We start from the raw sequence: 225,172 nt of genomic DNA on the forward strand, positions 1-225,172 counted from the left end.
ATTACGCTTGTCCAGTGTGGAGTAACGCGAGTTATACTAATTTTAATAAACTTAAGGTTATCCAAAATAAAGCCATAAAAATAATATATAATATACCGTTTTATACTAACATTAAAAAACTCCACACCAGATATTTAATTCCTATCATTAAATAACATTGTTATTATCAAACTAAAAACAGAACTCAAATTTAAATACAAACATAAAACGCCTAAGTACATATTGCTTTGATGCAGTTAAGCCTATTGCAATGTCATTAGTTTCAGGTCTATATGTTTATTTAATTTTGTATGTGTTATATTTTATACACTATGTATTTTTATTGTGTAGCTTTACCAATTGCAAACAATGAAAATGGTTATGGATCAGTATTGTGTATTTAATGTGTCTGTATTATATTGTACTTATGTATATTTTTGAAATATATTTTTATAAAAAATAAAAAAAATATATAAAAATGGTTTCGAGGCATTTATCTACTTTAAACAAGTCAACGCCATTTCAGAGCTAAATATTAGCGGCTAAATTAGGAAGAGATTTAAAATAAGTTAAGGACTGGTGAATGTGCGTAGGAAGGCTGACATATGGTGATGGTATGTAATTATTAAAAGGGACTCGAAATGTGTTTATTATCTAGAGACACAAAGTAAATATATTTAATTTAACTTTTTTAGTTATTGTGGTATTAGGACATTTTTTATCTAAAGGGCTAAATAAAAATGTACTATAAATGAATTCAATATGTGGAACGTATCATAGAATATTTAATTATACGTGGTAAAAAATTAAGACACATTTAATTATCTAATTATCATTATAACAATTCCTCACAGTTTTAGAATTACGAGTAATAAACGATTTGTATGCTTTCATGGTACATTAAGATTACATTTATTTCTAATGTAAATGTGTATTTAATATATTTTTTACCTTAGAATAGATTTGATTAATATCATACGTCATAAGTATCATCATATGTGACTAAAATGTTATGAAATTATACAATATCAATAATAAAGTAGAATGCAAACATATGCGATCAGATTTCAATTAACGACTGCTGTATTACCTCTATATAAATTACAAACACAGAATTCAATATGTTTATTATTGTTATATAACAGTTATTCATATGTTTCCCATAAAATATTTTTATTATTATGAATGTTATTACGATAATATTGAAATGCCAATCGATTGAAACTGGTTTTCTAAATAGGCTCGTTTTGATGAGATTTTTTCCGCTTGAGATATCTTACCGAAATGCGATTTCACAATATGTTAGAACAACGAAGATTAACCAGTTAAGGTCAAGTAAGTCAAGTTGTATAGTTAAGGCCACTCGCCAATTCAGCTGCGAATTTAGTACATCCTTACTTATGTGGTTTACGATAATGATTTACTCATAGCAATGTAAGTGCACGTAATGCTAATCGTATACTGAAGCTGCTTGAAATTAAACCATTAAAAGTAAATGATTCGAGATGCAGCGAGTGAGACAGAAAAAAAAACAATTCGTCTCGTCATTACGAATATAATATTTATGAATCGGCTTAGAAACATATTTCAATAAGAATAAGCGAGTGTTAATTGTTTTGTTATAGTATATTCGAACCAAATCGCTGAAAAATTGACAGCTATAATATTAGCATTGATCCGGCACGTTCATATGACGATACTTTATATGATTGTACATACATGATTCATTCCATACAACTCATCGATTAACTCCGATCGCGTTACTATCGCAGCTGAGTTTAACTACCCTATAAGTCCATATCTACAACTACTACTATTGATTACGAAAATATGCGTTCAATAATAAGATAAGATTATAAAAGTTTTCGTCACTCAATTCGCATATTTCGTTACTTGTATGAGTTGTAAACTTAAATGAGTTTTCCACAATGGAAACATCTAGGCAATGTAGATGAACAAACACTGGATGACACATTTAACGCTGTCCGCGTTTACTACTCAAACATCTGATAACATTGTGTGTTCGCATGTTTGTGAATGTTAACTTTTATTCGATTGTTGGTTAATTGTGACGTAAAGTTTGAGAGTCGCTGGATGACAACCGAAGAATTTAATTACGCGCAAAATACGGTGATGCACAATGGAAGAGCCAATTATAATACGAAAGTCACGATTGCGTCGAAAGTCGGTGTTTATTATTAAATTTTGTTTTAACATTATAAAAGCATTAAACCAAATGTTATTTTCATGATCTAAAATGCAGCAGTCATAGTGCATAAGTCATAAGGTCGTGCATGTTGAATCGAAATTAAAGAAACATGTTAGGTTTTATACATAAATGGAAAGAGAAGTTTTAAATTTATTGGTCGTAGAATAAAAGAAGAAACTATTGTTTGTAATATAATATAATTACTTATTTAATAATTATGTCACATAGTAAGTAAATAGATATGTACGAAATCTAAATGTATATATTTATCTATAACTCCCTTTTCCCTTTACAAAAGCTAATATGCAACTTTTATACTATTATAATTAGAGCATTTGATTTGTAAGTGTGTCAATAGAAAAAGTTGAAAACACTACTTTTTCATATAGATTGCAAGAAATCTACATTCCTTATTAGGTGCACATATGATTTCATAAGCAATAAGTAAAAGTCTGTTAAACTTTAACGTGCGAGTATGTCATTTAAGAAAAACGTTCAAATTTAAATTTTTCGCGCATATGTCAATGTTGCCATACACAAAAATTAAATGACAACTGTATATTTTTTATTACCTTTGTATTATTTTCACTATTCACTTATGAGGGGGGAAAGTCACAATTCTTCCGTCACTATCCATGTTTATTTTCACTTTTGTACATAATCACCATGCGACGAATGTAAATTCACACGCCGCTGCAGGAATTTAATCGCAAAGGTTGCAGCGTCTCAGCTGCGGACGCGGCAGAGACACCTCGCGGCGGTGAGTCGAATGATCAGGTGTGCGCCATCGCCATGCACGTACCACCTTTTCTCGCCGAAGAGGGGGAACTTCCCACGATGCTATTTTTCATCGATCACCCGCCCGTGATTTATTCGCTTACGAGCCTTTCGCGCGTTGCGCAAATAAGCCGGAATTATTGCATAAATGCGGAATTAGCGCCGAACAAACAAACAAGCGTGCGGATGTCAGAGTAAAAATTTGCATTCTCTCGCATGGCGACTGAAAACAATGTGCAATTGTGATAATTGTGTTATTTGACGGTCGAATGCAAGACTTTCAGGGTTGAATTTTTTTAAATTTTAATTAAAGCTAAAAACTTTAATTGCGCAAAATATGATCGGTTAAGACCGTTGTCTGCCGCTTGTAAGATACATTTAAAAAATAGATTTACTTTACGAACATTCTTTTTAAAATATTTTTTTTTAAATTAACAATCACAAATAAATTTTGGTACGTGTTAAGAATGTCTGCGCCACGCTCAAAAACCAATGGTTATAAACTCTTCGATGTATCACATTGCTGGTTTGACCCTAATGACTACGAAAGCGGCACAGCAACATTTTGTTACATAAATACGTAGCAGGTTAGGTGAGAACGAGCGGCAGCGAGTGAGCGTTGGTCAGAATAGTAAACACCCCATGAATAACTCTCTGCAATGAATCTACTTAAAAGGAGGATCATATAAATTGACAACAAGAAAAAATACAAATGAATGAAATTATTTGAAGAATAACCTTATTTGATGAACCACCATGGGAAAAATCGTTTTTTTTACAGAAGAGAGAAAAAACTAATTTTATTTTTTTGATTACAAAAAATAATTTATTTAATATGTTTCAATGATTTAAAATCAAGTGATAATTAATTGTTGCGTAAAATAATCTTATAACGATAATAATTCTGAGCTTGCTTATATTTTCTATAATAACTTTTCAGATAATACTGCAACATTAACAAAAGTTTAATCTTAAAAACATTTCCAACTTATGGTTTCATATTTCATATTAAACGATTTTTACTGTTTAAATGTAAATATAATTAAAGAATAAATTATATATTTAAGGATTTTTGATAAAGGTACCATTTAACAGGAAATTATTATAAGAGATATGTGCATTAAAATAAAAATTTTCTTTCAAAAAACGAATTGCTTGCGCAATTATGCATGGTAAATATTCGGATTTTTAAGGGAGTTATTCATTAAGGGGGGTATTCACTGTTCTGACCAATGCTTGCTCGCATCTAATCTGTTTTATGAAACAAATATTTTATATATTGCTCATAAAAATTATACTCTTTTGATTAATTCAATTATATTAATTTATATTGGGACCACCCGTGGTCATTGCGACGAAGATGGTCGCAATGACTTAGTAAAAGATTTCAAAACTAATTTTTTATTAGGATTTTTAATAAAAGATTTTTTTCAGCGGTATACAAACCGCAGATATTCATTCAAAGATTTGAAAACACTTATAAAAATAACCTAAACAACGCCGAATAGTCAGTACTAGGGATTCCAATCCCGGGCCAAAATTTTGATCCCGGGATTTCGGTATTGCAATTAGTCGATCCCGGGATCCCGGGACCAGTCCCGGGATAATTTTCATGTTATTTTATCGATAAAAATAATTTAAAATGAATAATAATGGAGTTTCTTTATTTCCTCAAAGGTATATGAGTCAGAACACTGCCGTACTAAATCATTTCCTTGAGATATCTTATCCAGAACAACTACTTCGCTCTTGGTTTGGATTAAACGAGAGCTTAGTACCAAAAGGATTTACGCCGAGATGACGCCTAAGAAAAGCAGAAGCGTTCCAGGTCCATCGAAGTAGTCGCCTGTATTGCAATAGATCTAGATTTAGATTATGTGACACAAGTACTTTAGTTTTACGGCGAATTTTATAACTTTTGTGATTAAAGTATTTTTTGATGTCAGATGAGTTTTCTTTTTATGAACAATGCGTTTTTTTAACACATCACATAAAAAAACACTTATGACTTACTTCACATCCGAATTAATTACACGTTATTAAAATATGTACACGAAATTTTGATATGTGATTTAAAAATATCTCATAAAGTTCATTTCTCCTGCCCGTGAGCTATGCTGTAGTAATGAAGCGAGTCGAATAGATAAGTAGCAAATTACAAGAAAAAATTCCGACGTGAAATATTACAAGCATCTATTAAAAGCGCTACGCTGAGAAATTGTACATAAAAAATGTTTTGGAACTATAAAAATGTTTTCTTAATTTATACATATTAAGATTAAAAAAAACTAGAGATACAGCCCTAAAACTTCTCTCATAGATGATATAATAAGTTGTATTTGTTATGATTTTAAATGTCATCATGACACATTGGGGGTAACCTGTCATATCATTTTAAATACTTTTATTGATATACTAGCGTTGAGTTTAATATAGAACGGAATTTACGGTTCAAACCTTTTTATATTTTCATTCGACATTATTTTATTTGGATGGACGCATTTCAAGCGTTTGTAATAGACAATAGCTAGAAAGCGACATGAGGACAACAAAAGCGAGGGAATACACTCACGATTATTCAATTCGAAATAAATCATTGTTACAAACCATTGTTGCGGTTTCCAACAAGCTCTTTTCTTTTTTATTAACTTTTATATTGATGTCATACGAATGCGGCGGCGCATTTTTAGCCATATAAATAAAGAAATAACTTTTACTTTCATATACATTAGAATACATAGACATTAAAAACATAATTCTAGTCTATAGTTATATCGAGCCACGTTGACCCATTTTGGTAATTAAACTTTGTAACTAAAATTGTTGTATTGTTGTGGAAAATATAATTTCCTTTTTTTATAAAGTTAAATATAGAAATGATCAATCTTATTGTAAATATTTCACATGTATGTTATTTTACATACAAGTTTTATCATACAATGTGGAGAATTCTAAAAGTTACAACACCAACGGTTTGTCTAAAAAAAAATAATTGAAATTGGAATTTCGGAACACCCAATATTTTTGCACAATAGCCACGCATACATTCCAAAGTAAACAATTATCACCAATTACCACAATTTAAATATCTTATTTCATTAGCTTTGAGACACCCGGTGTTGAATGTTGTACGAATCCTTTGTAATTATCTAATGGTCACTCACAAATGGCTGCAATGAAATAAACGCTTTCACTGAGAGATATACTAGAGGCAGAGTTAAACAATGATGATGGTCCCAGTATAAAGGATGTAACACGCATGCAGGTCTGCCGAGAGAGGGGAAGGGGGGAAGTAGATAAATTCCCGGGGCCCGTCTGTGGAAAAAATCGCAAATAAAAATCAACCTCGAATAATGAATCTGAAATAAGCTACAGCTGTTTTAGATGTATGTACTGATGTATTCCAGATATAAGTTCCTTTTGCCCTTTTAATATATGTATATACAATAAATAAAAGGAGCGGAACATTGTCTTCAAAAGCACCCACTTTCTTAGTAGTACTTTCACAATAAACATAATTATTCAAAGGGACAGATTGAATTTTTTTGTCGCGACTTTATTGCTTTTTGAACGTTTAAAAAATATTAGACATGAGAGAAAATATTCAACGAATGTAAATTAGTAGTAGTAAATTTAGGTATTCGATCGGAAAATTCAGATCGAATAGCTAAGGAAGAAGAAAGAAATAATGAAAAATCAACAACAGCACCAGCTGAATTATATAAATTTAATGTTTTTATAGATTATATTATCGGTAATTTGACAACTACATTTAATGCTGCAAAATATATAAATAATACATTTAGTTTCATGTGGTTACTCCTAAAAGAAAATCTAGAATAAATGGTCTCGAATCTATCCCGAAAATATTTTTTTAAATTTGTCATTTCAGTAAAATCATATTGGAATACATTTTCACTAATAGATGCTACTAGTAAAAGTATATGATTTCAACTTTTCTATGTGTAGTAATATATATATATATATATATATATATATATATATATATATATATATATATTTACATACATATTATTATTTATTTACATCCGATGTATAAATGTTACAGTGAATGTGTATGTTTTGGAAAAGTTATATTTTCACTAGTAAAGTCCAAATACATTTTCACCAGTAGATATACATATGTATATACTAATATATTTCTACTAGCGAAAATATAATTTAACTGATAGGCGCTAATGGTTGTGTGCAATATAATCAAGCTATGAAAAAATAAAAATATATCACATTCAATTTGTTCACCACGCTATAACAAAAGACAGTATTCATGCGATTACTACCGTTTCTGCAGGATGTTGAACGACTATGCATTGTAATCATCGAGCATTACATTTCAGTTCAAGTTTGATAATGGCGCTGGATAATTTGTAATTATAATTTTAACGGGACATTCTATTCTAATTATAATTTGATAATTTAATGAAATTATAGGCGCACAAAAGAACGACGATCGAAACGCAAAGCCCATTCGTCCGTGAAACCGTGGAAGTCCGTAACCGCCGTGAATGACCAATTACTATATAAATTAGTTATAATTTAAACATTGTTCTTTTTTTCGTCGCTGAGTGTTGTCATCGTGTCATGTGCAGTGTAGCGTGACAATCAATCGTGCGATAAGGGTGGTGTCCCTTTGTTTTTGAACAATGAAAAAAGAAATCGTTTAGTAAGGACTTTATGGAGGAAGCGTATGGCATTCTATTTGCATAAATTTATTCTCAGTTTTGTATAATATAATATGCATAAAACCATAATAATATGAATATAGCCCAAAACATTATATCTTATGTAGTATAAATATTAAAATACTATTGATAAGCCCATACTTTGTTATTATATTATAAATTAACGTACGAGTAGCTTCCTACAAAATAAATTTCTACGGTTTAAACTCGACTTGACATTTATTATTATTACTCATTAAGATATACAAAAGTTTAATAATTGTTTAAAAAGATGCTTTATTGCGTCAAATATAGGGAAAATTGGAAAACTTGAGACAGGGATCAAAATTCTTGTTTGTAATAAGCATGTCGTTTTTACGCGTACTCTTTATTTTTCGTCAGGTAAGATGCTAGTTATATGGCATGTCTCTAGTGCAGGGTTTCCCAAACTTTTTCAGCGACGGAACACTTGGCAAATCCGAAAATTTTGGCGGAACACTTAGCTTATTTTTTAGGCTGGGTAATTCATAATAAAATAAAACATGTTATTAAAAAAATGTTATTAAATTTATTTAATAAACATAAAAATACAAATAAACAAAACTCCTAATGACTGATGATTTTGGGTTTTTAAATAACAATTTTTTTATATCAGGCACAATTTTGGTTAGTTGTATTTTCATATCTGCCGTGGCGTGGAGTCTATTTCTGTATTTTGTTTTTGTTGCAATATACTTAAAAAATCCCACTTCGTATAAATACGTCGTGAAAAACGGAAGTAAACAAACCAGAACTTGTTTTTACACCATGGGGAACTCTTCAGTCAGACTCGCCCAGAAATTATTTAATGGCTATTATTTTTGTTTCAAATCAGAGTCATTAACTAAATTCTCATAATCCCTTAAGCCTACTGGTTTTACTGTTCCGGAAAATGGATTCCGAACCCAGGAATCGTCCTTACTAGTTTTCGGAAAATATTCCGAAAGAATTATTTTCAAGTAATATAGGTGTTCTAAAAATACTTGTGAAACTTTTTTATCTACTTGAAAATTCAATTCATTTAAACATTCATATCCAAGATAGGAAAACAATCAGAATTATTAGATTCAACTGATAAAATCTGAAATTGTAATTTTTTATCAAAAGATTCAATTTTATCTCTCATATTAAAAATTGTAATACTTTTTTCTTCTAATTATAAGTTAACATCATTTCACTTTGTAAAAATATCCGCCAGATATGCAGATGTATCAACCAGGAAGGATTTGTTAAAAAATTTATAAAATGATGTTGCAAATTATTTTGTGCTTTCAAGAAGACTAATAATTCATTTCGAAGTTCATAAAGTCTTAATAGTACTTTTCCTCTGGATAGCCATCTCCCTTCAGTATGTAATAAAAGTGCTTTATGTTCACTACCCATTTCATCGCACAAAATTTTAAATAATCTGGATTGAAGTGGTCTAGATTTTACATAGTTTATCATTTTCACGGCTACTTTATAACATTTTTTAAATTTATGGAAAATTTTTTAGTCAACAGTGCATGCCTATGCAAAATACAGTGACTGCTAGTAGCATATGTAGTCACATAAATAAAATTCGTATAACAAGCACTAATATCGTGTGATTAATTAACAAAAAAAATATTGTTTAAATAGGATCAAATTGTAAAGTTAAAAAAAACAACACCGACTTATGAAACTTTTCCCTCCAGATTTTATACACATCAATGTTGAATATTTAACACATATTTTCAAGCTTTTTTATCAGATTTATGAACAATTTTTATGTATTAGCAAGACTAACAATTTTTTTTATTCTACTCTAAATTTTTGTGAAATATCTATTTAGGCTCCGCGGAACACCTATTTTGGATCCGCGGAACACCAGTGTTCCGCGGAACATAGTTTGGGAAACCATGCTCTAGTGAATTGGTTTCCGGAGCTGTTTAAATAATACTATAATCATATTACGTGCTTTAATAAAAGCGAAAACTTTCTTTTACATAACTGTACATCGCAAACAGCAGTTCTCATGAGATGTCACGGCTGTTGGATCTGGTCACGAATGACTCTTCGTGGCTGCGTCGACAAAGAATCACAAAGAAATGCTGTGAACGTCACGAACTCAGATTTTATCAAATATATATTAATCATTTGATTTAAAACAGCTTAACACAAATATAAATCTCAACAATTAACAACTGCTTCTTAGCTTCCGACCCAGAATCCCTACCTTTATTAAATTAGTCTACACGACGGCTTCCGTTTCCGAATACGTGATTTACTACATCTACAGTCGTGATACTCAAAAACCCAAATCTATAATTATTATTTATTAAACGAATAAAAATCAATGGAACCGAATAAATGATTCGATATAAATAATACACCGTTTTTAATGATCGACTATTATTGTAAGGAAGATAAATGAATATACAAGAATGAAATGATAACAAAAAAGGCAATAATGACCATTGAAAGAGCTCGTGGATGGTATTTTAGGTACTGGAGTCGTAATAAGAAGATTGGGAGGTTCACATGAGAGCGATGTCCTCGGGGCAAATTGCTACAAAATAATGGCCTTGATAATTGGACATAGACAATATATCACGGATGCTCCGAAGCTGAGGCTCTCGACAAATCATTTACTACACAGATTCTCAAACGATGTAATGTAAACGCTTTAAATATTTTATTTAGTGTTAATACTCAAATTAAGTAATGAGAATATATTTTAAAAACTACATAATACATTGAATAATGGACGGAAATCAAACCTAACCGACTCTAATGCGTAGAAATAATATTATTGTATTTTATAATAGCAGACAGTATGTCATAATATTTTTATAGATTTAATATCAATATAAAAATTAATTAATTCAGAGCGTCCTATTCAGATCCGTGTTTCTTACATTAATAATGACTTATAAAATACTTTAAATTAATTAGGTTTAGTATAGATATATGTGACCTATAAAATACAATAAATATTTTGCAGTATTCGTAGGTTAAACTAATATATTATTTATATAATTAAAACTTGCATTAACATATTTTTAATCATAAAAATGAAGTCATGTATATTTATACATATATTATATTTTTTTTGCTTATCATAATATGTCATACTAATAAATTTAAACTGATAAGGAGCAAAAATATAATTTAAAGTTTTAATAATATATATAATAATTTATAATTGAAGAGTTTTTAATTATAAATTATTATAAAATCAGAATAGTTTTAAAAATCGCCGTATAATTTATGCAATTATGAGTAGAGAGACGCGTAGTCTACAAGATAAAACAGTGGTACGTAAACCATGGGTCTCAACTCCCTCGGGAGTCGGGAGAAATTTCGGGAGAGTCACAAAATTCAAAGAAATTTATTTGACAAAAAACATATAAGACTTTTATTCAACAACAATCAAGTACCAGTAAAATAGCGGAAATTTTATCAACATTTATATTCACATCTGTGACGGCAGTAGGGGCGAGCAGGAGACGGACTCAATATCCGCCAAATTGAGTGCCAAGCGACGCGATACAGATCGCGTACTCTCTGCGACTGCCGGACTATAAACACGTGATGAGGATGGCGTGTGACGTGTCCAGAGGATAACTTATGACTTGTGATTTCCAATATATATTCGAACATATAAAAAATCATGAGTTATTATATGTTCGTTATTTAACATTAAAAAAGTATTTATATCCACATGCATTAATATTATGTGTTTTATTCAGATTTCTAACAAATCAGAAACATGAGCATAAGTCCCACAAAGAATTTCACTACAACTATGTTGACGACTAAAAAAATATTTAATCATGGGTCGCGACTAGATGGGGGTCGAAAATAAAAGTAGTCCAGAAGATCAGGTTGTACTTTTGGTTACATATACGTAGCTGCTTAACTTAGAAAGCGGCTGATTTCTGGGGCTTCTAAGGTCGCTTTGGTAGATATTTGGCGTAGCACCGCTCGGTGCAAATTCAGTTGAACCCTCATATATTTCAAGATCTGTGTCAAGTTCTGACTGAAGTGTATTCCTGGTAGAAGCTCCTGAGAAAGAAAGTGTTTAATTAGAAATTACGCATTCAACTTTGCTTATGAAGCAATCCGAAAAGTATTTTTTGAAATAAATGCATCATAAAACTATTCACTTACATTCTGTTCAGTTTTGAGCTCTTGGTTGTCCATTACCACTAGTAATTCATATTGTTTTCCTGATAATTTTAGTGATTGTTGTAAAATACATGAAGAAATATCACACCATGACATTGAAATCATGGAATAAAATAACGAGATGTCTTGGATATCCATATGATGGTGTATTACTATTGGAGTCTTTACCAATACTATTCTGTAAAGTGCCTTCCACATATGCAGTTTTTACTTAAGTCTTGCTTGCGCAACTCGGTTTGCGCAGGTAAGCTCATGCGTGTAGACGAGAGAACTGTATACCACATAGTCCTGAAAGCAATCTTAGCAATGTCAAAGATTCGGTGTTACACAAATCAGGCCTGCACAGTATTGTTCGTGCGTGTAGAAAGGATTCAAGCCGCGTCTTCAGTCTTGAGTCTGCCGCTCGGTTGCGTTAACATGCAACTCAATCTCTCATGAGGTGATATAGCTTTACGCATCACAGTATTTTGTCGTTTAATTGCTGGTGTTACCAGTGCTAGTAGTTCACAGTAGGCGGTTTCGTCCATTCTCATATAAATCCGCCAATTATTAGGATATTTTAGCAAATCCTTCATTAAATTTATGTGTGAGTGCGGATTGCTTCTCAGTAACCATGTTTTACACCACTTTTATTATTAAAACATTTTCTTATTAACAAACAATAAAAAAAAACAAATGAACTTCATCACCAGGCAACATGACTGTGAAGTGGATCGATATCGAGGATCGAGGCCCGACTGAGGTTTGCGCATGCTTGCCTGTATCATGTGTATCACCTGTTCCGTATAGTTTATGCAAATTATACCGTGCGCATCATAAGATTCCCTATCGAGCTCGACTGTTTACCGTTACATTCTAATTAGAATCCACTACTATTTGCCTTTCAGCCATACACCGTGGGGGTATTACCCTGCGCTTCTAAAGAAATATTTACCATTTTATTTTTATTATATAATTATGCTCTTTTTTTATAATAAATATAAATATTTTATTGCTTTTGGAAACAAAAAGAGTAGGAATACATTTAATAATGACTATAATAATTATATATATTTAAAATATCGTTGAAATTCCGCACAAAATTTAAAAAAATCAGATACATAAGTAGTAAAATTATGGAATGAAAATAGTGGTATTGTAGGTTAATCAAATTTATTCATTTAACAATCCAGAACTGACGCCGATCCCCTAGAAATAAAAGTGGGATTGGTGTCGCATGCAACGAAGAAAGAGATAAAGCATGCTCTTTCGTGTAACGGTACTTCGTCCAGATGACATGGGAATCTTATGACGCATACCGTGCAGGCAAGACTTAAGTAAAAACTGCATGCGTGGAAACTGCTTTAAATCTCAAGCTTTTTTTGAATGTCAACATACAAAAATGTTACTATGTAAGTGTGTAATTCAATAGTTTTACGATTGTTTTCATATGAAATGAGAAAATAGGACGCTATTTTTTAAATTAGCAGCTAATGTATATTCAGACTTTTTTATGTATGAAAATGGGTGTCGGTTAGTGTTATCAAAAAGCAGTTACCACCCCACATCTCTTAAAATTGAAGCCAATTTTATTTGGTGGACTATAATCGTTGTTGTTATTATTCGAACAGATGTTTTGTTTATTGTATATAATATATAGTAATGAAAAGGTTTTAACGATTCTTAATAGATGCGGCACCCACCTTGCCAATAGTTAGCATACTGTATTCTTTGAATAACCATCAGCTTCAATAATTTAGAGCAACATACTGCTCTTTACTAATAATTTTTGGGTTATGGCATTTTGAGGCGTTCACTAAAAGGGCATTATTCTAAGCTCGTACGATCGCGTTTAAATTATACATTGTTAATGAAGATACACTTTTATCCAATACATATTTATCTCGTAAAAAAATTCGAGTAAGAAATTAAAAAAAAATAAACTCTAATATATTATTTTATTTATTCAAGTTTTTATAATAAACTACTTGAAATATCGTGTGTGCTAATACAATGGAGCTGAAGTTGTATGCACACTACCGATATCTATATATCAGGTATTTAATTTATATGGTCACTTTATAACTGCGTACTGTTTGAATACATGCTTTCTATCAAAATTGTTTGATCTCTTCTAATATATTAGACTACCGTTACGCTTATATTATATATCACGCAGCAAAATAATGTGTCATTCCCGAAGAATTATTTCGAATGCTCATTATTATCTTCCGTTCGTAATTAATTAAAAAATTGTACAACATATAATGAATTAGAAGTTCGTATGAGACTACAAAAACGACGCCTACGATATTTTTTCTTTAAATGAATTTTTAATCATATATGAAAAATATATATTTATATACACAATATATAGATAAATTAGCATCGCCAGTTTGTACGTGATACACGATATTGGATTTGTTGTGGGAGAACAACAGTGCCCAGTACCGTCGTGGGAACTTTTGAAACGTGATACACAAATTTATGTTGTAGAACAATAACACAAAAGGCTTATAATTTCTTCCTGCAGTACCTTTAAAGTCATTTTATACGTTCTTTAGACAAATACGTACTAGACTATCACAATTGAGGTATTTTATTCTATGCAGTGTTTTTTCTGCTTCCTAAAATTGAGGCAAATGTACACAATAACATCGTTACGATTCGGTGGCTTTCTTATTTCAATAGAATAATTTAGATATTATTTGTTATTTTTTGTAACGCTATGAAAATACTACTTAATATATTACATATTATTTTAATTCAATATACAAATTTAGAATTGTCTGTTGTTATATGAAGACATGATAGAGTAAAAACTAATTTTCTTCTTTGATTACAAGGAAATATTTTATATAATACGTTTTAAATATAAATATCAAATATTAAAATATAATAAATTTATATAAGAAATAAAACAGTACACACAAAAAATAAAAAAAATAAAAACCATTATGAACATTTGACGTTTTTCTGTCATTTTTTTACATTGGCTGTTTTCCCGATAAAACTGTATTTTTTTATATATATTTATTTGGTTTGATTGGTTAGACGAAAATGCGTTTTTTGGTTTATTAGTTATATTAATCGAATTGATTATGAAATATAAGGTGTTAAATAATCATAACCAAATCACTCAAATGCTGATCTGCAACTGATGTATTTTTCAAATTTAAAATGCACCTGGTCAGAGATTATATTTACATGTACATATTTTCTTTCTTTTTTGAGTAATGAAATAAATTAGTATCCTCTCAACATTTAAGAAAGTGAACTTTGTTTATGTAACAGAAAAATGATGCACGCACGACTAGAGAATATCTGTTATGTGTATGCATATGATGCATTTGCTCTTGTGCTTTTGCGGCGTTTTTCTAATATGAGCTACTTAATCTTTCTTCGTAAAAAAGTGTCGCTAAGGGTCGACAGTTTCTAAAAATATACATACATATATTATATCATCACGTTTTATTTTCTTCTTAATTATGCACGTGATGCATTTGCTCTTGTGAATAAACGATCGATTTGTTTTTACTAATATAATCTATTATGTATAAAACATAAATGAAATAATTTAATCTTCTGTGCATATACTAGCGATAATTTCAAAATTATTTCTATAAAATAACTAGATATTCATGTATTTAATAAAACCTGGAAAGTTAGATATATTTTCTCCAAATATGTGCATCTGTATTAAGAATATATAAATACTATTTAAAAAATCATATGAAGTTGCTGACAACCGAGGATTGCTTCGACGCGCCATAACAGCCAACAGGTGTATGGTATGATATTGTATGAACCTAAACTTGTTAAAGCACAATAAAACTAATTGTTTTAAGTATTTGCGATTTGCAGAACAAGTGAATTCGTCACGTCAGCGTTACACAAGTGACGCTTTCCACCTTACATCAAACCTGATTCAGCTATGAAATCAGAAATCGAAAAATTTAATTTGATCTTTGGGCATTACGAGACACATAAAATGCTAGAAAAACATCATGTATCAAAAGTATTACAAAAATCATACGTGGTTTTAAAACTGATTTTAATTATAATAATAACTTTACATAGTATAAAAAATTAACGCGTGTCCGCACAGTACGCTTAATATTGATGCAAATGTACAATCTTTACAATGTAAGCCCCTTGAAGAAGTAAATACCAAAAAGCACGCTAAGTTCAATCTAATGTCAAGATTCTCGCAAGTGTTTTTTTTATCTATAACGATTATAATCTACCAGGAATTCATACCATAAGATTGTACGATCAATAATGAGTAATATAGAAAATATGAGAATAAAAACCAGAATTATGGGTAAACAACTTTTGGTTCTTACACTACAACAACGCACCAGTCAAAATTCACTCCTAATTCATGTTTTTTTTAGCAAAAAACGATATCATCCTGATGGCGTTTTCATCGTATTCACCAGAAATGGGTTACTACTAGCTGCGAATTTTTCCTGTTCCTGCAAATAAAGAGGACATTAAAAGCGCAAAATATTGCGATCATAGAGGAGATAAAGACAAAATCTACGAGTGACTACCAATTAATGCATTCCACAAATGCTTATGGTATAGAAAAAAACCCTAACATACGCTTATTATATCTGATGGAGACAACTTCACAGGATAATATTAATTTTATAAATAGATACTTTTTTAAATTAAATAAAATAAAATAAATAATTTTTAATAATAAGAAAAATTGTTACCCTTTATATACGAATAACATTTAAAGGGTCTTAGTAAAAACAAAATATTTGTTTCTAAAATTTCTCTTATTATATTGCAATATCACAACGTTGTAAATATGGAAATGGTTAAAAACAGTATTGTGTATTTTATTCACATATTTATTTGTATTGTAACGTGCTGAGGTTCTGAATAGGTTGAATGTTACAGGATAAACTTAAAGATCAATATAAACCTGTAGGAATATGTACTTATTTATCTAATGCTTCATTTTGCAATTATATTACTTTAAAATTATTTAATGAACGTGAAATTCACTGTGCGCAGGTCATAATAAATCACAAGTTAGTTGAAGTATCTCTTTAACCTTAACCCATTCGTTATTAATCCACCGTCCGGGATTGAGGATACGGAATTATTCGCGAAAAAAATATATACAAAAAGTGCTACATATGTATAAACAATAAATTATTATATTCCAAATATAATAAAATAAATTACGTGAAAAATCAAGCATGAAAACAATTAAGGTAATTAATTTAATTTTAAATAATAATATTATATACAAATATTTTATAAATATTAATTAATTAATTTGTTGTTTAAATATTAGTGCGTCACTGTAGTAATAAATTACTATAACAAACAATAAAATAACTAATAAACAGTAAAGATTATATGTACATACGCGTTGTTTATGTCTATAAATATCAATGATAGTTCTTGTAATTTAAAAACATTTAATATTATATAACAGTTTTTAAATGAGTAACATAAACTGGTTAAAAAATAAAAATTAGATTTACTTCTCATTCCGAATTCATATCTCATAGCAAATATTCAATTACTCAACGCAAAGTGCACCCAAGGAGTCTCGGTAAAATAACTCGATTCAGAAACCGTTTGCGAATAATAAGGAAAAATATTGCAATCTGTTAGACCTTAATATTATAATATAATTTCATTTTTTGATTTTAAACAATGCTTATTAAAGTTATATCGTTTTAGTTGATATTTTAGAATATGGGAAATGATAAAAAATATAGATTGGATACAGAAACCTATTGGAAAAAGTTTTATTTTAAAATATAAATAATGTTTCTATTACAAACGCCTAAATTAATATGTATATATTTATTTATTGTTAATCTTCCCTTTTAATATGCCAGACGATAGCTTAATGCATTACAACGATGTAAACACAACCAACATCTACTAGTAAGTAGTGAGACACAAGACTAAAATCAGTCTGTAAATTAGTTACATCTACTTTATTAATTATAACTAATACTGCAGCTTCGAATTAGTATCACTATGCACAACCTATTCGATTTTATTTTAATTATTCATCGCGATATTAGAAAAATCTAGGAAACCATATTCTGTGATGATCGATCTGATTTATAATTATATAATAATTATAAATTTCCATTTTACAGACAAAATTAAAAAAAATAAAAATATTCGGGTTTATATGGGATTGGATTCCAGGTTTTTCAGGTATTAGTCTTTGACTTTATTGACTGGTCTTTCGTGCTGGCATATATAATATATGCGTCGGTCACGCACGTTAAATCATCATGTTTCTATTTTAAACCATTATATTGACCCAAATGCAGTCAAAACATATTGCGTCAGAGAGCGCGCATTCGCCAGTTTCTTAAACTGTGTAATTAATTTATCTTTAAAAAATAATTTTAAAATGTAAATATATTGTTTATTTGGATAAATTTTTTTGTTACTAAATTTACATTTATGATTTATTGCAATTACATAAAATAATTGCTATTTTTTTATAAAATATTGTTAAATGCAATATTTTTTATTAATAAATAATCTACTGTTGATAATATTTTATTTAAGCTAAAAATTGGCCCTAAGTCACCGTCGTAAAAATAGGCGCCGACACGATTTTATTGCTTTTAACGTGAATTTTTGACTTCTGAGAAGTGATATTTGTTTTTGCGCTCTCCTATTGACCAAAATTCAGTTTTGTATATACTTTAACCAATACTCTCATATCAGGAGTCCGTAGTAATATCGGTAAGAATAGCTATGATATTTTTAAAACATATTTTCCCCTGAGAGATGAGTTGGCTTAGTTTGTATTTTAGACTTGACCTAAAGACAGTTCTAAAACTATAATAGTTTTTTCACTTTCATTAAGTTAGGTTTAGGTTTGAATGGCAAATGAACTTTTCGCAACTACCAAATTGAGTTTCATAGACATTTTAGAGCAATATATTATTTCACTAGCTCATATCAATTAAATTACATTTTTGCTAGTAGAAATATATACCTACTGGTGAAAATTGTATTTGGAATTCACTAGTGAAAATATGAATTCACTTAACATTTTTAAAAAACATTCACTGTAACATTTAGACATCGCATGTAAATAAATAATGATAAATATGTAAATGTATATATTACTACATATGGAAAAATTGAAATCGTATTATTTTATTTGTACCTGCCAGAAAAAATATATTTTCACTGGTAAAAATATATATCTACCAGTGAAAATGTATTTCAATATGATTTCACTGAAATGACATATTTTAACAATATTTTCGGGATAGATTTGAGACTGTTTTTTTATTATTTTCTTTGCGGGGTAGCCCTAGAATTTCTGGTTTAGAATCAGGGTCGTCATTTTAGCTTTTTCCGGGGAGGGAAGCAAAATTTGTCCAATCAGTGGTCGTTTTTTTAATATTTCGATTTCATTATGATTCATATTATTTCATTAAATAACATGCATTTTTCTGGCCAAATTTAAAGGGGGTGTAAATACTCCCACTTGCCCCACCCTCACATGTCGTATCTGCTTGGTTTATTGTCCGTAAGTAATGCTCTATTCAATAAATATTTCTTAAATATACTCACACCTCAAATACGATTTTTTTTATGTCTGTGTGCTCCCGATTATTTTTCAGTTTTCCTAATTTTACACGTCTTTCTCTAATATATTATGTATCATAATTCTCTAATATGGTTTATAGCAAGTTTATCGATCTATGGTATATATAAATTTGGTAAGTAATTAAGAAAAAATATAATATTTTGTCATAAATTTGGAAGTATAATATCAATCAAGAGCGAGCGCACATTTCTTAAGACTTATAAGTCCTTTAGAAATATATGTAATTATTATGGTTGCCTCCTTAAGAGTGAGTTACATGATATTATGAACCGTACATGTCTGTGAAATATAATGTCAATCTGCATTGTGCTTCACCCTATATATTTTATGCAAATCGTCATGTGTCTCTGAATACTATCATTTTAATTATAATAATATTATGAAATACAATTAATAAAATATTTAAAATTGAGGATTATGTATACATTTGTAGTGATAGCTAGTGTCCTTCGTTCTCACGTAAAACGCACATGTCCACATTTGTGACAACTGATGTGTAATTAATCTAATAACCCAAGTTTAGTGAATTATAAAGGTGCTTTTCAGTTCACGGATCGATAATTTTGTTTCTATTTAAAATATCAAAGTAAAATTTGTTCAACACATTAAAGATACATTTTTTTACTTTCAGACCACTGTCAAGCTGACTTTGATATTTTCTCTGGCAATAGTAACGTTGAGTGACGGCGGCTTTCAAAAAATAAAGAAATGGAGGAATGTACATTATCCAACTGACTACAGCAAACTCACCGACGAACAGTTCAAAACTCTGATGATGAAAAATAGATACTTTCAGATACGAAAGGCGTTGAGCCTTCGCGTGATATACGTCAATAATTTTATGTATTCGTTTAATAAACTTTTATCTATTGATGACTTGAAACAGGAACAGAAAAGACCATATATATGTTACTTTAATATTTACCATAAACGTTGCTTTGTAAAGTATAACGATAACAATTATAATAAAAGAAAGCATTCTATTTCGGGTGACGTGTATGAAATACGTAAAAGAGGTTTCTCAATATTAACAAGATTGCGTTTATTTTCAATGCTTTCACAGAGTGAGATTCCTAAAAGAAAAATGCTACCTTCGAACCTGCCTCATCTATATCTTAAGAACAATAATGTCGTTAAGACGCGTCAAATGCTTAGACCGTTTGGTCTACCGTTAAGATGGGGTTAATAAAACTGGCAACAAATTGAATGTAGTTTTGTGAAGAAATTATAATTGTAACAATTAAAAGTAATCAGTAACTTTTGGACAAACCGAAATGATCAGTTCAATATATTAACCCTTAGCTGCTGAAATTCTATATATCGGCTTTTGCTACTTTGGCAAAATTTCTAGATCAGACATTATTTTTGAAGAAAGAATCGGATACAATTTTAATATCCTTTGGGTAAATAACGTATATTTTAATTATTATGTAATACAGTGATATTTAGAAATTAATCCCAAACGACTCGGCAACCAAAGGGTAAACTATGACTGTAATTTATGAATTAATTTATCAAAAAAAACTAGCTCCACATATTTCTCATACTATTGATATATGGGTTATTTTTCACATACGGCCTCTTTAGATTAAATGATACAAAACACATTTTTAAGGCACTTCAAGTAATTAAAATTTAAAGAAGACCAACGTTTTTAAACTTAGTTTAATTTAGTGAACTTTCAATATAAAAAATAAATTAACCTTACAACCAACCTTTTAATCAAATCACCGACTAAAGTTGTTTATAGAAAAAACATTTGATTAATTTTGCTTAACTACATAATAAGGCTTTTAGAAATCATCAATTTTTATTAAATTTTGAAAATAATTAAAAATTTATTTAAGGATTGCATTAATAAAATATTAAAAATGAAAATAATTTTTAATCTTTCTCATTATATTATTTCAAATTGAAATTTCATTTTATTGTATATTTTTTAATTATATAAATGCATTTAATTTATCTCAATTTGTCTAAAAAATTAGTCATACTCAATCTTACGTATATATGCTGAGTTTTGTCATTGCACAATATTTTAATTAATGTTACAAATTATGTTATCCAAAAAGTCGAATTAAAATTGATATTATTATGTATAATTTATTATAATTAGTTAATATATTATTTATATAAATAATCCAATATGTATACTATTTAATTTATTATTCGGATAAGTTATTAATAAAAAAGCATTTTTAAAATCTATCCAATTTATTACTTTTTATTATCATCTAGTACACAATTTGTGTCTAACATTAAATAAAATGGAATGTTTTTGATTAACAAACATATGTATAAGACTATGATGTAAATATCACATCTTTTTAACAACAACAACATGGCAGTTATAAGTTTATATCTAATAATACTATATTATAAACATATTATTCTTTGACAGCTTTTCCATCGGCCCATTTAGTAAAACGTATTTGCGAAATTCCTCTTCGATCAGCTTCCGCTTTTAGTTTGCTTTTCAAACATTGACGAAGAATTTTCGCAGCGATAGTGGAATAATTAATATAGTTTAATCCAGCTTGACGCCACGCCGACATTTTGAAATCTGAAAACATTTAATATATAAAATTAATATAATAAAATAATAAGACAATATAAAATAATTATATTAGTTTTATTGTTGTTTATAAGAACAATTGAAAGTATTTTATTCATTTTTTTTATCATGTCAGTTAAAAAATTTTAAGTCACAGTACTAAAAACAATAACTACATGAAATAAAATGATTGTGAGTTCAAAGTTATCAAACTGACATTAATATTTATCGAACCGTATGAAGTGCTAGATATGTTAAAAACCGGATTATTCAACGGGCGATAGTCGTAGAAACTTGTGTCGCATACATTTTGTCTAATACTACTGGTTTTAATTTCGTTATTTTTAACGTTGACGTTAAAATGGCAAAGGTAACAACACTATATTTTATCATTACTTATGGTCTATGGAAATTATACGCTAGGTAAAGCTTACGTGTGTAAGTACGTCGAACTCGGGCGTCCTTCAAATAAAAGTGAGGTTATGCGCGAAATGTCACAATTATATTTTTTTATATACGTCTTAAGTGTTTGCAAAATTTGACCAGTGCATGCAACATATGATTTTTAAACTATTTTTTCTAAATAGATAAATAGTTAACAGATATATTACATATACAATATTTTATTATTTAATATTATCATTATTATATTTTTTTATTTAAACATTTATTATATTAATTTGTAAATATTTTTTTATTTAGGCATATATTGTTGCATTTTAAATGTAATTCATTATTTATTTAAATTGATCGACATCTATTTTTTAAATATATTTTTCATATCAATTTATTTGGCAAAAATATCTAATTTGACAAAGTGCTTACATCTCATAAATACTTTTGCCAATTTAAGACTCAACTTGAATAATTATACTTTCCTTTGTGACATAACTAAAAAAGCAAAATTATTTGTTTTGTTGATCAAATAATTATGTATCTTGCTTGTTATTTATATTTCTTTCTTGTGACTAATTTTATAGATATTAAAATCTAATTTAGGTGTTCTATATTTTACTTTGCTCAAGAATATAGAACTATTATATATATACATATATAGAAAACAAACTTGAATAATAAAAGTATCTGTACATAATATACTACAATAAATCTTAAATATTATAAGCTTTTATTGAAATTCGGATTGAATTGGTTTAGTACCCTATTTTGTACATGAAGTCCCTAAACTGATGACTCACCACTTATTCAAAAGCTTTTTCTGCTATCAATAGCATATACATATGTACATATATTGATCCCACTTTTTCATACTTTCTTGTGCTGTTAATATAATACCTTCAACTAGTAATATATTAATTAGGTTTGCTTTTTCCTGCAATTTTACTCAAAATTTAAATTATTATTATAATATATATGCGTATGTGTTAAATTTAATGAAAAAAATCATGGTAATACATGCCTTTATGTTATGTATATATGATAATGAAGTTAACTTGTCTTATTTCAACCGAATCAAAATAGAAAACAATCTAGATAACAGTCAGTGGCGTCATGAAAACAATAAAACTCCATTCAAGTGACCAAATTAATTTGTCTGAGTTTGATATTGAATTCTTGTGACATGTATTTTGAAGTGACACGCTTCTTTAAAATTATGGTTTCAAAACGAAAGTGTTAAATGTGTCTAATTTAAATAGATTAGTATTATACATACTTATTTACTCTACGTATACAGTAATTAAAAAAGAACCATAAAAATAGACATGGGTTATTGATTCTTGACATCACAAATGATATTTATTGCCTATTAAGCTTGCTGAAAATTAGTTTATTTGTAACACATAATTTATTCTTGTTAACATACCACACAATATATTAATAATAGTAATATTATTATAATATAATACTTTTTTAAATACATTAATCTCATTGTTTTTGAATTACCCATTTAAAATATTTAGCTAGCTATTATATTGTATTAATTGTCAAGTTAAGTTGAGATACACTTTCAATCTTTATCAGCACGTCATATCTCAAGTTGCATTAAGTAAGCCTTGTTAGACTATAAATAACAATTTCTAAGAAATTATACATGAAAATAGGTTCTTATTTATATTTTTAGCATAATAATATATTTAATACAAATGAAGTATACTTTGTTCCAGCCAATATTATATTCATTCTGGAGAAGCTCATGCTCTTGGAGAGTCAGAATAGCACTGCATTTAAAAGACATTGATTACGAATTGAGGACAGTAGACATTGTTAAGAAACGATTGCATCTCACTGATGAATTCAAAGCTGTGAACCCTATACAAAAAGTGCCAGCTTTGATAATAGGTATGTATTTATATGCACTTAATTAATATATAAATTTATTTATAAGTATTTTTATAGATAATCACACACTCGTGGAATCAGTAACCATAATGAATTATTTAGAAGAGAGTTTTCCAGAAAAATATCCTATAATTCCTTATGATAAAATTGAACGAATAAAAGTTGGAGAAATAACACAGGTATGGGATAAATGTATTATTATAATATATTTATATGTAATACAAATTATATCATGTACCTATTAACTATAGATCATAGTCAGTGGAATTCAGCCGTTACAAAATATCGGTTTGAAACAAACATCTATGCTCTCTGACGAGAAGATGTTTATGAAGTTCTCACATCATTGGATTAAAAAAGGATTCAACGCGTTGGAAGACATTGTTAAAAATACATCTGGTGAATATTGCGTTGGAAATGAAATAACTATGGCTGATTTGTGTCTTTTACCTCAGATGTATAACGCTAGAAAGTAATGAATATTTTTATTAAAATATTAGTGTTATGAATAATTTGTCATAATAAATACAATTATGTTTTTCAGATTTAAAGTCGATACCGGTGATTATCCAACGTTATTAAAAGTATGTGAAAAGTTAGAAAGACATCCGGCTTTCTTTTTAACTCATCCTGAGACGCAACCTGATGCACCACCCAGAAAATGAAATGTTAAATTTTAGATTTATAATATATTTTTTATATAATAATAATAATGAAAATAAATTGCTTATATTGTTTATATTCATGTTCGATTTCTTATTATTAAGCATGATGAGAAATGCATGCAATGGATGATCTCGATAGCGACAATTTAATTTCAATACAAATAGCAGATGGTGCACGTGAATTTAACTATTTTATGAAGACGTTTGTTCCGCATAATGCTTTTATTTATGAAGCATTGATAGACAGGCGACTATTTCAGTTGATTGAGATTTAGTGTCCAATGATGAATCTGCTTGAATCAATTTGCATATATGTGTATGATGTAATCATTTGTCTCTCTCGTTGGCACATATTTAGACATACATTTATCAAGACCATTGACCGAATATTCAGACCAGAAAACTAATTGTAAAAACGCAATTTGATTGGACAAATAATTTATTGTGAGAGATGATAAACCATGTGAAGACGTAGATTGGAAAATATTAATATATATTATGTATTGTTTTTTATTGTGATTGCTACTTGAATTATCACTCAATTGTGACTAATTTAAAGTTGTGTTTTACTTTAAATGTTGTATCAATAATACAACTGCAATAAGAATGTTTTTGAGCATTTTGACGAACATTTTGCTGTACGGTGTAATGTTTAGTTAATTTCTGAACAAATATTGTACTTTTTGTAGCATCGTTTAAATTATCTAATATGTTTCCTTAAAAAAAGTTTGTCTAATTTAATCTAATAAGTCAGTTTTTAGTCTTTAGAACATCAATTTAAAATTTATAACATTTTTTACTTTAAATATTATTATAATTATATATAGTGCCATTCTTACTTTGCATGTTTTGTTTTGTATGTGTATTCTATTATTTGTTGTATTAACCTTTCCTTTACTGTGATGTATATCGAGTGTACATGAAATATTAATATATGAATATCTCCATAAATATGCCTGATAAAATGTTAACATCTTAGACATTCCTCCCAGATACACTTGCACATTAAATTAGAAAATTACTGTCAAGAAAATCAGATAAAAATTCATCAATCTAGTCAAACCTATTAATGTTTCCAGTCGAATTTTTGCTTAGCACGGAAGTAATGTTTGCATGCAGAGAATAGTTTTGAACGTAAATGTTTTAATATTATTTTTGTAAAATCACATATATCACAATAATTGTTACGACTTCTTGAACTGTTTCTACTATGATTATTATCATAATTATTATTTCGTAAAAAAAATTCATGTTTTTCTAATTTTAAATCACTAATTCATACATAGTTTTACATGTACACTTAATGCACAGCACCGAAGAGCGCAGAATTATTTTGCACTGAAAGAAAGGAAGGTTATATTAAATAACAATTTACTATATAATGAACTAAATCCAATATTTTTTTTAGTTGGACAGAATAGCACTATCTGTTTACAGTCTGGCAAGTTATTTTGGCTGTATGGAGCTATAAACCTGAGCAACAACGAGGCTCTCTGCTTTTTTTTAGAACGTCTATTCAAGATAAATCTTAATGTTTGACTCTTTAATGATATCCCTAGCTCTATAAGAGACATTAATTTTTAAATCTTTAGAATCAATAGACAGTAAATCAAAAGTGTATCAGAGCCTGGGTTCGAATCCCACATAAACCCTAGTGTTAATTAATTTCTATTATGTATGGGAGATTGGAATTGGATTATTACATATTACGTTTTCCTACATTTTCCTAATCTCACGGAGGAATAATTACAATAAAATCAAGATTTATAGTACATATGGATATCTATTGATTGTAATAATAGTTCATATTTATTGAAATATATTTCACTTACATACTTCGATTTTAGTTTATTGTCCCACTATTCAGTAGTTGTTGATTGTATTTACATCGTTGTAACGCGTTAAGCCTTAATGTCTGTCATGTTACAAAGGAAGATTTCCAATAAATAATATATATGGCTAAAGTCACAGTTACAGTTTTTATGTATTCAAATTACAAGTATCAGTGGCGTAGCTATGGGGGGGGGGGGCGGAGGGGGCGGGCCGCCCCAGGCGGCATATTCGCGATGGGATCGTCTAGTGTGGTTCTTAACCCTGAATGTACCAAAACATATATAAATCCACGAATAACAAGAACTTATCAATAACCAATTTATTATTTTTAGAAATGCTGATTTTATGACCCTGTAAAAAATGTATGGGGGAGGGGCGGCAATTTTGAGGATCGCTCTGGGCGGCACATACCCTAGCTACGCCACTGACAAGTATCCAATTTGATTACAAGAATTAAGGAACTGAATTGAAAAAGTTATTCATTAAATATCTTGTCAATTATGTAAAAGCTCGTGCTACAACTGGCATCATCCTAGGAATCGAGAAAATTATATTATAGACCTTTACATTGATCGTTTTTCAAGAAATATTAATTTTTAAAATGTTACGAAATTGTACTAATTTAGGCATTACCTAAAAATTTGCAGCATTACGTTCAGTTCAAATTTCATTTGCGTGTCTTGGTAAGACTTTAAGATACTATAGCTTAATTATTTTGTGTACTAAAATTGTATTGTGTTTTTTTTTTGAATAAGCTATTTTTATAAAATTGCATTTATTTTAGATTTGTTATTAGTTTTTTTTTAACTAGTTTTTTCCTCTGTAAGCGTATGAAAGGTTTATTTTATAAAGATGTTTTTATTCGCAATTCAAAGACCAAATGTTTACGATCTATTGACAAGTTTCGATGCGAATGTGAAGCACAGTCCGTTGACTTTCAGGACGATGGACCTCCACTGATGGAGAGGACGTGTCCAGGGTGAGTAGAGGCAAAGTCACATAGTGACTTTGAAGAATTTCTTTTACTTTTCTAATAATAAATATTTCTGTGAAGAATATCTAGTAGACGACAATGATTGCGTATTAAATCAATGGTGTTGAGGATGGACAAGAAGAAAAACTAAGATGCTCATGTACCACCATGACACTGTTAGGTGTCTGGTTGGAACCTGTTCCGGGATAAGAAGAAAGACAAAAATTAAAATATCTATTATGAAACAACCGATTATTACCACACTGCTGTTTTTGACTGCCGTTTTCCGATTTTCCTACGCACAAGACGGTAAGGATATTTTTATTAAAAAAATATTTCCTAAATTTAAAACCAACATGTAATAAATATTCATCTTGAAATGATAAGTAAAGAACAAATTAGGAAGATTTTTCTTAGATTCTTTCACTGTTCTTCTTCGATCACAATTAACTAATTAAGCTTTAGAATTTTGGTATAATTAGGTAAAATTACAAAGCACTTTCAATATGAATAGTATTTTCACTTAATATAAGATGATTATATTTAAAACGCCTTGAATCAATATCAGACATATCCATGTTTACGATTTTTTGTATTTGCAAAAATAAAGAGAATCTCTAAAAACTAGTCTTATAAAAAAGATTTTGCGTTTTATTATATTTAACAAATATAACTTTAAAACTAGAAAGTAACTTTAAAGACAAAAAAAAATATAAAGATAATATTTAGAAAGTTCTATTTTACTTTAATCAAATCCAGTAAAATAATTCTATTCTTATATATTTCATTCATAGTTTAACCAAAATATGTGTATATCAATTCAGTAATATACAATAATTTGATTTAATTTTAATATAACTTATAGTTTAACCAAAATATGATTTATTTTCTTCTCTCTCGTGCTTTCTTTGTATTTTTTTTATAAAAATGATATATCCAGTAGCGTGCAAAAACGCATCAAATTCTCGATATCATATAAATTTCAGAAAAATCCGTAATCATTTTTTGGATATTTCAGAAATATATCTATATTGTTGGATAGTTATGGATTGGTTGCATAGCCAATTGCCTATTTGCTTTCATGGTGAAAATATTTATACAAATTATAATGCCAAATCGGCAAAATTTATTTTAGTAAAAAACTAAATATTATTGTGTATTATTATATTATATATTATAAATATTATTGTATTGTGTAACCAATCATTAGTTCAAATATTTTTTGTTAAATGTCTGTTAAGGGTAAAAATATCTAAGTCGAAGATCAAGTTATTCTATGAACGTGTTTACGTAGGCGTAAAACTACGTAGATTTTACCATATATGTAGACAACCCTTATGTGAGTGTATGGAATCGTATACAAAAGAAAACGTAATTGACCGAAGAAATGCACCTTAAATGCATGAAATGATCCAATAAACACAATAGTTTGACTGTTTTTGATTGAGTAAGAGTGACTCTCTCTGATGAGAGTAAAATCAATTTATACGTGTAAAATGGGGTGCATAAGTCGTTGTCGACGTGGCGAAAAACTTAGCCAGGCGCCAAATGATATGGAGCTGCTCCTTATATTCCGGAATGGAAGGTATACACTTCATTAACGGAAAATTGAATGCAAAGGATTATGAAACTGTTCTAAATTTATTTTTATCCCTTCAATAAAAAAACACGTAGGCTCAAATTTAGACAAACTTTATGGATGTTTCTGCATCCTGTCATCAGACGAAAATAATCAGTAATTTTGTTTTCATCAATATGCTCAGTGCATTAAAGATGAGATTAAAATTATAAATAAAAATACTATATTGTATAGAAAAAATATGGAAAAAGTTTTGGACTAGTTCTAGAATAGATCTTAATTAAACCTATATAATATATTTGTGCCATAAACAATAAAAAATGGATTTCACAAATCAACGAGCAAACAAAAACTTATAGAAGTGAGCAAAAGAGTTTTCCACGGGGGATTAGATCATGAATTCGATGAATTGTTCATTAATTATATTATTTTCTGTGTTTAAAGCAGTATTGAAGGCTAAATATTTTACGTAGTTATTGTATATTAGTGATAATCTACGATTATAAAATGTTTTTTTAACACGTGATATTTTAAAGCTTTTTTTAACTATTGATCAAATTTTACTGTTTTATAATTTATTTGCTAATTATGCGTTTTAATTTATTTTTTATTTGTAATACTTCAATAAGCACGTAGAGAGCTTAAAATAAAAATATGAACTTATTAAAATCATAACATATCTTTAATTATATACAAAATACGATTTCGAACATGATGCTTTTTTACACGGTACGTTGATAAATAAATTAATAAAATTCAACATTTAATGTCCTATAAGATATTTTTATGTATCATATATCTCTTTATATGTATGTTAATGTCATATATATGTAGACAGAAGCTTCTAATGTGTAATAAATAAGCATTCTCTCAATCATTACATCGTGACAACAGCGGGTCAACTATGTGCGTTTGATTAATTTATTTCTTAAACTAACAACCATATATTAATCAAAGACTCCAAAGTTCCATACATAATATATGATATACGTACAAACATACATTTTAATTTTAAGACATGACTTAACTTCACAATGCAAAAAATAACATAAGCATTCCGCGATTGTAAATCATCATTATAGTGACGCTTTTAATGACTTTTAATTCGCTCACTTAAACACAGACATTAAAATATTTTTAGATGGTTTTGTCGACATTTTGGAATTGGTGAGGATCTCAGATCTGCCTCAAGGCGTGTCATTGGCATCTCCGTATTGCTTTCCTAACCTAACCACAGAACAAACGGAACAAAGCGCAACCAAAGCTTACCATTTGGAAAAATCTGCCAAATTAGACGGACAAACATCGATAGGTTTTCCCGACGGATATCCCGTTGATTTTTCTTTACTCGCTATCGTTAGACCTGCTAAAGGTTTGTTGGAAACTATTCAAATATAATAATTAAGAAATACATAATATATTAATCACAATTTCAGGACAACGTCAGATGACTTTGATAACGCTCTATTCCGATTCTGGCGACGAGCAATTTATATTTTCATTAGGTACTGAAATTTCGATATTTTATGAAGACATTGACGGTAACCCGGATCATGGGAATATGATATCGTTCGGTGTTAACATCGACGATGGAAAGTGAGCAATTAAAAACAATAGATTTGGTTTTTTTATTATCAAATATTTATATAATGAAATGTTTAGATGGCATCGAATCGGACTGAGCGTCAAAGGTGATTCAATGACCTTAATTGTGGATTGCAATAAACAAATAACTAAACCCTTAGAAAGATTGCCAACATCAAAGCTAAATATTAAGGGTGTTATTACCATGGGAATGCAGATATCCAATGAAGATTTTTTCATAGTAAGATATACATGTTATCAGTTCTATATTCAAAGAACAATTTATTTAACAAACAATAATTTTAGGGAGACGTTCAACTACTCCAAATAGTCAACAAACCAGATATAGCCTATGACATGTGCCTTAAAATTGCCCCAAACTGTGATTCTGAATCTAATGAATTAATAAATCTAGAAAACTCACTTTCAATTTCTGATGAAATAAATGAAGACGAAGGTAAGTCTTTAAATAAATAATTAAAAACACAATTAATACAAATGTATATTTTCATTTTAGATAATATAATCGACATATTAGAACTTATGGGTATTTCTGATTTACCCGATGGAGTTACATTAGCACCTCCAATGTGCTATCCAAATACATCTATTAATTATATGAAAGAAAATACTGTAAAGGCATATCATTTAGAGAAATATGCACAGCTTGATATTAGAACTTTTGAGGCATTTCCAGACGCTTTTCCAACTAATTTTTCTATATTTTTGCTGGTTAAACCAGATAAAGGTAAATACATAATTTCGCAAACCAATACTACTGTTCATACTCAAATAACTAAATGATTTACAGATAAAGGTCTAATACCTCTAATGTCCGTATATTCTGATAATGGAAACGATCAATTCGCTATATCTTTGGGTAGTGATGTTACACTACTTTATAATGAAAACGATCGTAAACCTACACTTGAAGATATTCCTGTACAATTTGGAGTTGAAATCAACGATGGAAAGTAAGTATCATTTTTTTAAGATTTGTATAAAGTTATTGTAAAATAATTGTCATTAAAAGGTGGCATCGTCTTGCACTGAGCATCAAAGGCAATTTGGCAACTCTCATAGTTGATTGTGACAGGAAAATTACTAAAATTTTAAAACGACACGGAAATATAACGATTAATCATCACGGATATATTACAGTCGGTCAACAGTTGCTGGATGAGGACTATTACTTAGTTAGTACAGCAACGAATTTATAATATGTTATATATTAAAAAGTCTTATGAGTTTATTTAAAATCTAGGGAGACGTGCAAATGGTTAAGATGTCGGAAAATCCTGATCTTGCTTATGAAATGTGCTTAAAAATTGCACCTGATTGTGGAGTTGGTTCAGGTCGAATTACATGGTCATCTGGCAATCGATATGATGGCGACCCAAGATATAGTGAGTAAAATGTTTGATCTAATATTCAAAACATATTCTTCAAAAAAAATTAAGATAAGATAAAATATTTACAATATCGAACAAACAATTTTTTGGAGTAGCGGCCTACTTTTTTTAAAAAACGCCTGTTCTGTGTGGAACGCATGAAGTTAGTCACGAGTAAGTGTTTTCAATCTTGGCTAAATTTATATTTTAATATGAAGTTCATTGATATAAAAACAATAAAATATTATTTGATTAGTTTTTCAATACAACAATATTTTTTTAATGTTGAGTTCAGTCATTTTTTCAACATGTATGATAATATAATAACTATAAAAGCTTAGACGGTAAAATAACATTTAATATTTAAAAATTAGTTCTATATTATATTATAGTCTTTACAGCCAAGCATTGATAAGAAATTTTTCGATAGAAAAATAAAAATAAAATAAGTTTTTCGTTTTAAGATACTTTCGTTTTAAATTAAAATAATTTTAGATGAGAGGATTGGTGTAACAACAAGTACTACGACAACAACTACTACTACTCCAACTCCGCTAGTATATTACACAGAGAGAAATTATACATCTTACGAGATAGACAATGAAGATCGTATTACGATACCTTCACAGAATATTCCGATTGACTTTGATCTTACTGGATCTTACCCTACAACTATTGCGACTGACATTGATAAAACTTTGATCACACCAGTGCCAATTGGTAAGACTAATAAATCAAATGAATAACTTTTTGTACCAGATGCAGTAATAAATTTCCCAACAATATAGACACAACAGATGTAGAATTTTCCGGAAATTGGAATATATCAGCTGGAGGTGAGCACACATTCACTGGGCAATTCTATCCTAATACAGAGAGAAGCACTGTTAGTAATGCAACTGTTATACACATCTTGCACACATATTTTTTGGATAACTAAAACACTTCTTCGTATATCCTATAAAGATTATCGACTCAGGAGGATCATCGGCTCCTGAAGGATCTTATGGCATACCATACAACCCCAATCGTGGTCCAATTGGCCCAAGGGGTTACCCTGGCCCACCAGGTCCTCAAGGACCTCATGGACTACGCGGACAAGCCGGAAGAGATGGTATTAGAGGAACGGATGGCACTCAAGGACCTCCAGGACACGTGTTTTTGATACCTGTATGTCTTACTAGTTCATATGATTATTTTAGTATTTCAATAACATACTTCATATATTTTTTAAATCATAGTTACAACAATCTGGTAATGATAAAGGGCCTGATGGACAAGGAGAAGCTTTACAGCGTTCAATTCAGCAGCATATGGTAAGAACTAAATTACATTTCCATGCATCATACATATACGAGTATATTAATTATGTGTATCCATGTATAGAGTTCAATGAGAGGAGCACAAGGACCAATGGGATTGACAGGTCCTCCTGGTTCTGAAGGACCACCTGGCAGTGATGGAACTAGGGGTGAAACTGGAGATAATGGTGAACCAGTAAGTGTCTCCTTTTATAACGTTTATAGTGTATTACTCATTAAAAAATCAATGAAAAAAATATAATAGTGAATTAGTATGAGTTATGTTACTATATTTATTCTTTATTGTGTAAATATATGTTATAGGGACCTCCAGGAGCTAGAGGACCACTTGGCCTTCCAGGTCGAGAAGGTAGAAGAGGTAAACCTGGAAAAGATGGACAGCGAGGATTGACAGGCGTACCTGGAGATAAAGGCGAAAAAGGATATCCTGGTGTAATGGGTAATATAAAAATAAAAAACACAAATAAATGGGTTATTAAATTATTTTATTCAATGTTTTTCAAATATATTGTAGGTGTTCTTGGAGAAAAGGGTGAAAGGGGTTCACAAGGAGCGACTGGAGAAAGAGGATTGCAAGGTCATGACGGCATACAAGGAGAAGACGGTCTTCCAGGTCCTCCAGGCCAACCAGGAGAATTGGTAGGTTACTACTTTTAGTTTATTATTAGATTTCCATATACATGCATTGCTTTTTATTAAAGGGTCCAAGAGGATTCATCGGCCCTCGTGGGTTACCAGGATTGACAGGAAATCCCGGTATACCAGGAAGCGAAGGACAATTAGGGCAAAAAGGCAACCAAGGACCCCAAGGACAGCCCGGAGCGCCAGGGCAGGTTGGTCCCACAGGACCACCTGGATCACAAGGACCTCAAGGAACATTGGGTCCTACCGGTATTCAAGTAAGTACGAATTAAACAAACATATAATTTAAAAATATAATTCAACGTATTTTTTTATAAAGGGTCCTACGGGTAAACCGGGATTACCTGGTTTGCCTGGAACGGACGGCGCTCCGGGAAATCCTGGAATACCTGGAAAACCAGGAAAGAAAGGCGAAACGGGGTCTCAAGGACATCAGGTTTTTAATTTTGATATTTAAGATAAAAAGAGTGAATGCATTACTTATATTTATATAATTAATAATTATTATATAATTATAATTCCAATTGATCATTACAGATTAAGTTTTCCCTAATATTATCCCTTTTAGTCCAAGATGGCCGAAATATCGGCCCACCCTACTATGCAAAAAATCATATTGGCAAATTTTAAAAATGTAATTTATCATATTCGATCTTTTGTACGATATACGCGATGTGTCAACGTAGAAAGAATACATTGGCTTTATCTCAGGCAAATCTAACGGTACTAAAAAGTTCAAAGTAATTATGTTATGTAAGAGAGAAATGACCGCGCCACCGCGGCCCTTCGGCACCCTTTTTAATGATAGGGATGGCTGACGAAGTGAAAACAAACTAGGAATTGCATACACGAAATTCTTTTTACTATTTGTACCTTTTAATTTTTTTATCCACGAAATAGACATTGGTGTTAAATATTAATAATTAGTAAGAAAAAACTAGACATTGGTGTTAAATATTAATAATTAGTAAGCCTTAATAATTAAATTTAAATGCTATTTTTTTCTGTTACCAACTAAAGATAGGTTGTCCTAGACGATATAAATAAAATAAGTAATAATTAAAATATGTTGATGGGTGTATTTTTAAAATCTCGGATTATTCTTACGGTCAAAAAATTAAAATAATAATGTCAAAACCGGTAATACCGGTATTGACTGTTTTTTTTCTCTCGGTAATATCAGTATTGAAAGTGCCGGTATTATTGCAATCCCTAGTTATAACGCATTTAGGTATCTCCTGTCATGTTGCAACGAAAAACAATAAATTTATAATTTTAGGGGACAGTCGGTTTTCCAGGAAATAGAGGAGTAAAGGGAGACGATGGACCTAGAGGACCTCTTGGAGATAAAGGCGACAAAGGGGAAAAGGGTTAGTGTGCCGTTGAATAGAAAATAACAAAATATTCGTAAAATAATAAATAAATAATGAAAGTATTTTGTTTAGGAATGGATGGTGAAAAGGGAGAAATGGGTTTAAAAGGTGACAAAGGTGCAATTGGAATATCAGGCTTACCAGGAATCGAAGGTCCAGAGGGTCCTAAGGTATTATTATCATGGACGAATATTATAATTTATATTATTTTCAACTTACTGTTTCTTTTAAAATTCAAGGGATTTGAAGGACAGCGCGGGGAAACAGGATATACAGGTGTAACAGGTGAAAAGGGCAAACAGGGAGAGACTGGTCCTATTGGTTACCCAGGAAATGTTGGAGAAAAAGGTGATAAAGGCACAATTGGAAGAACAGGACGCGCTGGCGATAAAGGGGAACCGGTATATATCATATATATGCATTCTAAATTATAATTTTAAGATTGTATTAACTTGCAATGTGTATACTAGGGGCGACTTGGATCACCTGGTGAAAGAGGCGATACAGGACCCAGAGTAAGAAATGCCTATAAAATTAAATATATATTTTAAAGAATATGATAGAATTAGTGGGGTTCAGGGTTTTAGAGGTTCCCGCGGACGAAGAGGAACAGAAGGAAATCCAGGACCAAAAGGAGATACAGGACAACCAGGGCCTTCAGGACCTCAAGGGGAGCAGGGCCCACAAGGACCAGAAGGCGTTCGAGGATTTCCAGGAGTGCCTGGAGCAATTGGTAATAACGGAAAAGACGGAGTACCGGGACTACCAGGCGAAAGAGGACCACCAGTAAGTGATTGTTTTATATGATTTAATCAGGTGTAGCGAACGTGTTGACTGCTTGCAACACTATTGATTTAAGATTACGAAAGATACATAAAAGTAAGATATCAGTGTCGTAATATATTATTTTCTTAATTATTCAGGGTGAAACGGGCTCTACAGGAGCTGTAGGATCACCAGGTGTTATCGGCCCTCTGGGTCCTCTAGGCGAGCCTGGTTTAACGGGTGCGCCAGGAGTTCCTGGAATTCCGGGACCCCCAGGAGAACAGGGAAATTCTGGAGAGAGTGGACGAGAAGGGCCCACTGGCGCACCTGGGCCAGAAGGTCGTCCTGGACCACCGGGCTCTACGGGATTGCCCGGCTTTCCTGGTGAAAGGGGAAATACAGGCTTACCTGTAAGTAAATACATTATAATATACATACATAGATATAAATTATGTTATAACATATTCGCGTTTTAAGGGCTTACCAGGGTTAAAAGGAGACATGGGACCGATTGGTTTAACTGGACCACCAGGCGATAAAGGTCAACAGGGTGAGATTGGCAAAGAAGGGCCTCAAGGACCAGAAGGAAGATTAGGTCCACCTGGTGCTGCAGGACCTGTAGGTTCAAAAGGCGACAAAGGAGAGAATGGACCCCCTGGTTTGTATTTTATATGTTAATAACGTTTTTATAATATTTTTTACTGACAAATTTGAGTCAAGTACAATTTGTGTAATTACAATAAATGCGTCTATAAAATCCAATCGTCTCTGAAGATTGAGTTGAACTCTAGATTTCGGACATTGTAGCTGGAGCAGGGTTGACGTGAGGAGGAAAGCAAAGTAAATACTCTCGTGCGTACCAAGCTAGGAGTAATTTGTAGAAGTTCTAAATGAATGTTACTGTTGGAAGATTATACCGAATGATAGTGAACGATATGCGCTATGTATGCGCTTATATACCCTTGTTCTAGATTAAAAAGATTTTTGCCTCTGGCTCCTCTCGAGCAATAGTGAGAATTTGGGAGTGAAATAAGATCACTTTATTTCTGTCTTATTTATAAGAATCATTGCATGACCATTTAAGTTTAAACAAGTAACACTGTAAGCATTAGATGGGCAGTTGTCGGCAGCTGTTAATGCCATTCTGTTGTGTTTTTAAAGCCACTGAACGGCCGTTGTTACTGAATTTAAGTATGCTACACCCTGAATAACCTTTCACGTACAGTTGTAGTTGTCAGCATAGTAATAGCACTTGTCGGCGAGTCGTAAACTCTAAAAGCATTTTTATTTATTGTGCTTTTAACGCTTATATGCGACAAGCCCTTATCTCATTGGCATTAACAATTGTATGTAATTTATATTTATTTGCTTAGGTTTGCTTGGAAAGGATGGGCCACTGGGACCTAGAGGTTTAATTGGACCATCAGGTCCAATTGGAAATCCAGGAGACGATGGGGATAAAGGTGACATTGGTCCACCGGGAGAAAAGGGATTTAAAGGAACTAAAGGGGAATATGTAAGTTATTTGATTCTTATACATTATATATTTATAAATATTATAATTAATTAATTTTATGAACAAATAGGGACCAGTCGGCCCACCTGGATCACAAGGAATAAGAGGTGAGCCCGGACCTGCTGGCTTGCAAGGTGATCGAGGACCTGTAGGCGAAATTGGAAGACAAGGATCAAAAGGAGAAACGGGTCCAAGAGGTGTGCCAGGGCCTTCTGGCCCGACTGGTCATCAAGGGCTTCCAGGACCTGCCGGATCTAAAGGAGAAGTAGGAGATGTTGGAGCAAACGGTATGTTTAATATTATTTAATATTTATAAAACTTTCTAAAGGACATTTAATATATCATATTTATAATTCAGGTCCAATTGGGCCTATTGGAATACCCGGTGAACCTGGAAAACGAGGTCCGAAAGGAGCTGAAGGAAGTCCAGGTTCGCCCGGGCAACAAGGCGAGCGAGGTTCTATTGGTGCTAACGGTCCGATTGGGCCACCAGGACCGGTTGGAGAACTTGGTTTGAAGGTAATAAAATTATTTGCTAAAGTATAATTATAAAATCAACACGGTTGATTTTAGTAGCCTACTCTCTAAATAATGGTGTTTTATATAATAATAAAAAAATGGTCTTGAAGCTGCAAAACAATGCTAAACAGCTAAATATAACATTAATAGGGTGACAAAGGAAACATTGGTTCTAAAGGAGATGACGGTAAGCCTGGACCAGCAGGCGTTCCTGGTTCAAGGGGTTCTACCGGCCTAGAAGGATCGAAAGGTCATACTGGGCCCATCGGTTTGCCTGGAAGCGTCGGAGAATCTGGCGCGCAAGGACCGAAAGGTGAGCCTGGAAAAAATGGTGAACATGGTCGTCAAGGAGATTCTGGAAAACCAGGCGAAGTAGGATCTCCTGGAACTCCTGGCGAAATCGGAAGTCCTGGAAAACCAGTAAGCGAGATAAATAAAATATTTATTTATGATGATGTTGCAATAATATATTTTTAAATAAAGGGGCCAGAGGGCTCACCCGGAGTACAAGGAAGCGCAGGTTTTATCGGCGAAACCGGAGAACGAGGTCTTACAGGAGCACCTGGAGATACAGGTTCTCCAGGACCACCAGGAGAAGCTGGCCCACAAGGATTACTCGGACCGAGAGGACAAGCAGGTCCTATGGTTAGTAAACATGCTTTATTCGTTTCACTTCAAAATCTAGTTGTAATTTTTTTAGGGGGAAGTTGGCATGCCAGGAAAATCCGGAGAAGCCGGACCAATAGGTAAACTTGGTGACACTGGTCCACGTGGTCCCAAAGGCGACGTAGGAAGGAGAGGGCCAAAGGGTCATCGTGGCGATATTGGTTTGATTGGTATAAAAGGATCAGCAGGTGAAAAGGGAGAGAGAGGTATCAAAGGATCTAATGGACCAGAGGGTGTAAAAGGAAATGATGTAAGTTGAGCTTTAAATAATATGTTGAATAATGTATTTATTAATATTGTGCGTTTTAAGGGCCCAGTTGGTCCTCTAGGACTGATAGGTGGCGTAGGACAGCCTGGACGAGACGGCCCCGAAGGAGCAATAGGTCCAAAAGGAGTTGAAGGTAAAACAGGGCCTAAAGGGGAAGAGGGTTCACCTGGTCCACCTGGCTCGCCTGGTGCTCCTGCCGAAATGCCATTATTACCTCCAGAACTATTGTTCCAAGTAGATGGAAGAATGAGAACCCGAAGAAGCACAAACAATAAAATGTAATAATAATATTTATTAATATAAACAAATTGCATTTTGTGACTTCTGTGAAATTTCAGGGAATTTGATATTGGTAAAGAAGACATTAACACTTTACTGACACCACTCTCAACAATTGATAGAAAAACTACTACACCTTATTCCACAACTTATCAACAAGAAAGCGATACATATACAGACGATGATGATGAAGACAGAGAACCAAAATTCCTAGACATGTACATGTCGATCTATTCGATGCGAGAAGATTTGGATAAAATTAGAAAACCTAGTGGAACACGCAGTAATCCAGTCAGATCCTGTAAAGATTTATACTTAGGACAACCACAGTCTAAAGACGGTAATTTCTTTACGTATTGAAGCTTTCCAGAATGTATCCGAACTTTATTAAATCGTATTTTCGAAGAAGCTCCATAATGACATACATATATTTATCTCATACTTTATTAATCATAGGTTGGTATTGGATCGATCCTAATCTTGGTATGGAAGATGATTCTATATTTGTATTTTGTAATATGACTGCTCACGGAGAAACTTGTGTTTATCCCGATGTACACACAGCCAATATTCATGAAATTCCTTGGCATCATCAGGATAATTCAAAGGATTGGTTTTCATCATTGCGTGGTGGATTTAAGGTTTTTTTTAAAATAAAATATGCATTTTAATATTAAAATAAATCATATTCATGTATTGTGTAACTATTTTAGATTTCCTACGAATCTATTGGTTCAGTTCAGTTAACATTTTTAAGATTACTATCAGAAGAAGGAAGACAAAACTTCACATATAACTGTGTTAATTCTGTGGCTTGGTATTATAACTATTTTTATTTTTAATATATTTTTAAATCTTAATTAATGTCGTGTTTATACAAAGGTATAATTCTGAATCTTTCGGATATGAATTATCTCTAATTCTTCGAGGATCAAACGATTTCGAATTTTCACAAAAGTCGGCTAAGGTGCGTCCAAATGTTCCTTACGATGGTTGTAAGGTAAATATAAATATGTATATCACTATCATTGTTCTATAAATTAAATATTATTAAGCGCAACGTTAAAATTACAGACAGGAAACACGAAAGATAAAACAGTGTTTGAGATTAAAACTAAGAAACTGGACACTCTGCCTGTTGTCGATTTCATCCCAAAAGATTATGGAAAGTCAAATCAAGCATTCGGGTTTCAAATTGGTCCAGTCTGTTTCAAATAGAGCATTTAAACTACGTATATTGCGTAGAATAAATTCGATTGAAAAACTTTTGCAACATAACGAAAGACTGACTAAATCCAGTTTATGTTTTAATATATTGCATCAATGTTTTATAAGAAAGTACCATGCATTTTGTTATATGTAACATTATTTTAATATTAATTAATTGTAAGACTTAGGTATTTATGCGATAAAACTTATTTATTTAATGTAAGTGCGATCCTTGACTTGTAAATAATAGTAATAAAGATTTTTTACAAATATATGTTTTATTTATATATACATACATGTATATATTGATACTATATTGTTATTCACTTATAACCTCAGGGTATCGCCCACATACACATATGATTTTCTTCTTATGAATATATACTGTTATACTTGATATTTTAACAACAAAATATATGGTTTAGGTAAGAGTTTCTTACTTTTAATTCAAGCCCTACATGCTTCACTTTATCAACGGTTCGAGTGACGCTCATGAATATTACTTGGTATATATTTTTTCTTTTAAAGTTCACCCCAGGGAATCGCCCACATACACATATGATACCCCAGTCGCTACATTTGCGTATAATATGACTATTCTGGAAGACGCTAGAAGAATTTAATTATAAAATCAACAATTAAACTAAGATACATATTCGTTTTACAAATATAAAAAATAGTCTATTTATATTTTTATATATTCATTTAGATTTTTGTTATGGCCAAAACTTGGCGGCACATGGGTAATACTGGCGTGTCGGTTTCTCTCCACTGGCCATGTAATTGTATATATAACCATGTAAAGTTCAGTAATTCTCAATAAAATACTACTGCAGTGGCTCAATCTGTGTCGAATATTTGCGTATTCATAGAGGTAATAAGCAATTAATTATGTATTTCTAACATATTTTTTAAATAATAGCAGCTTGTGATATGTATACGTATTATAATTAGTTTTAATAAAAAGTACTTTTATAACTAAAAAGTAATTGAAAAAAAGTTTCGAATCATTGCTATAAATCAAGTTTATGATTTATTTAATATAACTTAGATATTTTGATAACGTTGTTAATTAATGTTTTTTAACAATGGCAGCACTGCTATAACATTTAAGGGTTATGTTTGAAGATGTCGGTTCAGAATGCGGCATGGTCGGCTGGTTGCTGTTATAGATGCGGATTGCGATTTTCAAGCACTAGAGTTAGCTAATAACCATAAATATTCAATCAAGTATAACTATACGCTTAATTATAGATTTTAATGTGTAATTTATTAAGGGAGATTCAGAGACCAATTTATACAATGTCAAACCTGAAGAGTTTAATATTGAAAGATTGCCTAATGCTAAACGTTCTAAAGGGAATATATGCATATGCTGCATGGGACTATTACAACCGGACTCGTGGACTTCTATGATAGATGTATTCGAAGAAGAAATTAAAATAAATAGGTATTGTGCAATACAATTACTCAAATTAAGCATTGATTTCAATTAGTACTTATCGAACTTATTCGTTTATGTATTTATTACAGTTACGATTGTGATTATTATGCACTTGGCTTATCATTACCAACTAGTATTATACTTCGGGAGCATTCGATGATGATTTATTTAAAAGATAAATTTCCAACTTGGGCTCCAGGTATAATTGACTTTTTAACATACTGTTAATTTTATAATGGTACAAGTATCAATGTAAATAACACTTGTGTAATCGTAGAATCTAAAATTTCATTGAAAGTTGCATGGAAATGGACTATCAGCGAAATGATATCAAAAGTTATGAACAAAAACCTAGATTCTGGAGCAATATGTCAGTTTTTAACAACTTTTCATATGGATTACGAGTATGATTTAGAGGTATTGATTGATTTTTATCATGTATGTGTGTGTAAACATTTTACTTTATTTTATGATTTGTACAGGATTTAGAAAGCTTGAAGAAGATGTTGCCATCTGTTTTTGCGGAGCGGAAGAAATCGCATAGAAAATATCATAGTCAAGATTATTCACGCGCTGGTATAGATAAAATGTTGGCAAATGTTGAAACTACTTTATTTTTAGAGTATTACAATAGTCCTCCGCTTATTCCGAAACAGAGCATTACATGTTCGAGAGTTGAAAGTTGCCATAATCCAATATATTTAGGTGGAAGGTTTGTGTAAAATACTGCTTATGGATTATCTGCTTAATCAAATATAAATAATTCATTCATACTTTTAGATACGTCAAATATTCAAGAGACTTATCTCAAACGCCGTGGATACTAGATGGTAAAAGAAAAGGAGATAATTCCATTCAGGATATAATTTTCAAACCGCTCGTCCGATTCTATAAGTAAAACATAACACTAATTATTCATTAATATTTATCAATCTTTTACATTGTCTTTTTATATATATATATATATAATAGAATATCCGAACCGGATGCTGCCAATCGATTAAAATTCATATCGTCAGGTAGGGAGGATGTTGACGTGCGTTGTTTAGGTGAAGGAAGACCTTTCGTAATAGAAATATTGAATCCAATGATCACTAAATTTAACGAAGAACAATTAAATAATCTAATGGTTTCCATGAACGACAATGGAAATTTGTTGAAAATTAATAGCTTACAACTAATTTCACGGTTGGTTTTATATTTATATATTACTTAAAATAAAGGATTATTTTTCATTAATTTACTATTTTTAGATGTGATCTAAGCATATTGAAACAAGGCGAAGAAAAAAAATCAAAAACATATGAGGCACTATGTATCAAGCTATCGAATAATATCAAAAACTGTAATAAATCAGAATGCGAGCTAGGTGTTAATTTATCTCCAAAATTTATAATAACCGAAGAGGAAATTAACATTTTAAATACCTACCTTAGTTCTTCAAGCTTAACTATTAAACAAAGGACTCCGTTGAGAGTTTTGCACAGAAGGCCTTTACTTACTAGAGATAGGAAAATTTATGAAATGAGTGCAAAACGTGTAGAAGGTAAGATTGTCTTTGACATATTACTTTTATTTCAAATAATAAACTAATTTATTTTGTATATTTTTCAGAAAAGTCAAATTTATTCATAGTACAAGTAACAACTCAAGCCGGAACATATATTAAAGAATTTGTTCATGGTGATTTTGGAAGAACTACTCCGAATTTAACCGAAATACTAGGATTCAAAGCTGATATATTAGCCTTAGATGTAAAATCGATCAATTTAGATTGGCCTGTAAAAACTAGCAAATAAATTTTCTACATATATTTTTTCAATAAAATAAATGGTTTATTTATATACACATATTTATTTACGTTGAATTGTATTATAAACTCGTAGTTTTCATATTGTCTATGTAAGTTTTCATATTTACAATGATCGGATTAATGAGTGAGTATATCATGGTCATTACAATAAACACCGTCACACATAACGAAATACTCTTTGAAGTATTCTCTATAAATGTTTCTTTATTGACACCGATGCACATAGTGACAAGTCCCATGATCAGAGTCGAACACCCTAACAATGTGTGAATTGCTTTCAACGGCGTTGGGCGAATCTTCGGAAACATTGGTGCGAAATATGACATGATTCCAAACAACACACTCAATAGAGATAAGATGAAAGAAATCAGACCTGAAACAAATGGTTGATTAATTGTTTTCTTGGATTTGTGGTACATAAATATATGTGTGTGGAATAGGTGCGTTTGTAGTCTTACGCCATTGTATGATTATGTCAGATAGAAGCCATAAAATTATGATGGAAATCCTTATTCTATTTATTACCACATCTTTGGATCATTTAAAGCGACTGGAAATATGTATGAAGACTATTATAAAAAGAAATACTAACGTAACAAGACACCATAATTAATAAATATAATATCTTGGTACTAAATTAATAATACTATGAATCTATACAATATCACCGGAAATTTATCTTAATAAAAGTTCCGAATGGACATAGACATGACTTTTTTTACGAAATGTCGATCAGTAATATGATTTTTTAAAAGAATATAATGTAGGAAGGTACAGTATAATTTAATACAGTAAATAAAAATACTATCTTCGCCGTCGCAGTGGGAATGCTCGTTACTGAGCGTTTTCACTATGATGGCGCTGACACTACTCAAGCCAAGTAATGTAAAGGTCGATTAAATCGATTCAAGAGAACTACCGGTTGTAGCGTTTTTGTTTTAATTGATTTCTTCTTTAATAAACAATTGATGGATTAAGAAAAATAATCGGTTAATCGTTTGGATTGTCACCATAAAAACCAACCCTCAAAATTGATAGCCCTATTATGCTGTTAAGGAATTTTAATACAAAGAACACTTATAGCATCGATCTCAACGCACATTTAACGTTTGCTTCCTGTGATGTACACCGAGTGTACATGTCATCATATGAATATCTCTCGTATGTATCGAGCATCAAAGCGTATTTAGTTAAATTATCCCAAAAAGTAGCCGTACTGACAATGTCACTAACAAATGCTATCACTGAAAGAATTTTCAGCACATAAGCTATTATATTTACCTACATTTTTATTAATCTAAAACTGATAACTAAGGATAGTCTATAACGGGTTAATGTTTACGGTAAAAGATGAAGGAAGCGAACAACGAAGCACATCCACATTGTTATTTTGAACACAGCTAACAAAATTTTTGTGACCAACGGCCGAGACGAAGCAGCAGCACCTCGTGCCCCAGAGTTGTCGTCCTACAATCATCATAATTATCTTAAAAAATAATAGCATGCAACCTTTGTGTAAAATAAACGTATGCAAAGGTAAACATTGATCTTCACTGTTTCGCAGGTGAACAGGGAGAATGCCAATTTCTCCTCAAGAGGAGAAGTTAAAAATAGAATAAATAAAAAATAGTTTTTCGTTTTATGAATACTTAAAATATGGTGATTTTGTATTGGTTAGTTTTTTGAAGGAGAATTTTTATAAAAATCTAATTATCAATATATAAAATACTCCCTTAAAGATAATTCACAAGAAATTAGCTTTATTCATAAGATTACTTATATTATATAAATGATATAAAGGTTATATAAGTACTTTAATCAGATTCAAGTATAATTTTTTTTTCTTAAAAATATACATACTCTTAACATTGTACTGAAGTTATCTGGAATGCTATCAAGTTTTGAAAATAGACAAAAAAATAATATGAAAAATGATCCAAAGATGTTTATAAACTTCCTTTCAGATAATATTCTTTCATATTAAAAATGAAATACAGTAAAATTAGTCGTAAGTCAAAGTTTGTTTTTCTTCAAATCACCAGATAATGCAGCGTCAAGACTTACACACCTTTTCAAGCATACGTACTTTTAAAAACTAATTCTTACCGCATATACCGTGACTTGTCCTAAAATGATTTTTCCTTTCCGAAACTATCAATGAGAATCCAACCGTAATAAACAACATACCAAGTATTTGAAAAATTATGTGCACCTTTTTTTTAATATTTTTTGGTAATAAGTTACTCCACACGTTAACTTCACTCATTGAAAATGCTCCTTCCATCAAGAAAAATTGATACTAGAAAACATATTAATAACTTACTTATTTTAAACAAAAATTAAAACCACAATTAAAAAATAACTTACCCCAACTACAGAAAACAATACATGATTTTGATATTTAAAATTTACGGCAAAAGACCAAATGACATATAAATTTAAAGCTATCAACATATGAACTAATGTATTCGCTACTGCCCTAAACGTTGGCAAGTAATGCATATTACTAATTATATTTTTCCTCTACACAAGTTATGATTTTATTGATAAAGCATCAACAATTAGATCGTCAACACATTGATTATTTGTATGGCATGTCAGTAATTTAATGACAAATACTAGAAAAACACTATGTAGAGGTTAGCTTCTGTATCTAAACGTTGACTGATACGCTCAACACCTTCGGCAAATTTAATCTGCCTTATCTTATCTGCGAATCATGTTAATCGTTTTATCTAAGAATTTTTGCAACCCATGACAAAACATTTAAAATAAACGGAACAAATTTGATTTATTTTATTGGTGTAGTAATTGTACATAAACTATATAATATGAAGTGCATAATAATCGTTAAATGACTTTATTAATATTTACAAAAAATGTGTCTACATAATAATTAAATACTACTAAGCAACAATTTTTATGATGTATAAAATAATGATTACACAGTGCAATTTTTTCTTTTGCTTCTAGACAGATATTGTTATTCATTTGTACAGGGCCGGCTGTGGCGAGTGCGCAAAAATGCGCAAATGCCCCCCAAATGTTATGTGACGAACACGAAATTTATTCAATAATATAAAAAATACAATAATATATTAACGTAATTCGAAATACAATTTTAAATAATTTGAATAAAGCCGTTCGACATTCTGATTCTTCAAAATCACAAAAAAATGAATTAACCCTCTTTAAAAGAGTAATGAAATAAAATTAACTCTGAACTGAAAAAAACTTCCACGACTAAGGATGACGAAGATCCTAGAAATTTATTTTTAAAATTGTTGAACTAATGATAAATGTTAGAATTCTTCAGTGGACTAGATGAATTGTAATATTTCGATGGTTCATAAAATCACTAGTTATTAAATAGCATGAGAACAATTTATTTACTTATCTTGCACATTTCTGCCTTGAAAGAAAAACTAAGAAGTCTTTCTTCTTTTGATTAGTTAAGGATTTAATTAATAAAATTTGTGTCATATTTCTTTGCTTGCTTATTTATTCTTAAATTATCAGTTAAAATTTTAAACTTAACTCTGAGTCAATTTTTTCTTATAGTTTTATGGGGGCCAATATAGATTTGTTATGGCCAAAACTGGTCGGCGCAGAAGTGGCATTGTTGTGACTGTTTTCGCTCTCTCAACCGGCAAGCTTGTAAGGGTTCGGACGCGTGCCGTCGCGCGTCCGCCCCATTTTTGTAATGTAATCACTGTAACCTTAAATAAATATTACTGCAGCGGCTCAATCTGTGTCTCATTGCCACCCGTCACCAACACACCCCCAAACTGGTGACCCCGACGTGATACTCTGAACACATGGAGTCAGATTCAAAATGGCAGACACAGACGCCGCTGCAGTACAAAAGCCGAGCCGCTGCTGAGCTATTTGCTGCCACCCCGCCGGTGCTTCCCTGGATCCGGACTCGAGCTGGCGGACCACCAAGACGATGGGCCTGCACCTCCGACCATGAGCCGCCATCGTCAGCCACCGTCGCCGCTGACAGCCGCCGCCGCCGACCACGTGACCCAGGAAGCACCCGGCGCCACCACGCGCCTCCAGCGAGAAGCCACCGAAGTGCTGCCGTAGACCAGGCTCGAGTGGACCACGCGTGACCCGTCACGCACCCGTAGGGCTACGCCCCCGCGACTCCGAGCTCGAACCGCATGTTCGGAGCCCGTCACGCGCGCGCCCTGTGTAGCTGCACCGACGCACCACAGGGTCCCGAAAGGTGCTCCCGGACATGCCCGTTCTTCTCGCGCCCCCTGGAGCCCTACGCGCCGCCCGGGTCTACACGTGTTCCACTCGGCTTGGAGCGAAGCACGCCGCGCGTCACTGGAGGCCGCGCCCTCGCGCCTCATGGAGCCCTACACGCGCTCCCAGAAGCGGCGCCGCCACACCATGCGTCACGACTTTGCTACTTTTGTGCCGCCAGCATTTAATCAGCAGCAGCGCCAAGGCCCCCATACCTCCCCCTGGTTATAGTTCGCAATTGTAAATTGCTAGAGCCGGAGCCGTATGGGGGCCAATATAGATTTGTTATGGCCAAAACTGGTCGGCGCAGAAGTGGCATTGTTGTGACTGTTTTCGCTCTCTCGACCGGCAAGCTTGTAAGGGTTTGGACGCGTGCCGTCGCGCGTCCGCCCCATTTTTGTAATGTAATCACTGTAACCTTAAATAAATATTACTGCAGCGGCTCAATCTGTGTCTCATTGCCACCCGTCACCAACACACCCCCAAAGTTTTATCAAAAAGTTGAATATCTTAACCTCATTTCTACTTAACAATAGCGTAACCTCATCTTTACTTAATTACTCTACATTATTTTTAGCTGTGAAGTCTTCAATACCTTTTCAGTAATAATTCGTCCAATTCGTAAAAAATCATTTGGTACGGCAGAATATTTAAGTCTTTACAATTTTTCTAATGTCGTTTATAGTGTAGGTCCATTTATATATGTATGTATTTATTTAGGTTTTATTATGGCCAAAACTTAGCGGCACTCTGGTAACGCTGGCGTGACGGACAGATACTCTTGGCGAATTTTGCTGTTTGACGGTGCGGCCTGGTGCACCGTCCACTCATTATTATATATAAACAACATGTAAACATAACTATATTCAATAAAATTACTACTGCAGCGGCTCCATCTGTGTCTAACTGCCACCCGTCACCTCTCGTCGTCAAAATGGCTTCTTCGATTGTTGTATATTAATATAGTTAGATTACCAAAGCAAATATAAAGCCGATTATAGTAATTGAGAAGATTGTAATCAATTTTTTGTCATTCAAATACTTCTGACCTCCATTAAAAGCTTACAAGAAAGCATGCATATTTTCAAGCATCTGGCACGGACCCTCCTTTCTTATACAGCGTTTAAGAAACGCAGTTGTCGTAAAACATTAAAAAATATAAAAAGAAAAAATTCCCTAATAATCAGCAAAATTGTCTCGTTACATACATTTATATCACACAGGTGATTTTTACCCCCATTTGGAATAAGGGTTTAAGCCATATTTCGAACTTCTCTACTGCAACTTCTTTCCAAACCAACCCAGAATCATTCAATTAATTTTTAATAAAATACATTGTTGGCTAAGGCATTTTTTAGATCCTAAAGCTAAGCGCCTGGATTTTGTGTTGCTTTGTGGGATATGATGGTGCCCTTTTTTAAAGATTTTGTCATTTCTTTCTATTTTTTTTGAACAAAAAAAATAGCATACAGTAAAAGCTTTTCAACTTACTCAGGGAAAGTAATTAAAAATATATGAGGTTTTAATAAGTTAAAGCAATTTAAAACAAAAATATATTTACACTAACTATGAAAATTCTATTAGGACATATTTGTTTCTGAAACCATCTTTTATTCATCAATATTCACATTTATGATACGGTAGTTAAACAAGTGTAACACAATCTACTGCAATAATAATTTATTTAGTATGTAATTTAATATACTCTTGGATTTGCTCCAAATTTTTCATCTCCGGCAAGTGTTCCTTCCTTAATCTGCTTTTCTCGCTCAGTTCTCATTACCTAAAACAAAAGATTTAGTAAACGCATTTGTAATTTATATTGTGCTAAATGTGGTAATTACTTACATTCCATCTCAGATATTGTTTGTGACCATAACGGCACTCCATAAAGTCGTCGAGTAATTCTTTGCATTTTGTCGCGCCCTTAATTGTACCGTAGGCCTCCATACAATCCATAGTGTTCATCTCCATCCTCGCGCAAGTATCGTAAACTTGATTGTTCAAACAAGAACCGCCAAAGTCGGTGAACGGATTGCGTAAAAACGGGCCCAACGACATTTTCAGCTCTGTAAATAAATTAAAACTCTAGAGAAAAATGTTGTATATTTCGAATAATAATAAAGGTTATATAATCAGTAAACAAAATAAAAACATGTGATATTTGCACTATGTAGAATATACGAATTTATGAACCTTTTACGAATATTTTATTTAAAATATCTTACTTCAATGTAGCAAACGAGAAAGCAAAACGCGTTCTTCGACAAGGAGAAATAGACGTCAAAACAATGTTGCCACATAAGAAAATATGTAAGTATACATAATAAAATTTATTAGAAATTAACTCTTAATAGAAAAAGTGAGAAAATTCAAAATGGATTTATTAATTCCCTATAAAATGCTTGTGAGAAAAAGCAATTTCTCGACGAATAGATGCTATATCTCAATAAAATATTAAATGATGGTTTTAGGAGCACAAGCAACACAAGCTAGATTTAAAAGGGTCTTCTCTGGCTTAAAGTTTATTCTATGAGACAATATTTTAATAATTAGAGGTAACTTTTATATTTTTATATAATTCTGTATACTTCAACCGTGATTATACGAATTTGTTTCGTTTAATAAATTGTATTATTATCATATATTATATATTTCTAATTCAAATTATTATACCTTTAATTGATTATTAATATTTATATTAAATTATTGTTTCAATTCATGTAGTATGCTTATTTTAAAAGAATAAATAAAATGTTTTAAATTATGGTAAAAAACATATTTTTAACACAAATAAAAACTTTGAATTTTTTAAATTATTACTTGTAGCTGAACCAAAAACTGAAAAAGAAGTCATTTCCATTCAAACGGAACTGATATATATATATATATTTTTAATTAAGCTAGAACGAAAATCGAAATGATAAAAAACGACTCGAAGCCTTGCTTTAAATATAAAATTTTTGATGTCCCAAATGTTTGAGGGGAGGCGGAACAATTATAAGCACCGGAGCCTGATTTTTCCTTCAGCGGCCCTGCTTGTAAGAATTCTAGAATTATGTAAGATGCAAAAGAAGTAAATTTTAATAATTGCAAGAAGAAGGGGGGAGAGAAAAATAACCTACTCATAAAATGGTAGTTGAAATTGACCATGAATATTTTTTATACTATTTTGGCGTACAAATGATAACGGGTGACAATTACATACGGATTGATCCGCTGCAGTAGTATTTTATTAAGAAGTTTATAATAGCTATCAAATTATGTTATATGGTAATACATGCGAGTGATCAGTGGTCGAGGCACTACCGGCCGCTGTCTTCCCATCGAGGTAACATCAGTGTTACCAGAGTACCGTTAAGTTTTGCCCATACTTAACGAATAGGTCCCCTCAACATATTAGAAAATATAGCTGTGATTTAATAAAATAATTCGTAAGCCTATGCAAATCAACTATAGCAATCAAGCAAATCTAGTTCTTAATGTGAATCAACGTTGCTTAATATATTATTTATTTGATATGCAATAGTAAGATAGTTTATTAAATAAAAATGGGAAATATATTAATTTTAAAGTCAGTTGATGAACATTGTTTATCATTTTTAATTTAATATAAACAATACAATATTTTACAATTATTAAATATTTGTTTAGTTAAATAAAACAGGTATTCACTTAGCCCTAGAAACACATTTCAGTGCATCTTTACCTCTACGGTTGCCAGATATTGAAAATATGACATTTTTCCAAATAATTTTAAAAGCAAAATAGGGTATTCTAATTTTTTTTTACTTTACTTTATATGAATTTTCATATGTCTTGAAAGTGAAGTTTTCATTTTGTATTTTTTACCGCATATTTTACATCCAAAATCACAAGAAATATGAATGTACGAATGTTGCCTAAGGGATTCTTTAGTCTTGAACGCTTTGCCGCAATCCTTACATACGAAATTAAAAGAATCACTATGAATATTCATATGTATTGCAATATAATTTTTAGTCTTAAATTGTTTATCGCAATGGTGACATTTAAAATTAGTGCAATCGTTATGAGTAGGCATATGCCTCGTTAGTTGATATCTAGTTTTAAAAGCTTTATCGCATTTGTTGCATCTAAAGTTAAAGGAATCCTTGTGAACGTACGAATGTATTCTACGGGTTTCTTTAGTCTTGAAAGCTTTTCCACATTTCTTACATATAAAATTATTAGAAGTGCTATGAACATGCATATGTAAAGACAGGTTAGTTTTAGTTTTAAATCGTTTACCGCAATTGTGACATTTAATATTATAATCGTTATGAGTGAGTTTATGTTTTGTTAGTTGACCTCTTGTTTTAAATTGTTTGCCACATTTGTCACATTCAAAGTATATTGATTTACTATTATGAATATCCATATGTTTGATGAATTCATCTTTCATCTTCAATGGATTTCCACATTTGTTACATTCAAAAGTATAACAATCACCGACAACAATCATGTGGCATGAAAGAATAACTGTGGTTTTGAATGCTTTTCCACATTTTTCACATTCAAAGTCAACGGAATCAGTATGCGCAATCATATGTGACGAAAGATTATCTTTAGTGCTACTTGCAATACCACATCTGTAACACTTAAAATTATTATGTCCATATAAATGCGTTGAAAGGTTACCTTTGACTTTGAATGCTTTTTCACATATGCTACACTTATAATCATAGGAATCACTATGAATATTCATATGCCTAGAAAGATTTTCTTTGGCCTTAAATGTTTTATCACATTTGAGACATTTAAACTCTCGAGAATCATTATGAACACTCATGTGCATAGATAGAGCACGTCGAACATTAAATGTTTTACCACATATGTGGCATTCAATTTTATCAGAATCTCTATGACTTTTCATGTGTTCTTTAAGGTTACTCTTATTGCTGAACGGAAGTTCACACTTGTTACATTTAAAATTACAGAAATCACTATGAATCTTCATATGGCGTGAAAGAAGAACTCTACTTTTAAAAGGTTTTCTACATGTGTTACATTCATAGTATTTTTTGCACATTTTTTTATTTTTTAGCGACTCTCTAAACTTTTTAGGTGTATAGATAAATAATTCTGAATGCAGTCTTAGATGTTGTATAAGATTCTCCTTTTGAGTGAATAATTTATGGCAATGTGCGCATGTCCACTGCTGATTATCATATTTCTCTCGTTCCTAAAAATATTGTATATTTAATAATGTTATGAAGTATATAAACAAACAAAACATTTCACTTACATGATTTTCAATACTGTCATTAGAAATATTTACTTTAGTATTAGTATCAAGTATATTTTTAATATCTTGAGTTTCTGTAAAAAAAATAGTAATTCAAATATGAACAATGAAATGTAACATAATCAAAAGTACACTCTCCATACATACATAAATATGTATTATTTCTAACCTATTTCAAACATATCGTCCATTTTGTGTAAATTACATTCATCAGTGTTTTCTTCCTTAATTTTTTCTGGTTCATACTAAAAGAAGAAACGATATTTAACATTCAACATTTTTTAATATGTTGTAATCGTGTTTACCTCAATTTTGCACACTTTAGTGTTAACATTATAATATGTTTCCTGATTGTCTTCATCTTCTGGTTCTTCAAAGAGAAATATATTCATATTATTATAAATATAAGATGTTTACAGTAGTAAATATAAATAATATTTATCGGTTTAAATGACGTCATGATACATTAATTAATCATTATTAATACCGGTTTTAATTATACGTAACGACATCGCATCGGCCCAATGTCGACTGTCAAATTTCAACTACACGGCTAGCTTGACATTTTGGTTCTAAGCACTGTATAATTTGAGCAGTAATAAAACATAATTATCCGAAAAATACATTATAAGAGAACACGCGACTATTGAACGCACGACAGTTTAACACAGTGACGAATGAACTTATAGACACTGCAAAAAAGTTGGAAGTGGTATGAATAAACTAAATTATAAAGCATTCATTTGGATAATTATCAATTAAACTTATTACACTATGTAATAACTATATTAAATCATATTTTTTTCAATATACAGATAATATCAAAAGTTTTATGATAAAATATAATCATATTTATTTATATTCATTATTTCATGACAAACGAGTAAAATTATTTATTTATGTAAATAAATTAAATTATTAATTACTCTTGTGGGGCCTGTTTATATTTATATATATATACATATATATAAATATATATGCAATTTGTTCCCCCCCCCTCTCCATGAATTTGGCTAGTTAATACATGTCATTTAATGAAATACTATGAATCTTAATAAAATATTATTAAAACACCCACTGACTGGCTAAATTTTGCTCCCCCCTCTTCCTAGAAAAAGCTGAAATTACGTCATTGATTTTAAACAAAACATTCTCGGGTTATCCCTCGAAAGAAATCTAAAAAAGTCTTGAATTTGACGTGAATTCTAAACAGGGACCCCCTTGAATTTTATCAGAAAAATACAATGAATATTTATATCTTTACTTTTATTAGAAAAAAATTATTGTAATTTTTTAGAATGGCAGCACAGTAATCGCGTATTGTCAGTCAGCCGTCAAACTGATTCTTGAATTTGATGTTAAATATTTATAAACAATCATATTAATTCTAACAAATGGACAACGATAAAAAAATATGCTTCAAAGTTGGCAAATTTGAACATACCAGCAAGAGCAGCAATAAAAAGAGAGCGTGGAGATCTTTAAAGCAAATAACGGCTCTAGAACGAACATTAGTTTGGCCTAATGATGCCATTTTATGTAACTGGCACATTACTTTTTTATGTATATATTATATGATTTATATTAAATTTGTTATACATAATATACGTTTACAGATCACTCGATAAACGCTCCACCTTCCTTCAAGCCCAATAGAAAATATTCCGACATATCCGGTTTAGTAGCTCCATACACTGACCCGTATTCTAAACTGTTCTATGCAAATGCAGAAGAATATGCAACCGTTCAAAGTCTACCGATGGATATCTCAGCGGGATATCTACAATTGAGGGGAGCGAGTAGTATAATTTAATTAAAAAATATCAATAATATGTGTATAATTTATTAATAAAAAAATGCAAATTATAATAATTGCTTTTTATTTTAATAATGCAAAATTGATCCTCAACCTGAATACTTTTTATTTTCCGCCCCATCCCAAAATTCCTTTCACGAATCCGGTGATTCCAGCACCCTGTTTCTTCTCCGCTCCGATTTTGTCCTCCAGCGATGGAAATTCGACGAAATTGCACGCAAGATCAAAGAACAACGGCTTGCAAGGAATCGGTTCCATCTCCGGAGGCAACTTGAATACGTTGGGATTCTTTGTAAGAACTTGGGGATCCTCGGTATACTCCGATAATCTATCGACGAGCGGTTTTTTATGTTTGTGATGCTTCGTGGTCGTACTAACTACTTCATCGTCGTCGATCTTTTCGAATATGGCTTGGGCGTGCGTAGAACAGATACATACGTCGATATTCTTTAGTAAAGCTTTTAAATTACTTTCTAAACTTTTGTTATCCATTTTCTTAGATAAGTATTCGTTTCCGTACGTTTGCGCTCTTTTATAAAGAGCGAGAGCTGCACTCCATCTTTTCAATATAATTAATATCTCCGCAATATAGTTACATCTGTAAGCTTTGTAAGCCTTTGCGATCGTTTCGATTTCAGATTGATAAGCGGCGTCTTCTTCGAATCCTGAGAGCGACTGAAGTTCGTTGACATTCTGTAGGATGATTTCGTAGAGACGAGTTAGATCATGAGGACGTACTTTCTTTCCGTCCAAAGGCGTCTTATTGTCCATAGCCTCTTTGGCTTGCTCGACGAGATATTGGTTGCGCTCGATCGTTCTATTTAATCGTATGTAAGTCATATACGAAAGCAAGTTCTGCACTCCCAAGAGTGGAGCGCCCGAAGCCGATCTGAGTTTTGGATCGCTTTTGACTTCATCTTTGATAGCCGATATGGCATCTTTGCAATCCATCAGTGTGTTTTCGATTAATTCGATCTTAGCTTGGTTAGTTTGAGCCCTTTGAATTGTCTTATCTAAATCTTGAAGAGAAAGCAAGAACAATCTTGTTCTTTCCGGTCTTACGGTGATTCTTCTGCCTCTCCATTCTACTTCTTGTAGAGAACCGACGCGGCTTTCTCTATAAACGGTAAAATATGAGCAAAATGGTGGTTTTATAATATAAAAATAACGGAGCACTATTACCTCGCTTGCATCATGAGCGAATCCAAATTATCCATCATTCCTTGACCGCGCATTTGCAAAAGATCATCTATAGCAGTTTCGTCTCCTATATTGTAAGCACAGTATCGTAGACTTGGAGCTAACTCGTCAATCTGCAAATATTTAAGCATTACAATACGTCATAAAATTAATTGAATTTTAAAATTTATACTTTTTGCTTGTAGATTGTTTGTTCGTCTTCAGATAATGTGCCTAATAGCTTTTCATACACAACTTGAGCTTTTTTTAGGTTCTCCGCCGCCGTTTTCCACAATTGCAATTCAAAATGCAACGAGCCGTGCATCCATGCAACGTACCCTTGAGCTTCCAGTTTTGCTCTTGCGTCGCAACGAGGACTCTAGAAAGAATAATTGAATATTAAATTTGATAAGCAATAATTTATATATAATTAGAATTGTAATACTGACATCGCATAGTTCCTGTAGTTGTAAAGCGTACGCGCAGGCTTTACGCAGCTTGCTCACAAGATGAAAGCGCTTACGAGGTTCCGAATTTGCCTCTTGCCGCAATTGCATGGCATGAGCCCAACAACGTTCGGCTAAAACTAGCGGTGTACGTAACAATCTTTCGTCGGCCGATAGATCGTTAAGCAGGTCCGAAGTAACATCCTTACGTTTGAATCTTCTCCGATCACCCTAAATTAATATTTCAAAGTTTTTAAAGATGGCAATAAATTAAACGGTCAGAATTTAAATCAACTTTGGATCAGAATAAAATTCATCTTAATCAGAATTTTATTAACAAGCTGGTCATAATTATATTATTCAGGGTCAGAATAAAAATATAGGATGATCAGAATTAAAATAATTAATGTTCAGGGTCAGAATAAATATCAAATAGTTATACTCTATTTGGGTTAACACAGTCAGTTCGAGAGCTATCCATTTCATCATTATTCATAATTGATAAAGAGATAGCAAGTTTGGATTTACGCCCTTACTATTAGCTCTAAAGCACACGATACGGATATACATTCGATATACTTATTATTCAGATTTATTTTTTGAACACACTTATAGAAAAAAAAAATTCTGTCAACATAAGACTGAGCTTGAGGTTAAAATACAGTTCATATAATACAAATACCGGTTATTCTTTATAAATGTTGACCAATGAACTGTAATAAATACTACTGAAAAAAATGATTCTATGTGTCAAAATAATTCTTACCGTTTAATATAAATTCTGACCAGTCCAATTTAAATTCTAACCATTTAATGTAAATTCTGACCATCAAATATTTATTCTAACAACAACCGTATTAAAATTCTGACAAGAAAAAGATTGATTTTATCGAGTTTAAGAGTTAAAACAAAATAGTCTAGTGAAAGTTCTCAGGGTAATAGATAATTCTCGTTCACACCTGCTGTAGCGATAACAGTTTACGTAGACGCCGAATTCTACGGGAACAATATCCCCTGTAACGCTGATAGTCTCCGTGTCTGAGACCGTGTTGTTGTTGAGCATCCTTTATGATACGTAATACTGAAAAGCGTCAAGGATGTCATATTTTGTCGATGGATGCAATTCAACTAACACAACGATCGTCGATTAAACAAAATAATAAAATAGAGTTAATTTATTCAATGGTAACTACAATATTGTTTGGTTGTAATATTAAAATGTTTTAGGTCACAAGTAATTGGTAACAAAAACATTTTGATTGTTATTTAATTTTAAAAAGGATACTTTCAAGTGTGAAAGTCCGCGATGTGTGCGCAGGGGGCGCAGGCGCCACATAATCGGTTGACTCTTCCACCTCCATGGCCACGTTGATCGGCCGCCCCACGGACGTGACAGTTATTGTTGCCAGTCTAGCGATTGCCATATGAAAAAACTGATCTTACTTGTTTATTAGAAGTCGACCGTTAAATGGTGGATTGAATATGCGCGAATTGATATTTGAAAATTAAATAATGCTTAAACATTTTGATTTCTTATAAATACATCTAAGATTGAATTATTTGTATTGTAATTTAAATATTGTATAGTAAAAAGATATGTACACCTATCGAGTCCTTAAAATAGAAATGGTTTGAAAATCTACTGAAACTTTTGGTTTAAGACTTGACTAAGGTAAAGCAAAGACATCTCTTGAGTTTTTAAATAAATAAATAGTATAATTATATTTTATATGCTTCAGAGTAAAAAATCGTATGATAACGCCGCAAAAACTCGATTTTGAATATTACTAAAAACTAAAATAAAGAGCAAGCTCAACACTTTCTTGTATGTAGCCATCAACTTCTTCAAAAGTAATGCATTATCTCCGAAATAAAATATTTAATTTATTTTATTTCTGTCCTTATCACAAATATTTATTTTAAGTCAATGTCCAGATGACTATTTTGAAAGATATTCTATGTTGTTTTCGAACAATATATAATCTGTTTCGTTCAAATTTTGTATACCTGACCATGGCACATCTAGTGGGAAGATTTCTATTGACAAGTAAATTTAATTTATTGGCTTCAAATATTTTTTTTTTATAATTTGCTTAACAACTTTTTTTTTAAATTGCATTTTATGGAATATTTATGTCAATTATTATTAATAAATATTTTTTATCCCGTATCATGGAATCTTTTGAATTTGGGTTAATTTTCGCTTATTCTTCATTCATTCGATTCTAGTAAATATTGACATTATTTGTTATTAGCTATTTCACATTAATATTCCAAGGAAAAGATTTATTTGTCAGTTGTGCTGTGTCTTTACTGACGTTCCATTATCATCGTTCTTAAATTTGTATTTTAATTTAATTATTATATTCGTATTACACAGATGTACAAATACAATATATACTTCGACTGTTTTATGTATTAATGACCTTGTTTGTTGCCTAAGTGTCGAGGCAAAGAACTGCGGCTATATACCTAGCTCGCTCAAAATCAAGCTCTTCGTTGGCTCAGACAAGCGGATTTTGCAGCCCAAAGAATTATTAATGCTCTTCTTTGTAAAGAGGTAGAAAGTTTTTTAATGTAATTGTTTTGTTTATTTTAGACACACATTATTTAAATTTGTTTCTATGTTGGACGGGCAAAGGATATTGTAGTGCAAAAAGTCATTCATTACCGTTTAACATTTTCTAAGTACAGGGGAAGTAAAATTTGTATGTGTTGATTATCTCGCATATACATATGCATGCTATATTTGTTTACTTTCGGTCACCAGTATGTGCAAGGAGTCTCTGCAGCCCGATGCTTTCAGGTTAAAGCACCGTCGTAATCCAAATACAATAGCTTACTTCCAAGAAATACACCAATTTCTTTTGCAATTTAGGTCGCCGATTTGAGCAGCATTTGTTCTGCTATAGTGTCGTTTACGTACTGGAATAAATATTTTAAGGTTTCCTTTTCTCTCTTTAGGTTTCCTTTTCTCTTATTTCAATTACACTTATTATTCACACACATATATACAACATTCGTTATATTTTTATATTATTTTTTCTTCTTTGAAATGAATGAAGCTACAAGTAAAACTTGGGGATGTCTTACACATGATTTGAAGATTTCTCAAAATGCAGTCTTACAAACGAAAATTTAACTCGAAAATTTACAAACCATAATGACTAGGTAGTTGGTTGCACGGAGAAAAACGCTGTATTTTGTTTTCCGTGTCTTTTATTCGGTAATGATTTATCGTGGACATAAGCAGGCGTAACTAATTTAAAACATTTAAGTGATAAAATTAAAAAACATAAAAAAAGTGTTAAACATTTAAAAAATATGTGTAATTTTGGAGACAGTTAATATTTAAACGCAATTAAGTGTAGCTTATAGGCAAGAAATAAACAAACATAATGAGAAAGTGAAAAAGAATCGTTAAATTTTGTCTAAAATTATAAATTGTGGTAAATTTGAATTACTTTTACGTGGACATAATTAAACTGAGTTCTGCACTTGTATTGGTCAAAGTGTAATCAAATTGAATTTTGGTAAATAGGAGAGCCAAAACAATTATCACTTTTCAGAAGTCAAAAATTTACATCAAAAGCAATAAAATCGTATCGGCGCCGTTGCAGTGGGAATTACACGATTTTATTGCTTTTGATGTAGTTTTTGACATCTGAGAAGGGATAATTGTTTTTTGCACTCTCCTATTGGACAAAATTCGGTTTAGATATGCTTCATTCGATTCTAAATGACCAAAATTCGATTCGAATGGACAAAAAAACTCGTCACAATGTGGACTAGGCGTGGCATATCAAATAGGTACTATTTCCATATGGTATATTCTTATCTGTAAAATAAACTGGTGAAAGAAAAACAAAGGAGATGTTTAAAAACGTAATTTAAAATCATATCTTTATATGAAAGATTGTCTCGAGAAATATCATTCGATGGACAAATATAACCAAACATTAAGTATATAAATATGCAAGTACAGTAAACTCCCCTATAGCATATACGGCAGTCCCTCCTATAGCGTTCCCTCACACAGCGTAGTTTTTGTTACTGTTTGTCCCTTGACTTCGCTAGACATATTCTGTGACAGGCGAAACGCCGCAGCGTTATAACATTCCAGGGATATTCATCACAATACAGTAAGAAAATTTTTTTTTTGTGTAGTTATGGGAAAAATTATGATCAAGCAAATCAATGTACAAGTTTTTAAAATGCATTATATATACACTTTTCAGGGAATTTCAACCATTCTAATTTTTTATAATAAAACTATTTATTCATGTAATACATATCTATTACAAATCTAAAAAAAGTATTAATGAATCATAAAATATATTTAGATGATATGATATAAGACACTTTATATCCAACATTCAAATTTTAGTGCATTTTAAATAAAACGTAATCTTTCTAAACTTAGCTAATTTTATATTTCAAAATTTAAATGCAAAACCTATGTAAATATAAAAATTTGTTAAATACGATTGTTACAAAGAGCAATCTGCTAAAATAAAAAAACAACTAAAAAGATGTCAAGCACCGTGTTATAAAATTCGATAAGAATTGGAGACAGAAGACAATAAAGAAAATTATCCTGTTATTATTGAAAGTAATGATGAAATTAAGGTATTAACACTAGGTTTACGCCCCCCGTCATATTGACGGATTTCTGATTTATATTCCGATTTGATTTGTATCAGACAGTATTTTTTCTGGGTTTTTTTTGCTCCTTTTTATATTTGAACAATACAAATATATTTACACTATTTTTATTTTCGGAAATTTTTTATCTTTAAAAATCTGGTCACCTAATACATATTTTTAATGACACCTGTTAAATTGACAGGTTTATACCCGTAAACCTAGGGTTAAAAAGGTCTCGAGGGAACGTGATATTAGATGACACTGATAGTAATTCAATGCATAATTACACGATTTAAGTGTTTAACTTTTTTCATATCTATCACTATTATTTATTTTTATTAAAATGAATAGTTTTTATTAAAATCCTAAAATAAAATATACTACAGAAAAGGTTTGATTATTTATATTTACATTTTATTATTTATTCATTGTTGGTTTATGCATTTAAAAAAAAAAATATTTAAAAAATTGTTGCGTTTGACTTCCCTGGCACTCTCAAAATCAAGGGCATTCTTCGCGCGGGTGTCACAATAAGAACATAGGGCACATGCTCTTGTTTACAAACTAAATACAAGGTCATTTAATACTTACAAATGGAAGAAAAAGTTTGATTTGCTGATTTCGTTAAATTCACAAAATACAGTCGAAAGAACCTTAGCTCAAATTTTGAATGGGTGCCTAGTCCCCTATAACAAAGTCTTAATCTCTACGCTATAGGGGGTCGAAAGTAAATGTAATGTACATTAATATATCAAAGTAACAAAAAAACCATTGGTGTTATGTAAATTATAATAGGGAACAATTAACTAAATACTACTTATAAGATTAAAGTGAAACATTCTTTATTTTGTCATTGCATTTTCGGGTGGTATTTTTTCAGGTAGTAGTCCCAACATCTGGAACGGGTACAGGATTTACCCTAAATAAATGATATATAAATAATATGTAAGAAGCCTAATTTTTGTGTTAAATAAATTGGACCGCAGTAGATTCAATAAGAAATTTTTATTTGTCCGGTATGATTTTTACTTTCATTGCTGCAGTCCCTCCATTACGAATTCTCACGAGCCGCACAATATTTCATTTTTATCTTGAAGAAATATGATAATAATCTCAAAGAAAAAAACTTTCACACATTGAGAAAGAGGAAGATAAAGCTTTTTTAACCCTATGGTTGCATTTGCTATTTTGGTGTGAATAGCCAGATTTGACGTTGTCAAAAAATTAAGCAAAACTCAATATTTAAAATGGGAGATGCAGCAAGAAACCATAAGATGGCACCAACATAGTTTAAAATAATCTTCAATAGTTAATTTAGTGCAAATAATTTGCACCTATTTTTTTACAAATATAAGAATACCATATTGATTGTAATATTAAATTTAAAGATGTGCAAAATACTATAAAATTGTATTATTAAAGTTCAAGGTTAATGAAACATCTCAAAAGTATGATTTATCAATAACGAGATCTAATTTTTATTTCTTTTCTAACATAAAAATTACATTCTTTACTAAATTTCTTCAATGAATTTTACTATTATTACATCACGTGTGAAACAATAATGTTTCGCCCACAGTAAAATAAAATAAAACACAAATTAACAACAAAAACGACTTTTATGGATATAGCGCTAATCATACTAAATATACAACTGCGAAAAAATAAATATAAAAATATCATTCTCGAAATTAATAAATTTATAAAATTATTACAACTAAATATAAGTATATGTAGACATATACGTAAATTCAGTTGAGGGTGTATCGATGGCTCAAGGAAATCAATAAATATTTTTCTATTGTAAATAAAACCATTTTTGTAGCTTATATACATAAACGATATTTACAATTCGCCACATTGTTATACAAATTTAGAATCGGCAATAAAAATGGAATACGAAAATAATTTACCTAATACATTTTTCTTCAAACATAATCTCTAGATTTATAAATTATAAGTGTAGAAGGCCAGTAGCGGAAGCGTGTGCAAGAAGTACGCGAGCTGCTTGTCTAGCTTCCAAATGTAGTACGACTTCGTTTGCCCAATCTCGGGCCACACTGTTCGGTGCTCCCTTCAATAATTGAACGTATCGTAGAGCTTGAGCCCAATTACAACGCTCCACCCAATACCTAAAATATTATAGTATTAAACTAATACATAGAAAAATATTTTTACTAACGAAAAAACAATCAATTAATTTACCCGACACGCTCTAATATATCATGAGTATCGAGCTTGCTAAAATCTGTCGGTTGATCGTTTAATTCGTCCTTAGGAATTGATGATCCTTTGATGAGAAACACGCTTTGTAACCATGAAAGGAAATAGACTGGTAGAGATGCGCCTTCTTCCGGTACCAACGCAACTCTCCGGCATGCAGTATCAACCTATATTTAAAGCATAATTAATATTTATAGAGCCAAAAATAAATAAATAAAATTATAATGTGTACCTTATGAAATCTCTCTCTTAACGCAAGCTCACTATATACGCCACGTACTCTAATAGTACCGGGAACACTCCGTATAACAGCCGATACTAATTCATCAGAATCAGCTAAAATGATCAATTATAATCAATTATACATTATTAAATTTAATAATTTATTATATATAAACTCACCTGCGACAGATGCAATTGCATCCAGTTCCTTCGAGAGCGGCATTGGATCTGAAGTATCCCTTCTAAGAGCTGATTCTAAAGCTTCACAAGCCGCCCAAAGCTTTTGCGATTGACGTGCCATTTTATCGGCATCAGAACGAGCTAAAGCGTAAATTAATCAATTAGTATCACAATAATTAAAGATATCAATCATGTATAAATTAAAACGGTTTTAAAGAGGACGTGATACCTTTTAAGTCATCGTCCACAGCTATGAATGCATTAAATACAAAAGAGTATTTATAAAGAAATCGGGGTAGATTAAATCGAATTTTTTTAAGATTTACCTTTCAGGGCTTCGTCGACACCTTGAGAGCGTCCGAGAATTTCAGCCATCTTTAATTCATGATCGGCACGCTGCAATTCGGATCTTTCTTCGGCAGCGCGACGTTCGGCTATTATTACTTCCTTTGTGCATTTATCGACCGCGTCTTGTATGTGAGATGAGTGAACATCGAGCTGTTTCTTCAACTCAGTTTCCATAACACGTTTCGCTTCTAATCTCAAAGCAATTTCCTAAGTCGATAAAAATAAAAATAACATTTTAACCAAAATCTTTTGCAAATGGAGAAAATATTCTTACCTTTTTCTGATATTTCAAAGCTAGATTTCGCCTTTCTTTGTCCATTTCAATCTCGACTTTACTTTTAATTAAATCTTCATCAGTACCTACATGAAATTAATAAAACATATTATTATGCATAATAACTGTAAAATAAGAAAACTCGTCCATGTTTTTTCAGTAAAATCAAATATGTTTTAATTGAATGTTAAATTTTTGACAAATAATTCTATGATTTAAATTTTTAAATGAAAATTCTTGTATTTTTAGTGTATGTTGTTTACATAAAATAATGACACACTGTGTATCTTATTTTAACTTCAATAAGAATTTTTTTGAGAAGTGTCTCATTATCTTAACAAATAACACATGTTTATGGCAAAATTTAGGGTAAGCAAATGCACCCCTAAATTTAATAAGCTTTAGAAATCAGCATTTCAGAAAACCGACAAATGCACAATAATCATGTAGGCGAAAAAATCCTTAAGACACTTTTTTTATAAAATTTAAAACGGACAGAAAAAACATTTTTAAATTTTTTTTGTAATTATCGGACGGCCACCTTGAAAATTAAACTTTTAAAAAGACGTGGATTTTGGGGTAGAGCTTAACAATAACACTATAGGCTATCAATTCAGCTTATGTGTCATTCGTCCAAGCTTCCTTGAAGGACTATTATGAAAGACTTAATGCTGGGACACATCACCAAAAAGGCATAGCTATAATTTTAAATAATTCACCAATTAATGGTACAACATAAAAAAGATACCTTTGTGGAGAAGAACGATATATTGGGTTTCATTGTTTTTTGTGTACCAGCAAGTGATTTATTTATAAAAAAAATAGGTATGTGACATTTATAGATTTTTTTTCTATTAATTATTTATTAAATATTTTTTTACTATATGATTTTCTAAATAATTAATTCACTAACATTTTAATTTTATCACATGGAATATTCCGAAACTTACTGTGAATGCATAGATTAACCCTTTCACAGTAGATGGTATCTATACATGCCGTCAAAAAAATCGCCAGTACACATTGAACACCTAAATGTGCCATGAATCTTTGAGCCTTGTAATATGGTTATTTTATATAATTTAAGGTTATAATACAGCTATAATATTTAAAGAATTTATGGCATGAATAAGTGCCCTTCACATATTAGTAATGTACGAAATGGTATGGAAAAATAGCAGCCGCGGTGAAATGATTGACAAAAATCTGGTACCTACATTGCCTTAGTCTATCATAATTACAAAAATGTTTTTGATTATTTTGTCTCGCAAAAAATGATACATCTGATACCAGCATATAATTAATTGTATATATCATATAAATCGAGTTCTCTTATCTTTGTGGGGAAAAATTAAATAATCTAATAATATATTTACCAGTCAGAGCATTTTCTACGCGTCTAGTTAAGTAAGCATCTTGCCTAGCCATTAAATGCTCATATAATATGACTCGGCGCAATGCAATCATTAGCAAAGGATCGGGATTAGCACCACGTATGTCCAACATTTGTCTTCCGACATCGACATGAGGATAAACTGCCTAAAATGATCCGCAAGTCAGATTAATCGGATTGATTAAATATCGTTTATACTTTTACCTGCAGCTCTTCCATGAAGTGTTTACGAGCTTTCTCTACTTGAGGCCAGTAACGAGATGATAATTGTGCAGCAGCATTGGCTTTTTCGAATTCGTCTCTAGCTTTTTCGACATCTAGACGCATCTGAGTAGCTACGGGGCCTTTTCCTCCGGATAACGCTTCATCTAATAATTAAATTAATATTAATAAAATAAAGATTGGAAAAATCTCGAGTAAGCAAATACCTAATTTCTTAAGAGCCGAATCGATATCATTTTTCACTCCCTCTTCGTCGATAGTAGCTTTTTTCAAATCGTTCAATACTCTTTGATCAATTTCTTCATTACAATTTTCCATCATCTAAATATTTTAAATAAAATAATTATCATCATAATAAGAAAGAGGAATTATTATATATATATAAAAATAACAACTAACCAAATCAAATTTTTTAATGTATCTTTGATGTATTTCTATCGCTCTTCTATAAGCTCCGATAGCTTCGTTACCGACAGTTTCGATTGTCAAAATGTCTTCGATGATAATCTTCTCTGGTGGTTTAGAAACGGGCGTTTGAGCAATCAGCGGTGGCGGTGGCATTAATCCCTTTTCCGGCGCAAGAGTATTAATCGATACAGCAGTCTTAGAAGCAGCAGGGGAAATTATAGGTTTAATTTCAGGTAATGCCTTAGATATTGCTGATTTTTCAGGTGCACTTCCAAACATTAAATCGTTGGCGCTAGATGCGACGTCCCTGATTGTTGAAACGACCGATGATAGAGGAGCATCTTTTTCAGCATACATAATTGCTATGGCAGTGTCGGCTCCCGGTACATAATCTTTAATAATATCTCTTACATCTTGATTATGCCTATAAAATTTTAGTCAAATTAATTAAGCAATACTTAAAAATAATGAATATATATGTATATAATAAACGATGAACATACTTTGCATATGCAAGAGTTGCAGTAGTTAAAGCTGTTGTGCCGAATAAAGCAAAGAATAACCGAGAGAATCCTTTGCCTTTTTTAGGCGGTACGGACGACGAATCCGAATACGATGTAGAACCAGTCGAAAATCTATATATGTTTCCATTTATCTAAAACGGTATAAATAATGATTTAAAATAAAATATTTTAATAAAGTATGATGTCAGTGACAGATGCATAACCTATGTTAGGTTATGTGTATTATGTAAGCAAATAAAATAACACGAATTCATTAATAAAATTACTAGATAATGTAATAATTGAGCTTTATACGATAACGTCACATGATTATTGGGGATCGTTAATTTTATAAATTGATATTAAATCGAAACTTAAGCTATCCTAAATGAACTAATAGAGATTATTGTGCAAAATAACATATACATTATGGGAGCAGGAGACTCGCGCTCCCGTTGACAGTTTAGCTGTCGCTAATCGCTGCATCCTGGCTAAAGACGTCCGTACCGCACCGGTCTCGTGGTCTTAACACAAAAATATTCGATCAGGTCAGTTTGACATTTGTAAAAAAAAAATTACTAGGTACATATCTGTTCCTATCTAAATTTAAAAATACCATATAGTATATTTTTAAATTGTTTTATCTTATAAAAGAAAATATTTCAGTCAATTAGTTACGTAGTATAAAATAGCTTTGGAGTTTAAATATAATCGTTATCGGCGTTATATTCTTAATCTGTAGACCGCTATAAGCATGTCGATGTGCGATTTGCTTACTCACACGTTCGATCAGTCAACGTTTTAAATAATAATATTCAGTGGTAAATTTACACACAGGGGAGAGCGCTCGCCTTAGCGCCCCCAGTTGGATAAAGGTAGTGAAAAGGTCCTAGCATTTTTGAAAAATATTTTTTTGATGACAAATTATATTTTTTCTATAGCAATCCAATACGACATCATGAAAGTTAAAAAACATTCGTTTGTAACAATGCGCTCGTTATTTTTTGAGAAGCTCCATATTTGTAGCCTCGAGCTTAAATTGATTTCTTTTTTCTTTCGGGGACGTCACTTGGGGGGGAGGGGGGGCAAGTGGGGACATTTGTCTTTGTGCATTTTTAAAAATTATTAGCTAGTTTGGGTTTGGCATTTTGGGGAAACGACAAAGGTGTAGATTCTCATATAAAATGTAATTTTATGACATGTGTAGGTGTAGAATGGCTTGTTCAATTTAATGAATTTTTTTAAATTTATTTAAAAAAATATAATGATTTTGCATCTGGATATGTGAATTATTTATCTCACTCAACTTATTACAAATTTATGAATTTAATGGGCATATAAGTTGAAGAAAAAATAATCTTAGAGCTTTAGGAAACTTCATATTATTAAATAATTATTTATTCTTCGCCGGATGTAAGCCTTACAGACAAAGTAACGTTTATTTTAGGATATGTTAACGTTTAAGAAAATACATAGAAACGGTTTTTAGGATTTTTTAAAATTGAAAGTCACAGAGCTGAACATTCAGTCTTAAAAATATTGAATATTTTTTTTTTAGATTTCAAATATTGTCGCGGTCAAACATATTGACAATGCCATTAATATGACCGGAAAATATTGTAGATTTACTGAAGTTTATTATGGTTACATGATTAATATACCATATAAACATTTTTTCATTAAATAATGTTTGGGTTGTAATTATTATAAATAAAATATACTGCCAATAAATTGATTACTTTCACCACAATAAAATATAAGTTGTATTATTAATATTTTTAATTAAATATTTGTAAAAATAAAGAGTAATTAGGAGATTGAGCTCACGCACACACATATATATATATTGACTCGTAAAACACATTAAACGGAGTTATATAAAATATGTTATCCCTTTTTTATTAGTAAATATTAAGAAGTTATTTTTAATTTTAAGAAATTTATAGAACAGGACAACCTCATATCTAATTTAACGACTATTGTGGTGACATTTAAAAATAAATGTGCATGGCCTGACACATGTAATTCTAGGGAAAAATCGATATTCTGTATATTATACAGTAGATAATATATTTATCTGCATAATTTTCTATATTATAAAAAAATATTAAGGTGGAGTCTATCTGAATTAAACTTTACTCAGGAATCTGTCTATTTCTTATTTAAGTCGGAAGATCTTGTAGTTTTTTTACCTCTTGCAGCTCAATGCAAATACACCTGTTTTAAAATAAAAATTTAGTTCCCAATCCTAGTACAAACGTTTTCAATCTAAGTTATTATAATAATACTTTGAAGACGATAAACTGAAAAAATAATTATAAATCAACAATGCCTTTCACATTTTCTTACACCGGTATGATAATAATATACATTCACCTTTCTCTTTACGTCACCGACAGACTGAGGAATTCTAAAGAATGAGCACAAGAGACGTGAAAACTATTTTGAAACTAATTTGATTTAACACAATATTTAAGCATCGCTAATAGTTAAAATGAATCAAAGATTTAAATACAATTTCAGTGGGCCCTTTTTAGTTTAGAAATAAACTTTACACATATTATGTAATTATTTATTAAAATTGTAATTATTTATACATTAATAATCATAATAAATTGTTAAATTTTTCGATATATTATTTTATATATGTATATATTACATATATATTATATATAAATATTTATATACAAACTCGGATTTATAACTATAATGATTATTAATCTCTCAAACGCATTTTAACTTTTATAAAATTATAGATCTCAGATAAATTCGTTTAAAGTATATAAAATTAAAATAAAAACATTCTCATGCGTCACACTATCATTTCATATTTTTGTATGTAAAAATAATGTTACAAACACACTTTAATGTTGATAAATTAAATCAATGCAGAAATTCTATGATGATAATGATAATAATAATAATAAACATAAATTGAGCATTTTATGTAAGCTATATACATATTAACTTGTCCTTTTTCCATAAATGGAATGTCGATAAACACAAAAAAATTGAAATATTGAAAATAAAAAATTAAGTAGTACAGATAAATAAATAATAAAATAGTTAAGAAATAGCTTTCTATTAGGTAACATTAACAAAAAAAATTAATGAAAATAACAAAACATACATTAAATTTATAACAAATATTCGTAAACAACTTTTAAATAGCAAATATCAATAATTTACGTTTAATTGTACTAATGTGAAAAACATGATTTTCATTTAAATAAATTGGTAGGAGATACAAAAATAAATATCAGAATTTCTGCTTGTTGAAAAAAAACAGTATTAATGCAAAATTATTGCAAAAATCACATCAACCTCAACAAATCACGTTATTAATCAAAAACATTGTATTTGTACATCTTAGGCATATTCACTTAACGTTAAATGTACTACTAAATTGTCTTATATAATATTAAAATAATAATTCCATCTTGCCTGAAAACGGATCTGATTTTGGCTTTAAAAAATGGGTTTTACGATACACATACAAAAAGTAAATAGCGTGTAAATTGACAGTGATAATTGTTTCGGGTTTGTAATTTATTAGAGTATTACGACAACTCGTCGAGCAAGACGTACGTACACGATTTCGGTAACGATTACATCTATATGTACAAGTCCCATCACAAGTTTGTTTTCTATGCGAATATTCTACACGACGTTAAATAGAAAAAAATAATACTTTATAAAAGGTCAGGCATAATCAGTTACGAATAAACCTCGGATATGATTTACGCGAATCCTGATCCAAAAATGCCTTTCGAATACTTTGAAGGTCTAATCGTAAATAAAAATTAATTTTCGCGTTCTCTTGAAAAAGGCACTATGAACCGTTGATTGTAATTATTTCTTATTACAATATTGAAATAAAGCAGCTGAAAAAATATTTAATAGTTAACTACAAAACGTAAGTACATCAGTACGACTGTAAAAAAACGCTATTAAGGAATGCAAATTTTTATAATTTGTCTAGAAAAAAAAGTTACGTTTGGATAACTAAATATTTCTCCTCTAACGTGTGCATTAGTGATGCGTTTGCGTGCGATAAGTTAACTAATGAGATATAATATACGTAAAAAAAATATATATTCAACAGGACCAAAATAGCAGTTAATTAATACGTCGGTAATGGTCACAGCTGCCGCCGCTAAAACTTCACAGCGAGAAAGTATTCCTCACACTTAAATACATCAACAACATTTTTAATAATATATCATATAAAATAAAAAATAAAAACAAATATATTTCATTTATAATTAGATTATTAATTATTCTATTATGAGATTGTATAAATATATATGTATATATATATATATTTACGTAAATATACATATATTTTTTTTAATATGATTCAACACGTAGAGTCGCTGCCGGCGGCGGTTACAGTTTGTTTCTTTTATGTAGCGACGAACGTTTCATATTTATTTTACACAATATAAATTCTGTAAGTTATCTACACATCGACGAAGAGTTTTCAGTTCTGACAACTTATATAAGGAAAATAATTTAATAATGCTTAAAGATACAATTGTACAATATTACTCTATATATCGATAATTTTTTAACAATATCAAACATTTAGATTTACACGGTAGCAACGAAAACAAATCTGATGAGTCGGTTTATAATTAAAGTAATTTTTAAATAATTGTTCCCTAAACATGTAATCGCGTCTGATATACAACTCATGTGCGTGATTGTAGTCAAAAGTGACAGTATTAGAAACCGATATCACAAAATGAAGTGCACAATTTATCTTTATCACAAAATTACATGAAATATAATCAAGGCGCCCGAAGAACGATCGGAAGACTTTCCAAATTATAATTTTGAACTAGTGAATAGTGTTTACGGGTGTGCCACTACGTATAAATAAAAACAAATTCATTACACACTGAAATTACAATGTTCTTCGATCTGTTTTACAATACTAAATAAAATACTATTGCAAAACGGCAATGTCAGTGACTGATTAAAAAAAAAAAATTCATTGCCTAAAGCGCACTTTACAACATGCCTAATAGAAACTCTAGTCCGTAAACTTATCGATTTATATAGCTTCGTTCGTCATGTTCGGATTTAGTCTTTAAAAAAATAACTCCCGACGGACGAGAATTACTCAGTAACAACTATTCGTCTATGCGGAATAACGACGACTCTCAACATTGCTCACAAAAATATATATATTGCTCGAAGATAATCATCACAATCGCGTCCAAAGTCATATTTTATGTCATTCGACACTAGAGGGACCGTTCAGGGGATCGGAGAAGCCGGCGAACATCCCCGGGTTGTTGACGGAGCAGTAGGTGGTAGTGGTGACTTGGTCGACGTTCGCGAAGCAATTTCCTGTCCGTTCAGAGTCACTTTTAACGTTCGATTCGCACAGAGAGTAACGAGCGTGCGTGTCCCACATGTTCGGTATTTCACTTTGCACTAGTCTCTGGGAGCCGCTGGAGCTGTCCACCTTGGACAGCGGACTGAACTGTCCGAGGTTCCAATTGCCGTGGAGATGTTTGGGGGCCGACTGAACGCTGCCGGGGCTGGGCTGCCGGCCCACGGGAGAGGCCTCCTGCCGGTTCATGGGACTGAAGTGGCCGAGGTTCCACGCCGACTTGGGCGGAGGCGGCCCGGGGGTCTCGGGGCTGGGCTGCGGCGCGGGCGAAGTCTCCGGCCTTGGCATCGGACTGAAGTGCCCTAAGCTCCAGTGGCCAGACTTGACGCCAGACATCGCCGTCTCCGGACTGGGAACCGCCGCAGGCGACGATTCGGCTCTCGCCATGGGGCTGAAGCGATCCAAGTTCCACTGGCCGGACGGTTTACCGGAAGACGTGACCTGACTCGCGTCCGGACTGGGCTGCGCGGCATTGGACTGCATCGGGCTAAATCTTTCCAAGTTCCAATTGCCCGGACCGGTTCTGGAGGCAACTTGACCTGTCTCGGGGCTCGGTTGACTGGAGCACGCAGACTCGTGCCTCAAGACCGGACTGAACTTCTCCAAGTTCCAGCCTCCCTGTCCCTGCTGAGACGCCTTGGGAACGGACTGCCCGACGTCGGGACTGGCGTTAGACGGATACGGACTGCGCTGCGAAGAATACGGGCTGTTGTCGTGTCTGCCAACGGACGGACTGAAATGACCAAAATTCCAAGACGCGCTCGGCTTCTGCATGTCCTGTTTGTTATTATTCACGACCGGACTTCCCGCGTCGGGACTCGGATGCGTCGAAGTCGGCCCGTCCTGCTTCGCGGCGGGACTGTATCGCCCGAAGTTCCAGTTGCTGGAGCTCTTCGCGACGTCCTGTCTGGAGTCGGAGTCGTACTGATTGGAGCCGCTCGCGACTTCGGAGGCGCCGGCTCGAGCGACGGGGCTGTAGTCCTGCATGTGATTGCTCCTAGGGGTGGAGACGGAACTGGACGATCGCTGCGGAGAGAACTGTTCGTGCGCCGAAGTCGATCCCTTGTTGACGACCGGACTGGAGGACTGCTGAGGTGAAAACTGCTCCGATCCCTTGTTGGCGGCGGGACTGACCCCCAGGCTCCGAGGGGAGTCGTCCTGTTCGACGGATCTCACGGAAGCGGTCGCTTGAGTCAGAGCAGGACTGCTGACAGCCGAAGCTGGACTCTTGATGCTAGTTTCGTCCTTCTCTGACTCGGACGCGACGCCTTCGTCTTTAGGACTCTTCAGATCATCCTCTTTGATAGAATTTTTACCATCTTCGTTCGCGTTCTTGTCCGCCTTTTTCTTTTCCGCCAGCTTCTGTTTGTTCTTCTTCTTCTCTGCCAGCTCGTCTTCTTTCTTCTTTTTCTTCACGGGATCGAAGCTGTCTTTCAAGTCGTCCAGGTCTTTTCCGACGTACAACCTCTTCATTCCTCTAGGGAGAGCTCGACAAGAAGCCAAATTGACAGATTCTAAATTCGGACATTTGAGCAATATCCTCTTGACGGGATCGAACGACACTGAAGAACCGCAAAGATTCAGTATCCTAAAACGAACAAACATTGATAAAACACAGCAAACGTATTGATACAATATTTGATGGGATGCGAACATACTTGAGAACGCTGTTCGATCCCTTCTCCGCCAATGCGTCCACCGCGGCGTCCAGAGGTCGCGCGGCCGTAGACCAGGCGAGATCCACTTCCAACAAACTGTGAGACCATTTTTCGCATATCAATTCCAAACAGGACGAAGAAGAGCGGGTGACGCAACAACCTGGTGGGAAAGAGCGATTTGCATGAAAACATCCCCCAACTGAAACGAATTGCATAAAAATATTTATAATACCGCTAAGAAATAGATGCTGAAGATCCCAAGCAGGCACTTTGATAAGGCCAGAATCGGTAATTCTGATACATCCGCGTACGTCCAAAAGCCGCAAGCAGTTGGACGTCTTGAGAAGTCGTCCCAGCGCTTCATCATCGACCAGTTTGTAGTCGGTCGACGGACAAGCCACGGATAGTTCTTCCAACAGAGGAAAACCCGGCGACTCGACCTTAAATTGGGAAATACACAAAAATGAAACACTGTCCATAGATGCGGTAGATTCAAAGCGTCAACCCGCATGCACGGTTGATCGACTATAAACACGAGCACGCGTAACGGCTGAGTCGATCGCCATCAACCGTACATGCGGTTGACGTTTTGAATCTACCGCATGTATGGACGGCACGCCACTGATATATATATATATATATATATATATATATATATATATATTAAATACTCTACAGCAGTGATGAGCAACCTGAAGCCCACGAGCAGTTGCTCTGCGACCCGCCAAGACTTTTTAAAAGTATAAATACCAATAGACATCTAAAGCAAAACATCAAAATCGCTGGCGTACCATAACGTGTTCGTCGCCGTTCAGAGCTACACAAACAGTTATGCATTACTTTAAGTACAAAAACTAGCCGTTATGCATTACTTTCACGGGCTCGTCCTGCAGTTAGTATGTTTTATATTTATTCATGGTTCTCTGAAACTCATATTGTTTAATCCTCGAAATATAGACATACAACTATTTTTTGTATGTATAAAATACTGTTTTTAAAGAATATAATATCAAGTTATTCTTCAAAATTAAAAGAATTTTAAATTAAATGAATTGCAAAAAAGTCTGAAGTGACAACGAAATATTTTTAAAATTTAAAATTAATTCATTGCCGCTCGGCTCGATACAACAGTTTGTGCAAGTTATATTGTTAGTCAAATTTTAGTAAAAATAATGGAACCATTTTCTGATGGAGAATTAATAAAAGAATGTTTACAAGCCGTAACCGATGTTGCTTTTCCAGATAAAATAGAAACAATCTCGCAAATAATATAGAATTAAATTTAAAGCTTTGTATGAAAGCATTAGCAACACAGCACAATTTGCTGTTTTTCGAGAGGAACGGACACCAGTGTTAATTTAATCGAAGAACTAGCATCCTCGGTCCCATTGAAAATAAATACCACCAGTATGAAGAATTAAGTGTAATATATTATGAAGGATTAAGTGTTTTGTGCTGATTTAATATCCCAATAGACTGATAGTTAAGTCGCGGTAAAATGTTAAAACGGACGTACGATTTAAAAAATGAAATGAAATTGTTTTTAGAGACGAAGGAATACTCCTTTTCAGGATTTAATGACAAAGAATGGATGTGTGATTTTGCTTTTTGTGTTGATATTATACAGCATTTGAATAATTTAAATGTAGACTTTCAAGGACAAAATAAACTGCACAATCAAATGTTTAATAATGTAAGAGCTTTTGAAGCTAAACTTAAATTACAGTATCAGTAACTGGAATCCAATAATATGGCACATTTTCTGACGTTAACAATAGAAAATCTATCTAATACAAAAAAATATATGGAAGAATAAGATACAAAAGCTTAGACAAGAATTTGATTCTCGGTTCAAAATGTTTATTTTAATATATTTTTATCACTTTTCAAAGAAGACCTTAAAAAAACGCATGAATAATTTCTTCTTGATTTTTACAAACAGTATTTCCTATCAGTAAACTTACCATTGGTAACTAACCATGTTTGGCAAATAATAAGTTTATATGGAAGTACATCAGTACATCAAAATAAAAATTATTAAACACGAGCAGCAAAATCCTTGGCGATGAAAGGTTAAAAATTTGCATTCGAGTTGGAATAACTTCGATACCAGCGGGTATTGAAAAAATTGTTGATCAAAAACAATACCAATCGTCTCATTAATATTTTGATGTTTTAATTCTTTATGTCGTATTATATAATAGTTTTATTTGTAAATATGTCATATTTTTTAATTAGTTTATAAAATCTAATAAAAAATGAACAGCATGTTTTGTTTAATGTTATATTTTTTATTTTAGATAAAAATATTACTCGGTTTTTTGTTAAGAGTTATGGACCGTGTGGCTTCTCAGGTTTTTGGTTGGGGCCCGTTGCGGAAAAAGTTTGCTCACCATTGCTCTACAGTGAAGGTTCTTGGCCTTAGTAATTTATGTACCACCTAGATAATCTCGAAAGCGATTACTCTGATTTAAATTTTATGATTAGTTGTCAAAATATTATAATATACATATATATATATATATGAAGATTATAGACATGGTGCATATTTAATTAATTTAAAAGTTTAGTTTAGTTTAGGTAATAATTATGATTTTTGTAAGGAAGTATTCTATACAAAAATCACCAAAAATTTATATTGCTTGTCATCAGTTTATTGTTATCATAATTTTATTATCACATAAACTAAATGATCAGAATTTAAATCAACTTTGGTTCAGAATAAAAATCTAATATCGCTCAGAATTTTATCGACAGCTTAGTCATAATTATATTATTCAGGGTCAGAATGAAAATATAGGATGATCATAATTAAAATATTGGATGTGAAATAACACTATATATAGCACCCGTCAAATGGATGGGTTTCTGATTTGAGTTGTATAGGACAGTATTTTTTCTGGGTTTTTTTACGATCTTTTTTATTTGAACAATGCAAACACTATTTTTATTTTCAGAAACTTAATATTTATAAAAATGTGGTCAATATATACCTATTTTTAATGACACCTGTCAAATTGACGGATTTATGCCTATAAATCTAGTGTTAAAAAAAGTGACTGGATTATTGCACAAACGAAAATTGCACTCACGAAAATGTTTGATTGTCAAATATATTTTACTTTTAATTACAACTGCTTTGCATTCTTCTATATTTTTAAGTAAAAATTTAGGAAATGAAAGTGTATCATACCAACGTAAATAACTAATATAATTGAAAATAAAATAATATAAACAGCTGTTATACATACACACATTATGTTTAATATATATTGACATATTCTTAAATATACACATGTGTACATTGATCATCTATGATGGGAATTTTTGTTGTTTGAAATTTTCGCTGTGCACAATAATCAGACCAAAACGATTTTTTAAGAAGTAAAAATTTGGCAATAGATACATAGATTCCCAGTTTCTACACGTTCAATTCACATTGAATAACTTGAATCATGTATAAAGATTAGATTTTGGGAGGAAAATAAAAAACATATCTTCATTTATACAAAATTATAACGGTGGTTTTAGGAGATTCAGCAAAACAAGTTAGTGTTGAAAGGGCTTTCTCTGGCTTAAAGTTTATTTTGCGAGACAATAGAAATAATTTAAATGAAAATACATTGGAGGAAACTTGCATATTTTTAATTATAAATATATATACCTAGGAACCCCACCCCCTATACTTCAACCGTGAATATACGAATTTGCTTTGTTTACATTGTTTCGTTGAATAAAATATGTTGTTATCATATATTCTAATTATTATATATAATTATACCAATTAATAGTTTGCTTATAGTAAACAATAGAAGAAATAAAATATGGTAGAAAATTAGTTTTTAATACAACTAAAAACATTTAAAAAGGATCACTTGGAGCTGAACTGAAAACCGAGAGTGGTAAAAACCGATATTTATTCTGGTTCGAATAATGGTTCGATGCCCTGATTCTGACCTTTTAATATATAATAAATTACAACCACAACTGTATTAAAATTCTGACCTGAAAATACGAGTTAAATTAAATTGCTTGATTTTTACGTAAATTACATTTTTATTAATGAGTTAAATTTAATTTTCCCCCATAAATCAGTCGGTACTAATAAATAAAAGGAAGTATGCAACGATAAAAACCTGTTCCTGAGCAGTGGCAGTGGCGAGCACAACTTGAGAGTTGGTTATTCGAAGAACCCTAAGTTTGGGACAGCCTTTCTGCAAACGTTCCAGGGGTATCGTCGCCGGGTGGCTCACTGCCGCCAAATTCGATAAGTCTAGCAACTCTAGATTAGGACAGTGCATCTGCAAATACGACGGCGTTAGTTCAGCGTCAGCGTCAGAGACGGAGAGTCGAAAATGCGAAAATAGACACGTACTGCGATGGAGAGTAAGATGGCTGGTAAACCGGTGAGTTTGTTGTTGGCCAGCGTCAGGTGAGTCAATCGGCCTCCCATTATCTGAGACACCTGTGTAAGACTAGATATGGAGAGGCAGCTCGCCGACGATCCCGTCTCGGACTGGAGAAAATCGAAAGCACGGTTAGAAAGGGGTCTGGAGCGGGTCTCGCGGTCGTAGTATAGTGTCTCACGGTCGAGCTCAGGTCGATTCTGGCGAGCTTTTGAAGGCCGCGCGCCAACTCGTGCAGTTGATCGCCGGTCAGGCGCTTCCAGCCGGAGAGGTTGAGCTCTCGGAGGCACGGACAGGATTGGACGATGGCAGTTATCGCCCAAGCCAGGTTCGAGACTTTCCAGTTGCCTGAAAACGATAAATGTGGATAGAGATGGGAGGACGGACGGAGGATTCGAGGGGGCTCACCTAGGTTGAGCTGCTGGCACATGGAGAGCCTGTTCTCGAGCAGCCACACCAGGCGGTGGTCCGTTTTCCACTTGTCTCTGGTGTGGTGCGAGAGCTCGACGGCGCTCCACAGCGCCGGCATCTTGCTCACGGCGTTCCACAGCTTGCAGACGCCGCCGAAGTTGACGAGGGCCGGCAGGGATCCCTCGGAGGAGACGACGCGCTTGAAGACGGCGAAGAGGAGCTCCTCGGGGATCAGCGCACCCCACGGGCTCTGGGGGATTGGCGCCGGCTCGGGGACCGGCGGGTCGACTTTAGGGGCGACAGAGCGGCGGCCGGCTTTACCGCGGTCGCGGGGCCTCGGCGGCCGGGGGCGAGGGACGCGCTGCTTGGCGGCGGGAGGAGGCGCCGGCGAGGGGTCGTACTCTTCGCCGGAGCTGGAGCGGCTGGCCGGCGAGGCGTTCCTCTTGCGCTTGGCGTCGCCGGGCGCGGGGGCTGGGGCGCCGACTATGGGAGCGGGAGCGGGAGCGGGGGCGGCGCCGGCGCCCCTCGGCTTCCTCGCGAGCAGGCTCACCTGGACGCGCGGACAGGCCTTGCGGATCTTGATCTTGATGGCGTTGGCGTCGTCGGAGATCTGGCTGAGGTAGGTGTCGGAGGCGGCGGCGGCCGCGGTGGCCGCGGCGAGGCGCTTCGAGGGCTGCTTCCGCTCGCGGCGCATCCCCATCATGGAACGCGGCTTGCCGGACTTGGGGGCTTCGGCGGTCGGGGCCGCGCGCCGCATCATCGTGAGGTCCTTGCCGCCGCGGCGCCGCTCGTCCGCCTCTGACGGCTCCCGGGCCCCTCCGGAGCGCTTGCGGCCCTTCGGCGGGGCGCCGCCCCCGGGCGCCTCCGCCATCTCAGGTGATCTCCGTCATCTCGATGGCGGGCCTCATTCCGGGCCGAGTCGGGGGCGGGGCGAGTCGGGGGCGCCGTCGGAGCTCCCTGCCCTGACCTCGTTTAGGGCCGGACGGCGGCCGACAGCGAGGGGAGGCGGGGGCGGGCGGGGGACGGGGGACGGGGGACGGCTCGCGACGCGGCAGTGGCGATCTCCTTCGACGCGCGTCACCGCCGCCGTGCGACTCCCACCGCTGCGCGCGCACTCTGCGCTCCACACCGACCTACTCGCGTACAATACATACGCTCTTATAACACAATAAACAAAATACTACTTTTCACACAGCGTTAAATTACCGAACGCCAGAGTGTCCAAAACGCTCACATTTATTTCATATTAAAATAGAACACAAGGACAGGGTGATCCAATTCGAGTATCCTAATTTTGCAGCGCTGTAAATCAGACAGCTGTCAATAATCACGCGTGTTCAGGTTGCAACAACACATTTTCGAAATGGATCGCTTTACCACCGCTCAACGCGTTAAAACAATTCTGTACGAAGTGTGTAGATCGAAATATACGGGAAGAGCAATTTCATCGTCTTACTGAGCGAACAATTCACCCCGTAGTGAAAACAAATACTGGAAGCGTTGGACGTAGGGTAAGGTTTGTGCGTCATCATTGCGCCAATTCAGACCATGGACAGCGAACAATTTACGCAGATTGGGTGTTAGAGCAGCAGGAAGTTGATACTGATTTTTCAAACAAAATCTTCTTCTCTGATAAGGCACATTTCCACCACTCTGGGTATGTTAATAAACAAAATTGCCGCATATGGGGCGAAGGAAATCCTCATATGATTCACGAATAACTATTACATGCTCTAAGCGACTGGTGAGCATTGTGGTCAGGCGGCGTCATTGGGACTTACTTTTTAGAAAACGACGATGGTCGGACTGTAACAGTTAACGGTGAGCGCTATAGGCGTATGATAACCGATTATTTTTGGCACGAAATCGAAGGTATTGATATAAAAGACATGTGGTTCCAACAAGACGGCGCAACTTGCCACACGTCGGGTGCAACGTTGGATGCTTTACGTGTAAAGTTCCCGAGTTGCATTATTTTACGTTTTGGTGATGTCAACTGGCCGCCAACATCGTGCGATTTAACGCCGTTGGATTTTTTTGTGGGGTTACGCTAAAAATCGTGTCTATACCGACAAACCAGAAACGTTGGAGCACCTAAAACCAACATCAGCCAAGTTATAGCTGAGATACCACCCGAAATGTACGAAAAAGTTATCGAAAGGATCGGCTGGTGCAAAAAGTCCAGAGGCAGTCATTAAATTGCTATTATTTTCCATAAAAATTTAAATTCATCAAATGTTCTCCATGTGCCATAATTTTGCTTATTAATATACCCAGAAAGATAGAAATATGCTTCATCAGTGAAGAAAATTTTGTTTAGAAAATCAACATCAACTTGCTGCTGCTCTAACGCCCAATATGCGTAAATTCTTCGCAGTCCATGGTCTCAGGGCTTTATTTTTTGTGTTTTTTGAATTTTATACCAATGTAGGTGCAAGTTCAGATGAACAATTCGTAAAAGCCTAAAATTCAACTATTCCGGGTCTTTGACCCCACTTTCACTTACAGCAACAGAACTCTCGACCAAACGGGCACCACGATGATACACAAGCCATACTATGTCCAACGCGTTCAGTCTTTTCAATTTTTTTTAACTACTTTGCTTATTGTTCGCTCAGTAGGACGATGAAATTGATCTTCCCGTAAATTTCGAATCGTACGGAATTGCTATTTCTGTGGAACAGTAGAACGATTTTAGCGCGGTGAGTGGTATTTAAGCGATCCATTTCTTAAATGTGTTGTTACAAACTAACATTGACACTGAACACGCTTGATTATTAACAGCTGTCTGACTTACAGTGCTTCCGGCATAGGAAGCTTAATTTGGATCAACCTGTATTAGCACGAGCACAATAGATCAGTGGTGCGAGTCGATGACTAACACCTGGAAATGAAGCCCAATATTTTTTCAATTTATATTGTTTCTGAAAGATCGGAATTAGTGATTATTACAATTTTTATTCGATCGATCAACACAGAAAAGGTTTCCTAGGTTTTTCTAATCTCGCGGTGAATATCATTACGATTATTTAAAATCAAGTACTTCGTGTATAGTATTGTAGGGAATCATACACAAAAGCACAAGATAGATCATCGTTTAACAATAGCAAATTCAAACCAAATTTTGATCAATAGGAGAGCGCAAAAACAATTATCACTTCTCAGAAGTCAAACATTCACGTCAAAAACAATAAAATCGTGTCAGCGTCGTTGCAGTTTGACGATATGCTTCTTTCGGTTCTTACGCAGTGATATTATTACAAAAAGTTTTAATATAAACGCAAGATAACCGACCATTACCACTGTGACAACACGATTTTATTGCTTTTGACGTTAGTGGAGTGGAGGCATTTTTTAAATCGAAATATTAAAAAACGACCACTAACTGGCCAAGTTTTGCCCCCCCCCCCTGAAAAAGCTAAAAATATGTCACTGGTTTTATCTTAAGATAGCAGACGGCATCTTTTTATTGCTTTTGATGTGGACATTTCACTCCTGCTTCATTATAAGTCGTAATATCGTTATAAAAAGTCTTAATATGAATGCTAGATAGCTGAGCGTTCCCAATGCGACGGCGATGGTACGATTTTATTGTTTTTGACGTGAATTCTAAACAGGGGCGTGATACACATATCACGCCCCTGTTTAGAATTCGCGTCAAGCATGGGTATTTTCCTTCTATTTAAATTTGGCTTAAAATACATGTAATTGAATGAAATTAGAATATTAAAAACACTACCACTGACTGGCTCCATCTCCAAAAATGATAGTGATGCCGGAGACCATCAGTAGTTAAATCGCGACAGTTTACTCGTCTTAGGAAGGAGGCCTGGCCTAGCGCCTCTATGCAGGCGCGAAAGCCAGGCTAGGTAATATCCTGAGCTTGATGCGATCGTGGGAGGAGGGCGTGAGCCCAAAGATCTTTCACCACTGACTGGCCAACTTTTGACCCTCCCCACCCCCTGGAAAAACTGAAAGTACTTGAAGCAGCCTTTCCAATTCAATCGTTAGATTTTTAGTCTAGTCACATACGAACTGTTAAAAACTAACATAAAACTTGTATGGTCTAGAGATTCAACGAAAATCACAGAATGAATAATCCTTCTATGCAGAGGCGGCCGGTGAAGCGTTGCATCTCAGTTGCACGGTCGCAGAGTGAGAAAGGTGACTCTTTCACTGTCACACGCACGCACCAGCATGGTCTTTTGCGATTGTGCGACTGAAACACAACGCCGGCCGCCTCTGCTTAAGTTAAGTGACGACAGGAGACAAGGGCATGCGGACCGCATGCCCTTGTTTCTCACTCACTCTCGTCACTTAGCGCGCGAGCGATCGAGAGGGAAAGTATCCCACCGCCAGCGCCTGATCTACCTATTTATGTGTAGAATTACGTACAAATATCAATAATATTAATAATAAACAGAAATAAAATATAAAAATAAATTAAGCACGGCTATCAAATATTAAAAATGTCAAATAATCAATAAAAATAAATCAGAAAGCAATTTAAAAATACACATCAATTTATATAAACTGTTGTAACGTAGTAAACTTAATTAAACGTGTATAAACATTGGTATTGCGCAATAACTATATATAATAAGTAAGCCCTAGGGGTAGTTGACCTCGCGGCCAATGAGACTCTTGTGGGAATCTAGATGGACTTTTTATTAAGTTATATTTACATTCGACTATGGACGATTACGGCGTGACGTTTCTCGCGATGAAGGTGGTGCAGGTGGTGATGTCTCAGGGCTCTTGTGGCTGCGTGCGGCGAATGTTTTGGGAGCTCCAGGAGTGATCTTCTGGACTGTCGGTGAGGGCGCGTGGCTGGTTCCTCCGGATGGCTGCTGGTAGATCTTCTCTCTCTGGCTGGGTAGATCGTTTGCGTCTCTTTGCTGTCTCCGTCCGTCTCTTGTCTGGTGCCTCAGCCCTTCTTTTTATGTGGACCTATTTATGTGGTCGCCACAAAGGTACAAAATATCTTACTTTAATTTTTTTTAAATATCCCATTGCTTACTGATCTAGAGATTGATTGTGATTTTTTAAATATTTTTTATGTGTTTATGAAGTTTTTGGTTCAAATAAATTTTCCAAATGATAATTTTTCTTGAGAAAAATCTATGTTGTTTTCCAATACACCTAAAATTTTGCTTACGTTTAAAATTTATAATTTAAAAAATCACAATTGCGTAAATGTAAATTTAATGTCTTTTGTATGCAAAACAAAAGCCGCGTAGCGAACGCACGTACAACGTTACGTCTGGCGCTCGTTTCGCTCGAGCGCGGATTCGTTGTAGGCGAAGCCGCTAGGTGGCAGCGGCGGGTAATTTAGAGAAATTCGATAGCCGCGGCGTTTATTTATTTCCTCGATGCGCCCCGCCCCGCACCCCCGCGCCCTCGACGCGCTTTTCCGAACGGACGCACGCACGGTGAGCCGCCTCGCCTCTTTACTTCTTACTTTACTTCCTCTATTTATACCGACTATTCTCGGCGATGACGCTTTCCCGAACGTCTCTTCGCGGGATCGCCGTCGCTTTTCCGAGAACGCGCTTATCGCTCACCGATCAGCGGAGACAAAGGCCTCTACGGTGCGAGTTTGACGTTTCGTAGACCGGCGTTACGGCGCTACGGCGCTACGACGCTACGGCGCCGGTGAGCTTTTGGATGACGAAGAACGATCGTAGTTTATTATTTGCGCGATCGGAAATTGTTGTTTACGCCTTTTAAATTGCACAATCTGCACGCCCACTTCGATCGAAATACACGGGAGGTGCATATTACGTTCTTTACGATCGTTGACGTAATCCTAAACGTTTTTAGATTATTATACTATTTCTCATAAATTGATGCGTTAGATATCGATATAATATGTACGTATAAACGCACGCACTCTGAAAGGCATCAATATTAAGGCATTCAACGCCCGAACGATGTTAATAAAACAACGGCTAAATTACGTATTACGTAACTGTGATTTTGTTGTAGTGTAAATATAAATTAAGTTTAATTACAATCTGAATATTTAATGAAATTAATATGGAGTGACCTGTAGTTTTAATTATTATTATTATCTTTTACATAAAATAAGCTGGTAGTAAATTAATTAAACGATCAAATATTTTTTGGATTATCACTGTTTCAAATCATTACAGCAATCGCGGCGGAATATATTTTTAAAATTAATTGTATAATACATGTCTGTTTCACAAGAGAGGAATCTAAAAGTTACCTAGGGCTATATAAAACAGTAGAAATTAATTTGTGGAATAAATATTCGATTCATTGTATAAATTTCATCGTTTCTTCAGTATATCTAATTTAATATCTTTACCGAGCATTAACATTATTCGATTATGGGTCGGTTTTATTACTTCTGTGTGGTGTTATTATAAATAGAACCAATCATAAATCGATACCAATTAAATTCATGTTTTAATTTCAGAGGTAGAACTGAAAAAAATTGTAATAATGTAATTAAAAAAACTGTTCGATAATGCTTAAAATTATTAAGGAGTGTTATTATTATATGTTTGTATACATAACCGAGCTAGGAAATATTACGTTAAATTAAGTATGATATATTACGTGACATTTTACCTCGTAATATTAATGCGTATATAATTGTTTAAAAGGGCGGGCCCGGATTGATTATTTGTTGGACCGTCGAAGGGCCAAATCTATAGTCAGAAAATAATATGGGGTGGTTTTCTGAAGCAGTAACGTACTAATATTTTTATGAAAGGATAATTTTTTTAAGAAAGTTAAGAAATCTATTGTACTCCAATTTCTGTCAATTTTTTTTGTATTGGGAAAGTGATTGAGTGTTCCTTCTCTAAGATTTTTAGAAAAAAGTAGCAATTTGGCCGTAAATGCTTTCAAAAAACTAAACACTTCATACACCAATGTCTAATTTATCCTTGTAAATTAATATTTAATTCAATAAACTTATTTATCATATAAACCGAAAAACAAAAATCATTCAGTCTAGAAGTTTGTGTCAGTTCAGGATAATTATTTATTTTCTCTTCAATTTCTAAAATAGAATGATATTTTCCTTTAATTCCCATACATGATTAAAAAAACGGTCCAGGCTCAACCAAATGTGAGTAATACTAATATGAAATGTCTGTATGTTCAGATTCAACATCAACCAAAAATGATGATTGTCTTTTAATAAAGTTCACAACAGTAGTCACAACTTTTACTATATGATTAATTTTTTTTTATAAAACTTCTAAAACTTTTTATAAAAATTCTGGTGAATTATGCCGTGAAAAAATACAATTTTTATTTTATTTGGATCGATTGATTTGACTTGATCATTGATTCTTTTTACAGTTAGATTTAGGATATATTTTATTATATTGATAATATTTTCATGTATTACCGTCAAGCAATAAATCTTCGCCTGTAGTATCTCTCATTGTTAAGTATTGTCAGCTTACTGATTCTTAAATTATTTCAAATATGTCGTTATTTCTTTTATAAATATTGCAACTTGATCAGTATCCCTGATATCAGTACTTTCACCCAAAGCTAATGCGAAAGAAACACACTTTTGATCACTTTTTTGTCATTGAAATAATAAATTTTGTGAAATAGCATTGAATCGTTTTGTAATTGTTTTTCTAAGTAATCTTATGCATTTGAAAAGCTTCTTTTGGTCGGGACATAACAACTCTGCTGTATCAATATTGCAATCTCTAATAAATTCCTCTTCTGATAATGATTTTTTGGCCTTAAACTAACCTTAGCTATGTCAGAGTTATAAATGTCTTGTGTTGTTTCTGTAAATTATATTCCAATTTTAAATTTTCATCTCTTTGATTTATGTTTCTCGATGTTTCGATTAAAAGTGTATCCTTAAATTATAGTCTGAAAACAGATTTAGTCTCTATATTCCAAACATAAAACATTATTACTGTAAAATAAATAAATTACTTAATTATTATAGTATTACCGTTGAAAATAGTGGTCTATGTATTTATATCATACTTTGTCTGATCGTGCAACTGATGCCGGAAGATCGGAAAGTATATTGTAATTTAATGAAATAAAATAGTTATTAACTATAACAAGTCTATTGAACAGGTTAGGTGCTCGCGAGCATTGGTCAGATCCGTGAACACCCCATGGATAATGTTCTAATCAACGCTCGCTCACACCTACCTGTCCAAAAGTTGCACCATAAGAGAATAAAAATACCTGTTAATAAAATTTATACATCGTCATATTTATAGATAACGTATTGCCGTTAAAAATAGTATACGATTTTTTTTAAATAATCAAATGACATTTGGCTAGTTACGAAAAACACCACCGGAGCGCTACTGTCGCACCCAGCCTGTCCAACAGTTACACCATAAGAGATTAAAAATTGACCATACACCCACTATATAATACCAACTAATAAAATTTGTACGTCGTCATATTTATAGTTTTAGACTTTTTTGGCATTCTAAATGAAGATGAATGTCACCGTAGTTAATTATGGGCTTATTTTATACAATCAAATGACATTTGGTCTAGTTACGAAAAACTCCACCAGAGCGCTACTGTATACGAAATAAGCAAAATAACTTCTGCCCAATTCATGCATTCGGCAGATAATTTGCCTAGTTCGTGAATAAAGCAACGGGCTTGAACTTTTCATGAATTAGACAAATTTTTGTCTATTTCACGCAATAAGCGATTTCACAATTTGCATATATAAATATTTGTTTATCCCACGTTAATTTAAAAAAAAGCTTTTTCAACAAGGGATCGATAATTATCACAATAAATACATTTATCTTTTTCTATTATATGAAACAGTTACTCTTATTGCACATTAATTAAAATCTCTATCAAGTTAATAAATTACATTTTTTTGCAATAATAATAAAGAACTATAAATCCAATTATTAGTACAAATAAAAGTAAAATATCCAAACTAAAATAACTTTTTCGGGATTAATGACTTTCGCAACAAGTTAGACGTCGGAAGAGCTATTCGATGTATAAATGTATACCGATGCGTAAGTGATTTGTAATCGATTGGTGATGTGACGAAGTATCATATCGTTTTTATATTATAATACTACTCCTTCGAGGAAGTTTGAACGAATGGAAGAAAATGCTATTATTGTTTAGCCAATATTGTTATGCCAATCGTATTATTGTTTAGCTTCACTACAATTATTACTTTTCATAGACATAAAACATCATAAAACTTTCGGGAGGAAGTGGAATGTGTTTAACTTTGATAATAAATCAGCGATTTGTGTTCTTTATCTTTAACCCAAACCAATCTTGTTAGAATAACACCGCTATTATGACTTACTTAGACGATTTTATGACGTCTGATTTTGTTATGATCCAATTCGAATCCTGTGCTCTTTATTAACTTTATTAACCCATTACCTGCCAGATTTTTTCCCGTTCTTTTTTCGTCCCGTTCGTTTTGGTATATATGTACGTATATGTAAATATATTCTCACAATGATAATCATAAATATATTCCCACAATACTTCTTCAAAATTCAAGCAAAGGTATGGGTTCGTTAAAAAGACAGTATAGGGCATATGTGTTAAATCGATAATAAATTTGAAAATACCATTTTTTCTCACGAATTTTTAACCGATATTTATTTATGCTCCAATCTAGCTTATCCACACCTCCCATAGCTGTTTAAACAGTGAGGATGCGGGATTTTTACGTGTTTATTTTTAGTTTCTGACCATCTACTTACTTTTTCTAATGAAATACCTTTGATTCGATACTATTTTAACACAATTTCCATACCACAGAAAATATGTAGTTCATAAACATCAATCCTATTGTCAAATTCACAACGAATTTTTTTTTTCATAATCTTGTAATATTTTATTGAATATATGGCACTGTTTCAGTAGCAATAATATTTTTATCTCTTAACATTTTATCAACTTAAAATTGGTAAAAAAATTATCGAAATAGAAGGAATTGTTGGATGGATTATCAATTTTAGCAATTTTTCTTTGCTTTGTAATCTTTCTCTTGTCTGAAAGAGATGCGGCATTCGAGAACTTAAAATGTATTATATGCTGATGACCTGAAAGTGTTTCATAGTATTCGTGCAAGTGCGGATTCGTTGTCTGTACAAAAAGATCTGAAGTCGCTCGGATTCTATTACAACCGATGGAAAACATTCGCAATTTTAATACATTCCAGCAGCTTGTCTTACTACTCTTTGATGATTTTGTATAGCTTATTAGTCAAACTTGTAAATTACGCTGGTGTAGAAATTTTACGATCCCAAGAGTGCCTTAGTTGGTTATTTCCGTGAATGATCGAAAGCACGCATTTATAGAATTCTGCGCTGAATCTTAGCAGAGGCGGACGCGCTTATTGTTCCGCGTCATTTTTGACTGTCATGACATCTTGATTCTTGATTCCTGACCCCAGATCGACCTGTTTCGTTCGCTGACCGGTCGTTTGCGGCGTTTGCGGTTAACTCGATTACCAGCTCTTTTGTTGGCCGATTGTTTGTGATTTAATGCGGCAATTTACGATACGACGGAATTGGTCTGAATTGGTAATCATTACACTTTGACCAGATGCTGCACACGATACTCCGTGTCCTAGAGTATCTCGATTAATCAATTCTGCGGCGGACCGATTTGAAGAGGATCGAATCATCGCTTGATCTAACATCGTACAATGACGAGTGTTACTATGCCGAGAAAATCTGAAGAAAAGTGTCACGACTTCATCTTGAACTAAATAATATATAGACATAAAAGATAATTTGTACATCCATTTTTGTTTTCGTTTGAATTTAAATGTTGCGATCCGAAACGCCGATACGTAAATTAGGCATGCATTAAATTTTTTGCATTATATCTCTTAAATGCGTCGTTTCATTTAGATAACGGCTTTAGTCACGATAATACAATTCGATGAATTTAAACATAATGAGATCTTAATCATAACAATTTATAATACGTACTTTTCTCATACCCTTGCTGTGTGAATAAAAACCGATGAGAAAGTTTGCGAATATGTTGCAGTGGAAACACTCGTCACCGAGTGTTCCCACTGCAACAGCGCCGACACGATTTTATTGCTTTTGATGTAAATTTTTGACTTCTGAGAAATACAAAATATGAGTGGTTCTGAAATATTTTTTTCCATCTCACTTATATTTCATCACAAAATTGAATTTTGACTGTGGACTTTAAAATTTATAAAAAAATGAAGAAGAGTACTTAAAAGCAGTATATATTAAACATCTTTATATACCCATAGAAAATATTATCATAAATATTCATGAATTCCTATTATGTTGTTTAAAATCAACATATTAAATGAGACCAATAATTCACTTCAGTGACTCATATTTTTCATAAAATTTCTGGTAAATCAATATTGTCATCGATGTGTGTTTCGTGGGTAAAAATCTTACGAAGCTCTGATATCTACATTAAATTGGTTTACTATATTTTATATATACTATGAAATGTAGTTAAATTAGAAACGGTTGTTTTCTATTATATTTGTTCAAAATAAAGTAATGTTAGTAAAATTAGTTTCATACATAAATTTTATAAACATATCCAAAACTATTTAAGAACTTAACTTCATTCTTTTTTATTAAATTTATTATGTATTATTATTACTAAGTTACGTTAGTAAATTTAAGGTGTCTGCTATTGATTCAAGACTTCACAATCGTAATTTATATTTTAATGAAATTGGTTCTAATACAGTAACATACGCACACTTGTAACATTTTTATTTTAAACGCTAGGGACGATAAGCGGACGATGCCCTTACAGACTGACGACATAGAGTTGTTGAACCATTGTTTAATTGAACATATCTAAATATCGAACTGTATTATTTTATATAAATACATTTCGATAAAATCCGCCAACTATCTTTGTGGCGTTCGACATGACTCACTAAGAAATATATATATACATATATATGTATAATATATAAGTCATTAATCACAATACGAAAGACGGAAAATAACTTTCTGGGAAATGACGAACATGTTAAATTATTAAAAATCGATTTTACCATTTCTGGAATTGCATCTACATATGTATGTACATACATATGTATATATTACAATCGTACTTCGATTTGAACAGTTGTAGATATTGATTTACATATTTTTCATATAACTTGCCTTCACAAGCGTTTTATTCTCCGTTACATCGTATCCTTCATTTACCATGTCAATTGATTACACTTATTGATGATTGGTCTATATAACTTATTTATTGTCATGGTGAAAGCAATGCGAATGAAACCACTTGTAAAAAAAACGCATTCTTTCATCACAAGCGTGTTTAATGCCTTTACACTAACCACGTTCCATTATACAGCATTGGAGTTCCCAACTTAATCAGCAGTGTAAAAAGACTACCAACCTTGAGATAATCAATAACTACGCTTCTTCAATTAGGTAAAGTGAGCGGGCTACATTTGACATTATCCCTTGAATGGAAACATCGAAAATTATGTATCGTTTTATTGGTAATTAATATAACATTAAGTTAGATAAATAGACAATCGATTTTAACCATCACTAGATTGCTTCCAGTAATTTCATCATGTCTTAGTCAGTGTCATATGACAAACTTCCCGGAAAGATTGACTTGTTTCGCGATAAATTGGACAATCGTTTGAACTTTTCCATTTTTGTGTCACATGCTCGTTCGATAACAATTTAAATTATATGTAATATTTGAATAACTTCATTAATCATGCGTAAGTGCGGGTTAACGATATATTCTACAATGTGCGCTATCATTTTCGCGGTTAGTTTATTTTTGTTTATTTTTTACCTATGCGGTTAACTGCGACGCGTAATGCAAGATAAACAATCTCGTTTATTATCACACTCTATGTGTACACAAGCATAAACAGTATCATCAACTGTAAACGTTATATTTTACGATGAAAAAAGACAAACGAATCGATGATTTTATAGGAACAGTTTTTCAAATACATAAACATCCTAAAATAGCAAGTTGCTATGTATTATAAAAAGAAAATTACGTGCTACCTACTACATACCCAGATGAATGTCACTTGACCCAAAAACGACAATAACAAATTAAGTTAAATATGCAAATCCCATAGGTAGTTCTATCAATGTTTTCAGATTTATTTAAATATGGCATTTATTTAAGTAGTATATAAAAATAACTATAATAGCATTTTTCATTGATTTCTAGTTTTGAACATTTGTGTTGTAAAACTATGTTTCGATTGAAAGGAAACAATCAGTTAATCCCCAAAAGATATGTATTATATGTGTAAAAAATATGTATCTAATTATTCTCCCGTATTATATCAACTTTTCTATTACTTTATTTAACTCCCTTAAAATTATCATAAACTTTTTTTTTTAAATTGTTATAAACTCATAAAAAAATCGTAAATTTGTATTTTTAAATAATCTTTTTTATCTACATGTTATATTCCATGAACAATTTGGTTAAAAATATGTCTAAAAGGAGATTAAAATGTTCATATAATAGATATTGTATATGCAATATCTGCTTTTGTTTTCACTTCGCCAGCCATCCCTATTATAAAAAAGGCCGCGGTCATTTTTCTGCTACATAATATATCTACTGGGTACCGTTAGATTTGCCTGAGATAAAGCAAATGCATTTCTTTCATGTTGACATGTCGCACATATAATATACAAAAATACAAAAGTATATAATGTACCTACTATACACAACTAGCGAAACTTTTGTTACTACCTTTGCAGATGATACGGTCGTTATGGCCTCATATGAAGATCCCAACAACGCGTCTAGACTTAATCTGAATAAAATTTAAAAAATGCCTATTATTCTGGAGAATCAAGGTAAACGAGCAAAAATCTGCCCATGTGACATTTATGATGAAAAAGGACCATGCCCACCAGTACAGTTAAATAACATTATATTACAACAAGCAGGTGTCAAATATATGGGGATGCACATGGACAGAAGAATTACATAGACCAAACGCAAGCATTTAGGATTTGCCCTAAGAAAATATTATTGCCTAATAGGGAGAAACTCAGTTGACAGTAAATTGCTCGTATACATGGCCATCATAAAACCGATTTGGATGTATGGTATACAATTATGGGGCTCAGCAAGCAACTCTAATGTAGATATAATTAAAATATATCAAAATAAAATGCTAATGATAATATTGGATGCCCGTGGTTTGCTCCAAATTCATGCATCCACCGGAATGGTGAAAGAAGAGATCTCAAGACAAATATAAAATGTAAAAAAAGACTGACGAACTATCCTAATCAGCTTGTGAAGGATTTAACAGAAGTCCAATACAAGAAACCCCTGAAGAGATAAAGGCTAAAATGATATCTTCAGTGATGAAGTGAGTCGCTGATGGGCGACTCACGCACATGCCACTAAAGGGACAAATAAATTGTTTAATGTCCCATAAGGACAGATTACAACTTTATCATGTAAACAATTTTTCATATAAATACCTTTAGAGGTTGAAATCTATATTTATAATATAAATAGTATTGTATTAATTTAAAATATATATATTTTTTTTTAAATTATAATTTTTGTATTGAAATTTAATTTTTATAATTGAATAAAATTTAATTGTTATTAATTCAAGAAATGTCCTATTTTTAAATTTATTATTTAAAAGAATTGTTTTAATTATTTATTCTTTTATTATATTATAGTGAGCTATTTATATGATATAACAAATGAAACATTAAAAATACGTTTAAATAATTTTAGAAAAAACGTGACATCGGAGCTGCCAGTAAAAAACAGACTCCAGAGGGTTATGGTTAGTCCAATAATTAAATAAAATCAAATTTGAATTTAGCGCCAAATCGAAGGAATCGTTCGTGACGTTGAATCCAGGTGCGAGTGTCGAACGCGCGACCTCGACAGTCGGCCGTCGGCCGGCGATCGGTCGACATGTGTTGTGTGTAGCGTCCGCGATCGTGTACCGCCTGTCAAACGCATGTGTTTGTATCGTTATCGTTCGCTGAAAAAAACGCCATCATTCCAGTGGGAGACGTGAACAAGAAGAAACGTTTCTAAAGCCTCCGATGTGCGAAACTAGCGGGGCGGTGTTTACATCAAACGTGAATATCTAACTACGATACAATAAAATATAAATAAATCTAAACACATCTATAGGCAACCATACACAAATCATACTATTTATATTTTTTCGAAACGGTGTATTTTTGGCTCTGCGTGACCGATCCGCTATCTTCGTCTTTCGTAAGTTTTACGCGCGCATGATTTTGCGTTTCAGAAGTGCGTAAACTTGGATCATTCGAATAATGAACGAAACGTTCGCACGCGACCTTTCGCCGTCGCCTCTCGTGGGATACGATGATGTCATACCGTAGCGCGTAAAAAAGCTCGAAAACTCTTTCGATATCCCCATTGAACGGTCGCAGTCGGAGTCGCTCAGTCGTTGAGCCGGAGAAGATAACGCGTTTGTTTACATCTTCTTTCGCTCTGTTTCATTCAGATCGAGATAAAATGTACGTATAAAACGTTAACTACGGTCGCAATTTCATTAACGTTAATCTCTCCACTTCGGTGTATTTATACGCGCGCCAATAATAAATAAGTCCGTTTAATCCTTGGCGTCAATTAATGACTACGCTCGGGTTTATTTTTGTTTGTAAACGCAGTCAGCCCGTAGCGCTAAGTGAAAGAAACATCAAATTTAAATGTCACTTAAAATTGACACAATTCGAAAAAAATACATATTTTTGTACGATAAAGTACATAGTTAATTTTTAACCGTGTCAAGTTAACGCGTTATCGACAGTTAACGAGCGTCAAGATTAGCGAAAATCAATAACGGAGTCGATATCTAACTCGGAGCATATTTTTATTATATCTTATGCTACATTAAAATACATATTGCACTATTTATAAATCTATGTAATTATTCACATTATTATTATTATATATACATAATTAAAATGAGCTTGAACGCCAATGTAATGCAAGGTTTCTTCTATTTGAATAATTCCTAGTGTTCATATTTTTAGTGAATATATTTTTTTATCATTATATCAATGCAGAAATGTTATTTATAACCTTGAATTATGAAAATTATTTTAGTTAATTACTCAATTAACATATAGTTAATAATGCAGCGCTGTTGAAATGTAGCTTAGAGTGCCGCAGGGCGTTAATTCAAAGGCGTCGAAAATTAATCCATATATAAATATTTAATAGTTAAAATTTGCACAATAGGCGAGATGGATAATTGGGTTAGGTCATGTTCAATTTTATCTTTGTAAAAAAATGATATATTTACAAGTTGAAACCGCAAGCGATTAATCGTTATCGAGCCGTAAAAGAGTTACGATCTGTGCAATAAATTTGCTCGAAATAAACAAATAAATTAAAGACTCGGTGGAAAAATGTTGCCAATCGCTACCCATTATAGTAGAAAATTGAAATCGAATAGTAGGTAGGTGACGTCACTAAAAGATTATCGAGTTGCGCGATTGGCTGCCGATGAAGACATCGTCGACCAATGGACGAACGAGCCGATGTGTTCATAGTCTGTAACAGTTAACCGGCCTCTGTCGCGGTATAATACGGTTTGATTTAACTTTGAGCGATGGTCGAGTACGCTCGTTGTTCCTGCTATTAGCTAATTTTAGTATGCTTCAGCTGAAAAAATATAAAAATAAAGCTATTTTACTTAACAAATTTCAGACGAGTTCCTTTGTCATCCCTTTGTTTTGAAGCTATTCTACATACAGCAGATCTCCAACAATGTTTAATTGCAGTATTGAGCTTTCATTAGTTAAAAACATATTTTACCCGAGAGAAAGCCTTTTATTTTGGCATACACTCTATTTTCTTTTCAAATTTAAAAACATCAATGCTTCTATCTAAGTAAAAAAACTGTCCCATATATCATATAACACGAAGAAAAAAAAAAGAAATTTATGTCTCACGCTTATAAAGCTATTTTTTGCCTTACAGGCAAATGTTTCATTGATGATTTTTTGCAAGCACACCTTTGTATTTTTTTCTTCTTGAAATGACCTAATCTCAATTACACATCATGTAAACGCTTACACGATATCTGATATCATTATTTTGTCATCAATTCAATGGTGACTTTTAAAAAAACGTAATATAATTTATTTTTCTGATGATAATAAATCTATTGTTTAGATTGGTATACAATGCATACCGTTAGAAACAATAATCTTGGGATTTTCTGCTAAATTTGATTGGCTTATGTGTAAACAACTTCTCTTGCGATAGTACCTAAATTTAATTTATTCATTAAACGTCTTTGTTGGCTTGTGAAAATTTCCGACGTTTCCGCTTCAATTATTGCCTATCCATTTGCTTAAATTATTACCACTATCTATGTCGATTGCGGCCCTGAGTTTTGTTTACCATTTAGGTATTTTATCTGAGACTTCTCTCATCTTCATGCGATGCCATTATTATTCGCTCAAATGAATTGAATGTCGCGATATGATCCGGCACAATGGGTTTATTATTATAATTATTAGATTGTCGCGATAACTACCGGTACATTTACGGAAGCGTAGTCAGTAGCGGTCCAGAAATTGGTCAAGTGGAACCGTTTAAATATTTTACGAATCTTAGGTAAAAACATATTTATTTAGCTAAAATGGACAATTATATGTTCATTGACGAGCAATTGAAGCAACCGAAGGTTGTTTACAAGGCCGGATATTTCCCGTCAATAATTTAATCAACTTGTTTTTCATATTAATTGTAACCATTTATTTAATGTAGTTCATTGAGACTACATATATGATATATATTTAAGGCATATTGGCAACAATAAATCTGGATGTCGCATGTAGATCAATATTATTCAGTTTTGATTTAATTAATAATTATAAAAAAAGTATTTTTTTTATGTGATAGAACTTAAAAAATATTCTATAGAAAAGTAGAGCTTAAAAATGTTAAAATAAAATTTAAATTAAAATTTTTATCTTATTTTTTATATATTTAAGTAATATAACTATTTTAAAGTGAAAAATATACCTCGTAAAAATCTGTCAGGTTTGTTTAAAAATAGCAGTTATTAAAAAATCGTAATTCATTTTAAAAAATAGTAAGAAGAAGAAGATAATAGATTTAAACAATTTATTTTATTGCATTTGTTTTTTCATATGTTGTATGTGTATGGGATATATCGGTTTTTTGAAGTCACAATATCTGCCGTAGTTTTAATCGAATCGCCATAAAAGTGTTCTGAAATATATATCAGTAAATATCAGACTAAAAACTCTTGTTAACAAAATCTAAGGGTAAAAAATTTAAATTATAAATATTTTTTTTCTATTTTTTTGTCAATAAATATTTTATACTGACGTAGTTTAAATCAGTTTCCATAAAACACATATATATTTAGCTAAGTTCGTTAGCTAGTCTTATCCGCCAAAATGGCGTTTCAAAATGGCGTCTATTGAAAAATTTAAAAAATCCTTTAAAAAACCGAGAGGAAAATTTCTATAACATATTTATTAACTGAAAAGAATATATTTATAAATTAGAATACCATTTTTTATATTTGATTATTGTCTCGAAATAAATTCGATCTTATTTTTAAAAAATTTTGGTAAAATTCATTATTTTTTAACACTATTTCTTCGTTACATTATATAAAAAAATTTTAATGACAATTTATGCTTGTTAGGAAGTTTGTTTTATTGAGTTATATGTATTTTTAAAGTAGAAAAGTAAAATTTACTGAATAAAAATCGATACAAAATGATTGTTTTTGTTACCATAGGGATATATTTAATGTATTGCTTCCACTATTTTTTGCTGCATTAGATTCTTAAATCTTACGACGTGTAATGCGTTATTAAGGTTAAATTACTCTTCTCAACATTTTTTTGCCAAAAAGATGAATATATCTGATTTATATGTAATAATAATAAAATGTTGCTTGCGTTTTTAATACGATTTTATTATGTTTTGCGACGCATATACACATACAATAACATAAAACTAGTGAAAGCAATACAATACAATATTTGATGATCAGTTTTTCCAAAACCTTCATACCAAAAATAGGATTTTCCTCGTCTGTAAAATAGGCAAAATTTTGTATACCGTGATGGATAGGTTTAAGGCAACGACAATTGTCATTAGTCATTACACTTACACATACATTACACAATAATTAAATAGTAAACGTACGAAGAGGATGCAGTGCTCTGAAGTAGTTGTGTGGTTTCTAGATCGACTGCATCCTGCGATCACAAAGATGAAAGGCGGCGGCGAGAGCTGTCGCGCCGCTTCGCGCGACGCCGACGTCGACGTCGGCGTACCGCAGCTTCCGTCGCGATAGCGCGACGTCTTCGTCGCTATGGATAGCGTCGGTGTCATGGCCCCAAACACGACATCAAGCGGCGGCGCCGGGGAGCGCCTGCAGCAGTACTCCCCGCGCCAGCAGCAGAGGCACCACCACCACGTCCACCACCATCACCACCACCACACCTACCCTAAGATAGCGGCGGCGAGGTGCATACAGCAGTACGACCTGGACGTGCCTTCACAGAAGGCTATCAATAACGAGGAAAAGATTGCGACGGAGGGTGTCAGCGCTAACGGAGTCAGATTCAAAGGAGGGATATCTAGGTTTGTAGAATGCTTTTTTTAATTAACCTAAACTTATAGAAGGTGACGGGAATGTATTAAGTTAATAAAAATCTCAAGTATTCCTTCCAATTACTTTGTGTGTGGTCCTGTTAAGATAAAACAATTTATTTTTTAAATATAAACAATGCAATCGTTAGTTTTATCTCTTGGAATTCATTTTGAAAACGCTGAAATAGTGTGTAATAATGAATTAAATGATGGTGTTGAACACCTATGATTAAGACAATGGTGTTGATTGGCAAATTGAGTTTTTTTTTTAATTTTTGATTCTGCTTTCTTGCTTAAAGCTACTTAAATTCTTCGCTATGATAAAAATAAGCCATAGTGGCCATATTATAAATGTGATATTAATTGTTTCTCATATAGCCAAAGTGTATTATCCTAATTACCTATATATTCGCGCCGCGGTTTACCTATAAAAAGCCGCAGGTTCGATTCCTGCAGTGAAACCGATTTTTATTTTTTAAAATACACAATTATTAAATTTAGTTCCAGTTGCATTGTGATATTTTTTAATTGTAAACTTTAATAATAGTTTATACTTATTAATATACAGTACTGTGCAAAATTTTTGAGCCACCTGATAATAAAATCACAGCATTTAGGGTTTTTCATACCGAACGATTTTTTTCTTGTTGCCGAATAATAACCACGTCTTGTTTAAAACATAAGAACAGTAATTTTTCGTTTTTATTATGAGTTAGGGAACTTTCTTCGAAATTATACGAAAAATGCATTTGTGTCACAATTGATTTTGACGTGAATTTTTGACTTCTGAGAAGGGATAATTGGTTTTTGCGCTCTCTTATTAGTCAAAATTCGGTGTAGATATGCCTCCTACATTCGATTCTCATTTATTGTAAGTCGTAATAATGTTATAAAAAGTCTGAATATGAACGCTACATAACTGAGCGTTTCCACTGCGATGGCACGATTTTATTGCTTTTGTGGTGGATTCCAAACAGGGACGTCATTTGTGTGGCAGGGGGCATTTACTTCCCCAATTGAATTTTCTAGAAAAATGCATTTCATTTAATTAAATACTATGAATCTTAATGAAGTCGAAATATTAAAAAAATACCACTGACTGGCCAACTTTTGCTCCCCTCTGGAAAAAGCCTGAATGACGTCACTGCTTGTGAGATTAAAAAACAAATGTGCATGTAGATGAAAATAATCAAACAAAATATATTCAAAGGTAATTAATTGTTAAAGGATACGATAAACTTGGAAAAATAGTAATTTTAATAAATAATAAAAAATACAGTAAATTTAGTAAAAAAAATTCTAAAACGTTAATATACAATTTTTATTTTATTTGTTTATTTAAAAAAAAAACAGATTACAATCATACTTTCTGATCTCTCATTTATATATCTTGTAACTCTAAATACATATACTGCTATTTATGCTTATATGATTTAATAATACATTTTAAAAGATCCCACTTGAAGTTGAACTCACTCTGCGACTAAAATAAACGACGTTTGTGACATGTTTGACGGTTAGAATAAAAAAACTCATATGACTCCATATGAAAATATTGAATACTCTATATAAATTAAATTTAACGGAACAGTTTGTTAATGTAATATTATTTTATGATACATTTCAGAAGCACTCATTGAACAAAATTTTCATTATAATTACACTTCTTCTCTACGTGTTATAATTGCTTTAGTATAACTCAATGCGTTGGAAGATTAAATTATGCATCTGGAACATAAACTATTAGTTGTAATAATATATTAGTCATTATAATTAGCAACTATATTAGTTTTGTGTGCAATTTGTCCACTGCACCAGGAGCTTGAAACACGCGGATAACTTGATTGTTCTTATATTATAGTAATTGAACCAACGTATGCTTCGTTTTGTGTAATTAATACTGCGTAGTTGTTATGGCATGATATCGTATGATTAACCTTCATCGGATGATGTGAGATATAATACAATGGGATCCGCCGACGTGATCTATGCGCAGGAATTCCAATTTAAGTACTCATCTATAAAATTTTGCCAATTTATTTCAACTGAATGACTAAAAGTTGTGCGTCATTATCCACCTTCTGATATGATTCTCCTAATCAGGAAGAATACTAAAGGATAATAACTTAATGACGCTATGTATCACAGTTTTATGAACTGTGATAAATAAAATAACGGATCTTCAATTCATGATAGTGGTTTATAGCGTTTAACCCTTTGGACTCCGTCGGTGTAAATGTATTATTGTAATAATTGTTTGCAAGTATATAAATGAGTTAAATAAAGAACTTAACTCATTGCGTACGGTGTGCACAAATTTGTGCGTTTCAGAAACCTTCCGTTGCGTCGGTGTGCACAAATTTGTGCGTTTCGTCATTTTAACTTCATACGAAAAAAACCCACGTAAACTGCGTATTTACTGTAACGTATTTATTTAGGGATTTACCTACAGATGTTACTAATATCATATTAACTAAAAATAGTTCAAAAAAGTAGAAATTCTAAATTCCTGAGGCTCAAAACTCGGGTAAAATAAATTCGTTTCAAGATGTATGTTTACATATATATATACAATTTTTTTCTATGGAATTATCTCACATATTATTTATTAGAAATAGTGAAATCACTCAATACCAAATTGCGAATCACATATCAATAATATATAAATATATTTATTTAATTTTTAACACTTAACGGTCGATTTACGCGGCGATATTCGCAAGACACCCAATAGTCCAATTTCGAACAAATGTAACGTTTCCGTTAGGCTAAGCGCACGCGGTTAAAAAAAAAATGTTAACGAAAAACCCCACCTTATCGGTTTGATTCAGGTAAAGATGGTAATTTTTTTAGAGATATGTTTCTTGAAATTCTTATCTACAAAATTACAAAAAACCCAAAATATTCAAAGGTAACCGCATAAAAAAAAGAAATGTTGAGCTAGACCTAATATCTAAGTACATATTATCAACCCGAAGCATTATAACAAAATAATCAGTGATTCTCAACTTTTAATTGCGTTAATTTATTTTACAACTTTTTGCATTATTATATTTTGTTATGTTTACAATATATTTTTGTAATGCTTATTTATTTCGTACTCCTTCATTTATTGATACTATTTTCTAAGAAATAAATTACAGTAAATCAAATTCATATTTTTATAATATAAAATATAATGTTTTTTATTTATCATTATTTTCTGTTATATATATATATATGTATGTAGAGGTATCGTGGGCATTTAAATGCAGATTCATCAATCCCAAATGTGATATTTTATAATATTTAGACCTGAAATGATCCCGATCTGTTCAAATTAAATAAACTGTTCTCAACATGTTTTCAATTACCAACACATTGAATACCGGGCATTATTCCTAAAAATGGAGCGTGCGGCGGGGATTATTTGCAAAAATTAGGACTTTAATTTGTGTAACTATCCAAGCACATTGGTGGTTCGAGTCTTTATTGGATGCGAAGTATACAGTAAGTGCGCGTTTTTCATTATTTTAACACATTGCGTACCGTGTGGTAAAAATACAAAAAGTGGTAAATATATAATATTAAAGCAATAAAATGTTGAGAATCACTGATAATTTTTAATTATATTAATTATACTATATAAAATAATAATACATAAATTATAACAGAAATATAAAATAATAATACATAAACAATAAAAGATTACATTTAGCCATAGGCAAACGTTACGTTTGTTCGAAAGTGGACAGTTGGGTGTCGTGCAAATATCGCTGCGTAACTTGACCGTCAAGTGTTAAAATTTTTGAATTGATTGTATAGGTCACAAAATTAGATATTTTCGGTTTTTATTATATACAACAGTATTTTATCATCATTTTATTATTATCTTTATTGTTTTTATTCAAAAATATATATATTTGGTTATTCTAAACTAAAAATTATATTTTATTTTATTGGTACGCGATCCACAGTTTGACTTTTACTGATTTTATCATTGCGAATACAAAAAACCGATCATCATAAATCTGTTTTTAAAATTTGACGTTAAAACGTTGACTAATTAAAGAGTTACGATGTTTTAAAAAAAATAAGTTTGTATCCTAATTTTCGCAAATAATCCCCGCCGCACGGCTCCATTTTTAGGAATAATGCCCAGTATTCAATGTGTTAAGACGTGCCATTGTCTTAATTTGTCAATATCTATATTATTGATTTGTATAAACTGGTAGCACAGCAATAAAGATATAGTAATAATATAAAAGATGATCAAACTTGTTAGTAAAAGTATTTTTTGAGTAGCAAAGGGATGGAATGATGTTATGAAACGATGCAAGTTATGTGACAGGCTCTTGATAGTATTATAGAATAGTTTAGAATCTATAGTTTAGATTTTCCTAAAATCAGCTTTACCATATTTTTGAAATACTAATGTGGCAGCTAACGAGTGACAATCATCTTTTTTTTATATATCATAATATAATTTAATATATAAATATTTTGAAACGATCGGTAAAAAAGTCTCCCATATAAAATTTACCCTTCGTCTAGGCGCGCACTTGCTAAAATCACGTGTGACGACCAAGAGTTTTGCGGAAACAATGCAATTTAAAATTGTCTTTTTATCAGGCGCGGACGGTGAGATAATTTCCCTCTCGATTGCTCGCGTGTTAAGTAACGAGAGTGAGTGAGAGATAAGAGCATGCGGTCAGCATGCCCTTATCTCTCATTCATTCTCATTTTATTCATAAAATTTGGGTAGTAACGTTCACAAGGGAATCGAAATCGGGAGAACACTAAAATTCTGAATCTTACACCTCCTTGGGAATCGAAATCTCAATAATATTGACAAAATTTCATTCGGATTTCTTTCATTCGGGACATATATTAAGATCCACTACTGTTTCGTCGACGAGATATTCATCTTCTCGTCAACCGACCTCAATCATCTGGACATACACCGCTCTTGACTTCAGAGTGATACCATTGAGTTGAGAACGTATTGATACGTCGACGTCGTGAAAGGACGTCTTGAAACCGTTGACCTACCTCTTTTTGAATTTATCTGTAATCTCTACGTCCACATACAAAAACCTATCGCGAGAATAGACAACCAGTGTCAGCCGATTCTGCGATTGGCCATTAATTCGTACTTCTATAACTATTGACCTAAATTGTTGTAAATGAAATCAGTAAAAATATTTTTTATGTACATTTTCATATAATATACTATAAATACGTATTATATATTACATATATTTTTTCAAAATCTCACATTTCTGGAGAAATTTAAATAATTGAAAATTGTGAAACACTAGATTTTAATCACAGGCTTTCCTAAAGTGGGACCAGAACGCAAAGTTTTTTTTTGCAAAGAATGACTTTCACATGAATTTTAACTTGTGTTATGGAATAAAGAACTGAAATAGTCACATTTCTTCAATGAAAACAAAGTCACGGGACGTGTGACAGAATATATTTTTAGCACCAACGTTTTAGAGGAAATCAATGTACTTTAAAATTGCTGAAAGACTTTCATTGAACACAATGGATATTTTTTAAAGATGTGTTTATTTGTTAAATACATAACAATGACTTTTTTAGAGGTTTGTTTGTAGAATTGGCAACATTTATTTTGAAAAATCGTGGTTCAGTTACTGTGTGCTACGTCCATTTTATGGTCGACATAAATGTCCATCCGAGTAAGTAATTCGAATAACCATGGGTCGTTTTCGTACCACGCTAACTCTAATTAATAATACGCATCCGCAGAGACGTCGTACAGTACGCACCGAAGAAGTTGTTTCTCCTATGGAGCGTACCCCGATAAGTCGATTCGCAATCGGGCACAGCAATTAGAGCTGTGAGATCTTGGTTTATAAGCTCACAAGATGCAGCTCGTACAATAATTAAAGCTGTTTGACCATCTCCTGATCCTCATTTTCACCACAAAATTTTGTTCAGCGATGAGGCTCATTTTTGGTTGAATGGCTATGTCAACAAGTAAAATTGCCGAATAAAATCCACAAGCCATTATCCACAAAAAGTCACTGTTTAGTGTGCTTTATAGGCTGGTGGAATCATTGGTCTATATTTCTTCAAAAATGATGCCGGCCAAAACGTTACAGTCAATATAGAGCGTTATAAATCCATGATTACTGACTCTTTCATTTTCCTATTGAATGGCATTAATGTGGAAAAGCTTTGGTTTCAATAAGACGGCGATGGAAACATAATTTCGCGTAATGGATCTGTGAATTGGCCTCCAAGATCGTGTGGATTGTTTTCTGTGGAGATGTGTAAAATCGCTAATCTACGCCGATAAACCAGAGACGATGAAGGACGTGGAAGCCAACATTCGCCGCGTTATTGCCGATTACCATAGCTATCACCACGATTTGTATGCGTTTTATTTAATTTTGAGCTTCTAGGGGCAAAGGCTATGGTTAAGAAAGTTTTAAGACGAAGTAACGTCTCATTGTTATAACACGTTATAATTGCCACTATGTTATAAATAGAATAATCTCCCTTATTCTATGCCATAGTCATACAATTCTCATTACTAAACAGTCCATCAGGACACTGATAATATCAATCTTCACCCGAGTCCCAGCTAGATCGTAGCAGTAAAAAATATTGTATGGGGTGTCTATAAAGTTCATCAATAGAGTAGACAATTTATTTTTATTTCGCGATAAACTTTGAAATTGGAAGCTGAAAAGAGTCACAGACTTTCATTGAAAACTTCATATCTTCCTCAAAATTTCCACAACTACATGATTCATCAACGATACGCAAGATAACAACATTAGATTGAGCTTCATCGAGAATTGAAAATGTATAGCAACTATCTTTGGTCAACAAAAGTCATCAGTAGTAGCAGAGGTACTGCGATTTCTTCTCCTTTTAAGTACGCAAAGCTGTCTTTGTGTTTAAAATTTGCGGGATCGTCTAGTTAAGCCTTGACTTTAACCGTTCACAATCTCTATCGCACTCGTTAACCTCTGCGCACTTCTCGAACCGATCGTTGGCCCGTCTCCAGAGCGCCCACGTCCTTTCGCTTCTTCGTTTTTGCGGCGAAAATAATGAAAAGGAAGCAGAACTTTGAGACTTCGCCCTTTGGTCGCTTTTCGGGAAATGAGTCAATTCTAAATCCAAGATAATCCGTCACCTAACGACCCCTCTGACTAGATTTTCTTGTAACCGTGAAAAACTAAATGCATTCGCGCGCGATTTTGCACCTATGTATAGCGTTTTTTTCCTTTTTAATTTTATTTCGCGAGGCACATGAGGTGTAATCGCGTGGTTCTCGATTCGACCATGATGTCACAGTTTATTAATGGAAATGCCGTATTCGTTTTGGCTTATCGAGCGGTCGGTCACTTTGAGTGTTTATTTTGATTTTTGCTCCTCGGGCGGCGAAAATCTGTGAAAAGGACCGCAGAATGTATTTTTCTCGATATGTACACTGTGTGCGGTAATACAAAACCACAAACTCCTTATTAGGATTTTTTTAAATTTTCATAAGAAAATCCCGAGTTTAAAATTATGATTCAAAATTAGTAAAACTTAAATGTAATATTTATTAGTATAGAAAGATATCGGCGAAATACCATCATGGATTATATATTATAGGCTCATATGTCATACTATTTTTTCAAGGTAGCCTATCAATTTTATGTGTATAAAAATATAGCTTAAAATATTAAATGTTACATTTGATAATCCTGTCATTACACATACAAAAAAATTGTCACAAAGTAAACTCAATTTATATGTTAAATTATTTGTTTCTTTTTATCGGTATTATTCATTTTACATTTTTTTTCTAAACGATAAATTTCATTATTGCAGCTATGTATTATTCTGCTATATTCAATTGCTATAGTTACTATTTGCTAGCATATTTGTCGTGAGAAAGCGGTTTAATAACGAAATCCACATTAATGAACTTTGTTATTAGAATATGCCCTTTATTTTTAATGATGTTGTAATGACATTTAATATGAAATTTAAATAAATTGTGTAAATATTTAGAGTACTAGTCACTATTCCTAAATTCACTTTTTAATGATAAAATACACATCTTACTTTCATTTTTTTAAATATTTGATTTGTAATTACCATTAAATACTCATACAAGTGTGATAATGAGGTTAGAGTTAATATGAAAGTAATCGCAGTAGTGAATGAGATTGTGTAATGTAGTAGAAAATAAGTTGTTTTACGTTATAAAAATTATGCACTACGTGATATATTAGCGAAAGTATAGATATTTTTTTCAATATAGAAAAAAAAAACAACTTAACATAAACTAATCGATTACGTTTTATAACCGTTTCAAATGGTATCTCGTTGTAATGCCCATTTTATAGTATCTATAAATTTAATATACGCGAGCACGTGTAATATTAAATTGAAATTTATGTATTACATAAATATAAATAATTTCATGGAATATATTCGTATTGATTTAGTATTTTAATCTAAATTTGTATTCGTAGGTCTTATCGTGCATTATCATATCGCGCATGTTTTTATTTTACTATTTCAGATTATGGTTATATGTATGTATTCCATGCGGTATAAACTTGTAGAAGGTTATATTGAGATTTATTTTTTGGGCAAGGTAACAGTGTTTATTTTTGTCTAATCTTGATGTTGATTAAATATTGAAATTAGATAAATCGTTTGAAGCGGAAGGAAGACGCGTCGTGACTGTCGCGAGATGACATTGACTGAGAAAATATTCGTATCGTGTCGAAAATAATTAATTTTGATTCATGTTGGTCGGAAAAGCGGTTAAAAAACGTGGATGTAAATACACGAGACTATAATTCATCTCAAACGTTAAAAGGAAGACAGTAAAAGAAGAATTTTAATGCGCGTATGTGAATCGTGGGAGAAGGAAAATGGACGTAAAATATTTGTGTATGATTGAGATGAAGATCGCGTGGATATTATTATTATTTATGAATGAAACTGTAATGCAAGGATATAATTAAGACTTTATTATTTTATAAATAATGATTATAAAAATAGTATGGAATAATAAGGATAATTATTATATTAGGTTTATCTTAACTAGTCTTTATTGACTAGAAATAAAGACTAGTTAAGATAAACCGCTAAAATTGTTATCACCTATTTTTTGGCCTATAAATGAAATAAAACAAACATTTACGCTTTGCAATCAAACAATTTATTAATGCAAAGTATGATGCTGTTTCATATCAACCAAAAACTTGAGGTTTGGAGAAAAAATAATAACTTTATTCTTGGATCCGGATCGACTTTCTGAATTTATTTTTCAGTATAACCAGTTTGCTTTACACTGTAGTGTCACTTTTTGCGCTAAAGCTAGATACACCTGACGACAAGACAGCCAAAAATACAATAATGGCATTCTGTCAAAGATGTCGTTGAGGGCCCTATCAAACGACAGTTCGATTATTCGATATCTGAATCCTGCAATTCTGTCCCAGATTCTACATGTTCTTATCCATGTTTTGTTGTTGTTGATTTAAGGGAAATATTCCTTCAGATTAGTAGAAACTCTTTTACAGCATCTGAAATCTCATCTATTATACTCCCTTTGTAATTATGTTAGCTTCGTAAAAGCCTTGTTATTCCTGTCTTTTTAGTTTATTTAAAGTTGCGTGAAAAACCGAAAACGAAGAGTTTTTAGATGGTATTTTTCGTCTATTTAATTATTCTACTTTATTTATTAAAATATATATACAACGAAAATATTTTCAGATTTTTTATAGGTTTACTGATAAGTTAAATATTTTATTCAATCATACATAAAATATAAAATCTTAATACAAAATAAATTAAAGCAGTACTGCTTAAAATAGTAAATATGCTATTTTTCAGAACATATAATACTTCCAGTTAAATGTTTTACAATGTTTGCATTTTTTTATACCGCTGCATAGGAAAGGGTGGGTCCGTGACAGACGTTTTAAGTAATTAAAAAAAAAGTTATATAACTGAAAAGTGGTTAAAAAATCGATAGTCGTTAGAGTTTTATAAATTGATCGATGAAAAGAATTTGTGTTCTTAAATATGCATATTTTTAAAAAGACGTCGGTAAAACAATGAAATTTTAATGGTTTTATTTGGGAATAGCGGACCAATGAAATTCTTATGTTAAATTCTATCTACTGACTGTGATTTCTAAACTCAGTATAAACTAACAATTCGTGTGTTTCGTCATTTCAACTTCATACAAAAAAGCACACGTTAAATTACGTATTTATTTATCCCTATAGTTTAAGATCTCACTAATATCATATTAAAAAAAATAGTTAAAAATTTCATTTTTTCATCTCATTTGATTCTCTAAGTAACACATTTCAGATCTCTTTTTTATTACATATATTCCGTCACCATCTGTCGGCCTTCCTATGCGCATTTATTATTCCCTAACTTATTTTAAAGTTTCTTTTGCCGCTAATATTTGACCTTGAAATGGTCCAGCTTTATTTAAAGTAGGTCAGTAGCTCCTAACATTTTTTGAACCATTGGTACGCAATCCAAAACCATTGCAAATATAAAAAGCAATCATTCAAAAATTGTATTCTTAATATAACTAATAAAAATATGTATGTCTTAATTATCACAAAACAATTATTCTTTCTCGCAAGACTTTTTTAAAAACTTATTATCTATTTAGTACTTATGCATTAATAAAACTTGATATTTGTAACTTTAACTATTACATTTAATTTTTACCTTTGCGACTACAAAAACCATTATGAAAAAAAATGTCAAATTTTTTGCATAAAAGTCGCGGTATTCAATGTTTTTTAATATTATTTTTCTCATATACATATAATACAACTTAATAATTTATACTATACTATGATCTTAGATTGTTAGGGATAAGATATTTTTATATTTAAAAAAAAAATGAATAATCCCATTTTTAGTTTGCATCTTTATAAATAACTTGTGGCATTTACACTGCAATTATTGACATTGATAGTTAACTGGTATTCGATCAATTTAACTGTAGGTGATAATTTACATTGCAAATTAATGCATTCATTGATACCTTGGGTTGGTAGTGTTATTATTTTTTTGTGCAATATTCTGTATTTTTTGAACAACAAGAATTCCAGTGCACAATCATGTTCTTGTTCTATGCATATAAATTATTATCTTATATTAAAATATATATATGTATCTTTAAGATACCACAGTATACATGATAAATTCCAAGGTTTTGATGTGTTTAACTGGAAATTCTATATCCTGAAACAATTATCATGTAATTATTCGCTAGTATTTATCAGACAGGAAATATATGGGAGTCAGCACCTATCCTCGTTTAGTTCCGTTTTGTTGCCAACATAACTATTTATGTACTAAACAAATAAACATACTCGATTTACGCAAATTTGCTTCTCGAAGTTCTCGGTAATTACGTCTTTTTCTTTCCATGCGAAATTCGAAGAAAAGCAGGAAGTTAATTAGACGTGACGCCTTTGTGATTATGCTTCGAAAAGGATAATTTGTAATATATCAAACATTTTTAAGGAGTGTGTCGAAGAGGTGTGTTCTGTCAACAAAGGCTGATTAGATATCTTCTCGCTTGACTATCAGGTTATTTTCTATATTATTATTTACTTATAAGTGGTTTATCTTCGTGAATGTTTGTTCAAATAAATGGCATTAAAAAAACGATTATTTAAAAAAAAGTAATAATCGCCTAATTATAAAAAATTAAACAACGATGTTGTAAAATATAATCAAAGGATGTAGATAAAAGTCGAATCGCGAAAAATTAATCGTGCTCTTTGCATACTCGAAAATGTTTTGTGGTTATGAATGACTATGATATATTATCGAATAAAAATACTACATGTTTTTTAGCGTTTTCCTTATTTTTTTTTATAAAAAAACATTATACAAAATGTATTTAAGCTTCTAATTTATTATCTTGAATTGATTTAAATCTCTCTTATTTGCTAGTTTATAAATGAAATATTAATAGAAGTTACTTATAGATTAAAATGTTAATATCAGTTTTTTTATTTAATTTTATCAATGTTTTAAATACTGTGACGTGAACATTTATATACATGTTAATAAGTGCAGTTTTCAAATTGACACAGCAGTCGTTTTATTGTCAAATTGTTAATTTTAAGCAGTGATATATTGAAATTAGGCTGCGCATCGATATATTCTACAATTTTAAAAACATCTCCTGATCTTGGTCAAACAATGTTGTTGGCGATAGATAATCGGCTTTAACAAATAGTAATATGTGGGTACATATCATCTATGTACATATTAAATATCAAACATGACTTTATAATGATTTAATTGATTGTATGTACATAACTAGATTTTTTGCTGTTATACAAACTTGTTCCAATGCAATATCATGAAGTCATAGGTCACGTTTTAGTCATACGCATTTTTTGTTACGTTTCATAATTTTAACAATCCGGGTCGTTTGAAACAATGAACCCGCAGTGGTTTTTAAAGCAAAGTCATTCATTAATTAATTATTCTAAAAATATAACGTTTTTTGTTCCTTTTAGTCACTGTGTCAGTGAAAGCGTTTTCCGTTCGATTTGTCACTTTCTCGAAATATGATTGATGTTATTGTCTTTCTCGAGTTTTTTTTTTCTTCAAATATGTCAGATGGTTGTCTAATGACGGCGTTAAAAAACTAGAATTGACACTTCACTTCATCGCCTCCGGATAATATGTGAGTCAAGGATCCTAGGCGCATTAGCCGAGATACGACCCCAAAAAATTGCGGAAATCTCGGTCGCGAACCTCATAGCTTTTTTTTAAATAAAGTATGTGTAAATGCTTATTTAGAAATTATAACTATAGTCGAGGACATGTGAGGTTATCGTCGATTCTCGACGATGATGTCACTTTTTCTCATTAGCATGAGGTAGCAAATTGTTTATTTAATTTATATGAAAATTATAATAATCAATTGCGAATTTATCTCATTGAACCTTTACCTTAGTTATAATATATGTATGTTAAACATTGAAAAAATGTGAATCAAAATGTCAAATAACGTGTAAAAGTAATCAAACAAAATAATTTATCGTTGATTAAAACCTGAAAGCTCTAAGTTCAAATCTCATATGGACTTTAGTATTTCTTAATTTATACTATATCTGTGAGATCGGAATTAGTGATTATTATATAATTTTAATTCCGATCGATCATTACAGATCCAAATCTCACAGAAGAATATTGCGATGAATAGGTCGTGCATTGTGACATTGTGACATGTATTGATAGTAAGTTATAATAACACTTTATAATAAATAAAATAGATGTCACTAATTTACAGATTTTAATTTCATTAAGGTCTCACTACTCACTTAGTTGTTGATTGTATTTATCCTGTTGTAACGCATTGGACTAATGGCTGTCATGTTACAACGGAAGACTTACAATAAATAAAAATATATAATTAAATAATCGCATCACAAACAATAGTATTTTAAAACAAATTGAAGAACTGTCAATATTTGTCATGTCATTGATTATCATGTCTACAGTCGATATTATAAATGAGTTGGAATGATGCCCAAAACAATTTACCGCGTTTAAATCGTTAGTCATCATTTTTAACACTATACATGCCGCTAAAAATTCAAGTGTTAATTTAATGCACAATTTTTTTTATGAAAATTTAATATTTTACTCTTTCATAAAATCGCTATGTAACTTTTAAATTCAATGTTTTTTGCCATGGACGCAAAACATGTTAATAGATACATCAAGCAAATATTTTCAAGCCATAACATTTAGGAATTCGTATTTTATTGTTATTAAATATATCAGGTTGTTCCATTCCAAATGTCTTTGCGTTTTTTTGAGTTACGGGTTAAATGAGTTAAAAATGAAAATTGTAATACTTTTACTAAATTATGCATTCTTCAGCTTTTTCTACAATTGATATTTAAATGTAAAGCATTTTTTTATTTATGTATTTTTGAAAGCAATAAATTCTTTAATGACGTTTTTATATCCGTTTTTGTAAATTTTTTTTTTACCTAAAAACTGTTTCAGGGATCTAAATAAATTATAGTCGTTTGGAGCAATGTCTGAAAAATACGGTGGGTGAGAAAGGTGTTCCTAAGAAAATCCATTGATTTTTTTATCGTATTCTTGAATACTTAAGAACGAGCGTTTTTTATGGTCTGAGTCGCTTAACTGAGCACACTATGTATCTGACGTAATTGTCTGCCTACAATCCAATAACCCATTATACCCTTCATATTCCACCAAATGCATAGCGTTATCTTATTGGGGTGTAATCATGTTCTCGGGGTTGATTGGAATCTAATCAGGGCTGTGAAGTCGTTAAAAAAATTTCCCGACTCCGACACCGAATTTAAAAATTTCGATAAAATAATCTTAAAATATTAAATTTATTTATTTATTTTTATGTAAATAACAACAAAAAAAATATAATAATATTTCAAAAATAATTAAATATTATACATATGTATATACTATTTCTAATGTAGTATGAACATTCCCCTGGATGTCATTCGCTTGGATTAGTGCCGCGCCATTGTATGTGTTTACGTGTGACCACGCCGGCCGGTGGCCAGTTGGTTGTTGTTGGCGCACGACGAACAATTAATTATTGGTCGGGGTGGAACGGGTTAAAAAGGAGTATAAGTCGGTCGATTTTTTACGATTCAGACTCCGACTCCACAGCCCTGGTTAAAATAAAAGATCCACTTCTTATCTTCAGTAAAAATTCGGCTTAAAAATAAATATTTCTGTTCTAGAATCATTAATTATTGCTATATTTTTCTCAGAAAATTTATGAAATACTTCTACTATATAATTATACTAATTATCACATTTCCTAACTTTTAAAATGTCTGTGAAATTATGAAGGCGACATGTTGAGCTTTTGTGCTAGCTTCTGTATCGTTAATCTTTTACCTGCTTTGATGGCAGCCCTAATATCCTCACTAACAACCCATAAGGACTACCCGCCTTTACGTACCTATATATTCGTTGTAAAAATTCCCATAACGAATTTTTTAGAATTTATTAACAAATTGCATATGTTTTTAGCTGCTTTTGTTGCATTATGAACGAGTTGAAACTCATAGAGCATACTAAGATTATTTGATATTCACTGCCATTGTTGATTTAGGCTTGAAAATATCGAAACAAAAATATCATGTTATTAAATAGAACACCGAAAGAATAGTGAAATATTCATTAATTTATCAAAAGTTATACATTTTTGTAATTGTAAGAAAAAATGCAAAGACTGATGGGATAAACTGATATATACACTAGTAAGAATATAAACATATTATTTTAGGTATGTGATGGTTTTTAAGAGTGAATTTTTTATGACCAGAAAACAGTTTTAGAAAAAATCCATCACAAGATTATAATTTTTCGAAGCTAATTATATAAAAATATTGAGCATATAATAATATATGTATGTAAATGTATCTATACTATTTTTACAACATAATAAGCGAATTTTTACAATGACGCATATTTGAGTCATCGGCCTGTAACGTGTTAATTGTTTGAGTCTTAAATAATTTGGAATCAAAATGGAATTTATCGCTACTCATTATTGTTAGATTTACAATATATTGTAATACTATTAACATTAAGGTCTTAATCTTACAATTTATAAATGTCAAATGATTATATTTTATAAGAAAACAATGTTTTTTTAATTATTCATATGTTATTACTGACTTAGGGATAAGTTTTAATAATAAGTTCAGCTTTAGAAGACATATTAACTTTATAAATAACACAGACTTTAAAATAATAGGTTTTAAAAATAGCTCTTGGTGATAAATGAACTTGATTATGATATCTCTTTTATGTATGTTATTATTAAATCAGTAATAATACCTCACATTAAGCTTTAACGTACAGAACAAAAAAATAAATGCAGTAAGCCCTAAGCTTTAGGGCTGACTGCACCAATGATATCATAATCAAGTTAATTTATCACCAAGAGCTATTTTTAAATATTATTTTAAAGTCTGTGTTATTCCTAAGAGTTAAAAATTAACCTCAATGAAATATTCGGAGTATCAAATACAAAGTAATCTAATAATCATCATTATTAGATTACTTTGTATTTCAAATTGTTGGAATCGCAATGAATTATTTTGCTTGATAAAATATTTAATATTGTTATGAACATAATTATCATTCTCCATTATTATTGATCTTTGAAATATATATATTTATTAATAAATATTAGCAATCCTTAATTATACATTGCACTGACATCAGCGAGAGAGGCTAAAAAACCGCTTATCTATCTCGCAGCGTTAATTAAGGTTTCGAGGGCGGATTTTTTACGTTATCTAATTACGAAACGCACTCTAGATAAGAGCGGGTGGCAAAAAACGTTGACGACCTCTGTCGCAATAAAGCCTTATTTCTTCAAACAGAAATGATTTAACGTTTAATCTCCGGCTCGCGCGTCGTATTATTATTAGTTGAATTATTTAAACGGGTATAAATTACGTTTCGAAAGAATATACGCGAGAGTGAGCGGAAAAAAAAGAACGACAGCAGTTTTACGTTGTGTTCGTTCTCACGCGATGACATCACGTATATTTCAGTTTGTATCGAGGAGATAGATTAGGTATGGCCAACCTGTAGCTTGCGTGCCACGTGTGTATAGTGTGTGCCATTGCCTCAAATATTAAACATAAATTAATATATAATAATATTTTATCATATGTTACAGTAAAATTGTATCACCAGTGAAAATATATTTTCTCTGGCATTTCAGTGCAATCATATCGGTAGATATATATTTCTACTAGTGAAAATGTATGCTGTACTAGTATTAATTTTCGATAACAATAATTTTTATATTTTTTCGAACCAATTCAAGGACTATACAATTTTTGCAAAACACCTTAAAATGAAAATTATAATACTAGCTATAGACCACCATCACCCTGACAAACTTCGTTTAAAAAATAGTGTAGGGCAACAAATCAGCTCTTAAGGCTAAAATGATCCTAAATTGTTAATCAATTGCTTGATATATTTTAATTGGCCTGGTTAGTGAAATTATATTTCTACTACTAGTAAATATATTTTACTGAAAAATACACATTCACAGTAACATATTTAATAAATTAGTTACACAACAAGGGTCACAGCGTATAACACATTACTTAAAAAACATTGTAGTAAATAAGCCAGTCTCGATGTCACCAATTTTATGCGATTATTTTTCTTGTCTAATGAATCCTGTGGTTGTGAAGGTTTTTATGTAATTCAGCGAATCTTCTCAGCTTCCAGGTTCAAAGTTTATCGCAGAAAGTTTTGAGGATGTCTTCTAATTAAAATTTCGGTAACTACAGCTTCCGGATTTATTGACACGAAGGTTGCGAACGATATTATCAATGTCTTGACGTACTGTATGGTACGGTATAATCAAAACATTCCTCTTCTTTTTGCTTCAGCTAAAAACAACAAATTACGATCGAGTGCGATACTATTGATTTATATATAACAATGTCTTACGAGCTCATATTTATTACGCATCTGCTTGTTCTGAGAGTTACTTTTGGATCTCAATCAATACACCGACTTTTATTGCCTTATCACTGATATATAAATTCCAACATTTAAAAAAAGTGTTGCCAGTAACGAAAGCAGTGTCAAATATAACAATAATAAATAAAAATCAAATTTAATCTGATTTAATTTTTATATCCAAGAAAAAACATATTTTATGAAAACGAGTACTACACAGGAAAATTTATAATAACCACATTTAAAGGGTTTTTACGTTTTTTTCTAATTAAAAAATATTTTCCTAATCGCGCTTGAAGTCCATCTAGTATAAAAAAATTATTTGATAATATTATGTTTTACCGCAACATACTTTACAAATTGGTAAAGTATGTGTCGGTAAAACTTAAATATGATATTAATACTTTCTCATTTTCTAATATATAAGACAATTTATCAATTACAAATTTTCTATTACGTTAACGTTAATTATTAAATAATGATTATTTTATTATTAATTACTTATATGAACAAGTCTAATAGTATTTTTATTGTTAAATTGAGTTTCATTGACTTATCATATCATGTATGTAAACATATCATTTAACACAATAACATTTTTTTTATTATGGTGTCCAATTATCACACTAAAAAAGAACGTAATATCTAAAAATAATTTATATTGCTTAAACGTTTACTACATTAATTCATTGCCCAATTAAAAAATTATATTTTAATACTATATTAATAATTATAAGGATAGAACGCGCATTTTCTCGATGTTCATTCATGAATTCGCACACTAGGCTTTCCCTGTCAAGTTTATCTTTGTTTGTGTTATATTTTACTCATTATTTAATTAGTCGTATATAATACCGTAATGACGTACTTATATTTTACTGTTAAAACGTCTATGACACACGTGGCATTGTATGTTAATTTTATTTTATATAGATATATATTTTTTAAATTTTCGCCTACCTGTCAACGTTTTATTTATACCCAACACATCATTGGGTGGGGTTAACAGTGATATCACGGTTATTTTTTATGTATTGCACTAAAGCCTCTTTCGTTCAAGTGATTTTGAATGGAATTTTCTCAATGGAAATACTAGTTTTTTTAAACGGATTTTACTAATTGCGAACGGCTCACGTGTGACAAGCGAGAAACACGTGGGCGTAATAAAAAACGTCATCACAGTTAATGATCCATGATGTCATTCGTTTCCACTTTGTGCCATTGTCTAATCGCCAAAGAAGACGTCTTAATGACTGTACAAAAAATAATTAATCCGTAATTAATAATTATGCTACGGTTATAATAGGCATTTTAAGATATATTCGGGTTTCTTCATCATACCGTGAATGTTATGTACGTAAATGTAGTGCATGGATAAATTTGATTAAACATAAAAACGTATGTATGAAGTATGCTAATAATGCGTGGTATCTACTTACTATTTAAGTCAAGAAACTAATGCGAGGCTACCAACACCAACTTTTTTCAAAAAGTTTGCCAAAAAAATATTATTTAGAATTTTCAGAATAAATTTTCTAAAAAAGACGTGAATTCAAGTGAATTTTAATTATAGAAATGTAGGCGATTTACGTATTATTTTGATTTTATTGTCCCGTAATTTTTCGTTGTCCCCATTTGCTGTTAAATTAAAAAGGTCGTAGAGGTAGGTTAAGGATTTCATATCAATGCTGAACTGTAAAGAGGCATTGTCCTGCTTAGTCAGAAGTTGCATCAACGGCGTGAGCGGCTAATATTAGTTATCGCATGTCGCGATCCGATATTAACTGATTATTGGGGTCGGTCGACGAGGAGATTAACCACTCGCCGACTGAGCAGTTATAGGTTATAAATGTTGCTTCAAGTCCAAACTATTCTGAATGAATATATTTAATTAAATAATTTAATGATCGTTAAATATATAAAAAAAAACATTTCTCTATTAATTTAAATTCTATTTTGGCAGAATTAACTGATAAGTTAAATTATATATTTATTTATATTTTATTTATTATTATAATTTGAATATTTTAATTAAAATATAATTTTTTATTGCAATTTAATTTTTATAATTTTAAGTAGCGAAAAAGTAGAACAAATATTATTAACTATAGCTTAATAAAATGCGTTCTGAAATTGAAACGACCTAATAAATGTAATATGTTCCAAATTTTCAATAATTATTATGTGTTACGCATTAAACTAATGACCTAACCTAATCTTTTATTATCTCGTCAATGATCTATACGCATAATTTAATCTATTCAATAGCTAGCAATAGTATTGTTATTAATATGCAAGATTGTTTATATGACGATTTCGTCACGCACAAAATTTAGCTATCTATCGTATGATTCTATCGATGATAATGCATAATTATATTAAATCATCTCCAATTCCATACTATCGCTTAAGTTCTCGAATGTCGACATGCAAAATGTGTCACCCCATCTGCTTCGGATTGCGATAAACAATCAACGAATCGTTCAATTTATAGAATTAAGTAAATCACAAATGGTGTGACAGTCAAAGGGCTAACAGGATCATGGAGTTTATGTAAGTTATGCAAAGTTGGCTCGGATACTTTTTATACAGTTTTAAAAAAAAATATTTTAAAAATCTTTATAGATTTTAGAATGAGAAAAAGAACCTTTATTCAATACTTAGATCAAACTAAGCAATGAACAGAGTGATTATTCATTAAGTATATTTATATAAAATTCGACTAGTTGCCAAAATAGATACATAGCTCGAAGTTGACATACCCTCGGGCAATATTCGGCAAACCTCTTTTCAGTAGAGCTTTTTTTAAACTATATGCTTGAAGTATGCTAAATTAAAAAACTTTCCGGGTTTTGACCCTGCTTCTGAACTAATTGATGTTTTATAAGACTTGGCGTGTACGCGTTTCGATCAAGCAACTTTTGGCCGAACAATACGGCTTTGCTGATGTCTGCCAATAGATTTCCTTGAGAGAGTCGTTCGTGACTAACCTCGGGTTCGGTGGCGCCGTCAATCTGTCTCGAGTTCCTTTGTTGTTCTTCCCTTGCCCTGACGTGCTTCAAGGGTTGCTAGAGGCGAAAGTTTAAATCGATATCTTCTCATACTTTCGCCAAGAAACCGATGAACTTTCGCGCTGCCTTATTCGCGTACGTTATCCAAACTCATGTGACATTTTAATTTTGAAGTATTCATCGATGACGTATGTATGTCCAATATTTTCAATCATACATAATCATCAACACCATTCATCGGTTGTTCGATGACACATTTTTAAAAAATAATACATATTAAGTAAATAAATCATGAGCAGTCTTAAATCTTGATAGCGCTTCAAGTGTTTGTTTAAAGCGTGTTCGAAAGCGTTGGATTGTCACAAGAACTATTGTGAGAGGAGAATTTCAATGAGCGGAGCAATGAATTGGTGATGCCATTTCCGTAATGACTAACAAAAGACTTTTTTTATGTTGTGTGCAAATTGTCCGAAATTACATTGTAGTAAAGTGGGTTATAATAAAATCTGATATGCTCTCGATTAAGCAATTTTCTATATTACGCTCGGTAAAAGATTCTAAAAGAAACTATGAAGTGACTGACGTGCAAAATTGTGTGAAATTTGCAGACTAGAATTACAATAGAATGTATAGCAAATTTTTAAAGAAATTGTATTTATATTTATTTTATAATATCTATAATAATAATTGGAAGCACATATGTTGTTTGAATGGTTATCTAATTGCAGTGGCGTAGCTATGGGGGGGCGGGCCGCCCCGGGCGGCACTTGCTTGGGGGCGGCATATTCGCGATGGGATCGTCTAGTGTGGTTCTTAACCCAGAATGCACTAAAACATATATAAATCCACGAATAACAAAAGATTAATAATAACCAATTTATTATTTTAAGAAATGCTGATTTTATGACTCTGCAAAAAAATATGGGGAGGGGGGGCGGCAATTTTAAGAATCGCCCTGGGCAGCACATACCCTAGCTACGCCACTGTCTAATTGTTTAGCTCCTAAAATAATTTTTCAATTAATAACTATATATTTTTTTATATCTAGATTTAAAGCAAATAAACATATGATTAATTCAAAAGATCAATTCTTGATATGCTTACGTATATTATTTGTTCTTTAGAAACAAATATGAATAAATTATTTTTGATTTCTCAATTAGATGTACCTCGATGTACGATTTATATCAAGTGTTAAAAAAATGAAGATGCATATGTTTTGAGCAGGGTCCTATCGAATAACTATGTAAAATTTGGTTTGGATCGGTAAATATTTGTAGAATTGTATAAAGAGTGTATAAACAAACATATACATATGTAATTTTTTATAGCTATGTATACAATTAAAGCACTATCATTAAGCAAATTAAAATACTAATTTTTTTTTTTTAATTAATTAAATGTAGGGATTTTCCTTTGCCTTTCATAGTTAACGAATATGCTGCTTATGCATTCAAAATATTTTTTTATTACTAAGCAATTATTGTTACAATAAAAAATGTACTCATTGGGATAAATGTCTGTAATATTACACATTAATCGAATATCTTAATTATCAAAAATAAAGTTGTCTATCAATCGTTATACAGAGTCATGGATCTAAATTTTATAATTTAGTTTAAACTCATAACTAAACCCTTATTTTAAAGGCGCTTTAAAAAAAGACAAATCAAGTAAACTATTATTTGCAAACGGTTGTGTTTATTGTTCGATATTTAGAGACATTTTACTTAGGCACAAATAAATTTATATATCAACATTCCAGGCTGCTTTTAAATGCTTACATTCATAAAAAAAATCATAAAATTAAAAATATCTCATATTATTCATTAAAAAGTAATAAAATTTTTAACGATAATCAAAGGAAATCCTTACTGCTTTTATTTTATATCTCAATGGCGCAATAAACGTTGAAATAAATCTTCAAAGATACATACATAATTAGCACTTATCCCGACCGATATCTAATTGTTTTATTCGCTATTGTAATACAATCTTATTGTTGTATTATCGTGAATTTTTCTATTATAGTTTAATGTCAAACTGATGAATTCTATTATCTTTTACCGGTATCGATTTTATAAAATCGCCGAAGCCCTTCGCAGATTATTTACTGCTTATATGCACAACCCAGTATTGTGTTACATTTCGCTCTCGATTGGATCATAATTATTTTTAACTCAAATATGTATCTGCCATCTTGGGTCTCTCTCAATTTTATTTTTTCACTCAAAACCGAGATTATCACTCACGTTGTTCATAAATCTAAAAGTTGCGTCATTGGCAATATGAACCATCTATCAATGCAGAGCCATAATTCCCACCACCCAATCGTGTCTTATCGGTCGCTTCGGTTTTTATTTAGTCTTTAGTTTATCTCGCATTTTTGACCTTTGCGTAGGTTCGGCTGCTGTGATTCAGAGCAATTCTGCGCTTTCGCGCGAGTTGTACAGTTTTTTTACTGTTAAATCGAAAGACGAAATTATTATTGTTAGATCGTTCAGCAGACGGTTGCTAGACGCCAAGTGCTTCTCTTTATTACTTGCCTCATTCACCTTCGGTTTGAGCGGTCGATATAATGTAAAACATGCAGTGGTTCGAAAACATTTAAATACTATTTTTAATTCGGAATGGTTTGCTTTAAAGTATACACTTTGGCGCTTTTGCTAATCAGCTCTTCGATATCTCTTGCTATTCAATCGTAAGTTTCTTAATTTTATTAGCATCATATCTATTAATAAATAAATTTATTGGAGTCTTAACATGACCGACAATATAGTAATTAATATACTCATTAACATTATATTGTCTGTTTTATCAACCCTTTTAATTCCAAGCTATTTCACATAGTATATAAGAAAAAATCATCTCTCAAACAAAAAAAAACAATAGATTTTATATTATTATTCATCTTAGCTAATTTCAGTTCTGGACACGTGTTTTCATCTCTATGATGTATAGAATAATAATCAATGTTTGTATATAAGTATAACATAAATAAATAAAATATTCATTGTTGATTATAAACCAAATAAAGCAAACTTTTTATTTTAAAAAACTAATATTAGTTGCTGTTATAATTGATTCTCGATAGATACACAAGTAAAAAAAATATCAATTTTAGAAACAGTGAAAGTAGAAAAGAAATAAATTAACTAACGTTTCTCAATTAAGCCTTTAAGTAAAATATTCTCAAAAAATAATAGATTTTTTGTTGGTACTAATTTGTACAAATTAAATATTTAGAAAAAAATTATGGGTATAAAAATTTAACAAATTCCAAGAAAAATTACATTCCTGACTGTGCACCTGCTTTTGTTTTCACTCATTTGGCCGAGCTAACTTCGGACTGGCCGCTCGTCGAGACCTTTTTCAGGCGCATAATAAAATACTTCTTAGCTGAAATATAATCACCTCCAAATGTTTACTATAAAGTAAATGTTTTTTTTATATTTTATAAAATAAAAATATATACTATAAAGCCTTAAAAATGAGTTAAAAAATTTGAAGCTTGTATACAATAATTACAATAAGGCAATTGAAAACTATTGTTAATTGTTTTATTTTATATGTAAACTTAACATATTTTCATCCTACATCCTTTATTATATAATAAGCGTTAATTAAAATTCAATTCCTTGACCATAATTTTATGATTTTAAAATATTTTTTATTTAATAAAGTACATTATTAATTTTATTGTTTTATTTTCCTAATCTAATTGTTTATTTCATATTTTTTTAGAGAAGCTTTGGCGGCATGGAAAGTTCGAATTGGTTCACCCTTCATCTGCGCCCAAGGCGGCGCGGTTCAACAGCTGTTTAACGATCTTCAACTCTATCCTTCTAGATCACAGGGTGAGTCGTTATTTTATTGTGTATGTTTGCCTTTAAAATATTCAAATCCAGACACTTCGTTGTTAAGAAGCTAGCTTATGAGCTTTCTTCAATAATCCTTTCTTTAAATCTCTCATTTAAATTAAATATTTCGTTAAGAACCGGAGGCATCAGCTACTGGCGCTGCGTGGCCCAGGATAAAGCGAGGTGGAGAATCATCTCGAATAAGACTTTATGCTGATAATGATGAGTTAATTTTAAACTTATGTTTAAGTAGAAGAATTCAGTGATTTTTCGAATATCATCAGTGCTATTTAACGTTACAGGCTACGTGTGTACAATTAGCGTAAATTTCTTAGGCATTTATCGCATAATATTTGCTTTCGGTAAAATATATTCACACGTGTTTACATATACGAATGCTCGATTTGCAGATTGACGCATATATTTGCGTTATACAAACGTCAGAGAGCAAGGGCATTGATAAATTTACGTTGTGTAAATCAGCTGTAAAGTATATACGTACTCGTGTATTCTCTCTAGAAAGTAGCGACGCTCTTGGACATAAAACCCAATTCACACGCGTGATATGTTGAGCGGCACGAAAACTAAAGATTAACATCAAATGACCTCATATTAAGCCAAAAATATGGAATCAATTTTAACCATGACCTTTTAGACATTGCATTATGAAGTAAAAAAAAGCATTAGTAAAAATATTGATCAATTATAAATGCTTTTTACTACAGCTTCCAATGTAACTAACGCTTCTTCAAACAAGCTATTGCATAACGTGATATAATTATTGTTTAGGATTCATGTGAAGTTGCGTTTTATTAAGATGTAAATAATAAAGCAAAATAACGCCATATCGTCACAGTTTTCAATCTTATCTTTATATCTTCAATGAATAATAAAAATCAATGGTTTTTGTTTTATTTATGTGCATTATTATCTACGTACTTAAATGCATTTGCATTTTATACGTAATATAATTATCGTACTATTTGTCATACTGCAAATGATCATACAATATTCTACAGACATATTCCATCAGTGTATTGTTTCAATTTTAACATTTTAATATACAGGTATTTAAAATGCCACCATTTAATTATGCTTTGAACAGTCTATTCTCCTTATTTAATCTCTAACTTAATAAACTCGTCAGTCTTTTCTACTATGAGAATCGGTGGCTTTTGAATGGCACTCATTTTTTTATGTGTGCACAGTTCCTTTATGTATAGTAGAATAAAAGATAACATTATATAAATACATGTATTGATACAATCGAGTGCCTTGTGCAATGAACCAATCTTTCTTATTATCATGCAAATTAAAAAATATATGTCGGAAATATCTTATCTTAAAAAATCGATATTAATAGATTATGCTCATAGTATATTTTAATTCATTTAAAAATGATTTTGGGGCAAAATCTAATTTAATATATTATTATATTTTTATTTAAGAGCAAAGTTAATTAAATATTAATAATTATTATTGTGCATTTTTTCCGTGCACGTACAATTTGGGTAATTATTTTATTAATAAATTAAGTATCGTAGTCTAATCCTAATTTATTGATCAGTCTTGACGTGAAGAGAGAAGCGGCTGTTTTCCGGTCTTCTCCGTCTCGTATTCCAAGTCGTATATATCAGTTGAAAGTTATTGATGAAGTGCTATATTGATGAAGTGCTATTATAAGTGAATTCCGAATAGAATTAAAGTATATGTGCTATATATGCGCTTGTATACGCTTGGTTTACATGGGTTTATTTTGCTCACTTTCGCCGCGAAGGCCAATTACTAAGATTTACGGTTGTAATTGTATTGTATTTGTTTTTTATTGTAACATTTGCATAAGCGTTAGAGATTCGGCAACCTGTTTATCAATGTAATAGATTTTTGTTTGTGTGTTTTAATGCATCGAACGGTCGTTAATGATCTGTTTCGCTAATTTCTCGTCACGTTCAAGTCGTAAAGACATCATATAATTTGTATTTATTGCGCTTTTAACGCGTAATATGCGACAAGTTAATTGCAATGAAAGTTTTGTACCCGCTGATGGTTTTCGATATACCTCACATTATTTTATTTGTTGTTATTTACAATACATAGTTAATTTTGAAGTTTTTTTAACTAAGTGTAGCATGATGGTTTTTTCTGTTACCATAACGACTACATTACATTTAGCCGAAATTTTACATCTCTTCTCTTTTAATTTTATTCACTGGCGAATGTGATTTAAAAAGACATGCAGTCCAACTTGATGACTCGTAACTTGCGAGTGGTATTTTTGTCACAAATATGCAGTTATATATGCATTTATTCGCTGCTAATTTATGTGGTTAATTTGCTAGTACAAAAAAAACTACATATTCTAGAAGAAAAAATATAAAATATTTTAAATTAGCATGCAACTTTTTTACTTAAATCAGGTAATTTATTATCTATTGCAACAGTAAGTGTATTTCCAGCGAAATAATGTAAAAATCGCTACGTGTCACAAGTAGTAAAATCGATGTTTCACTTAAAAAAAGCCATAATTATAGTCTAATGATTAAAACTCATTTTTAAATACATAGATAAAAATGTAATTAAAATAACATTTTGTGAATGTGAAAGTGTAGATAGTGAATATTAATGAAATATGTATTTCATAATTCTTAAAAATTAGACACGATAGAGAAAAATGAGTGATATAGCAGTAATAATTCTAATTATTACATAAATCATTTGCGGAAAAGGGATGCATAAAGCATGGGTTAATATTTGTATATCAACAACTATCAGTATCGCTAAATACATATTATTAACCATGTTGTAATGGATCAGTAAAAAACAAGTTCAAATTAAGGTATGTATATATGTATGTATGTATATATTGGCGCATTTCATTCATGCAAAATATATAGATCTTTTTCTAGACACATATATTTATTTTTAAATATAAACACATTCTAATTATCAGACATATTAAATAATTATTTATTTTTAGAAGCTTCTTAACTACTTTAAAACAATTACTATGTTTGCTGTATTGGACAGGAGATCTGATATCTGTTCCTTTGAACTACTTGTTCCCTAGATTTCTTCTTCCCCATGCTTCTCCTATTTTCTAGCTGTTAACACATCATCTACTGACATAGCCAACTACCTGAATAGTTCAAAATGAAAGATCAAGTTGCATATTTTTAGACTCGCCCTCGTAGTTTTCCGCCTCAACGAGCACTTGGCGGAGCATTAGGAACTGCTTTGCGGTTTTGCTGCATTTCACGATTCAATGTCGAACACCGCTCCGTATATTTTCGTCATAATTGTACATTGTGCTGTTGTACGAAGGTCGCTGAGTAAATGACTCATCTATCGATCTAATATAATGGTTAAAATACACTTTACTGTTTCTTAACATAGATATCGGTGCTTTTTTAAGGTATGACGGCGTTTCCAAAACTATGCGGACCGTTTAAAAACTTAGTTTTTGGGTTTTAGTATTTTCACGCAACTCTCAAATATAAATAAGTTACGTTAAATCGAGACTATTAAATTAATAAAAAATTTAATTGCTCGAGATAATCGATGCGTTTTGACTGGTCCAAAAATTGACCCCTTAAAAATCTCAGCTAGGTTATTTTGCTAATGTGATCCACCATATTGTTTCAAAATGGATAATATTTGAAAAAATCGTAACTTCTTAAAAAAAAATCAGACAGCAAAAAGTAAAAATGTCAAAAACGTTTAAAAATAAATATTTTTTTTACATGTTTTGATTTTTTTTGTGATACGATAACTGCATTATTTTTTATTATTTTTACATGAAACGTTTTTAAAATAGTCTTCGTAAAAAAATTTTTTTGTTAGTAAGATCCGCCAACTTGTTGCAAAATAATAGCTATAGAAAAAAATCTTATCTAAAAGGTAAATAGATTAAAAACGTTAAAAAATATTAATTAAAATAAAATAAAATTTATAAAAATGTTTTTTTGATCATTTATATGAGTTTCTGAGGACACAATCTTTTTTGGTTTAATGATATCGTTATGAAATATTCTAAAAATAAATCTTGTAAATCTATATTGTCTACGTTCTACAAGGCATATTTTTTCAAAATGGCGGCTTTCCAAAGCTTAAAAAATATGACAAAAAATAAAGCGGTAAAAAACGTTTATTTTTTTTAAATGTATAAAAAAAATCGTAGCTCTGTTTAAAAAAATCCTAGAGAAAATAGTAAAATTCAAAATGCTATATAATAAATATTTAAATTAAAACTTTCTTATACGCTTTTACAAACAGAAATCTACCTAATTCTTGCGTTTTTTTTCGGTCGAAATTTGTTGTTATTGCGACCGCTGTATAGAATATAGATAGTCCGAGTGAATCTTTACGGACAGGAAACTGGGCCCGCTGTTCGATCTCATCATCTCCGCACTTTACCTATGGATACCATAACACCATAGCTCGACGTATAGGTACATACATATATTATAAATCTCGCGCCATTACATCACGCCGTGGGTGTGCGGATGTATGATTTATAAAAAGAGCCGGCGAACGCGGAACAAAAACCAGTACCCGTTCACGTAGGCTTCGGCGGTGTTAAAAGGTTAAATCCCGGCTATTCGGGCGTGGCGTTATTTTTCTGTCGCAGAAGAAACTGCGCAAATGTGAGAAGTAAACAACCAATTGTGGCTTTGACGAGGTTATCAGGAAAAACACAATAAACAGTAATTTCGTGATCGGGAATGGTGCTTAAAAACAATATTTGTTTATCGATCTTGAGGGAAGAGTTTCGAAAGATATAAATAACAATAACATAATATTTATTTATATGTACATATATTTACATGATGTAGATGCAGATTTGACTTCGATGTGACACGAGTAGGGATTACAATATCGGTAGTACCGATACCGGAAATAATAATATTAGGCAAACATCGACATTCGATACTACCGGTAATACAAAAACGTTATTTTTTTCAAATCCATGGCGTATAACTATGAAAATGACGTTCCCCATATTGCTTGATAGCAGAAGCGGAAAATATATAATAATATTGCTCATTGTAGAGGATTAATCTAAATAGTGTTATCGGCGTAGGATATTAAAGTAAAATAATATTATGCAGTATTTACGTATATTGTATTCTATAATATGTTTTTCTATTAATCACAGTGCTTATAACATGTTCCATTATTCACAGTGAGTTTTCACTTGCTGTGATTGACCCTTTTTACGCATCTCTGGTGAGAGATGTTGTTTAGATTATCTCATCAATACTATTTAATTAAAATTAAAAAAAAACAATTTATAATAAAATAAAAAATTTAAATTAAAAGGGATAATGATATACATACATAATTAGAATATTCTATATATCAAAATAATAACTGGAGGGGTATTCGAATGTTTTAAAACATTCGAGCGGTACTTGGATTATTTATTTGTTTTTATAATTAATTAAAATAATAATATCAATACCGGTATTGACTGCTTTTTATCTCGATAATACCGGTAAAAAACATTTCATTTTATTCGATTTTCTAATTCTAACAATTTTAAATGAATAATTTAATAATCATTAATATACTCTTCATTTAATAAGAACAAATTATATTGTTTGTTACACGTTGTAACGCTTTGAAAGAACGAGAATTATTTTACAGTCATAGATTAACAACAATAACAAAATGTAAATTACGCGCTTATAACACGTGCAGTTTATTTAGTATTGTATTTTTATTGTCGATTATGTGTAGTATATATTCATTAGGTATAAAGCTGAGTTTTCAGTGAACAAATAGTATTTTTGTCAATATCTATTTTCATTGAAAATTTGCTCTTAAATTGCCATTTTCGAGAGTAAGTTATTAATAATTTGTATATCCTACTAATATACATACATATGTATATACGTAAACGATTGATTATATTATACTGATAACCTTGATTGATTACGGAGATTAATTCCGCAAATCTAAGATGTTATTTAACATTTATTAATATATAGTGTATGTACTACATATTCATATAGTTGAGTACATGCTTCGCATAATTAAATTATATCATCGTGTACATAAAACGCATTTACACATTAAAATCATTGATTAAATACCGTCATTGAAAATAATGTATACGAATGTTGTTGACGAAATTAAAAATCACACACTAAACTATACGCATTTACGTGTTAGTTTGAAACAACAGTAAACCAATTATTTTCATTGCACGTTTTTTAAACGTCAGCATCACTATATGGTTTACTATAGTTTAGCACGTAATAAAAACTACTTCATGTGTAATTATTACCAGTCTATTCAGACGATAATCAGTGGATAGTTTAGTGGTTGTAGTGGATTAATCTCGCTGTGATCTAGTATTAACAAATAACAGATCAACTACTATGAGAAAAATATTATTAGCACAAGGTATTTTTATTTATTTTCTTGAGAAAAAACACATTTTGTGCCATTAAAATAATATTTAACAAGGTCGATTCGTATTTAGGTTTTTTTATATCGATGTATGCTGTTTGTTTACAACACGTCGTTACTACGGTTACGCATATGGTTGTAAAATAATTATGTTATTGTTGTTAATGTGCGATCCATTAACTGGTAAATAATTGTTTTTCTTATAATTTTACTTCTCGCATCTTCTTCTCATATTCATATATATTTTTATTTACCCCGCGTAGATTTTTCAGATTTAAAAATCTAAAATAGTCACTGATAAACAAGTATTGAATATAAGTGTGACTGTTTCATTTTTTGGAGCCCGTATGACGTCACAGAAGCATCTGCTATCTGGTTCGTTGTTGAATAAAAGCAGAACAATTTTCCTGATTTTAATTAATCGAGATAATCGATGAGCTCTGTCTGGTCCGCGCAGCACGTACAGTCCGTCCAAGATGTGAACGCTCATCGGTATAGTATTGGTGAGAAATATTTTAGGGCGACCATGTGAAATTACACGTTCAATGAATTTTTCCTTTTTTAATTTAATTTGTTGAGGAAAATGTAAAATATCACTTTCCTGCTTATTTTGTTTATTTATATACATCTTTAACTCAAAAATATGAGATCAGTTTTGGAATCACTCTCCAGGTTGAATATCTGTTTAATATAATATTTAAAAAAATACCAGTAGAATATTACAGGAATTATTTTATTGATTGCAAAATACCACACATTATAATTTTTAATTCAATTTCTAACATATGGTCTCCCTACCCTTAAAACAGCCCTGATTTAATATTGGTAACGTTCTCCTATCGGTGTAAACAAATTCGCGGAAAACTGTATATGTATGCATGCATGCGTATACGCACCCTTATTTCCAACACAAAGATGATGAGCGTTAACATCTTGGATGGACTATAGCTGACGTGCGCTGCGCCGCACCACTGGCCAAATTGTCTGCATTTTACCTTTCTTCATATCGTGCTAAAAACTATTTTTGATTTAAATATAAATAATTGACGATTAATAGCGCTTTGTTACATTGTTAAAACGTGTTATTTAAAAATGGAAGTTAAAATAAATTGCGCTTTTATTTTTTACTCGACATGTACATACATTATTAGCGTTCAATTTATAACTTTTTATAATAATATTACGACTACCAAGAAGGAGATATTAAATGAAGAACATCTAGACCAATAAAAGAGCGCAAAAAAATATTCCTTCTCAGAAATCAATAATCCACGTCAAAATGTTTTTTTTTTATATTATTATTACGATTTTTAAGTAGTAATAATTAAACTTAGTACATCTAAACTGAATTTTGACCAATAGGAGAGCCCAAAAAACAATTATCACTACTCAGAAGGCAAAAATCCACGTCAAAAGCAATAAAATCGTATCGTCACCGTCGCAGTGGTAATGCTCGTAGCCGAGCGTTCCCACTACGACGGCACCGACACGATTTTATTGTTTTTGACGTGAATTTTTCCTTCTGAGAAGTGTTAATTGTTTTTGTGCACTCCTATTGACCAAAAGTCGATTTTAATTCGTTTTATGACTTCCTAGATTTTGACTGCAAGCCTGGTTTAAAAAATATGAAACAATCGTCATCCTGTTGTTTATGTTTATACATAACAAGAGCATGGATCCAGTTTATAGCGATATTTTTTATTTATTCCGTTTTAACCCTTTAAACACCAGCGGCATTTTAGTGAGTCACCTGTTATTTCTGTTTACGGGTCAGTATCTCTTTCTAAAAATAAATATAAAATACTCGGTGTACTGATAAATGAAGCTAGGTACAATAACTTTTAATAATTAAAAAAATATAATTTGAAAATAATTCGTTCACTTGTTTTAAAAAATAATTTGTAATAAAAAAATAATCAACAAATGACGCACCAGTTAGTTGCTGGCGTTAAAGTGGAAGTGTTATGGACGGGGATAACATTTTGGAGTGTTATAGAAAACGATTCGATTTAAATATTCGTCAATTACAGGTTAGTAAAATTTTATTTTTCTTACTTCTTGTTTATCTAAAATCTCTTAGTAAATATACATTTATTTTCAATTACACACATGTCTTGCTCATCGACTTGTAGATGAATCGTATATTAAATTTACCTTTGACTGATTACAAAATATATATATTTTAAACGTAAAAAATACAGTTTTTTTAATAGTTTTAAATAACCTTTTTGATAGTTTAAAAATAGAAAAAAAAATACATTTGGAAAAACAACACAAAATGAAATATGTTTTTCTGCTAAACAAATTTCGTAATAAACGTTATTTGTGATGCACTCTTTTCTGAAATATCTAAGAGAAGTGTCATATGTTTATAATGTTGTTCTTAAGGATTTTTAATTTTATTTTTATTTTAAAATTAGTGTCGTTAATTTCAACGAATATGTGGATAAACTAGCCATAAAAAATATAAAAAAAATTGATGAGATATTTCAGAGATGTAGTTGTTCATTCATTATGTTGCATATATGTAGTCCGAATTTTTACATTTTATATGTTAATATTTTTACTTTCATTGTATAATAAATGAATCCCCTGCTTTTTTGTTGAATAAATAATTAATGTAAAATTTTTGAATTGATGCTTTCAATATTGATAACGAGATATTTGTTTTTAGAAAAAAAAAATACAAATAAACATTGTTTATATAGGTAATATAAAAATCTATAAAAAAAATGTGGCGTTTTTTTATCATTCGAAAATGAGGGCCTCTAAAATTATGTTGCGTCTGGGGCCTCCCAAGTGCTTAATCCGCCACTGTAGTCAAGATCATTTAATTTCTTTTCCGTAACAATTTCACATTTTTTTAATGTTTTGTATTGTGATGTTCACTGTTATCCATGCGCTTGTAGTACATTGGGCAGAGAATGTTCCATGTAATATGACATGTTTTCCGCGATGGATTTTTCCTTATTTCGCTAGAAACTTAATGACGGATCTCAATCCAATTTTCTTTGTGATGTACACTTCCCTTGCAGTGATAAAACAATAATAATAAATATTCATTAACAATCACAAGTCATAAAGATCACCGTCAAAGTCAATCAGTTGCTCTAAGGTCTTTGTTTTAGATGATTTATCCGTAACTTTACTCTTCCGCGCGCTCCAGTGATGTACACTTAATGTACATTTAATTTTTTTTTAATTTAGTGATTTTTTATTAGATATAAGATATGAAGTAAATTATTATTAGAAGATTTTAAATAGCTCGATTTTAATTAATCATCACGACATTCATTCGTGAGATTAGGAAAATCGAAGTACATAAAGCTAATCTGTGATGATCGATCATAATTTTAATTATATAATAATCACTAATTTTGATTTCCTAGACATAATAGAAATTGAAAAACACTGAGCTCGATATAAGATTTGAACCGAGGTCTTTCAGGTCAATAGTCAGCGATTTATACCTCTGATTTAAAATTGTAAAAACACGAATTTTTATATAATATGCTACTTTCAAAAATTACTTAAATATTTTAATTATCTAATTTATGTATCGCGGAGCAATACATAAAATATGAACATTTCATTCGACATATTTATAAAGTTACTCACATAATAATATGACATGTATACTCGGTGTACATCACAGTAAATGAAATATGAATGTAGTGCATTGTGATAAATTATGTTAAAAAGCTATGTTTGTTCATGATAAAATCATTCGTTAATCATTGATTAATCGTCTACAGGACTAAACTAGGAGCAAAAAAAATATTCTAGAAATTGCCTAGTTCATTGTAATTGAAACATACTTATATTTGGGCATTGAGGGACCTGTAGTAATTTATACACATTTTTACACACTTGAGTAATGAGTTCATTTATTCACATTTGTTAATTTGTTTGTATACACCTAGAAGTGAGTTAATTTTACGTATTTTTACATAATTACTTCTGCGTCTGCTTTAGCATTCCTATGCTAAAGCAGACTCAGCTTAGGTCTTTATTTGAAAGTCTAGATTAATTACGTCTGTTATTGCATTTTTGGATGGATTCAGTATATATTTTTAGTGAATTTTAAGTATCCAGATTGGTTTTAGAATTTGTTGCTATATATTTGAGTTGTTTCGAAAGCGGTGCAATTTAATTTTTATACGTTTGCTGCATCGCAACTTTGCTTCCAGAATTATGCCAATATACTTATAAATAATGTCACACAGTACGATCTATCGGCTGATCGTGATCTGTGAAGGTTCGATTATTCTATTTTTAAAATTGATATGCTTAGATTTAATCTCATTCAATTTGATACATTTGTAGATTTTGTCGATAGATGTTGATCTTAGCACACTACCATGAGGTACTCCTGCTTATAATTGTAAATGTGTACTCTTGTTTTACTTTAAATTATGTACGTGTCATGTAAGTCTTTCATCACATAGTTAACCTCTTTTCGCTGTATGAAAAATATATGTTATAAAACATGTTAGAAAATATCGAGGAAAAGTATTAAAATTATTATTTGAAGTCTTATGGCAAGTGGTCGCAATTTTTTACTAAAACTGTCACAAAAAAAATCCAGAATAAATAGATTTTTTAAATTTATTTGTGAGGTCATATATGGCACTGTAAGCGATTTAATACTATTCAACATTATATGCAAAAAGATTCAAAAAGTCAAATTGAGCTTTGGTTCATGAAAAAAAAAAATTCGCTTCAGTTCAATGGTAATTTAATAAATTAAAATTTTCTTTCCAAGAAAAAGATATCGATATTTATTTTAATGCCAAACTTCAAGCTTTCAAATCAAAGTATTTATTTTTTATCATGGTTATCATAAATTATTTCTAAAACATAAATAATTGATCAAACTTTCAATTGTAACAGTTTTCGGCAATCCCAATGCGAAACTGCATTTCCATCATTATAACATAAAATATATGTCTTTGAAATAGAGACTGTAGAATAGGCATTTTAAACATTTTTGGGCTAAATAATAATCTCACAGCTATCGAAAATATTAAATTACTTAACCGCATTGTGCAAAACACACATTTGTCACCGCAGGTACCGCAGCCATATCATGTTATAAAATCTGTTTATGTTCACACATCGACCACACAAACATTACATTATTGTATGCATAAACACGAGTATCTGTTACGTCGTTTTTTAATCGCACAAATTATCGTAGGCGTTTTAGCGTAATTTGTACATCTTCGGCTTTCGCCAGGTGACATATCCGAGTGCGGCCCTGGACTGTTTGTGTTGTGCAAGCGCGCGATTTTCGCGCCGAAGGCTTCGCCGCCGTAAAAGTCGCACGGTGTGGGCTTTATAGTGCAATTCCGAATCACCTACACGATTGAAATTATTTAAATTAACATAAAACTAAACCGGAGCATTTTATTCTATCTACGCCTGTATAACATCTCGCGGGCGAGCCCATTTTTATTATGCATCCAATAAGGCTGTCACTAGGTGCGATGACCAGGTGTTTCATCATTAAAGGCTATAGAGCCCTTTGTGGACCCCAGTCTCCTACATTAAGTGCCATTTATGTTTATTTATGTTTGCGTCTCGATTCGGACGACATTTTTACGCCGATTTGCCCCCCCTTGAACTTGGCCGGAAAATTACATGTCATTAATGAAATACTATGAATCTTGATGAAATTGAAATATTAAAAAAACGACCACTAACTGACCAACTTCATGGAAAAAGCTGAAATGATGTCCCTGATTCTAAACCAGAAATTCTCGGCAACGGCACAGACACGATTTTATGGCTTTTGACGTGAATTTTTGCCTATATTATATTATATTAAAGCCACCGCTTCTCTCTTCGCATCCCTTAGTATAGCTCAACATTCGGAACTTAATTATTTTTTCCCCCACTCTTCCTGGAAAATACTGAAATGGTGTTCCTGCATCCAACCAGTCTTCCTATTTTTCTTTACCCGCCAATTTGTCTAAAAATCTATTTTTAGTAATTTATAACTACTTGTATCGAGTTCTCCAAAATAATATAAAAATAAAAAAAATCTAGTGAAATGCTGAAGCGTTATTCTTCTTTTAAATACACCACACACCAATATATGATTTATTGCTAAGTATAAAATGAATTTGATGCAATTGGTTAGTCAAATGGACCTTTGATAGTTTGTCAATTTTTCCGGACACTGATTGTTTCATAAATAAATTATTCCGGACAATAAATATTTTTATTAATATTTAAAAAAAATACGATAAATATTTGGATTGTTTAATTTTTAACTACGGAGTTAAATCTCATTGTGGAGGATAAATGATTAGATACACACATTCACAGTAAAATCTAAAACAAGTTTGAGTTACAATAATCTCTCCCCTACTTATAACAATTATTATATTTGATCGCCATCTATATTTTTATTTATCATTTAGAATTAGATTTTTTATTATATTTATTATATATACATTTATGCATATTGCACAATTATAATCGCAGCGTCTGAATACATATTTAGTAGCGGGGTTCAACGTACTGAAAGGGGCGTTTTCAGCTAAAAATCTGTAGCAAATCCGACTTGTAAAGTATATAGCACTATCTGTATCTTCATTCATTATATTTGAATACGTTGTTTTAAAAAAAATCTGATAAGGTATGTATCAAGTATGATTCATTTATAAAATATTGATGTAATCGATAGTAGACTAAGGTTTTGCACATGCGTGATGAAAACTCGCTTTATACAAAAGTATGGAGAACTTAATATACCTACTCGAAGGCATTTTATCTATGGAACATCACCATTCCTGTCTAGTCTCAAATAATAAAATAAATATAGAGGGTTATGTATATGAATGTTGTGTATTTTTCAGTGAAATCCTATTCAGTAAATATATATTTCTACTAGCAAAAATATACTGCGCTAATGAAATTATATGCTGCTCTAAAGTGTGCCAGTTGCAAAACGTTAATTTGCTGTCGAAACCCAAATTAATAAAAGTTGAAAAACTATTGTTAGTTTTAGAACTGTCATTAGCTTAAGTTGGGTTTAGTTATATGTTTGGGCTTCAACAGCAAGTGGACGTTTTGTAACTTTTACAGTGAATGTGTATTTTTAGTGAAGTTATATTTTCAAATTGATTTATGATTAGACTGATCTTTATAAAAAAATAATAAAAATCTTTATAATAATGAAACTTCATAAAGATGTTTAAATACCACTTTAAAATTGATAATATAATGGTATTTGTTAATAATAATCCGAAATTTATGATTAAATCTTATGATATGCACCTTTCCTTAAAATTGTGTTCAATCCGATCTTTTAGACTTCGATCTTTTTTTCACTTTAAAGTTTAATTAATTGGTCAAATGTTATATCGATGATATGCTAAATTGTATGGTCCATCACAGTATCTCGTTTTTTAAAAAGCGTCGATAGAAGAAAGCGAAATTTCATTATTTGATCATCGCGAAATATACATATTCGTTCGCAGAGTGTATTCGCGAACGATGAGGTCAGTAGCACAGCTTGTTTTGTTTTTGCGATCTGCTTATAATATAATTTCATGCGGTGGTTAAAAATAATATGTGCAAACCATTGTGAGAGTGATGATTGTAAACTTTTATCGCTTCGTATGCGATGAAATCAAACATACATTATAATAAAAACGTAACGACATCAAAACGTTATTATAATTCGACATATTTTTTAATGCAGTTTATAGTGTTATTTTTTGTCTATAATAAATCATTTTTTATTTAATAATAATTAAAAGTCTTCACTATCCCGTGATATGGGATGAAGTGGATACCTTCCATTCCGGAATATAAGAAGCACCCCCATATAATTTGCCTCTTTTGACATTTTTCGTTATTTCTTTCGAAACCTTGACGGTGAACGTAGTGCATCCCATCTTACCCGTATACATTTATTTTACTCTCACAGGAAAGTCACTACCTCAATCCAAAACAATCCAGCTTTGTGACGATTGGCCCATTTCTTCGGGCAATAACGGTTTTTGGTCAGGAATACGACTGCATACATCTTCTTAATTAAATAACATTGTTTCGAAAATATTTATCAGTTAAATAATAATTACTATATCTTCACCAGGGGTAGTTATTTTTACCTTTACCCAATTGATTGCAAACATTAAAAGAAATGTAATCTTTGAACTGACGATTGATTATATTTTATATCAGAAGCTGATAATGAAACCTTCGCATAATGAGAATTCAATGACACGACACATATTTATAACATACAATATCTATTGTATTTAAATTAATTTAAAATACCTTAATTATCAGTTTATGAAAGGAAAAATATTAATATTAATGTATATTTTGCCTTGCGGTGTTCATCTAACTTTTCAAGATGACTTTCTTTCTATTATTCTAAATCTATTACTTTTACATTGCTTCTGTTTTCTCACAATTCAGCTAAAAATAGTTGATTATGGATCAGCTACATTTTTTTTAATAAATTGTAGAATATTTGTCGAGTAAATGTTACATATTGTAGAATGAACTATTTTTAATAAAAAAAAATATATAAAAGATCGGAATAGTATGTTATTTAATTCTATATTTTGATTCTATTCTTGTTTATAGATTGTTTATATAGTAGTGATTATAAATAGGTGAAATAGTCAATAATATAAGAACAGTATAGGCTTTTCCAAAAATAATATTTGATATTATTACGTAATATATAAGAAATTTGATCGTCGATTATACAGAATACACATAATATATTATATACCCATATAAGATTCATGAATCATTAATCAAAATTTACCAATCGAATAGATCGATATATAGTCGAGCGAGGTTGTTTGTATTATGATTATTTTTTTGGTTATTCCGTCGTCCACCTGAATTCGTAATTTACCATCCAAAGTGGCGATGCAGTCATCGCCGAAGTGACATCACTGTCTACGGACAGTTCGTTTTTGGCAAACTTCCCTTGGGGGACCTATGTTAAAAATGTACACAACGCTGCGTTCTTAGCTGTTTATATATTTACAAATTTATCTGAGCGTTATAACAAATTGTAGCTGCTCTGCGAGCTTTCGCGCTGCATTCAAATTGACTATTAATCATGCAATGGATAGTAATAACCGTTTTTTATCTGCGTAATAAACTTTTGATTTTCCTCAATTTAAAATTGTTTTAAATTGTCTGGTCTGAGCAATAAAATGATTTATATGAATTATGTTGCATGCTACACTGCATTGTATTATTTTAGTAGAAATCCACTCATTATTTAATAATCGGGTGTGATTAATTTAATAAGATGAATCATATGGTTTCTATCCTGTTGTGTTTTGATTGTTGTTAAAATATCTAAAAATATAATTCACGTTAAATTCGATCATTGGTTAGTTGCGCACAAGAAGTATTCGACTCACAAAATCTGGTTCCGTTCAGTAAATTCTAGGAATCTTCCGACGAATTCTGCAGATTGTATACTGCCAGAATTATTAAAATGACGAATGTGACTTTTACGTTACGATCTGAATACAAAGCTGCTTCATTATTAATTTCAGCGGTGCTTTTGATCTTGATTATTTCATTGTGACGAATAAATCATTTCTGTGACGTCTCGAATAATAAATCTACAAACGGTAAATATATTTTAATGTTATAGTAAAAATTTAATTTAAGGTTTCATGCAAAGAATTTGTGTCATACACTTAAATGTTGGATTTTATTCGTTTTGCTTCAAAATTTTATAGGGTTTCTTCAATGGAATAAAGAAACACCTTCGTGCATTAAGAAATAAATTATAATAATATACTATTTTTGTTATATTCTAGTGATATCTATATTATGTTTTTATATGTTATGGTTAAATTTGTTTAGTGTATAAACAATTAGCAATATTAGCTATATTAATAAAATAAATAAAAATTTCACTCGACAAAGTCCATAAAAAATGAGTAGATTTCTGTATAATAAAAATGTGTAAAAATGGTTTTATTTTAATATCTATAAGACTTTGCTTTTATTACTATTTTCTATGATTTTTTCCATCTTTTAAATAGCCGCCATTTTGAAATTGGATGGTGGATTTAAATTAGTTTTATAAATATTGAAATCAATTACTTGTTGCTGTATGTATTTAACAGATCGCAGTAAGAAAAACCCCTTCTTTATTTAGTAACTAAATTGAAAATTGCCTACTTTTCATGATAATATTATGGGTAAAGTTCATTCAAAGGGGCGTTTATTTGTACTAATATATTCATAAATCACTTATGAAACATTCAAGGCCAACTGAACGAACGTCGCATAAGGATAATAGCAATAAACCATTTGCACTTATATTGTCTCAATCAATTGTGTTACACTTGCCCTAGCGAACTAAAATCACTAATAACCCTTTGGTTGCCGAAGTAAACTTTTGATATTTTGGTGAATATTGCTGGACCCGACGTAAGCAGTAAATATAAGAATCGGATACATTTTGTAAGAACTGTAGGGTAAATTGAAACAATTTTGAACCAATTTTTTATTATGATTACAAAAAACTCGGCAATCAAAGGGTAGAGAAGCAAGTTTCCATCGTAGTTAACTGTATTATATAACCTATAGATCTTTATTATGTCTTATTATATCAGAAACAAATACAAAGTAAGCCTCAGAAAATTGAGTAGGAATCTAAATCATCATAAATGTATGGATTTAGGTTACGAATTTCGATTGTATCTAGAACACTCCTTTCGTAGAATCTCCTTTCAATGATATTAACATCTTTCTTTGACACTCCAGAATATCTATTCCAGGGATAACCAAACTTTTAAATACACATTACATTACTAATGAGTCCACTCCCTAAACTCACTTTCGCAATAGTTATATTTTATATATGTATAAATAATGTGAAATAACTAACACAAACCTTAGGAAACATCTACAGTATAATATGTAAGTAAATACATATGATATAATTATTATTATATAGCTTTTGCGATGCATATGTAATTAAAATGTTAATTAAAAAAGGAAAGATCTTCTTATTTTTCATTAGTGTCTTTTAGGATTACTATCTAAATATCAATGTACTACAAAACAATAAAAAATATGATCAGAAAAATTGCGATTCTTGCCTTTTCCCGATCAATAAAAAAGCCCATATATCGGATTTCGTCAAGCAAAGGGTTAAAGCATTAAAAATCAACAGTTAATTTTAGAGTAATCTTTTAGCAAAAGAAAGTATTTATTTAATGACAGTTATTGCTTTTAGCTTGTTTTTAGATTTCACAGTTTGATTCATGAAAATATCATTTAAAATTTTATTCTCTACATTTTAAATCTAATATTTTAATTTAAGTTGGAAGCGAAGTGATAAAAGTTTTAGGAGAGATTCGAGGCTGTTTTTTTAGATTTTCTTTGAGGGATAACCTGAGAATTTCTGTTTTAGAATCAGGGATTTAATTTATATATTAAATATTTATTTATTTATGTTTCATAGTATTTAATTAAATGACGTGCATTTTTTGTCCAAATTTAAGGGGGAGGCAAATGCCCCTAGTATTTCCGCTGACATTTAAATTTTATATTGGCACCGACTGTATCTTTTGTTCAGATATTTTTACAAAGTGCTTTATGATCCGTTCTTTATCTGGTAGTTGTTGACAATACATAAAAGTCCAGACTGAAAACTGTATAAAATCGAAAGCATCTCGAATTCCGATTCGACCCGTAATTTGATCTTATGGTTTTACTAATCAATTTTTTTATGATTTTGATAAAAATAATGCACGGAAATTCGCGTGCGCTTTTTTGTATCTTCAGTATTATTTTGTCCTTTTTAGACTTATTCGATATCTTGGCTACTCCTAATCTATACGATACAATACTCGAGAGTTAAAAGTTTAAAGACACCAACTTCTATAAATATATGCGCGTGTGTTCGGTGACTCGTATCCGGTGTGCCCCTGAATCGTTTAGCATATGACATCTATAACCATAATTACTGAGGAGATTGTAGCAGTAGTGTTGTGTTATACGCGAACATATTTCAAGACCGCGAATCTTGTTGTCCAACCTTGGTCGATCCACGACCGAGAGCGAATTTGGCTCATTTAACCTTCGCCAGAACCGAACCGAGCTATGTGTAGTATGTATAAGTGCGTCGACACTTCTGAGGGTCTCCCTCCAGGAAGTAAGGTCCCTTCATCTCTTCTTCTGCCGTTCTTTTCCTCGGCAGAATCCATGTGTATATAAGCCAGCGCTCGCGCGCGAAAGCGCAACTCTCCGTTTGCAAATGTGACAATTAACCGGTGCGGTTGTTTACCGATCGTCTCTTTGTTTATCTCTGTGCATTTTGTTGATTGTGTATTTTTCTTTGTTACAGTTTTTGAGATGCTTGCGGTTGCCAAACGATGCGCAAACAGGGGAGCGCTGTCGTTGTCTTTTGGCGAGTTCTGCGTTTCCGCTGCCGAACTGCGGAGGCGTTCTAGGAGAGAGTGAGTACGATTTTTTTATCGTGTGTCATGGCTGCGGCTTATCAATGTCATGGTTATGTACATTGACGTTTGATGCCGCAATTTTAACGTCGATACCATATTTAGCAATCGAGTTTTGCTATGGAGCGCAAACCGACAATCGGCGAGACCAGACAAAGGGTTATCTGACTAGCGCTTATTTTTCAGGGTGGCTCAAAGTTCGTCAAAATATTAATCGAATCATTAGTTTAAGAGTTCAAGAAAATCTAATTCTGTCGGTTCAAAAACCCTTTACAATGAGATTCTGTAACAAAGAAACAACTAATCGATTTATATGTATCTTACAATCACACACTAATTTTTCAGCTGAATCATTTTTAACATATGCATTTATTTTTTTATATCGTTTGTATAAAATAATGATTCAAAATCTTAATATACATATTGCAATTACGCAGTGGTTTCAGACATGACATTAGTTTTTTTTCTAATATGTAGCTATATTCTATTTGTGCTCTATTATATATTTTTTAATCGATAAAATCGTTATTAATTTGTGGTTAACATAGATCATGGATAGTTATATCTGCGAAATGCAAATAGTTACAATCGACTATAACAAAAGCCTATATATGCTAGCAAAAACTGTGTGAAGATTTGGAGGAATATCTAAAATCTTCGATTAAAACTCTTAGCTTCTACTTTGAAAAGCGCTTAAGGTCTTCTAAGTTGAGTGACAACAATTACTTATATAAGATAGCTACGATCCTATATATTCCAAAGTGCTTTTTGATAATACTCATTTAACAAAGAAAACTCTCCTATATAACTTTGAGTCTTAGATATCTTAAAATTATGTACACATGTGATGTAATATGGTGTCCTATTTTGGCTCCCCGATTTGAATTTAACTATAATCTGTCCAGAAATCACAGTCAATTGGCAGCATTTCATCAGCTACTTTTGCCGAATATGACCGTCATACACTTTAAAACTATTTCATTGTTTTACTGATACTCGTCACATTCTGACGTCTTTCTATAAAGGTGCATATTTGAAAATACCGATTTTTGCTGTGTTCTGCTTTCTAAAAAGTTTTGAATGCAATATTGTAGTTAGTATGAAACTGGCAATGTGTGTGTTTTAAAAAAGCGCAACTTTAAGTATAGTGTTTTATTGTTTTTAATTCTGCTTTTATTATATGGCTTATATTTATCGTATTTCGATTTTATATATCATTTATTTAATTTATCTGTACATTTTTACAATGATAAGAATAAAAGGTTCTCACCATACGTATAATTTAATTGTTAAATAATAAAAATTAGCATTATATTCGCTGTGATGTACACTAAGTGTACATATCATCTTATTATGTAAATATCTCCATATTTTAGGTATTTCTACGCGATACATTTACATGCTAAATATAATAATTTCAATATGTAAGTAATTATCGGAAGTGACAAAAATAAATATTCTGTCAAGAAAATTTTTACCGTTGCATGAGTGTAATTTTTCAATATTATTTTTGTTAACGCATATTTAATACGTTTAATTTCTGCATTTATACAGAATAATTGCGATGTCCAATGCATCAATTCCAGCACTTATATCTCAATAATTATTACGTTATGACTTTGACTATTGTTATATTCATTATTTTGAAATAATATTCACGTTCTCCGAATTTGAAATCACACTTTTTTACATGTATACCGAATACACATCACCGGAGCGCAAATATATATATTTTTATATAAGATTAAATTAATTGTATAATAAAACTAGGGATTGCAATAATATCGGGATTTTCAATACCGGTATTACTGAGAGATAAAACAGTCAGTACCGGTATCGACATTATTTTTGTTTTTTTATTGCTATATGATGTCTATTCATTCAAAATGGATCTGAACGATCTGTTGTTGTTATATTGTTGAATGTTGTTACATGCTTGCGAATTTTACGAAAAAAAAACAAGGATTTAAGAGTCGGAACGTTTTCTTTGAAGATATTGAATGAAGATATTGTTTTAAAATGTAATAAATAAGCAGGTCAAATTTCGACTTTAGTTTATGACCAATTATCCGTCTTTGTTTATGCATATTTAGTGTTTCAAACAATACGAAGCTTTTAAACAAATTTCCTTACATTCAGGTATTTCTAAAAATACTTCTAAAAAAACGTTTTTGTTTTCATTTGTTCTTTCACTTTTTCGTATCATATAAATATATGCAGAATTTTCAGAATTTCTGATTTAGAATCAGATACGTCTTTTTTTTCAGCTTTTTTCAGGGAGGGGGGGGGGTAAAAATTTGGTCAGTCAGTAGTCGTTATTTTTAATATTTTGATTTTATTAAGATTCATAGTATTTCATTAAAAGACATGCATTTTTCTGGCTAAATTCAAGGGGGGTAAATGTCCCCCCCCCCTAAATGCCGTCCCTGCCTTTAATTCATATCTTTGATCTATAAAAAATGGCATTCTTGCTTTGTACTTTCGAATTTCAAAAGTATTCTCTCTTATATTATGTATTACTATCATCACATACAAGTTAGTTTTATAATAATTGGTGAACTTATTATCATATGTATGTTTCTACAACTTTAATAGTTATGACATTGTTTATCTTGTTGTACATCATATAACTAAAAGTTTTAGAAAAAAATAATTAACTGAAAAATGTGATGTTTATGTTTTTATAAGAAATGAGCTTTCGGAAACGACTGTTATCCTCACGTCGTTCATACTCTAAAAATATCTTCTTACTCTTAATCGTTTCCTGCTTATACACTTTTCACACGCTCATAATATTGAATCGTTATTGTAATACGCTCTCGTCTTGTTTTACAGTTTGTCTTCTAAAGCAAAAAAAGGAAGCGGGTCATCACCGCCACGTTCATCAGAAGTCAATCGCGATGCAAGCGATGCCATAATCAAACACAACACTACGAACAATCGCACAGATAACGGTTAGTATGTTATATTTTTTATTTATTACTATTTTGTAGACATACACATGTACTCCACGCCATAAGCACGTGGCCGTGTATCACGATTTTCGAATTAGCATTTTTACGTACGTTTCCTTGTTTGGATCTAAACGCGTTTTAGCCATTGGACGAGAAGCTCCGTTAAGTACTTCCGTTTTGACAAAGTTCCACGACTCCCTAAGTTAACACTGCGTGGGAGATTTAGAATAAAAATATTCCGTGTCACCATAACCGGCTTTAGACGCCTTCTCTACTCGGCCTAAACAGAGACCTTTTATTTCAATGTTGATTTGATTGTGAATCCTTGTTAGTTCCCTACAAGGCGTTGAATTGAAATGATGATATTTGTTTGTAGTTCAAACAGCAGTTGAAGTTTTTTGTCGACCCTGACGAATGAATAGTTGTCGAGTTCTTGAAAAGATTTTTTCCTTGGTATAAAAATATGATTTTCAGAAGCTAAAAACATTGTTTTAACTCATACATATTGGCCGTCTCTATTGTAAACAGTGATCAATCAACGATCAGATTTCGCTGATACACCTAACGCCTTGGGGGTCAGTGCGATGATATCAAAAAGCCATAAATAATAATAATGATGATTTATTCCGGACAAGCATTAATGAACTGATCCAAAAATAAACCTGTGATGTGAATCTATCAAAGAAATATTATTCCGGTTCTTAAATGAAAATTTGCATAGTGTGTGCGAAAATATTTTCCTTAAAGAATCAATTTTTTACACAGAAGAGTTTTATTAAAACTGCGTTTTGCAGAACTACGTGATTCAATTAATATAATAATTAAATTAATGGCGCTTAAAGTATTTACAACACATTTATATTTTTTATCATTAAGAAACATAAAATTAATTGGCTTCTATTTAAATTTTATTTACAGTGTTATTAATTTTATTAACATTATAAAAATATGCTTACTATTATAGATGAAAATGTTCTTCAGTCTTCTTATAAAATATTTATACCATATTCCTCTTATTTTTTATTATCAAAAAACGTCATAATATTTCTCTCAACCACAGAACATTATCGGTCTGATTAAAGTTTTATTTATTATTATTATTTCTGAAGGTTTTATTTTCTAAATATCTATGTAAATTTATTATATAAATGCATAGTTACAAGTTGAACTATATAATATGCATATAATATAGATTTAAAAAGCGTTTCATGTGAAATTTATTTATTCAAGTCGATTGACATTTTTTGTGAGAAATATCATTTATGATTTTCGATATCAAGACTGGATTCGTTCGTGTTTCAAGTTTAAAGACCGCTGCTTAACATCAATGTTGATATTATAAAAAATACCAACTGCTAGTTATTCACATGCTATTCAAGGTTACTCGATTTAATTAGTTCGATTTGTGAATCATTCTTGCGCGTCGATAATTTGGGGAAGCCTCCACTATCGCCAATTTAATCGTCCGATAATTACTTCCGATAATTCTCGAAAACATCTTAGATTATCTCGATGGTGCTGGTCATGGCTGTCATGAGTGTTCTCGTGACGAAACTCGTTTGTTTACGGTCATATATAATATGATATCCTCGACGCAAGGCTTCATTCAATACCTAACCGGCGAAGCGATCGGCTCTTTGTCACCGTATATCATAAACACTAACATGCGATATTCCAAGAGATGTGCGTATTGATTATAACAACGACAAAGAGAAGCTTCAGACTCATTGTTTTCGCTTACTTTGTTCCAGGGATAAAATCTGAGCCGCCGCCGTATGAGGTTTTCCTTGGAGGATCGTGCAATCCCACGACGTGGAGAACGGACATTGCCATACCGATGCTCAAGAAGATGGGAATCACTTATTTCAATCCCGTGAGTGTTTGTTTTATAAGTAGTATAAAAGTTTTTTAAATTAATAGTTATTCTTTATTGAGATGCACTACATGTCAAAACAATTTTCAATGACGTTATATTAATAGCATCATCATTAAGATATTATTATGTACAGCATACGTGTATATATCAGCAAGGTGGTTCATAAGTCAATTTACCGTTATATAGATTTAATATCTGAAAGTTTAGTGTGTGCTTATAATTATACAAAACGCACAAAATATTAATATCAAGGATATTTAATAACCCAAAGTTAACAAAGCAACACATTGGGTGTAAGATATTGGACAGCCAACATTAGTTCAGCAGTTGCATAAGGTCGGTCTAATCGGGCTTTTGCTTCAGTACACTGCGCAGATTGAGACTAGACTTGACCTCCTACCTGGGTTCTCGCGAGTGACGCTGCGACATTTTGGGTAAACCGACGCGAAACTGTTGATGGTCTTCAGCATTACTAATCAATTTAAGTAGACCGATATGAGATTTCAGGGCCGATGGAAAGAGTAGAGTTGAGAACGAAAAGACGCGCCTGAAAACAAACCTATCAACAGCTTCATTTGCGATACGTGTCAATGCTGAAACAAGAAAAGTGAAAATCTTTTTATTAACTCTGAAAATTAATAATAAGAACAAAAACCAAATGTCATTCGCGTCGTCTCGGATCTTTCTAATCCATTGAGTGTCAAACATGGATCACCTGGATAAATTTAGACTCTACCGTCTTCCATGCACAAGCACTTGCAGTATATGTTATAGTAGAAGCGAATAAAGTCAGAGATGAGAAGGGGGGATCAGTAGAGGCATTTACCCCTCTCCTTTGAATTTGGCCAGAAAAATGCATGTTAAATAACATTTCATTAAATAATGAAATACTAGTATCCCTCAAAAGAAAATCTAAAAAAAAACAGTTTTGAATCTATTACGAAAATATTTTCGGTCTGCATTTGCATCTATAATTACCGGATAATAAAGCACTTTGAAAAATGATCTGAACAAAAGATACAGTCGGTGCCGGTGGCTTAGTTGGAGGTGTATGATTGCATTAGTAGCAAATATATGATTGCATTAGTAGCAAATATATGATTGCATTCTAAATACATATTCGATATATGATAGCACTCTTTTCAAGCTCTAATTCAAGCTTAAAAGTGAGAGCAGAAAATCAATTAATTCTATCGTTTATTGTATTTCTTCCTCTATATTTTAAGTTTAATGACTCTGCCCTAAAGATTGTGACGTCACAACAAAGCTGCTCGGCCTTTATGTATATGTAGATGGTATTGATATAACGCGAAACTAATTGAAAACCTTATTTGAAGAACAATCATTGACACAATTTTTTTTATGGGAGAGTAATCAATTTTCTTCTTTGACCACTAAGAAATACTTAATTAAGTACGTTTTAAATATAAACATTACATACATGATTAATATGAGAATTTACTTTCACTTTTGCTATTCTAATTAACTTTTACTTTTATTTAAAATGCGTTTTTTGGTTTATTAGTTATATTAATAGAAAAAAAATTCTATTATAAAATATAAGGTGCTAAAAATCACAACCGAATCACTCAAATGATGATCTGCAACTGGTGTATTTTTCAAATTTAAAATGCAACTGTTCAGAAATTATTTGTACATGTTGCACATTTTTTTTGTTCTTTTTTTAGTAATATAATAAATTAGTATCCCCTCGACACTTAAGAAAACTAAATTTTGTTTATGTAAAAGAAACGTAATATGCATGCACAGACTAGAGAACATCTGTTCTGTGTATGCACGTGATGCGTTTACTCTTGTGTTTTTGCGGCGTTTTTGTAATATAAGCTGCTCAATCCTCCTGTGTAAAAAAAGGGTCGAAAAAAGTTTTGTAGAATTATACAAACATATATCATCGCATTTTATTTTCTTCTTAATTCCACTCTTGTATCTATGACAAACTCGCATTTAACAAAAACAATGAATATAAAACTATTTATATGAAATTATTTATATTTACACGAAATACAAGAAAAAAATATTTTATTGATTATTTTAAATTTTTAGGAAGAATACATACATAAATTATTCGAATTTTTAGATTTAAACATTGTTTAGTCAGTTTAATGTAAAGAACCACCAATGTTCAGGATATCTGTAGTTTTTCATATAAAATGTTTGGACATTGGTTGTTTTTCCAAAAGTGGTGATATTTTTGTGAGAATACTGGTTTTAAGATTTGTTTTCTTAATGGAGCTTATAGAGAATGCCTAGCACCATCTATTTCGACAATAAAACAAATTTCGAAATATTGGCACTTTTTCATATAAGGTCTTAAATTGGAATTAGCGGAATAGAGGATAACCACTATGGGTCATATGAAACGTTATACTACTATGGACCGGGGCACATACTTAGTAAGAAGAAAAACAACAACACATACATACATACATGTCAACCGAATCGATTTATATGTTTCTCTATTTGAGGTCGAGAATATTTAACAAGGTTGCCAATTAGTTGTCTGCCCCGGAACACCAATTTTCACACAACGGGCTTGAAATTAAATTGTTAATTGACTTATGGAAATACGATGGTGAGTCAGTGCTTTTTATCTTGTAATTTATTTAACAAAAAAGAGTGCATGGATTTCTTTATAAATAAATTCATCAAAGACGAGTAGGATATGTTCAAGACACTCGATCGTCGCAACCGTTGAACGAGCATTGTCATGCCAAAACAAAACATCTGTATTCAGTATGCAGGTCTAAGATAATTCTTGAGTAGATCTGAGTATATCATACCGATGACAGCGCTTTCACTGGGCATGTTGCACCAAATGCAAAAGAAAGTCAGCATTGGTGGTAGTGAGGCTTCAGTAAGAAGCCATCATCTTCTGCTTCAAAACACTGCACTGGTGAGGTAGGCATTTTGTGGAACTGCGTAACATGTGTGCTGATCCATGATTGCTCTTCAGAAGCGAGACTGTACACTGTTGTAGCGTCAGACATGCATCACCATACTGAACTTTCATTCAACGTAGAATTTCTATAGGTTTTGCCCCTTCGCTTTGATTTATGTTCTAAATGCGGCTGTCATTTTAAGCTAATGCTGTTTTTCAAAATATATATGGCACTGTTGCTAATTTACAGGACAATAGAGCAATAATTAAAAGACCAACGATCAAAAATGTATCATCGTTGCATTATTAGAATAATAATAATAATTTTGATGTATAATAGTTTATTATATTTAGATGATTCGCAAGTCATTTGAGAAAATATCTTTTTTGATATACATATATTTTTGATGTATAATTTGCAAGTCATTTGAGAAAATGTAATAAATCTGTAATGTAACTTGATAGATTGAAACCTAACTGAAATATGATGTTTTTGTTGTTTGCAGCAAGTAGACGTTTGGTCGTTAGATTTAATAGAGATCGAACACAAGGCCAAGGAGTCTGCCAAGGTACTGTTTTTCGTGTTGGACGCTGAAACTCGTGCTGCAGCTACGGCCGTCGAGGCAGCTCATCTCGCGGCTTCAACGAGGGCGCGTAATCTGGTGCTGGTGTTGCAGCCTTATAGTCGCGGGCAGCAGATAGGCGGTGAATTAGTTCCTGACCAGTGAGTTCTCTATTATATTTGAATATATGAAGAGTTGGAAAGAATAGTATGCTAACAGTCGTTTATCCAACGCAGAATAGTAAAAGTAATAAAAGTTTAGATGTAATATAAAACTATAACATATCAATTATTTATTCTAGACAAATACATAGCTCCGTCAAATTGGTTTATTCACTAATTAATCTGCGTTAAATTGATATTCTTATTAAGTATTATATTTCTCTACATAACTAAGCAATGAACTGATTTTTTTGTAAATTTTTAGAGAATACCTCGATTTATCACGCGGTCAAGCAATTCTGCAAGAGGTTGCAGAGAGACGTAATCTGTTAGTCTTCAGAGAATTAGAATCAGCTTTATTATTTACACATAAGTTGTTAAGAGAAGAAGAGGATCCGACGCCGCCAATTTTAAACGTGACGCAGAGTTCAGCTATATCTAAACATTTATTGTAAGTATTTATATATTATATTAAATGAAACTAAGTAGCGTACTTTAATATTAATAATAATCATATTGCAGAAAGCTAAAGAACGTATTCGACAGCGTCGACAATAGCAGATCTGGTAAATTATCATTGGAAGAAACGCAGAGAGCTGTAAAGCTGTTGAAAGGCTTAGAGATGACTGTAGACGAGTTGAAAAATATGATAGTTGCGCAAACGAATACCAGATTTGAATTAAAGAGTCCGGTTAATGGGACAGTTCTAAGTTTAAGAAATAGCACGAAGGTGGATTATGAGACGTTTTGTTCAATCTTAGCCGAAATTGATGCGGATTTAAACGGCGATGATGACACAAGTGAGTTTCTCTATTTGCTAATGTATTATTTTTAAAGCAGCCGAATGATAAACATTGTGTAAACTGATGTTGAAACTGTGTAACGATATACCAGTGATAAAAAAGTAATGAAAACGATAAGCGTATAAATAATGTATAGAGTGGTATACATGTTCGGAAGTGGTCCACGTCATTTTTTGACGATATTATGTTATTAAAAGTTCAAGTATTAAGTTATTATATTTATATAAAACATCAATGAAAACATTCGCTAAAGCAATGTTCTTTAATCATTTTTTAGCAGTTAATGGGTGAAATCTATACATGCCTGTATAATACTAGTGTAGTAGGAAGTTCCAAAAAGGCATAGATGCTGTGACAGGCTCTCCTCGATTGCAGTAATTTAGGGCTTATATTTTAAGCGCCTTCCGTATCGGTCACGTTTTATGAAGCTCATGAGGTGATGAAATATACAGCTTTCAAGTCCGATGAATGGCTGTGTACACAACCAAAATACTTTTAAAGAATTCCGCCGGATAATTTGAGACAAAGCTTGTGTGTCACTGTGCAAAAAAATATTTAAGGGTCTCATTTGCCTCACCCTAGTTGTAGTTTTGAAACTAAATAATTATTTGTTTGCTTTAATAGTAATCTAATAATAGTAAATTTATAAATATTCCGTTACATAATGTAAAACATTAACTCTAAAAGTTTAAATGATGATGAACTCTATCTTTTATATATATTATATACATATATATATAAAACACATAATAAATAATACATATAGAAGTTTACTAAAATGATCTATATACTATCCACAATCTTCACAACAAAATACACATATTGCTTAATATGTTTGTCCTCAATTTTACAGCGGAGTCTTCAGAAAGTCTGAGGAGTTTAGAACGTCAAATTAATATCGTAATGCAGCTGGAGTCTGGCTCCGTGATAATAAATTCGAGCGACTCTAACACATCTTTGTCGAGTCTCGAAAACGACAACAATAGTAATTCTCGCCAGACTCCGTTGGAAGATAATTGTAGTAAATGCGGCACACCGGCGGCCGAGTCTTCTCACACGTCCACTAAATGGCGCCAACTGTTAAACAATGTTCGTGCTGCCATATTTGGTTTTGTATCGAAAATAGGTACAGACGACTGCCTTTAATAGATGTTCATCATCATTTTTGCACTTTGATTTTTTTATTTTTTATTTCGTACCACGTTCAACGTTCTCAAACGCTATACTTGCCCATTTATTATTTTCATCATGTGTGAATCTTGCCCATTTATTATTTTCATTATGTAAACATCATTACCATTCAATTGAATAACTTTGAGAATCACTGCTTTTATGTAATTAATATTTATTTGGAATGAGTAACACTTACTTACATATTCGCTTATATTGTAGTAAAAATCGTTATTTATTTATTGCTTAATATTCAGTGAAAAGTGCCACATATAAATAGTACAAAATATTTTCACTAGTGACAATACAGTTTGATTTATGATATCATTTGCGATTTATATTTTGATTTCCTAAAGGATTTTTATGAGTTTTTATTTATCTAGTTTCACAAAAATGACTGTGAAATATTAATTCATGAATCTGTTATAATATAGAATCAGCGTATGTGTTATAATTATTAATTTTCATTTTTAGAAACTGGCATATCAACGAGATTCTCTTCTCTAACATCTCATACAAACGGACAAGAGAATGGATCCGACGTCGATGCATCTGAAGAGAAAAGTACCCTAAATCATAAAACGAGAAGAAAGGAAAAGAATACAAGTTCTAAACATAAAAAAGTGTTAAGCAACGACAATAGTTTAAAAGAAACGAAACATAATAATAATAATTCGGATACAAATGTCAATAAACAAGCTAGAAAATTAAGTGTCTTCATACCAACGGTTCGTATTTATTGCAATAAATTATATAGATACAGAAAGAACATGTTAACTGGTATTTAAGCATTTATTTAATCGAATCTATGCTATAATTCTTAAAGTTTAATCTTACTAAAAACTCGAGAATGGAATACTAGTGTAATATGATCTTAATCTTCAGATATTGGTTCATCTATCAGTTAACATGTTCTTCCATATAATATTTATTTTATTCAGTATGTATGTAAGGTATAGTTTTTTACAAAATATGTTTATTTAGTTTTCATATAGTGCTAATTCAAGTTCAGTTTTAACACCACAATCGACTAAAAGGCTTGAGGGTCTGGCAGATTTGGTGAAGGACGATGTTGCAATGCGAGACGTGTACCTCGGTGGCTCATGCGTAGTGAGTATTATAAATGATTTTATTCCCTTTCGTTTGGAATCGTTTTATAATATTTTATATTTTTCGTTTCAGGTGAGAACATCGTGGAGGGATAAGATCGTAGTACCTACACTTGAAAATAAAAACATTACATATTACATGCCCACGTTGAACGATTACAATAGAATGTTTTCGGCTCCGCCTTACACGCCTGCTAACGGCACTAGATTTAACTTTGACGACGTTTTGAATTCGTCGAAGCCCAGCGAACAGTCAAATGCATCCGTCGAGAATACCTCTTTGGCTAAAAACGAGAATCTAAACATGACAGCTAATGAATATGTTAAAATTAATAGGCTAAGTAAGAATAATTTAGAAAATGAAACTCGCTTGCTGCAAAAACACGAAAGATCGCCGGCGTCCGGAGACGACCATCCGGAGAAAAGACCGAAGTACTCGACGGACGAATCTCTGATAAGCTTAGACGACGAAGTCGAAATAAGGAATAAACTGATACCGAACGTCGGTTATCCTTTAACGACGTACAATAGATTAAGCGCTTCGGATTTTTACAAAATACCCGATAATGCATCACCGGCTCCGTTCAGAGGCAAATATTTTCATTAGCTCTATAATTGTGATGTTAATAATTTATTTATAAAATAATGTTTACGTGTTCTAATGCAGGGATGTACGATGAACGTCAAATATGGAACAGTCGCGTTCTGTTCTTCGGTATCACAAAGGATACGCGATGCGTGGCCCCTATGGTTTTGGCAGCTCATTATATAGGACTGCGTCCCGATGCAGTCGTACTGTGTGTACAGCTTCTAAATCGTCCAGATAGTGTAAGTTAAATATTCTACGTTTACTTTATTATATTGTGGATAATGATTGAAGTGATAAAAAACAGATGGATGTGTTATTTATGCATTGAGGTGCCGATTTCAAAGATTTGAACGAAATATATGGGACTGATTTTGCTCATTTTAAAATGGTTGCTTTGGTATTTGTAAAATGTTATTGATAATTTTTTACAATTAGATGTATAATATATATATATATATATTGTGTATATAAAACATCGAAAGAATAGATATTGGATCATTAAACGAAAGTGATAAAATATAAAAAAATATTTTGGCGTCAGATTTGTATGTTATAATATAATTCACTTATAGAACTAAAATATTTTTTAATATGCATAATACCAGAAAGTTCACACACCCACATAAAAAATGAAATATAATCATGATCCCACACTCTTAATGTTTTCTATATTTACATCTTAAAACACGCTAGCATTTCCAAATAAAATACAGTAGATTTAACACGTAGTCAACTATTTCTTGGAACTAAAAAGATTTCAAACCATAGACAGAGGTTATTACATAATACAATTTCATGCCTACATGTATAAAATATAATAATTATCAAGTATAGGTTATTTCTACATACACAGAAAATATGTCTTCTTTTCTTGGAGCGATTTATCGTCGCTATTTTGTGTTTACAAACACACAGATTTGACAATATATTGAGTGTCATATACTTATTATTTTAACCTTGACTTTTGACATTCCAAGACTTTATTCCATTAGAAATAATGGAATTTTTATAAAATACATTTATAACATAACCTTAAATCGTATTACATGTATTAGATAAAATAAAATTGAATGTAAATAAATGAGTATTTTACCTAATTCTTCTAAAAACAGTAACTTTTTACTCATCCAAAACATTCGACTTATCTAGAAAAGTGCAGTTAATTTGTTCTTCTGTTGTTAATCCCATATCTTCTAAACGTTTTTAAGAAATGCGAATGTGTTCATTTTAAGGAACACAAAAAACTTAGTATAGTTGATATTAGAACTAATTTTTGACAAAAATTTCAGTAAACATGTTCTTTTGAGGTCTTTATATATAACTTGGGTTGAACCGAGAAAATTAGGTTTGAATCATAGAAATTAAATAATTCAATCGACTTTCATATGCTCTTTAATTATTGATTATATGTCTTCTAGCCGTTTTAGAGAAATGCGAGTGATAATTTAAAAAAGCCCAAGAAACTTATGATATAATTAGCGTGACCATTTGTCTCGGATCCTGCGGAAATTAAATTATCCCCAGATGTCCCGATTTGTACTCCAGAAAAAATGGTCGTCCTAGATAAAATTAATAATAAAACTTATTTTTGACAAAAATGCAAAAATGTTCTTCTTGAGGTTTTTATATATAACTAATAAAACCAAGAAAATTGGGTATGAATGATGTACAGTATACCCCCAAATAACACGGTAAATTGGGGACGTGCTATTTGGGGGACTAGAAAATATTCATATTTTTTTGCAATATGTATGTACGAATCAGACGCGTGTGGTGAGATATCTTCCCTTTGACTCGCTCACACATAAAGTCCCCAATTTTCTGTGTTATTGTATTACTGTAAATTAAATAATTTAACTTCTTTACCGGAAATGACGTCTAAAGGCTCCATAATGATATTTCATATATAACGGGCGTGACGGTAAAAGTCGTCATTGAATTTTAAAAAGTGTTTTTAATGAAAAAGACTAATTTTATATCACCTTATATATACTATATATTATCACAACAGCCAACGCGTGGCCGTTCTGTGACGAATTTTATAGTCATTCGCTGTGCGTTCTGTTTAACTTTAATTAAAATTTGACAAATTTAACTGCTCGTTTAGAATCAGCTATTTTTAATCACATTAATAATAAATTGCCCAGTTAAGAGGTTAATTGACTTAATGAAAAAGAGCAGTTTTTCTAGGTAATTTATGAAAATATATTATTTGTTAATCTATTTTTTTTATTACAGTTGTCCGAGCAAGCCGTCAAAGATTACAATAGAGGAAGAATGTATCTTATTGACTTAGCAAAACGAGAAGGAGTACCTGTTTTCGATAACTTAGAAGAGGCTACGCAACGTGTAATCGAAAAGTTGAATAAAGGCAGCTATTGAACCTACAACTTTTTAACGCGTATTATTATTATTGTAATAAAATTACACAAGAATTGGCCACGCTTTATATAAATTTAATTTAATTTAATGTCGAAACTTAATTTTCCATAATTATTTTAATGTAGATTATTTTTTTAAAACAAATACTTATAAATATAATATTGATAGATTAAATTTATTTTTATTTGTATTATGATAAAATGATGTGAATTGTCTTTATGACATACAAATATATAGTAGTTTAAATATAAATTATTAACGAATCTATTAATTTTTGGCATTTGATCATTTTGAAGAAAAATTTTTCGATTTTAAAATATAATATTATTAACATTATAAACAATCAAGTGCTCTTAAGTATTTTTTATATAACTATATTTTTAATGCTTTTTCAAAAAGCATTGCGTGTATGTAGCATAATTTTTTTAATGTGAATTTAGCTGGTAACCTCATACAAACCAGCTTAAGCTAATTAATTAACGATTAATCTTAGCAAATTATTATACATATTATGTAATAATATACATATTGATATTTTTTTAGTTTGTTTTTTGATTAGCAAAAGCTCTCTTCCTTTTAAAATATACCTCTGCCATTGTGTAGTATTTAGGCCACTTAGTAATTGTTACACACGTTTTAAATACACAACTTCAATTAAAAACCACAATTTATTACACGTATATGAAAGTTTTATCAATTTGTTTTTAAAACACACATTCCCGCACTTGAATTTTTATCTTAGCCGTTTATTATAAAACCGGTGATACCGACTAGAAAACTTCGATAATGTTGTGGTTTTTATTTGAATCTCGTCTTTATATAAATAAAAACTTCAGGATATAATTTTTTCGTTGTATATTCATAGATAAATATTTTTTTAATATTCTAATCTTATAATACATATAATATCATTTAAGACTGATACATGATAAAATGCAGCAAGTTTATGGTTTTATAAAGTTATGTTTACTTTCTATTTTGTTTTGTGTGTAAGTATATGAAAAGATGTTTTATTATCAAATTGTACATATTTACACTTAGTGCAATTAATTATACATTTAATATTTCAATTATTTATTTTAATTATTTATTAATACATCATTTCCACCAAACTGATTTTGCTTATTTCTATTTGTGTAATCAGGAGTGAACGCTAATAATAAATAGTGCTGATTTTAATACTCGTATTCATTAAACGACGGAAGGATTAATGTATGGAATGCAATAAAACGATTTAATTATAAAAAGCATCTTTTTTAATATTATAAACTAATCTATTTACATCCAAAAAGGTGTTTAAATCATAAAAATATATAACATACAAAATAAATCTTATGAAATAAAGTACAGATGGTGTGGTTTCATCGTCTCCGAGTGTTATCTTCAAATCAAACTTAAGTATCGTATTAAATGCTAGAGCCACACTGAATAAAGATAAATGTACATAAAAACTCAATACAAATAAATGTTAACACAAAGTCCATATATAAACTGATATTCTTTATTGCTCAAAAAGTACCACATTCGATTAACGCATCAATAAATTCTGTTTTCTCAGATCTTGAGTCACTTCGTCAAATTTAATTTGAGGAAAAAATCATATTAAGAATATACTTTAGATACAATAAAGTGTACACTTTACGTTTGTACATTTAAAACATAGCATCGAACGAGTTAACCAAGGCCAAGAAATAATTCCTGATCTGAATACAAAAGATTTTTCGGCAATGTTGATTTTGCACCACTAATAGAAGACCAGGTACTGTTATACATTTTTTATTATAATGCTTAATTCTATTATTTTTTTTTTACTTTTACATTACATTTTATATAAGTTATATGTTGCATATCTGAACGTTTACAACATATTTTTCGAAAATATACATTATTACAGTAACGGCTCGTGAGGGGATGCTGCGGTTATATTCTTTAAAACGACAAGACTATTTTGTATATGTCAAATCTATTAATAAGTTTAGGAAACATTTTTAAGAAAATAGCTCCTCATGAGCCGCGACTGATTATATACATATCTATCAAACTCGTGATATCGCAAAAAGTTTATCAATATAGTCTGATTTTATATTTATAAAGATAGGAAAAAGATTTGAAATTTGCGTCACATTAAATGTAATGGATAATTCATTAAAAAAATATATCGTAATCAAAGTTATCGCTTCTCGTCACGCCCAGATGATGATCAACATAGCCAAATAATCAACGGCGGAACACGCATACGATAAAAAAATATTAGCAGAGTTTGATTAACTGCTTTATTGACTTTCAAAAATATCTTAAACATTTCTAGTCTTGTTTCACAATCAATGCTAAAAAATATTACAGACATCATCTATACACGATTAGTTTGGAAAATATTCTCTTTCACTAAATATTTATCAAAACAGAGTAATTAAAATAAAACAACGAATAAAAATCAATCGAGCAAGAAAAAAAACTCCAAACTAATCTACCGTTAAAAAACGAAGTTAACGATCAACACAGCTATTCATTAGTCATTCATTTAAATCTAATTAAACTCAAATGCTGCATGGCTATCTATCTATATCCAGATCTCAAATCTTCCTTTTGGTAAAAAAAATCTAAATGACTAGCTGCTTACAAAGTAAAATGCAATAATATGGAAAATAATGGGGAAAATCGCTCACACGTGTATTTACAAAATGTTTTGATTGTATTGTTATATTTTCATCTCGTATCGTAATTTGGTGATGATGTCAAAAGGAAGACTTTACATATAGTGTAATATGTATTTAGGGATTCGAATCACTCAACAACGTATGGTGAATGTTTAGATTAATAATTACGAGAGCGCATTTCAATGCGCCCACCAAGTCTAGGTGTCACTTTTCCATAATTTTATGGTTTTGTCGTTTTCGAGCGCAGCCGATGCGATTATGTTCTCCGTGGGATGACAAGCGGTGCATAGTACTGTGTCCGTGTGGCCCGTCAACCGCTGCACCACTTCTTTCGATTGCAGATTCCAGATATAGACCAGATTGTCTTCGGAACCGGAAACAATCCACTGAAATAAAAAAAAAAATTTAAAACTACTACTCAATAAATATCTCCATAAAAAATAAAATCTCGATTTATTTCCTTTGCAGCAAGTCACAACAAATAAATAAGCAATTCGTAACATATCGCACAATAGCAAAAAATTATCTCCGTATTATTAATTACAAATGAATTTTATTTCGAGGCTAATATACTATTGAAATTGTTCTAAAATATTCACTAATTAACAATAATTACTTAACTAGGTTATTTTTGGTTAAGATAAAAACATATTGTTGTAATTGTTGATACTTGAATATATTATTGCTGTATTTAAAATGATATATGATAACTATTTTTTGTGTTATATAATACATATTTAAAACGAGACCTTAGTATAGCTAGACAACTCTTCAAGGGAGATACTAATTGATAAAAATAATAAAATAAAATCAAACAGACCTTTCCGCCGGTTACGCTGAAGTTGGCAAATATGCAGTATTTTTCGTTCTTGTGTCCGGTGTATGTTTTAAGACATTTACCGCGGCTGTAATCCCACAACTTGAGCGTGTTGTCGAGGGTAGCGGCTAAAATGTACTTTCCGTTCGGACTGAACTTCACAAACGACACGGGAGGATTATCGTCGTCTATCAACGTTTTCAAACATTGACCCGATGCCGTGTCCCAAATGCGACTGAAAATAAAGCATAAATTTATATCTCATTCTAAGATTGCATATTTTATTATTTGTCAATCAATTACCATAAACCGTCATAACTAGATGAAACTATTAGAGATCCGTCTCGGTTAAAGTGTACCGCGGATACTGGATCCGAATGTGCCGGAAGTGTTTTTAGACATTTTCCTGTTTATAAAAAAAGGAAATATATTTAGACGTTCATTTACATTAAAAATATGTCATCTATATGGAATTTTAAAGCACCTGTTCTGACGTCCCATATCCTAACGCTCTCGTCGAAGCTTCCGGATACAATTAAATTACTTTGCGGATTAAAATTACAACAGAAGACGTAATTGCTATGACCTTTCAGTGTCTTTAGGCATTTACCCGAACTCAACTCCCAAACCTGAAAAATAAAATAAAATACATGATTGTCATAAAGGAGTAGCTAGAACACAGTCAAAATCAGTTTTTTGTTAAAAAACTTATATTTAATTGAGTTGTTATTAAATGTTGAGTCTTCAATTTTTGAATTTAGTGTCAATTATAATTATAAATGCGTACAGATACAATTCAGATGAAAGTATTCATTTCATGTTTGAAAATTTACTAAAAAAACAGCATTTTTATTTCTTTCAGATTTTTGGCGGACGGGTGGCAATTACACAGATTGAGCCGCTACAGTATTATTTATTGAAATATAAATTAGTTACATGTTGAAATATTATGTATATATAAGTGAACGGTAAACGAGGCACCACCGGCCGTAGTCTTCCCATCGAGGTTCACCAGAATGTGCTGCCTTCCGTCGCAGTCACGTCAATGTTACCAGAGTGCCGCCAAGTTTTGACCATAATAAATGAATAAATAAATACATAAATAGGCAAGTTTTTTCCTATTAATTTGGATCTATCAGAACAAAGTTGAAATCATTACTATAACTTCTGCTAAAATTGTTTCTAATTTATATTTTATCTTTTGGCAGTAGTTGGTTTGCAAAAAGATAATTTATTGTAATTTCATCATAATTTAAATTAAATTTGTTAGTTAAATCTTCGAAACTATTTGTTAGACATTATATTGATCTTGATGTTTATCATTCTAATATTCTACTATTTCGGTTAATTTAATTATCATTAAAAGTAAAAAAAACTGAATAAAACTTGTTGACAATATTCAAAAATAAATCTAAAATACAATACTCACTCGGGACGAATAATTCTTGATATTTTCGATTGTGTAAAACATAGATTGTTACTCTTCTGTAGAGAACATTAACATTTGGACTCATATCAATGTATTAAAAATTTAATATTTATGAAAAAACCTTGGCACGAATTTGAAGAAGAAGAAATGAGATAATGTTGAAGCTAATCTATAAACTGTTTGGACAATAGACTAAAAGAGGTTTCTATTACAAATGTTTCGTCACAATGGGATGTTATCAAGAAAGAAAAAATGGATATATATAACAGAAAAGCATATTAGTAAAATCAGTATATAAAAAAATAATCAATTTTATCAGTCACTGTATGTGAAATAACTTGACAAAATTTGAAAGGACAAGGATATTTTAATATTTACTCTCCATTAATAGTTTTTTTAAAAACTCAGGAAATAATGTAATTTACATAATTTTGTATCATATTATTTTTATAAACTAATCTGTGAAATATATCAAACAGTAGTAATAATGGTATTCAAATTATACACATTAGCAAGAGCAGAAATACATCAATATACTCTGTATATAATATAATTATTTTAATTTATAATTCAATGTATTATATATAATATGTTCTAGAACCGTCCCAAAAGTAAGTGTACTGATTTTTAACTTATCTCTTTTAAAGTATGATTCTTGAGCGTTTCATACCAGTACTGGAATTTTATGTAAGTATGCTTAGATCATTAGATTCACAATCAACCATAGTGATGATCCTTTAACTTAGGGAAAAGGTAGAAATCTAGGTTGTAGGTTGTGATGTTTTATTTCCATTGAGATTTGCTGAATTATACATATTTCTTCAGGCGAAAAGACGTTTTTATGTGCCTTTTTTCTTTACTGTTATTACTACACCTAAGAATTTTGGTTCAATTACAAGCCTCATAGATAAGTTTTGTACAAATTGCCGAGTAAATAAGATTTCCTAAAACAATATATAAAAATCTCATACTCAGAAGAGTGAGCAATTATGCACAGTAGAAAATGCAGCGCGAACAGGTACCAGGTATTCCTGATTTGAATTTCATAAAACTGCTGTTAAAATTTTTTATAATTTAATTTCCATTTTAAATTCAATGTAGTGCAAACTAGTAATAACTGTTAGCAGAAACCTCCAGAAATGGTTACATATTGTTATGATTTTTACCTAACCCTTGTATTAACCAGTTAAGTGCAGAATTTAGTTTTAAAAATCCCTTACTTTTTTTTATAAAATAGTTTTATTGATAATATAAAGTAGTGGTCAGCTAATCGGGGTAAATTACCACAAATAGGGTAAAAATGGAATTTTTAATGGGAAATGAACATTCATTCATTTAGAAATATATATTATCTGAAATATTTTTTAAGACTCCTAAATCAACAAAAAACACGACAATGCAATCCCAAATGGCATTGTCTCTAATCGTAAGGGATTTTCATTAAACGATACCGACTTTTTAAAATTGCCGTTCTGGACCAATCTCAAGGTCTGTCAAAGATCATTCCATTTTGTCAACGCCTCCAAAAATTCCTAAATAAGTCCAAATACTGAAAGCAACTTCAATTTACTCAAAACAACAAACTATAACAACAGTTTACTTTACGAAATAAATTATTACCAGTGAAATTCACTGTTATTATTTGGCTCACCTTGGAAGAAGATATAACAGTTTAACAGCCATAATCGTCATTGCAGGTTCATTATTTATCAGTGAGTGAAATTTAATTTTACCAACTCTTATGTGTATCGAAAAAAATATTTTTTATATTGTAAATTAAAATAAAATAATTTTTGGAAAGTTTTACTTTTTTCAATTTGGAAAAAAATGTTCGCTATTAAGATTTACATGCAATTGAAGAGGAATTATTGTTTTGTATTGGAATTGATGTCTACAATAAAGTTAATGAATTCTATAATAATGTTAATTTAAAATGGAAAGACTGCATTGCTGTATCTGTTGATGGAGCCCCAACTATATTGGGTAATGTTAGTGGATTTCCGACTTTGGAGAAAGAATAATCCACAAATTGAAAAAAAAACAATGTATGATTCATCGTCAGGCATTGCTTGTGAAACGTTTAGAACCGTCACGGGAAGTCGTCAAGCATGATGTTATCAAGGCTGTTAATGTTGTAAAAGGATATGCATTAAACGCGCAACTATTTCGTGAATTATGTACAGACGGTGAGGCTGAATATACATATCTACTTAATCATACAGAAATGAGGTGGCTCTCACGTGAAAATTTTTCGAACCGAGTGTGGGCTCTTAAAACTGAACATGAAATTTCCATGGTTGAGCAAAAAAATGTTGTCGCACATAAGTTTATTAACACTTTGTGAGTTCCATGTCTTGAGTATGTAAACGCATTAAACAAATTGCAAGGAAAAAACAGCTATATAATTTCAGCATCTGGATCAAAGATTTTTTTAGAAGATTGTGAAAATATTACTTTTGACGATATCAAGGACACAGTTATAAGGCATCTTATAAACTCAAAGAAAGGTTTTCTGAATTATTTTCCAGATCTTGATTCACATACTTTCAGTTGGATTGTAGATCCCTTTAAATGTGAAATTGCTGATTTACCAGAAGAGCCACAAAAATTGGCAGAAGCACTTCTTGAACTTCGATGCAATGATGGAGCAAAGGCTTTTAAAATTGTATATGAAGAGGTAATCAAAAAACTGTTACCTTTTGCAACAACCTAACTTTGTGAACAAGGATTTTTTACTCTAATGAACATAAAAACAAAACAAAGAAATGGATTGAAATGAAATCGATCCAGAAGACGCGAAGGTATTCAGAGCGACGAACGAAGCAGGAATAATGACAAGAGCAGCGGCTTGTGTTGAGATGAGTGTGACTGTGTTTTGTGATCATTTTATTTGATGACAATTTTTTATCGTAAAAATGGATTACGAATCTGGATTATCTGTAGCAAATATGGAATATTCCTCATCATCCTCAGAATTAAAATTAAGTCAATGATTGAGAAGAAGCCGCAAGAAGACGTGACCAAGACACTTTCCTGGTGTTTTCCGCCCAATTGCAACCTTATGAAATCTAAGGAGATTGTGTGTCGCAAAAAAAAAGGGATGCGAATTGAAAAGAAATTTAAAAGAGACACACAATACCATCGTCAGAAATGTATCGTTGCATTAAATGTTAAAAAACATTGTGTACACATACATATACATTTCTATGCTATTTTTAGAATTTGTAAAAACAGCAAACAAAGCAACTTTTAATGATTTTTTTTTTATATATATTATTTTTATACGACAAAACGTAATAAATAGCCTTTTTTATTTTGCTCGAGTATACCTGCCAACCGTACCAAAATAAAGTTTTGAATTGATGTGTATACACATCTACTAATGCAGTTAACAGATTAAACAATACATATATACGCTAATAGGCACCTTGGGAAAACCTGGCATTAAGAGTTAAAAAATAGGATAATTGACGACATTGGTCAAGGTGATGAATTTTCTGAAAGCTATAAGCCAGAACATTTCGCTTTTGACTTGGGAATAAACGAGAGTTCAAGCAGAGCTATGCTGAATCGACCGAAACAACCTTTAGAATCTCAAGAAAGCAGCAATCTCAGCTTGACTTTGTGATCTTATTCACCTGAATCATAAGTTCAACCCGGTATTTGATATGACTCGGGAGAGTACGACAAAAACGGACATATTCTGATAGAATCGACTACACTCGGTCCTCTTTTTATGCGGTTTTGAAGTTATGCGGTTTTTATTTCAAGAAGCATTTTTTTTTAAATAACTATTTTAGACCATTTTGACATGTTAAAAGGGTAAGAACTTCGGAGAATTTTGTCTCCGGATGTATCGTTTTAGCTGAAATAATTTCTTTAGCACATGATATTGGTGGGGAAGGTTTTGAAACATATACCCAAAACGATTTAGACGAATTACTTGAGGATAATGTCATGAATGACAATGATATCATTGGTATAACTCTTGATACCGTTGAAGAACAAGAAAACGAAAATTAATCGGAAGAAGATGAAACTCCAGTCACACTCACTGCGAGTGTAATTCGAGAACGTCTTCAACTTTCCAGTAAATTGGCAAACCATTTCATCGAAAAAGATGATAATTCTGAACGAGCATTCAAGTTTCAACGCGAGCTTCAGAATTGCATTTCTGGATATCAGGAATTGTACAAAAAATTAGCAAAGCCATCGCAAAGTTTAATTACTGATTATATTGTCAAAGGGAAAAAATCAACATGCGAAGTTGAGACTAATTTTACTTGTGAAGAATCATTATCTTCAGGACATAGATCTGATATGCTGACTATCTCTTCTAGTGATGAAAGTGATTTCGAACCAGTTCGCAAATTATGCCGAACACTCTCATATAGCGACGATAATTATAAAGAAAAAATGTGAAGAAAGATTAACTTTTATAAAAATTTGTATTTTTTTTTTTTAATTTTCATATAAATTTAGAAGGAATATGTTAAGATTATATTTTTCTCAAATTTAATAAACTTGTCTATGATTGTTAACGTTTTTATAAAATTATGAATAAACATTTCAGAAAGAATATGGTAAGACTAATTATTTTTCTGAAATTTAATAAACCTTTTTTTATGCGATTTTCGGAATATTGTAACTCATTGATTTAGTTTTGTGCGGTTTTAAAAAATTATGGAACGTATCCTTTATTTTTATACGTGTCTAGTCTTTTTTTGTGCGATTTATTTTTAGGCGTTTTCCTGTGGAACGTATCTACCGCATTAAAAGAGAACCAAGTGTATAAGTAAAAAAACATGTACATTTTGGTGAATAACTAATAACGGCACCAAAATTTGATATATTGTTACGATAACGAAAATAATAATTTTGCAATTAATAAAAAACGTTACACCAACCTTTAATGTTTTATCGTCGCTAGCGCTGACGATGAGTCTACTGTCTGACGACCAAGCCACGTCGCTGATTCCCATCTTGTGGCCGGGGATCGTCTTTTCGAACTTTCCATCGTAAGCGCCCCACACTTTGATTAGTTTGTCCGCAGCTGTAATTTCAAATGGCAATTAATACAGTTCGAAAACGGTCGGTCAACGCTCACAGCGCAAAGAGCGATACTTACAGGAACTAACGAGCCATTCTCCGTTTGGGCTAAATTTAACCGACGACACTGCTTTTGTATGTCCCGCCAGCGTGAACTTCAACGTGTAATTTGGTTTCTGTCAAACAAATACAATTTCAACGATATGAAAACACATTTCATCATCATATTACATAACGCATACTTTTTTAGGTAGATATTGTATGAAGTTACGGCGTGAATTGTCGAGTGGAAAAAAGTTAAAAAGTGAAAAAGTGTTAATGAGACAACATCGAAAAGTGTACTCAACTCATGTTCAAACTGCACGTTATTATACAGTTAGTTAAAAGATAGAGAAAAACGATCCTAACGTTACATAGGGGGAATAAACGTGAATTATTATTAAAATAGAACGTTCTTGAAGTTGATACTGGGCGGTGGTTGACGCTGAAAGTTTTCGCGCGCAATCCGCCGAAGGTTGAAAGCGAGGGCAAAGAGAGTATGGTGGTGTTTGCAGTCGAAATGCGAAGCTAGGGGGGAAGCGAGGGCCGGAAGAAGACGAAAAGGGCGCAAACTCACCGTCGCAGCGGGTTTGGCGGCCGGAGGCGCCGCGGGCGTTCCCGATCCCGGGCCGCCCGCAGCTCCCGTTGCCCCTCCCAACGGTACCATCGGAACGGAGACGCAGTCGCTCTGGGGGCGCAATTCGTACGAGAAATCCCACGACGCCACAATCCGCGCCGGTGGCGTCTCACATGGCACAAGTCAGAGCAGCCAACATAACGAAGGTGACCATATTGCGACCCTAAACGCGACAAATATCGACCATTAACCATTTATATAAATTATCCCCTTTACAAATTAATTTAATATTGTTTCTATTACATATATACCAGCGTTTCTTCCAATTTGCAATTATTTGATCACTCGGCGTTTTTGCTCTAATCTCCCCTATGTAATAAAACGTTTTTTCAATGCCTTTTTGTATGCGGAAATAATAAAAAATCGCAGAGTTATTATTTTGAACAGTGTGTCATCATACATTTTAATTCATAAAAAATATTTTTAATACAATTTTTTTGATATACAAAAATAAATATGTACACACATTTTATGTGTGATCAAATAGTTTTTATTAATAAGTAATAGTATTTTTAATATATATTACATTATTTTGTGAAGCACAAAGCACATATAGTCTACTTAAAGCGATTCAACGATTTTTAATGAAAATGCCCTTTCTTTTCTTTAGATTTTCGTGGTGGTCGATGTGTTCGGCCGCACACCTTTCGTGTCATGTTCGACATTTTCGCAGCACTCTTATAAACGTTACTACCATCTATAAACATTTTGTCTGAACATCTTTGTCAAAAACACCCCTTTACCCTCTGGTTTGAAGAACGGTTTCGAGTCGTTCATGCAAGACCCATTTCATCTGATACGTTGTATTTTGTTACACCTAACGACGTCAGACTCTTGATACAACTCATTTATAATACCGACAACGACGACGACGAGTACCATTCTCGCACGTAGGCCTGAATATATTCTTCAAAACTACATAAAAAGGGTAATTTGTTATATATCCTCCAATACGTTACAACAGGGTAAACACAATCAACAACTACTAAATAAGTAGTGAGACACCAGACTGAAATCAGACTATAAATTAAGGACATCTATTTTATTAATTTGAAACTATTGTGGGGGTTCTTATTCTTGAAACTCGCGCAATAATTGCCGTAACCACGGTATAATAAGGATGAACTTGACTTTAAGGGAAGAGACCATACAAAAGCCCTCTTTACTTCCAGTAAAAAGGGTTTCACATAAATAACACGTAATTACTTTCCGATGCATTAAAAGAATGTTTTTTTGTTGCGAAACGAGCACAGAAAACAATATATCAACGGACGACAAAAAGCACCGTGAAGTCACTATTTTTCTCTTAGGTAACATATTAAAGAGTTTTGTCACATAGAAAGAGTAACTTTTAATGAAATCAACAACGTCCAACACACAAGATCTCAACTATCTCTCAATCTTTATAAGCCAATATTTTTTTCAGCTTAACAAATTGTTTCGTAATTAAATTTTTACTATGTTGGTTAATCAGGATATAACATTTTTTATGCTTAAGAACATTTCAGTGAGACAAATTTAATGTAGCTAGACTTCACAAGATTCCATAGTAAATTAATATATAATTTGTTGGAATACCCAATAATGGGATGAGTAATTTGTAAATAAAATTATTAATCAAAGACATACGCGCTTATATATTATCTTATATTTGCTAGGAACAGAGTAGTTATTGTCATTAAAGTTGAGCTTTATCTGAGCTTCTAGTGATAGTACTCTGGACTTCCTGAGTCAAACAGCTATATTTTTGTTAGAAGCAAATTATTAGAAGATAAGAAAAACACCTTCCGATCTTGTCCGCTGCAATCATCGTCACATAACTACGCTAAAAAGTAGAAAATAAGATAATTTTGGAATTTACCATTAATTAGCAATTTATTAACTGGTAATTTATTAGTATTTGCCGGTGAAACAGGTAATGCATGCCCTAGTTCTCATATAAAAATCTCGATAAAAATTAAAAACATGAAACCTAATTGCCTCGAAAATAATTATATCAGGAATTATGAGTAGCTGTATTGTTTTGGTCATTATTTTAAAGAATTGTGCAACAAACCACATTTATTTATTTATACTATTAATTAAATGATTCCCCTGTTAACTTTGATAATGTGTAGATTGATGGATTTAAGTAACATCCGATATATAATACATCGGATGTTACTCAGATTCATCAACACATCCATCTACATATTGTCGATATATGTATACATATATATATATATATTTCGACAATATGTGGTAGGATAAGTAACGTAGAATTCACTATAAAAATAGAAATGAAAACTGTGAATATAAATCTGTATTTATTATTCTCCCCTCTTTATGTTTCGGGCTCTTTCCCCACGTAGTTCACAACAAAGTTAACGTTACTCTCGTATACTTAGGCTAATTTGCCCACAAGGCTAAATCTAATAATACAACATATCTAAAAAAAACTATCTAAATAACAAACCAGTGCTTGATGTAAATTGGAAACGATATATTTGCTGTGGATGAAATTCGATACTTAACGGTCTCCGACTCAGGCTTTCGGGGTTCGTCTGATGGTTAATCTGCCAGTAAAGTTGTATGTATTTTCATTAAAGATACAGTTTTACAATTAAAAAGAAGATGAATTTTAAAGGTAATATATAATATTATAATGTGAATCGATTTTTTTATTCTTTCTTTAACTATAACTAAAAAAAATTAATAAATTTTTGTTTTAAAAATTGTTTTAACCCTTTATTGAGTATCGACAACCCAATTGAATTGCGATTTTTATTTTTTATTATACATTAAAAGGTATATTTTTGCATTCCAAATTAATTTCAGTTATCCCATTGTTACATGATGTTACGTATCTAAATAGTGCTTAAGTCGAGGTTTAATTTTTATTATTCTCTATATATACGTGTTTAATATTAAATTTAGCGAGTCGTCGTATTGGCGCCACAGTAATAAATTAATGCTAATTTAAGTTATTCGTATTTTTTGTTGAATAATTAAGCATTTAGGATACTGCAATACTATATAGTTTTGTAGCATATAGTAATGCTATTATCCAAAATCTAGCAATTACAGAATCAGGGAAAAAATCTTAAATTAAATCTTTCCAAACATTTATTTTTAAAAAAAGTCGCCCAATATAATGTGTATTGTTATCCCCTGCGTGGAAAACCGTGCGATATATAAACGTCTAATATCATCTACCCCCTGCATTGAAAATGTACGTATTATAATGCAATTAATTATTGTATTTATTTAATATCTCCATTGCATCAATAAGTAATAGTTAACTAATTGCAAATGCTTAAATATGTATTTAAAGTAAAAGGCTCATAAAATGTTTTGTCTATCAATGGATGAAAGCTGAAAATTTATAATGAATGTTAAATGTGTCTGTACGGAACAAAAACAGTAAAAAATGGCCGATTAATAATAATAATATTTATATTCAAGTAACTTAGTAATATTTATATTTAAAGTATATATTGACAAATTATTACTCGTATAATTAAGGTGACTCGTTTGGATTCGGCATCTGTATTTCCTGGGAAATATAGAGTCCTGAGAAATACAGGGTGGGCTTATGTTGTTCATCCTGACGCTTTCCAGAGCGAGTAGTACGTTGTCCGTCGCATATAACTTCTATTATAAAGGATTTCTTAATTCTTTTGTTTAGTTATTTTGATTTGTTTAATGGCTCGATTTAGTTTTTGTTTGTCACCTGGAGCTCTTGTAATCTGCCATTGTTTACGAATTTGTCTTTCGATTATCGTTTGTTTTATTATAATCGGACATTTTTCTTTGTGTGTATTATCACTAAGTTCCGGAGTTGCTTGCAGCGCAGCTTTATGTATATTTTCGATAAGGTGTTTGATTCCAAGTTCTATATCTTCTTCTGTTTTTAATGATAAATCAAATGATATCAAGTCGTTCAATAATTCCTTAAATGTTTCCTAATTAGTTCTCTTATTGTAAAAGAACGGCGTTTTCGTCGTATTTAATACTTTTGTACAGACAGTAATTATGATCGGAAAATGATCTGATAATAGATCTAATCAAGATAGATAAGTGAGGTTGCAAGTTTCCATAGCTTTCCTCTATTTTTATGCTAGTGGCTTGGATGTGTTCACTGTCATATTTATCTAGTTCGTAATGTTTTATTGTATTTTTTTCTATCATAGCCGAACCTCCATGAGCAGTACCGTCTGTATGATATATATAATAATTTGGTGTTCTTAATTAGCGTTTGTCGGCAAAGTGGGTTTCAGAGATCAGTATAATATTTATCTGTTCATTTTTTTTATAAATGTTTTTATTTCTTGCCCATGATTAAGCAAGCCATTGGCGTTCCAAACTACCAGTCTGAGGAAGTTGGTCATTTTGATATTTTGGTGACGAGTGTTGTTAGTATAGTCATCATATTATTTATACTTTTCATGAGTTCTGTCATCATATTTTCCATTCTTGTTGAGACTTGGACCATGTTTTGATCAATTTTATTATTTATTTCTTCTGCTTGTGTATGCTATTTATTTTGTGCTGTTTGTGCGTATGTAGTATTGTAGTTGGGTTGCATGGGTGCTGTAATATTACTTTGTATAGCTTCGTTTTTAATTATTTTTAGTTCTTGATATGTACTAAATCCCTTATGAGTTGCCTTTATAGAGTGCGCATGATAATTCGTTCTATGTTCTTCGAAGCATAGAATATTTATCATAAAACATCCGATGTTGGTAAAAATACTGATGATAATGAGATACCACATACTTCACTAATTACTGTTGCAAAATTATATTAATTAGTATTGGTATTCCAATCATCAGAGTGAAATTATAAAAGACTGTGACGACTTTACAAGGGATAAATTCATTGTTAAACCTTTGAAAAAATACTAGTTCTGGAGCAAATTTTGTTCGTATTATATCTCATATGTAACAACCTAATAATATGTAATTCCAATTTATTTTATTTTATGATAAAGTTATAATAATATAACAAAGATTTCTTCGTTTTGAGCCATGGTGTAGTTTGGCGTACCTAAGCATAATTAGATACTTCTTTTTGGTGTTGTTTGCCCCCAGCAGAGAACTCGTCTCTTCTATCGTCCTCTTCTCCTTCTGTCATGCACCAATCACCTACCGGACAGACAAGTTTTTTATACACACACATCTCGGTCGACAAATTCGTTTTTCACCATTATAGTGATAATAATAAAAAAGTTAGTCACACGTGAGATTTCGTCTGAGACGAATAACGACAATATACGGATAGAGCTCTCGTATCCGACGAATGTGATAATAATATTGTGATATTTACATTATAATTAGCATTAAATAATTATAAATGTGTTCATCAAAATTTAATTGTTTAAAAAAATAATATGGACATTCACTGTGAGACAAGTCGATGGTAAGATTTAAATTTATTTTAATGATAATATAAATTACATAATTATTTATTAATGTTATAGTAATAGCATATGATAAATATATAATATATTATGTGCTGTGGCTACGCATAACCGCAACTATTACGATAAAGTATTTTCAATTTCGACGACAGATTTCGCAAGTCTGAAAATTATTAAATAAATAAATTTTATATATTTTATTTTTAAGCACTAGGTTTTTGTGTATTTATTATACAATGGATTTATATTGTAGTGAGTTTTAAATTTTTTGATACGTTACGTAATGGTTTATCTAAATAAGCCTACATTCAGTAGGTCAGTAATTATATTAAATCAGCGAGATTATTAAACTGTTTTTTTATTTTTAATGCCACTGTGCATTTATTACTATTTTTATTGTTATAATGTGTAATTAAGTTAGTAAGATCATCATATTTTTCTTAATGGGTTTCAAGTAGTAAATACTCAGTTTTGGCATAATATCATATTATATATAAATATCTTACACATATATTTTATTTTATTTACGTAATATTTAATTACAACATAATATCTATAAAATAATTAAGATACAGAAAAATTTATACACAAATATTTTTTTAATGTATATGTTACTCCGAATCTATGGAATTGCCTATTGCGTGAAATGGGCAAAAATTGCCTAATTCATGAAAAGTGCAAGCCCGTTACTTTATTCGTGAATTAGGCAAATTATCTGCATTATGCATAAATTAAGCGCTCCAATAGTGTTTTTTGAAACTAAGCCAAATGTAATTTTTGACAGTTGCGAATCGTCACGTTTAATGAAGGGTCCGATTTTATTGCTCCTGTAAAGTATATAAATAATGGCATATGTACTTACACTTCATCTGAGAGATTGGCAGATATATTCTAATAAAATAATGATTAACAATAACAAGTTCTTAATGTAGCTGTTAGACAAGTTAGGTGCGAGCGAGCGTTGGTCGGAACAGTGAACACCCCATGAATAACTCTCTGCAACGAATCATGGATGTTCACTATTTTGACTTACACTCGCTCGCAACTAACCTGTCCAAAATACCTGTTAATAAAATTTGTATGTAGTCATATTTATAGTTATAGTATTTTAAATGAAGATGAACATTACTGTCATTTGGTCTAGTTACGAAAAACATTATCGAAGCGCTACTATCTACTTTGCTCAATGCACGAAGTAAGCAAAATAATTCCTGCTCAATTCACGCATTCAGCAGATAATTTGTCTAATTCATGAATGAAGCAACGGGCTTGCACTTTTTTGTCTATTTAACGTAATAAGCAATTTCATGGATTCAGTGTAATATACATACAATAGACAATGTACACTCTATATAATGATGCACATTCATTGTAGATATTATTATGACTGGAAAAAATTAGACACTAGACAACAGTCTGTAGATAAGTCCGTTTTTCATAAGTATAAACTATTATTTCAGTTCATAGTCAATAGGTGTCACTATGCACGACCTAGTTTGATTTTATTAGTCCATATTATTCATAACGAAATTCCTCCGTGAGATATGAATCGATCAGATTTATAATTATATAATAATCAATAATTCCAAGCAGACACAATAGAAATTGAAATTGATATAGAATTCGCATAGACTATAAATGATTTTGTACAGTTAATAAAAATATATTATATTTACAATCCAAGTCCAATTACAAAAACACATCTATTTTTTTTGTAAAAATATAAAAAATCTGGGACTGACAGGCTGTTCCAAGCTATGCGCTCATACATTTTCTCTTTGCAGTCATAATCTCACGCTTTGCACTCGTAACTTTGCTTTTAGTTTGTTGGTGTAACTCAGAACTTTTTATTTAACTTAATTATGTTAATGTCTTATTAGTGAACTTTAATTGTTTGAAGAAATTCGAAATATGGATCAGATATGTATATTAATAAAATTAGGCGCAGATGGTTATCGTGCTTCATACATTTTAGAAGATTATTATTATAATTATTCATACGATTTCAAGCTGTAAGGCAAATTAAATTGAGTCTTCGGATGCTCCGAAGCAAAGTCACGTGAGTGCACTAGTAATGTTTTCAAAGGTAGTTGTTTCTTTGACTGAAAACTAATAAAAACCAAGGAGTCGACGCGATGTATAAAAATATGTTATATATAATATAATATATTTATCTATTTATGTATTATGAAGTAACAGGGTATTTTAAATCTGGATTTGGTATAAGTTATTAATTTTATTTTTATTTCAAGTTATTTATATATTAGCATTAACTTAGAATAGCTCTGCGAATTAGTAATTCAATAAATTAATTTACTGAAATTAAAAAAAATATTTCTTAGCTTATATATTTTTTAAATACAGATGTATATTTGTTATTTAATAATTGTCCGAAGGGACGTCATTGGGGAGAGGGGGTGGGCAGGTAGGGGCATTTCCCCCCTCCCCTTCCCGTAAATTTGGCCATAAAACTGCATGTCATTCAATGAAATACTCTTTAATATTAATAAAACTCAAATGGTAAAAAAACGACTACTGACTGACTAATTTTTGCCCCCCCCCCCTAGAAAAAGCTAAAATACGTCCCTTTTTTAAATCAGAAATAGGATTATCCCTCAAAAAAAATTAATGTAAGTAAAATCATATCGGAATATATTTTCACCGGTAGATATATATTTTTACAAGTGAAAATATAATTTATCTGCCAAGTGCTAGTAAAATTATATGATTTCAACTTTTCCATGCATTTACATACTAATCGTTATGTAGTCACATGCGATGTATGAATGTTACAGTGAATGTATATTTTTCACAGATGCTATATTTTTACTAGTGAAGTCGAAATACATTTTCACCAATAGATATACATATATTTCTACTAGTAAAAATATATTTTAACTGATAAGGGGTAGTGAGACTTAATTTGATAATTGCTAAACGTTAATTTGTTGTTCCAACCCAAACCTAACCTAATGAAAGTTCTAAAACTAATTATCAATTGTCAAATCTAATACAAAATAAGTCAACTCAACCCTCAGGAGACATAAGCATAAGATCGCATGAGCATAAGATCGCGTCTCACATATTGCTGCATAGTTTATCTGCACTGTTTTAAAATATGATAGCTATGCTTACATACAATATTACTTCGGATTTCTGATATGAGAGTATTGGTCAAAGTATATTCAAACCGACTTTAGGTCAATAGGAGGGCGCAAAAACGAGCGTTTCCTCTGCGCCGGCGCAGATACGATTTTATTGCTTTTGACGTAGATTTTTGACTTCTGAGAAGGGATAATTATTTTTTGTGCTCTCCTATTGTTAAAATTCGGTTTAGATATTCTTTATTCGATTCTCACTTATTATAAGTCGCAATATTGTTACAAAAAGTCTTAATATGAGCGCTAGATAACCGATTGTTTTCACTGCGACTGCATGATTTTATTGCTTTTGGCGTGAATTCTAAACAGATACGTCATTTGGTGGTGTAGTGCAAATTGAATTTGGCTAGAAAAAAGCATGTAATTTAATGAAATACCATGAATTTTGCAATGGTAACTTTTACCCACCTCCCCTATAAAATGCTGAAATGACTTCCTATTTGTCAGGGCTTAAACGTTTTAAGATTTCCCGGTAAATCTCTATCCCAGATTTCCGGGACAGAGTTTCTAGTATGTAGGCATGTAAATATAATCATACATACGTACCAAGTCATTAACATTTAGTTTCATGTATTGCAAACATAATTAAATTTCAGCTAGCAAGAGATATCAAGTAACAATTACATACGAAGCGTAAAAATTTGGGATGTTTCATTTATATATTGCATTTTATTTAAGTTATTATTAAATCGTTAAATGGATAACAAACTGCACTATGTAGTAAATTAGTAGAACACATAATTTATATGAATATTATTTAAGAAGTAAAGTACTAAAACCTTGCTAGTAAAGATTGATTGTTACAAAACAGAAAAGAAAATATGAAACATATGTATATTTATTTTTATCTTTGCTGCAAAAATGTGTACATAGTAGTCATTGTTTTTTTTTTAAATAGCATTGCAGTTTTTGAACAGTAAATTTCTTGACTTGAATCTTCTACAAACAAGTGCATCTGAAAACATTAACAGATGTCTTGTTTTCTCTATCTCCATATACGGAGACAGTAGACAGACGTCTACTTCAGAATGTTTCAGACAACGTGTCGTTTGTTTGTAGAATGATTTGGTCGAGGCTTGTACGTGGTGGCAAACACGCGTAGGACCCCCCGTCGAGTCCCCTCAGCCTCTCGGCGATAACAGCTAACTTGTTTGCGTCGCTCGCCTCGACTGGCTATTTCGTTTTCAGTCAGAGGTTACTGATAAGAGTCAGATAAGTCAGTTGCCGAGCGAAGCGATCCGCCCCGAAAGCGATAAGAGTTCAGTAAGAACCGACCGGAACCGGTTCTCGCTTATTGTGCAGACGGATAAACATGCGTCGACCTAAATTGAAACAATGAAATGCTAAAACGTTATATACGGCACAGTTAATAGCCTACGTAGTGTCTGAGACAGATATCTGAGTATATTACACTAGGGATACTCAAAAAGTAAATATACACGACTATTGAAAACGGAAGCAAATATCTGTTACTCTGTTGGCTAGGTAAGGAAAGGTACTGAAATCCATCACCAGCTTGTTTCTGTTTATGTAAATGACGTTATGCAGAGGCATGGTGTTGTGAGCTTGTGTCTTGTGTTGTGAGTGGAAGGCCATCCGTCGTCACTGATGAAATCGATTTTATGTACAATGTCAATTAGTGTCTAGAAACAATGTTACTCTGCTTAATTTATATGATATTTTAAACAAAAAAGCCTCTCACTATTTAACAAATATAGCGGTATTCTTGAAGGAATTTAAATCAATAAAGTTTTTTTTCGACTTTGTATATTAACCTTCAGCATTGCTAAATCCTACCAAGGCTTTTAAAGAATTTATTTTATTGAGTAAATTTACTACCTGATTAATTATTATTTATTTTCACCTATAAGTTTGAATAAAAATCACATATAATTGATATTTTTTCAAAAATATTATTTTTACATCCGCATTTAATCGCAAATAAACATTGCACGTGTCGTTATTTTCTAACTATTCGCAATAAAAATATGACTATCAATACTTAAAATATCTAATAAAGCATGTGATTAAAAAAAGTGTACACACGTGCTTTTGTATCAAAAATTGATCAAATAAAAAAGTCGGAATTTCCAAGGTCCAAATTCTATATTAATTGCGTTTCACACAGCGACTAATCGACAGATATAAGCATAGTATTATTAATATTTCTATACTGCTTCAGAAATAGTCTGTAGATAACAATTTCGAACTGGATTGAATCGGATTCAAGAGAAATATTAACCGAATATTATCGTAAAAGTAAAAAAAGGCACGTATTTAATTAGGCAAAGTCATAATTTTATCTGTTAAGTAAAAAAAATATTTTCGAATCTTTTGTACCGAATGATAGTGAAAATAATTGGATATATTTGATTCGTACATTAAAGCTGGAATGATAAATTAATTAATGGTATTGATATAGATCAGTGACATTTATACGTGATATATGTTGCTAGGGGTGCGTCGATTGCGATCGACCTGTCGACCGCGAAGCTATTTGCAGTTACCCCCATTCTAGTAAGAGATACGTTGTATCATCTACAAGACACACGAAACGTACAAACTTTTTTTAGCGAAACTTTCTATTTCTATGAATAATAAGCCTCGGAAAAGGTGTATCAAGGTTCAATATTTAAGTTCACGCTCGCCACCCTCCTTCCACCACTAATAAGTGATAAATATATTTATACAAATAAGCTTTTTGCAAAATATACATACATCTTTATGGCTTGTAGGAATAAGCTTAACAAAACGTTATATTTACTAGTATGGTTGGATATTCAGGAAATTTTGGAGATGAATGTTTTAGTATTTATATATAAGCTACAAAATAATATTTATTTTAATAAGTACATAGATTTAATACTAGAAATAGAGATAATTTAAGGATAGATAGGTGTAAGAAAACGAGTACGGCCAGGGGAATATTGTACGAAGGTGTGAATTTTTACAATACTATTTCTATAATAATCCGCAAAAATAAAAATATAGCGAGTTTTCTTATTAAAATAGAAAAACACCTTCATACATTAAAAATAAATTATAATATCGCAGTATATTTATATTATGTTTTGATTTATCGTATAAACAATTAGTTACATACATTAATAAAATAATTCCACTAAGTTACGGCGTTCCATTATGTGTAGCATTATACCAATAAGAACTGTGACTTCTTAATGGAATCTATGTGGAATAGGAAATCATTAGATTCCTGCGGGTCTTCAACTCGTCATGTCTAAAGAATGAAAGGAAGATGATCCCATATTCGAGCTTTCCAGAATCTAGTAGAACGTAATCGCATTTTTATTTCATCTTCAATCTTGCTTTTACATGGCGAGACTCCATTTTCGCCATTTTAAAGCAAGATTGTGTTATTTGAGGCATGCGTGACAGTTTTAGCGAAATTATTATAAACAGTTAATTGTTGATTATTGCATAATTTCATAAATTTGATCCAAAGTCATAAAATGTAAAGAACAATGCAATGTTTAGTTTAAATTAGGTGACCAGATTTTGAAAATATCAAAGGACACCAAAAATAAAAAGGCTATATCGGAAACTTTTATTCAAAAACCATCTCGGAATTTTTGTTTGAGGACAAATTGCTGCAGGAGTTAAAGAAATAAAAAAAGTCAGGTTTGAGGAAGAGAAATTTCTACGGTAACTTAAAAAAATGATTTTTTGGAAATATATGTTTAAGGATAACAAAGAAGAACAAAAGGAGAATAAACATTTTGAGGAGGACGTCTGGTCAGCTTAGTTTAAAGTGCGAAATAGCAACAAGAAATTCAATACGCCTCTGCCCAAGACTTTTCGGTGCTTGTCCAATTTCCCCTTTAGTCAATAAAACAATACAAGTTATTGTATGCATTCATTTTATCAATTGTATATATTTTAAATAAAATTTTAGCACATAAAATATTCCGCATACTAGTAAAAGGTAAAAATATGTTCATAGCTCTCCGCAAGTATAGAGTTTTGGTTAATGGCTCGTTATAATACTGGTGTATTTTAATATTCTAAAGCTAAATTGATATCTTTTCCATTTTTCTCTGAATTTATTAGATAGGTATGTAGCGATCTGTCTCAAAGTTGTAGTTTTTTCTCAGTTGACAACACAGCCATTTCTGCTAGGAAAACTCTTGCGCGCGTTGGGTGCCGTAAAAGAGAGTAGTTTGGAGAGTAAAAAAAGTGGAAAAAGAGAGTAGTAAAAATATTTATAATTTGTACCCTCTAGGTCTAGTCCTGCCTCTGGTTCCGTTTTGAGCTACTTATACACTTCATACTTTCCTCATATTTTAAAATCATGTGCAGTTCAAAACTTTTAGAACTGCTGACTAAAAAAGTTTAAATTAAATAATGAAATAGTTTTTAATAATTTTTTATTAATTAATATCGAAACGTGTTTTAAGACTTAATTTAAAACTTAATAAAGTAATCGATTAAATAGCAAATAATATACCAAACCAATTTTTTATTGTCTTTTGAACTTATTTTCGTTTATATCTTTTTGTTGTCCATGCGAAAACAAGGTGGTGATTAGCCACTGTACATACCGGTTATGGGCCACTATATCGGCCTTATCTCGTGGCCCCCATGAACTTAAAAATATTTAACCGGATGAATCCAGACATCAGTCCGTTGTCCATATGTGTTGTTATTCCACTGACTCTTAAGAACTGGACCATAAGAGCTATATTAATATTTGAACGCAATATAAAATTTCTTGCAAAACATAAACATCTAGAAAGAGAAGCAAGTATCAGACATGATTTTGAAATCATATAAGTCGTTATATGGATGTTTCTTAAAACATTTACACATAACGAGGATGTGTTTTTTTTTCATGTGATATATTTATTCAGGGCTTTATAGTAAACGTTTAATGTAAATAAATATGTAAACAAGCTTGTGCGAGCGAGATGTGAGATTTAGTTTGTAGGGGGGCAAAGACGGCAGCCGTATTATCACCGCGTATCAAAGTCTAGTCAGTTTGTAACGCGAATAAAAGCTCGGTTGAGTTATCTAAATGTTCATTTACCATTTGAGTTCCGTTGAGCGAATTGGTGGTACTTTAATAAAATAATATGTTATTATTTCACAATCCAAGAATGGGGTTTCCTTCGCATCTACATTCGTTTCCGGCGGCAACGTGCGGAGACCCTTTTTGGACGTATCCGCAAAACCCTTGGTTCAATCAATTGTATCCAGCTATGACCGACGTAGTCGACGATGTACATAACATATCAATACAGGTATTATATTTATAGAAGATTACTAAGTGATTTTATAATCGATAATCACAATCTAATGATTCATATTTCTTCAGAGTGATGATTCAACAGTTTCGAGCATCTCACCGGACTATCGCTTATCTGAACAACCCAGCCGAATATATGAAAGTTATTACATGCCGTACGAAAGCTCAGTTATTAAAGAAAACGTTATTACAGACGATAGAAGTTGGATAGATTACAATAACGAAAACTCAAATGAATCATTTGAGTGCCATTGGAAAGGATGCAGTTGTTCATTCACAACATTGAACGCTCTGTCTAATCACATGGCCGTTAACCACTCTAATGCTGAAGGCGGACTGTTCTATTGCGGCTGGAGCGGATGCTCGAGAGGACACAAGGGATTTAATGCTAGGTATTGTAATAATTAATAATACATATATAAAAAACCCGAGGTAAGAATGCATTAATTGATATCTAATCTTTTTCAGATATAAAATGCTAGTCCACGTCAGAAGTCACACAAATGAAAAACCACACAAGTGCAGTCAATGCGAAAAATCTTTTTCACGTGCTGAAAATTTAAAGATTCACATAAGATCTCATTCTGGTGAAAAACCGTACACGTGTCCAGTAGAAGTGAGTATTCATTTTATCTTGCTGAAGATTTACTTACACTTTTTTCTTCACATAGAAGTGCACAATATTTCCTTATTAATTCTCGCAATGTGTTGAATCAATTTATTAAGCAATATTTTTTTACAGGGATGCAACAAGGCCTATTCAAATTCGAGCGATCGTTTCAAACACACCAAAACTCACTCAGTCGACAAACCATACTGCTGTAAAGTGCCAGGATGTCAAAAGAGATACACAGATCCTTCTAGTCTTCGCAAGCATGTTAAAACGTTCAAGCACGCTGATATCGCTCCTTCAAATCAACAAAATGATAAAATAGAATACTTGGCCGAATCAAACGACGACAAACATCAATTTGATTCAAAAGAAGAAAATGCTCGCTTATCAAAAAATGATCTCGAAATGATTAAAACTGCAAATCGGAGTCCATCTCCGATATATTACCAAATGAACAATGTCACAATGAACGAGAGTAACACAGATGTGCAATTTCATAACACAGACCAACAAAAATTGAATCTCAATCATCAGGATGTCGAAATGTTAAACGACAATGTACATAAAAACGTCGAGGAACCATTAAATTTGAAGAGATACCACGACGATAACATTTACGAAAACGGAGTTCTCAATTTGCAAAAGAAATTTAAGACTGAGACACACAAGTCACTTTATAGAACGCTGCTAGATTTAGACTCTCCCTTAGATTTAAGTATTAGGAAAATAAATTGTTAGCTATTATATTAAATAAAATGAGATGTAAAAGATGATGTTTTATTTATTAATTAATTAATTTAGAAAGCAAAGAGAAGCATACATTTAATTGGTATCAAACATTTGGAAATATGATCATCAAAAATATATCATAAATTCATAATTCATATAAAATAATTCATTAAGACACTATTATTCAGCTTCTTGAACAATTTTATTTAACCCTTCATGCATAATTTTCAAATTGTCCATATCGTTGTTCACGGTTTCGATCAAATGAGCCATACCTTTGTGTTGCATGATAAGGTACTGTTTAATATCATTTTGAGAATCTAAAAATATAATAATTTATTAAAAGACAGAGAATTTTAATACGTAACAATTAAATGAAATAGTTTTCTACCTTTATCCATAGAATACCGATCAGATTTTTGCATTGAAGCTTGAGAACGTTGCATTCTCATTTGTGATAGAAGTTCACTTAATCGTCCCTGAAATGTTTATTAATATTAAAATATTCTAGATAGCATACGATAAAGGTTCAGATCAATTACATTGAACTGCGTAGGAGCTGATAATTGAGAGTGAAGAGCCTCTAAACGACTACGAAGAGCTTCTTCTTCACCTGTGACGGCAACGCCGGAACGCCGCGCGCTCTCTTGGCGAACTACAACCTGAAAAGTAATTATATAGATTCAAAAAACATATCTATAATTTATTGAATAGCTATTATTAATAAAACATACAGTTAAAAGTCTATGATGCAAATGTACAAAACGTCTTCTTTGCTCTTGTAACTTGGCATGAGAAGAGGCTAATTTGGCACGCAACTCTGTAACTTCTTCGCTAGCTTTAGATAAGAATGACGCGTGAATTTGAGTCTCTTCTTCTTGGCACTTCATTCTCCATTTAACCTAAACATTAACATAAACTATAAATACAAAATAAAATTGTTGTATGGAATATATTTAATGAATAATTTATACCTCAGAAAATCCTATCATTGGCGTCGGGAAATACTTATCAGGATCAGGATTATCCGCTTGCGCTTGCTTCCACAATCTTATGTCAATGCCTAATAAATAAAATTTTAATTTAAAATAAATAATATTGTAGAGGCACAAATATTGCTACAAAAAACGTGAATATCTCTGTTATTATTTAATGTTTATCTGCGGATTCCTCAACGTCCCCCACACATTGTTTCGCTTTTAGCGCATTTTTTTAGGTACGTGACATAAATTTCTTCACCTTTTGTTTACAATATACTCATAAATAAAAGTCTAACGACTTTTGAAAACAAAAATGAAGTGTTCCGTGAAAATATATTTTAGCGTAACTTGAGCTGAATTGGTATAGAAATTAATCAACTCTTTATGCAAAATACTCTTTTGACTAACAGTTACATTTAATGCCAATTGTACTTTTTACACGCGAGATTATAGCCAATACAGCAGTAGTTGGTATTAGAACCATTGAATTTTTGAGCAGCTAGTAGCATCTTAAATGTTCTATGTAGCACAGTTAGCGACTTGTGATACAAATAATTGCACTACTTAATCAACAAGTCGTTTTTTCATCACCTGCTGCATGAAAACGACCAGTTTTATGAAAATTTTGCTCAACGCAAAATTATAAGAAAAATACAATAACTTTCTAATTGAAAATAATAATAAAATAAAATTGGTCAAAAGCTTTTAGTTAAAAATTATTTTATCAATAGTTTTTAATCTGTGGATCGTGTAAAATAAAAATTGAAATTTAATTAATTTACATTTAAAATGTGGTTTATTTTTAATTAAAATAAAATATTTATCAATCATTAGTGGGTTAAAACAGCAGAAAAATATTACTGTCATTTTACGATCGCATGTGTACAATTTGCTCTATTCAAGGTAAAAAAATTTTTTTTGATATAGTACAAACATTCATTCCATAATTTTTTTCAGGTAGATATATACAGAATCCGTAATTAAGTATCAAAGGTAAAAAACGGTAGATTCTACCTCTTTCGTGTTTTACCATCAGCGAACATGATGGTAGGTATTACCTAACTCTAAGTGTTAAAATTATAAAAAAATATTCAGTTATTCACGTATTCTTGTATCTACTCTCTTAACTCACTTTTACTTATAAATTACACAATTAATTTTAAAAAACATACCAGGTGGCGGCGTTTCCAAATATTCTTGAAGATAACGCGGCTCAGGACGAGCATGAGGTAAGGCAGAAATAACACCTAGCTGCGACAATTGCTGCCTCTGCATATTACCATTTAAAAACTGGGATAATTCAAAGGATGGAATTCTAGTTCCTGTGCCTCCTGTAGCTGATTTTTCAACTACAAAAATTATTACCTGCAAGTAAATATCTTTTATAGATAGTAACTAAATTAATAAGTTTTGTAATAAATAAATGCGTACTTGAGATTTAGATTCAGAAACTGGTTTCAACGAATCTATAGTGACGGTGAGAGTCGGTTTATTTCCTAATAGTGCAGCTAATGATGTTTGCAGTTGCTGCTGTTGAGATCTATGGTAAAAAAAAATTGTAATGTATAACTTATAAAAATAATTAATATACTTTTGACGTACTTAATCTCTTGTTCTGATTTGTTGAAAATAAATTGTACTAAGCCCTCTTTATCGGAGCTCTGAGGAAAACAGTTGTAATCGATGGCTTTGAATCGGCACAGTGGATTGTGCTCCGTTAACTCGACAAATTGATTTGGAGTATAGTAAGCCTTTCCTAGAATTTATTTAAATATTGATTATATGTATGTATATATCGACAATCAATATTTTTTTATTAATGAAAATACTTACCAAAACCCCACTTTGCTTGTAAGAAGTTATACTTTGCAATGATTTGATCTCGTTCATCTTGGAAAATGCTCACATTGAAGATGGCTTTCATCAACGCATCATTAGGATTGACTGGTTGTTGCTACATATAGGGAAAAATAAAAACATATATGATGTGGTGTTAATAGAGACGTTGAAATATTTAGGGTAAATCTTATATATGATAATTCTACACAATATGTTAGTTTGTTCAATGTTGTGTTAAATTTAACCACAAATTCTGCGAATCAGACTAGAAATAACATGGTTTTGTTTAAACTACAATATATGTGCGTAGAACAGTGTTAATAAAGTACAGGAAAATATGTAGCCTTGAGAGTTAAACTAAAATGTAAATTGTTGTTAAAATGAATAATTTCAAAAAAATTGTGCTATAAAACACTGGTAAGGTTGAAGCAAAAGAAAGACTTCGACTTCCACCTTTGATGCTAGCAAAGACTATTCCAATCGAGCGATGGCGTTCAAGCTATGGTTTCTAAGGAGATTTTTGAACTTTTTGACAATATTTCTGCTTTTATTTGTAGCTACAGAAAAGATATTTTTATCCAAAGGTATAACAAGCTCAACATTTCGGGATTCCAGGGGAATTTATCATTGATTGTTGCATGTTTTTAGAGAATTTAAACATAAAAACCGTGTGAACCATAAATTGGCTTCTCTCTCTTCCAAACTTAATAAGCTTTGGCTGGTAAAAGATTTCACATAAATGAAGGGATCGTCAATAAAAATAACATCTGTATTAAAGACATTAACACGATATGATTTAATGAATTTGAAATTTTTTGGAATAAAGATGTCTTTAAATACATTAATTTATTTATTGTAAATCTTGATGCGTTACAAGGTAAACACAATTACTAAGGAAGTAGTGAGACACAGGACTTATTCTTATTACTGTTTACAATTAATAGGTGTCACTATAAACGACCTGGTTCGATTTAAATTTAATTATTCGTTACAAAATTATTCCGTGAGATTAGAAAAATCTAGGAGAATATAATCTGTGATGTTCGATTAGAATTAAAATTATATAATTATCAGTAATTCAGAGATGATAAAAATTGATAAACATTAATCACTTAAAATGCGGGTGTTTTTTTGCAGTGTTCCAAAAAAATCATATTTTTTTATTGGAAATTATAATAGTAAATAAATATATATAAATAGGAAAAATAAAAAAAAAATTAAAAAAATTATAGTTTTTGCAAAATTTATGTTTTAAAATTACATAACGGGTATTTTTTGCATTGTTCCAAAAAAATTGCAAATATTATTTTTATCGTTTCTTAAAAATCGCAAACAATAATTAAATAATGGAATGAGCCCAATAATAAACAATGGACATAAGGAAATATAGATATCTTTATTTTTAAAACACATTCCATATGAAAACATATTGTGTTTTATAAATTCTAAGAAATATGGGGCAAAATAGTAATAAAAGTGTGTCAAATTATTGGAAAGATAAAGCAACCCCAATTAGTCAAGGATGCTTAGTTGAATATGTTTCGCCTATTCATTCGGTTTTTTTTTATCTAATACAATTGAGAAATACTTTAAGCGACAAAAATTTAAGTAACGCACCGCCTTGTATTTTTCTAATTTATGACTTCCACAGCTCATAAAAAAGTGACCTTTTTTTTTACTTGAAACGAAATGCTGATCGAGTCCTGCATATGCTCGGAAGCCAAGTATAATGACAAATATAAGCACGTTTATTTGTGGGACTGCGTTTAACTCCGATTTTCATATTCCCGCACAGGCTCGACACCGCGTGTAATATACATTTTTAAAATCACACACCCGTGCGGGACCGTGCGTAAAGTGGTTAAGGTCCATATGAGATTAGAGCCCAGGTCTTTCAGGTATTAGTCGCTGACTTATACTACAGATCTATTGTGCTGGATATATTTAATTAATGGCTTGTCTCTAATTATTCCCAATTCAAAACACGGCTCTTGTAACTTTCAATTATAAATACTTTACTTGTTGATTTTGCATTTGTTGCCCAAATGCTGTAGTGCCCCCTAGTGTGCTACCAAATGCGCCGAAATTAGCTGTAGTATTTGGTTTGGCTCCAAACGTACTGCCTAACGTATTTCCTCCAAACGTAGGTGCATTTCCACCAAAAGTTGATCCGAAAGCTGTTCCCGGTGTTCCAAATGTCGGTGCAGCAGTTCCACCGAATCCAGCAGTTCCGCCTCCAAAGCCGGTATTGGTGGCACCAAATCCAGAGAACCCAGGATTGCCACCAGCTCCAAAAAGAGAGCCTATAAAAATAAAGCAATTAAAAACGCAATCAATAAAACCAAATCCAAATTAAATTACCTCCCGCTGCATTGCTTCCAGCGCCGAAAGTAGGAAAAGTCGACGTTGCAGTGGTCGTTTGTCCAAATGCGCCAAAAGCGGGCGCCGTCGAAGTCTGGGTAGGTCCGAATCCGAATCCCGTGTTAGCCGCTGAAGAAGCTGGCATAGAAAATCCGGAGAAGCCGGGGTTGGTGGTCGCCGGAGTGCTGCCGAATGTGCCGAAGCCAGCATTTGTCGTGGCTGTGTTGCTACCGAACCCGAAACCGGCGCTGCTCGTCTGCGCGGCACCAAAGTTGCCAAAGGTTCCCGTCGGTGCAGATGTCGTGGCCGATCCGAACGAGAAAGAAGTCGAACCAAACGTAGCTGCAAAAGATTTTTTGATGAGATTGAGGGGAAATACTTAAATAGTCTGGTTTTTACGATTACCATATGAATCACAGTGCTGTAAAAACACAATGTAAAACTAATAACGTACTAACACCGGATGTGTCGACCACAATAATACAATTAACATTGCATCATTTTTCTTTTAATTACAACTTAATACTTGATGTTTAGGTTTGATGATAACTCAATAATGTGAATGATGAGCGGCAATAATGGGAATGATTATATTTCTTAAAATAACAATAATGTGTCTGGAATTTTTGCAGATAATAAATATTATTCAAATATAGAAATACAAAAAAAATAAGTAATTTTTAATTAAAGAATATATATGTAGTTAATTATTTTATAAGATAATTTCTTAAAATATTTGTATATTATTTAAATATTAAAATTTAATTCTGGTGTAGTCCAAGTTCAGATTTCCACCAATGCACTATTATGAAAATATGGTTGTTATATTGATTATAAATGCTTCAAGTAGTCGTAAACTATTACAGTAAAATGTAAGGATAATCTCAGATTAAAAAATACGAAGCATTTCTTAAAAATATTAGCATTATTTTTGAGAATGCTTACTTTGATAAAAAAACTCAAAAATCTTGTTTATTTGCGTTCCTCAACTTTCATACATATAGTTAGATTTTTATCGACACGTATTTGAAGGCAGCAAAACTTTTGCTTCATATGGTCGTTTATTTAAGCCAAACTACAAAAGGTTTTGGAAATATGTTTTCAAAAAGATATGGCATTTTAATGGATAAGGGTTCTCAATAATTCGAATATATTTTTTTAAATACATGACTTTATCGAATTTATTGTATAAACTAAAAATGTTTGGAACGAATTAGATATACATAAAGATCGGATCCGTATCGGCGTATGTTTTGTGCAGATTTGCATATAAATGAAATAACTAGAAATAAATCAACCACGATCGATTATTAAACTGAAATCTTTGTGTCTTGAAACAAAAAAACATAAAAACGTAACACAAACACAATAATAAAATTTTCCATTCCAGCATTTATTTTCGTTCAACGAACGTGTTTTGAGAGAACCTGATGTTGTATTAGGATCATACGCCATGCGAAGAGTGATCTGAGATAAAAGATTTTATTTTTATCGGCTCGTGCCTGTTTGCTGTGTGAAATCGACAAATATAATTGGGATGGCAGAATATCTACCCTACAAAATAACCAATAATCTATTAACATTTTAAGATTTGTGTGGTGTTCTGTCTTAGGTAAAGTTGGAAGATACTGATATAAATTAATTAAATTGTATTGTCTACAACAAAGATATTAATAAGTTAATGGAATTTCACTAAGAGATGAACGAAATACAAAAGAATATGAACGGAGCCTTCATATATCTTGACAAAAGTCTGATCATTATGGAAGGATGTAATCCCAATGAAGAGCAATAGAAAAAGACACAGACACTTTATCAAGAAAATAAAAGTTCAATCTCTTGATAATTTTTTAAAGAAAACACAATATACTAATCAACAGTGTTATTTATTTTTATGCCAATACATCTCATTCTAAAATAAATATTTTAAAAACACTTTTCCATGTTTTTATCCATTGCTTTACTTTCATACATTTTAATTTCGTATATCTTTAACGACCATTAGGTGAGAGTCAATAACTGCCTGTATGTGTAAATTAATTTAAAAGTGATGTCTAGGCTTTAGATTATCATATGGATTTTTTATTAGAAAATATATAATTTTCATTACAAAAAAAAATTTTAAAAGATTTTTTAACAAATTACCATTTTTGACATATTTATAATAATGATGCAATTAAATTTATTGCCAAAATATTAGACTAACTATCAAATATCTTGAGAAACCATAAGTTTATTTTTAAGATATATTGTAAATGATAAATATTTTTTATTTTAATAATTTATTGCTGCATTTTACTTTAAGTTATCATCTGTCACATTTACTATATATAGATATATAGTAAATAATATATAAAAACCCATACATTTTTTTTGCGAATAAATGTTTTGTTTTATGGAATAACGACACACAAAATACCAAAAAGGAACTGTAACAGGAAATTACAATTGATAAAAATTATTCCAAGGAAGTCGACGTACACCACAGATATACCTTGAATGAATCATTAAGGATATTTGCGGTTAAAAATTCTGTAAAATTAAACTATGCTATATAATATGGTGGAATAAAACACATTCTTCAGTTCATCGTGACTCGTTCGAAGAAGTAACAACCTAGTGTGCATTACAGTTGTGTTAGCATAAGGTGATTTGACAATAATTGTGTTTAGTGAAATCGAACTTCGATATAATTTAGTGAAAAATAAGTGATTAATATTGATTTATTTTATAGATATCGACATGGCACCGTACGATCCGTATCAAAACGTTCATCCTTATGATCAATCTGAGGATCAATTTCAGGACCAATCTTCAGATAGCCCGATAAACGATACTGTCGAAAAAATATATAAAATAGTGAACAATCAACAGAGTAATTATGCTGTAACAGAGCCCGTTACCGAAGAAGTAATGGATTATTTGGAAAGTGGATCTACTATGACAGAAAAAGATAACATTTATGATATTATTACGGAGGCAATCACACACGTTCCGGATAATTATAATTCGGGAGGAGAAATAGAGACGACTGTTATACCGGAAATCATTCACACGGATGATCCATCATTTACCACATTATCCCTTGGTAAATATTAAATAGACTAAAATTAATATTTTATTATGAAAAACAGTTTGAATTAATTTTTATTTTCAGATACAACAACAGTAACTCAATATATCTTCACAAAGGCAAAGCATCACGACGATTCGGAAAGCATGCCTTATATTATTTTAGTCATAGTTCTTGCGGTGTTAGTATTGTTAGCGGCAATCGCTATGTTCATATATTATCGCAAAAAAAGGAGCGATTCTAAAGACTTAGCAGGTATAGCTACAATCGGTAAGTCGTTTGAGTCAGAAAACATATCGGACATAAAACCACACGAAGTAATGTACGAAGAAGAGAGACAGCAATCGAAACGCGGAGTTAAATTTGACGACAGCAAAGGAAAGAAAACCACAAAATGAATCACTACAACATGATGCATAATTTTATTAATATTTATTAAACAATTAACAAATATATGAGATGCGTCATTTATGTCGTACATTTAATTATTTATTTAAGAACATTATTGCTAATTAAATAGTGTTATATTCATAAATTCCATTTTTTATTTATACCAGTTATCGAATAAATCGAAAATATAAGATGTTGCAATCTAATAAATGAAGAATTTTTTATTGACTATTGTGAAACTACTTGACTTTTGTAAGAAGAGTAAATCATTATCAACTATTTCATGACCCATTAGTATGAGGAATATTAAAGCAATATTTATGAAAACTAATTTGTATACACACCAAACAGTATTCTTCATCATATTTTAGAAATCAGAAAAAATATGTACATTAATAAATACAAGCATTTCTAAAGAAACTTTTTGTCTATTATTGTTTTATTTATACTATTCAAACTTTCAAGGGTAAAAGTCATATATACAATTTATTGACACATTTTCGATCGTAAATATTCGATTTTCAAATTAGAATCATTTATAAAATGAGACACTGACAATAAGAAAAAAAATGTTTAGGTCATCATCGATTCTAAAAATAAAGATTTGTTGTGGTGTGTTCTTTAATTAAACCTAAGATAATATGAATAATATTGTTTAGGGTAAAACCCCAAAGATAATTTGATAAATACCATGTAAGCTGGAGTAGAGAAGCTAAACAATTCCAGATAACGAAACAATATCAAAGTAAGTCAAAGCATATGTAAAATAAATGCATACAATTTTGAAACTCATTAAAACAATGCAGCAAAGACGTTGTTTACTGTAAGCCTGATAAGAAATCTTTTCAGCATATTAAAAAATCCCATTTTTAAGATAATACAGTTTCAAACATAATTTGTGATATGACAGAAGATATTAAGTAGGTATACACAATTAACAACTACTAAGTAGTGAAACACCGGACTCAAATCGGTGACATCTATTGTATTGATTATAAATTATTATTACAACTTACAATTAATAGGTATCACTATGAACAACTTAATTCGACTTTAATTTAATTATTCATCACAATATTCATCCGTGAGATTGGGTTTCTAAAAACACGAAGCAGTAAACACTATTAAAATTATATGTGAAGATATGGATAAACGGCATAGGCAACATTATTGAGAAATCAGAACATCTTCATACTTTTGAAAATGAAAATCTCGATGACTTTTGATGTGACGTAAAAGAAAAATATTAGAATTTACCCAAAAAGGCAATTTGATATTAGCTGCTTTTCTGTATTAATTACTTGTGTGAATGCAGATTTTCGCTATACACAAAGAAAAACAAATGACATCAGAAGACAGTAATTAATAATTATTTATTTTATATTTGCAGAAAAAACGACATCTCTTGGTAGATTAACTACCGTATACCATTGTATATTAACTGTAGTTTGGTGACGAAAAACAAATAGAGATGTCAGAAGTAGTCGTTTCAAATCGGATACGATTACTAATAAGTATCGTTTCTAAGCTAATGGGTATTATAACGCTTTCAAATAATCTTTAGATTTTCTGGGTAAAAACAATCACGCATTTTTATCAGAAAGCTAAGTTGAGAGGTTAGAAATTAAAATTTTAAGTTTCGTTTTCCGATATTTTTTAAAATTAAATGGCAAAGCCTTCGAGCAAAGTTTAAAACAATGATAATGCTTGATATGTTCAAATTTAATACTTACGTTTAGCGGCAGCCCCGAAGGCCGGAGCACCCCCGCCAAAACTCATGTTGATAATGTCGGTTTGACAGTTCGCAACGCGTTAATTGAGCCCTAAGCAACCTTTACAATGGCCATATACTAAGAACCTAAAATTAATAATCATACCATCTGAAACGGAGGTCCCCAAACTTTTTTGTCTCGTAGACCACTTGCTTTGTTTTTCGGTTTTGGGTAGACTCCCTGCTCACCTGATATTGATTTTTTACAAATTCATCAACTTCAAATGTGTTTTTGACAGCTGGTATAATGCTACTCTCTGTGTAAGATTTAAATTTCCAACTGTAGTGAAGTGTAGTGTGAAAAACTTAAAAAACGCATGTTTAGTTTTATACATTTATTAATTAAATTTATTATATGTTACATAAAATAACTAAGTAAAAAAAAATGATTCTAGGGGGAGAGATGAAACTGATGCTTTAATAATAAATTTTCAACCTAAACTTGCTGAAATGAGATCCCCTATCGTTGATCCCCATTTACATCTCATGGACCCCCAATTTTTTTTTCGCTGACATGGACCCCTTGCAGGTTGTCGTCGATCTCTGGGGGTCGGTATAAACCACTTTGGGAATCACGAATCTAAAACATATTAACTGTCAAAAAGGCGAAATATTTTTAATCAAGCGTAGAACAAGTATTCTACAAATATAATAAGAGGAGCAAATATATAAATTAGCATTTATATAAAATTATTTTAAATGTGGGAACTTTTCACATGTTTAATTTTTTAGTCAGTATTTATTACAATTAATTAGTCAGTAAATATATAAAGAATAGCAATTTTTTATATTATATGATCTGTATTTTAACTTCAATGTCAGTTTTATGTTGACAGATAGTCAGCATAATAATATTAGGTTATTATCAATATGTTTTAAGGCCAACTTATTTGATTGGGCTCGCAACATTGTCAGATGGCAACACAACAAGCCAATCATACTCGCTGCCACCGCTCTGTCGTTATTCTCGCTTCGTTCATCACTTTGAATACATTCGCGTTCTATATACTATTAAATAGACTCGTTACAGATTCGTTGAGAGTTATTCATGGATGTTCAAATGTTTAGAGCACCCACTAGCACACTTCCTCGCACCTAACCTGTCTAAGAGTTTTGATGCGAGCCAAATATTTTATAAGAAATGTATTTCTATAATAAATAATTTATTTACCTTTTATATTTATAAATGTTGTAATATGTTTTAAATTCACATGATCGTCCTTTATTTTTATTATGACTGTATACATTTTTTATTCTAACCGCTTAATATTTTTTCTAACCCTTAATAATATAATTATTATTATAATTAGAAATACTTTACTTGTTGATTTTGCAGTTGTTGCCCAAATGCTGTAGGATCCCCAAGTGTGTCACTAAATGCGCCAAAGCTCCAGAGATTAGCCACCACAACGTCATTTTTTAATGAGACAATGATACATCACAAATATTTAACCATTTAACGTTAAACTAATAATACATAATTCGACAATCCACCAGGCTTTCTATCATAACTACATTGTCGATCTAGCTTCAGCAATCAGTGTGACACACACACACAACACTTCGTCTAGTGCCGGCTCAACAAGTACCAACAACTTGAACAACAATAAGCATCTCAAGAAAAAAATTACGATAGTCACAAGAGCGGGACAGCTGGTGCAACACCAACATTTTTAATTAAACCTTCATAAATATTTTGGGACGGTGATGGTGACAGGTGGCAATTATACACAGATTGAGCCGCTACAGTAGTAATTTATTGATGATACGACTTGTTTAAAAGTAGTAAAATTTGGCCTAACTATAGAATTCTCAGATTTGTATTTTCAATTATTTATAATATTGCATATTAATTGATGCAAAATATTCAAAGTGGAATCTTATTGATTTGCTGAATGTAAAAATAATAAGATCAGACATGGTCGTTAATTTACGGCCAAGTTGACGCGTATTAATTTCGTTTTAATTTTTATTACGGCCAACTGTGTCAGCGGCGAAGTTTGACAAACGGCAGATGTGGGTATGCATTTTTGACAATTCATCAACTTTACGACCACAGGCTGAATATTATTTCTAGCATCAGTGTTGCTGGTTTAATTTATATTTTTCTCCTCTGACTAAATCCAGATATGACCCATGACCTGTATTATTGTTGTGCAAATATTCAACGTACAATAATATTATATATACTAAGGTGACCAGAAGGCCATCTTGATATTTTTTATATTAGGGCAAATTGCTGCGAGAGCTAAAATATGGTCATTTTTGGACATTTTTGCTTAAAGATCATCTGTAATTTTTGTTCCAGAAGAACATTTTCATTCAAGGTAGGCAACAATTTTGAGGAGAAAATCCTCCTCAAAGAAAAACGTCCGGTCACCTTATATATACTCGTATCTTTTTTAAGTTTTATCAATCGTTGAATGTTATAATATATTTACCATTTTATTTGCTTACGATATGTTATTTATCAGATTGAAGATTGTCGTTGTGAAAATGGATTACGAAAAGAAATTGAGACGGTTCGTATATACCGGCCAATGTACATTGAAATATACAGTCGGCGATGATTTCATCAATACGACGAGTGATGAACTTAAAGAGATGTTCATAAAGGTCACCGAAACGATCGAATTAGCTGAATCCTCATTGGGTGTTGTACGCGTAGCAAAGGTATACAAATTTTTATTATTTTATTAAAATTCATAGATATTGGTGGTCTCAATTTTTAATTAAATTGCTATTGTCAATATTTAACAATATTTATTTGGTATTACTTTATTAAATAGGAAATTATTTTAAGAGATATGTGCATTTATGTAAGGTAAATCTTCGGATTTTTTATTTGTAAAAGGATTCGTTTCGGAGAGTTATTCATAGGGTGTTCACTGTTCTGACCAATGCTCGCTTGCACCTAATCTATCCAACACCAATGCACAAACAATTTGTTTTATGGAATAATTAATTTATGTATTGCTCATTTAAATTGTCCTTTATTAATATAACTTTTTTTCAATTGTTATGGTCATCTTTCATACTGACGATACCTGCTTATGCTCATGTTTAATTATTATTTGTTTATTTTCAGACAAATTCATCTTTATCTTATCCCATATATGCATTCGCAGGCATAATCAAACACATACCTAAAGATATAGGTTTCGACGATGTTCGTACTTTAGCATGTTCTATAGTACCTATCGTGATAACTACTAGCAAAGAACTGATGTTGTTCAACAAATATGCTAAAGATTTCGATATAAGTACGTTTGACATAAATTATTGAAAGCATACATGTCAAGATTAAATTCTATATAATTTAATTTCAGAAAAGGGATCATTCTGGCAAACTATCATGACTGTGTGGTATGAAGCGTGCGATTTTAAAAAAATAACCCATGATTGTTGTGCGTTTAAAAGTGCTTACGGATGGAAACATAAAGATATCCATAATTTGCTCCATGCCCCAAATATCAGTGAACGTAAATAAACATATTTTTATATGTAATGCATTCTATGTAATTTGACTTTTTATACTGTATGTTACAGCGCATGGTTTATTTTGCAAGTATATTTTCAACGGAACTGATGGGTTCTCGGGCTTAGAGTCTATTCCAAAAAATGTCGTGTCGGAGATAAGGATAGTAGATAAGTTGAAAAATTGTAAAGACTTCAATAAGGCAGCTGAAATCATAAAGAACAATGATTTTGTACAGTTTCAAAACATCCCTCCAGCAATGTTATTTGACAATAAAAATTCAGCTAAGGTATGATTTTGTATATTTCTTTATTGTGTTTTCTATACCATTAAATTAAAATCTATCTCTTTGTTTGAAAAATAATATATTCCTTCAGTTTTATATTGGTTGTTTTAAACCATTTTATATGAAATGAATTTTGACATTAATATTTCATAGCAAGAGTAAATTAAAATTATTTTTAACACACTTCTCAATTGTGAAAAAAATGTAATGAGCTCTTCCTTTCTAGTAGACAGTAATAAAATTTATATCAATTATAAAATTAATTTGAATCATGTTCTAGGTTTGGAATGCTATCATCGATAGAGCTTCAATCGACGAAGTACTTGCTAGTGTTGAAAATTTACAAAATATCTGTTCTGTAAATTACGACGGTGCAGGAAGAAAAGTGTTGCAAAATTATAAATCTATATCATTAGATATTGTAAAAAAAATATCAAACGCTACAGCTTCGCCTATTACCGCTTTCATTAAATATTGTAATTTAAAAAAAACCAAGTGAGTTATATATTTACTTTTATGTTAATTTATGAAATGAATGGCATATCTAAAGTTATAAAATATAATTGTAGACTGATGAATAATAAACACAAGAAAAAGGATAACGATAACAAAAAGAATGTTAAAAGGTCAAAACCTGAAGAGGACTTAAAAGAAAATGAAAGTATGTCTTTGTTAATGTTTAAGTATTTATTTGCTAATGTTACATGGTGTTTATATTATAGGAATAATGTCAGTTTCTAATTTGTTGATGGGTTCTTTAATGTCTTTAATGGAAAGAAGTTTGCTGGCCATCGACGTGTTAATCAACGCTCGCTGCTTGATTACGCTCGATATGGGAGACCATATGTTTCAGGGTATGTTCTTTAGTTTGGACAATATCGTGAGAATTTTAATTCAATGTTGAGTTTAGTTTCAAGACCTAAGAAAAAAATGAAGCCAAATGAAGGTGATGCACCAGAAGAAGGAATAGATGAGGTTGCAGATTTCCCGGAGACTACGAGAAAAACGGCTAAATGTTTTTATAATAAGAATGTATCACCTGGAGATGCTGGTAAGATTTTTTTGCAAAAGTTGCTCTACTATTTAACCCTTCGGTTGCTGAAATTCGATGTATCGGCATTTGCTACTTTAGTGAATATTGACAGATTCGACGTTATCATTGAAAAAAACCCGGATACATTCTTAATTTACTGTAGGGTATTTGCTTTCGGGGTAAATAGCATTTTTTTTATTAAGTAATACATCAATATTTAGTTTAAAATTAGATAAAAATACCAAATTAAAACTAGGTAAGGGGCACAAAATAGGCTATCCGATCCAAAATGTAAACATCAAGCACATTTGCGAAAAATCTGGCTTAACTCAAAAAAATTACAATGGACAGTTTCAAATTTTAATCTACAAAAATATAAATTTCCTGCGTTGTACTTAAAAAATTTAAAACAAACCAAAATTGAAATGATATTAATTACAATTTATTCAAGTCAGTTAATTTGGTAAGATTATCATTAATAAATTTAACAGTATCTAAAAATAAGATCTTATTTGAAAAAAACTAATACAGCTAGAATCAGCATAAACTATTTTACATTCACACTCACTCCATATCATGCGGAAACTGCATCAATTAAAAACATTCAATTATAAAGATAGCAGCTAAGGTTTTTTTTCAACAATTAAATTCGTAGAACATAGGTTGAGAACCACTAAAAATTTATTTGTTTAAATACATTCCATTATAAAGGTAAATTTCTTACAAAATTCATAAAAAATAATATTTAACTTCCTCAAAATTTCGACTATACTCTATTTGTGTTAACACAGTCAGTTCTAGAGCTATCCATTCCATCATTATTCATAATTGATAAAGAGATAGCAAGTTTAGGTTTACGCCTCTACTATTAGTTTTAAAGCACACAATACGGATATACGTGCGATGTACTTATCATATTTATTTAGATACTTCAGGTTAAGAAGAAGTAGTACTAAATCTTTTGTTTTAAAATTCCTTCAAGTTTGAATGTTATGGCAAGTTTTCCAAAACAATACTTATTTTTTGCAAATGTGCAAAACTGCTCCGCTACAATCATGGGCTTTATTTTGAGAAGGGAGGAATGCATGCCATTTAATAAAATACTATGAATCATAATGAAATCGAAATATTACAAAAACGACCACTGAAAAAATTTTTGCCCCCCCCCCCTCCCTTCTGGAAAAATCTGAAATTACGACTTTAGTCCTAAACCAGAAATTCTCAGGTTATCCCTCAAAGAAAATCTAAAAAAAATCATATCGGACTACATTTTCACCAGTAGATATATATTTTTACTAGTAAAAATATAATTTATCTGGTAAGTGCTAGTAAAATTGTATAATTTCAACTTTTCCTTACATTTACACGATCATTATTTATTCAAGTGCCATGTATAAATGTTACAGTGAATGTGTATTTTTCAGTGAAGGTATATTTTCACTAGTGAAATATGTGGGGACCATACCGAGCCACGTTTGTATGGGATTCTATTCTTAAAACTCGCATAATTACTCTGACCAAAAGTGATCACTTAGACAATAATACGATAACACAAAAGCTCTCATTACGACTAGAACTAAAGGGTTCCCTCATAAATATCACGCTGTGGTTCTCCGGTACATTGAATAAATATTTAAAAGTTCAAATACATTTTCACCAGTAGATATATATTTCTTCTAGCGAAAATATAATTTAACTGATAGGCGCTAGTGAAATTATATACTGCTCTAAAATGTATATAAAACTCAATTTGACAGTTGAGAAACGTCCATTTGTTGTTTAAACCCAAACCTCATCTACACAAATTAACCAAACCCAACTCAAATTTCTAGTACTTCCATTAGGTCAAATCCAAAATACAAACTAAGCCAACTCATCTCTCAGGGGTAAATAAGCAGAAGAAGAACAGACAGATGGCGCATCTCGCATATTGCTCTATAGTTTTTCTGCATTTTGATGTTGTAAAACTATTATAGCTATCTACTGATATTAAAGTGTATTCAAACCGAATTTTGGTCAATAGGAGAGTCCTAAAACAATTATCTCTTTTCAGAAGTCAAAATTCACATCAAAAGCAATAAAATCATGTTGGAGCTGTCGCATTGGGAACGCTCGGTAACGAGTGTTCCCACTGCGACGGTACGATTTTATTGCTTTTGATGTGGATTTTTGACTTCTGAAAAAGGAAAATTGTTTTTTGCGCTCTCCTATTGGTCAAAATTCGGTTTAGATATGCTTCCTTCATTCGATTCTCATTTATTGAATTATAGAAAGTCTTAGTATGAACGGTAGATAACCAAGCGTTTCAACTGCGACGGCACGATTTTATTGCTTTTGACTCATATAATTCGTTTTTATATCGACACTAATCATCGTCTTTACAAGTCGGTCCGAAAGTATTCCTTCAGATATTTTGCTGTCTCACACGTCTTATTACATTTTTATAAACATGTATTTATTATTTTTGGATATATAGAAATGTTCATGAGATGCATGTAGATGTATATGCACAATCTCAATATTGACATTGTTTTTAGAATTAATCAGACTTCTTAATTACATCTTTATAATATCAGGTCGATTATGAAATAAACACAATTCGTACAATTTCTATTTATATTTATTATTACAGGTGTTGTCCTAGCGATGCATCTATTAAAACTAATCAATAAAACTACGATTTCAATATACTCGCACAAAAGTATACAATGCATTGAGTTTGATGCGAAAGTTATACCATCATTGGAAGACGCTGAGAGGAAATTGAGGGTTTGTACTTTCTTCTTTTCGTTGTTTAGCTATAAGAATGATTATTATTATTTATCTATATATTTAGGCTGCAAACACCGGTTTGATTAGCTTGAATAAGCCGTTCGATTGGGCCGTAACCAATAAGAAAAAATACGATTTATTCATCACCATCACCGACACGCCGAGCAGAGCCAGGAAAAACTTAGGCATCGTCAGGAAGACTTCCACTGATTTAAAAGGCGCTCTATCGCATTACCAAATGACAATGGCCATGCCTAAAGCAAAGTGAGTATCTATTTAATATAATAATTTCACGTCTTGTTAATTTGGGTTGTTAAATTTACAGAGCTGTGACAATCGCTCTGTCTTCCTCAAAGTCTGTAACTGCGACTGCTGATTCAGTAGACATCTTGGATATTGGAGGATTTGACGAGCGCATACCAGAAATGATTAATAACTTTTTTTTAGAAACATTGTGCTAAAAAAAATTTTAAAGGTTTTTTTCTCTTGTTGATATTACTTTCGCATTTATTTTGCTTTAGTTTTGATGCGTATTTAATGTTTATCTTAATATTAACGTAGACGCATCAATCACATATAACGTAAAATAATAGTTTGGTTTTAAAAAATCCTGAAATATAAAACATAATCTTACTCATTGCATTGTGATACAAAAGTTTTCTTATAAATTAATATATTTTTAATTAATGCATACTTATTGATGTTAATAAGTAACAGCAGTCATATTTTATTTGATGCCAAAAAATCTCAAATTTAATATACCAGTTCATTATTTGCCCTACTGATGTTACACAAATAATATGTTAAGATGCACAATTAATTAGTAATTTTAGTGCAAGAATTGTTTGAATGTCTTCTTAACACATATCTATATGTATATGATTATAAAGTAGTTGTGTTGTGACATTTGTATCTTAAATATTTGTTGTAATGTGCTATCAAAAGGTTAACTAAAATTAGTATCTCGTAATATTGTAAGCATGTGATAGAGATCATCAGTAAAATAACAATATAGACACTGAATTATAATCTCAATACCTTTAAAGTGATAAAAAATTATTGTTTAATATTTAGTCTCATTGTGATCGAAGTTTGTATCGCCATATATATTGATCAATGATCAATTTATTTTTATATATATAATGATGATGAATCACAATATATATTCATCTATAAGTGGTAAAATAACGTGTGAATTTATTTTTAAATTGTTTATTGAATCGAAATGAAAAACTGCATAGTCAAACAATCTAAACAATAAAAACTGCATAAAATGAACAGTATTGTGATATTCTCAGGAGTTATATAAATTAATCAGATTTAAAAAACATTTGATCATTCAGTTGCTGAGCTTTTGGGATTACTTTTTTAAGTATTATTGAATATTACTTAATGAAAAAACATTACATAAAAATTGTTATTTACTCCTGAAGCAAATACAATAATAATAAAAAAATTGGTAACACAGCTAAAGATCTTTGGCTTATTTCCTGTTTGAAGCTCTTGTATTGTGAATTTAATACAATGATCTCAAAAAAGTATCTTCTTTACAAGTGATAACCTCTTGGTATAAGTAAAATGTTAATTGGTCTATTTCCTACTTAATTGGTAATAGTTTGGCCCATTTTCCTATTGCAGTTTATATACTACAATGAAAATGTTTTACAAATTAAGAAATATTTAGCATTTCACTAAAATTCCACGCAGACACCTACAACTCTTTTAATATTGGTTACCACTGTATACGAGGATCATTTCAAATTATATAGTTTTTAATATTTACAAAATATTTGTATTTTTATTTAAATTTATAATAACGCTACATGCAAGTTTTAATTTTTTTAATACTATATTATTATTTAACATGTATTTTAAGAAATGTACTGCAATAAGTATTACGTAGTTACATTGGCTGAAAAGTTTTCGAACTGATGTATGAGGAAAGCGGCGGGCATAAAAAAGTTTAATATTATTTAGAATTTATTTACGATTATCCCTACCTCAAATATGCATATAAAAATAATGCATTTACGGGAAAATACCAGAAATGTGTACTAAATTTAAATTTAATGGACTGTTATTGCATTAAGTGTACGTCTTTTTAATACATATAATAAAACAACATTTTTCACAACATTTATTTTTATTTTAATATTTTTATTGTACTATCCATCCGCAAAGTAAAAATCCACTGCTTCCTTGCATCAGTACGTCTGGATGCGTCCTGTTAGTCATCACCTAAAAAATAATAATACTTAATTGATGCATAGTTTTTTCACCGCTTGCTGCGTGATAATGGGCAGTTTTGCGAGAATTTCGCATAACTCAAGTTAGTAGAAAAAATGGAATAATATTATTTTTTTGACTTGTATGCTAGTTCAATCTGAGCAGGATAAAATTAAAATTAAAACCTAATTGATTTACATCTAAAATGAGTTTTATTTTTATTTAAAAAAACTTGTCGGCGGATTATAACAGCATTTTACTATCTCAATATGTGTAAAAATACACTTTTATCTCTAATCAAGAGAAAAAATAAAGTCTTAATATATTTTTTCATATGGTACATATTCATTCTATAGAGAGCACAATAATTTTCAGTTTTTGCGGGTAGATATTACAGGACATTTGAAGTAAAAAAGGTAGATTCCACCTGTTTCGTGGATTACCATCAGCAAACGCGACGGGTATATACTACCAGACCCTTCAGTTAAGTGTTAATAAAAAAATACTAATGGAAAATACCTGATAATTTCGCATCCACGAAGAAGTCATTTTTAAACACGTAACATTTGGCATTTTCTTAAAAGTGGAATAACATTCTTGAATCGGTTCTTTGTATTGATTGAATATGACAAACGGTCTTCCCGTTTTAACAAACGGAAGAAGGGATTTGAAGATGCTCAAAGGGTGTTCTTTACTGGTTATGATCAACGAATCTACTTTGTCGCGAAGTATAAAACATGCCTTTTCATTATCTAGCTTCCAGCAAGGAACAGTCTTGGGTTTCATAGTAATTTCTAATTCATCTTTTGATTGATTTTCATCATCTATGTTTGCTTTTTTCGTCGGATTATCATCGACGATATCTTCGACTTCTGATAATTTTCTCTTATGACTAATATTCATATCTACATCGCTACACCTTTTCGATTGACCGTCTTGATAGAAATGTCGTAATACTGAATATATATTGACCGATACGCATCTTGATAATTGCTCTGAAGGAAAATTCATAGCCAATAACGCCTGTTTTTGGAACGTATTACCCGGATGCATATGAATCAATCTGCCAGTAGTATCTGCACCGATTGCGCTTAAAGCTGTGGCACATAACAGTCCATTACTACCAGAATCATACAATAAATGATTGCCATGTTCGTTGATATTAGAATATGATAAAATCTGCGATAAAATATCCGATCTTATGCCTAAAATTTTACCAGGATCTTGCCGAATCATTATTTCAGCTATGAGTCTAATCGTAGGTTTCTTAATCGATATATATTCAAAGTACTTTTTCTGTTTCTTTCTTATGTACTTTTCTTGTGAATATTCCGTTTTAGCATGAAATGTATTTGAGTTCGATATGAGCGTTTCTAAGATTTCAGTCGAATCGCCAGTGTTTTCGCGGAGAGCCTCGATCTCCTCTTTAGATAACTTCTGAGATTTTCCATCGTCGATTATGTTCCGGTTGTCTGAACCAGATTCTTGCAAATTAATATTATCTTTCACGACAATATCGGATTGTTCGGCTAATTCTAAGCTAAATAGTCGTTGTTTACCTTTGCCTTTTGGTATCATTTTGAACGTAGTGAAATATTTACATTTTGCTATGTTCTCCAATTCTATTTGATCGTTTCCGAGATTTGCTCTGGCTGTTAAACTGCCAAATTTTTGTAGTTTTGTGTATTTTTGGCGTTGGATTATAATATATTTGCCGACATCTATCGTATCTTCGTTACAGACTTCCATCACCATTTTTAATGAATCAATTTTTTAAACTTCAACACAACACGCGTACGTCAAATAACATAACCAAACTTTTTTGGCCATAGCACAATAAATTATGCTCATATACAAAATATTTTTTATATTCGTTTATAAAGAACAATAATTATATCTTAGATTAAAAAAATAAACGAGGGGAGTGTTTTAATAATTTAAAAGATAATTATCTTAAATAAATAAATATTTAATTGGGTAAAAACTATTTATTTGTACAAAAATAATCAACATTAAAAGCTCCGTAGCATATTTATTCAAAATACTTAAAACTAAGCCTCGCACACGTATATTAAACTTAAATAAATTTGTTTTTGGCAAATTTCTATTTATTTTTTGTATTTAAATAAATCCCATATAAAGCTCTATTGGGATTACGTTATTAGCAAATCTGCTACAAATAAAATTTAAATATAAAAATAAACGAGCGATTAAATATTCATATTCACAATTAAAAATGTATTAAAGAGAGAATCTCACTAGCCCATTTAAAAATTAAATTAAATCTTAATTTAGGTACATTTTCTGATGTATAAGTCTATTGATATGAATTGGCATCTTTATTTTTCACTCTTTAGCAAAAATACATAAAAATCAAGCACTTGTATACATTAGATACTACTGTTTTAACAATGACCTGCATTGTTTTAGTCTCTTATACAAAAGCAAAATATTTATATAATAAAATATTGCATAGCCCTAATTTCACATATAAACCAAATACAAATAAATTGATTGAATACAAAAGAAGTGCAGTTGATCATAGCTCATATTAATAAAATCGTTCTATCAGCCTTTGTTCATATCATTGGGATATGCATGGAATATGGCATTTCCAATCGTGATGTTGGTCCCTCTTCGATTAACTATACATTTTAGGAACATACATAGTTTTGACACATTTGTAATAAACCATAAATATACATTCAGAGCACAATAATTGACGTCAACAGAAGCAAGAAATGCATAAACTGACCATATTAGTACGCGATACTTAAGCGCCTTATTCATAATTTCTTAAATAAAGTTCGATGTATTATTGCTCATCAGCGATAAACCAAACCACAGTATCGCTTATTGAACGAAAAATAAATAAAATCAAAAAATAAATCATACTTGTAAAATTTTATTAAACTCCAAAATAATCATTATTAAATATATCTTTCTTTAAAGGTGTAAACGCATTCACATTGGCATGTATAATAAATATAAGAACAAAAAATCATCACATTTTACAACTTAATATTAGTATTTAATTAATTTTACATGTACGTATAACAAAAACCATAATTTGTTCTAAATAATTCCTCGTGTTCAAGTCTTTTCTTTTTTTGTCGAATTCAAAATTAAACATCAAATCTTATCACAATGCGTGAAATACGACTATCGTTAAAAATGCAACATGAGATTCGTCGTAATGCGCTGTTAAACTGAAAAGTCATAAAAATCACCATTGGCAGTTATTGAATTAAGATATTGCTTGTCACAATATATGTCAGTCTACTAAGATAAGGAACGATCACTGTATTTGTCTCATTATTATTTAAAAAGGAAATCTTTGAAGCAAAAATACTGATAAAAGTTAAAGAGAAAGAAAAACATAAATAGAAAAATAACTTCTTAAAAATAAATACAATAAAATATTCACAATATATATTTCGTTTTTTTTAATTTGGATGACGATAAAGTATCAATTTAAAACAATGCACCATCATATCATTAAAATTGTTATATAAATTAATTGTTTTTGTTACTAAAATTTCAATTTTTTATTTGGTAATTCACTGATACACTCCTTCACACCATTCTGATAATAATAATATTATTGTCAATTTCACTAACATTTACATAGAACCATTGTTGTCTTCTTGGGCGGATTCATCTGTATCTTGAGAGTCCTGTTAAAAATATGCAATTAAATAAATAAAAATACGACAATATTGAGTTGAGTATGAAGTCGTCACTTTGCAGTTTACAAAATCTAATTTTTCACAATACAATTTGGCATTCATGAGCCAAGAGTTTAAAATAAAGTATATGTATATATATACACAGCGATTAATATTTGATGTACCAATTCTTTGGCATAAAGCCATTTACTTAGATGTCTTTTTATTTTATTAGAAAAAAGTTTCAATGATAATCTAATCTATTTTAATTTTAATATTTCCAAGTTTAATTTATTCAAGTATTCAGGTGGACAGTTGGATATTTTAAGCCCCAAAATAAACAAGTTGCAGACAAACCAAGGAGCATTTAGATTTGTAGCATTATTGTGTATTTTATCTGATTTGTAGTTTATTTTCAGTATTTAAATTACTTTTACCTGTATACTTTGCGTTTTTATTTCTTAAACAATTTTATGGCTTCCAAGTTAATTTGGAATCATTGGTACTTATTTGATTTTTACCAATCGAGATCTAGTCTTATACATTTATTGTGGCATGTGTTTTTTTCTACGGATAAACATAATTAAAATGTTTTTATCGGGATTTGCTGTTATCAGTCATTTGTCAAACAATTTCTGAAGTTTAGCTATGATTTTTGTGGGAGCATCTTTTGACCTTTTTGTATGATTTAGAAGAAAAATAGTCAACAAAAGAGATCCAAATATTTATCTCTAGGAAGTGTATGCTAGAATATATCTACAGTCTATTTTTTTAAAAGAGTCAGTCGACAATAACAAATGCACGCGGGGTTCACGTGATCGCTGAGTACAGGGCTGAATCAAAAAAAATAAACGACTTTTTTTAAATAAATAAAACACTTCATTAATTTTAAAAACATTTACAATTAGAAAACACGTAAAAACTGATACTAAAGGCAAGGATTATAAATAAATCATATTTTAAATACTAAATATAAAACAACTTAATGAAATAAATCAAATAAAATCGATTTGAGGAATCAATTCTAGTTTACATTAATAAAAATGACTGAATATTTAATTCCATCACATTATCTAATTCCCACATATAAATTTCAACCATATCCTTAACATGCACAACACATTTTTTCCATATTTCTGGCGTTATTGTCAAAAGCCCCATAAAATAATTTATACATTTCTGAATACTTAAAGTTATTATGTTTATATACTCAATAAATTGATTTTTACACACTCCTGCCTTTGTTGATACTTTGTCAATAATTTGGTTGGAATTTTCCAAAATTTCCCTTTAATATATATTTAAAATAGTGTTTTTTTTTAAAAAATCTTTATGTGATTTCTTTTAGTCCGTTTTTTTGGAGGACTACAGGGGTTAATTTTAGTAATGGTGTCGGTAAAAGACATTTTTACACTTAAAAAATTCGGCAACCGTATGCACACGCAAATAAAATCTCGCGAACAGCAAACCAATACTACCCTGTTGAAATAGTATTTGGGGGTGGATCCCTTCAAGTGAACAACCAATTAGAAGCTTTTTGCGAATAACACATAAAGCGATGTCTCTTGAAAAAAAATAGAGTGTAGGACTAATAACATATACATAATAGTGGCTTGGGGGAAGCTGTGGATAAAATATCGTAGCAAATAGTGCTCCCTTATTTTACTTTAAAAAATTAAGATATTGAATGAAAAAAGGAAGACTGCAAGAATAAGCTTCGCACTCCGCTGCCCTGTTCCCAATCACAGATCAGTTAAACACTTACGTTGTAATCAAGTAGCCAATAAATAGCGTTACTTAAGAATCTAAATATTACATATCATTTTCTATATACAGTAGGAAGCCAAATTATTAGGGACAGCATTATTATTTTTGTATTTTAAAGTTTGAATGAGTGTTGTGATCAATTTACTGATTTAGGCCTTGTAGTTATTTTTTATTCATTAGTGTTTTATTTATAAAATGAAAGTTCTAATAAAATCTAATTATACAGCTCCAACACAGCAAAAAATCCAATAACATTTTGTCTGACTGCAAGAGTTTCATCTCATTTTCTAGTTTAATTTTTTTCACAATTGTAAATTGCTTGGGGGAGGTATTGTTGGGACCAACAATATAATTACTGCTAATGGTCGGGTTCAATAACCTCATATTATTTTATTAAAAATAAATTCGCATAGCAACGAGTAAATTATTATAGACACATGTTACAAATTAATCAAATCGTATATTATTAATTATTTACACGCGTTGCGCATGAATATATAATTATCATTATTCACGTTTGTATCGAATTAAATATTTACTATACATATGGAGTAATTGAGCAAATAAAGAAAGTCGCAGAACAGTATTCAATCAGAGTCGCTAAACTACCATCATATCATTTTTGGAACATCCGCCTCACTATTTCCTGGCTTCCAACACCACAACGCCCCTCTAGAGGGCGAGCGCTAAAAATTTAATAAAATTTTAATAAAAAATATCTAGCAATCTGCATAGAAAGCATGCCCCAACGCCTAAAAACCCCAATTGCAGCAAAGGGTGACAAAACTAAATATTAACATTTTTTTAAGAATTTTATTAGAATTTTTATTATCTAAATAAAACACTAATGAATAAAAAATAACTATAAGACCTAAAACCAGTAAATTCATCACAATATAAATTATAGTACTGTCCCTAATAATTTGGCCACCTACTGTACAATAATGTAAACAAAATATTTTTAACAGTTACGCACAAAAAGATCGTTCAATGCGACATGTTTTTAAACTTTTGCTCTGTGATCGGTCGGTCGCCTTGAGGGGCATTACCATATGTGTAAGTATACAGGGTGGTGTTAGTCTGTTGTTCTCGAGATTATTATTCTATTGCTCCTTATACTATCGTTATAGTTACACATTTTATTTATAATAATCCCTACTTTGCTCTAAATGTATTTTTTATTTTGATATATACCTTGAATTAATATTGTTTTAATTCAGCTCTATTCCCAGTGATCACGTACAATTTGCATATATTTGTTTTTGTACACTGACTTAAGAAAAATAGAGTATAGTTACAACTTATTTTCAGTGCTTCCGCAGCATATATGGACAATTTCAGCATTGTTAACTCACTAGAAAACTCAATGCATGATATAAATTAGTGAATTAAAACTAGAATTTGTTATGTGAATGAATGTCAATGCTTAATCCTTTGCTTGCCGAGCTTTTGAGATTACTATTTAAATATTTATGTATTAAATACTAAGAAAATATGTTTGAAAAAAAATGTTATTTACTTCTAAAGCAAATACTACTCGGCTCCGATTATTTTTCATAATTGGATTCGGAAATTCTCGCCAGTAACAGAAGCTGATATACAAAGGTTAAATAAATAGTCCAATGGTAAGTGAAGTAGCAAATGTTTCAAAGATAGCACAATATTTATCTTATTGTCCACTAGAAAAAATATAAACAGGACGTCATAGAAAATTTAAGAAGGATCAATTATGTCGCCAATATTTTCTACTCAACATTTAATAGTGAATGTTTTAATATAGATGAGTAAATCAAAGTGACAGAATTTATAGATAATCCATCAAACATAATGTTTAGTGATGAAACATTTAGCTGAACTTTGTTTAATAGTATATATGTATCAGCCCAAAACAAAGATGCGCTGATGTCATAGAAAGCTACTTATTATAACTGCAGTCACTGAAAGAATCTTCAGCACTTCTTAAAAGTACTATTCATATGACAAATTTAAGAAGCAGACAAATTAACCTACATTTTTGCAATTTAATTTTTTTAACTATAGAGAACATTCCAAAAATGTTATTCTTTATATATTGATAATCTATCGCGTCTTATCTAAAACTTCTGTCAAAATATATCAGACATGCTTACATCAACAATAAGAAAAAAAATATGACTCAATACTCAACCTAATATGTTCGTTATAATATATAATTAAATAATACCATATAACTTCCGGCTAGCCAAGCATGATCAAGCACATCTTCCGCGCTAAATCGTAAAATAGGAGATCTTTGCAACATGTTCGTAACGAGATCGCGTGCACCGCGACTCACGTTCGACCAATGCGGACTTGGAAAATCATAGCAACCCTCAAGGATTGCATCAAAGAGGGCTTCTTGATCGCCATCCGGCGCTATGAACGGTGGAAATCCACACAGCAAAATATATAAGATCACTCCGGCTGCCCATACGTCAATCTGAATACAATAAAAAAAAAAGTATTTAATACATCTGAATAACACTAATAAGCATAGATATGATTAACCTTGAAACCGTATCCGGTTTCTAAAAGAATTTCTGGAGCTATATACGTCGGAGTGCCGCAAACAGTGTAAAGCGGCCGCGTAACTTCGCACGCCAAGCCAAAATCACCTAACTTTAAACCGACTATCTCATCACCTTCCACTTCCACCTGCAATAATTAAAACCGTAAGTTATGTAATTACTTGATTGATTTAAAAAAAATTTACTCACAAGAAGATTCTCAGGCTTGATATCTCTATGGACAATTCCCCTGCAATGAAGATACGCCATCGCCGAAGCCAAATGTCCAATCATAAGTCGCGCACGTTCTTCGCAAAATTTATAAGAAGCAGCGATACTATCGAATAGATCTCCACCTTGAATAATATATCGATATTAAAATTATGTAATTTTATTAAAATACATAAAAATACATGTATATACCTTTAACGAGCTCGATCACCAAGTATAGCCAATCCGGCGTATCGTGATCAGTGATTAATGACACCACTCTCGGATGGCAGAGTTGGCGCATCACTCGAACCTGTAATTATCATAAATTTATATAATTATTTAATGAAAATTTCTTTTGCATAAGAAAAAATATGATTACCTCTGTTTCTAAATATTGCTCTTTTCCTGTGCATTTAGCTTTATCTATTATTTTTAACGCAAACTTTTCACCAGTCTCTCGATGTTGACATACTCTTACAATAGCAAAGTTTCCATCTCCTATGCAAAAATTAAAAAATAATTATTAATACATATAACCTAACTGGAGTTTTAAGAAAATCTTGCAATTTATTAAGATTCTAAAGGTCATTTTAAGTAGTTGCTTAAAATAAACGCCACATTTGCATAATGCATTAAAATGCTTTATTATTTATTTATTTAGCTGATACAGCTAATTGTTTATACACTGAACAAATTTAATCGTAAGATACATATAAAATATAATATAAAAAATACTTAATATTATAATTTATTTTTTAATGCATGAAGATGTTTCTTTATTCCACTGAAAAAACCTGCCACATTTTTATTTTTGCATATTGTCTTAGGAATATTTTATACAAATTCACACCTCCTTACATTATTTCCCTAGCCGTACTTGTTTACTTATACCTATATATTTATATATATATTACCTATAAATTTTCCAATAATGTATTTTGATCTAAGCGGCTCTGGAAGAATTAACCCGTTATTTTCATGATTGATAATAGTATCATGCGACTCTCCATTTGCATCTTTTACTCTCTCTTTTCCCGCCTTCACCGGCATCTTTGGTTTGGGTCCATTCCTACAAACGATTGTATAAACATAACATAACATTCATATGACAAAACTGCAATTAACTCATTATTATTATAAAAAATACATACCTAGTGACATTACGGACGCTCAACGGTTTTTTATACTGTTGGATAGCTTTGCTTTCTTCGAATTCCAATTGAAAGTCCTCTTGTAAGTACCTTTCATTTCCATAAGCGAAGAAAACGTCTTCAGATTCAAAAAACCCGTCCAATTGCAAAACGGGTTGACCCGAAAGAGTAAAGACCCTTCTCACGCAACCCGTATCCAGTTTTATGCATTCTGTAATGGCACTCAGAACATGTTCAAAACTGGGACTGTTGCGTTTGTTCAATAATAACCTAAACACCTGCAACGATCATTGTTAGTACATAATTAAATCATATCAGATTTAATATGTCGAATTTTACCTTTCTCGGCTTAACGCCGTTTCTTATGATGGTGACTATACGCGGCCTGACTGCCGAAAGTTCATTGAGCGTGACTTTCACATTGCCGTTCCCGTAATTAGTTTCTGTTCCGAATACTTTAGACAGTCGATTGTTGGGAGTTCTCAGCACGGATGTGAGCGATGGATTTGTTGGGTTTTCGGGCGTATTGAGCCTCGAAGAAGCTTGCGAGTTATAGTCTAGCTTTTTAAACGTTTCGCCTTTGCCGGCGCATACGTAAGACTTTCCATCCTCCAGTTCCTCCAGTTCAATAATCTTTATATTGCACATATGATTAATTAATTTCTAAATGTATATTTATTACTTCGCAAAATTATTATTACCTTCTTCCCGTCAAGCGAGTAGATGGTCCTGACTCCGCTCGGTAGAGTGACATTGTCTACCAGGATGCGTGTAAGATCTGCAGTGAGGCTGTCGAAAGATCTGAAAAAAATAAATGTAACCTATGAAAAAGTAGAATAGCAAATTTTATTTAAAATGAAAATCTACAGTCCAATGTATATTAGATGCACTATTAAGAACAACACGCAAGAAGAAATCTAGTCCTAACACACCAGTGGAGCATAACAGTAAGTGATGAACCATGAAATAATAAATATTTTCTATGGATTCAAAAGTTTTACTGTAAATTATATTTTTTACTGCTATGAACAAGATTGAAGAACATAAAAGGCATTAATTTTGCAAAGGGCTATTTATTTTTATAAAAAATTTTAATTAATGGATTCAAATATTTTACAGTATGTTACAAAGTATTTTTTATTACTTTAGGACAGGGGTGGCCAATCCGCGGTCTGCATGCCTTGAACATTTTTCCGGTCCGTGAGATTCATCACACTTTTACAAAACATATTTATTTTATAATGGCCAATACACCATAGACAATTTTTCACTCCAAAAAAATGTCTATAGTGTATCTAAATCTAATATGGGGATATATAATTTTATATGTGGCTCGCGGAGTTATGATGCATTTTCAAAGTGGCCCACAAGATCATTTGGGTTGGCCACCCCTGCTTTAGGAGCTGTTCAATGAACTGAAAATATTCACAGATAAGTGTAATACAATTATTATAAATGTAATATAGGGATTTCTATTTTTCGCCGAATATGAAATATGATATAACAAAACTACTTGCATGTACATTTAGAGCGAAATTTTATAAAATATACTTCAAAAATAATTAATAACGTACTATTAACGTTTGGGTGCGATTCAGGGACAGATCCACAGGGAAACATGTACTTCATTAAAGCTTTATCCAGAGGGAGGGGGGGGGGCAAAAGTTAGTAAGTCAGTGGTTGTGTTTTTAATATTTCGATTTCATTAAATGACATGTATTTTTCTGGCCAAATTCAAGGAGAGGCAAATGCACCTATCTGCCCCTCCCCCCCAAATAAGTCCCTGTTTAGAATCCATGTCAAAAGCAATAAAATCATGGTGTCGCAGTGGAAACACTCGGTTATCTAGAGTTTATATTAAGACTTATAACAATAAGTGAGAATCGAATGAAGGATATCTAAACCGAATTTTCCCCAATAGCAGAGTGCAAAAAACAATTATCCCTTCACAGAAGACAAAACTTGACATCAAAAGCAATAAAACCATGCCGTCGCAGTGGGAACGCTCGTTACCGAGTGTTCCTACTGCGACAGCACCGACGCGATTTTATTGCTTTTGACGTGAATTTTTGACTTCTGAGAAGTGATAATTGTTTTTGCGTCCTCCTATTTACCAAAATTCGGTTTGAATAAACTGACCAATACTCTTGTATCAAAAATCCGTAGTAATATCGGTAAGGATAGTTATCATATTTTTAAAACATAGTGTAAAATTAAAGTGCAAACAAACTATTGAGTAATATGCGAGATGCGACATCTATCTGTACTACAGCTTATTTTCTCCCGACAGTTGACCTAATGAAAGTTCTAAAATTATAATTGGTTTTAAAACTTTTATTTGGTCAAGTTTGGCTTGTTTAAATCGTGTAGGTTAGGTTTGAGTTTGAACAACTGTCAAATTGAGTTTCATAGACATTTTAGAACAGCATACAATTTCACTAGTGCCTATCAGTTAAATTATATTTTCACTAGTAAAAATATCAACTGTTGAAAATGTATTTGAACTTTAGCTAGTGAAAAAATTACTTCAGCGAAAAATACACATTCATTGTAACATTTATACATTGCATTTAAATAAATAATGATTAGTACAAATGGAAAAGTTGAAATCATATAAATTCACTAGCACCTGCCAGATAAATTATATTTTCACTGGTAAAAATATATTAGGTTGAAATTGCATGTTATTCGAGTTTTAATTAAAAATATCTGCAAATTAAATAAATTGGGGACGTATCAGATCTTCGTAAGCATCAGAGATGATTTAAAAAAATTCGAATGATAAGATTTCGATATTAAAAACAGTCCTGCAAAATTGGAAAAAAACGTATTGACTACAGAAATTGAAAATAATCCGACTCAAACTATTCTTCAGCTGGCAGAGAAGCCCAGATTCTCCGAATCCACCATTCGTGATCATATGAAAAAAATCTGGAAAAATTTGAAGCAAGGCGTATTTTATGGGATAGTGTAAGAAATGAAATGAAATTCTTCCACTTGATCTAACGATTACAGGAATGATGTATTGTGAGAAGTTAGACCATCTAAACTATTTTTGTAGTGTCTTATTTATGCAAAACAGGCTTTTCGATACTGGCTGCAATGAAAACCAAATATCGAGCTAGGTTAGTAGTCGAAAAAGAAATACGAATGGCACTCTCCACATTGCCTCCAAGATTTGATAATATATAATAAATAGATTTAATAATAAACAAGAACAACCCTCGCATTAAATTTCGATGCGATAGATGTAGTCGGTTTAAATGATTTAAAATAATTAAATATACAAATAAATATATATGTATGTATATGTTATAGCAAAACATTGTTATTATTAGGTTGCTAATCGTTGGTATAATTTTAATTCTTTAGACCAGCCGTTTATCAATTATCAATAGAGCCCAAATGGTTTTACAACATGACAATGCGCGACCATATTTTGCTAAAGTGACGAAATAAATGAATTTTCAGATCGCCGAAAAAGAACGAAGAAAGATATAACGAAGAAACAATTATATAAATTGAATGTATTTAATATTTTTTATGGATTGTATTATCGGTAATTTGACAACTAGATTTGATGCAGCAAAGTAAATAAATAATACTTTCAGTTTCTGTGTTTATTTCGGGACTTGAATGATGACATGATTCAGGAAAAGGCAAAATAACTACGAAACAAATATAACGATGATCTTAGTGAGCTGTTATCTGAAGAAATAGTACTTTTAAAATCAATATATGATGCAGATATTGAAACAAAAAATATTTGACCCATACAGTTGCTAAATAAAATTAAAAACTCAAGCTTGACCCATTATTTTCAAATATTGTTATTGGTTTAAGATTTTTTGTACAATACCAGTAATTGTAGCTCAAGCTGAATGATCATTTAGTTGCTTATCAAGAATTAAATTTTTTGTGGACAACTGTGTGTTAAGATCGTCTTCCATTTTTGGGCTTACTGTTGGTTGAGGTTGAGCTAGCCAAAAATATTGATTATTCAAAAGTAATAGATATATTTGCAAACCATAAGGCTCGTAGAGTTTGTTTGTTTATTATTCTGCTGTATTTGTAAATAGAAAAAAATAATTGTAATTGATTTATGTTTTATATTTATATTTGATTTCTATTATAAATGAATATTTATCGTAATTCTATATTTTTATATACGTCTGTATTTAATAATTCTTTATGTGATTGGTTTCTTTTTTTATATATTTATGATTATTGAACATTTTTAATATTTGATGGTTGTGCTTTATATGTATTTGATTTCTATTTACTGTTAATATTTGTCGTAAAGATACACCTTTTTTATATGTAAATACTGTATTAAATTTTAAATATATTACTGATTTATATTTGTTGATTATTTAAAAATTGTAATATTTGATTGCTGTGTTTAATTTCCTTTTATATTTGATTTCTGTTATAAATTAATATTTGTCGTATTTTACCATCTTATATGTAATATCTGTATTTAATTCTTTATGTTATTGATACATAAATGTTCTGTACATAAATGTTTCCGCGAGGATGGGGCGAAGTCACAACTTTTTCAATAAAAACGTTGTTTACCAAAAAAATCGTAACTTCTTATCTAGTGCATATTTAAAAACAAAATTTGAAGAAGTTGTCAATCAGTATCTTATCTAAGTTTAAAATGTTTAATTTTACAAGAATAATATCTTTTCAACTAGCAATCGTCAGTGGTACTAAACAATTTGCACTGTATTTGATTTACGGTCTATACAGAAGAGACCCAATATTTATTATTAGATATTAATTTAATTACGACTGAGTTATGTTTCTAAGTCGAATCGAATCGTCATGTAGCTCAAGGACTACCTCAAAAAAAATTACAACAGAATTTATAGCTCTCGAGGTATCAAAGGGAATCACATCTGTACAGAATGGACCCACTATTTATTATACATAAAAAATATTTAGGAACAACAATTTTACGACTAAATTATGACCATAAACGATTTGAAATTGATATCACTTCAAGAGTTTATTTTGGTGTCGAAAGCAGGTACACACATTTTATGATTTTTTTAAATGGTAGAAAAAATTTATTTACTTTTACACTAGTTTAATTTTACTTTATATTTGCTTCAATAATTTCCTGTAACATATCTTATATATAATCGTCATTACTGTGTAGTTAATTACATTTTTATTATAAATACGTAAATAAAAGTTAGCATAAAAATTGTCACCTTATTTTGGCTTCAAATTACTTAAATGGAAATCTATCTAGCTTTTTATACATAATTATTGTTTATAATTTATATAAAAAATACAGTCAAATATCGTATTGATATTGCAATTGGATAAAGAATTTACTTATTATATTAATTATCGAAACATTTACAAATTGTAGAAAATACAGTTGTGCATTATTAGCGTCAAGTTTATGAGAATATGACGTCAACAAAATAGTCGACTAAGAAAAAAAAACAATAATTAGGTATAACTAGCTGCGATACCTCACAACAGTTAATTAGATACGTAGTTTGTTTAAATAACTAATTAAAAAAATAATGTCGATCCTTTCATAAATTCTTTCTGTCGTTTTCACAAAGGCCAGAAATAATATTTCACTTATTGGATTGGATCGCAACCAAAAAAATTACAGCATATTTAACAAAATAAAACACTGATCTTGAAAAAGTTAGATGGCAATTGGTAAAAGTAAAAAGGAGAGTTTTCACTATTACAATAATTTAATTAGGATGTTATTAAGCATCCACCAAACTCTCCGTACAAAAATTACAGTGTATTTTTAATATGTATTGGAATTGTTTTTATAAATATAATGTAATAAACGAAAAATTTCCACTAACATCCAAATCAAATTTAATTGGCTCCTTGGAAGGTGGGAGAAGAGGGTAGGCGGAAATTTGCTCTTTTTTCATTAGCAAGGTCAGTATAAAGGTCAGAACTAGAAATATTGAGTTTACCGGCAGCTCCTCGTAGCTATCGTCGAAAACATCCTTGTGTTCAGCAAGAGCATTGAGAAGCTGGTTAGCTCATGTGAGGAAAGCGTTCTTGAGTCTTAGGGGTCAAGAATAATATCTCAAAATCATTGAGGTACATGTTACGCCGAGAATACAATAAATTGTATCTCAACACTCTCAACACTAGCAAAAAGGCACTAGGATACAAATACAGATACGATTGTGTTCAAGTTTTCCGTTAATATTCTGAAAATTTCAATATCTCTTCAGCATAGTGCAATTATAATGCAAGATATAAAAACATTATCTATGAACTCAATAAACGAACGAAGTAATCAGACCGAAAAGTTTGGATGTGCTACTTTTCGATTTACATGCGTTTCGAAGTACGAAATAGAATATCACGATGATGTATGAAATAGTTCGCAGGGCGAAGAATACTAAGTCCTGACCTGTATCTTTCAGCCAAGACCGGCAGCACGGCGCCAGGATAGAAGCGGTCTCCGTTGCGGAAGAATCGCACGCGGCGGGCCTTGCGGGCAGATCGTAGCGCCGAGCGACGCGGGACGCCCCCGACTACGACGTCAGAGTCTTCGGGGCCGCGCCCCAGCCTCAGCCCGGACAGCTCCCGTCGCAGCTCGCACGCCGAGCTGCAGCGACTGCCGCTGCGGCTTCGGCTCCCGCTGCGACTGCCCATCGGGCTGCCGGCCATGCCGTACCGCCGCAGCCCCCACAGCCCCAGGCCGCCTCAGCAGCCTCGCCCGAGGGGCCCGAGCCGACAGCGCATAGCCGGCCTTTTGGCCGAAGCGATAGCGACGCCGGCCAGCTCTCGGCTCTGACAGATGATATCGCGAACGAATCGATTTTACAATTAAAAAAAACAATTTTACTTGTTTATTACAGCTAGGCCAAGCCTGAAGCCAATTTCTCTTAAATTAATTTTTAATAATACATAGACAAGTATGAACTATAATAATATATTAAAATATAGTCGCTTAGAACGTTTCAATACTTATGCATTAATAACTATAAATACACATACATATGATTAATTTCTAAAAATATGAATAGACTATAATAGAAAGGCGTTGATGACATCCTGATTTGTACACATCTGATCAATTTCAGGATATCATTTTTAATCAGGATTTCCGAATAAGTATTGTCATATCATAATTGAAATGTGTGAAATGACAAACACCCACACATCTATAGACTGTATTAAAAAATTATTGCATTTCCGTCATCTTATTTAGTTAAATGTAGTTTTTATTAGGTACAACTAAAAAGAGAAACCGGCTGCAAATAATTGACCGTTGATATATAAAAAATATAGATCAACTGCTAGCACAACATCCGAATCATTTTTAGTTACTAATAATATTGAGCGATCTAGCATATTTGTGTACAATTAATTTGTTACATAATTTTAGCAAAGCTCAATATTTTAATGATATATATTTATTAAATTATTTCGATTTGATTTTTCTCTTGTTACAGGATAGTTAAATAATCGTAACGTAAGTACATTTATAATATATAAAATATTCATAGTTTCAATTTAATCATTCGTTTCATTCGATAAGCGTCTATCAAAGTTTTGAATTTGGCGCCGCTGCGGTCGCGACAAACGCGTCGCTGATAGGCGGTCGGCCTCGAAAGCATGACTCAATTCAATATTTTTTGCGCTCAATAACGGTTTCCGATAACGAGTGACGTTCGACAAAGCACTCCGCGTTGGCAATAGACATTACACAGCGATGCATCATAAATAATTGCTTGTGACGTACCGGTGTTGCCATTGAATAAAACATATGATTCTTTATAGGCGATATATGACGATTAATGTAAATTACGTTTAATGATGCATCATCTCTATTATTGGAAATGATTCATTTTTGCTTTATACGTGATAACAATAAATAGTAAAGTGAGTAATGCAAATTTAACGCAGTGTCAGCGCATTCATATCAAAATTAATTAAAGATCAAGTTTTAAGTTTTGCAAAACTTAACAAAAAAATAATACATATAAATAATTTAACAACTATATAAGTAGTGTTTTTAGAGAAGTAATTATACGATTCGGCATTTAAATATTGGGTTAGCAAGAAAAACAGCTATTAAATCATTTGGACATTATACTACATTTTTGTCGGCAGTGAAAAAATATCAGGCTCAATACGTGGTTAGCAAACAAAGTAAATTTTATCAGTAAGTAAACACATCAAAACAAATAATCACGAAACAAAGTTATTAGTTGGTCAGCAGGATTACAAAATTGATTAGCAACAAAATAATATCTATAAGCTATCACTTCTTCAAATACTATCCATGAGCTAAGTCTGATTTATTTGAAATACAATTTTCTGAACTTTTAATTTGTCACTAAATCTTTACCTGATTCGTAGTTTGGCAGATGAATGGTGACGGGTGGCAATTATACACTGATTGGGCCAATGTAGTAATACATATTTATTTAAATTATACGTTACATAGTTATAAATACAATATGTTAAGAATGGCTAACGGGGCGCTGCTGGTCGTCCTACTCTCCTCGTGGCCAACCAAGCAATGTGTCGCTCTCCCCGCTGCCACGTAAGTGATGCTAGAGTGTATAAAACTACCCCCACAGTAGATATCTACGAGAGTCACACCAATCCACAAAAAGGGTTATGAATCGCATATCGAAAATTTAAACCATTAAATAATTTAGATGTTTCGTCATTACCAACTCAATTGTTCGATATATTTCACCAGTATATTTAAGTTGGCCCGAGAATATTCAGCACCCAAGGCTTTTTTGACATTTTTTCTCCTGAGAGAGCTAAATAAAAGAAAGAAAAAGATCATCACGGAAATTTTTGTTTAAAATCCATCTCGTATTTTTTTCTCCGAGAAGGATAAAGGAGAACAGATTGCTGCGGGAGCTAAAAAATATTTTGTTTAAATACCATCTACGAAAATTTTTCAAGGAATCGAAAAGATATCAATACTATGTTAAATTTAATCAAATGGCGCCCCAGGTGATTATCTCGATGTTGGAATACTTTAGTGTACCAGAAACACTAACTTATAGACTACATACTAAAAACTAAAATTCACAGATTTTATCGCAAATTAAGTAACTTTGTAAAGATTGATCCAACTTCAGTTTCCGATTTTTTTTTCAAAAAAATAAATTTAATGATATCGGATTTTTTTATTGATCAAACATTTGATGTATTTATATAATAAAGAAATGAAATAGGGAAATTTTAGACTAGGATTGAAAATAAATTTTGAAAAAACGTCCCTCTGATAAACTCAGATGGCGCAATTTATGACTTCTGAGAAGTGATAATTATTTTTGCGCCCTCCGATTGACCAACATTCGGTTTGAATAAACTTTGACGAATATTCTCACAACAAAAGTCCGTAGCAATATCGACAAGGATAGCTATCATTTTTAAAACAGTGCAATAACGAAGTGCAGACAAACTACATATGGAGTAATATGCGAAATACGACCGACGTTTGTCTGTATTTCTTCTTCTGCTTATTTTTTCCTGAGAGTTTGTCTAATGAAAGTTCTAAGATTGTAATTAACGTTAGAACTTTCAAACGTGTATGTTGGGTTTGAGTTTGAACGGCAAATGTAAGGATAGCTATTATATTTTTAAAACATAATGTAATATTAAAGTGCAGACAAACCATGGAGCAATGTGCGGAATGCGACGCCTGTCTGTATTTCTTCTTTTGTTTATTTTCTCCTAAGAGATTAGTAGGCTTAATTTGTATTTTGGACTTACGCTAATGAAAGTTCTAAATATTTTACTAGCATCTGCCAAATAAATGGTAAAAATATATATCTACCAGTGAAAATGTTTTCCGTTATGATTTCCCTGAAATGACATTAGATTTTCTTTGAGGGTTAATCTGAGAATTTCTGGTTAAGAATCATTGACCTTTATTATTTTTATTTGATTGTGTAAATAATGACGTGCATTTTTTTGACAAATTCAAGGGGGGGGGGCAAATGCTCCGAATTACTCCTCCCCCTCAAATTACATTTTAGACTCCCTCTTCTCCTATGTCACAAGATGTTATTGAACCAGACTTTTGTTTGTTTTACACTCCCCCACGTTAATTTGTGACAAAATTTATAGAAGCCGCCTTAACGGAACTACGACATGCAGCAAAAGTTAAGAAAATATGTAAATATTATTAAAAGTACACACTTAACTATTTTACAGCAAAATATGTAGAAATATAAATTTATAAAATATTTTTTGGTGAAACAGTAGCGACTATTGCGTGTGATCGCAACGGGTGTACGACGCAGCAGTGTCGAGCGCGCTGTTTGGAGACGGGCGCGAGACCGAGACGAGGACAGAGACAGCGTAGAGTGTGTGCGTGCGTCAGCGTGACGCAGCAGCGGACGACAAAGCGGGCAACAGGGGAGGCCCACAGGCCTCCGGCCTCGAACTATGGCTTCCCGCAAGAAGGCTCTGCTGAAGGTGATCATCCTCGGAGACAGCGGAGTCGGAAAGACGTCGCTGATGAACCAGTTCGTGAACAATAAGTTCTCTAATCAGTACAAGGCGACCATCGGTGCCGACTTTCTCACCAAGGAGCTGCAGGTGGACGAGCGGACCGTGACCGTGCAGATCTGGGACACGGCCGGCCAGGAGCGCTTCCAGTCGCTCGGCGTGGCCTTCTACCGCGGCGCGGACTGCTGCGTGCTGGTGTTCGACGTCACGGCTCCCAACACGTTCAAGTCGCTCGAGAGCTGGCGGGACGAGTTCCTGATCCAGGCGTCTCCGCGCGATCCCGACAACTTCCCCTTCGTCATTTTGGGCAACAAGGTGGACCTGGAGGCGAGGGCGGTGCAGGCGAAGCGCGCCCAGCAATGGTGCCAGAACAAGAACGGCATCCCGTACTTCGAGACGAGCGCCAAGGAGGCGATCAACGTCGAGCTGGCGTTCCAGACTATCGCCCGCAACGCGCTGGCCCAAGAGACCGAGGTCGAACTCTACAACGAGTTTCCCGATCAGATCAAGCTCAATCACAACGAGCCGGGTCGCGGCCGCGACGGAGACAACTGCGCTTGCTAGGGCCCCGTTGACTTTTTTATAACCGATTACGCCGCCGCTTCGTTGCTAGACTGCGTGCCCGTCGCCGACTGTACCGTCGTTTTGCCAATTACGTTTCCGTCGTTTCTCGTTTCGTTTTAAAACAACTACATACCGAAGCACCCTGCAACTTCTATCCGGGTCAGTCGAGGGTCTGCGTCTACAATAGCCTTCAACGGGAGACGTCCAAAACCACACCTCCATCTATGATATAGGGGTTGTTGCAAGACCGAAGACAAAATTCATTTACATACTTATGTTTAGCAACGCATATTATCGTTATCTGTTAAAATACCATTCAAATTATTGACCCAATAAAAACTTGTTTATCATAAGTTTAGTACAAGTTATATTTTAATTTTTCATATTCGTCAATTAAACGAGTCGCTCCCTAAAGCTTTTCGGGTTGAAGATGCTTTAAAAATAAAAATATGCAACATTAGGAGCGATTGACACTTTTGCACATTACTGTATAAAACAAATAGATTGAATAGCATACTTTTATTTTTGCATTAATTGAACAAAATATCTATAAAAGTTATAAAATGAAATTATAAAGTTCATTGTTCAAATATTATTATGTCGTCCGTTGAGCAACACTGACCTATGTTATTGAAACGTATTAGTCTTAGCGAACAATCTGATTTATCGAATAACACAGCGGGGACGACGACGAGAATTCCGCACGCTGTCTAACAACAAAGTACCGTTACGCTACTATATAAATATAAGTAAATTCGCTAATGTCCGGATTGCGATATTCCTTTGTTTCGTAAACACCTTCGGTTGCAGTAGCAACGTCATCGATATTTTTATTGTTTCGGTATCGTATCTGACATTGGGGTCATTCGAAGCGATTGGCGTCCCGCAAAAATTTTGAACGATTGTTTCGATCGACACGTTCCTAAAACGACATGTTTATATATATACGTTTTCATTATTATTTAATGTTACATATTATGCGTCGTCGATATGTCGACGATCTATTATTTTACACGATTGATTGTATAAAGGATTATAATATAGTTTTCTTTATTGGAATTGTGTCGTTCTTCTTTGGCAGCGTACCCGTTTCCCGTTCTATCCAGAAATTAAGTTAACGCGTGATAAAAGTTTTTACTACAACTTAATATGCGGATGCATAATAAATCAAATATAGATAACGTTTGAACGTTGACACATAATAGATTATGAAAAAACAGATTTTGCATAATTATAGCGAAATGGGAACGAATAAAATACATGTACGTTTTTTGCCAGCGATTAGAATATTAATATCAAATTATCTCAATGTATTTTAATCTTCATTTTGCAACGTCTCATTATTGATCGATCTTACATTAATATCAATATTTTTAAGTAATAAGTATTAGATTGAAGATATTGACCTTATTAATATTTGCTTCGATCCTATTAGTCGTTTTTTGCATAGAGGATTAAATCACTAACTTGATCGCGCATAAATGTCAAAGAACTACCTACAGTTTCTTACATATTCACCGTGTTAAAAATGATTTTCTTTGCCGCGAACGCTTCTATAGTGTGTTATTTAGTAGTCTATTATTTTAACATTCCTTTCTCGTTAAAAGCTTAGAAAATATATATATTATAAAAAATCTTCAATCCCGACATGATTTACTCATTTTTAATATAAAACGCATGTTATAATAATCTAATATTTTATGATTTTAAACTGTATTGTTATAAGTCGATATTATCTATTCACTGTATAGTATGTGGGTTTTATACTTAGATTTGCGTGCTTTAAGAAGAAAATACAATTAACATTATTAGACTGGAGTGTAAAATTTTGTTATATTTTTCTATCTTGCACGTAATCACAACATAACGTTTTGAAAGTTATTCTGTAATATTTTAATCGAATACTTTTTGTTTTA

At 31.6% G+C, this 225,172-nt stretch overlaps 18 protein-coding genes and 2 long non-coding RNA genes across 33 annotated transcripts; 10 read left to right on the top strand and 10 right to left on the bottom strand.

Moving 5' to 3' along the window:
- Positions 1 to 21,639: 21,639 nt before the first annotated feature.
- Positions 21,640 to 22,525, bottom strand: LOC148236128 (uncharacterized). Its single transcript, XR_015809466.1, has 2 exons — positions 22,433 to 22,525; positions 21,640 to 22,007 (listed from the first exon to the last, which is right to left on the bottom strand). It is a non-coding gene; the product is annotated as an uncharacterized LOC148236128 (long non-coding RNA).
- LOC148236129 (putative maleylacetoacetate isomerase 2) lies at positions 22,227 to 25,041 on the top strand. The gene is made up of 5 exons (XM_088185294.1): positions 22,227 to 22,368; positions 24,122 to 24,296; positions 24,354 to 24,475; positions 24,548 to 24,768; positions 24,841 to 25,041. Exons 1-5 carry the CDS (start codon positions 22,360 to 22,362, stop codon positions 24,959 to 24,961), a joined length of 648 nt encoding a protein of 215 aa, XP_088041420.1. The 5' UTR covers positions 22,227 to 22,359; the 3' UTR covers positions 24,962 to 25,041.
- Positions 25,042 to 27,638: 2,597 nt separating this feature from the next.
- Positions 27,639 to 41,150, top strand: LOC148236130 (uncharacterized). Its single transcript, XM_088185266.1, has 38 exons — positions 27,639 to 27,773; positions 27,849 to 28,076; positions 30,488 to 30,718; positions 30,783 to 30,942; positions 31,009 to 31,171; positions 31,237 to 31,387; positions 31,448 to 31,678; positions 31,742 to 31,904; positions 31,964 to 32,126; positions 32,195 to 32,336; positions 32,817 to 33,041; positions 33,110 to 33,207; positions 33,288 to 33,491; positions 33,563 to 33,637; positions 33,708 to 33,818; positions 33,947 to 34,082; positions 34,158 to 34,282; positions 34,345 to 34,542; positions 34,605 to 34,721; positions 35,565 to 35,655; positions 35,731 to 35,828; positions 35,898 to 36,059; positions 36,129 to 36,173; positions 36,238 to 36,444; positions 36,582 to 36,833; positions 36,901 to 37,081; positions 37,797 to 37,939; positions 38,010 to 38,226; positions 38,298 to 38,458; positions 38,609 to 38,878; positions 38,942 to 39,103; positions 39,159 to 39,374; positions 39,435 to 39,670; positions 39,731 to 40,011; positions 40,128 to 40,312; positions 40,385 to 40,488; positions 40,554 to 40,671; positions 40,746 to 41,150. Exons 2-38 carry the CDS (start codon positions 27,920 to 27,922, stop codon positions 40,887 to 40,889), a joined length of 6,123 nt encoding a protein of 2,040 aa, XP_088041392.1. The 5' UTR covers positions 27,639 to 27,773; positions 27,849 to 27,919; the 3' UTR covers positions 40,890 to 41,150.
- Positions 41,151 to 41,982: 832 nt separating this feature from the next.
- Pus10 (Pseudouridine synthase 10) lies at positions 41,983 to 44,166 on the top strand. The gene is made up of 9 exons (XM_088185280.1): positions 41,983 to 42,080; positions 42,158 to 42,330; positions 42,414 to 42,523; positions 42,602 to 42,741; positions 42,807 to 43,036; positions 43,105 to 43,218; positions 43,297 to 43,512; positions 43,578 to 43,870; positions 43,939 to 44,166. Exons 1-9 carry the CDS (start codon positions 42,009 to 42,011, stop codon positions 44,121 to 44,123), a joined length of 1,533 nt encoding a protein of 510 aa, XP_088041406.1. The 5' UTR covers positions 41,983 to 42,008; the 3' UTR covers positions 44,124 to 44,166.
- Positions 44,167 to 49,930: 5,764 nt separating this feature from the next.
- On the bottom strand, positions 49,931 to 50,712 carry ND-15 (NADH dehydrogenase (ubiquinone) 15 kDa subunit). The gene is made up of 3 exons (XM_088185301.1): positions 50,620 to 50,712; positions 50,240 to 50,460; positions 49,931 to 50,174 (listed from the first exon to the last, which is right to left on the bottom strand). The coding sequence occupies exons 2-3, from the start codon at positions 50,450 to 50,452 to the stop codon at positions 50,088 to 50,090; spliced, it is 300 nt and encodes a 99-aa protein (XP_088041427.1). The 5' UTR covers positions 50,453 to 50,460; positions 50,620 to 50,712; the 3' UTR covers positions 49,931 to 50,087.
- A 1,266-nt stretch (positions 50,713 to 51,978) lies between these two features.
- LOC148236133 (uncharacterized) lies at positions 51,979 to 54,312 on the bottom strand. Of its 3 annotated transcripts, none has more exons than XM_088185277.1 (5): positions 54,145 to 54,312; positions 53,963 to 54,027; positions 53,827 to 53,902; positions 53,658 to 53,731; positions 51,979 to 53,594 (listed from the first exon to the last, which is right to left on the bottom strand). In XM_088185277.1, exons 1-5 carry the CDS (start codon positions 54,167 to 54,169, stop codon positions 52,185 to 52,187), a joined length of 1,650 nt encoding a protein of 549 aa, XP_088041403.1. In that variant the 5' UTR covers positions 54,170 to 54,312; the 3' UTR covers positions 51,979 to 52,184. The 3 variants fall into 3 exon arrangements, with proteins under 3 accessions (XP_088041403.1, XP_088041404.1, XP_088041405.1); XM_088185278.1 differs by having other exon boundaries at positions 53,805 to 53,902; positions 54,145 to 54,231; XM_088185279.1 differs by having other exon boundaries at positions 52,229 to 53,594; positions 53,805 to 53,902.
- Positions 54,313 to 54,962: 650 nt separating this feature from the next.
- On the top strand, positions 54,963 to 55,529 carry LOC148236134 (INO80 complex subunit C). The gene is made up of 2 exons (XM_088185300.1): positions 54,963 to 55,196; positions 55,274 to 55,529. Exons 1-2 carry the CDS (start codon positions 55,052 to 55,054, stop codon positions 55,468 to 55,470), a joined length of 342 nt encoding a protein of 113 aa, XP_088041426.1. The 5' UTR covers positions 54,963 to 55,051; the 3' UTR covers positions 55,471 to 55,529.
- Srp68 (signal recognition particle 68) lies at positions 55,487 to 58,492 on the bottom strand. Its single transcript, XM_088185271.1, has 6 exons — positions 58,384 to 58,492; positions 58,058 to 58,179; positions 57,102 to 57,329; positions 56,846 to 57,031; positions 56,656 to 56,786; positions 55,487 to 56,590 (listed from the first exon to the last, which is right to left on the bottom strand). The coding sequence occupies exons 1-6, from the start codon at positions 58,457 to 58,459 to the stop codon at positions 55,579 to 55,581; spliced, it is 1,755 nt and encodes a 584-aa protein (XP_088041397.1). The 5' UTR covers positions 58,460 to 58,492; the 3' UTR covers positions 55,487 to 55,578.
- A 4,702-nt stretch (positions 58,493 to 63,194) lies between these two features.
- Positions 63,195 to 68,050, bottom strand: Mitofilin (inner membrane mitochondrial protein mitofilin). Its single transcript, XM_088185270.1, has 12 exons — positions 67,945 to 68,050; positions 67,519 to 67,670; positions 67,007 to 67,439; positions 66,814 to 66,928; positions 66,590 to 66,753; positions 66,369 to 66,531; positions 64,993 to 65,078; positions 64,697 to 64,925; positions 64,371 to 64,511; positions 64,201 to 64,304; positions 63,951 to 64,135; positions 63,195 to 63,877 (listed from the first exon to the last, which is right to left on the bottom strand). The coding sequence occupies exons 1-12, from the start codon at positions 68,002 to 68,004 to the stop codon at positions 63,700 to 63,702; spliced, it is 2,010 nt and encodes a 669-aa protein (XP_088041396.1). The 5' UTR covers positions 68,005 to 68,050; the 3' UTR covers positions 63,195 to 63,699.
- A 3,970-nt stretch (positions 68,051 to 72,020) lies between these two features.
- On the bottom strand, positions 72,021 to 80,877 carry Fbl6 (F-box and leucine-rich repeat protein 6). The gene is made up of 7 exons (XM_088185087.1): positions 79,395 to 80,877; positions 79,168 to 79,334; positions 78,956 to 79,096; positions 78,717 to 78,881; positions 74,813 to 75,020; positions 74,581 to 74,740; positions 72,021 to 74,510 (listed from the first exon to the last, which is right to left on the bottom strand). Exons 1-7 carry the CDS (start codon positions 80,266 to 80,268, stop codon positions 72,761 to 72,763), a joined length of 3,465 nt encoding a protein of 1,154 aa, XP_088041213.1. The 5' UTR covers positions 80,269 to 80,877; the 3' UTR covers positions 72,021 to 72,760.
- A 3,914-nt stretch (positions 80,878 to 84,791) lies between these two features.
- raw (NDT-like domain-containing protein raw) lies at positions 84,792 to 156,878 on the top strand. Of its 11 annotated transcripts, none has more exons than XM_088185091.1 (15): positions 84,792 to 85,052; positions 98,660 to 99,059; positions 123,362 to 123,474; positions 142,253 to 142,364; positions 145,200 to 145,318; positions 147,070 to 147,191; positions 150,600 to 150,817; positions 151,083 to 151,268; positions 151,340 to 151,617; positions 152,474 to 152,746; positions 153,265 to 153,518; positions 153,775 to 153,900; positions 153,973 to 154,489; positions 154,567 to 154,727; positions 156,727 to 156,878. In XM_088185091.1, the coding sequence occupies exons 2-15, from the start codon at positions 98,788 to 98,790 to the stop codon at positions 156,868 to 156,870; spliced, it is 2,895 nt and encodes a 964-aa protein (XP_088041217.1). In that variant the 5' UTR covers positions 84,792 to 85,052; positions 98,660 to 98,787; the 3' UTR covers positions 156,871 to 156,878. The 11 variants fall into 11 exon arrangements, with proteins under 11 accessions (XP_088041217.1, XP_088041221.1, XP_088041215.1 ...); XM_088185089.1 differs by lacking the exon at positions 84,792 to 85,052 and adding an exon at positions 94,321 to 94,519; XM_088185090.1 differs by lacking the exon at positions 84,792 to 85,052 and adding an exon at positions 94,807 to 94,930.
- A 1,230-nt stretch (positions 156,879 to 158,108) lies between these two features.
- On the bottom strand, positions 158,109 to 167,646 carry wds (WD repeat-containing protein wds). Its single transcript, XM_088185128.1, has 7 exons — positions 167,439 to 167,646; positions 166,902 to 166,998; positions 166,681 to 166,826; positions 160,829 to 160,973; positions 160,648 to 160,750; positions 160,348 to 160,579; positions 158,109 to 159,913 (listed from the first exon to the last, which is right to left on the bottom strand). The coding sequence occupies exons 1-7, from the start codon at positions 167,526 to 167,528 to the stop codon at positions 159,725 to 159,727; spliced, it is 1,002 nt and encodes a 333-aa protein (XP_088041254.1). The 5' UTR covers positions 167,529 to 167,646; the 3' UTR covers positions 158,109 to 159,724.
- A 4,949-nt stretch (positions 167,647 to 172,595) lies between these two features.
- LOC148236140 (uncharacterized) lies at positions 172,596 to 182,704 on the top strand. Of its 2 annotated transcripts, XM_088185122.1 has the most exons (5): positions 172,596 to 172,898; positions 181,174 to 181,318; positions 181,393 to 181,715; positions 181,792 to 181,939; positions 182,066 to 182,704. In XM_088185122.1, exons 2-5 carry the CDS (start codon positions 181,175 to 181,177, stop codon positions 182,672 to 182,674), a joined length of 1,224 nt encoding a protein of 407 aa, XP_088041248.1. In that variant the 5' UTR covers positions 172,596 to 172,898; position 181,174; the 3' UTR covers positions 182,675 to 182,704. The 2 variants fall into 2 exon arrangements, with proteins under 2 accessions (XP_088041248.1, XP_088041247.1); XM_088185121.1 differs by lacking the exon at positions 172,596 to 172,898 and having other exon boundaries at positions 181,099 to 181,318.
- Nup54 (nuclear pore complex protein Nup54) lies at positions 182,700 to 193,126 on the bottom strand. The gene is made up of 12 exons (XM_088185110.1): positions 193,042 to 193,126; positions 187,846 to 188,187; positions 187,504 to 187,787; positions 185,479 to 185,599; positions 185,248 to 185,401; positions 185,077 to 185,185; positions 184,818 to 185,010; positions 183,640 to 183,728; positions 183,400 to 183,567; positions 183,208 to 183,327; positions 183,057 to 183,144; positions 182,700 to 182,985 (listed from the first exon to the last, which is right to left on the bottom strand). Exons 1-12 carry the CDS (start codon positions 193,085 to 193,087, stop codon positions 182,846 to 182,848), a joined length of 1,854 nt encoding a protein of 617 aa, XP_088041236.1. The 5' UTR covers positions 193,088 to 193,126; the 3' UTR covers positions 182,700 to 182,845.
- On the top strand, positions 190,371 to 191,728 carry LOC148236142 (uncharacterized). Its single transcript, XM_088185139.1, has 3 exons — positions 190,371 to 190,492; positions 190,580 to 190,933; positions 191,003 to 191,728. The coding sequence occupies exons 2-3, from the start codon at positions 190,588 to 190,590 to the stop codon at positions 191,314 to 191,316; spliced, it is 660 nt and encodes a 219-aa protein (XP_088041265.1). The 5' UTR covers positions 190,371 to 190,492; positions 190,580 to 190,587; the 3' UTR covers positions 191,317 to 191,728.
- A 1,924-nt stretch (positions 193,127 to 195,050) lies between the features above and the next one.
- Positions 195,051 to 202,782, top strand: LOC148236143 (uncharacterized). The gene is made up of 12 exons (XM_088183794.1): positions 195,051 to 195,099; positions 195,554 to 195,752; positions 196,168 to 196,342; positions 196,409 to 196,561; positions 196,629 to 196,846; positions 197,124 to 197,338; positions 197,413 to 197,504; positions 197,566 to 197,697; positions 197,754 to 197,894; positions 200,509 to 200,645; positions 200,713 to 200,912; positions 200,974 to 202,782. The coding sequence occupies exons 2-12, from the start codon at positions 195,576 to 195,578 to the stop codon at positions 201,107 to 201,109; spliced, it is 1,776 nt and encodes a 591-aa protein (XP_088039920.1). The 5' UTR covers positions 195,051 to 195,099; positions 195,554 to 195,575; the 3' UTR covers positions 201,110 to 202,782.
- On the bottom strand, positions 202,773 to 204,719 carry Trmt6 (tRNA methyltransferase 6 non-catalytic subunit). Its single transcript, XM_088183795.1, has 2 exons — positions 203,394 to 204,719; positions 202,773 to 202,886 (listed from the first exon to the last, which is right to left on the bottom strand). The coding sequence occupies exons 1-2, from the start codon at positions 204,627 to 204,629 to the stop codon at positions 202,806 to 202,808; spliced, it is 1,317 nt and encodes a 438-aa protein (XP_088039921.1). The 5' UTR covers positions 204,630 to 204,719; the 3' UTR covers positions 202,773 to 202,805.
- A 128-nt stretch (positions 204,720 to 204,847) lies between these two features.
- LOC148236145 (uncharacterized) lies at positions 204,848 to 210,513 on the top strand. Its single transcript, XR_015809241.1, has 2 exons — positions 204,848 to 207,303; positions 208,129 to 210,513. It is a non-coding gene; the product is annotated as an uncharacterized LOC148236145 (long non-coding RNA).
- Positions 205,975 to 219,001, bottom strand: LOC148236146 (serine/threonine-protein kinase GE16371). Its single transcript, XM_088183820.1, has 11 exons — positions 218,614 to 219,001; positions 212,900 to 212,999; positions 212,538 to 212,831; positions 212,199 to 212,476; positions 211,962 to 212,116; positions 211,427 to 211,545; positions 211,258 to 211,357; positions 211,045 to 211,190; positions 210,836 to 210,982; positions 210,513 to 210,767; positions 205,975 to 206,551 (listed from the first exon to the last, which is right to left on the bottom strand). Exons 1-11 carry the CDS (start codon positions 218,871 to 218,873, stop codon positions 206,498 to 206,500), a joined length of 1,908 nt encoding a protein of 635 aa, XP_088039946.1. The 5' UTR covers positions 218,874 to 219,001; the 3' UTR covers positions 205,975 to 206,497.
- Positions 219,002 to 222,533: 3,532 nt separating this feature from the next.
- On the top strand, positions 222,534 to 224,315 carry Rab7 (RAS oncogene family member Rab7). Its single transcript, XM_088185144.1, has one exon. It carries the CDS (start codon positions 222,630 to 222,632, stop codon positions 223,254 to 223,256), a length of 627 nt encoding a protein of 208 aa, XP_088041270.1. The 5' UTR covers positions 222,534 to 222,629; the 3' UTR covers positions 223,257 to 224,315.
- The last annotated feature ends 857 nt before the right edge of the window (positions 224,316 to 225,172 follow it).

Source organism: Plectrocnemia conspersa, unplaced genomic scaffold (genome assembly GCF_051122295.1).
Source record: "Plectrocnemia conspersa isolate PC_06_02 unplaced genomic scaffold, ASM5112229v1 ptg000004l, whole genome shotgun sequence".
In the NCBI taxonomy this organism is placed as follows: Eukaryota; Metazoa; Arthropoda; class Insecta; order Trichoptera; family Polycentropodidae; genus Plectrocnemia; species Plectrocnemia conspersa.

Excerpts from the sequence above, each read along its gene's own strand:
- LOC148236129 (XM_088185294.1), top strand. Across the intron at positions 24,297-24,353 it reads AGTGCCAGCTTTGATAATAG|ATAATCACACACTCGTGGAA; the intron begins GTATGTATTTAT and ends GTATTTTTATAG. Across the intron at positions 24,476-24,547 it reads AAGTTGGAGAAATAACACAG|ATCATAGTCAGTGGAATTCA; the intron begins GTATGGGATAAA and ends TATTAACTATAG.
- LOC148236130 (XM_088185266.1), top strand. The coding sequence starts at position 27,920 with ATGCTCATGTACCACCATGACACTGTTAGGTGTCTGGTTGGAACCTGT. Across the intron at positions 32,127-32,194 it reads TGGATGAGGACTATTACTTA|GGAGACGTGCAAATGGTTAA; the intron begins GTTAGTACAGCA and ends TTTAAAATCTAG. Across the intron at positions 37,082-37,796 it reads AGGAGAGAATGGACCCCCTG|GTTTGCTTGGAAAGGATGGG; the intron begins GTTTGTATTTTA and ends TTATTTGCTTAG.
- Pus10 (XM_088185280.1), top strand. The coding sequence starts at position 42,009 with ATGTCGGTTCAGAATGCGGCATGGTCGGCTGGTTGCTGTTATAGATGC. Across the intron at positions 42,331-42,413 it reads GAAGAAATTAAAATAAATAG|TTACGATTGTGATTATTATG; the intron begins GTATTGTGCAAT and ends TATTTATTACAG. Across the intron at positions 43,037-43,104 it reads CCAATATATTTAGGTGGAAG|ATACGTCAAATATTCAAGAG; the intron begins GTTTGTGTAAAA and ends TCATACTTTTAG.
- ND-15 (XM_088185301.1), bottom strand. The coding sequence starts at position 50,452 with ATGTCGTTGGGCCCGTTTTTACGCAATCCGTTCACCGACTTTGGCGGT. Across the intron at positions 50,175-50,239 it reads AACAATATCTGAGATGGAAT|GTAATGAGAACTGAGCGAGA; the intron begins GTAAGTAATTAC and ends CTTTTGTTTTAG.
- LOC148236133 (XM_088185277.1), bottom strand. The coding sequence starts at position 54,169 with ATGTCGTTACGTATAATTAAAACCG. Across the intron at positions 54,028-54,144 it reads GTTACGTATAATTAAAACCG|AACCAGAAGATGAAGACAAT; the intron begins GTATTAATAATG and ends TTCTCTTTGAAG. Across the intron at positions 53,595-53,657 it reads ATGACAGTATTGAAAATCAT|GAACGAGAGAAATATGATAA; the intron begins GTAAGTGAAATG and ends CAATATTTTTAG.
- LOC148236134 (XM_088185300.1), top strand. The coding sequence starts at position 55,052 with ATGGACAACGATAAAAAAATATGCTTCAAAGTTGGCAAATTTGAACAT. Across the intron at positions 55,197-55,273 it reads GCCTAATGATGCCATTTTAT|ATCACTCGATAAACGCTCCA; the intron begins GTAACTGGCACA and ends ATACGTTTACAG.
- Srp68 (XM_088185271.1), bottom strand. The coding sequence starts at position 58,459 with ATGGAGGTGGAAGAGTCAACCGATTATGTGGCGCCTGCGCCCCCTGCG. Across the intron at positions 57,032-57,101 it reads AACTACAGGAACTATGCGAT|AGTCCTCGTTGCGACGCAAG; the intron begins GTCAGTATTACA and ends TATTCTTTCTAG. Across the intron at positions 56,787-56,845 it reads AAACAATCTACAAGCAAAAA|ATTGACGAGTTAGCTCCAAG; the intron begins GTATAAATTTTA and ends AAATATTTGCAG.
- Mitofilin (XM_088185270.1), bottom strand. The coding sequence starts at position 68,004 with ATGCAGCGATTAGCGACAGCTAAACTGTCAACGGGAGCGCGAGTCTCC. Across the intron at positions 67,440-67,518 it reads GCAACTCTTGCATATGCAAA|GCATAATCAAGATGTAAGAG; the intron begins GTATGTTCATCG and ends AAAATTTTATAG. Across the intron at positions 66,754-66,813 it reads TTCGGCTCTTAAGAAATTAG|ATGAAGCGTTATCCGGAGGA; the intron begins GTATTTGCTTAC and ends TTTAATTATTAG.
- Fbl6 (XM_088185087.1), bottom strand. The coding sequence starts at position 80,268 with ATGGCGGAGGCGCCCGGGGGCGGCGCCCCGCCGAAGGGCCGCAAGCGC. Across the intron at positions 79,335-79,394 it reads GTGCCAGCAGCTCAACCTAG|GCAACTGGAAAGTCTCGAAC; the intron begins GTGAGCCCCCTC and ends TATCGTTTTCAG. Across the intron at positions 74,511-74,580 it reads GGATCGAACAGCGTTCTCAA|GATACTGAATCTTTGCGGTT; the intron begins GTATGTTCGCAT and ends TGTTCGTTTTAG.
- raw (XM_088185091.1), top strand. The coding sequence starts at position 98,788 with ATGGATAGCGTCGGTGTCATGGCCCCAAACACGACATCAAGCGGCGGC. Across the intron at positions 150,818-151,082 it reads GGTGAATTAGTTCCTGACCA|AGAATACCTCGATTTATCAC; the intron begins GTGAGTTCTCTA and ends GTAAATTTTTAG. Across the intron at positions 153,519-153,774 it reads TAAGTGTCTTCATACCAACG|TTTTCATATAGTGCTAATTC; the intron begins GTTCGTATTTAT and ends ATGTTTATTTAG.
- wds (XM_088185128.1), bottom strand. The coding sequence starts at position 167,528 with ATGGTACCGTTGGGAGGGGCAACGGGAGCTGCGGGCGGCCCGGGATCG. Across the intron at positions 166,999-167,438 it reads CCGCCAAACCCGCTGCGACG|AAACCAAATTACACGTTGAA; the intron begins GTGAGTTTGCGC and ends TTTGTTTGACAG. Across the intron at positions 160,580-160,647 it reads TCTAGTTATGACGGTTTATG|TCGCATTTGGGACACGGCAT; the intron begins GTAATTGATTGA and ends CTTTATTTTCAG.
- LOC148236140 (XM_088185121.1), top strand. The coding sequence starts at position 181,151 with ATGTTATTATTTCACAATCCAAGAATGGGGTTTCCTTCGCATCTACAT. Across the intron at positions 181,716-181,791 it reads CACAAGGGATTTAATGCTAG|ATATAAAATGCTAGTCCACG; the intron begins GTATTGTAATAA and ends AATCTTTTTCAG. Across the intron at positions 181,940-182,065 it reads CGTACACGTGTCCAGTAGAA|GGATGCAACAAGGCCTATTC; the intron begins GTGAGTATTCAT and ends ATTTTTTTACAG.
- LOC148236142 (XM_088185139.1), top strand. The coding sequence starts at position 190,588 with ATGGCACCGTACGATCCGTATCAAAACGTTCATCCTTATGATCAATCT. Across the intron at positions 190,934-191,002 it reads ATTTACCACATTATCCCTTG|ATACAACAACAGTAACTCAA; the intron begins GTAAATATTAAA and ends TTTTATTTTCAG.
- Nup54 (XM_088185110.1), bottom strand. The coding sequence starts at position 193,087 with ATGAGTTTTGGCGGGGGTGCTCCGGCCTTCGGGGCTGCCGCTAAAC. Across the intron at positions 185,402-185,478 it reads ACAAGCAAAGTGGGGTTTTG|GAAAGGCTTACTATACTCCA; the intron begins GTAAGTATTTTC and ends AATAAATTCTAG. Across the intron at positions 182,986-183,056 it reads TCGGTATTCTATGGATAAAG|ATTCTCAAAATGATATTAAA; the intron begins GTAGAAAACTAT and ends TTATATTTTTAG.
- LOC148236143 (XM_088183794.1), top strand. The coding sequence starts at position 195,576 with ATGGATTACGAAAAGAAATTGAGACGGTTCGTATATACCGGCCAATGT. Across the intron at positions 197,698-197,753 it reads GGGAGACCATATGTTTCAGG|TTTCAAGACCTAAGAAAAAA; the intron begins GTATGTTCTTTA and ends TGTTGAGTTTAG. Across the intron at positions 200,913-200,973 it reads ATGGCCATGCCTAAAGCAAA|AGCTGTGACAATCGCTCTGT; the intron begins GTGAGTATCTAT and ends TTAAATTTACAG.
- Trmt6 (XM_088183795.1), bottom strand. The coding sequence starts at position 204,629 with ATGGTGATGGAAGTCTGTAACGAAGATACGATAGATGTCGGCAAATAT. Across the intron at positions 202,887-203,393 it reads CGTGGATGCGAAATTATCAG|GTGATGACTAACAGGACGCA; the intron begins GTATTTTCCATT and ends ATTATTTTTTAG.
- LOC148236146 (XM_088183820.1), bottom strand. The coding sequence starts at position 218,873 with ATGGCCGGCAGCCCGATGGGCAGTCGCAGCGGGAGCCGAAGCCGCAGC. Across the intron at positions 212,117-212,198 it reads AGCGTCCGTAATGTCACTAG|GAATGGACCCAAACCAAAGA; the intron begins GTATGTATTTTT and ends AATCGTTTGTAG. Across the intron at positions 211,358-211,426 it reads AGCAATATTTAGAAACAGAG|GTTCGAGTGATGCGCCAACT; the intron begins GTAATCATATTT and ends TGATAATTACAG.
- Rab7 (XM_088185144.1), top strand. The coding sequence starts at position 222,630 with ATGGCTTCCCGCAAGAAGGCTCTGCTGAAGGTGATCATCCTCGGAGAC.